This window comes from Stomoxys calcitrans, chromosome 3 (assembly GCF_963082655.1).
Source record: "Stomoxys calcitrans chromosome 3, idStoCalc2.1, whole genome shotgun sequence".
Classification (NCBI taxonomy): domain Eukaryota; kingdom Metazoa; phylum Arthropoda; class Insecta; order Diptera; family Muscidae; genus Stomoxys; species Stomoxys calcitrans.
In genome coordinates, this window is record NC_081554.1 from 107,014,280 (window position 1) to 107,302,637 (window position 288,358).

Consider the following 288,358-nt stretch of genomic DNA (forward strand, 5'->3'; position numbering starts at 1 on the left):
ACTTTATCTACCTCGGCACCGACGTAACCGAAACGAATGACACCAGTTTTGAGATTAAGCGAAGAATAATACTGGCAAACAGATGCTACTATGGACTAAGTAAGCAATTTAGAAACAAGGCCACCTTTCGACAGACGAAGATTACACTATACAAGGCACTGATACTACCCGTGCTGTTATATGGTTCTGAAGCATGGGTACTTGTGAAAGCAGATGAGGCAGTGCTTAGAGTATTTGAGAGAAAGATTCATCGTAAAATATATGGACCAGTTTGCGTTAACGGAGAATATACCACGAGCTGTATGACGACGATAGCATAGTTGCACGCATCAAAATACAACTGCTGCGTTGGCTAGGTCATGTTGTCAGAATGGATGAAGAAGCTCCAGCAAAGAAGTCTTTTGAAGGCAAACACGGTGGTACACGCAAACCGGGAAGACCAAAAACCCGATGGAAAGACCAATTTGTGGGAGACGCCTCGAGACTTGGTGTCAAAGATTTTAGAATGAGCGCAGAAGATCGAGGCGCTTGGAACGCTATTCTACGTTCGGCTAGTTGAACAAATATTCTGTCATAGCCAATTAAAGTAAAGTAAAGTAAGTAAAATTGCCACAAGGGCAATAACAACCAGGACGGTAAGGTCACAAACAGTCTTGCAGTGTAAGAAGGAGATTAACGCCTTCTCTGAGTATAGGAAAATCCGCATCGTTTGGGTGCCGGGCCATAACGGAGTAAGGGGAAATGAAAAGGCAGATGATTTGGCGGTGAAGGCCAGAGGACTGCCGTCAATAAACTTGGTTTACCCGAAGCCTTTCGGGTCCACGCAGTCCGAGTTAAGGGAGAGGGCGACGAATGCGCATACAACATTGTGGAACAGCGAAACGGTCGGTAGGACGACGAAAATCCTATGTGGGGTCCAGATCATGGGAAGACGAGGCTATTGCTGAGAGGAAGCAAGAAGGAGGTTAGTATATAGTTAAACTTCCATAAGGGCAATAACAACCAGGACGGTAAGTTCACGAACAGTCTTGCAGTATAAGAAGGAGATTAACACCTTCTCCGAGGATGGCAAAATCCGCATCGTTTGGGTGCCGGGCCATAACGGAGTAAGGGGAAATGAAAGGGCAGACGATTTGGCGGTGACGGCCAGAGGACTGCCGTCAATAAACTTGGTTAACCCGAAGCCTTTCGGATCGACGCAGTCCGAGTTAAGGGAGTGGGTGACGAATGCGCATACAACATTGTGGAACACGAAACGGTCGGTAGGACGACGAAAATCCTATGGGGGGATTCAGATCGTGAGAAGACGAGGCTATTACTGAGAGGAAGCAAGAAGGAGGTCAGTATAGCTATTGGTATCATAACGGTACACATAGGACTACGAGATCACTTATGCTAAATAGGTGCGGCAGGTGATAGCATATGTAGGGCGTGCGGGGAAGATGATGAGACGTTGGAGCATTTCCTTTGTCATTGCCCGGCTAACAGATATCAAACAGATACCGGCACTTAGGCGGAGAAACAATACCAGACATGAACCAACTTAGGGGAGTGGTATTGAAAACAATTAAGGATTTTGTAAGTAGCAGGGAATTCCTAACTTAAAATTTTCTTTTTACAGGTTACTTTATAGTTTTTAAAGCGCATACACCTAAGCCGATTACTGGCTAAGGTGTATGTCCATAGTGGAACGAGGCGGATTAATATCTGCACCCTCTTTTCAACCTAACCTAATGTAAATTTGAAATAGGTTTATTTGTCGGTTCTATAAAGGAAATCTGTCAAACCTTTTTCAAATTCACATAAAGTTTTATGAATAAGGCAAAAATAGTGCAATATTTTTCTTTAGCTTTGAATATAAAGCATTGATATCTTTATCCGACAAGAAAATCAGTACCAAGCTAAAAAGCAAAAAACTGCACACTTATGTTTTCTGATCCTTTAAAGGTTGTAAGCAGCAACATCCATATACTTGCATGTGGAGTTGTCTCCAGGTCAGGAAAAATATGAATATTGTAATTTAAATGTAATTTAAAACGTAGTATTTCCTTCTGTAGAAAATTGTAGAAGCTTTTAGAAGAAATTAATAATTTTTTAAATATATTTTAGAATTTTAAAGAATCGGGAAAAGTTGGTCCATACCAAAATTATCAGTATGTATCTATCAATAATGGAATGTTCGCACTCTCTATAGAGAGAGTGCAGTATACGCGCTAGCGGATGTATTGGGGAAGTATAAAGCAGATATTACCGCCTAACAGGAAGTGCGATGGACTGGGAATGGTCTCATAACAACACCAAACGGTGACGAACTATACAATAGCTGCTCTTCTCTCAAATACCATTTATTTATACCCCATATTGCTATTGGTTTAAGGAGAATTTATAGGATGAGGCGTCCCCCAAACACTTGGCCCCAAAATTGGTTATCAAATTCGTTCTCTAATCTCAAATACCTTTCATTTCAGCCACATATTGCCATGGTCGGTAAATTTATGTGTTTTGAGCAATGGGCGGTGCTCAAAATACATGGTCCCACATTTGGATATCAGATTCGTGATGGCAGTTGTCGAAAAGGGAGAAGAACAGCGCTGCATACCTAGGAATAATTGCAATGGTATAGTCAATGGACTGTCATCAGTATACTTCGATGTCCTTGCGGAATTTTCTGGGTCTCCTCCAGTTTGTGACGATGCAGGCTGGTATCGAGGCCGATACAAACTAATTGCCTTCGGCGATCAACGCTCAATTGATATGTATCGTTGTGCGCTAGAAAGGATAGGTAAGATATGGTCAGATGCAGCACTAGATTTAGTCAAGGAGAAAGATATTCTTTCTCAACCAAAGACGCATGCTTGGATACCAAGGATTCCCTCAGATCCTGAAGCGATACTTGGAAGACTAAAGAAATGTAATCCAAATCTTTCAACCACCGACTGGTAGATTGGATGAGGCTGATGGTAACCCGAAACATGCGTACCTCAACCTCCAGACCTCAAATCCTACGGATTCAACAAGTTGAAACTGAAGGCATATAGAAGGGGTGGGGTTGGGGAATCAGAAGACGACTCAGCAGTTGTTGCTGAACACTTGGCTGAGGAACTATCGACCACATCGCTAAAGTCTGGCGGATTGCAGGAGACTGAAAATCCCCCTGCAACAATCGAGACGGGAGGGGATGGCACCAAAACGGGACCCGACAAGCCCTGTGCGTTTTGGTCACAAAGTTGGACCGGGCTCAAAGTGCGCGCCAGCGGGGAAGCATGAAACTCAGAAAGTACTTCGACCGCATCAGTTAGTGAAGCATTTAAGGAGAAATCGTCCACACCGCAAGTTCCCCCAGTGTCCTAAGGAAGAGTTTTCTCACCTGCCCCTGGATGCGTACGGAAGCTCATCATGACAAGTACTAACGAATTTTGTGAGGATGAACTCCTGGTGGAGTCAGAAGACGAGACTAACACAACAGTGGTGTAAGTTCTGAATCCTGACTATGGTCCGGTTTGTACAGATAAATCTCCACCATGTTAAGGCCGCTTCGGCGGCACTAAAGGCCTACTTATGGCTGGGGGATTTGACGTGGTTCTTATCTAGGAACCATGGGTGTGTGGAGGAATGGTACGTGGTGTGTGGTGGAATTCCGGGATTTAAACTTCTCAAAGGTACGGGGAATGGGATAGACAGAGCCTGTATTCTTGTAAAGGGGAGTCTAGATGATTTTCTTCTTCCGTCGCTAAGCACTGAAGATTTAGTAGTAGCCAGCCTTGAAATAAGCAAGTCGCATTACTGGCTGGCTTCCTTATATATGGCACACGATTCAAAGATGCCACCTTCAACCCTTAACTCGCTGGTTGAAGCTGCTTCTGTAGCGAAGAAAAGCCTCATTGTAGAAAGTGATGTTAATGCACATCACCAGATATGGGGAAGTTCGGATGTCAACGAAAGGGGTGAGCTGCTTATTGAATATATATTATAAGTTGCGATCTGGCGATTTGTAATAAAGGGGATAAACCGACCTTTATTACCAGGAATATTCAGGTGGTACTAGATATTACCTTTGTATTGGAAGATATAAGTGGAAGAATATGCAACTGGGAAGTGTTGGATGACCACAGCTTCACTGATCATAGTTATATTAGTTTTCGCCTTGGAGAAAATACTGAAGTAGAGGTCCCTCGGCCAAACCGAAGAAAGACGGATTAGGATAAATTTCGGCACAAAGTCTCACCAGAAAAGGAAGTGGAAACTACGGAGGATATACACATAGTGGTGAAGCGGATCACGAAGACCCTGAATGACAGTCTTGTGTCAGCATGCCCCTGTGCCAAGCCAAGTGGCAAACAGCGAGCGCCATGGTGGACCCCAGAGCTGGTTGGTCTAAGGAAGGACTGCATAAAACTCTTCAACAGAGCAAAAGCCACAAGAGCACCATACGATTGGGACATCTATAAGGCTGAGCTAAGAAAATATAAGGGCGAGCTTAGAAAGGCTCAGAACAAATCCTGGGTAGAATTCTATACCACCGTGGAGGATACATCTGAGGCCTCTAGGCTAAGGAAGATTCTGTCCTCGAGACCTGTTACGGTGGGGTATATTCAGAAGTCAGAGAATGTATGGACAATGTCTAGAGAGGAAACACTAGAACTACTCGTTGATACACATTTTGTCGCGGCAGCAGCATGCATATAGTAAAGGCAAATCCACTGAAACAGCCCTTCATGACCTACTCGGCTACATAGAGGGTTCTCTCGCTGTCAAGGAATATACAATGATAACATTTCTTGACATTGAAGGTGCTTTCATTTATGTAAAAGGCTTATAGGCATCAACGTTATCGTAGGAAAGTTTATTTATAACTTACTTACTAAAAGATGCATTACGGCAGGCTTGGGATCTGTGGATCTAAAAAAATGGGTCAGCAGAGGAACACCTCAAGAAAGTGTACTGTCTCCTCTACTTTGAAATATAGCCATTACCAAAATATATTATTGTCACTGGAAGAAAAAGGCGTAAAAGTGGTCGCGTATGCTGATGACATGACAATTGCGGTTATGGGAAATCGGACATACTCATTTACCTATCATGTCAATATGGGACTCAAATTAAAGGTATTTCGGAGTAGAGTCCGAAATTCATACCCACTTTCGGGACCACGTTACTGGGGGTCCACACCACCCCCTAAACCCAATCATAAAATCCCCATGAGAATATCGCGCTCAAATAAAGATTTTTTGCCCCAAATACATGGTCCCACATTTGGATATCAGATAAATAATTGCTGTTTGTGGGGTGTTTTAGGAAAGGGGAAGACCCCCATAAAATTGGTCCCGAAAGTGGGTATCAATTTCATGCTCTACACCTCAACAACTTTCATTTGAGCTCCACAATCGGACATATTTACCCCATCGATAAATATGTCGGATTTAGGGGTGTTTTGGGGAGTGGGGTGGGATCCACCAAACAATTAGCCCTGAAAATAAATCAGCATCGTGCTCTAATATCAAATATCATTTATTTGAACTCCCTATTTATTGCCAATTATCTCAAAATTGTATATCAAATACATTCCATTTAACCCCTTATTACGATTCGCATCATCTTTGAAGAATGATGTCTCCAGCCCATAAACTGCTTCTGCTTCTGGCTGATCTTCATGCCATAATCGACAATTCTGCTTATTTACCCATTGAGCCATAGATGAGATTCGTCGCTCAATGGAAGAAGCGCTCGATGAACTTTCTTAACAGAGCACGCATTTTAATAATAAAATTCAATAATTTGCAAACGTTGTTCGTTTGTAAGACGATTCATGGTTAAATTATAAACCAAACTGAAGATGTTTGACAGTGTTTTGAGGGATATATATCTAACTCGAGTTCTACTCTAAAATACCTCTTATTTGAGCCTCTCAGCCTCAAAGTTTTTCATGTGAAGTTCTATTTTATTCGTTTATATTAATTTTACGTGGGCAATTCCATTGTAACGAAGCAAAGCTGAATATGACATTTGTGCCATTTTATTCCCTTTATCGAATCATCAATTCATGTTAAAGGTTTTGCTAGCAAGTTAGTTCAACGGACATTGAACTGGCGTACGGTATTGCAAATGCAAATTTTGCCCATGAAAATTCCACTAAGGAACAGGGGCTAACTTCTCACATATCAATGAGTGCAGTTCGATTCAAGTTTTAAGCTCAATGATAAGGGACCTCCTTTTTATAGCCGAGTCCGAACGGCGTGTCGCAATGCGACACCTGTTTGGAGAGAAGTTTTACATGGCATAGTACCTCATAAATGTTGCTAGCATTAGGAGGGGAAAACCGACTCTGAAAATTTTCTCTGATGGTCTCGCCAGGAATTATACCCAGACGTTCGGCGTCATAGGCGGACATGCTAACCTCTGCGCTACGATGGGCTACATACCTTTAATTATTGGAAACATTTCAAGCTTTGATTCAAGTTCAGAAAAGTGAAAAGTGTGAAATTTTGAAATTTAGTAAAAAAGTTGGCCATATTGTTCTTAACATAACGGGGTGGTTTGACATCAAAAAGCAAAAAATTGCCATTTAAAACTTTTCTTAATACCGCCGCTTTATGAAAATAGAAATAAATGATAATTCTTTGATGGTCAAAATTTGCGAAAACTTAAAGGAATTGGGAGTATTTTTTTGAAAATTTTGCATATTTTTGACAAAAAAAAACATTTTTCTCATTGAAAACGATGGCATTTTTAAATCGCTAAATATATTGATGCGTTTCTTTTTTTATTCTGTGCATTCATATACTGGCACAATTTGTTTAAAATTTGAAGCATAAAGCTAAATAATTGAAGGAGTTATTAAAAAAATTTTGAAAAAACCAAGTCAAAATTTTTATTTTTTAAAATTTTATAACGCATATTTCAAGCTCTTTCTCCAGTGTCCTAAATCATGCAAATGGTTTCATTGGATCACATGTTATGGCTCCCAAAAAGTATGAGAAGTCAAAAATGATCAATTTTGACACTCTGTATCTCACCCTGTGTTAGAGATATGAATGTTAGATATGTCCTCCTCTGCAAATGAATAGAACATTTTGTACCGCTATAATAAACAGAAAAAAAGTTGCATACCTATTTCCAATTTTTTTGCCTTTTGGAGCAGTTTGATGCTGTTTGTTCAAATTGCATTTCTTTTCTTTTAGCCGCGCACATTATAAGCAAGTGATTGGCTGAGTTGGGAACGCAACTGACTAGAAAACGAGTGAATCCATGCTTAAACCCCACTGGCGGCAAAAAGTCTAATATTGAAATAAATTGGTAAAAAATAAGAGTTTAATTAAAAACACCATTTGAATGCATAAAAAACAAAAAAAATAGCAGCAATTTTTTTTTTTAACTTAAGATCCAATTAGATTTTGTTATATATAATTGAATCTGTTTTTACCTCGGACAAATTCGAGATACAAATGTAACTATTTGTATAAGATTGTATATAATTATTGTAGATCTAGTTCGATACAATTAAATCCACTAATATGTATAACCATTTTCGGATCCAATTATATATGATGCCAGATATAATTGGATCTCACCATATCAATTTTTTTTACTCGGGTATTTCTACAAGAGATCAAGCGGGTCTACACAACATCCATGCAGACACGGTAGCAGATGCGGTAAACAGCTACCGGCTGAATGTAGTCCTTGGAGAACGACCGCCTCTCATTGTACCTGACGAAATTGATCTCCCCCGGCAGACCAGAGTAGTTCTAGCTTAATTACGTTCAGGCAGATGCAGCCACCTCAACTCCTACAGAGCAAGGATTGATGCCGACGTGAAAGATGTATGTCCGATTGTGACCAGGGACCCCACGATACACGTCACCTGCTTAACTGCCCAGCCAGACCCACTCGACTCAGACCCAGATCCCTCTGGACGGACCCCATCTTAGTCGCAGAGTTTGCTGGACATGGACACTCTACAGAACCAAGCAGACGAAAGATAGAACACAACAAACTGCTACAACAACAACATTAAAATTATTGCTTTATTTAATAAAATAATTACATCAATATCCCATTTTTTGCCTAATTTCTTGAAAACAGACGAAATTGGTTATTTACGATAGGTAAATTGCTGCGGACAGAAACTCACACAGTTTTATTCGATGTTTCGAATTGAATTAATTGATATGCCATAATTCAAAAAATGTTCGCGGTTTGTTTTTATTTCTACATGTGTAAATAGAACTCGCACTCATCAAAACAGCGTAAGCAGCAGAGAGAAAGCACGGTGCACTCTCTTTGCCTATACATGTTCTAAAGTGGTGCAAATTGCAAATTTGTCCATGAACATTCTATTAAGGAACTGGGCCAAACTTCCCACATATAAATGAGTGTTACCCGATTCAAATTTAAGCTCAATGATAGGGGACCTCCTTTTTATAGCCGCGGCCGAACGACGTGCCGCAGTGCGACACCTTTTTAGAGAGAAATTTATACATGGCAAAGTACCTCACAAATGTCGCCAGCATTAAGAGGGATTGCCCGACGGTGGCCTCCAATCCCTACTGATACTGGTGTCATTCGTTTCGGTGATGGCAGTGCCTAGGTAGATATAGTTTGACTATCTCAAAATTGTGGTTCCCAACTTTCTCCATTTTTTTTAATTGATCGGTTGTACAAGGCGTTTTGGGAGTTGAAACCATCCATTTTGTCTTATCTTCATGTACTGCCAGACCCAATTCTTCCAAAGGTCAATGTCGTCTGCATCGGCGACTAGCATGTGTTCTCTTGTGATTAGTGTGCCATATCTATTCACGTTTGCATCCCGTATAATCTTCTCCAGCAGGATATTAAAGAGGTCACACGATAGGCTGTCTCCATGTCTAAAACCTCGTTTGGTATTGAATGGTTCCTAGAGATTCTTTCCTATTCTTACTGAGGAACGCGTATCAGCAAGTGTCAACCTGCAGAGTCTCATCAATTTTACAGAGATACCAAAATCAGACATGGCTTGAAATACCTTTGGACATATAAGGGTATCGAAAGCGTCTTTGTAGTCAACAAAGAGATGGTAGGTGTTGATTTGTCCTTCTCGTGCCTTTTCCAAGATATGGCGCAGTGTGAAGATCTGGGCCAGGTTGGATTTACCAGGTCTTAAGCCGCATTGATAGAACCCAATTATCTCTTTGACTTTAGGTTTTAATCTGTCACACAGTACACTCGAGAGAATCTTGTATGTGATGAGGAGGAGACTTATTCATTTCTCTGTAGTTGGAACATTCCGTCGTGTCTCCTTTCTTGTGTACGGGACATAGTATGCTGAGTTTCCAATCATCGGGTATGCGTTCTTCTTGCCAGACAGCGCAGACAAACTGACGCATACGCCTTATCAGCGTGTCACCTCCGATCTTAAATACTTCAGCAATATCCTTTTTGGCCGCCATCGTCGGACAATAGCAGTTGGGTGAAATGGTCTTTCCATACCCTCAGCATGCTATCTGCGTCAGTTACCAGACTTCCTTCTTTATCTCTGCAGGAGGATGTGCCTGCACCAAAGCCATCGGTTTGACGTTTAATTCTTTGGTAGAATATCCTTACTTCATTCTGACATCTGGACATCTCAATTCTCTTACCCTTACGTCTATCCATTTCCCTTTTCTTTCTGCGGAATAGATTTTTTTCCTCTCTCCTTTTTTCCCGATAGCTCTCCTTCATCTGGCGCGTTGCTATTGATTGCAGGGTTGCTCTGTATTATTTGCCTCAGAAACATCTTGACACTCGTGGTCGTACCATGGGTTTCTTGGGTGCTTAGGTACCGTACTTAGGCTTCCGGTACCTAAGTACGGATTTCGCGGCATTTTCTATGGAGTGGGCAAAGGTTGCTCTGTATGCCGCATTATTTGCCTCAGAAACATCTTGACACTCGTGGTCGTACCATGGGTTTCTTGGGTGAGGCTTCCGATACCTAAGTACGGATTTCGCGGCATTTTCTATGGAGTGGGCAATGGTTTGCCCTTCGGATCGATCGTACATCTAACACGCTGGATGAATGCCTTCCATCCGGGACAATGTGATCAATTTGGTTCCTCGTGTTTTGATCGGGTGACAGCTTTGTGGCTTTGTGAATACTTTTATGTTGAAATCTGGTGCTACTAACTACCATGTTTTTTGCAGCGGCGAAATCTATTAGCCTCAACCCATTACCGGACGTTATCTCGTGGACGCTAAACTTTCCCTCCTTCCCTACCTTTGCATTAAAATCTCCCAGAACGATTTTAATATCATGGACAGGACAGCGGTCATATTCTCTCTCTAGGCGTTCGAAGAAAATATTCTTGGCCTGCTCGTCCTTGTCTTCCGTCGGGGCATGGGCACTAATAAGGCTGATGTTGAACAATTTGGATTGGCCTCTCATCCACCGGAGTAAAGCTTGATACAAGGTGTTTCAGTCTCCGACTAACCACAAATCCACAGCCAAATGCATGTCTCGTATTACGGCAGCTATTGTATAGTTCGTCACCGTTTGGTGTTGTTATGAGACCATTCCCAGTCCATCGCACTTCCTGTTAGGCGGTAATATCTGCTTTATACTTCCCCAATACATCCGCTAGCGCGTATACTGCACTCTCTCTATAGAGAGTGCGAACATTCCATTATTGATAGATACATACTGATAATTTTGGTATGGACCCGATTCTTTAAAATTCTAAAATATATTTAAAAAATTATTAATTTCTTCTAAAAGCTTCTACAATTTTCTACAGAAGGAAATACTACGTTTTAAATTACATTTAAATTACAATATTCATATTTTTCCTGACCTGGAGACAACTCCACATGCAAGTATATGGATGTTGCTGCTTACAACCTTTAAAGGATCAGAAAACATAAGTGTGCAGTTTTTTGCTTTTTAGCTTGGTACTGATTTTCTTGTCGGATAAAGATATCAATGCTTTATATTCAAAGCTAAAGAAAAATATTGCACTATTTTTGCCTTATTCATAAAACTTTATGTGGATTTGAAAAAGGTTTGACAGATTTCCTTTATAGAACTGACAAATAAACCTATTTCAAATTTACATTAGGTTAGGTTGAAAAGAGGGTGCAGATATTAATCCGCCTCGTTCCACTATGGACATACACCTTAGCCAGTAATCGGCTTAGGTGTATGCGCTTTAAAAACTATAAAGTAACCTGTAAAAAGAAAATTTTAAGTTAGGAATTCCCTGCTACTTACAAAATCCTTAATTGTTTTCAATACCACTCCCCTAAGTTGGTTCATGTCTGGTATTGTTTCTCCACCTAAGTGCCGGTATCTGTTTGATATCTGTTAGCCGGGCAATGACAAAGGAAATGCTCCAACGTCTCATCATCTTCCCCGCACGCCCTACATATGCTATCACCTGCCGCACCTATTTAGCATAAGTGAGCTCGTAGTCCTATGTGTACCGTTATGATACCAATAGCTATACTGACCTCCTTCTGGCTTCCTCTCAGTAATAGCCTCGTCTTCTCACGATCTGAATCCCCCCATAGGATTTTCGTCGTCCTACCGACCGTTTCGTGTTCCACAATGTTGTATGCGCATTCGTCACCCACTCCCTTAACTCGGACTGCGTCGATCCGAAAGGCTTCGGGTTAACCAAGTTTATTGACGGCAGTCCTCTGGCCGTCACCGCCAAATCGTCTGCCCTTTCATTTCCCCTTACTCCGTTATGGCCCGGCACCCAAACGATGCGGATTTTGCCATCCTCGGAGAAGGTGTTAATCTCCTTCTTATACTGCAAGACTGTTCGTGAACTTACCGTCCTGGTTGTTATTGCCCTTATGGAAGTTTAACTATATACTAACCTCCTTCTTGCTTCCTCTCAGCAATAGCCTCGTCTTCCCACGATCTGGACCCCACATAGGATTTTCGTCGTCCTACCGACCGTTTCGCTGTTCCACAATGTTGTATGCGCATTCGTCGCCCTCTCCCTTAACTCGGACTGCGTCGACCCGAAAGGCTTCGGGTAAACCAAGTTTATTGACGGCAGTCCTCTGGCCTTCACCGCCAATCATCTGCCTTTTCATTTCCCCTTACTCCGTTATGGCCCGGCACCCAAACGATGCGGATTTTCCTATCCTCAGAGAAGGCGTTAATCTCCTTCTTACACTGCAAGACTGTTTGTGACCTTACCGTCCTGGCTGTTATTGCCCTTGTGGCAATTTTACTTACTTTACTTTACTTTAATTGGCTATGACAGAATATTTGTTCAACTAGCCGAACGTAGAATAGCGTTCCAAGCGCCTCGATCTTCTGCGCTCATTCTAAAATCTTTGACACCAAGTCTCGAGGCGTCTCCCACAAATTGGTCTTTCCATCGGGTTTTTGGTCTTCCCGGTTTGCGTGTACCACCGTGTTTGCCTTCAAAAGACTTCTTTGCTGGAGCTTCTTCATCCATTCTGACAACATGACCTAGCCAACGCAGCAGTTGTATTTTGATGCGTGTAACTATGCTATCGTCGTCATACAGCTCGTGGTATATTCTCCGTTAACGCAAACTGGTCCATATATTTTACGATGAATCTTTCTCTCAAATACTCTAAGCACTGCCTCATCTGCTTTCACAAGTACCCATGCTTCAGAACCATATAACAGCACGGGTAGTATCAGTGCCTTGTATAGTGTAATCTTCGTCTGTCGAAAGGTGGCCTTGTTTCTAAATTGCTTACTTAGTCCATAGTAGCATCTGTTTGCCAGTATTATTCTTCGCTTAATCTCAAAACTGGTGTCATTCGTTTCGGTTACGTCGGTGCCGAGGTAGATAAAGTTACTGACTGTCTCAAAGTTGTGGTTCCCAACTTTCTCCATTTTCTTTATTTGCTCGGTGCAAGGCTTTTTGGGAGTTGAAACCATCCATTTCGTCTTATCTCCATTTACATCCAGACCCATTTTCACTGACTCTCTTTCGATTCTTTCAAAGGATGCAGTTACCGATAGCCTGTTGACATGACGTCCAGATTGGACGTAGTGATTTCTACGGAATTCAGTTGAATATTTTCGGTCCTAGCTCAAAATTGGCAAATAAAGGAAACTTTTATGCAGCATTTATGAAATAACGACATATTGTACCCTACACCACTATTGTGACTGTGAAAGTAAAAATCTAGAGGACTGTTCCGATAACCGCAATCGAGAGAATTTAACGAATTCAACTTTAACATAATGTTCCTGTGATCGGAAATCCCAAAACTTTTCCGTATTCAAATGGGTCAGCCTCTGCGAAATGAGAATAAGTGCACTGATATAATTATACTTATGAAATCTTTTTAAAATTGTTACATTCAATGCGTTGTTGCACATCTAAGGTGTTAGGCTAGTTTAGGGTTAGATTAAAAAGAAGGTGCAGATAATTAACCACCCCATGCCACTATGGAAATGCACCTAAGTCAGTAATCGGCTTGTTGTGCGCTCATAAAACTATAAAGTAACCTCTAAAAAGAAAATTTTAAGTTAGGAATTCCTTGCTACTTACAAAATCCTTAATTGTTTTCAATACCACTCCCCTAAGTTGGTTCATGTCTGGTATTGTGTCCCCACCTAAATGCCGGTATCTGTTAGACACGAGAGCCGGGCAATGATAAAATAAATGCTCCAACGTCTCATCATCTTCCCCGCATGCCCTACACATGCTATCACTTGCCGCACCGATTTTACATAAGTGAGCTCGTAGTCCTATGTGTCCCGTTATGATACCAATAGCTATACTGACCTCCTTCTTACTTCCTTTCAGTAATAGCCTCGTCTTCTCACGATCTCGATCCCCCCATAGGATTTTCGCTATCCTACCGATCGTTTCGCTGTTCCACAATGTTGCATGCACATTCGTCGCCCACTCCTCGGATTGCGTCGACCCGAAAGGCTTCGGGTTAACCAAGTTTATTGACGGCAGTCCTCTGGCCTTCACCGCCAAATCGTCTGCCCTTTCATACCCCCTTACACTGTTATGGCCCGGCACCCATACGATGTGGATTTTGCTATCCTCACAGAGGCGATAATCTCCTTCTTACACTGCAAGACTATTCGTGAGCTTACCGTCCTGGTAATTATTGCCTTTATGGCAATTTTACTGTCTGTAAAGATGTTCACACTTGACGTCGTCGCGTTAGCACCAAACCACTTCACGCCTTCCGTGATCGCCCAGATCTCCGTATGCAAGACCGTATTATGGTCAGGCAGCCTTAAACAGATCTCAGCCCCTGGGTTTTTATTGTAGACCCCCAGGCCCACTCTGTGCTCTAGCTTTGATCCATCCGTGTAACATGATCTTCCAGATGGCAATACTAGGGTTCCGTCAATCCAAGACTGTGCCAATGGCAGCAGTGCGTCACACTCGACTTCAAGGTTCATCTCAGTTATCCGATTGGAAACCTCTCCACTTCCTTCCAGGTTTCCTATCGTCGCCTCGATTATTCCGCGATGGTATGAGCTTCTCCCATCCTCAATCCATTTTCTCATCGCCTTAAATCTCAAAGCCGCAGTGGCTATCCAGTGCCCTAGTGAGCGTGGTCCTCATCGCTCCACCTATGCCAAGACAACATTTTCTCTAAACCTGTTGAATGGTCCTTATGTTGCACTTTTTCTCCATAGCAGTGCACCAGGCCATTCCATCTAATACGATACTTCCATTTCAGTTTCCTGTCCAAGATCACACCTAAGTATTTGAATTTGTCAGATATCGAAATCGTCCTATTGAGGAAACGTGGTGCATTGAATTGGACAGGCATATTTCAGTCTTCTCTGGGTTAGCATTGAGACCTCTGGGTATAGCCCAGTCTTATGCCATATGCAAAACCCTTTCGGTCCCATGCATAGCAGACGGGTTCAAATCCCTCCTCAGTAAGCATCCATAATAGGTCATTTATGGTGGTCACCCATAGGAGTGACAATAAAATGCGCCCCTGTGGCGTGCCCTGTGCCACTTTCTGCATATGGTATATCCAGTCTCTAAGGACCAGGTTCACCCGGATCTGGTCTAAGAATTGTCGGTCCGCACATTCTTAAAAGCTCCCTCGATGTCAATGTATACCGCCAGTGCCTACGTTTTGGCATCAAAGGATTCTTTTATTTTATGCACAACTTCGTGCAGGACAGCCTCCAACGACCTTCCCTTGACATCGGCATGCTGTGTGTATTTGAGAAGTTCGCTGGATGTCCTACTCTTTATCATGGTGTCCACAATACGTTCCATGGTTTTGAGTAGAAAGGACGTAAGGTTTATGGGTCTGTAGGCCTTTGGTGTCGCATAACTTGCCTTGCCGGGCTTGGGTATAAACACCACCCTTGCCTCCTGCCAGGCTTTCGGAGTATATGCAAATCCTAGGTACGCTGTGAAAATTTCGGCCAGACGAGGGGCCAGATAGTCCGCCACTTTCTGTAGTAACGCCGGAAATATTCCATCAGTTTCGGGTGACTTAAATGGGTTGAAGCTCCTCAAGGATTCCTTCGCCATAAGTTCCGTTATTATAAACCTTCAATTAACGTCATTATTCCACGATTCCGGTGTCTCTGTGGAAATGGGGATTCATCAAAAGCCTCAACATGTCATGTCCTCCGTTGTCACTGCTCTTACTCCCATGTCGTCTACTAAAGTTTCAGTTTGGACATCGGTTTTTGAGAGAAACTTTTTTATCTTGGCGGCGCATTAACGCTTTAATACACATCCCAATAAACTTACGTTTTTTACGACGCGCTCTGTTAAAAAGTCTGCAGACCTCATTTCCAATATTGCGAATCTCCCCGGTCATCCAGAGTTTTTCTTGGGTTGATTTCCTCCCGAAGAGGTCACCTACCTTCGAAGGACCCCACCAGTGAAGTTGTAATCCTGTTGACACTTTCGCCAATGTCTCATATGCTTCGACGAGATAGTCGATTTAATTTAAATTATCTTGCCCAAGTCTTCTTCTGAGTAGCCTTCCGAATTTTGTCCAGTTGGTCTTCAACATATTCCGGAAACTTATCGGATTCGGCGCTGGCCGTGCTATTCTAAACCTAATGTAGCGATGGTCAGAGAAAAAGTGTTCCATGGAAACCCTCCAATCCTGAACCTCATCGATCAGATTTTCGGAACATATCGTCACATCTAATACCTACTCCCTAATCCTATTAACAAAGGTAGCGGTGTTACCAACATTAAGTGTTATTAGGTCGTTAGTATTCAAAAACTCTGTCAGGGCTTGGCCCCACTTATTAGTGGTGGTGCTACCCCACGAAATGTGGTGAGAGTTCGCATCGCACCCTATTAGTACCCCGTTTCCTGTCTGTTTTACTTTCCTCACCAGCCGTTCGCAGAGTCGAAAGGCAAATAAAGTGATGCCAGGTATGCTCCACCGTCTCCCTGTCTCACCACTATTGCATCCGACGTTGACAACTCTGGGGAAAATATATAATTCAATTTTCTATGACAAATAACGCAGGTCCTCGGCCGAGTACCAGTGATAGCATAGAATAATTGGTAGTTGATATGGTTCAGTCCAGAGACTTTGTTCCGGGTCGTCCATGGCTCGTGAATTAAGGCAATATGAATCTTGCTCTTGCTAATTTTCTCCATCAGAGCGTCTGTAGCAGTCTCGCTCCGGTGGAGGTTTATCTGGATGACCTCAATCATTCATCCTCCAGTAAATGGGCATCTTGGGAGTAGGTGATGATCTCATCGTCTGCTCTCTGTTCTTTAGACTGCATTAACTTTCCTTTCACTGCACTGCCTGATGTCATCGTTTTAGGTTCTTTGCCTATCATAGTCTCCAACTTTTTAAAAAGACGGTAATGGTTCCATCCTCGGATCCCTGTTCGTTAAGCTTTATTGGGTTTCCATTCCCTGTTCTGCCTGTTGTTTTAATACTAGGATCTTTGTCTATCTTAGCCTTCCAAATCTTAAGTAAATGGGCTTGTTGGGAGAAGGTGATGGTACAATCATCGGCTCCCTGTTCGTTGGGTTGCATTGAGTCTCCTGTAGCTGCCCTACCTAATGTTTCGATATTAGGATCTTTACCTATCCCAGTATTCCGAATCTCTAAGTCGGTGATTTGCTTTTGCTTCTCCTAGTCTTTCCAATATTGAGAGATGCCGTGATTGTCTCGTTGTCGGCCCCCTGTGTTGAGTCACCTGCCACTGCACGGCCTGGTGTCGTAGAATGAAAATTTCTGCCTATCCTAGACTTCCCAATCGTGAAAAATACAGCTTTGCTCCCGTAGTGCGCCATAACTTAAGTCTTAGCCAAACTCGTCACGGAGACTTGATCAATGCCAACCACAAAGAGAGTTCCTTCCTCCTTCTCCTCCCTGTGGAAGACTTACTTACACTTACTGCCCCATCCCTTGGTGAAGACCGTAGCCTTTGTGAGCTGGGGGATATCCACCTTTCTCACAAGGTCAAGCTTTGTAACCTCCCAGGGAGCGTGAATACCTCTGACGAGCTGTTTGACGGTATCAATACATTCCGCCGACGCAGGTCATCATTTGTATGGGTGGACCCTCTACATAAAAAATCCGATCGTTAACCAGATCCTCCACTTGGGACCGATGATCTGGTGGAATCCTACCGGATGCACAGCCGATATTGACGACTGCATAAGTCAGCTCATCTCTGTTGTGCTTCCTTGCCACTCTGACGTAAGAGGGCGGCTCCCTACCATTCTCAGCGACAATCTTCCCCTTCCGTGATGGCTGTGGCCTTTTGGAAGTCAAGTCCTCCGTGAAGACTCAGGGGCTGTGGACGCTTCTTTCGTTCCTGTTCCAACTTTGTCCACCTCCGCAGGACACAGTCTGGAGTCTCCATTGCGGCATGGCTGGCTTGGTTTTCCCAGAGTACTTGAAAGCGGGGAGCTCTTTTTCTTCTTCAGTATTTTAGCAGTGTTATGCTCTTCGGGAGATCTGATTCTTTTTCCTTTCTCGGTCTGCTTGTGAGCTTAGCAAAGCCATCGCTCATTTCTGCTGTCATCCCGATGCCCTCATCTCTCGATTCGGTTGCGAAGATTGTTTCATTGACGCAGTCGCTGTCTGAATCCGAGTCAGAAACTACACGTTTATTTAAAGGCTGGGGACGAACTGTGCATCCCTCTGGTTTATCCGTCTCTTCCTCATTTATTAGTCTGACGACTAGTTGTGCGCTTGAAGCATTACTCTCGACTACAGGTGCCAAGGCACCCACACCTACAGAAGGGGAGGACAACATGCTGCGGTCTGACGCCACCACCGCAGATGTTGAGTCTTTAGAGTCCATTTCTAGCCTACCCCACAAGGCTTTAAAATTTTTTCGTAATAGGTAGTACCTATTCCGAGATACGACTATATATTCGTTTTTTCTTTTTTCTTTGAGGAGCGAAATAAAAACACGTCCGCTTCACTCAACGGCTACGAGGAGGAATTAAAGTAATTAAAAATATTTTTAATATTTTAAATTTTGTAACCCAATTACATATTCCTTCTCGACCAATGGCGTATGCTTGGATACCAAGGATTCCCTCAGATCCTGAAGCGATACTAGGAAGACTAAGGGAATGTAATCCAAATCTTTCAACCAGCGACTGGAATGTTGGTAGACTGGATGAGGCTGATGGTGACCGAAGACATGCAGTATTCGTACTAAACTCTGGTTGTCTCGCAAACCTTAACAAGTCTGAAGGGGTTATATCCTACGGATTCAACAAGTTGAAACTGAAGGTCTATAGAAGCGGTGGGGTTGGGGAATCAGGAGACGACTCAGCTGTTGTTGCTGAACACTTGCCTGAGAAACTATCGACCACATAGCTAAAGTCTGGCGGATTGCAGAAGACTGAAAATCCCCCTGCCTCAATCGAGACAGAAGGAGATGGCATCGAAACGGGACCCGACAAGCCCTGTGTGTGTTGGTCACAAAGTTGGACTGGGCTCAAAGTGCGCGCCAGCGGGGAAGCATGAAACTCAGAAAGTACTTCGACAGCAGCAGTTAGTGAAGCATCTAAGGAGAAATCGTCCACACCACAAGTGCCCATTGTCCTAAGGATGAGTGGTTCCACAGCTTTCTCACCTACGCCTGGATGCGTACGGAAGCTCATCATGACAAGTACTAACGAATCTTGTGAGGATGAACTCCTGGTGGAGTCAGAAGACGAGACTAACACAACAGTGGTGAAAGTTCTGAATCCTGACTATGGTCCGGTTTCTACAGATAAATCTCCACCATGTTAAGGCCGCTTGGGCGGCACTAAAGGTCCTCCTGATGGCTGGGGGATTTGACGTGGGTTGTATCGAGGATCCATAGGTGTGTGGAGGAATGGTACGTCGACTAAGAACTTCGGGATTTAAATTTCTCCAGGGTACGAGGAATGGGAGACACAGAGCCTGTATTCTTGTAAAGGGGAGCCTAGATGATTTTCTTCGTCCGTCGCTTAGCACTGAAGATTTAGTAGTAGCCAGCCTTAAAATAAACAGTCTCATTACTGGATGGCTTCCCTATATATGGCACACGATTTAGAGATGCCGCCTTCAAACCTTAAGTCGTTGGTTGATGCTGATTCTGTAGGGAAGAAAAGCCTCATTGTAGGAAGAGATGTGCTAATGCACATCACCAGACATGGAGAAGTTCGGATGTCAACGAAAGGGGTGAGCTGCTTGTTGAATATATTATAAGTTGCAATCTGGCGATTTGTAATAAAGGGGATAAACTGACTTTTATTACCAGAAACAGTCAGGAGGTACTAGATATTATCTTTGTATCGGAAGATATAAGTGGACGAATATGCAACTGGGAAGTGTTTGATGACCACAGCTTCACTGATCATCGTTATATGAGCTTCAGCCTTGGAGAAAATGCTGAAATAGTGGTCCCTCGGCTAAACAGATGAAAGGCGGATTGCGATAAATTTCGGCACAAATTCTGCACGTTTATCCCTTCTAGACCAGAAAGGAAGTGGATTACGAAGGCCCTGAATGACTCGCTTGTGTCAGCATGATCTAGTGCCAAGCCAAGTGGCAAACAGCGACCGCCATGGTGGACCCCAGAGCTGGTTGGTCTAAGGAAGGACTGCAGAAAATCTTCAACAGAGCAAAAGCCACAAAAGCACCACTCGATTGGAACATCTATAAGACTGAGCTAAGAAAATATAAGGGCGAGCTTAGAAAGGCTCAGAACAAATCCTGGGTAGAATATACCTCCGTGGAGGATACATCTGAGGCCTCAAGGATAAGGAAGATTCTGTCCTCGAAACCTATTACGGTGGCGTATATCCAGAAATCAGAGAATGTATGGACAATGTCTATGAGTTACAAGCTGTGTCTGATAGACTGGTTCCCTGGCTTAGGGAGATATACTCTGCTTGTATCAGAATGTCATATATACCTGTGGGATGGAGGGACACGAAGGTTATTTTCATTCCGATAGCAGGAAAACCCTACCACACGAAGGCGAAAGATTTTCGTCCTATTAGTCTGTCATCCTTTATGCTGAAGACTCTTGAGAGGTTGATAGAAACATATCTTAGGGCAAAGATTCCTAGAGATCGCCTGTCGCGGCAGCAACATGCATACAGTAAAGGCAAATCCAATGAAACAGCCCTTCACGAACTAGTCGGCTACATAAAGGGTTCTCTCTCTGTCAAGGAATATGCAATGGTAGCATTTCTTGACATTGAAGGTGCTTTCAATAATGTAAAACCGCCGTCAATCATGAAGGAGTCGGAGTTTCTAGACATCAACTCTACCGTAAGAAAGTTTATTAATAGTTTACTAAAAGATGCATTACGGCAGGCTTGGGATCTGTGGATCTAAAAAGATGGGTCAGCAGAGGAACACCCCTAGGAGGTGTACTGTCTCCTTTACTTTGGAATATAGCCATTACCAAAATATATAGCAATCCCATGTCAGCCGATTGTATGTACCGGAAGGACCCGATGAATCCCTTCATCGGCAAGGGCTGCCGCCTCAGTGAACCAAACACTGCTTCTACAACAACAACCAAAATATATTATTGTCTCTGGAAGAAAAAGGCGTAAAAGTGGTCGCGTATGCTGATGACGTGGCAATTGCGGTTATTGGAAAGTTTCCCTGCACTCTAAGAAAAATACTTCAAGAAGCTCTACATGCAACCGCAAAGTGGGCTACCGAAAGTGGTCTGCAAGACAGAAGTAGTTCTTTTCAGCAGGAGATGAAAGTTGCCTACAGTGGAACCTGTCTCCTTGGGTTAAGAGAATGTTCCATTTACAGAAAGCGGAAAATACCTGGGTGTTTTGCTGGACAGGAAATTTAACTTCTAATCCAACATTTTGGAAAGGGAAAGAAAGGCCACTCATGCCCTATACACCTGCAGGAGAGCTATTGGCAAAAGTTGGGGATATAGACCGCGTGTCGTGCATTAAGTATATACTGCAGTTGTCAGACCTATTATGCTATATGGTGTTGTGGTCTGGTGGACGGCGCTTCAAAATCCACCGACAGCTAAATACTTAACCGGATCCAAAGGATGGCTTGTTTGTACATCACAGCCGCACTGAGGACGAAACCATCTGATGCACTGAACTTAATGCTACATCTTATGCCTCTGGACATTGTGACTACCCAAATTGCAGCGACCACTGCCGTGACGTTAAGGGAGCTTTCTCATTGGTCATGTGGCGACTACGGACACTGTGTTATCCTTGATACAATATCCGATGTTCCAGGCAGTGTGAATTACGCCGTTCTTGAACCGCTTTTGGTAAAAGTACTGTACCACTATTCCTGATAGAACCGATTGGAACTACGATATCCCTGTTAACAGAAGTTACATAGTAGACTACTCAGAGCAAGACTTGAGCAAGATACTTTGAATTGCCCAAGCATAGAAGACAGTGACGATAGTGTCAACAGGATTGGGTCTTTCGAAGATAGATGTACTCTTCGAGAAAGGAAATCAGTCCAAGAAAAGCCCGAATGACCGGGGCTTAATTACAGAGCACGTCGTAAAAAAAGGCACATGGCTCAAGGAATACAATAAGATAACCAGAACGTGCTTCCTGGAAGATTTTCTGCAAACAGTCGATTGGCGTTATAAAGCCGCCAAAATTAAAAAGTTTCTCTCAAAAACCAGCGTTGCCACTACAAACATCTTTTCGACCAAAATACTTTAACAAAACCTACCAACATTTTTCCAGCCGACCAAAATTGTAAATTAATGCCATGTCGACATTGACTCGTTTTACTTTTGTCGTTTTGGAAAACATCTCAACCTTTCATACTAGTTGCGAAGTTTTTGGTTAGGTTGAAAAGAGGGTGCAAATATTAATCCGCCCCATACCACTATGGACATACACCTAAGCCAGTAATCGGCTTGTTGTGCGCTCTAAAAACTATAAAGCAACCTCTAAAAAGAAAATTATAAGTTAGGAATTCCGTGCTGCTTACGAATTCCCTAATTGTTTTCAATGCCACTCCCCTAAGTTGGTTCATGTCTGATATTGTGTATCCACCTAAGTACCGGTACCTGTTGAACGCAAAAGCCGGGCAATGACAAAGGAAACGCTCCAACGTCTCATCATCTTCCCCGCATGCCCTACACATGCTATCACTTGCCGCACCGATTTTACATAAGTGAGCTCGTAGTCCTATGTGTCCCGTTATGATACCAATAGCTATACTGACCTCCTTCTTGCTTCCTTTCAGTAATAGCCTCGTCTTCTTGTGATCTGGATCTCCCCATTGGATTTTCGCCGTCCTACCGACCGTTTCGCTGTTCCACAATGTTGCATGTGCTTTCGTCGCCCACTCCCTTAACTCGGACTGCGTCGACCCGAAAGGCTTCGGATTAATCAAGTTTATTGACGGCAGTCCTCTGGCCTTCACCGCCAAATCGTCTGCCCTTTCATTTCACCTTTCTCCGTTATAGCCCGGCACCCAAACGATGCCGATTTTCCCATCCTTATAGAAGGCGTTAATCTCCTTCTTACACTGCAAGACTCTTCGTGACCTTACCGTTCTGGTTGTTATTGCCCTTATGGCAATTTGACTATCGGTAAAGATGTTCACAATCGACGTCCTCGCGTTAGCACCACACCACTTTACGCATTCCGTGATCGCCCGGATCTCCGCCTGCAGGACCGTATTATAGTCAGGCCAGCCCTACTCTATCCTCTAGCTTTGATCCATCCGTGCAACATGATCTTCCAGATGGCAATACTAGGGTTCCGTCAATCCAAGGCTGTGTCGATGGCAGCAGTGCGTCGCACTCGACTTCAAGTTCATCTCAGGTATCCGATCTGAAACCTCTCCACTTCCTTCTAGGTTTCCTATCGTCGCCTCGATTATACCGCAATGGTATGAACTGCTCCCATCCTCAATCCATTCTCCCATCGCCTTAACTCTCACAGCCGTAGTGGCTGCCTCACACTTAATCTGTATGTCAATGGGTCGAATATCTAGAATAGTCTCCAGTGTTCTAGTGGGCGTGGTTCTCATCGCTCCGCCTATACCAAGACAACATGTTCTCTGAACCTATTGTATGGTCCTTATGTTGCACTTTTTCTCCATAGCAGTCCACCAAACTACTGAGGCGCAAGTAAGCATTGGTCTAATGGCCCGTCTACATAGTGCCCAACATCTGAGAGCCTTCTCAGTACGCTCCATGAATGTGACACTTCTTATTCAGTTTCTGTCCAAGATCACACCTAAGTATTCGACCTTGTCACATATTGAAATCGTCTTATTGAGGAAACGCGGTGCGTTAAATTGGGCCACCTTCGTCTTCCTCGTAAACAGGCATATTTCAGTCTTCTCTGGGTTAGCATTGAGACCTCTGGGTCTTGCCCAGTCATATGCCATATGCAAGACCCTTTGGCCCTTCTGCTTAGCTCGTTTGGATTTTTATCCCTTAGAAGTATTATAACATCGTCTGCTTATCAGACAGGTTCAAATCCCTCCTCAGTCAGCATCCGTAATAGGTCATTTATGGTGGTCACCCGTAGGAGTGGCGATAAAATGCCCCCTGTGGCGTGGCCTGTGCCACTTTCTCCCTTATGTGTATGCCATGGGACACACAATTTATCCACCTGTTCCTGGTCTAAGGATTCGATCAGAGTGTCGGTCCGCACATTGTTAAAAATTTAAATTAAGTTTTGTGAATATGACCGCTAATCTTTAATCTTTACGAATAATATGCAATGATGCATTTTTAAAGTTTGTTTTTATTTCGGGAAAATATGTATGAGGTCACTTATGTAGCTTAAATAGCAATTCATTTAAATGTCAATTGGCCTTCTCCCTTTTTGCAGCCTTTTGGAGCTGTGAACGACCCAGGTCCATTACAATTTTACAAAAGACTCGTCCATAAGAAAAACAAAAAGCTTTGAATCTGTACTTTTACATAACATTTATTTAGTCCTCCCAAAAACTACTGCAATTAATAAACATAAAGTCTTAGCCTAAAGGACAGGAATGAGTGCATAAATGAAAATGACCTCTAAATACGCATATATAATATAAAGCATCGGAAAAGATGCGTTAAATATGAAAAAATATTATGTTGCGTATTGTACAGTACCACTTCATTTCTTTCTTGAAGTAAGTAAGTTAACCGCAGTTATAGCATCAGGAAACATTGAGTGATAATTAAGCAATGGAATATAGGTGGCACCAATAACACGCCCTGCAAACCAACGTCCATGCAAAGAATTTACTGCTAAAACAGCAGTTGTAATACTAGGACATTTTACATATACGTTACCCGCGGCAGTCATCTTATCTACAAAAATATGTAATACGCCGCCATGTTTGGTGCATTCATCTATAACATCATCCATTATATCTAAATCCCAATCGTGATTGGTTTCTGTGCGTGGATCAAACATATTCGACAGTAAAAAACATTGTGTTGCTATTGGGGGAGTTTGTGCTTGAGTGTTTATGGGTACAGGTTGTGGAGCAGTAGCAAGTAATGCATTAGCTGCCGCTTGAGGAACGGCAAGGCCTGCACCCTCAGCTAGCTTAAACATCAGTTGGAGGCGACCAGTTGCGCCTAAGTCAATCCCACTACGATCCATTTCATCCGTGTCAAGCGAAGACGTGTTTATGTTCAACCTTTCCGTTACATTTCCAACCTTCATTGGACGTCCTGCAAGTTCAAATCCGTTCAATTGTTCTAAAGCCTTTTTGGCATCTTCCGCATTATGATACTGAAAAGAAAAATATGTGTTCCGTTTAATATTATACTGTGCAAAGGTAAGTCGGTTTAATTAAAGCATAATTTTTCATAAACTTTTTTCATTTCATGTTTATTAAGGTTTTCAAGAAGCCAACAAGGCCCATTATTATTATATTATACAAAATTTTGTAACGGCAAATCAAATTACAATCATTTTAATTTACCATTTATAACGTACCCAACAGACAAAGGGGATGGTATCAACTCGGGCAAAGCCCTGTACAATCGAGTAGATAAAGGAAATGGAGAATGTTGGGAAGTACAGCTTTGAGATATTCAGCAGTTTTATCTACCTCGGCACTGTTGTGAATGAAACAAATGACACCAATTAAATGAGGCAAGCTGTTCAGGAACAAAGCCACCTCTCGACAGACGAAACCGTCTGTGTACAAGACACTGCTACAACAACAACAGAAGCATGGGTACTTGCGAAATCAGATGAGGTTGTAAAATATATGGACCAGTCTGTGTTGATGAAGAATATTGCCGTCTATCAGCGGTATAGTTTAACGTATCAAAATACAACGTATGTTTTGGCTAGGTCATGTTGGCAGAATGGATGAAGATGCTCCAGCTACTAAGAAGTCTTTTGCTGGCGACCATATTGGAATACGGAAAAGGGGACGAGAAAAACTCCGATGGAAGGACCAAGTGGATAAAGACACTTCCAAACTGGATGTCAGAGATTGGAGACGGGGCACAGAAGATCGAGACACTTGCAAATCTATTCTAACTTCGGCTAGTGGAACAAACGTTCTGTTTTTGTCTTATGACATGACACTTTTTCTATCAAAATTGTAAATTTACATACGATTCATAATTTTTGCTATCACACTTACGTATGTTCTTTTCGTATAACCTAACCTTAATTCCTCCAATTTAAGTTTGTTCATTGTTTCTCGTCCTAAGCTTTTCTCTCTCATGGACGCTTTTTGCTAAAAATTCATTATTTTCATTATGATGGAAAAGGAACTGATGTTGCCCATAAATGACCTCAGCGTCTGACGTTTCACTCACTGTCGAAATCGGACGAAAAACGCTCCTTTTATGAACTCAATACTCTATTTCGGAGGATCGGTCTTGTTAGGGGGTAACCCTACAAACATAATGCTTGCAACGTGCAACAGCGACGACATGAGACGATGGTAGAAAGAGACGCTCATACTTTGCAACCGCCTCGCACAAGCGTCACTTAATTTTTTGCATTCCTTTGTCTAGCTTCGTAGAGTTAAGTAGTATTTGTGCAACAGTCAACTTAAGCGATAATAAATCATTTCATTTAATTAGTTATTAGAACTAAAGTGTTTTATTCAACATAAAAGCACAACAACAGTGGCGACGAGGATAGTCGAGAACATACATCAAGGAATTCCACCCCACTAACACCAATAGTGGTGACGAGTATAATCAAAAAAAAAAAAAAAAAAAAAAATACATCAAGGAATTCCACGCTACTATCAACAATAGTAGAGACAAAGATTTTCGAAAACGGATTATCAGAGTTTTTACGCCACAACGCAATAGTGGTAACAAAAAATTGTCGGAAGAAATTACACCACTACAACAATAGTGGCATCAGTGCAAATTCAGCTACACACTACAACAACATTGTGGTGTCGGGGAAGCATCGGTAAATTTCAGGAATTTCATCACACCCCAACATCATCACATTCCAATAAGAATTTCACAACATGACCGACGAGAAAATTGTTAATCTGTTGGCAGAACAGCAAAAGGCTATGAATTTGCAAACGCAATTGCTTCAACAACTTGCAGAATTTGTCAAAGGAAATGAAGCATCCACATCAAAGACGAATTCACAAACAAATTCACAAGCAAATTCATGCACGTCGAAAGCTGCACTCATGGAATCATTGGCACACTCAATGACTGACTTTGTGTATGGTCTGATTTTCCAAGCGTGGTACAACCGTTTCGTACATGTGTTCGAAAAGGAAGCGAGTTCTCTAGAGGAACATGACAAAGTGACTCTTCTCTGGAGAAAGATGTCGAACCAAGTGCACGAACGATTCACCAACTACGTTTTGCCAAAGAAACCTACAGAAATGTCGCTTAGTGATACAGTTGACAGACTCAACAAGCTTTTCGGAAAAACGGAAACTCAAGTCGCACAACGCTACAGGTGCTTACAACTTGCAAAGGTAGACAACGAGGACTTCAAAGAGTATGCAAGTCGCGTCAACTTGCAGTGCGAATTGTTTAAGATGAATGAATTGCAAATCAATCAATTCAAGTGTCTCATCTTTGTGCTAGGACTCAAGTCTAGCAGAGACAATGACATTCGCATACGTCTTCTCAAAATGCTCGATGAGGAAAACGACAGCATGAACTTGGACAAACTGGTAGACGCAACACAAAGGATCCTTGATCTAAAAGCTGACAACACGCTGATAGAGCACCAACCAAAGGTAATATGTGCTGTTAAGAAACCGAAAGCCGATCCAAATCATGCAGACCGAAAACCAAAAACACCTTGCTGGTTTTGCGGAGATTTACACTACGTAAAATACTGCCCTTACCGAGATCACAAGTGCACCAGATATCATCAGAGAGGCCATAAGGAGTACTATTGCAAAAGTCTAAACACATCACACAACAACAACAAACATTCGAAGAATGCCAAAAAGACGAAAAACAGTTTTCGCACAAAAGCCGTGTTCACAACCAAGCAGCTTAGTTTTCAAAAACTCCGTAAGTACGTAAATGCCAATTTCAACAACAAGCCTGTGAAGCTACAAGTGGATACAGCATCAGACATTTCCATCATATCGAAATCAACTTGGGAACAAATCGGTGAACCAGAAGCTCATACCACCACAGACAGCGCGAGTGACGCTAACACTAACAGCATCAAACTTCTCGCAAAGTTCAACGTAGACGTCACTATCAACAACACCACCAAGTCTTTACAATGCTACATCACAGACGTTGATCAACTCAACATCATGGGTATCGACTGGATACAAGCATTTGGACTTTGGGACAAACCAATATCGATGTGGTGTCGTCAAATATCTTTTGATGACGAAGTCGCAGTATTGAAATCAAACTATCCAGTCGTGTTTGACAACTCAACGCTTGGTCTCTGCACCAAGACAAAAGTCAAAATTCAATTACTGCCCAACGCAAGGGAAATTTTCGTTTCAAAACGTCCAGTACCGTATGCGGCAAGAATTGAAATCGAGAATGAACTGGACAGGCTACAAAAGGCAAACATAATCACACCTGTGGACTCTTCAAGGTATGCAGCTCCAATAGTAGTGAGCAAACGGAACGGAAAGATTCGAATTTGCGCAGATTACTCAACTGGTCTAAATTCGATCGTCGAGCCAAATCAATATCCGTTACCTACCCCGGAGGAAATACTTTCGGATTGCCACAACGCTTCTATTTTCAGTCATCTTGATCTATCAGACGCCTATCTTCAAGTGGAGGTCGAAGACGATAGTAAGGAGCTTCTTACTATTAACACCCACAAGGGTCTGTATAGATTCAATCGTTTGACCCCAGGCATCAAATCAGCACCAGGGGCATTCCAGCGAATAATGGATCAACTTTGCAGTGGCATTGAAGGCGCAAAAGCATACATTGACGATATCATGCTAGCCAGAAAGTCAATTTCTGATCACATTACTATCACTATATCACCGAAGTTCGAAGTCTATTAGGTTCCATCAACCATTACGGTAAATTTGTCAACAACATGAGGAATTTACGCAAACCTCTTGATGACCTACTGAAGAAAGACCAGAAGTTTCAATGGACTCCAGAATGTCAAAATTCATTGGACGAGTTCAAGAAGATTCTTTCATCGCCTCTTCTTTTAACTCATTACAACCCTGACTTACCAATACATGTTGCAGCCGACGCTTCTTCGCATGGTATTGGTGCAGTGATATACCACACATTCCCGACCGGTGACATGAAGGCAATTCATCACATTTCAAGATCTCTCACACCGGCAGAGAGGAACTACAGCCAAATAGAAAAGGAAGGTTTAGCTCTAATCTTCGCGGTACAACGGTTCCATAAGATGTTATTTGGGCGCAAGTTTTTCTTGCACACAGATCATAAGCCCCTACTAACGATCTTCGGCTCAAAAAAGGGAATCCCGGTGTATACCGCAAACCGACTTCAACGTTGGGCTTTGATTCTTTTGGCATACGACTTTGACATCTCATACACCAACACTAAAGACTTTGGTCATGCAGACGTTCTTTCCAGACTCATCAGTGACCATGAGAAACCATCCGATGACTACATCGTGGCCTCCGTGTCATTCGAGAAAGATGTACGACATGAACTAACTGAGAGTATGGCAGCAATTCCAGTTTCGTTCGAGATTATAGCCAGCGCTACAGCCAAAGACGATGTTATACAACATGTCATCAAATATCTCAAAACTGGTTGGCCAGAAAGCAGTAAGAACATTGACCCTGCCGTCATTCCTTTCTTCAACCGCAAGGAATCGCTCGCGATGGTAGATGGCTGTCTAATGTTCAACACAAGGATCGTGGTTCCAGGCATATTTCACCAGAAAGTTCTCAAACAACTTCACAGAGGACACTTGTCTTCCGAAACGAGCAAATCGATAGCACGAAGTTACGTGCATTGGCCAAACATTGACAAACATATTGAGGAATATGTTCGAAAATGTCTAAACTGTCAAAAAGCAGCAAAAAGTCCTGTAAAGACCAATCTTTGCTCTTGGCCAATTACGTCTCGCCCTCTTGAGAGGATACACATCGATTACGCCGGTCCTGTCAAGAACAAATATTTCCTGGTAATCATCGACTCATATTCGAAATATCCAGCGATATATGAAACATCAACAATTACGTCATTCGCAACCATAAGGATACTTACCGAATATTGTGCTTTGTTCGGTAATCCAGAACAAATTGTTTCAGACAATGGCACCCAGTTTTGCTCTGAACAGTTTCAAACATGGTGCAAAGAAAGAGCGATCGTACATACAAGAACAGTGAGATTTCACCCCAGCTCTAATGGACAAGCAGAACGTTTCGTCGACACGCTTAAACGCGCATTAAAAAAGTTCGAAGGGGAAGAAACTACCAAAGCGCTTCAAACGTTCTTAGAAGTATATCGTTCAACGCCAAATCCTAACACACCTGATTCGAAGACTCCAGCCGAGACCTTCATTGGCAGAAAAATGAGAACAGTCTTTGATGCTATCTTGAAACCAACTCCAAGCCAACCGAAATTCAATGAACAAATGGAGAAGGAATACAACAGGAAGCACGGTACACGTCCTAGATCTTTCAACCACGGAGATCTAGTCTACGCCAAAAACTTCAAAGGCAACAAAAGTTCTTGGGTTCCTGGAGAAGTCATCGAAAGAATTGGTAAGGTAGTCTACAATACATTAATCGAAGTAGGAAACAGAAAAATACTCGTTAGAGCACATGCCAATCAACTGCGTTCAAGAGATGCAGGCACATCCAACAACGAAACCTCTTCGTCAGTATTACCACTGGACCTTCTACTGGAAGAATTCAACATATCACCTATACAGCCGAATGAAGATTTTGCTACACCACCATCTTCACCAAATTGGGCACCGCAACGTATAGTTACCAGAAGACAACCTGTGGATCCAATATCACGCTCCCCGCTTCAGATTTCAGAAGGGAGATGTTAGGGGGTAACCCTACAAACATAATGCTTGCAACGTGCAACAGCGACGACATGAGACGATGGTAGAAAGAGACGCTCATACTTTGCAACCGCCTCGCACAAGCGTCACTTAATTTTTTGCATTCCTTTGTCTAGCTTCGTAGAGTTAAGTAGTATTTGTGCAACAGTCAACTTAAGCGATAATAAATCATTTCATTTAATTAGTTATTAGAACTAAAGTGTTTTATTCAACATAAAAGCACAACAGGTCTATATGGCAGATATATCCAAATATGGTCCGACCTGAACCACATTCGACAAAGGAGTGTAGAGGTCTACAAAAACTCACAGTTTCCAATTTCATCGATATCGGATGAAGAATGCTCCTTTTAAGGAGATCCTCAATGATTTTTTTCTGGAGATCGGACTATATGGAAGCTATAGATGTGGGGCTCAACCAAAACCCACTGTTCCAAATTTCGTCGAAATCGGATAAAAAATGCTCCTTTTATGGGCTCAATCATCTACACATGAATGATATGTTAGGTGCGAGTGCAACCCAAACACAAAGAGTAAGAGTAAACTCAAATTCATAACCACATTCCAAGAGTAACCAAAACAAAAAATTAGGAGTACCGACGGGAGCAAAGGACGATGCTGTTTGTTCTAAAAATAGACCAATTGTTTACTTTTAGCCGCGCACATTATAAAGAAGTAGGTGGTGCCTGAGTTGGTAGCGCATCTAACTAGCAAACTAGAGGACCCATGTTCAAACCCCACTGGCGGCAAAAAATAAAGGTAGTAATTCATATGGAAAAATGGTAAAAGAAGGGTTTAATAAAAAACAACAAAATTTAGATGTATAATTAAAAAAAAAACTGCAACAATCCAATTAGATATTATTATTTACAATTGGATCTTTTCATATCTGTGACAAATTCGAGATCCAAATGTGTCTAATGATATCAGATTGAATCCAATTAGATCTAATTTGATACAATTAGATGTAATTATATGTAACCATTTTTCGGATGATGCTAGATTGATCTTATGCCAGATATAATTGGATCTGACCATATCAATTTTGTTTACTCGGTTGGTATTGATTTATAAAAATATGTTTAACAAAGTGATTAATTGCTTTATTGACATTGAATTACGACAAGAAATTGATTAAAACCCTAATGTTTAAAAAAAATTTTAACTGCACGAATTAAAAATGTTATAATTTAATAACATATGGGTTGCCCAAAAAGTAATTGCGGATTTTTTAAAAGAAAGTAAATGCATTTTTAATAAAACTTAGAATGAACTTTAATCAAATATACTTTTTTATACTTTTTTTCTAAAGCAAGCTAAAAGTAACAGCTGATAACTGACAGAAGAAAGAATGCAATTACAGAGTCACAAGCTGTAAAAAAATTTGTCAACGCCGACTATATGAAAAATCCGCAATTACTTTTTGGGCAACCCAATAAATGACAAGTATGTATATGATTTTATGGAAAGCAATTGAATTATGCAGCTTGTCATAAAAGTACATTGCAAAATCGTTTACGAGTAATTCAAATTTGTTTATAGCGCCGATTTCGGCACAATTTTTAATTGAATATACAAATTTCTTAACTTAATCAAGATTTTAGGGTTTTCTGTGCCTGTGCATAGACCAACATTTGACCGATTCAACATGGTATTGACTCACAAAAAAGTTTTCAAAACATTTTTAAATTGCTTTAATTGTTTTTGACATAGAAATTAGATTAGTGATTGGGAAAGAAGGCATCTGTAAGTGTACAAATTAATTTTTTATAAAATGGCATAAATTGTGTATTGATCACGATTATATTGTGCTCACTTTCACTTATATGTAATGCGAAAAATGAGTCAAATATATATATTGATAATCTATCTTTTACAGACACAAAGTGACGCGGGTAGACAAAGAAAAAACTATCAAAGAAATTAGAAAGTGTGTTTTTTATCTCTCCATAAAATATAATTTATATAAATGTAATTTTGAAGTAAAACATATCTCTAGTGGAAAATGTTATGTTTATTCCAAACGCAACAAATGGGAGAATATAGAATTGCTGTGTTTTATTTTAGCACTATATAGTGTAGTGCAGGGAAACTTGTATGGAAAGGACATCTATCCTGAATAACGAAGCCCTTCTCGGCTTGTTTATCTAGTACTTAAATAAAGCACAGCTAATGTAAATGTAATATTAGTAATATCGAGTCCTTCTTCCCGCGAAAATGATGAAAGCGACAAACGCAAATTTTACAGAAAACTGCTTTTATAGCAGTTTGCCATCAGAATTACATAGACGTTTTCGTCCATTGCGATACCACAGGAACAGAAGCAGGAAGATGCCTTCTAGTTCCTACCCAATGAATTGCGAATGATCACATCCGCTAAATCAGACAGGTTCTCAAAGAAATGAGAACCTAAAGTGGAACTCCTTCTGACTGCTAGTGCGTGACACACACACTGAAGGTGTTCTATAGTCTCTTCTTCGATGTCCTCACAGACTCTGCAAAAGTCGTTACTGGCAACCTTCAGTCTGTCAGCATGTTTTCCGATTAGACAGTGACCTGTCATGACGGAGACAATGAGTGAGACGTTTGTTCTAGCCAGTGACAGCAAAGCGGTAGACCTCTAGTCTAGAATAGGCCATATAGTTTTGGAATGCTCACAGCTCCCTCTTTGTGACCATTCGTTGTCCTGCGGGCCTGGTCCTGAAAACTTAACTTAGGAATGTGTAGGGTAGTTTTTTGTCTCGCAAGCTCGTCCGCTTTACAATCTTAGCCATTCCACCACTTCCTAAATTGCAAGGATCTTTGCTTGATACACACACAGGGGTCGGGTAACCTTTTCGATATGACCAGTTCTAAATCTTTAGAGTACCCCCCAAAGCCCATCTGGTCATCTAGTTTGGAACCATTGGTATAGAAGACTTCTATTACAAGGAATAAAGTAGTTCCAATAGGTTTTTTATCAAATTTATCTAAAAAGCAGAAGCATTGCTAAACAGTTGCAAATAATTAGGGATCGAGTTCCAGAGACGTGATGTGTTGAAAAAAATTTGACGTTCGGAAGTTTTTTTTTTTTTTAATCTTCGTAGAATGAGTTGTTTTCCTCTGCTGGATCCAGATCCAGGTGCTCTGCGTATTAAGCATTTGAAACTGAACATTAAAAATTTGGTACGCGAACTCAGATATTCTGTCTCTCTTTGTTTTGTTAAAGACGTAGCGTGCGATGTTGTTAAATGCAACAACAAGTATCATGGAGTCAATGTAGTAACAATATGCAAAGACTTCACTACCGTTAAGAAGTGTTGGGATTATATGTCTTAGCAAGCATCATCCGAATATTTAGAGTACATGTTTTTTCCATAAATTTCTTAGCATAACATGTACTTTGCCGGAAGCACGATTAATATGGTTTGTCCACGTGAGCTTTGAACTGAATGTTAGGCCCAAATTGCAGGATGATTCTACTTGTTCTACTGCATTGTCCGAAATTGTTAATTCGATGTTGGCTTGAAGAGATTGTGATTTTCCAATAATTATAAATTTAGATTTTGATGGTTTGAGATCCTAAATGTCAGTTTAATCATCATATAACATTAAAGTACAGATCGCATTTTTGATCCGATTTTCTTGAAATTTTGCAAAGATGACTTTTGAGACCTAGAGACAGAACAAACTTAAATTGGTTGAAATCGGTTCAGATTTAAAAATAGTTCCCATATATATGTTCGTCCGACTTGGACTAATATTGCAATAATTTGGCAATTTATTAACTGATCTTCACGAAATTCGGCACGCAACATTTTCTGATGACTCTTGAGATTACTGGTAATTTGTTTAAGAAAACTGTTTAGATTAAGATATAGCTCTCATATATACATATAGCATCGTCAAATTTGGCACAATGCCTTGTTCTATGACTCCTTCTATGTGTATAGAATTTGGTCGACATAGGTTCAGATTTGCACATTGCCCCCCTATATATGTTTGTCCGATTTTAGCTAATATTGCAACAATGTGGCACAACGATCTTCACAAAACTTGGCTTGTAGGATTCTTTTATGGCAATTGACAATTTTACAACTAATAGAAATCGGTTCACATTTAAATTCAGCACCAATGTATATGTAGACCCTCCGCTTGACACCGCTGTTTGTCCGCGACTGCCGTTGCAGCTACTCCGTATGGAGCATTCCACTATCTGCAACCTGTGTACGCGCCCGGTAGCTCACAGCTATGCTTCTCGTGACAGCAATTAACACCACACAGATCGGACCTCAATGCTCCAGCCTGTATTGTGCTCACAGCTTTCCCGTGCACAATATTTTCTTCTATCACTGCCACTACGTCTTGATAAAATCGGATTAGATTAGGATATAACTCCCAATATATGTATCGTCCGTTTTTTCACTTTTAAGATCGTACAATTTACGACCGATCTACACAAAATTTAGTGATGTTTTTATTTATCACCATATATCTGACATATTTCATCAAAATCTGTTCAAATTTATATATTGCTCCCATTATATATGCACCTTACTGAACACCAACGCTAAAGTCAATAAAAATTGGATTGCAGTAATGATATTGACTAATTTAAACTGAGTCATTGTCGTTGTTGTTGTTGTAGCAGTGTTTTGTACACTGAAGCAAGGGCTGCCACTTGCCGATGAAGGAATCCATCGAGTCATTCCGGTACGTACAACCGGCTGCCATGGCATTGATTGTTGTTGTAATACATTCACTCGGTATCTATTCACCGCATCTGTTACCGTGTCTGCATGAATGTTGTCTAGGCCCGCTTGATACGCCTGTAGATCTACCTTAAAGCTTGTGGGCGGTGAATACCTATCCACAAGATGATGATTGGGATAGTCTCTGCGATAACAGCCCAGAAGATAGCATTTAGTTATGTCTTCGCACGAGTAGGATGAATCTTTGTCTTCTGATAGAGGTGGTCCTCGTGAGAACGAAGGAAACTTCCCGTCGCAGTTCGAAGCGGCATTCTGACAGATCTGAATATAATTTCTCAGTAACTGAGGTCCTATCGTCCCCTCTACCGGGTTTCGAGAGTGACTTAACAGTAGACCACAGCTTGCCTAAATCGGTACCTAAGTTACATTGCTCCAAGTGTTCTAGGCTGTTCTTGACTACTCTGTTAATTTCCAGATTCAGCGTTAGGCACAAACCTCTGCGTGAAAGAACGTGCATACACCTAAGTTACATTGCTCCAAATGTTCTAGCCATAAATTCCGCTTATGTTCGTTGACTACTCTGTTAATTTCTAGATTCAGCGTAAGGCACAAACCTCTGCGTGAAAGAACGTGTATATACTCTTCCGGCAGTCTCACCGACATGCCAACGTTGTGTGCCGGAGTATAACCTCAATCCAGTCCCTGGGTCTATCTTGGAAGCATTTGTGAAGTCAGAGGTATCATTCTCTTCCCACTCCTCCCTCCAGGGTAAGCGAATTCGGAATTCCTTTCTAAAATTGGCCTCGGTACCAAATAGTCTGAGACCGTTCTCTGTCCATTGCATCCCGTTATCTATCACTGCAATCATTCTCATGCCAATCCTGTTGAAACGCAGCAGGGAATAGGAGAGAGAGAGTCCTCCTCCCGGAGCCGACCCCTTGTCACCCGCTTTCTGACCCACTATCTCCGAAGTCCGTGTTGATAACTCTGTCACGTAGCATACAACCCGTCGGACAGGAAGAAACATGGGTGGACCCCCTTGAGGTTCAGAGCAATGACTATCTCTCTCCACATTGCTAAATATCCCTTCAATATTCAGGAAGGCCGCTATCAGTTGTCCCACCACTTCGTGCAGGGCTGTCTCCTACTATCTGCCTTTGATGTATGCATGTTGTACCAATGAGATGTGCATGAAATTCTCCGTCGTCAGTTCTTCCCTCCGCTTCAGGTCTTTATTGTTAATAATTGTAATGTCAAATACTACATTTTGTAACATTAACGAGAGCATAGGGATTCGTTGAGTGGAGCGGACGTTATATTATTCACTCCACAAGAATTTTCCTGTAACTCGTAATAGGTCATTATTTTTGGATGAAAAATTTAAGTCACTCAAGGATAGCTGCGATAGAGGTATCCATTAGGCGGTTGATGATATGCATCTGTTTCCAGTAAAGCGGCAGATCTAGTGTCTTTCTCACCAGCTCTTGGATGGGTACGGAAGCTCATCATGACTAGATCTAAAGAATCTTGTGAGGACAAACTCCTGGTGAAATCAGAAGACGAAGTTAACACAACAGTGATGAATACTGACTATGGTCCGGTTTCTACAGATGAATCTTCTGAATGGTTCGGACTATGGTTCGGTGTCTACAATAAATCTCCACAATTGTAAAACCGCTTCGGCGGCACTAAAGGTTCTCCTGATGGCTGGGGGATTTGACGTGGTTCTTATCCAGGAACCATGGGTGTGTGGAGGAATGGTTCGTCGAATAAGAATTCCGGGAATTAAACTATTCAAAGGTACGGAGAATGGGAGACAGAGAACCTGTATTATTGCAAAGAGTAGTCCAAATGTTTTTCTTTTTCCATCGCTAAACACTGAAGATTTAGTAGTAGCCAGCCTTGAAATAAATAAGTTTCATTATTGGCTGGCTTCCCCATATATGGCACACGATTCAGAGATGCCGCATTCAACCCTTAAGTCGCTGGTTGAAGCTGCTTCTGTAGGAAAGAAGAGTCTCATTGTAGGAAGTGATGCTAATGCACATCACCAGCTATGGCAAAGTTTAGACGTCAACGAAAGGGGTGAGCTGCGTATCGAATATATTATAAGTTACAACCAAGCGATTCGTAGTAAAGGGGATAAACCGACTTTTATTACCAGGAACATTCAGGAGGTACTAGATATTATCTTTGTATCGGAAGATGTAAGTGGAAGAATATTCAACTGGGATGTGATGGACGGTCATAGCTTTTCTGATTATCGTTATATTAGTTTCAGCCTTGGAGAAAATACTGCAGAAGTGGTCGCTCGGCTAAACAGAAGATAGGCGGATTGGGATTTATTTCGGCACAAATTCTAGACCAGAAAAGGAAGTGGAAACTACGTAGGATATAGACATAGTGGTGAAGCGGATCACGAAGACCCTGAATGACTCGCTTGTGTCAGCATGATCTAGTGCCAAGCCAAGGGGCAAACAGCGACCGCCATGGTGGACCCTAGAGCTGGTTGGTCTAAGGAAGGACTGCAGAAAACTCTTCAACAGAGCAAAGCCATAAGAGCACCATACGATTGGGACATCTATAAAGCCGAGCTTAGATAATATAAGGACGAGCTTAGAAAGACTCAGAACAAATCCTGGGTAGAATTCTGCAGCTCCGTGGAGGATCATCTTAAGGCTAAGGAAGATTATGTCCTCGAGCCTATTACGATGGGGTATATTCAGAAGTCAGAGAATGTATGGACAATGTCTAGTAAGGAAGGACTAGAACTACTCGTTGATACACATTTCACGGGAAATTCTCCAACGGACAACGTGGCGCCAGAATAAGTTGTCACTGATATGCATTCGTCGGAGACCATTATGGAAATTGTGTCTGAGCCGAAAATCCTTTGAGCGATAAGAAGTTTCGACTCCTTTAAGTCGCCAGGCTCTGATGATGTATCATCGGTTGAATTACAAGCTGTATCTGATAGACTGGTTCCCTGGCTTAGGGAACCAGTCTATCAGAATGTCATATATGCTTGTATCAGAATGTCATATATATACCTGTGGGATGGTGGGACTCGAATATCATCTTCATTCCGAAAGCAAGTAAACCCTACCACACGAAGGCGAAAGCTTTTCGTCCGGTTAGTCTGTCATCCTTTATGCTGAAGACTCTTGAGAGGTTGATAGAAACATATCTTAGGGCAAAGATCCCTGGAGATCGCCTGTCGCGGCAGCAGCATGCATACAGTAAAGGCAAATTCACTGAAACAGCCCTTCACGACCTAGTCGGCTACATAGAGGGTTCTCTCGCTGTCAAGGAATATACAATGGTAGCATTTCTTGACATTGAAGGAGTCGGAGTTTCTAGACATCAACTCTACCGTAAGAAAGTTTATTAATAATTAACTAAAAGATGCATTCGGCAGGCTTTGGATCTGTGGATCTAAAAAAATAGGTCAGCAGAGGAACGCCTCAAGGAGGTGTACTGTCTCCTCTACTTTGGAATATAGCTATTAACAATATATTATTGTCACTGGAAGAAAAAGGCGTAAAAGTGGTCGCGTATGCTGATGACATGGCAATTGCGGTTATGGAAAATTTTCCCAGCGCTCTAAGATATATACTTCAGGAAGCTCTACATGCAACAGCAAAGTGGGCTACCAAAAGTGGTCTGCAAGACAGAAGTAGTTCTTTTCAGCAGGAGATGAAAGTTGCCTACAGTGGAACCTGTCTTCTTGGGTTGAGAGAATGTTCCATTTACAGAAAGCGCAAAATACCTGGGTGTTTTGCTGGACAGGAAATTGAACTTCAAATTCAATATTTTGGAAAGGGCTAGAAAGGCCACTCTTGCCCTATACACCTGCAGGAGAGCCATTGACAAAAGTTGGGGATTTTGACATACATTGGGTATATACTGCAGTTGTCAGACCTTTAATGCTATATGGCGTTGTGGTGCATTACAGCCCCACTGAGGACGACACCTTCTGATGCACTGAATTTAATGCTGCATCTTATGCCTCTGGATGGGCTTTGGGGTGTACTCTAAAGACCGACCACTGCTGTGTGAATCAAGCAGATATTCTTGCAATTAAGAAAGTGGTGGAATGGCTAAGATATAATGTCATTACGACGATTGGCAAAAATATCTTCTCAAACAGCCATTAAATCCCTGGAGAACGTACGAACACAAAAACCGCCCTTAACTGTCGCAGATCTCTCAAAATTCACATTTTATGGATGCCGGGCCACAGAGATATATCTGGGAATTGTAAAGTGGACAAGCTTGCGAGACTAGGAACTACCCTACACATTCCAGGGATACTGGAATCTGTGGGTATGCCTACAGCGACCTGTATGCTAAATTTTCAGGAGCAGACCCGAAGGATAACGAATGATAGATGGTCACAAAGAGGGGGCTGTGAGGATTCCAAAACTAAGTGGCTTAATCTAGACTTGAAGAGATCTACTGCTTTGCTGTCATTGGCTATAACAGACGGCTCAGTCATTGTGTCCGACAGGTCACTGTCTAATCGGACAGACTAAAGGTTGCCAGCAACGACTTTTGAAGAAGCTGTGAGGACATCGAAGAAGAAGAAACTATAGAACACCTTCTATATGTGTGTCCAGCACTAGCAGTCAGAAGGGGGTCCACTTAAGGTTCTCATTTCTTGAGAACCTGTCTGATTTAGCAGATGTGAACATTCGCAAGTTATTGGGCTTTTTAAAGCGATCTGGATGGTTCAACGGTAGGAACTAGAAGGCGTCTTCCTTCTTCTGTTCTGTTGTAATACCAATGGACGAAAACGTCTGAGTCTGACGGCAGACTGCCACTTGAACCTAACCTAACCTAACTTACCTACGAGAGCATAACCTAATCAGGCCTTAAGAATTTAAACGTTTTTTCTAGTCAATGACTTTTTTCGACGATCATTTAAGCCGGGTACGCTGTTTTTTAATTGTGAAAAACTCCGACAAAATTTCATAACTCAAGGTACGTTCAGATTTGTGAAATATTTTTTATCATTTTCCCCCAAAACATGTAAAATTCTACGTTCTTGATTATGTATCCACATTAGACACATTTTGTTTGTCCAAAAACAAATAGCGTAAACCATAAGATCAAAAAAGGCCCTACATTCGATTGCATGTAAAATTTGTGCATGTATTGCATGTCAATGTTGATGTGTTTTCCAATTTTTGATTTCGAATCCGCTTTGACTGAAGAATCTGATGTTCAAACAAGATACAGCAAAATTTTTGTAAATTTTGTAGGCAATCTGAATACGTTCATAAGTTAAAAATCGGTTTACAAATCTCTTCGCAAATCACAAAACACGAAGTCAGCCTAAAAGATTTGTAGACACCTCCAGAGCAAATTTTACCTAAGGTTAACAATTTGCAAATAAAATTAAGGGAAGAACGTAACAACCTTACATATATACATATACTATACATTTATGGAAAGGTATTACAGAGGACTATGGCAATGATCTGTGGCAAAGTGTGGAATAAAATCGGAAAAAATAAAATTAATTTTTTAAATGAGGTGAACTTCGAGGGATTATAAAATCCGAACATATAGAGATATCATTTTCACATTTCACATTTTATGGATAAAATAGATCTTTAAATAATAAAAATAAGAAATGTACCAATGTTAGAAAAAGCATTCCAAATGACCAAAGGAATTTATAAATCTCGGTAAAATGATTTTTAGTAAACTAGCTGTTTCTCACACGTGTGGCTAGAATGTAGAAACCTTTTCAGTTAGTAGACGGGTTACGTGAAAGTATTAAAAACTTTAGAGTCGATGCGGTGCTTTGTAATTTGAGAAGTTTGAGGAATAAAATTTGTTGTTTAAAAAATGGTAATTTTGGGACGTCCCTGGGTTAGGTTAGGATGATGTCAAGACCTTATCGTCTAGACTTTCACGTTGGCCAGTTTAAGGCCAATCGTGATTTCCCATATTCCCTCTTCTCCTTCCGATGAAATCACTTCACAAAGCAAACCGTCCTTTGAGGACGTTAAAGGACGGTTTGCACTGGTTTGCTTCTGGAGCCACCCAGATGAAAAAGTAAACGCCTTGATCCTGCACGGATTTACGCCTCTCAGTTCTTCTAGTGCCTGAAAGAAAAAGGAACCTAGTATCCTGTTTCTACTTTGACAAAAAGCAGGGCATTGATAAAGAAAGTGAAAGCTTTCCTCCGAGGCGTCGATATCATGACACCACCGACAGATATCATCATTTCGAATGCCATTACGAGACATATGTTTACTTAACTTTGGAGTTGGCTAAATCGCCTAAATTTCTTGGAGTTATTCTTGATAGTAAATTGGACTGGATTCACTCTTAGCCTGCAATTCGCGGCCCAAAATTTTGAATGCTATTCCGAAGCTATTAGAGAAAATTTTGACTGACACTATTTCACATCAAGTCTCTTCTATATTGTCTCCCTGCCAACATTGATTCCAGAAATCGAAATCGACGATAACAAATATTTTAGAATTTACTTGTTTGGTCAACGATGGCTTTAGGGAATACTATCTATACCGATTTTAGTAAAGCATTTGATAAAGTCAACCACAACCTTCTGTTAAGAAAAATAGACCTTATTGGCTTCAGCCCCTCTTTACTAAAGTGGATCAGATCATATCTGACTGGGCGTACTCAAAGAGTTAAATTTGGTACTGCAGTTTCCAAATCAATTGTTGTCTCTTCAGGTCTTCCACAGGGTAGTCATATTGGCCCTGTGCTGTTTTGTTTGTTCATAAACGATCTCCCTTTTACTTTAAAACATTCGAATATTTTGATGTATGCATATGATGTAAACATCTTCAGATCGACGAGAGACTCTGATGAACAGTGTTATTTTCAGTATGACCTTGATAATCTTTACGAATGGTGCAACCAGAAATTTATGGAACTTAATATGTTCAAATGCAAACGCATATCATTTTCAAGAATAACCTCTCTTAAAACTAGCTACTTTTTGGGTTCCAATCAACTTGAAGTTGTCTTTAGCTTTAAAGACCTTGGATTGCTTCTAGTCCGCTTAAACATCCGTCAACACATCTCAATGGTTGTTAACAAAGCACGTGGTGCTCTTGGCTTCATGAAGCGCTGGAGAAAGGAACTTAATGATTTCTCTGTGATAAAAAACAAATATACTTCGCTTGTCAGAAGTAATTTCGAGTACGGTTCAGTGGTATGGGATCCGTACTAAAATATTCATTCTGATTTGATAGAATCGGTTCAAAAACAATTTCTATTACTTTGTCTCCGTCGATTAAATTAAATCTTATAAAGCTTCCTAAGATTAAGATTAAATCTTATAAAGCTTCCTACATTAAAAAGTCGTAGAACCATGCTAAACATTACGTTTTTGACTTAATTAATTCATGGGCAAATAGATTCTTGCTTTCTTTTGAGTCGAATTTTCTTCAACGTTCCTATCAGACCTTCCAGATATTTTGATCTTTTGAAAATGTCTTATTATAGAACCAATTATGCCAATAATGATGCTTTTCGGCACCTGTGTTATCAATTTAATCAACTGAAAGATATAATAGATGTATCTGAGAATCGAGAAAATTTAAAAAGGAAAATTATACTATTTTTAAATTCTTAGGTTAATACATTTGTAAATATATGGTTATAAGTCTGTAAGGGTATTTATTATCTATAGACTTAAGTAAAAAAAAACCTCCTGCACCCAAGAGCACCACTAAGAATATTCGATATATTGTATAGAAATTTACCCGTAGCCCGCCCGTAGTGAAATGACGCCGCCCTGAGGTGTACCCCTAGTGGCGTTAACCCTTACTGTCGTTTGAACAATATTGGTCATGATCTATCTATGCGAAAACTTTCTCATTATCCAAACTATCACGCTATCAAAGTGCTAGCAGACACAATTACTTTAATAAAGGCTTCATTAATATCTAAAAAAGTCGCCAACGTAAATTCCTTATTTCCAGTGTCCTCTCAAGGTGATGCACCACACTATGCAGACCAGTGTGACATCTAGAGAAGTATAAATGCCGTCTGGTCCGGATAATTTGTAAATTGATTCCATTCCCTATCCGGTTACTGCAGATTTCCCGTAAATGGAGAAACTTTGGTCATTAGCTTCCGTAATCTTGAAATATCCTTTACATTTGAGAGTTCCTCGATCAATGTGACAAAGTCTTCCCTTTTGACTTTTCTCAGTGCCTTCTTATAAATTCGAAACTTATCCTTACAAGCTTCGCATAAATCCCTGTCAGCACTGCCACTGCACTGAACAGCCATCACAATTTACCGTGGGCGAAGTTACGAATGTCATCCGTGGCGCCAAATCCTCCAAGGCGTTGGGCCCCGACGGAATCTCTACATTGATGTTGAAGAATCTGGATTCATCTGGAGTTGTTGTTGTTGTAGCAGTCGAGTGGGTCTGGCCGGGCAGTTAAATCGAGTGGGCCTGGCCGGGCAGTTAAACAGTATTACGGAAGCTTATCGGATTCGGCGCTGGTCATGCTATTCTAAACCTAATGCAGCGATGGTCTGAGAAGGAATGCTCCATGGAGACAATCCAATCCTGCACCTCATCGATTAGATTTTCATATCTAAAACCTCCTCTCTAATCCTTTTAACAAAGGTAGCATTGTTACCAATATTAAGAGTTATTAGGTCGTTAGTATTCCTCAATTCTCCCAGGGCTTCGTCCCGCTTATTAGTGTTGGTACTACCCCACGAAATATGGTGGGAGTTCGCATCGCACCCTATTAGTATCTCATTTCCAGTCTGTTTTGTTTTCCTCACCAACGGTTGCAGCTCCGACGTAGGTGGCGGTGTCGCTGTTTCGAAAGGCAGATAAAGTGATTCCAGGTATGTCCCACCGTCTCCCTGTCCCATCACTGTTGCATCCAACGTTGACAACTATGGAGAAAATATATAATTTAAATTTTTGTGACAAATAATGCAGGTCATCGACCGAGTACCAGTGTTAGCATAGAGTAATTGGTAGTAGATATGGTTCAGTCCAAAAATTTTGTTCCGGGTGGTCCATGGCTCTTGAATTAATGCAATATGAATCTTGCCCTTGCTGATTTTCTCCATCAGAGCGTGTTTAGCGGTCTCGCTCCGGTGGAGGTTTATCCTCATGACCTCAATCATTGGTCTTCCATTAGTTGGGTCTCTTGGGAGTAGGTGATGGTCTCATCGTCTACTCCCTGTGTGTAAGGAGTTCTCCGTCACTACACTGCCTGATGTTTCAGCATTAGGAACTTTATCCAACCTAGTTTTCATAATCTCGAAAAAGTCGTTGATGGTTCCGTCGTCGGATCCCTGTTCGTTGGGCTGTGTTGGGTATCTCGCTTCTGCATTGCCTGATGTTTTAGTATTATGATCTTTACTTATCCTAGTCTTCCCAATATTGAGAGTCAGTGATAATTTCGTCGTCGGCCCCCTGTCCGTTAGGCATTATTAAGTGTCCCGCCACTGCACCGCCTAATGGCTCAAAACTTGGTTTTGCTTGTCCAAGACTTTCATCACGCGCTCCGTCGCGATTTCTGCGCTCATATCCTTGATGAAGACCGTCGCCTTTGGGAGCTGTGGGATATCCATCTTTCTCACATGGTCGAGCTTTGCGCCCAAGGGAGTGTGGATACTTCTAACGAGCTTTTTGACGGCATCAATACATTCCGCTGACGCAAAGCGCAGCGTTAAGATGGTCCCCTCTATACTATACGTGTTCGATAACCCTATCGTTCACCAAATGCCTCACCTGAGACTGTCTATCTGGTGGAATTCTACCGGATGCACAGCCGATCTCGATGACTGCATAAGTCATCCCAACTCTGTTGTGCTTCCTTGCAACTCCAGCGTAAGAGGACGGCTCTTTACCTTTCTCAGCGACCATCTTGCCCTTCCGTGCATCGTCTGGTTTATCTGTCTCTTCCTCATTAACTGGTCTGACTACAGGTGCCAAAGCACCCACACCTATAGGAGGGGAGCACAACTTGGTGCGGTCTGACGCCACCACGGCAGCTGTTGGGTCTTTTTTCTTTGAGGAGCGAAATGAAAACATGTCCCATCCACTCAAGGTTTTTCAATAAGTATGAAATTTTGGTTGTTCACTTCGAGCATCACAAATGTTGAATTGCTTGCCATACAGTAACTTATGGGCCGATCGGCTTGATGGCGCTCCTAAAATCCTACAAAAATATGCTGAAATGTCCAGTATATCTGTAACGGTTTATGAGAAATTGGACTTACATTTTTTTTGAAAATTGTCGTTTTTTTACATCATTAGAAAGGTTGCAGAATTCTTTGAGTATTAAAAAACTGTGCAAATTATTCCTTCCTCTTTAAAAGTTATTCGCTTCCGAATCTAGAATTTCTAAAAAACCAAATTTTGCATTTTTTTTGCAAAATAATGTCACATCATTATTCCCTTCATAAACATTTTTCTTCCAGTAGGTGTTATTTTCTTGTTTATGTTGTAAAAAAAGACTAAATGGAGATGTGAATAATGCTGCGGAAGCCCCAGTTTGACCAACTAATATATATGTTAGGATCGACTCTCTCCTCTTTTGATAAGGTAGAAGCGTTTTCTTTAAGCTCTCAAATATATTTAATTTTTATTTGGTTATCATTGTCGTTGTATATTAGGCCTGTTCGCGTACTTTTCTAGTAAAAATTTGCAGTAGAGTGAGAACTGAATGTATTACATTTGGAGTACATAACATAATTCGTTAAAGGATTGACATTTTATAAGATATCTCAATGAATAAAGAGGGTAATCTCATTTGACACAAATTGGACTTTAAATAAAGTTGGAATGTTATGTGTTTGAGACTGACGATTCTTCTTCATTTTGGAATTTCATTATCTGTTGTTGCCTTTCCAATGGGAAATGGCAAATGTATTACATTTGGAATACATAATATTATTCGTTATAGTTATCTCAAAAATAAAAAGGGTAATTTCAGTTGAAACAAGTAAGAGCGTGCTAAGTTCGGTATATCTTATATACCCTCCACCACGGTATATCTTATATACCCTCCACCATGGATCGCATTTGTTGAGTTCTATGCGCAGTATCTCTTTTTAGGCGAACAAAGAATATTGAATAAGAATGTGCTATTGTGTAATATTTCACTTCGGATAAGAATTGCGCCTTGTAGGGGCTCAAGAAGCAAAATCGGGAGATCGGTTAATATGGAAGCTGTATCAAGCTATTGATCTAATCAGACCATATAAGACACGTATGTTGAAGGTCATGAGAGAAGCCGTTGTATAAAATTTCTTCCGAATCGTATGAGAATTGCGCCCTCTAGAGGCTCAAGAAGTCAAGATCCTAGATCGGTTTTTATGGCAACTATATCAGGTTATTTACCGATTTACTCAATACTTAGCACATTTATTGGAAGTCATAACAAAACACCTCATGCAAAATTTCAGCCAAATCGGCTGAGAATTGCGCGCTCTATTGGTTCAAGAAGTCAAGATCCAAGATCGATTTATATGGCAGTTATACCAGATTATGAACCGATTTGAATCATACCTAACACAGTTATTGGAAAAGATACCAAAACACTACGTGCAAAATTTCAAATCGGACAAAAATTGCGCCCTCTACGGTTGAATCATACTTAACACAGTTATTGGAAAAGATACCAAAACACTACGTGCAAAATTTCAAATCGGACAAAAATTGCGCCCTCTACAGGCTCAAGAAGTCAAGACCCAAGATCGGTTTATATGGCAGCTATATCAAAACATGGACCGATATGGCCCATTTACAATCCCAACTGACCTACACTAATAAGAAGTACTTGTGTAAAATTTCAAGCGGTTACCTTTACTCCTTCCAAAATTAGCGTGCTTTCGACAGACAGACGGACATGGCTAGTTCGACCGAAAAGGTCACGACGATCAAGAATATATATACTTAATGGGGCCTTAGACGCATATTTCGAGGTGTTACAAAACAGAATGACGAAGTTAGTATATCCCCATCCTATGGTGGAGGGTATATTTATGTGGCCTGGTCTAGACTTGAAGAGGTATGCTGCTTTATTGTCGCTGGCTAACACGGACATCTCAGCCATTGTCTCCGTCATGACCTGTCTTCACTGTCTAATCGGAAAACTTGCTGACAGACTGAAGGTTGCCAGTAACGACTTTGGTCGAAGTTGTGAGGACGTCGAAGACTGTAGAACATCAACTGTGTGTGTGTCCCGCACTGACAGTCAGAAGGAGTTCCACTTTACGTTCTCATTTCTATAAGAACTTGTCTGATTTAGCGCATGTGAACATTCGCAAATTGTTCGGCTTTTTAAAGCGATATGGGGCCGAATTGCCGCATACGTGAAAGAGTAAACCCGTTGAACGCACCGGCAGCCGGCTGTACGCACCACATTGACCCGATGGAATCCTTCATCGGCTAGGGCTGCCGCCTCAGTGTACGTGTTCCTTCTCAGTACACTTCTAATCCGTGCCGGGATCAGTGTCGGTGAGGTGCATGGAATCGGTACATTTCCGATCTTGCTCTGGCCTTATATCACTAGGAGAGTGCAGTCATACTGAATATGTTGCAAGGTGCTGTGCGAACATAGAAAGCAGTAGGTCATAAGCGTCATCGTTGTCGCCTTCTTCGTCCTCGTCGTCGGACTATGTGTACAACGTGTACATATCGCCGGTTGGTAGTTGTGTCCCAATTAATTGCCAAGCTTACAAATCCGATATAAGCAAATTACTATCTGGCCATAATCGTCCGGTTCTAGGTGACTTTAATGCGCATCATATTTTATGGTAACGACCAGCGTGGCATGGTTTGGGCAAATAAAATTGAAGGCTCCATGGTGTGCACGGTGAATGAGGATTACGAGGAGGTGTAGCAGGTCGATAGACATTTCCATTGCATCCCTTGATCTCCTCAGTGACGTGTCTTGGCAAGCCGTCATTTAGGGTCGGACCAACTCCCCATAATTCTCACCATCGACCGACCACCCTACTTCATTACCTCTGAGCGCCGGACGTTAATCAATCAGAAGAAGGCCGATTGGGGCGCAGGCAGTGGTATTCGCAGACGAGCGTGATGGGATTCGTTGTACGGACCCCACTAACCCCAGACTCAGTGAGCTGAAAATGAACAGGGTAGTCAACGAACATAGGCGGAATTTGTAGCTGGAACAAAGTAACTTAGGCACCGGTTTAGGCACATGCTACTGATGCCTGAAAACGACCCGAGTTTGACGGAGTCGTACATAATCTCCCTTCTCTCACCCTCCAGCCAAGCCTGAAACGATGGGTCGCGAATTATCTGTGTGGTCGCCAGTCATTTGTGGAATTTAGGGATAAGAAGTCGAAGCACCGAAAAGTGAAACAGGGAGGTCCCCAAGGCGGGGTTTCTCCAACACTGTTTAACTTCTACCTATCCTCCTTTCCACCCCCTCCAGACGGCATAGAGATCGTATCATATGCGGACGATTGTACGATCATGGCATCATGCCTCCCACCCATTGTTGACATCTGTGATAGGTTAAACGTCTTCCTTAACGAACTTACCTCATATTTCGCTGCAAGAAATCTTAAGATATCTGTCACCAAATCTTCAGCCACATTGTTCACTACAAATACGCGTGAGGTGAATGCCGAGCTGACTGTGATGGTCGATGGAGAAATGATTCCGACCATCAAGTGTCCCAAAATACTTGGCGTCACATTTGACAGCTCTTACACATTCTCCTTACATGCCACAGCAATCTGCGATAAAGTCAAAAGTAGAAGCAAGGACCTCAAGTCACTTGCTGGCAGCACTTGGGGTGCAGACAAAGAAACCTTGTTGACCACGTACAAAGCAATTGGACGGTCTGTGGTTAGTTATGCAGCGCATATGTGGTCTCGTCAACTTTGTGACACGCAGTGGAATAATATTCAGATCTGTCAGAATGCCGCCCTCCGAACTGCGACCGGCTGTCTCCTCAGATTACATGATTCAAATTGATTCCCCATTGATTCAAATTTACGATCAAATTTTATCAAAAAAGATTTAACTTGATCTAATTAGGTCCAATTATATATAATATTTTCGGAACTATTTTTATCCGATGCCAGATATAATTAGATCTGAAAATATCTAATTTTTTACTCGGGGTTTTTTTTTTCTTTGATAAAATAATAAGCGGATGGCCTAAGTAATCAATTTTATATCATATACTTATCTTGTATTTACTATAAGACTATCATATAAATAAATAAATTAATAATGAACGTACCGTTATGAAGCCATAACCTTTCGAATGACCAGTTTCTGAATCCATTATTAGCTGTATTGTATCAATTTTACCAAAAGGTTCAAATATTCCACGCAGCATGTCCTCCGTTATGTTAAAATGCAACGATCCTATATATAATCTCATTGGTCCAGTATGATTTTTCGGAGTAAATGTTGGTACAGCATTGGCTATGCGATTTTTTTCAGCTTGTGTGTGCTGCACGACAATAGGAATTCCCAAGAGTCTTTGTCCTGATAAGCCTAACGCAAGGGCAACCGATTCGGGATCTTTAAATTCAATGTAGGCTATACCCTTGAAACGTTTTGTCTTATTACATGTTATCAGACGGACGTCTCGAACTTTTCCGACACTGGAAAAAAATTCTTCGAGATCGCGAGCTCGAACACGCTGAGACAACTGCATGCAAAATATAGTCCGAGCATCTCGTTCTTCTGGACTAAGCTCAGTTGGGGGTGAACGATCCGATCCTAACCCATTTGGCGGAGTTCGACCTCTTCTAAATGGTCGTGGAGATCCAGTGCGTCTCCGACTGCTATAAGAAACAAAGTCTTTTTAAATAATAAAATCTGCTTAATTAATTATTAGTACCGAATTATACCTTCTTTCTCGAGATCTGGAACGCCTGCTTGAACGACTGCGACCCCGTTCTCTTATAGGGCTAAGAACATCTCTATTCCTTCGTTCTTTGGAGCGACTACGACGGTGATCATAGGATCGGCTACTTCTGCGTTCAGAACGTGGTCGGCTGGATCTTCTATCATTTGATCGAGTACGTGCTTGATCACGAGACCGACTTCTAGCTCGGCCGTCTCGTGATCTGCTTCGATTACGATCTCGTTCTCGCGAATATCTCTTACGTTCCTTATCTCGTTCTCCATCTCGATCATTTGATCGATATCGATTTCTATCTTTGCCTTTTTCACGATTTATCTTAGAACTCCGGTTATGTTTTCTATCATCGATGTCTCGGGATCCAGATCGGCTTCTGTAATTTTTAATATAATTTCAATATAAAGGTTAAAGGCATACAAAAAAAGATATTCAAATTATTATTTAGGAAACTTATTACTTGATATTTTATTATTATCATCATTTGACTATATGCGTAAACCAAATTCCAAATATGAATTGGTTTGCTTTTTGCCTCTTTATTGGTTAGATTTTTTGGTAAATACAGTATATAAAGGATAAATAGCACATCGTGTTAAAGTAAGCTAATAGGAGTGTTATTGAAATTTGTATTTATTGAAATTTGTCTTATATCTCTGGAACTTTGTCTTAAATCTCTGGAAAAACATTAGCCGGAATTCGAGTCTACATACGAACGGTTCGATCGAAATAACAATTATCTCCATAATCTATTGTTCGGTTCACTGGCCAACCAATTACAAACGGGTGCCTAGTATCTCTGACAAACATCCTTATATCAGGAATGGGAAGACGAATAGTGTTGATAAGCCGCCCAGGCCCGGAAATTTATTTACGTCTAGATTCTCAAGAACCCTTTTAACTCTACGAGTTCGAAAAAATATCTGGGGCATGACGCTTGATACATTTTCGATTAAGGGGAGTGGTTGATTGCTATCCGACAGGGAAGAGGTCACTACAAATATATCAGCCAACAGGTTAGCCTTATCAACCGGGTCAATGAACGTTTGATCATCCTTAACAAGAGTTGGGATAGATGAAGAACTACCCTTTACCCTTTTACGAACGACCAAAAGCTCTTACTTCTTCGTGTAGAAACAAGAACCTTAGTACGTAGACGCTGTTCGTAAAGAAATATTTCGCGCCTAAGCACTTTGGCACACGAAGATCTTGCCTGCTTGCGCAGCAGTTCAGTATTGGCATTTTTATCCAAGCGCCAATTCCTGAATGCCACCTCCTTCGATCTGACAGCATCTCTGCATGTCTGGCAAAACCAACTTTTGTCGTCGGATTTAGCCGTTATAGTCTTTACTGGAATAGATTTCCTCATTCCATTTAAAATAATTTTCTCAATCATTTCAGCAGCATTTATTGCGTCACATAGAAAACATAGTTTCCAATTAAAATGCTGAAAGAATCCCAACGTGCTTTTTCGTATCATAATAATGACCGCTTTGGGGCTGGGGAGGAAGCCGAACGAAGAGCAGAATACGAAAAAGATGCTGAAACAATGCAGTGATCGGAGTTACCACACGGAAAAAATTAAAAACTATGTTCAATTAAGAAATTTGTACATTCAATTAAAAAATTTGCTGAAATCGGACCTGTTAAGGGATTTGTATTATTGATTAACAATTTTGCAATTTGGACTAATGATAAGCTCAAAAACTCAATTGAAGTTTTTATTTACTTAATAAACCACTTATTTGAAATTTGCAATTTCTTTTCAATAACATTTTTACTGTTTTAATAAAAATAAATAATTGATATTTTTCACATAAATAAAAAACTATTTATTGCATTAGATTGAATTGCGAATAAAACATGAAATATATTGATTAAAATTTTTTATATTTTTTCTTAATGGTCCCAGGCTTCTAAAACGAAGAAAAATTGTTGATTCCAATTTGAGCCGCTCTTCGTAAAGAGTATTATAAACAATACAATTTATATAAATGAATTGTAATAAATTCCAATCTAAGTATTTTGTGTGCAATACCATAAAGTCTAGATCATTGTGTGTTATCTTCCATCCTCAGCGCCCAAATCAATATAATCTATATATGGATAATGAAATAAAAAAAAATTAGATAGTATTAAAAATATACATTTATAAATACCACGTTTGCATTCTAGTATGTCCTCCAATTTGTTGCGTTTGGAATTTATCCATTCAATTAATTAACATCTGCGATTTTTCTGCATTACACTATTTCAACGCAACATTTTTTAAATAAATTTGTTTTACTTTAAAATTATAATAACAAAAATTTCATTTTATGTAGAGATAAAAATCATTCTTCTAATTTTCTTGATATTTTTTGTCTAGCCACACCACTTTGTGTTTGTATGTGATAGAAGCTAGATATATATTTGATTCATTTTCACTTCTTTTCGCGTTGCATATGTGCGAAAGGGAATTTATTTATACCATTAAATAACAATTAAATTCGTACAACTAAAAATATGTTCAGCGTATACCTTCTTTACCAATCATTTGCCGTGATACAAAAGATATGGAATTTCTGTGTCAAAAATAATTAAAGCAATTAACACCTTTGTTGAAAAGATTTTTATAATTCAATACCATTTTTAATCGGTCAAATTTAGGTGTATATTTTTTCTGTGCAAGAGCATCAACTTCATACTTTTCAGGGTGTGAAGTTAAGAAACCCCTGTATATCGGCCGAATGTATTTTAAAATCACCCACCATTTATTGGCTTTGGATGTTATGGGTATGTTTCGTTTTTTCTTTTGTTCTGATTTTTTGTTATTCGCGTTTTGTAAGATGTTTGTTTTTATCATAGTTTGGTTTATTATTATTGATCGGTTTAAATTGGCACTGTGTATTCTGTTTGATTCTGTAATGAATAGGACACTAAATGTAGCAGTATAGGACGGCGTGATCCATTTGAAATCGTCCGCTGATGATTGTTCTTGGTCGGATAGCCAGTCAAATGATTGTAGCAACACCACAATTTTGCTGACTTTTAAATGGTTTTTGTATGCTATTCTTTGGATAGAAAGCATTAAACAATGGTCTAAAGCCGGGCAATATCCTGCAATAGGATCTTAATTTACACTTATTCTATAAATTTGATCACTTTTCCACTTTAAAGTTCTAAATAACCAAGAGTGGTGGGTAAATGAAAGCAAGGAAAACAATTAATGTACGTGAGCGAGACCAACATATCTGTTTTTACGGCTGGTGGTATTTTGTTATGACTTTCAACCGTTGACGCCTTTATTTAGTTGTTGTATGAAGCTGAAAAATATGGCATGTCAATTGGCTGGTCTACAAATTAACAAAAGGGAGCAAAAGAAATGTGTACATGCAAAAAAAGAACTATGGAACTATGAGAAGGGAAGAGATGGAACTAGTTCCAGCAGTTCCTTACTTGGAAAAGTTCCAATGAACTAGTTCTATCCGGAACTACCCAACTCTAGTGCCAAGTATGGTCCAGTATTGGTCAATCGCATGCACTCAGAAAAAAAGTACACTTAAAAAAAAAAACTGTTGATTGTTAGTAATTAATTTTACTGCTTTTACAGCAGTAGTTCTGCTGTCATAGCTAAATGTTTGCAGTTTCAGAACAATCAGTCAGACTGATGAAAAGTCTTTTGTTTGCTGAAAATGCCGGCTGCTATTTAATGTATAAATACTAAATAAAAATATGAACAAGATTTAAGTTTTTGGAAAGATCCCAGCTAAAAAAAAATACCTAAAATAATCAAAACGCATGACCGGTCTTAACAGGCAAATATAAAAAATAGCAAACTACTTCACAGATCACGCGTAATCAGGGAAACAAAACAATTTTCAAGTGATGCTGTTGTTGTGCTTCAATGAAAAATAGCAACTAAAAATGATTTTCAAATAACAAACAAAAACACTCAACTAGAAAGAAAGGGACTTACTATCAAGAGACATTATTCTTTGTTTGCCTAAAAAAAGATGCCGCGAAAAGCACTCGACAAATACGATCCATGGTGAAGGGTATATATAAAAATTGGCCCGGCCGAACATAGGACGTTCTTAGGTTGAATAGAAGGTGCAGATATTAATCCGCCCCATGCCACTATGGACATACACCTAAGCCAGTAATCGGTTGTGCGCTCTAAAAACTATAAAGTAACCTCTGAAAAGAAAATTTTAAGTTAAAATTTTGTGCTGCTTACAAAATCCTTAATTGTTTTCCATGCAACACACCTAAGTTGGTTCATGTCTGGTATAGTGTCCCCACCTAAGTGCCGGTATGTTAGACGCGAAAGCCGGGCAATGGTAAAGGTAATGCTCCAACGTCTCATCATCTTCCCCTCATGCCCTACACATGCTATCACTTGCCGCACCGATTTTACATAATTGAGCTCGTAGTCCTGTGCAATTTTACTGCCAATAAAGATGTTCACACTCAAATCCCCGCATTATGGTCAGGCAATCTAAAACAGATCTCTGTCCCTCTGGGTTCTCAATGTAGACCCCCAGGCCCACTCTGTCCTCTAGCTTTGATCCATCCGTGTAACATCTTCCAGATGGCAATACTAGGGTTCCGTCAATCCAAGACTGTGCCGATGGCAGCAGTGCGTCGCACTCAACTTCAAGGTTAATCTCAGGTATCCGATTGGAAACCTATTCCCTTCCTTCCAGGTTTCCTATCGTCGCCTCGATTATATCGCGATGGTATGAGCTGCTCCCATCCTCAATCCATTCTCCCATCGCCTTAAGTCTCATAGCCGCAGTGGCTGCCTCACACTTAATCTGTATGTGAATGGGTCGGATATCTAGAATAGTCTCCAGTGCCCAAGTTGGCGTGGTCCTCATCGCTCCGCCTATGCCAAGACATGTTCTCTGAACCTCTTGTCCACCAAACTACTGAGGCGTAAATAAGTATTGGTATAATCATGGTCTTGTAGAGCCAGTGTACTATCCTCGGATTCAGGCCCCACAAAGTACCCAACATCTGTGAGCCTTCCCAGTACGTTCCTGAATGTGATACTTCCTATTCAGTTTCCTGTTCAAGATCACACCTATGTATTAGACCTTCTCAGATATCGAAATCGTCTTATTAAGGAAACGTGCTGAGTTAAATTGGTCCACAATACGTTCCATGGTTTTGAGTAGAAAAGACGTAAGGCTATCCGTAATTATAAACATTCATTCAACCTCATTATTCCGAGATTCCGGTACCTCCGTCGTATCCTGTGAAAACTGAGTTTTCATCAAAAGCCTCAACATATCCTCCATTGTCTCTGCTCTCACTTCCATGTCGTTTACTAACGTTTTAGTTTGGACATGGGTTTTTGAGAGAAACTTTTTTATCTTGGCGGCGTCATTAACGCTATTGACCTGTTCGCAAAAAAAGCTTCCAAGACGCATGTTTTGCCGCTCTGATAATCTTATTGTATTCCTTGAGCCGTGTGTCATACACATCCCAATAGACTTTCGCTTTTTTACGACGTGCTCTGTTAAAAAGCCTGCGGCCTTCTTTCCCAATATTTCGAATCTCCCCGGTCATCTAGAGTTTTCTTGGGCTGATTTCCTTTCCCGAAGAAGACAACTATCTTCGAAGGACCCCACCAGTGCAGTCGTAATTCTGTTGACATTGTCGTCAATGTGTTCTATGCTTGGACAATTTAAATTATCATGCGCAAGTCTTCTTCAGAGTAGTCTTCCGAATTTTGTCCAGTTGGTTTTCAACTTATTCCGGAAGCTTATCGAATTCGGCGTTGGCCGTGCTATTCTAAACCTAATGTAGCGACGGTCTGACAAAGAGTGTTCCATGGAGACCTTCCAATCCCGAAACTCATCGATTAGATTTGCCGAACATATAGCCGAGTTGGTAGCGTGCTTGAATTACCAGTGCAGGGGTCGCGGGTTCGATTCCCGCCAGAAGCCTTGGTCTGTTGCTGCTGTGGTATCACAATGGACTTAAAATTGTCTAAGTGAGTCTGTAAAAGACTGCCACTCTTACCCAACATAACCATCTTCACATCTAATACCTCCTCCCTAATCCTAATAACAAAGGTAGCGGTGTTACCAATATTAAGTGTTATCCGGGTCGTCCATGGCTCTTGAATTAAGGCAATATGAATCTTGCCCTTGCTGATTTTCTCTATCAGAGCGTGTTTAGCAGTCTCGCTCCGGTGGAGGTTTATCTGGATTACCTCAATTATTGGTCCTCCAGTAAATGGGCGTCTTCGGAGCAGCGTTTCCGTTGGAAATTTTCAAATAGAGGCACAAAAAGTGTCATTTCTAAAAAAAAATGGCATTTTATTTCTTGAAAAGTGGCAAATTTTTTTCGTTTTTATTAAAAAAAAAACAAACTAGGAGAAACAAAAGCACACAAAGAAACTTCTGCTTTTTATATAAAATGAAAAAACTTGTTTAAATTGGTCCAAAATTGGGCACAACATTTTTTTCATAAAAAAACAAAAGTAAAACGTGTATAACAAAAACAAACAATTCAGTTCTTTTATAAATAACATAAAAAGGTGTATAAAAGATAAATTCGGTCAATCCGAATATTAGATTCCCACCACCGTAAATCAATCGCAAAATCTACGATCTACAGAACATGTATTTGTAGGTTTTAGAATAAATGTTTAGACGATTTGCGGTGGTGGGTATTTCAATACTTAAGTGGTATATTTCACAAACATAACAAACTTTTTTTTGTTTTGTCCTGTTACTCTCGTTCAGCTTAAAAAATTAAATTTTTTCGAAAAATTTTAACATTAATATGCGATTTGTTGGACGTCAAACAACACATAATCGCTACATAGTTATATTTTTGAACAAGTGGCACAAATATATGGAAAAGTGACGCAAAAATGTTAAAAGTATGACATTTAGAATCAAATAAAAAAAGTGGCACGCAAGTGGCATCGTCCAAAAAAGTGTAAAATTTGATACTAAAGTGGCACAAGGGTAACGCTGCTTGGGAGTAGGTGATGATCTCATCTTCTGCTCCCTGTTTGACTTTCCTGTCACTGCACTGCCTGATGTCACCGTATTAGGTTCTTTGCCTATCATAATCTTCCGAATCGTTATAAACTCGGTAGTGGTTCCATCATCGGGACCCTGTTCATTAGGCTGTATTGAGTTTCCAGTCCCCTACTGCCTGATGTTTGAATACTAGGAACTTTGCCTATCTTAGTCTTCCAAATCTTAAGTAAATGAGCTTTTTGGTGAAGGTACCATCATCGGCTTCCCGTTCGTTACGCTGCATTGAGACTCCTGTCGCTGCACTTTCTAATGTTTCGATATTGGGATCTTTACCTATCCCAGTATTCCAGTCGGTGATGGGTTCGTCGTTTGCTTATCCTAGTCCTTCCAATTTTGAGAGATGCCGTGATTGTATCGACGTCTGCCCCTGTTCGTTGGGCGGTATTGAGTCAGCTGCAACTGCGCGGCCTGATGTCTCCATATGAGAATTTCTGCCTATTCTAGTCTTCCTAATCTTGAAAAAGACAGCTTTGCTCCCGTAGTGCGCCATGCCTTTAGACTTAGCCAAACTCGTCACGGAGACTTGATCAATGCCAACCACAAGGAGAGTTCCTTTCTCCTCCCTGTGAAAGACCTTCCACTTCTCTGCGACTAAACCTTGATTTTGCTTGCCCAAGAATCCTAACATGCTTTCCGTAGCAAATTTACTGTCCCGTCCATTGATGAAGACCGTAGCCTTTGTGAGCTGGGGTTGTCCATCTTTCTCACAAGGTAGAGCTTTGCGCCCTCCCAGGGAGCGTGGATACGTCTGACGAGCTGTTTGACGGTATCAATACATTCCGCAAAACGCAGCGTAAAGATGTCCCCTCTATAGTCGCAGGTCATCATTTGTATGGGTGGACCCTCTACCTAGTTCCACACATGTTCGAAAATCCGATCGTTAACCAGATCCTCCACTTGAGACCGATGATCTGGTGGAATCCTACCGGATGCACAGCCGATAGTGATGACTGCATAAGTCAGCTCATCTCTGTTGTGCTTCCTTGCCACTCTGGCGTAAGAGGGCGGCTCCTTACGATTCTCAGCGATCATCTTCCCCTTCAGTGATGGTTGTGGCCACCGTTGGGAAGACACAGTCCATGAAGACTCAGGGCCGTACGCGCTTCCTTCGTTCCTGTTCTGACTTTGTCTACCTCCGCAGGACACTGTCTGGAGTCTCCATTGCGGGATGGCTGTCTTAGTTTTCCCAAAGAACTAATTTTCAGCATTTTAGCAGTGTTATGCTCTTCGGGAGATCTGATTATCATTCCAGTTTCCGTAGAAGTGCTTGGAATGCAGTTCTATCCCTTTCAGCATCCTTCACTTTCGCCCGATTGCGCTGCCGGTACATACTCCTCTGTCTCTTTCGTCGTGCACCGTACCGCTTTCTCGGTCTGCTTGTGATCTTGGCAAAGCCATCATCCCGATGCCCTCATCTCTCGATTCGGCTGCTATGACTGTTTCATTAACACCGTCGTTGTTCGAATCCGAGTCAGAAACAACACCTTTACTAAAAGGCTTGGGACGAACTATGCATCCCTCTTCTTTGTCCGTATCTTCCTCAATAATTAGTCTGACGACTAGTTGTGCGCTTGCATTTCTCTCGACTACAAGCGCCAGGGCTCCAACAGCTATAGGAGGGAAGGACAACAAGCCACAACAGTTGTTGGGTCTTCCACGGGGTTGGAAGACACAGAGCCTGTATTCTAGGAAAGAGTAGTCTAAATGTTCTTTCGTCTTCGTCGCTGGTTGAAGCTGCTTCTGTAGGGAAGAAGAGCCTCATTGTAGGGGAAGTTCGGATGTCAAAGAAAGGGGTGAGCTGCTATCGAATATATTATAAGTTGCATTATGGCGATTTGTAATAAAGGGGATAAACCGACTTTTATTACCAGGAACAGAAAAGAGGTACTAGATTTTACCTTTGTATCGGAAGACATAAGTGTAAGAATGTGCGACTGGGAAGTGTTGGATGACCATATATATATTATATTAGTTTCAGCTTTGAAAAAAAAAACTGCAGTAGTGGTCCCTCGGCTAAACAGAATAAAGGCGGATTGGGATGAATTTCGCCACAAACTCTGCACGTCTATCTCTTCTAGACCAGAAAAGGAAGTGGAAACTACGGAGGATATAGACATAGTAGTCAAGCGGATCACGAATGTTTTGAATGACTCGCTTGTGTCAACATGCCCTAGAGTCAAACCAAGGAGCAAAGAGTGACCGCCATGGTGGGCAACAAAGCTGGTTGGTCTAAGAAAGGACTGCAGAACTCTTCAACAGGGTAAAAGCCACAAAAGCACCACGCGATTGGGACATCTGTAAGGCTGAGCTAAGAAAATATAAGGGCGAGCTTAGAAAGGCTCAGAACAAATCCTGGGTAGAATTCTGCAGCTCCGTGGAGGATACATCTGAGGCTTCTAGGCTAAGGAAGATTCTGTCCTCGAGATCTATTACGGTGGGGTATATTCAGAGGTTAGAGAATGTATGGACAATGTCTAGTGAGGAAACACTATAATTTTTCGTTGATACACATTTCTCGTGAAATTCTCTAACGGACAACGTGGCGCCAGAAGATGTTATCACTGGTATGTATTGGTCGGAGGCCATTAGTTAAATTATGACTGAGTCGAAAATCCTTTGGGCGATAAAAAGTGTCGACTCCTTTAATTCGACTGGCCCTGATGATGTATCACCGGTTGAATTACAAGCTGTGTCTGATAAACTGGTTCGCTGACGTAGGGAGCTATACTTTTCTTGTATCAGAATGTCATATATACCTGTGTGGAGGGACATGACGATCATTTTCATTCCAAAAGCAGAAAAACTCTACCACACGAAGGCGAAAGGTTTTCGTCCGGTTAGTCTGTCATCCTTTATGCAGAGGATATTTGAGAGGTTGGTAGAAACATACCTTAGGGCAAAGATCCAAGGAGATGGCCTGTCGGCGACAGCAGCATGCATGCAGGCAAATCCACTGAAACAACCCTTCACGACCAAGTCGGCCACATAGAGGTTCTCTCGCTGTCAAGAAATGTACAATGGTAGCATTTCTTGACATTGAAGGTGCTTTTAATAATGCAAAACTGACGTCAATTATGAAGGAGTGGGAGTTTTTAGTCACCAACTCTACCGTAAGAAAGTTTATAGGAGTCGTAAAAGATACATTATGTCAGGCTTGGGACCTGTGAAACTCAAAAGATGGATCAGCAAGGGAAACCCTCAAAGAGGTGTACTGTACTTTGGAATATAGTCATTAACAATATGTTATTATCTCTGAAAGAAAAAGGTGTAAAATTGGCCTCGTATGCTGATGACGTGGAAATTGCGGTTAGAGGAAAGTTTCGCAGAACTCTATGAGATATACTTCGGGAAGGTCTACCTCCAACAGTAAAGTGGGCTACCGAAGTGGTCTAGGTGTTCGACATTAACGAATATTATTGAGCTCACTACGGTTGTGAACGATGGATTTAGAAAGAAATACCAGACAGACTGTATTTATACTGATTTCAGTAAGGCATTCGATAAGATAAATCAAATAATTGCTATAAATCAAGTTGCATTACATGAGATTCACTCCTTCGTTATAAAATTGGATAAAGTCGTACCTTATTGGCTGATCACATGGTGAAATTTAATAATGCAGTGTCTAACAAAGTTGATGTGAGTTCTGGGGTTCCACAAGGGAAACATCTTGGCCCTGTACTTTTTACTTTGTTCATTAATGACTTGCCGAATGTATTACGCCACTCTAAAGTACTTATGTTTACGGACGATGTCAAAATATTTCTGTCGTATAATCTCGAGACGTATCAAAGTTTTCTGCAATCTGATCTTAACAGTTTTTTTGACTGGTGCAAAAATTATCTACTGGAAATAAACATTAAAAAATATAAGCATATGACCTTTTTTAGATTAGGTAGTATACAATCAAGTTATTATTTTGATGGCGGCTTATTGAATCTGTCTCATATATGACCAATCTTGGCATCCTATTGGATCACCGACTAGACTTCCGCGTGCTTATTCCCGTAATTATTAACAAGGCATATAAAGCCTAAGCTTTATAAATGCTGGAGTAAAGAGTTCTCAGATACTAAGTTACTAAGCAGTTGTATATTTCTTTTGTGCGTTGGATTTTAGATTACGGTTCTGCAGTATGGGACCCAGTTTACCTTAGTCATTCCAATACAATTGAATCGGTTCAGAAACAATTTTTTTTATTTTGTCTCAGAAATCGTGGCTGGAACCAGCAGGATATATTTATATAGGATATATTTATTTTGTACTTATATATTTAGCAGTAGCAATTTAGTCTGTGAGGATTTTGTAATCTATAGACTTAAGACAAATATTAAAAAAAATATTTCTCCGAAAATAACTACTTACTTGCGGAGCGAAACACTTCCGCTCCACTCAATGAAAAATACGTCCACTCAATGGTTCAAACTGGGGTGTAACTGTATCTCAATTTTGAGAGCCGTAGCTCAATTCATATAGGAAGTAAAATTTTTTACGTTTTAATACTAAAATGTGAGTAATAAAAAAAATATTCTTGTCGCCCTATACATACTGTCAAGGAGTACTTGTAGGTCAGTCTACAAAGAAAGTACCATTTTCTACTTTTTAGTACCTAAATATACGAATTTCAAAAAAATTTTCTGATCGCCCGATTCATTTTGTCGAAATGTGCATGTATCCTTATTTTGGGAGCTTAAGCTCAATCCTTAAAGAAAGTACTATTCATTTTGAATGTTTTAATGCCCAAAATGTATGAATTAAAAAACTCTTCTAGTCGCCCAATATACACTACCACGGTGTAACTATATGGCAATTTGGTAGCTTTAACTCAATCCGTAGAGAAGGTATCATTATGTACGTTTCAGTGCCTAAATACACGAATTTCAAAAAATCTCCAAGCAGAATATATGCTTTCAAATTGTACCTGCGTCTCAATCAATATATAATGTACCAAATAGTACCAATTAAGTACCAACTTAAGTATGTGTTCTTCTATCTCCTGTACTCCTTACTGTAAAAGTAAATAAGTCATTTCGCACTATTAAGTACTTTTTGGTACTAAAAGGTACGATTTTTGAAAAAAATAATTTAGTCACCCAACATATATTTCCTAGTTAAACTCGCATATTAAATTTCAAAGCTTTAGATCAATCCGTAAAGAAAGTACTAAATGGTACCGAATGCGGTATTAAACGTACGTTTTTTCCTATTTCCAGTACTACTTTTTCATAATTTTTTTATCTACCCGCTTTATTCCGCCTAGTGCAAAGTTCACCAATTTCGAACTTTTTCGGTACCTTTATGTACTACTTCCTAAAACTCATATATTCTCCCAACTAGGGTTGCGGAAGTGTACCTATATACCAAAATTCAGAGCTCTTTCTCAATTAACAAAAAAGTACCACATAGTAACAATTGTGGTACTAAACGTACTATTTCTCCGACTTCCGGTTCGATTTTCCAAAATTTTTATTTCAAACCTTATTTTTCAAGCCTAATTTCATAAATTATTTATTTATTTCATCAGCTAGTGGCAGCTGTATAAACCATACAAATAAAAATATTACATTACAATTAAAACCCCTATTAAGTATATTCACGAAGATATAAATAAACGAAAAACGGTAAAAACATCAATCCAAGTAAACTCACATTCACCCTTAGAGATAGGCAAAAGTCTTTTTAGTAATCGTCGAACCCACAGTAAGGGATTCAGATTAAGCATCTCAGTTAAATACAATGTCAATGAACCCGCAGTTACGGGTTCTGCAATCACACTCATGCGCTCAGTTGACGCATACGAGCCCGCAATACCGGATTCAAGATGGAATCGGTAACGTCATCAAATCCACTGAGCAAACATGCACTATTTCGTACTATTTTGGTACTTTTTGGTACCTTAACGTACGAATATTACCAAATACCATCTAGTTCGCGCCTCCGACCCAAGGCCAATATTCGCTTCATGATTCTATCTTTAGCCGTTTCAAAAAATTTCTAGTCACTCAATATTTACTGTCAAGGTGTAAGCATGTCCTATATTTTTCACAATCCGTAAAGAAAGTACTAGTTTGTACGTTTCAGTACCGAAATTTAGGAAATTAAAAAAAAAATCGAATGGTGCCCAATATATACTCTACATCTGAAACTGTATTCCAATTTAGAGAGCTCTAGATCAATATGTAAAAAGGAAAGTACCATTTTGTACGTTTTAGTTACAAATAAAAAAAAAAAAAAAAACTTTTTGTCTGATATATGCTGTCAACGTGTACCAACATCAAAACTTCAGAGCTCTAGCCCAATCCATAAAGAAAGAAAATTTACAAATTTCAAAAAAATCTTTCAGTTGCACACTATATACTGTCAACGTGTAGCTGTATCCGAAATTTCAGAGCTTAATCTCAAGTTTAAAATAAGTAAAATTTTGTACGGTTTAGTAGCCTAATATATCTGTAGTAAAAATTTCAGAGCTCCAGCTCAATCCATAAAGAAAATATCATTATGTACATAGGTACCTAAATGAACGAATTTCAAAAAAATCTTCTTGTCGTGTACGAATTGTGAATAAATCATTTAGCCATCCATCAATTATTTCCTTGTTGTACCATACAAAATTTTAGAGCCCTAGCTCCATCTGCTAAGAAAGTAAGAAATGTTACCAACTTTGGCACCAAGATGCACGAATTGTTCATAGATCATTTTATCATGCATCAATTACTTCCTAGTTGTACCTACATGCCAATTTTCAGACCTCCTCAGCTCCATCTGCAATAAAGGTATCAAATGGTACCGATTTCGGAATCAAAATGTAGGAATTGTGAAAAATTCATTTAGTCACCCATCATATAATTGCTAGTTGTACCTACATGCCAAATTTCAGATCTCTACCTCCAGTTGTAAAGAAGGTACCAATGGTGCCAATTTTGTCATCATGTTTACTAGTCGTACCTACATGCCAAATTTCAGATCTCTAGCTCTATCTGTAAAGAAAGTAACAAATGGTACCAATTGCGGTACTAAACGTAAGTTTTCTCCCGTTACCGGTACCATTTTTCCATTTTTTATTTTCACTTTCAATCTTTTGCAGCATATGTCTTTTAATTCAAGCTTCAAAATTCTAGCTCTATCTATCCGCCCTGTTCACCCATGTTTGGTACTTTTTAAGTACCAAAATGTAAAAATTTCTTCAGGACCTATTTTTTCGAGACGCTCTTAAATTTCAGGCCAAGAATAATCTCTTAGCCCTATTCCTTTGCCCTGTGCAAATAGAACCCATATTCGTACTATTTGGTACTATATAGTACCTTATCGTACGATTATCACCAAACCCGGCATTATCTCGCGCCTCCGACCCAAAACCAACACACATGCAAAATTACATAAATCAGTCAGTCAGTCAACTACGCGGCCCTTTTATATAAGAGTCTAGGGATGCTAGTCTCTATTAAAAAAAGAGTCGTTGATCCGCTTCGCTACCTCAGTTTTGATACCCTACCTAAATATACGAATAAAAAGTATTTTCTAATTGCCCAATATTTTCTTTCAAGGTACCAATTACACACAATTAGTACGTTTCCCTAGACATGTCGTATATTTGTCAAGACTGCGATAATGTTAAATTGTTTACTTTTAACAGTCCCCATACGCTGTACCACTTTTAATGGATCATTTAGTCACCCATTACATATTTCCTTCTTGTACCTTCTTGCCAAATTGCTGACCTCTAGCTCCATCTGTAAAGAAAGTTGGTACCTTCTGGTACTAAAATGTACGAGTTGTGAATAAAATTATATAGTCTCCCATAATTTTTTTCCTAGTTGTACCTACATGCCAAATTTCAGGCCTCTAGCTCCATATGAAGATAAAGTGTCAAATGGTACCAAAATGTATGAATATTTAATAGATTATTTAGTCACCAATCATATATTTCTTAGTTGTACCTACATGTACCAAAAGGTACCAATTTTGGTACAAAATGTACGAATTTTGAACAGATCATTTAATCACCCACCATTTATTTAATAGTTGTACCTATATGCCAAATTTCGGACTTCTAGTTCCATCTATAAAGAAAGTACCAAATAGTACTCATTTTAGTACAAAAATATTCGAATTGTGAAAAAAAACATTTAACCCATCATCTATTTTTAAATTTTACCTACATGCCAAATTTCAGATCTCCTGTTCCATCTGCACAGAAAGTAACAAATGATACGAAATGCACGAATTGTAAAAAGATCATAGTCACCCATCATATATCTCCTAGTTGTACCTATATGCCCAATTTTAAGACCTCTAGCTTCATCTGTAAAGAAAGTACCAAATGGTACCAATTGCAGTACTAAACGTACGTATTCTCTTGTCACCAGTACTAATTTTCCATTTTTTCTTTTCATCCTCCTCCTGTTACCAGACGTATTTTAACTACAAAGTTGACTAATTTTGTACTTGTCTGGTACCTTTCTAGGACCTAAATGTAAAAATTACCAAAAAAACTACTATAGTCACCCAATTAAGGTTGCCATAGTGTACCTAAGATCCAAAATTCAGAAATCTAGTTCAATGTACAAAAAAGTACCGAATAGTACAGATTATGGTACTAAATCTACTATTTCCCCCACGTCAGATTTAATTTTCAAAAAAAATTTTCGAAACGCTCTTTTATTTGAGCCCAAGAACATAATTCTAGCCCTTTCCGTTGGTCACCAAATCCAACCTTATCCCATGTCTATGACCCAAGACCAAAATTCGTGCAAAAGTTCATTATTCTAGCCGTTTGGTAGCGATAAGTCAGTCAGTCAGCTTGCCAAATCTCATCAAAGACGGATCATATTCATATATATTGGGTTGCTCTAAAAATAATTGCGGATCTTTCGGTCGGCCAAATGAAGTTGATGATGACCAAATCAAAGCATTAATCGAATTGGATCGTCATGTAACTGAGCGTGAGATAGGAGAGAAGTTAAATATACCAAAATCAACCGTTCATTATCACATAAAAAGTCTTGGACTGGCGAAAAAGCTTGATATTTGGGTACCACATGTATTGAAAGAAATTCATTTAACAAACCGAATCAAGGCTTGTGATATGCACCTTAAACGCAATGAATTCGATCCGTTTTTAAAACGAATCATAACTGGAGATGAAAAATGGATTGTTTACAACAACGTTAGTCGAAAACGATCATGGTCCAAGCATGGTGAACCAGATCAAACCACTTCAAAGGCTGAAATCCACCAAAAGAAGGTTATGCTGTCTGTTTGGTGGGATTGGAAGGGTGTGGTATATTTTGAGCTGCTTCCAAGGAACCAAACGATTAATTCGGATGTTTACTGTCAACAATTGGACAAATTGAATACAGCCATCAAGCAGAAGCGACCAGAATTGGTCAATCGTAAAGGTGTCATATTCCACCAGGACAACGCTAGACCGCACACATCTTTGGTCACTCGCCAAAAACTGAGTGAGCTTGGCTGGGAACTTTTGATGCATCCACCATATAGCCCTGACCTTACACCATCAGACTACCATTTATTTCGATCTTTGCAGAACTCCTTGAATGGTAAAACTTTCGGCAATGATGAGGCTATAAAATCGCACTTGGTTCAGTTTTTTGCAGATAAAGGCCAGAAGTTCTATGAGCGTGGAATACTAAATTTGCCAGGAAGATGGCAAAAGGTTATCGAACAAAATGGCAATTATATATTTGATTAAAGTTCATTCTAAGTTTTATTAAAAATGCATTTACTTTCTTTTAAAAAATCCGCAATTACTTTTTAGGCAACCCAATACGATATGCAGATGTGAATAGATATGGTACACTATTCACAAGAGAACACAAGCTACTCGTCTATGAAAGACGACATCAACAACATAGGTCGGTCACCAGAGGTAGTAACTGCAGCCTTTGGAAGAATCGAAAGAGTCAGTGAAAATTGGTCTGGCAGTAAGTGGAGATAAGACGAAATAGATGGTTTCAACTCCAAAAAAGCCATGCACAGGTTGAAAGTTGGGAATCACAACTATGAGACAGTCAGCAACTTTATCTACCTCGGCACCGCCGCAACCGAAACGAATGACGCCAGTTTTGAGATTAAGCGAAGAATAATACTGGCAAACAGATGCTATTTTGGATTAAGTAAGCGGTTTGGAACCAAGGCCAGAAAATTTCTTCGTAAAACATATGGACCAGTTTGCGCTAACGGAGAATATAGGCGACTTATAAACCACGAGCTGTATGACGACGACAGCATAGTTACAAGTATCAAAATACAACGGCTGCGTTATCAGCAAACCGGGACGACCAAAAGCCCGATGGAAAGATCAAAAGGTGGGAGACACCTACAAACTTGGTGTCAGAGATTTTAGAATGAGCGCAGATGATCGAGGGGCTTGGAACGCTATTCTGTGTTCGTATAGTGGAACAAATGTTCTGTCATAGCCAATTAAAGTAAAGTAATGGCTATATTCCAAAGTAGAGGAGACGGTACACCTCCTTGAGCTGTTCCTCTGCTGAGCCATCTTTCTAAATCCACAGATCCCAAGCCTGCCGTAATGCATCTTTCAGTAAGTTTTTAAAAAAAAACTTTCTTACGGTAGAGTTGATGCCTAGAAACTCCAACTCCTTCATTATTGACGTCGGTTTTACATTATTGAAAGCACCTTCAATGTCAAGGAATTCTACCATTGTATATTCTTTCACACCGAGAGATCCCTCTATGTAGCCGACTAGGTCGTGAAGGGCTGTTTCAGTGGACTTGCCTTTACTATATGCATTCTATTGCCGAGACAGGCGATCTCCAGGGATCTTTGCCCTAAGATATTTTTCTATCAACCTTGGAAGCGTCTTCAGCAAAAAGGATGACAGACTAATAGGACGTTCGCCTTCGCGTGGTAAGGTTTTCCTACCTTCGGAATTAAGATGCCTTACGTGTCCCTCCATCTCACATGTATATATGACATTCTGATGCAAGCAGCCAAGGAACCAGTCTATCAGAAACAGCTTGTAATTCAACCGGTGATACATTATCAAGGCCTGGCGACTTAAAGGAGTCAAAACTTCTTATCGCCCAAAGGAATTTCGGCTCAGACACAATTTCCCTAATAGCCTCCCGACGAATGCATATCAGTGACAACCTCTTCTGGCGACATGTTGTCCGTTGGAGAATTTCCCTTGAAATATGTATCAACGAGTAGTTCTAGTGTTTCCTCACTTGACATTGTCCATACATTCTCTGACTTCTGAATACACTCCACCGTAATAGGTATCGAGGACAGAATCTTCATTAGCCTAGAGGCCTCAGATGTATCCTCGATTGATCTGCAGAATTCCGTTCAGGATTTGTTCTGAGCCTTTCTCAGCTCGCCCTTATATTTTTTATTTGCTCAGCCTTATAGATGTCAAAATCGTATGGTGCTCTTGTGGCTTTCGCCCTGTTGAATATTTTCTGTAGTCCTTCCTTAGACCAACCAGCTCTGGGGTCCACCATTGTGGTGGTCATTTGGCTTGGCACTAGGACATGGTGACACAAGCAAGTCATTCAGTCGCCTTCGTGATCCGCTTGACCATTATATTTATATCCTCCGCGAAATTTGTGCCGAAATTTATCCCAATCAGCCTTTCTTCTGTTAAGCCAAGGGACATCTGCAGTATTTTCTACAAGGCTGAAACTAATGTAACGATAATCAGAGAAGCTGTGATCATCCAACACTTCCTATAATGAGGTTTTTCTTTCCTACAGAAGCGGCTTCAACCAGCGACTTAAGATTTAAAGGATAATGAGACTCATTTTTTTCCGGTACGAGATAGATGTGAACACCGCACAAGCTGGAACATTGAGGTACGATCTGTCTGGTGTTCATTGCTGTCACGAGAAACTTAGCTGTGAGTCACAGGTTGCGAATAGTGGAATGCTCCATACGGAGTAGCTGTTACTGCACTCGCGGACAAGCAGCGGTATCGAGTGGAGTCGCAGTGAGAGGTCGGGTGGCACTGGCTCCTGCACAAATACCTATGATGCTCGATATGACAAGGCGAGTTATTGACGCCTCTAAATAATTATTATGAGCTTGCTCACCTACAGGAGCTTGAGGAGGATCGCCACATCCACATGAAAATGTAGCTACAACAAGGCAGGCTACTACTGAATCTTCGAACCATGCCTCCACACGCCCATGGTTCCTGGATAACAATCACGTCAATTTCCCCAGCCATCAGGGGGACCTTAAGTACCGCCGAAGCGGCCTTACAATGGTGGAGATTTATCTGCAGAAACTGGAACATAGTCAGGATTCAGAACTTCCACCACTGTTGTGTTAGTTTCGTCTTCTGATTCCGTCAAGAGTTCATCCGCACGCATTCAGAGGCAGATGAGAAAGCAGTGGAACCACTCTTCCTCAGGACACTGGACGCTTGCGGTGTGGACAATTCCTCCTTAGATGCTTCACTAGCTGCTGCTGTCGAAATACTTCTTGAGTTCCGTTCTTCCCCGCTGGCGCACACCTAGAGCCCAGTCCAACCGGATGACCCACCCACACAGGTCTTGTCGGGTCCCGTTTCGATGCCATCCCCTTCTGTCTCGATCGTGGCAGGGGAATTTTTAGTCTCATGCAATCCGTCATACTTTAGCGATGTGGTCAATAGTTCCTCAGGCAAGTGTTCAGCAACAACTGCTGAGTCGTCTCCTAAATCCCCAACCCTTCTATGGAGCTTCAGTTTCAACTTGTTTAATCCGTAGGACAATGCATGTATTCGGGTACATTTTGCTTCAGATAAAGTTGTACGAAATTCGTACGAAGGCAACGTGATTGATTTGGAAAAAACATGGGTAAACACATACTCATACGCCTAGTTTTTTATATGAGAAAAAAAACAGTTTGCAAACGATTTGTGTTATCAATTCATATTTTGAAAATGACAGCGAGACGCTTTCATATACAGCGAGTAACTTCTCGTAACCCACTGTAGCGGCTATGAATTCGAGATAAAAATACTCCCAATTACTGAATGGTGGTTGTTTTTTAAGATTATCTACTCAACAGGAATTTGTTCTTTTTACTCTATCTTCAGTGCCTCGCTCTTCAGTAGTCTTGAAATACAGCATGATATGGGTTCAGTGTTTAAGAGCTCAGCAAAAACAGTCACCAATAAATGGTTTTGTGCAGGGCTTTGGTATCCAAGGATGCGCCATTGGTCGAGAAGAAATATCTTCCTTCTTGACTAAATCCAATGCTGCGCCTGGCCAGATCTCACCAATATTTTTTAGTGCGAAACGATACATTTAAATTGAGCTTGATACCCGAACGCAATTAGTCTCTATAGGTGTCGATACCAGCTTGCATCGTCACAAACTGGAGGATACCCAGGAAATTTCGCAAGAACATTGGAGTATACTGATGACAGTCTATTGACTATCCTACTTCAATTATTCCTAGGTATGCAGCACTGTTCGTCTCCCTTGTCGGCAACTGCCATCACCAAACTGTCCCTAGCGACATTAGCAAAGGTTCTTGGACCCACCTTACTATTGTTCGCCCTAGTTCTTCTTCTAGGTGACCTCAGCCTTTTGGCTGACTGCGGGGCAGTTTCCGAATCTAGATGTGTAGTCTTTGGGGTAGCCTGTGCAGCGAATTCCCGAGCCCAATTTAGAGTCTTCGGATCATTCGCACCAAGTCCTTCAATAAACCTGAGAGCGATGCGACTTCTACTATTCCAACCAAGGAAGGCCGATGGCCTACGCAAATTATAGGCTAGAATATGTTCGGCCTTGTCCTTAAGACTCGAACCAGGAGTCCTGAAAAGTCTCTGCTGACCAGTCATCTGTCGGCTAGTGGAGCCTGGCGCAAACACTCCACCAGTCGAGGTCTCAGTAGCAGACAACATGCTACGGACGGATACCACCACCGCAGCTGTTGGATCTTTGGAGTCCATTCTACTACCGTGCTCTAGATCTGCCGCTCCACTGGAAACAGACTCAGATCATCAACCGCTAATGGATAACACACAAAAATAAACTTAAGTCCTCAGTCGGCATCCGTAACAAGTTATTTATGGTAGTGGTTGCTGTTGTATACTGAGGCGGCAGCCCTTGCCGTCAAAAGAAATAGAGGGAAGATAAAGTCCCCGAGATAAAGTCTCGTTCTTGTCCTGGCTCAACGACTTATACAGAAAGTTAAAGTCTCGTATAACTGTTATAAAAAAGACTTAAACTGTGAAGAGAAAGTCCTCGTCCAAAGTCTTGTTGAAAATAATTTTGTACGCGGGCTGTTTGGTCAGAACTATAATAAAGATTAATTTTAAAGCTGATTAATTGGAAAAAGGCAATAAATAGAAAAGCTAATTAAAAACAAGTAAAAGCGTGCTAAGTTCGGTCGGGCCGAATCTTCTATACCCTCCACCATGGATCGCATTTGTCGAGTTCTTTTCCCGGTGTCTCTTCGTAGGCAAAAAAGGATATAAGAAAAGAGTTGCTCTGCTATTAAAACGATATCAAGATATAGTCCGGTTCGGACCACAATTAAATTATATGTTGGAGACCTGTGTAAAATTTCAGCCAATTCGTATAAGAATTGCGCCCATTGGGGCTCACGAAGTAAAATAGAGAGAACGATTTATATGGGATCTGTATCGGGCTATAGCCCGATTCAGACCATAATAAGCACGTTTGTTGATGGTCATGAGAGGATCCATCGTACAAAATTTCAGGCATATCGGATAATAATTGCGACCTCTAGGGGTCAAGAAGTCAAGATCCCAGATTGGTTTATATGGCAGCTATATCAGGTTATGAACCGATTTGAACCTTATTTGACACAGTTGTTGAAAGTAAAAATAAAATACGTCACGAAGAATTTCAGCCAAATCGGATAGGAATTGCGCCCTCTAGAAGCTCAAGAAGTCAAATCCCCAGATCTGTTTATATGACAGCTATATCAGGTTATGGACCGATTTCAACCATACTTGGCACAGTTGTTGGATATCATAACGAAATACTTCGTGCAAAAATTCATTCAAATCGGACAAGAATTGTGCCCTCTAGAGGCTCAAGAAGTCAAGACCCAAGATCGGTTTATATGGCAGCTATATCAGATTATGGACCGATTTAAACCATACTTGGCACAGTTGTTGGGTATCATAACAAACCCGTCGTGCGAAATTCCATTCCAATCGGATAAGAATTGCGCCCTCTAGAGGCTGAAGAAGTCAAGACCCAAGATCGGTTTATATAGCAGCTATATCAGGTTATGGACCGATTTGAACCATACTTGGCACAGTTGTTGGATATAATAACAAAACACGTCGTGCAAAATTTCATTTCAATCGGATAAGAATTATGCACTCTAGAGGCTCAAGAAGTCAAGAGCCAAGATCGGTTTATATGGCAGCTATATCAGGTTATGAACCGATATGGCCCATTTACAATACCAACCGACCTACACTAATAAGAAGTATTTGTGCAAAATTTCAAGTGGCTAGCTTTACTCCTTCGGAAGTTAGCGTGCTTTCGACAGACAGACGGACGGACGGACGGACATGGCTAGATCGACATAAAATATCGCGTCGATCAAGAATATATATACTTTATGGGATCTCAGACGAATATTTCGAGTAGTTACAAACAGAATGACGAAATTAGTATACCCCCCATCTTATGGTAGAGGGTATAAAAATATGAAATACAAAGTAATAAAAAAATAAAATAATGTTAAAAATACCAACAATTTTTTCGGATATATTTTCTATATCTGAAATGAGGTAATGTGAAACAAGTAATTTGAACTTTAGTAGAATGCATTTGAATTAAAAAAAAAAAACACCAATTTGGTTAGTTATTTAGCTATTTAGAATTCATTTTATATGGGCCAAATAGGTCTTGTGAAAAGACCATTTTTAGGAAGTATATGGGCATAAGAAAAAAACCTAAAATACTCATTTTTTCCGCTAAGCCGTAAGGGCCCCACAAGAGGCCGATTTCCGGCAGAGTAAGAGCTCACTGCCAATATATTTTTTATTGGTGAAGTAAGGTCTTGTGAAAAGACCTAATATTAATTTTTAGCAAGTATATGGACACAATAAAAAACCAAAAATACTCATTTTTTCCGCTAGGACATAGGGGCCACACAAGAGGTCGATTTCCGGCATATAAGAGCCCAGTGTAAGAGCTCTATGCCAAATTTATATGTAATTGGTGAAATAAGGTCTTGTGAAAATACCTAAAAATGCATTTGTATGAATTATGTAGACACTAAAAAAAACAAAAATACTATTTTTCCGCTAGGCCCTAGGGGCCCCACACCAAGGCGATGTCTCGGGTATAAGAGTTCTGGCTAAGAGCTCTATGCCGAATTTATTTTTTATTGGCGAAAAAAAGGTCTTGTAAAAATACATAATATGCACTTTTAGCAAGTATTTAGAACAAGAAACAAAACAAAACCAAAAATACTATTTTTTTCGCTAGGCCGTAGGGACACCACAAAAACCCGATTCCAGCATATAAGAGCTCAGTGTAAGAGTTCTTTGCAAATTTATTTTTTATTGGTGAAAAAGGTATTATATTCATTTTTAGGAAGTATATGGACTTTGTTTTCGCTAGCGTGTTGGGGGCCCATCCTTTTAAAAATTCAAAAATTTGTAATATTGTAATTTATTTATTTACTTTAAAATAGAAGACCTTTTTCGGTATTTACGTTCGGAAGACTCTACTCCATTGAATTCTTTAACCAATTTTGGTAGAATACTGCGGTACTCTACTAAGTTAGGGGTTAGGTTTGATTTAAAACAAAAATAAAAAAAAAATATCGCCTCCTTGATCCGGATTTGAACTCCGCACCTATGTTTTTCCTCGGCAGATCAACTGTATAAGTAATATATGTAATTTTTGATAGTTTCTGAGAAGTGATTGTGGTGTAGAGAATGCAGCCATAGTTTGTGTGTCAACGGGCTTGGGGTACTTAAAAAAATGGAAAAAAAACATTGCGCCAGACGTCGGATTCCAGCCCAGGCCACATAGCTCGTAGTCCTCGGCTCATTCCACTACGCCACGTCACAAGTCGTGATAACAGTTGCCAGATTAATACAAATTAAGAAAAATTTAGAAAAAAAGCAAAGGAATGATTTTAAAAATTAACAAATTGGAAAATAGTTTAAAAGATTAAAAAAATTTAATTTACCCATATTAATAAGAATATTGAAAATAGAAAATATGTAAAAAAAAAAAATAAAATAAAGAAAAAAAATATTTAAATAAATCAACATAAAATAAATGATTTTTAAGGAAAAAAAATATAAACAAAGTAAAATAAAATAAATTGAAGGAAAATAAAATAAAATATAAATACCTATATGTAAATAAATTTAAATAAAATAACAAATAGAAACCAATAAGACAATAGAGAACGGATAAAGATAACTCTTTGAAATGGTTAGAGTTGAGGTGTTGTCGTGAAGAATGTGAAAAATGTCAGCGACCTAGGTGATCGCCGGGCGCCTCTTGGCAGGCCTCTGAAGTTGTTCATCACGGCATTTTGAAAAATTGTTCAGGCTGCCAAATCTTCATTTGTGGTCCGATTTTCGAAATTATTTTTTTTTCTGGATAGTGCTCAAAAATCTCTACTCGTCCTAAGGTTTACAATATCTCCACTGGTTTCGGAGATGTTCGACTTGTAATTTTTATTTTTTGAAATTTTGGCCTATTTTGGCTTAGTATTTTGCTATTTACGAAGGCATTTGTGCTTTGATTTTCATTTTGATGCGTGATTTGATTTTTTTGCTTAACACCTTCAATCGAAAGATCGGTCTATATAGCAGCTCTATCCAAATATGGTCCGATTAGGCCGTTCAAAAACTTAACCTGTGTGTAGCAAAAAACACGAGTCTGTGCCAAATTGCAGCTCAATATTTTTTTACTACCATGCAAAGGGTTTTTTGCATCAAACAATATTTGTAGCCTCCTCAACAAATTTCCTAAAAAAATTCCAATTTGGGAACTATCTTTGCCTGAAAAGGGTATTTTAGGTATTTTTGTGAAAAATTTTTGGATTTTTTATTAACAAACTCAAAAAAATATTATTAAGATCTCTCTATTCGTTTTTTTTTCTTATAATAATTTCAATTGGAATTTTCTTTTTCAGAAAATTGCCCTGCCATTGTGTAGTCAAGAACTTGTTTTTGTGGAAATTTAAATTTACCTTGTTTTTCAACATTCTACTAAACAATTTCGATAAAGAAAATACGTTAAACAAACCTATTTCAAGTCTACATAAGTTTTATTGAACATAATAAAATAAAAATCGTAAAAATTGACCTGACATCGCACAGTGGGATAGAAACGAAAAAAAAAATTGAACTAGAGTAGGGATGCAGATAACTCTTTGAAATTCGAATTAGATAAAGCCGAGGTGTCGAGATCATGTGCAAAATTTCAAGGATCTATGTGGTCCGGGAGTCTCTCGGCGCTGGATAGTGCTAAAAAAAATCCCTACATAAAATTCCGCTTGAGGTATACAATTTCTGCACTGGTGTTGGTGAAATTTTACTTTCAACTTTTATTTATTTATTTTTTTTTTTATTATTTTTTTTTAGATTGGCTTCGTATTTACGAGTTAAATTCACATTCTAGGGATTTACGGTACGTACTTTCAGAATTTTTAATTTAAATTTTCATTTTGACATATCTATAGTTTTAAAGATATTGAGATAAAATATCTTTGCAAATGCAAATTTTGCCCATGAACATTCCACTAAGTAACAGGGGCAAACTTCTCACATATCAATGAGTGCAGTCCGATTCAAGTTTAAGCTCAATGATAAGGGGCCTCTTTTTATATCCGAGTCCGAACGGAGTGGCGCAGTGCGACACCTCATTGAGGAGAAGTGTTTACATGGCAAAGTACCTCACAAATGTCGCCGCAGAATATTTTTTTTTTGATGTTCTCTAATTTGAACGCGGGCGTTCATCGTCATAGGCGGACATGCTAACATCTGCGCTACGTTGGCCTCCATCATGTATTCATGTGTTCCAAAAAAAATTGCAATCAAAAAAAGGAGTAATGCAAACTGTCATCTCTCTCGAAAATATAAGAAGTCGCTCTAAAATTTTTGGAGCCTGACTACTCTAAAAAAGGTGAAAACGATTGCATACATTTAGTTGTCGACGAGCGTTTAACACATTTTGGAAATGTTTCCACGGACTGACGGACGGACAAGACTAAATCGGCTCAGAATGTCTAGGGGACCAAGAAAATATATACTTTGTTGGGTCTCATATATACATATATACTATGTTGGGAATGACGAAATTAGTATAGCACCATCCTATGCACTATGGTTCCAATGACCCATCTTTTTGGCCCAAAGTAAAAATGGAGTTTTATATATTTTTTCATATTTTTGATTTAATCCAATAGAAAACACTCCAAATAGGAGAGAAACAAAAGTTTTATTTAAGATTTATAAAAAATTCTCAGTTAGGGTTAGTAAATAAATTGTAGCTGTTAAATTCTTAAATAAGTTTAGTAAAAAATTTAGCACGTCGAACATTATAACACTATCAGTTTAATTGGTCAAATATATAAAATTTTTCACAGAAATACCCAAAATACCCATTTCAGGCAAAAATAGTTGCCAAATTGGATTCGTTTTTAGGAAATTTGATGAGGAGGCTACAAAGATTGTAGCCTTTGCATAGTTTGAGGGGACATACAAAATAAAAAAGTATTGAGCTGCCATTTGCAATTTTTAATTTGTTCCCAATTTACCCTTTTTTACAATATTTTAAATATTTTAGTATTCATTTTTCCAAATTTTTTACATATTATCTATTTTTAATATTCTTGTTAATATTGGCAAAAAAAAAATTTTAATCTTTTAAACTATTCTCCAATTTGTAAATTTTTAAAATTTATTCCCATCTTTTTGCTTTTTTCTAAATTTTTCTTAATTTTTATTAATGTGACAACTCTTATCACGTCTTGTGACGTGGCGTAGTGGAATGAGCCGAGGACTGCAAGCGATGTGGTCTGGGTTAGAATCCCACGTCTGGCGCAATGTTATTTTCCATTTTTTTTAAGTGCCTCAAGTCCGTTGACTCACATGCTATGGCTGCATCCTCTACACCAAAACCGCTTCCCAGACACCATAAAAAATTCATATATTACTGTACCATAAAAAATTCATATATTTATCTGCCATCTATTATCACAGAGGTACAGAGGAAAACAATAGGTCCGGAGTTCAAATCCGGATCAGGGTGGCGGAATTTTTTCAATTTTTTTTATTTTTGTTTTAAATCAAACTTAGTAGAATGCCGCAGTATTGTACCAAATTTGGTTAAAGGATTCAATGGAGAAGTCTTCTGAATTTAAATACCAAAAAAGGTCTTCTATTTTCGAATTTTTAAAAGGGTGGGCAACCAACGCGCTAGCTAAAACAAAGACTAAATACATCGTAAAAATGCATATTAGGTATTTTCATAAGACCTTATTTCACCAATAAACTTTATAATTAGCATAGATTTTTTTTTTATTTAGATGAGAATTCATTACAATTTGTGTCTCGCGAAGCCTAAGGCTTGTTAGAAAGGATATACAATGTAAAAGTGCAAAATTCGTAGTACTAAATTAAATACATAATTAAACATTACAGATTAGATAACAATAGATAACAAAGTATTATAAGGTAATCTTTTACAAAGAAATTTAAACAATTTAGTTTATTCGCTTCATTGCGAGTTAATAAAGAATTTCTTAATTTCATTTTTCCTTTTAAATCTATTATGTAAACAGAGGACATTAGGCTGTATCGCATTTAATACAGAAGGCAATTGTATATCTATTGTATTTTTTCCATATTTATTGTTGAATCTGGGTATATTGTATCTTCATTCTGCGCGTCTTCTTGTGTTGTATTGATGATTTATTGGCAATAGGGATGAGTCGTCGTAGAATTCATTTATTATGGTGGTTTTGTATATATTTTTTACAGTCAAGATGTTATGTGCTTTTGCGAATTCTTTAATATTGTGGTTTTCGACATTGTGTGTATATATTTGATTGATGGAGTTATGAGGGTTGGCGTTTCGCAAGTTAATCTGCGGTTGTGAGTGTACCTGTTTGCTTTTTATTAATATTTTAAGTAGCCTGTTTTGTGTTTTCTGTATTATTTTGAAGTGCGATGTATTTCCAAAAGCAGTGATTCCATGACGGATGTATGATTCCGCAAGTGAAAAATAGGCTTGTTTTGTCACATCTAGGGGAGCATAGTTGCCAAGATGGAAAATGGCATATCCAGCACTGCGTAACTTCCTGTTTAAATTTTGAATGTGTATTTTCCAGCTGAAATTACTGTCTACCATGACTCCCAGGTACTTGTACGTGTTAACTGATTCTATGAGAGTATCACATTTGTCATCGAGGAGTGCTGAAGTTGACTTGTTTTTGTGCAGGCAATCATAGTTATGAAATTTTATATTTATCACACAGCTTGGCACACTGGGTGATTTAATGTGCATCAGTTTAGTTTTCGCTGCATTAATAACCAGTCCATTGTCATGGCACCATCTAGATATGACATTTAACTCCGATTGAATTATATTAATTGCTGATTCAAGCTTCTCATGAGCCACTACAATGGCAGTGTGATCGGCATAGGCGAAAGTCTCGCTGGAATTCAGTTGCTTCAGCATTTCATTGGCGTATATCAGGAACAATATAGGTCCCAGTTTTGATTCCTGGGGAACCCCATACGTTAAGCATACCTCTTGGCTTAAGCTATTTTCAACTTTTACTTTATAGGTTCTGCGATCCAGGTAATCTTTTATTCATTCCAGATACTGTCCTCGAATTCCATTTCTCTCAAGAATTCGTATGATATTTTTATGGCATAGTGTGTCAAACGCTTTGCTGAAGTCAATAAAAACAACTAAGCAATGCATTCTTTTATCTAGACATTTGTTTATGTGCGTTGAGAAATGACCAAGTAATTGGTTTATGTTTTTACCTTTCTGGAATCTGTATTGACGTTTATTTATAATTTTATATTTAGTAAGAAATCCTCTAATCCTTCTTACTATAATTTCTTCCAATATTTTTTCTATTGCGGGTAAAATAGAAATTGGTCGATAATTATTATAATCGTTTTTAATTCCATTTTTGTATATTGGTGTAATAAGTGCAGTTTTTAACATTTTTGGCACTGAACACTCTGCTATGCTTGCATTTACGATGTTGGTTATTGCAGGAGCTAAAAGTTTGGAGTTTACTTTTAGGTCTTTTGGTCTGATTCCATCGGCTCCTGCACCTTTTTTTATGTTTGGTTTGCTAAGTATGTTCAATACTTCCAATTCCGTTGTTGGTTCAATATAAATTGAGTTTGGTATCCTAGTTTCTCTGCTAGACCAGGTTTTGATGTCACAGTCATGTAAAATATTCACAACGTTTTCTTTGAACTTGATAGCAAAATTTTCAGTCACTTGTTTAAGATTTTCATTTTTAACTTTTTTTTTATTATTTCATCCACATTTTCATTTTTTTTTGCCAGTAATTTCATTGATTAATGCCCAAGTTGCGCGGATGTTATGTCGGTTTTTTATGAATTCTTTTCTCCGATATTCGTTTCTAGCATTATTTATTATTTGATTTAGTTTGTTATTATAGGTTTTATAATCTCGTTCAATGTCTCTATTATATTTTTATTTTTTTTTTTGTATCTTTTATACAGCCGACTCCTCATATCACAGTACTCATTCACCATACATTCTAGCCCGTTAGCAGACATCATATCTACATAGTTTCTTGTTGATGTTTCTTTTTCTGTTGATATGTTTACATTCATATCGCCTACTACTATTATTGCTTTGTTTTTGTGTATTGTTTTTAAGGTTTGTTCCAGTTCTTCAATGAATAGATTGATATTAGTTCGTGGTGGTCTGTATACAGGTAACAATATAAGGTTATTTTTGCCAAAATACAAGTTAATTTGAATTGATTCACAGTTTGTAGTATTTAAGTCTATTATTGTGTAATAAATGTGCTCCTTTATAAAAATCGCAATACCGCCACCGTTTCCTTTCCTATTAAGAAAAATACTATTGAAGTTGGGTATAGTGTAGAATCCATTTTCTTCATCCGTTATGTTCGATTCCACGAATATTATAGCATCGATTGACTTAAAAATATCTAATGCATTTTCCAGAAATACAGCGAACATTTTTCTTAGAGAACGAATGTTCATTTATATATATGTAAAAGGATAGTTTAAAAAAACTTTTATTTAATTCATTATAGTTGTATAGTTCATGATTAATTATTTCGCTCATTTTGTAAAATTTTTTTATAGCAATAGCTATTTACTGTTAATTTCATGTTTTCATAGAATTTTAACACCTTTTTGAATTTATTTTCTTTTTGAATATTAGCTTTCTCTGTTTATACGCTTTAAATTTATCTTTTTATTTTCTACTCTGTATTCATTTAACAGATTAGGTCTATATCACTTTCGGTATTTATATAGATGATAGGAGATTTTTCTATTTTCCGCACGCATATTTCCCCATTTTGCACCCATACAAATTTCCAATTGGCATCTTTGGCTCTTGTTTTGGTCAGCCACAGCAGATGACGTTTATGTGCTGTCAGCTGGTCGTTAATATACACATACTTATGCTTCTCCATTCCATCATCTCTGTTTATGCCTGTAGCTTCTATTCTGTCTCTCTATTTTGCCCATTATTTCTCTCTTCTTTCGGAGAGATGTTAATTCTACGACAACTTTGTTTTTGGTTTTAATGTGATATGCATTATCAACGTCAGCTTCTGAGAGATGCACATTAAGGTTTGTTGCTACTTTTTCTAACACATCGGCTGCACTCATATTGGGATCATTTAAGTTGTTTATTTCTATATTTCTTTCTATCATTTTTTGATCTAGCCGGTTTATTTTATGCTCCATTTCATTTATTTTTATCTCTTTTTCTTGATTTTGTTTTTGTAACTCACTCACTTGGTTAGTAAAATTTGAGACATTATCATTTATTTGTGTTAAGGTGGATTGTTGGTTTTGCAATTGGGAGTTTATTGACATTAGTTGTGTAGACATTTGGGACATGTTTTGCATTATTACTTGTATGGCGTTATTTATTTGTGATATTTCTGATTTTGTGTTTTGTGTATTATTGGACTGTTGTTGAGCATCGATTTTCGATACTTGGAGAATCGGAGACCATAATATGATACGAAGAGTTTCTTCGGTCTCTGCATTTGTGGCATTTCCAAGCACCTTTTTTTCAGCACTCATACCGTTGTAACTTGATTGTTGGATTGAGCAACATGGTGAGAAGTGAAAAGATGAAGTACACACACCGCATTTCATGAATTTACTTTTAATTGCCACATCACATTGAGCAAAGATTATTTCTTGCATTGTAGCCATTCTCAAACACCTCCAATTTACCACACTTGACTTTTATAATTGATAATTTTATATTTAATTCGTAAATTATTAAATGTTTTGTTCTAATGAATCTTTACACACGACCGTTCGCCATGAAGGCAGAAACTGAACTTAGAGCTCATATATGCCGGAAATTGGCCTCTTGTGGGGCCGCTACGGCCTAGAGGAAAAAATATTATTTTTGGTTTTTTCTTGTTCTCATATACCTTGTTAAAATGCATATTTGGTCTTTTCACAAGACCTTTTTTCACCAATAAAAAATAAATTTGGCATAGAGATCTTACACCAAGCACTTATATGCCGGAAATCGGCCTCTTGTGGGGCCCTAAGGCCTAGCGGAAAAAATAAGTATTTTTGGTTTTTTTTTCTTGTGTCCATATATTGCCTAAAAATGCATGTGAGGTCTTTTCACAAACCTTATATGGTCCATATAAAATAAATTCTAAATAGAGCTCTTATATCCACGAAATTGGGTGGATGTGAGCTTCCTAAGGCCCAACTGACCAAATTGGTGTTTTTGATTTTTTTTTTTTAAATCCAAATGCGTTCTTCAAAAGTTTAATTACTTGTTTCAAATTACCTCATTTCGGATATGGAAACTATATCCAAAAAAATAATTGGTATTTTTTATCATTATTTCATTTTGTTATTACTTTTTATTTCATGTTTTTTTTTTAATTAGCTTTTCTATTTATTGGCTTTTTCCAATAAATCAGCTTTAAGATTTATTTTTTGACAGTTTCTTACCATACAGCCCGCGTACAAAATTATTTTTATAACACTTTTCAACAAGACTTTAGGCGAGGACTTTAGCTTCACATTTAGTCTAGAATTTAAAAGTTTTACGAGACTTTAACTTTCTGTATGAGTCGTTTAGCCAAGACAAGAGCGATACTTTAACTCGGGGACTTTATCTTCACTCCCTAGTTTTAACTTCTCTACCAAGTGGTATCGCTATGCGGCCCGCCGTTCGTACTCCGCATAAAAAAGGACGCCCCTTATCATTGATCTTAAACTTTAATCGGAATGCACTCATTGGTACGACAGAAGTATCCCCTGTGGCTTAACTGAATATTCATAGAAAATTCGGTAGTAGTAGTTAATACATCCGCATCTGGCGACTAGATTTTTTTTTTTTAATTTCGTACATTAGGCACTAAAACGTACAATGGTACTTTCTTTACAGATACAGCTAAAGCTTTGATATTTGGGATATAGGTACATCTTGAAAGTGCATACCGGGCGACTTGAGGAATTTTTTGAAATACGTAGGGTTAGGTACGTCTTCGAACCGTTGAGTGGAGCTGAAATTTTGTAATTTCGTTCCATAAGAATTTTGCTATGAATCGTAACCGGTCATTATTTTCGGAAAATAATGTTTAAAAAGTTTTGTTTTAACACTATCTCAAAAATTGTATCTTTTGAAATAATTAAATTGCACTTCAGTCTTTAGATAAATTGAAATTTTGTCTTTAAAATTATTTATTGATATTTGTCTTTAGATTTTTTTTGGAAATTTTGTCGTTTGAAAAGATGTTATTGAAATATTTTATGTTAGAAAAATTAATTTCGAGGGGAACCTAGACTTGAAAAACATTTTGGCTTTATCGAATATTAAAAATTTGATGGAATTACCAAGGGCGCCGCCCCAAAACCAAAACCGTCCCAAGTGGTCATATTAGACCATCATGACAATTACGTAGATTACGAATATTAAAAATTAGATTCAATTGATAGGAGGTTACCTACCCCTCAAAACACCTCCCAAAATGTGAATATTTGTCAATCATGGCTATATGGGGTTCAATAAATGGAATTTGGTAGCTGATAAACAAATTGTACTGGGGAGATACATATGGTAGTAAATAAGAAACTTATTTTTCGCGTGGTGCTAATGAATGCGCAGCAGAGAGGATGGGATACAGCTAGTTAATGGATATAAACAAATTAATTAACTAATAAATCAAAAATAAATAAATCGAAAAGCGTTTAAAAATTAGGGCTGTTTTGTTTGAACCAGCCCGAAAATGTATTTAAGAACATATTATAAAGTCAGATAAATTTAAAATTTCATTTAAAAAACTGCATTCATTTAAAATTTCATTAATTTTTTTTTAACTTTCCTTAGCCCATGTGTTGATTTTTCTTTTTGACACCAACAGGCTAGAGGGATTAAATTAGCAAACGATAGGACATGTGTTCAAATCCCTGAAGTGGCAAGTAAAAAATAGACATATGTGAATAATTGTTAAATGGCATAAAGCAATTCCTTATACCTGAAGTCGTTATAAGGAAGGTCTTATTTTGTACATTCAAAATAAGGCAATCTGCAAGACAGCTCTTTTTTAAGAGTTTCTATTATAGGCATTTTTGGGACCTTATTCAACAAGCTTTTGTTAAGGCCTTCTGTTGCATGCCTCCCAGATGTAATCGAAATAGAAGTTGAAAAGCAAGGCATTGCCCTTCATTAATTTTAAATGAAGTTGCAATGTGGGGACAAGGCCTTATTGCATCTTTATCAGGCCTTATATAAGCCATTTCTCACCACTGGATTTTATATTCCGGGCTTTGGAAGTAGCAATTCGTTAGAAGGATAAAATTATTATCTGGGCAGACAGTTAGCCTGGGCTTAGATATGTCGCTAATATTTCTGGCAAAAGCTGGAAAAAAAGTCCCCGAAATATTGACTAAGGCGGTAGCCCTTGCCGATGAAGGATAAAGGACCATCGGGTTAATCAGTTACGTACAACCGGCCACCATAGGATTGCAATATCTTGGCCTTTTATAGCGATGCAAACTTTAAAAACTTCCATAACTATAAAGATACACGAATTTTGTGATTGCTGAAAAATACAAATTTTGGGAGGAAGATTTGAATTTATATAATTTTGTGACGAAATAAACTTCAATATTGATGGACCCGATATTCATCATAAACATTGGAGGGGATAATCGGTACACTCGAAAAGGGTGCTGTAACCAAAACTATGGCCGTGGATCCCTTATGGTATTTGGGGCATTTGGAATCCTTGGAAAGTTAAAAATTTGCTTTGTTCCAACTTAAATGAGTACAGAGGGTGATTTTTAGCTATTATCTTCTTGGCAACACTGGTTTAAACAGCTCACGCACGTTTCGTGTTTTGTTTCACTGTCAAACATCTTAAGTTTGGTCTATAACTTAACCACGAATCGTCTTAGAAACAACGCTTGCAAATTATTGATTTTTAATATCAAAATGTGTGCTCTGTTAAGAAAGTGTTAAGTACGAAAATTGTGTTCAGCGACGAAGCTCACTTTTGGTTGAATGGGTACGTAAATAAGCAGAATTGTCGATTTTGTAGTGAAGATCAGCCAGAAGCATTGCAGCCAGAGCCATCAATGCATCCAAAAAAAAGTCACAGTTTGGTGCGGTTTATGGGCTGGTGGCATCATTGGACCGTACTTTCTTAAACATCATGTGAATCGTAACGTAACTGTGAATGGTGAGCGCTTTCGTGAGATAATATCCAACTTTTTTTTTGCCCAAAATGAAAGAGCTTGACTTGCATGACATGTGGTTTCAACAAGACGGTGCCGCATGCCACACAGCACACGTAACAATGGACTTATTAAGAGGCGAGTTCGGCGAAGATTTTATTTCACGTTCGAGACCGGTCAATTGGCCGCCTAGATCGTGCTATTTAACGCCTTTAGACTATATTTGTGGGACTAAGTTAAAGCTCATGTCTATACAGACAAGCCCGCTTCAATTGACGCATTGAAAGACAGTATTGATGCTTTTCTTCGTGAGATACCACCAAAATTGGACTAAGCGGATGAACCACTAGAGGTGCAGCCATGGTCAACATTTGTACGAAATTATCTTCAAAGACTAAATTATATGGACCGTACTATCGATTCAAATAAAGATTTCATGCATTTTTCTGAATTTTGTGTTATTCTTTTCGAAAAACTTTCCTATAGTTTTTAAAAATACTAAACAAAAACTTATTTGAATTTGCTGACGAATTGTGTGGACTTTTCCCCAAAACAATAATGCCTTCTTGCCGAACGTTTAAAAAATGCATTTTTAGATTAAGAACAGTATCTTTACAATAGCGGCCCGGTATGGATCCCGGTTTGATTCAAGTTGAATATCTCTGGGACATACTATCTGCAAAGGTTTTTGAGAATGAAAGCCATACAGGACGCTTAAGAACTTGAAACAAGCAATATTGATGAAATATTACAAAAGTGATTTGGCAACCCTAAAAAATGGATGGGTTCTGTTCAAATATACGAAGAACTGCACTTACTATTGAACATATTTATGTTAACAGTATACTCTGATTATTATGTATGTAGTTAAACTATTTTCTTGCCTGTATACATATATTTTTTATTTGTACATTTAAGTCTTTAATAAAATCTCTCGAAACTAAAAATAGGTTATGGGCCCAGCTCCTAATACAAATAATATAAAGAATTGGACATGTCGGGCAATGTTATGCGAATTGATCCGTTGAATTCATCAAATTACGACACATGGAAGTTGCAAATGAGAACAATTTTGATTAAAAATGACTTGTGGTCGTATGTGGACGGTTCAATATTGTGTCCAGATGGGGATGGAGCCGCGAATTGGAAAAAATGGACCAGAAGACATGTGCGGATTTACTTTTGTCGATTACGCCTTCAGAATTGGGGTTGATTGCCGAATGTTCAACATCGAGAGGAATATGGCTGAAGCTAGAAGACACATTTCAATTAAAAGGTCCAGCAAGGAAGGCTACATTGTTAAAACGGGTTGCTCTAGCCAGTATGAAGGATGGTGACAATGTTTGAGACCATATAAATGATTTCTTCGACGCCGTAAGCAAATTGAAGGAAAAAGAAATGGGGTCAGTTCAAAATTCTCAAACCGGTCAACAGGAACTAGGACAGACAGAGGTAAGCAAAAGAAAGGCTGTTTCAAATGCGGAAAATTCGGCCATTACGCCCGGAATTGCCGGTCAAACCAGAGTGCAAATTTGGTTCAAGAAGGAAAACAAGAAAATTCAATGTTAAATTGCGATTCTTTGTTTAACTGTTTTGACATTTCGCATGAATGGTGCCTGGATAGCGATGTCGAATAAAGAAGGATTCTCAACAATGAAGAAAATCGATAAGAATTTGTGCTTAGCCAATGGTGAACTCAGCAAGATAACAGCCGTGGGTGATGTGAGAATTAAAGTTGTTGGAGATAGACAAGAGGAAAGTTTTATTGTAAGCGATGTAATGTACGTCAAGGACTTGCGAACAAATTTATTGTCTATTTCAAAGCTGGCAGACAAGGGCTGTAAGGTAAAATTTAAAATGCACTTATCCCGAAAGAAAATAAAGTTATGTGCAAAGCTGAACGAAGAGGTAAGAAGAAGAAGAAGAGGTTGAAGCAAACATCAGATGTGGAAAACTCAGCGGTAGTGAAACCAAACGACATGGATATGTGGACCCTAAGACAAGGTCATTTGAAGGAAATTGATCTGAAACTACTTGTGGGTAAAAAAGGTGCACATGAAATTAATATTCGTCAAGGTCATCATATTTCGTCAAAAAGAAATCCGAGGTTTTCGAAGCATTAAGAAGTATAAGAATTCAGCTAAGCTTTTCACGGGTAAGAAAATCAAACATTTGCAATCAGACAATGGAACAGAGTATATCAACAAGGACTTTAACAAGTATTTGGAACAACCTGGCATAAAAAGAAGATTAACAGCACCTCATACACCTCAGCAAAACGGGATTGCAGAAAGGAAGAACAGAACTCTTATTGAAATGTCTCGGTGTATGATAAAGCAGTCTGTTGTTCCTGAATCTTGTTACTTGCGGAACAGATGCCCAACTAGATCTCTTAAGGGAAATTGTCTATAAAAATTTGGACTGGAAAAACGCCATCAATAAAGCATTTAAGACCTTTTGGACCCCGAAAATTCGATTCTCGCTCGGAAAAATGTATATTGGTGGGCTACTAAGAACTGTCAAAAACTTACGGTTTTTGTTCATCGCGTAAGAAAAATATAATAGTCAGCAGATGTTAAATTCATAAATGAATTTTATAGAAAAAGTTTGGAGAACTATTGAGATCAATTTGGATCCATAAGCTGAAAGCGAGACGTCAGAAGGCGAGCAAGTGGAAGATGTGCGACAGGAAATAGATCAACGGTCGCGAAGTGATGAAAACGTTTTACCACAACAACAAAAAGCAATGGAGGAAGAACACGGCGGGCGCGGCCGACCACGGAAGTTATCAAAAATGAGTACTGAAATTATTCCCAATAATGAACCAGAGAAGTCTGTGAATGATAATGAAGAAGCGGATTTATTCATGGATTGTGAACACAGCAATTTTGCTTTAACAGATGACCCAGTCACATGTGATGAAGCTATGAATTCCGAAGGTGGTGTGAAGTGGCAAATGGCTATTAAGGTTGAATATGTTGCTCAAATTTTGAACGGAACTTGGAAAGTAACGGAAAGACCTCAAGGAAAAAATGTTATTGATAATAGATTCGTGCTTCGAACCAAAGCCAACAACAAACGGAAGGCACGCCTAGCGGCAAAAGGGTGCTCCCAGCGATCAGGGGAGGATTTTTTTGACACGTATTCTCCAGTAGTAAGATCTACCACTATTCGTATGGTAGCAGCTTTGGCAGTAGAGAAAGATTTTGAAATTCATCAAATGGATTTCGTCACTGCATATTTAAATGGAAGACGTATACATGGAAATTCCTGATTATCTGGAAGACGTTATGCAGAATTTGATAAAAGGTGACATGTGAACGAAAAAGCAAACTGGCTAAAGAAATAGCGAAAAAATGGATGAAAAGTTTACAAAAATGTCGAAACCCGGGATGTAAACTGAAAAAGGCTCCTTATGGTTTGCGCTAGTCAGGTCAAAAGCTAAAAAAATATGGGACTAGAACCATCGAAGTTAGACGAAGTTAGTTGGCAAGTGGCTAAAAGAATTTTGCGATACTTAAAAGGAACAATCAATCAAGGGCTTCAATACAAGAAAAGCAACGTCTCCCTGTATGGAGTAGTAGATGATGATTGGGGATCAAATTTAACAGGTAGACGATCGTATTCTGGATTTTCCTTTATCATGTCTGGAGCGGCAATCACATGGGAAGCTTTTAAGCAGAGAACAGTGGCTCTAGTACTGAGGCTGAACTTCTCGCAATAACAAACGCTGTTAAAGAAGCATTGTATTTAATTTTTTTTTTTCGAAGAAGTAGTAGCAACAAAAACACCAATACATATTTTCAATTATAGTCAAAATGCTCAAAAACTAATTCAAAGTATCGGCCACCACTCACGAACAAAACATATGGACGTTCGGTACCAATTTATACAAGAAGCAATACACGGGAATGGAATCGAATTGGAATATCGAAGATCAGAAGACGGGACGGCTGATGTACTTTCAAAAGGACTTGGATTTAGAAAACACCGTCAACACATTCAAGAACTAGGTGTTGCTGAAGTCGTATAGTCGTCGTACTTCGAGGGGAGGTGTTGAAATATACGAAGTACTCTGCATTAATTGTGCTCCACATACTATTGAACATATTTAAGTTAATATGGTATGCTCTGATTGTTATGTATGTAGTTAAACCATTTTCTTGCCTGCATACATACGTTTTTTATTTGTACCTTTAAGTCTTTAATTAAATCTCTCGAAACTAACAATAGGTTCTGTGCCATAGATACTCTGAATTGGCCTTATACACAAGGACAAACCAATTTCGTATAAAATATTTAATTTGAAACAAAGATACATAACAATATATTATGAAAAATACAAGATTTTATATATACAAAATGTTGGATTTATATGTATTTTACATTATGCAATGAACTCTAATTTATTCAAAAAAAAAATGTGAATTTGCGTTTATCAAGTATGCTTTGTTTTTTTAGTATTCTTCAATTCTTATTTTTCAAGTTTGTACAGCGGTCAAAAAAAGTATTCATCATTCAATGTTTTTTTTAATAAGTCTACAAAAGACAATTGGAATAAAAACATATTAAACTAATGATGCAGTAGTGCTTGTGTGATATATATGTACACAATTTCATTGTTTTTAAAGAAAAAAATAGTATTTATTGGAACAAAAAGGGCCATTTTACAGCTGAACACAAAAAATTAAACAAAAAAAGTATTCATCATTGCAAAAAAACAAAAAAATAAATAACATAATTTAAAAAAATTAATACTTTGTTATTCGACCACCGCGTCTTATAACTTCTTTTAAACGGTTTGACATCGATTGGACTAATTTAGCGGTTATATTTTGGTCTATATTAGTCCATTCCTCCATTATCACCTGTTGCATTTGACTCTTGCTCGAAAAATTGCGCGTTCTCAATTTGCGTTCGAGATGTTCCCAAAGATGTTCAATTGGGTTCAAGTCGGGACTTTGAGGAGGAGTTTTAATGACTTTGGGGCAGTTATACAGCATCCACATCTTGGTATTTAAAGCAGAATGTTTGGGGTCATTATCTTGATAATATTGAAAGTTATTACCAAGCCCAAGTTTTACAGCACTATCTTTTAAATCCCTCTTTAAAATGTCAATGTAATACTTATGATCCATTACTCCATTAATAATTTCAAGATTTCCCGCTCCTGAAGCCGCCATACACCCCCAAACCATTAAACCACCTCCACCATGTTTTACAGTAGCAACTGTGTTTCGTTCTTCAAGCTCTGTATTTGGTTTTCTGTACACTATGACCTTTCCATCGCACCCAAAAAGATTAAACTTGCTCTCGTCTGCAAAAATGACTGTTTTCCAAAATGATTCGGGCTGTTTTACATACATTTTTGCGAAGTTTAGCCTTTTCACTCGGTTTATTATATTTATAAAGGGCTTCTTACGTGCAGTTCTTCCTCTGTAACTATGCCTTTTGAGTGTATTTCGAATTGTTTGTGTAGTAACTTCCTTCCCTAAATATTCCATAGTGTTTTTACGAAGAATGGTCGCATTTGTCTTCGGAGTTTTCTGAACTTGCCGCACTAGCCAACGCACATCTCCAACTGAAAGTGCTTTTGGTCGACCAGATCTTGGTTTATTGTCAACAGTTTTCGTTTCTGTCCACTTTCTGATGATGGATTGTATAGTAGATCGTGGTCTATTTAATATTTCACTGATAGTTTTTTGAGTTAAACCATTCCTGTGGTGTTTTATTATCAAAACTTTTACCTCATCAGAAACCTCGTTTTGCTTACGACCCATTTTGACAAAAACTATATTTTCAATGAAATTAAATATTTGCTGTCAAGGGCAAAGCCTCCTTTACTAAATAAAACAGAAAAGGGGGATTCCCAAATAATATTTGAATTTGACTTTGATGATAGCACATCAATGATGAATACTTTTTTTGTTCTGTTTTTGGTGTTATTATATAAAATTGCATTTTTTGCGCTAATTAAATTTATTTTTTGAATTTATTTTAAAACATATTACGAAAAATAAACTATTGCATAAAACTGCATTATTTGTTTACTTTAAATTTTCTTCAATTGCCCAAAATAAGTGAATTTATTATCAATTTTGCTAATGATGAATACTTTTTTTGACCGCTGTATATCATTTCCATCTGTATTCAAACGTCTTACAATAAACTTCTTATTCTTGTTCTGTCACTCATATCGGAAAATACATTTCTTAAACAATGCAAAATATATATACAGCGGTCAAAAAAAGTATTCATCATTCAATGTTTTTTTTTTAAAAGTCTACAAAAGACAATTGGAATAAAAACATATTAAACTAATGATGCAGTAGTGCTTGTGTGATATATATGTACACAATTTCATTGTTTTAAAAAAAAAAAAATAGTATTTATTGGAACAAAAAGGGCCATTTTACAGCTGAACACAAAAAATTAAACAAAAAAAGTATTCATCATTGCAAAAAAACAAAAAAATAAATAACATAATTTAAAAAAATTAATACTTTGTTATTCGACCACCGCGTCTTATAACTTCTTTTAAACGGTTTGACATCGATTGGACTAATTTAGCGGTTATATTTTGGTCTATATTAGTCCATTCCTCCATTATCACCTGTTGCATTTGACTCTTGCTCGAAAAATTGCGCGTTCTCAATTTGCGTTCGAGATGTTCCCAAAGATGTTCAATTGGGTTCAAGTCGGGACTTTGAGGAGGAGTTTTAAGGACTTTGGGGCAGTTATACAGCATCCACATCTTGGTATTTAAAGCAGAATGTTTGGGGTCATTATCTTGATAATATTGAAAGTTATTACCAAGCCCAAGTTTTACAGCACTATCTTTTAAATTCCTCTTTAAAATGTCAATGTAATACTTATGATCCATTACTCCATTAATAATTTCAAGATTTCCCGCTCCTGAAGCCGCCATACACCCCCAAACCATTAAACCACCTCCACCATGTTTTACAGTAGCAACTGTGTTTCGTTTTTCAAGCTCTGTATTTGGTTTTCTGTACACTATGACCTTTCCATCGCACCCAAAAAGATTAAACTTGCTCTCGTCTGCAAAAATGACTGTTTTCCAAAATGATTCGGGCTGTTTTACATACATTTTTGCGAAGTTTAGCCTTTTCACTCGGTTTATTTTATTTATAAAGGGCTTCTTACGTGCAGTTCTTCCCCTGTAACTATGCCTTTTGAGTGTATTTCGAATTGTTTGTGTAGTAACTTCCTTCCCTAAATATTCCATAGTGTTTTTACGAAGAATGGTCGCATTTGTCTTCGGAGTTTTCTGAACTTGCCGCACTAGCCAACGCACATCTCCAACTGAAAGTGCTTTTGGTCGACCAGATCTTGGTTTATTGTCAACAGTTTTCGTTTCTGTCCACTTTCTGATGATGGATTGTATAGTAGATCGTGGTCTATTTAATATTTCACTGATAGTTTTTTGAGTTAAACCATTCCTGTGGTGTTTTATTATCAAAACTTTTACCTCATCAGAAACCTCGTTTTGCTTACGACCCATTTTGACAAAAACTATATTTTCAATGAAATTAAATATTTGCTGTCAAGGGCAAAGCCTCCTTTACTAAATAAAACAGAAAAGGGGGATTCCCAAATAATATTTGAATTTGACTTTGATGATAGCACATCAATGATGAATACTTTTTTTGTTCTGTTTTTGGTGTTATTATATAAAATTGCATTTTTTGCGCTAATTAAATTTATTTTTTGAATTTATTTTAAAACATATTACGAAAAATAAACTATTGCATAAAACTGCATTATTTGTTTACTTTAAATTTTCTTCAATTACCCAAAATAAGTGAATTTATTATCAATTTTGCTAATGATGAATACTTTTTTTGACCGCTGTACATATAAATATTTTCTATGAAACAAATTTTGAAATATTTTTTTTTCCTGTCAAAAAATTCCAAATGGTTTTGAAATATTGTGTGATAATACTAAATAAGTAAAAAACAAAATCAAAAAAGGAAAAAATAAAAAAATATTTTTTTAGCGCAGGGTAGGTTGGGTCAAAAGTCGTTATTTCGAGGCTACAAACGGAATGACTAGATATGGTAACGCCCATCCTACGGCTTTGGTTAAAAAAAAAAAACTTCTAACCCTAGAAAGTCAACCTCATGTTTTGTACACTAACATCATCCTTCGTCATTATGACTACATACCTATTTATGGGCGCTGTAAATTGTAACGTGAGCAATGAGAACCACAATTTACTATAATTTTCAGTTAATTTTAAATTAATATTGAACAAAAATTCACTAAAGCAATACGAAAAATTAAAAACACACACACACACACACATTTTAGTCAGAAATAAAATCGCGCGTCGTCGTTTTGACGAAGGATGACTGTCCAGCGTTAAAGCCACCAAATTCCAGATCATTCGTGAACGTCTATATACATTCATATCAATCTTAGTATTAAGTCTTACCTGGATACATTTTTGCGACTATTATGATCAGATGAATCGGTTTTACTATCTCGGTTTGTTCCTCTTGAAAATTTGTTAGTTTCTCCATGACGATTATCCCTAGTTGTTTCGTCATTCTCAGAAGAACCAGCACCAACGGCAGAAATCTATTGTAGTTTTGCAAGAGAATACAACGTGTATACCAACGTAGGCAAGCATTTTCAGATGATGATTAAATTTTGTGGCATTGTTAGATTCCGCCGATGAAAGTAATTACAAGATTGGTTAAACAAGAGAAAGTAAATCAATGTTAATTAGATATTTCGTTGTATTTTTCATTTGTAATAGTACATTAATTCTCTTAAGTACAAATACAATGGAGCTACACATTTGCCAATCTTTTAGACAACACTTCACCTCCTTTCGACGAGTTTAGAATGACTTTGTTGCCTCCTTGAATGGTTTTACTAATAGATATATGAAAATATAACAGCATTAGTAGCTCATCACTTTGTTCTGATTTTGCACTTAACTATATTAATAAATATGCTCTATCATGATTGACATTATTAATTGTAAGAACTGATGATGCAGAGTTGAATGGTTGTTATTTTTGGGGTAGCAGTAGTAAATTTTTACTGCTGCGTATCAAAATTTGCTGCTTTCCCAGACCCAAATGTGTACTTTTGTGCATTTATCTGAAATTTAGTCCAGGTTCAGTTTTAATGTTTATATATGACTTTAATTATCGTATTAATGAAATATCAAATATATCAATATTTGCTTTTATAGAAAACATCATTGTTATAAAGTACAGATAAACCTAGATTTACGCGTTTTTTTTTAATAAATAAATGCGTAAACGGACAACTAATGATTTCGTTATACCAAATTAAAAATATTGCCCATATTTCATATTTAAGGTTTGCTGAAAAGGCCCGTTATTTCATAATTAAAACATTCAACTAAAAGATAAATGGGAATCATGAGTTTACTTCAATAACACTTAGCTAATTGCATGAATAATTGTACAGAATCTGTTTGCAATACCAATAATGAAAGTAAACAATATTTTCAATCATTGTCTTTCAAATATCAGAGCTGTGATATTTTTATTTATGCATCTTACTCGAGATAATCCTTTAGAAACTTTTATTCTTTTTAACTCGTAAGTTCAACTTTGTATACACTATTAACAAATTTGGTTTCAAAAAGCATAAGGTATTTAAATAAGTTCGTGCAGTTTTGATAATAATGGTACCACCAGTTTCTATTGTTTTATCTTTTGACATCGTCTTCTATTCAGAAACTGTAATAAAAGGCTGCCAAAAGTCATCTGAATTCGTAAAATCAGATGACGACGACTAGCTGTTCGAATGTGCTTTGTTCAGATCAAGTGTGACAATTTTTATTTGGAATACGAAGGAGATATGGAGCGCAAATACGAACAACAGCCAATCCGAATTTGCATGACTGGTAGATCATTATGTGTTTTGGGTGGGACTAGTTTGGTTGTGTGGTTTTAATCAAGCAAATAAAGTTAAACGGCAAAGGAATCACAATTTTTTCTCGAAGGGATCTGTCAGTCCGTACGAACTTATTTATACTCTTAATAGTATAAGAATCTAAAGAGGAAGAACGATGAAGACGAGCATTAACTTTTTCTCAGAGTAATGTTGTGCTAACTTGTGTTTTAACTTGTTTTTATTTCTACTATCAATATATTGAGCCATATTTAAATATAACGTTAATATGTAAAACGCGACCACTTCAAGTATGAAATTTTGTACTAATTCAATTTATATTGAGCCGATCGAAATCATCAATAACTAATTTTTAATTTTTGCGACCTAGCTAAACGCGTAATTCAAAGTTTACCTGTATTAGCATTATTGTTTGACAATTTTTGGCACGTTCAGAACTTACCAAATGGTCTCCAGCTTTACATTTTTAGCGTGACCAAAGTGATTCAATCTCTAGCAACAAATTGAGTTAAAGGTTTTCTGCAAAGACATTTCACCCTTGAAAATTATTCTATATTTAACGTATTTCGATTAAAATTTATATCTAAAAAATTGAACCAAAATTTTCAGACAATTTTGTACGCAGTTAGTATATAATTAGTGGTGCCATATTGTTGGTTGCATGCTGGAGTGTTCCATACGACAATGACGGCGAATGAATGGCCCACCCATAACTGTGGTAGGAGGTTTTTTAATTTTTTACATCCGCTTTCAACACAGAAAAAATTTAGCATGAATTTAACATTTTTATCTGATTTCGCTGAACTTGACAAATATGATCAACCAAGACAAACATTGTCATGATTTGTAAGCACTTTAATATATATGCAATATAAGCCAATGGGCACGATTTCGCTGAAATTGACAAATATGGTCACTAAAGACAAATGTTGTCGGGATTTGTACGCATTTTAATATATCTGCAATATAAGCCAATGACACATTGTGTGAACATAGAAAGCGTTTAAAATTTTTTTGAAAAGCTTATGTTGGTTAGTTTGAATAGATAGTGCGGGTATTAATTCGTCCCATGGCACTATGAACATACACCAAAGCTAGTAACCGGCTTGTTGTGCGCTCTAAATACTAACACACGATTGGGACATCTATAAGGCTGAGCTAAGAAAATATAAGGGCGAGCTTAGAAAGGCTCAGACCAAATCCTGGGTAGAATTCTGCAGCTCCGTGGAGGATACATCTCAAGGCTAAAGAAGATTCTGTCCTCCAGACGTATTACGGTGGGGTATATCAAGTCAGAGAATGTCTAGTGAGAAAACACTAGAACTACTCGTTGATACACATTTTCCGGGAAATTCTCCTATGGACAACTTGGCGCAAGAAGAGGTTGTCACTGATATGCATTCGTCGGATGCCATTAGGGAAATTGTGTCTGAGACGAAAATCCTTTGGGCGAAAAGAAGTTTCGACTCCTTTAAGTTGTCAGGCCCTGATGATGTATCACCGGTTGAATTACAAGCTGTGACTGATAGACTGGTTCCCTGGCTTAGGGAGATATACTTTGCTTGAATCAGAATGTCATATATACCTGTGGGATGGAGGGACACGAAGGTCATTTCCATTCCGATTAGTTTGGCATCCTTTATGCTGAATAATGTAAAACCGACGTCAATCATGAAGTAGTTGCAGTTTCTAGGCATCTACTCTTCTGCTTTGCTGTCATTGGCCAGAACAGACCTCGCAGTCATTGTGTCCGTCATGACAGGTCATTGTCTAATCGGAAAACATGCTGACTGAAGGTTGCCAGCAAACGACTTTTGCAGAAGCTGTGAGGACATCGAAGAAGAAAAGACTATAGAACACCTTCTGTGTGTGTGTCCCGCACTAACAGTCAGAAGGAGTTCCACTTTCATTTCTTTTCTATGAGAACCTGTCTGATTTAGCGGATGTGAACATTCGCAAGTTATTGGGCTTTTTAAAGCGATTTGGATGGTTCAACGGTATCACAATGGACGTAAAATGTAAAACCGACGTCAATCATGAAGTAGTTGCAGTTTCTAGGCATCAACTCTACCATAAGAACGTTTATTAATAACTTACTTACTAAAAGATGCATTACGGCAGGCTTTGGATCTAAAAAGATGGGTCAGCAGAGAAACGCCTCAAGGAGGTGTACTGTCTTCTCCACTTTGGAATATAGCCATTATTAATATATTATTGTCTCTGGAAGAAAAAGGCGTAAAAGTGGTCGTGTGTGCTGATTACGTGGCAATTGCTGTTAGGGGAAAGTTTCCCAGCAATCTAAGAGATATATTGGGTTGCCCAAAAAGTAATTGCGGATTTTTTAAAAGAAAGTAAATGTATTTTTGATAATACTTACAATGAACTTTAATCAAATATACTTTGTTTGCACTTTTTTTCTAAAGCAAGCTAAAAGTAGCAGCTGATAACTGACAGAAGAAAGAATGCAATTACAGAGTAACAAGCTGTGAAAAAATTTGTCAACGCCGACTATATGAAAAATCCGCAATTACTTTTTGGGCAACCCAATACTTCAGGAAGCTCTACGTGCAACAGCAGAGTGGGCTACCGAAAGTGGTCTGGGTATAAATCCGTGCAAGACAGAAGTAGTTCTTTTCAGCAGGAGATACAAGTTGCCTACAGTGAAACCTGTGTCCTTGGGTGGAGAGAATGTTCCATTTACAGAAAGCGGAAAATATCTGGGTGTTTTGCTGGACAGGAAATTGAACTTCAAATCCAACATTTTGGAAAGGGAAAAAAGGCAACTCTTGCCGTATAAAGTTGGGAATTTAGACCGCGTGTCTGACATTCGGTATATACTGCAGTTGTCAGATCTATAATGCTATATGGTGTTGTGGTCTGGTGGACGGCGCTTCAAAAATCCACCTACAGCTCAATACTTAACCGTATCCAAAGGATGGCTTGTTTGTGCATCACAACCCCACTGAGGACGACACCATCTGATGCACTGAATTTAATGCTACATTTATGCCTCTGGACATTATGGCTAGACAAATTGCAGCGACCACTGCCGTGAGGTTAAGAGAGCTTTCTCATTAGTCATCGGGCGGCTACGGACACTGTGTTATCCTGGATACAATATCCGATGCTCGAGGCAGTTTTGATTACACCTTTCCTCAGCCGGTTTTGATAAAAATTACTGTACCACTATTCCTGATAGAACCGATTTCAACTATGATATCCCTCGCTACAGAAGTTACATAGGCTTCTATAAGGATGGTTCCAAACTAAACAACCAATTGAGCTTTGGGGTGTACTCTAAAGATCTAGAACTGCTCATATCGAAAAGGTTACCCGACCACTGCAGTGGGTATCAAGCAGAGATCCATGCAATTAAGGAAGTGGTGGAATGGCTAAAATATAATGTCATTACGACGATTGGCATAAATATCTTTCTGAACACAAAAACCGCCCTCTACTGTCGCAGATCTCTCAACGCGATGGCTGAATAGTTCAAAATTCCCCTGTTCTGGGTGCCGGGTCACTGAGATATCTCGGGAAATTCTAAAGCAGACGAGCTTGCGAGAACTACCATACACATTCCACGGATACTGGAATCTGTGATTATGCCTCTAGGGACATGTAAGCTAAGTTTTCAGTACCAGGCCCGAAGGACAACGAATGATAGATGGTCACAAAGAAGGGGCTGTGAGCATTCCAAAACTATGTGGCCTAATCTAGACTTAAAGCGTTCTTCTGCTTTGCTGTCATTGGCCAGAACAGACCTCGCAGTCATTGTGTCCGTCATGACAGGTCATTGTCTAATCGGAAAACATGCTGACTGAAGGTTGCCAGCAAACGACTTTTGCAGAAGCTGTGAGGACATCGAAGAAGAAGAGACTATAGAACACCTTCTGTGTGTGTGTCCCGCACTAACAGTTAGAAGGAGTTCCACTTTCATTTCTTTTCTATGAGAACCTGTCTGATTTAGCGGATGTGAACATTCGCAAGTTATTGAGCTTTTTAAAGCGATTTGGATGGTTCAACGGTATCACAATGGACGAAAACGTCTAAGTAAGTCTGATGGCAGACTGCCACTTAAACCTAACCTAAACTATCCATTTATACCCAAAAGCTGGGTATTTATAATTTTCCAGATATCTTGGGTATACAAATATTTTCCAAACAATTTTTGATGATTTCCTATTCTTTGTATAGAAACCTGATTTTCTGATCTCATAAAATCGGATTTTGGATGTATATAGCCGCTATATAGACCTATCTCAATACTTAAAGTCTTGAGGCAATTAATTGGTAATTTTTCATACGATTTCGATGAAATTTGACACGTTGAGTTCTGGTGGAGCCCTACCCATTTCTATGAAGTGTGGTTTAGATCAGACTATATTTGGATATAGCTGCCCTATAGAAAGATCGCTCGATCTTCCGATATAGGATATTGAGGCCATAAAAGGAGCATTTTATTACCCGAATTCGATGAAATTTACCCATTCACGTCAAATGTGGTCCAGATCGGACCATATTTGCATATAGCTGCCATATAGACCGATCTCCCGATATAGTGTAATGAGCCTTTAAAAGAAGCACATTTCATCCCATTTCGATGAAATTTGGCACAGCGAGTTCTGGTACACCTCTAAACCTTTTTGTTGAATATCGTCCAAATCGGACCATATTTGGATATAGCTGCCGTATAGACCGATATCCCGATATACAGTATTTAGCCCATAAAAGAAACATTTTTCATCCGATTTTGATGAAATTTGAAACAGCGAGTTCTGGTACACCTCTAAACCTTTTTGTTGATTATCGTCCAGATCGGACCATATTAGGATATAGCTGCCATATAGACCGATCTCCCGATATACAGTATTTAGCCCATAAAAGAAACATTTTTCATCCGATTTTGATGAACTTTGAAACAGTGTGTTTTGATAGACCTCCACACCTTTGTGTCGAACATCGTCAAGATCGGACCATATTTGGATATAGCTGTCATATAGACAGATCTCTCGATATAGAGTATTGAGCCCGTAAAGGAGAATTTTTATCCGATTTTGATGAAATTTAATACAGTGAGCTTTGATAGACCTCTGTATCTTTACGTCGAACATCGTCCAGATCGGACCATATTTGGATATAGCTGCCATATAGATCGATCTCTCGATATAGAGTATTGAGCCCATAAAAGGTGCATTTTTCATCCGATTGGAATGAAACTTCGTTCAGAATTACCGTGTCGATTTTACAATTGCAAATCTCGAGCATGTAAAATATTTCCTGTGTGGATAAAATTGTTAATGGTTGATTAATGGATAAAATATGTTATTACTTTGTTTGCTATTATTATATGCTTGGGCTATATTCAAATAAGGTCATATCTACATTACATTTGCCAATAATGTGTAGGGGACTCCCAAACTTTCTGCTGAAAATTTCGTAGCAATCAGATGAGAAATTCGACTTTTATGAACTCAGTACCCAATAGTAAAAATCTGGTCCACATTTCCTATATGGCCCAATCTGGACGATATTCAACAAAAAAGTTTAGAGGGGTACCAAACCACTCTGTTTCAAATTTCATCAAAATCGAATGAAAAATTCTCCTTTTATGGGCTCATTACACTATATCGGGTGATCGGTCTATACAGCAGCTAAATTCAAATATGGTCCGATCTAGAACCCATTTGAGGTGAATGGGTAGAGGTCTACCAGAATACACTGTGCCAAATTTGATCGAATTCGGGTAATAAATGGATCTTTTATGGCCTCAACACCCTATATGGGGAAATCGGGCGGTCTGTCTATAGGGCAGCTATATCCAAATATAGTCCGATCTAAACCACACTTCATAGAAATGGGAAGGGGTCTTCCAGCACTTACTGTGCCAAATTTCATCGAAATCGGATGAAAAATCACCAATTCATTGCCTCAAGACTTAATGTCTGGAGATCGGTCTATATTTCGGCTATATATAACTTAAATCCAATTTTATGAGATCAGAATATCAGGTTTCTATACAAAGAATACGATATCATAAAAATTGTTTTTAAAATATTTTTATACCCAAGATATCTGGAAAATTATAAATACCCAAAAAAGCGTTTGGCATTTACCCGGTAGAAACCCATCTGTACGCATAGTGTTTTGACATTTTACTAACTGCCACCGGCATTTTGTGAATAACACCGGAGTACTAAAAAGAACCCACCAGTTGCAATTCTCTGATCGGTTTAAGGCGCAGAGACATAACACACAACGTGTAATAGAGGTTTATTTTGACCGTTAACATTTTTAAAATTTGCGTGTGTATTATTTGACCAGCTATCAGCAGGGATGGTATTTTTAGTACTTTTGTACTTTTTTGAACTCGAAACTTCCACAGTACCTTACAGAAGCTTTGAAAAAAAGCCAGACGAACGAAGCCACATGAAGTTGTTTACACGTCCGTGTGCTTCTATTCGTTTTCCCTGTGCCCACGGCACAAGGATAAATTTCAATTTCCATAATCGGAATTAGGTGATCTCCTCCTCAATTATTTATTTATTATTTTTTTAGATATCGTGATATAAAAAGAGCAATGCAATCAATGGATCCAAAAAAAGCACAGATCGTTTGAAAATTACTGTTACTACGGCCATATAAGTGCAAATCCGACGATAAATATATATGGGAGCTATATCCATATCTGAACTAAAAAAGTAGTTGATTTTGTTATATTTTTGGTTTTCAATATTCGAAAGATATGTAAAATATGATCATCCACTAGGTTTTTCTTCCCACTGTATGTAAATAAAATTGTTATCCAACGCACATTCATTTGTTGTAAACATTGTGAATGTTGGATGTGTGAGATTGCAATTGGATTGATGGGTTTTCACATCACCAAGTTAAATTTGCGCGTTAATTTGTGGCTCCTGCTAAAAAAATATTTGTGAAAAAATTGTTTAAAAGAGTTATATACATATAGAAGAAAATATATATAGAAGAAAAAAGCGTTCTATAGAGAAATGGATCGCTTTATTCAAAAAGTAGTTATGAAGTATTTTGACTATGTGTTGAACTTAAGGTAAACGTAGGAGCTCCATCGCACTCAGTGTGTCAAGCGCTGAAAGGCAAGCATGTGGTTGCAGCAGCACGGATTCGGAGAAAGATATGGCGACCGAGAGGCGAACGCAAAAAAAGAAAAGTAATATCTCACAAGTAATATCTCAAAATATCAGATGACAAAAAATTTGCACAGTGTATTAACTGCGGAAAGGAGTACAAAATCAGCGGGAATACTTCAAACTTGCACGATCATTTGAAAAGATACCACTCAGGCTTGGAAATGCACGTCCCAGATTCCAGCACTTCAGTTATTTCGGCGGATACTGACAACATCCCATCGACAAGCAGCAGTTGTAGATCGTCGATGCATTCTGTAGCTTCTTTCTTTAAAAGAGCCGTTTTGTATGACACAAACGCAAAGCGAAAGAATGACATTGAAAGGCTTTGGCGGAAATGATTGCCAAGGTTGTGCACCCTTATAACATAGTTAAAAACGAAGGTTTTGTAAACTACTGTCAGGTATTGGATCCCCGATATAAGCTCCCAAGCAAAACACAGCTAAGAGATTTGCTGATGCTTCATATGTTCAAGGAAACTTTAGCTAAATTTATAATAATGCTAGAAGGTATTTCTGATATATGTCACATGTGTCACATATGTGTGGAAATCGAGAGCCAACAATAGCATGCTGTTTCGTGTATGATTATGATTTGAAAAAGCATCATTAGCCACAAGAAAGCTATTGAATACAACTAACCACTCGGCTCAAAATATTGCAGACACTTCGAAATATATTTTAAACCATTGGAATGTACTCAACAAAGCCGTTTGTATTGTTACAGGTAATACCAGCTTAATGCTGAAAGCGTGCGAAATATTAAAAATTAGAAATCTTCCATGCTTTGCTCACACGCTGAATCTTGTGGTTCAAGGTGGTTTAAAATTTGCAAAGTGTAAGACCATAGTCGGATTTTTCAAGCAAAGCTCCATAGCGTGCGAACAATTTAAAATGGCTCAAGAAGACTTTTCTTTTACATTGCTACAAGAAATGCCAACTAGGGGGATCAGTTGCTACTTAATGATTCGGCGAACATTAGCAACAAATGATGCCATCGTTACAGTTCTATTATCAACTACTACAGCACCGCTACCGATTACGGGTGAAAAAATGAGTATCTTAAAAGATATTTTTCCAACAAGCAACTGAAAATATTTCTGGTGGAAAATATGTGAACTTTCGCTTATAATACCCATAGCATGTGGGCTCTACCGTAAACTTCAAACTATGCAAGGAAAAAATATGTAAAATACTTTATTAAAGTCAATCAAAAAACGTCTATAAATTTATAAGTTGCGACCAGTAACTAGGATGGCTACTATATTGGATCCAAGATTCAAAAAGAACGGGTTTCAGTATAACTCGAATGCTGAACATGCATCAGCAATTTTTGAAAATGTGCTTGTGGATATGTCAGTCAAAGAAAATGCTGTCAATTCTAATTCGGCAGCGGAGACCAATGTTCAGGACACATTATTTGATTATTTTTAGATAAGAGACCTTTTAACAGCAATTTTTGAAAATGAGCTTGTGGATATGTCAGTCAAAGAAAATGCTGTCAATTCGAATTCGGCACCGGAGACCAATGCTCACATTATTTGAATTTTTTTAGATGATAGACCTATTAGCATCCGGCCGACACGGGATAACTATCAGCACCACACAGGTTGGAACTTTAAGCTCCGACTTGTGTGGTGTCCGTCGTTATCACGGGAAGCTTAGCTGAAAGCTACCGGGCGCATCCGCAGGTTGCGGATGGTGGAAAGCTCCGTTTTTATGCGGAGTAGCTGCAAATGCGGCCGCGGGCAGTCAGCGATTTTCGAGAGTAGAGTCTCACTGAGGAGTCAGGTGACAATGGCTCTTAATTAAATACTGAGTGCCAATGATCCTCGAGATGACAAGGCGAGTTATTGGCGCCTTTAAATAACCAATGGCCAACATCAGCGTCTGTTCCCAGGTTAGGGGCTGCTGGAGGCGAGCGTCAGATCTTGGATCAAGCGGCTCGCCACAAATAGGAATACATGTGCAAACAAACCCATGCGGATGGGGCGCAGGGCCAGTAACCCGCCCCAGGAAAACTATGAGAAACAAAGGAATAGTAAAAACGGATCCCAACAACCTTGACGACCCACGCAAACGAAAAAAGAACCATGATTTGCGGATCTGAACCTGGAATGTCCGCACTCTTTATAGAGAAGGCAGATATTACCGCCTTACAGTAAGAGCGATGGACTGGGAATGGCGTCACTACAACACCAAACGATGACGAACTATACTATAGCTGCCATGAATTTGTGGATTTGTGGTTAGTCGGAGACTGAAACACCTTATCTCCAGCTTTACTCCGGTGGATAAGAGGCTGGCCACAATCCGCATAAAAGCCAAATTCTTCAACATCAGCCTTATTTGTGCCCATGCCCCGGCGAAAGACAAAGACGAGCAGACCAAGGATATTTTCTACGAGCGCCTAGAGAGAATATGACCGCTGCTCCGCCCATGATATTAAAATCGTTCTGGGAAATTTTAATGCAAAGATAGGGAAGGAAGATATTTTTGGTCCAACAGTCGGAAAGTTTAGCCTCCACGAGATAACGTCTAGTAATGGGTTGAGGCTGATTGATTTCGCCGCGGCAAAAAACATGGTAGTAAGTAGCACCAGATTTCAACATAAAAATATTCACAAAGCCACATGGCTGTCACCCGATCAAAACACGAGGAACCAAATTGATCAAGTTGTAATAGGCATGGCTGTCACCCGATCAAAAATCGAGAAACCAAATTGTTCACGTTGTGATAGATGGAAGGCATGCATCCAGCGTGTTTTATGTACGATGGATCCGTGGAGCGAATATAGATTCGGATAATTACTTTGTTGCAGCAAAGGTTCGCACCCGATTGAACATGGCGAGGAAAGTACGATTTGACACTGCACGAAAACTGGACATTGGAAAGCTGACCCAATTGCTTGATGAAAGCACTGCTTGTTCCGATGATATAATGGCACAGTGGCAAACTACAAACCCACTCCATGGAAAATGCAGCGAAATTCGTACTTGGGTACCCATGGTACGACCAAGAATGTCGAGATGAAGCCAAGAATGCGGCATATAGAGCAACCCTGCAATCAGTAGCAACACCAGATGAAGGACAAGTATCGGGAGAAAAAGAGAGAGGAGAAACGTCTATTCCGCAGAAAGAAAAAGGAAATGGAAAGACGCGAGTGTGAGCGAATTGAGATGTACAGGAGTCAGAATTAAGTCCGGAAATTCTACCAAAGAATTAAAAATCATACCGATGGCTTTGGTGCAGGCACGGTTACCCGCTGAACTATTTAAGACCGGAGGCGACACGCTGATAAGGCGTATGCATAAGCTTATCTGCGCAATTTGGCTTGAAGAACGCATACCCGATGATTGGAACCTCAGCATACTATGTCCCGTACACAAGAAAGGAGACAAGACTGAATGTGCCAACTACAGAGGAATAAGTCTCCTGCCCATCGCATACAATATACTCTCGAGCGTACTGTATGAAAGATTAAAACCTAAAGTCAATGAGATAGTTGGGCCCTACCAATGCGGCTTTAGGCCTGGTAAATCCACCCTGGACCAGATATTCACACTGCGCCAAATCCTGGAAAAGACCCGAGAAGGACAAATCAACACCTACCATCTCTTTGTTGACTACAAAGCCGCTTTTGATACTCCTTTACGTTCAAAGGTATTTCAAGCCATGTCTTGAGTTTGGTATCCCTGCAAAATTTATAAGACTCTGCAGGATGACACACATACGCGGTCCTCAGTAAGAATAGGAAAGAATCTCTCCGAACCATTTAATACCAAATGAGATTTCAGACAAGGAGACAGCCTCTCGTGTGATCTCTTTAATATCCTGTTGGAGAAGATTATAGGTGATGCAAATGTGAATAGATATAGCACACTAATCACAAGAGAGCACATGCTACTCGCCTATGCCGACGACATCGATATCATAGATCGCTCACCGCAAGTAGTAACTGCAGCCTTGGAAAGAATCGAAAGAGAGTCAGTGAAAATGGGACTGGCTGTAAATGGAGATAAGACATAATGGATGGTTTCAACTCCCAAAACGCCTTGCACAACCGACCAAATAAAGAAAATGGAGAATGTTGGGAACCGCCGTAACCGAAACGAATGACGCCAGTTTTGAGATTAAGCGAAGAATAATACTGGCAAACACATGCTACTTTGGATTAAGTAAGCAGTTTAGAAACAAGGCCAACTTTCGACAGACGAAGATTACACTATACAATACACTGATACTACCCGTGCTGTTATATGGTTCTGAAGCATGGGTACTTGTAAAAGCAGATGAGGCAGTGCTTAGAGTATTTGAGAGAAAGATACTTCGTTTAATATATGGAACAGTTTGCGATAATGGAGAAAATAGGCGACCTGTGAACCACGAGCTTTATGAGCTGTATGACGACGATAGCATAGTTACACGCATCAAAATACAACGGCTGCGTTGTCTAGGTCATGTTGTCAGAAAAGATGAAGAAGCTACAGCAAAAAAGTCTTTTGAAGGCAAAAGACTTCTTTGCTGTAGCTTATTATTTGAAGGTTGTAAAATTACTATCGTCGATTATTGATAGTTCACCACCTCTACTATAGACCTCGAGCTATGTGAGGCATAAGCAATGAATGAGCCAATGTATATTTAATTTGAACTAGTGACAACGTTTAGACTGTAAAGCTTCTTAAGGATAAGGTTTAATTTCGAAGAGATATGCGCTATATACAATGTAAAGAGGATATTGGAATCAATTTCAAAGACTAAAAAAGCTATTCAATCTGTTGACGTGAAAACACTATTCTGGACAATAATATTTTGAGGCGAGTAAACACGGCGAGATCCATTGAATATATGCTGTGATTTTGACCTCTTGAAAGTACTGTTGGAAACCGACTTAATACCTGAACTCTTCCGTTGATACAGAAATTATGTTGTAATTTATAAAAATGGCAACTGAAGCGTCAACTTTTATCAAGAACAAGAAAATAAAAAAATCGAACTCTGCATTAATGGGAACCTACATAAGTTGATAGCGTTTAAAAATTGTCTTTTAAAGCAGAGAAGGCAAAATCCTAGTTGTCAAACATTGAAAAGCATGCTGAAAAGAATAAGTATGGTAATAAATAAGTCACACGGAAAGACTCTATGAACAATTATTACGAAAGCAATCTAATGAACTTTCAAAACGATTCTAAAAGGACTTGGTGATTTCTAAATGATGCGCTTGGGAAGAGCTCTAAGAGTTGTATAAATGCCTTTGATGAAAATGGAATTGCCGTAGTGAACAATTTGGATAAGGCAGAAACGTTAAACAAATACTTTGCAAAATCCGTTGAAGATATTAAGCGGGGTATGGACATTTTGCCTATGGATAATTTCAAACCCTTGAGAACTGTGCGTAGATGCAGGACTGTACTTGAAATCAATCGAACAACTGCACAAGAGATATACGTTATAGTATCAGGTCTATCACTGAGTAAACGCTGTGGGCATGACAATCTATCCCCCAAAGTCCTAAAGGAATGTAGTAGCAGTATTACGCATTATATGAGGAACACCGGTGAATATACTGAAGTATTGAAAATTCATAAAATCGTGCCTATACCAAAGGAAATATTTACAACAGCAATGCCTAGTTATCGTTTGATTTCAGTTTTGTCGTCTGTTTACAACGTATTTGAGAAGATCCTTCATCGACAATTGTCTGCATACTTCGAACTAAATAGTTTGCTTAGTTCTAGCCAACATGGTTTTGGAGAGGCTGTGGTACCAAGAAAGCAACAATAAATGTAATCAACTATATATGTAATCTAGATGAATGTTATAGCGGCGTGGCAGTGATTTTCTTTGATTTGACGAAAGCATTCGACAACATGTACCATGATATAATGGTACAAAAACTAGAAAATTATGCAGTTCGCGGTAATGAGCTCTAACTTTTTTTATTATTATAACCTCCGCGATAGGATGGGGGTATACCAATTTCGTCATTCTGTTTGTAGCTACTCGAAATATTCGTCCCAGACCCCATAAAGTATATATATTCTTGATCGTCGTGACATTTCATGTCGATCTAGCAATGTCCGTCCGTCTTACCGTTGAAAGCATGCTAACTTTCGAAGGAGTAAAGCTAGCTAGAAATTTTTCACAAATCTTGGGTCTTGACTTCTTGAGCCTCTAGAGTACGCAATTCTTATCCGATTGGAATGAAACGCACGAAGTATTTTTTATGATATCCAACAACTGTGCCAAGTTTGTGTGGGATTCTGACTTCTTGAGCCTCTAGAGGTCACAATTATTATCCGATTTGCCTGAAATTTTGTACGACGGATCCTCTCATGGCCATCAACATACGTGTTTATTATGGTTTGAATCGGTCTATAGCCTGATACAGCTCCCATAGAAATCGATCTCTCAGTCTCTCGGTCCATGGTGGAGGGTATATAAGATTCGACCCGGCCGAACTTAGCACGCTTTTACTTGTTATTTTTATTTATACATTTCATAAATTACACATATCATAAAGCCTCAGCGCCCATTAAGATTCAGTAAAATCATATATACATTTAAGAGCTTTATTTTGTAAACTTTGCATTGATTTTAAGAATGTGTTGGACGCCCCGGTAGCCGAGTTGGTAACGTGCTTGGATTACCAGTGCGGGCCATTCCCGCCAGAAGCCTTGGTCTGGTGCTACTTTGGTATCACAATGGACTTAAAATTGTCGAAGTGAGTCTGTAGTAAAGGACTGCCACTCTTACCTAACCTAAGGATGTGTTGAACTTATTACAAGTGATAACAATGGCTAAGTAATTTAAGTGCGATTGGTATATCTTTAATTTCCTACTCAAATTCAACTTTTTTTAATTTATACAAAATTCCGATAACTGGAGCATTTTCTTTTTAATGTCGTCAATATGATTATCCCAAGACAAGTTACTTTGCAATACAATGCCTAGATAACTCATTGAGTGTATTTCATTTATCAAATTACTATCAATATAGACATAAGTAAGCGTTGAGTGGAGCAGACGTGTTTTTATTTCGCTCCTCGAAGGCGCTGGTAATGCTTCAAGCGCACAACCAGTCGTTGGACCAACAAATGAGGAAGAAACGAATAAACCAGAGGGATTCCGACTCAGACAGCGACAGTGTCAACGAAACAGTCATCGCAGTCGAATCGAGAAATGAGGATGGCGGGATGACGGCGGAAGTGAGCAATGGCTTTGCTAAGCAAAAGCAGACCGGGAAAGCGATCCGATGCACGACGTAAATTCAGCGCTACAACCTCTAGATCAAGCGGCATATCAAGCAGGTCTACACAACATTCATGCAGATACGGTAGCAGATGCGGTAAATGGCTACCGGGTGAATGTCGTCCTTGGAGAACGACCGCCTCCCATTGCACCCGAAGAAATTGACCTCCCCCGGCAAACCAGAGTAGTTCTGGCTCAATTACGTTCCGGCGAAGCAGCCGCATCAACTCCTACAGAGCAGGATTGATGCCGACGTGCAAGATGTATGACCCGATTGTAATCAGGGACCGCACGATACACGTCGCCTGTTTAACTGCCTAGCCAGACCCACTCGACTCAGACCCAGATCCCAGTGGACGCACCTCATCTTAGTCGCAGAGTTCCTGGCCCTTGACACTCAACAGAATCAAGCAGACGAAAGGTAGAACACAACAAACTGCTACAATAACAACAACGACGAAGGAAACAGAGGAGTATGTACCGGCAGCGCAATCGGGCGAAAGCTCAGGTTGTTGGAAGGGATAGAATTGACATTCCAGGCACTTTTACGGAAGAGAATCAGATCTCCCGATGAGCATAACACTGTCAAGACGCTGAAGAAGAAAAAGAGCTAAATACTTCGGGAAGACCAAGCCAGCCCTCCCGCAATGGAGTCTCCAGACAGTGTCCTGTGGAGGGAGACAAAGTCGGAAGAGCAACGAAGGAAGCGCGCAGGGTCCCTGAGTCTTCATGGAGGACTGTGACTTCCAAAAGGATGCCACAGCCATCACAGAAGGGGAAGATGGTCGCTAAGAAAGGTAAGGAGCCGCCCTCTTACGGCGGAGTGGCAAGGAAGCACAACAGAGATGATATGATGCCTACGACGAGCCAATCACCGACGCTCTCAATATTGGAAAGACTAGGATAAGCAAAGATCCTAATACAAAAACATCAGGCAGTGCAGGGGCGAGAGACCCAAAAACATCCTAACTAGGATGGATAAAGATAATAATGCTTAAACATCAGGCAGTGCAATGACAGAGAACTCAATGCCGCCTAACGCAAAGGGAGCAGACGATGAGACCATAACCTACTCCCAAGAAGCCTATTTACTCAAGATTTGGAAGACTAGTATAGGCAAAGATCCTAATATTGAAACATCAGGTAGTGCAGGGACGGTAGACTAAACCATTACCGACCTTCTCAAGATTCGGAAGTATAGGCAAAGATTCTTATATTAAAACATTAGACAATGCAGGGACGAAAAACTTAATGCAACTCAAAGAACAGGGAACAGACCATCGCCCACTCCCAAAAAACCCCTCAAATGGAGGACCAATGATTGAGGTCATTCAGATAAACCTCCACCGGAGCAAGACTGCTGCGTTATTGGACCTGAGCTGTTTGTCATAAAAATATTGTGAATATAATTATGTAAATATGGATGCAACAGTGATGAGACACCTGGCATCACTTTATCTGCCTTTTGACTCTCCGACACCAACACCTACGCCAGAGCGGTTTGTGAGGAAAGCAAACAGATGGGAAATGAGATACTAAAAGGGTGCGATGTGAACTCTCACATTTCGTGGGGTAGTACCAACATTAATAATCGAGCCAAGCCCTGGCAGAGTTATTGAATACTAACGACCTAATAACACTTAATATTGGTAACACCGCTACCTTTGTTAATATGATTGGAGAGGAGGTATTAGATGTGACGATATGTTCGGAAAATCCAATCGATGAGGTTCAGGATTGCAACGCTCTTTCTCTGACCATCGCTACATTAGGTTTAGAATATTAGCCAGCGCCAAATCCGATAAGCTTCCGGAATACTCAGAAGAAGACTTGGGCAAGATAATTTAGATTGTCCAAGCTTAGAAGACATTGACGAAAATGTCAACAGGATTACTACTACACTGGTGGAAGATAGTTGTCTTCTTAGGGAAAGGAAATCAGCCCAAGAAAAACCTTATAATAACGGAATTTATGGTGAAGGTATAATTAAGGAGCTTCAAACCACGAGGCTGAGCATAAAATCGAAGAATCCTTCGATGCCAAAACGGGACACTGGCGGTATGCATTGACATAGAGAGAGATTTTAACAATGTGCGGACCGACACACTGACCCAATCATTAGACCAGTACCGGGTGCACCCGGTCCTTAGAGGCTGGATAAACCATATGCTAAGGAAGAGGTGGATAAGTTGTGTGGCCCATGGCATAAATATAAGGGAGAAAGTGGCAAAGGGCACGCCACATGGGGGCATTTTATCGCCACTCCTATGGGTGACCACCATTAATGTCCTATTACGCATGATGACTGAGGAGGTATTTGAACCCATCTACTATGCAGATGACATATGACTAGGCAAGACCCAGAGGTCTCAATGTTAACCAAGAGACGACTGAAATATGCCTGTTTACGAGGAAGACGATGGTAGGCCTCATTTGAACCCGAAATTTAAAAAATCTGAAGCCAGGAACACGGAAAAGCAAGAAGCCTTGGTTATGAATAAGAAGCGGAAACATAAGAATAATTTTACAAATGGTAAGAAAGATGATATTTGTCAGTTCTGCAAGAAAAAGGGACATTGGATTAAAAACTGCATTATATGTATAGCTGATGGAAAGCCAAGTAAGTCAAAACAATTGGATACTCCAGACTCAAATGTTGCTCTCCATTCGTTGTTAAATGAAGTTTATTTGAGCACTGCTATCAGCGATTCGTGTGTTGATAATGGCGCAACAACGGCACGTAACAAATTCGATGGCATTTTTTATTGACTACAAAGCATTCAATGAGCCATATTCAATACAAGCTGCTGGCAAAGAGAGTAAGGAACTAAGGGAACAGTTAAAATATTATCAAAAGTAAACAAAGTTTAGAAGACAGCAAAGTTGTATGATGTTTGGTATGTTCCTGGTATATATAGAAACTTTTTACTGAATTGGGTTCACAGATAGAAGCCCCTCAAGTAAGTTTTATTCCACAATAGAAAAGTGCAAACTAGATGTCAATGGAGAAACAATTTTATGTGGACACCTGGACCCAAATGGAACTTTATATAGAATAAATTTTCATTTTATTTATAATTATACCATGAAATATGAGGACATCACGATAAACAGCATGTAAAGAAGAAATTAGAAAAGGTAATGTGAATTCGCGTAAAGTACAACAATGAAATCAGGGTGACTTGCATTTATGGTAAGTCGTCAAGATTACCATTTGGAAAACGTGAGACTGCGAAAGCTCCAGGAGAGTTAATATTGACAGATGTTTGTGGACCATTTCCCTCTTTATTTATGATTACACAAAATTTCGTTATGGATATATTGGGAAGAATAAAACTGATGTGAAGGATACATTAGAAGAAATGCTTGCACATGTCAGGTAATGGTGGTGAGTTCAACAACGCAAAAGTGAAGAAAATTCGAGCAAAACATGGAGTTAGTCAACGGTTTACCGCTCCATATACACTCCAGCAGAACAGTGGTGCTGAGAGAGAAAGTAGAATCATTGTAGAGATGGCAAGAACATTTATGAACTCAAATAAGAATGCTGAATTCCCTTTGTTGCTATGGGCTGAATTTGTGAAGTCAGCCATAAACATTTTAAATCGAACGGGAAATTGTCAGGGCAGAACAAGAAACCTAGAATTAAACACCTAAGAATTATAGGATCAAAAGCTACTCCCACATTTTCAGTCAGCGTCGGAAGAAAATGGACAAAAAAGCAACAATGGGTTATCTTGTTGGTTATGATGACGGTGAGAGACATCGCGTCTACATTAAAAAACGAAAAATAGTAGAAAAATTAAGATATGTGATATTTTGAGAAGAAATAAATGGTTGTGTTTATGAGGAAGTTAAAGAAGACGAAGCTATGGAAGAACAAAACCACAAGAATTCTAATAATATCCAAGAGAAACATGGGGAAAAAATATCGATACGCTTCTATCCATATAATCACGAAGGTGAAGAACAAGATGAATTCGACAATAAAGTGTTTAAGAAGAAGCCGTGCAAGATTCCGAACCGCCACAACGACATAGAGGATTTCGAAGAGCAAGATGCCTCACTGGAAGAAGGCGACAACGAAAATCAAGATTTGACAAGTTATTTTGAAGAAATTGAACGTGAAAAGCGTAAAAGAGTTGAATTAGATGATACGTGCGATAATATTAACGCGAAAAGGTTAAGAAATCGTACTGTAATTGTTTTAAATTGTGTCAGTGATGAGATGGTAATAATGACACATGATTTTGTTTGTCAAACCGAACCTCCATCAAGATATTCAGTAGATTATGATGAAGCTTTCAGTTCAGGTGCAAGAATCTCAAGTATACGCTCCGTCCTAAGTATTGCTGCAACTGAAAGACTTCATCTGTCACAATGTGATGTGTCTACAACGTTTGATACGGTGAATTGAACGAGACCGTATTTGTTTATAAGAGCGAAAGATGGTCAAAAGTTAACCCTTGCTCTCTATGGATGAGTCAACGATAACCAACAGTGTCAACTTCAACAACTAAAGCATATATTATAGCTGAAAATGAAGCCGCAAAAGATGCAATATAGCTTAAACGACTTTTCAAGGACATAATAAATTTTAAGGACATTCCAATAATAAAAATTGACAATACGGCTGCAATTCGTCTATAAAAGCAACCAGAATAATAACCGAATAAAACACATTGATTTGAAGCATTTCTTCATACGAGAAAAGGTCACAGAAGGTTCAATGCCAACGTGTCAAGTTTCACGTTAAACATTTCATTAATTAAACAAGGGAATGTGTTGAAATATTTACTTGTATCATTTATTGAAGCAAATTGTGAAAAAAAATTGCCTAGTGACATAGTAACATATGTCACTAGGCAATTTTTTTTCAAAATTTGCTTCAATAAAATATTGCAATCTTATAGTCGAGACCCACCTCACGCTCTAGATCATGTAGATATACCTTGAGGCTTCTGGGCGGTGGATGCCTATTCACAAGATGATGATTTGGATGGTCTCTGCGATAACAGCCCAGAAGGTATTGCTTAGACAGCATATAATTATGGATGCGAATACATAAGGGTAGGATTTTTGTCTCCTGATGTCCCCAAAGGTGTCCAAGCGATAAGAAAAGGCATGTGTACAGTTTGACAAATCCTACTGACGAGTCTGTTTGGTATCAGACGAAATCGTGATCTAGGAGACCAGTCAATGCTATTATTGAAAGCACAAATTCTACCTAGCTTTTAAAAATAAGGTTTTTGATTTTCTTTAATTTTTTTCTGTTCTGTCAGCATTTTGAGCCCAAGAAATCATACTATGTATATCTATTAATAGACTTATCAGGATATAATCTAGTGCGGATATAATATATTGGGTTGCCCAAAAAGTAATTGCGGATTTTTTAAAAGAAAGTAAATGCATTTTTAATAAAACTTGGAATGAACTTTAATCAAATATGCTTTTTTACACTTTTTTTCTAACAGCTGATAACTGAAGAGAAAGAATGCAATTACAGAGTCACAAGCTGTGAAAAAATTTGTCAACGCCGACTATATGAAAAATCCGCAATTACTTTTTGGGCCACCCAATAGATAATAAAAAAAATTAGGCTTCTAGAGCCCTCAAGATGAAAACAAGTTATCGATCTTTTTGCAATTCCCATCGAATTACATCAATACGAGAGAAACGCTGTGGTAGCTGAGATGGTAGGGAGATAGAAATACCACTTCCACCGTGTGTCTTGGATTCCCACAAGGATCTTTGGTTTGTCGCCACTGTGGTACAAAATGGGCAATGGAAAAAATTTTCTAAGCGAGTGTGACTGCCAGCATAACCTATCCTATGCTGTATTGTAACTTTATGCATTCGAACTATTTGTAATTGAAACAGACAGATGGACTAGTTAAGACCACCAAGAATATATATATACTAGCTGGCCCGGTATGCTTCGTTACACCCTAAGGTGTTTTTTGAGAGTTTTGATTTTTTTGCATATCCGTTCCTAGAAAATAAGTAAAGTGTTGCCAAAATGATGAAAAAAAATTTGCTTCTTCTTTGACAAAAAATCATGGGACATCAGTATTGGTCCCGTTCGTCCTCAAAGATAAATACTATGGTAGAAAAGTGTTTTCGAATATTGACTAGAATTCAAAACAAATCAGATCGTGTATTCTGTTTAGACTTCCAGAGAAGAAAATACCATAAAAACAATTCATGCGCGATTTGTTGTGGTGGGAGTTGTGGGGTAAACAGTGAGCATCAAAATGAAATGAATGAAAAGCATTTGATTTAAATCATCTTCAAATTTACTAGTTTTACGAATTACGAAAAAAAATTGCTAGTTATACGAAAATAATTTACTTTCTTTCTGAAACCACTTTTTTTGGGATGAAAGTTAGTTTGAGGAATAGAGGAAAAAAAGCCTGTGAAAGTAAGGCTTTTCCACTTTATATTGGCCTTCACTGTATGCTAATATAACAAAAATTCAAACGGATCATACACGGGCCATATGAGCGGAGACTCAAGCAATGGCAACAAAGGTGGAAGAATGAGAATCGGACCAGGTGGACGCGACGACTAATACCCGATATACGGATGCGAAAAAATAGGAAGCATGGCGATGTCAACTAAAGGGTGATTTTTTTGAGGTTAGGATTTTCATGCATTAGTATTTGACAGATCACGTGGGATTTCAGACATGGTGTCAAAGAGAAAGATGCTCAGTATGCTTTGACATTTCATCATGAATAGACTTACTAACGAGCAACGCTTGCAAATCATTGAATTTTATTACCAAAATCAGTGTTCGGTTCGAAATGTGTTCATTCACCGTTCAGCGATGAGGCTCATTTCTGGTTGAATGGCTACGTAAATAAGCAAAATTGCCGCATTTGGAGTGAAGAGCAACCAGAAGCCGTTTAAGAACTGCCCATGCATCCCGAAAAATGCACTGTTTGGTGTGGTTTGTACGCTGGTGGAATCATTGGACCGTATTTTTTCAAAGATGCTGTTGGACGCAACGTTACGGTGAATGAACACATTTCGAACCGAACTCTTATTTAAACCCCAACAAGATAAAGTCCTGTTTAAGGGTTTAGTGGATACCGCATAGTTATGCATACTGGCATGGTCGGAAAATATGTCCGACAGAGGTGTTTTTTTGAGGTTGGGTGATCCCCGAAACACTTTATCTCGCAATTGGATAACAGATTCGCTTTCTACTCTTAAATACCTTTAATTTGATACGCTTATTGTTTGGAGGGTTTAGGTTTCGATTTCGCTTAAATCTCGCTACCCATCTCCGAGATCTGGTTTTTTTTTAAATTATTGTTAAGGCCCGTCTTAAGCTGAGTATTCTTTCTGTACAGCTTTTCAGGCGGAATGCTCAAACTCCATATAAAAAAATCGGCGAAACGCTGAAGGAAAATAGGTGAAAAGGTAGTACTGTTTATAGTTATGAAAATGGCAAAAAGAAATTTTGGTGGCAACGCTTACCATCATCGTCGGCATCATTTTTGTTTTATTGGTTCGTTTTTTTTTTTGTTATTTTATTTACTTGTAAAAAAAAATAATAAAACCAAAAGTGCAGTCTTTTGGTATGAAAATAAAAACAAAACATAACTGTCAAATTTCTCTCACGGAACAATTAAAAATTCCGCGACTATTCCGAGAAAAGAATAGAATACCAACACTTGTGAGTTAAAAAAATAATACCGCAAACAACCGCAACGAAGTCATAACGAAGATAACTGCTGTATGATAAATTTTGATCACTCTGCTCTCTTTCTGTTATTTTTGGCTTCTCCAAATTAGCGCCATTTACTTTCTGTTTTCAATTGGAACAACTAAATCCATTTGAAAACAGCCAGCAGATGGGGCTCACTTAAATGTTGGTGCTACTACTCGCTTGGAGTGGCTTAACGCCTACAACATTGATCATCAGTAGTAGTTGTCAATAAATAACTATTTGACTACCTATAAAATAGTCATCATATGAAATTGCCATATTAATCAATTTTCTGCAGTAAATAATTAATTTGTCAATCTATATATTTGGTGCGGTGGCGATAGTTCTCACTATTAAACCATGTAAAAAAAGTATTGCCCAACAGCACAACGTTTGGTCTTGTCCATCGATGAGCTAAATACGGTTGCAATCTTAACGTTAAGGTTTGCACCTCCTCCTATATAGCTGAACGTCATAATTTTTGGGGTATGGTGGCCCAACTTTATTTGTGTCCCCACAAATTAATTAAATCACATAGTGACCTGTTAAGTCATTATGGTTGAACGACTGTTTTGGGGTGAGGTGGTCCGCCAACTAGATTCTTGGACACAAAGTTTAATGTCATATTCGTAATCAACTCCCAAATACCTTTTATTTTAAATAGCTATGATCGAGTAAAATTTCCATTTAGGGAGCCTTTTGGGGGTGGGGAGACCCGCAAATACTTAGACATCATTTTTTATGTCATATTCGTAATCTTCTCCCGAATACCTTTCATTTAATTCTCATATTGATAATTAATAATTAATTCTCATATTGATACCTCCAATATGTTTGTTTGGGGAACTTTTAGGGTTGGAGTGGCCCCTGGGTTCCTTGTACCCAACTTTAATGGGGCAAATTCGTATTCTACTCTCCAATACCTTTTATTTGATACCCATATTGTCCCGATCGGTCAACCTTGATTTTGGGCAGTGTTTTTGGGGTAACGGGAAAGAGTCCACCCCTTCCAATATCAACAAATATTATAGCTTATTCCTCCTTCCTAACCATATTCGTAATCTACTCCCGAATACCTTTCCCATATTGTCATTATCGTCCAATATGCCTATTTAAAGGGGTTTTAGAGTCGGGGCAGCCCCCTAGGTACTTGGACCCAAATTTCGATATCAAATTTGAATTCTACTCCCGAACACCTTTCATTTGAGTCCCATATTGCCCCGATCGGTCCACTTTTATTCTTGGGTGGTTCTTTTGGTGTAAGGGGGAGGGTCCGCCCGCTTTAGATATCAAAAAATTATATAGCCCAATAGGCTATGTAAGCCTAAGGAGCTAAAGAACTAGTTCCTTTTATGGAACGGAACTAAAAGGAGCGATCACTAAAAGGAAATAAAATTTAATGATCTTTTTGTCACTCGATTCGTTCGCTAGATTGTGACGGCTATATATTTTCTGTCACGGATTTATAACATTAAACACCTTGATAGTGCTCTTTTTATCTACAGTGGTGTCCTCATATAGCTTTACGATTAGGTTAGAGGTTTTCAGATTAGAATAGTTGACATCATTTATTTGCATTGATTTGTATGCTCATTGGCAGCAGCGCCTATTATAGGATGAGGGGAGCCGTTTCGATTGCATTCTGCTGTAAGGGGAATTGTTGGTGGAATCAAGATTTCAATCTCTCCCTTTTTTTTTTTTTTTTTTTTTTTTTTTTTTTTTTTATTTTTTTTTTCCTCATCTCTTCTTTGTTCTGTCATACCTAGCGGTATCATGCTTCAAGGGGACAACATGAATTGAACCGACTGGCGCATAGGTTATGACATCTGCTATTTCAGTTTTAGTGCTCATTCCCATTCAGTGCCGGTGAAGTAAAGATCGAAATTAGTGGCCTAAAATACTTTGGGTAAATACACAGTGAACAACGTCTTGCCAGTGCTCGTTCACGGGTTTTAATTATTTCCTGTCAGGTGGAATTGTGACAATTAGCAAGTGCTATAAAGGTAGTGTTTTTGCATAGATTTGAAGTGAATTTGCTAAATCCATCATTTTCTTCAAGATTTGTGTCCACGATTTTAAAAGGGGTCCACGTGGGTCGACCGATAACTTAAGGCCCCACGTGGCCAATTCAATTGTATGATCCTGGTGATTTGGATATGTATGACCAAAGATTGATATAGAAGGAGGCTTAGTGAATGGGAATTGATCATAATTCTGCTGTCCAGACATTTGGAGTTACACTCGGCGAGGTTAGAGCAGTGGCATACCATTTGGAAGCATTGGAATTTTTATACCATCAGCACAATTTGATTTGGACGACAAGTGCTATAAATACCTTTGTTTGATTTTAAATTTATTTAACCGCCCTTCCTGGACTCGCAAGGTTACATTTATAACGTGGATATTTTGTTGCTGTTAAGTGATTTTGATTTCATTCATCATTTTCATTCATCATTTTCATTCATTATTTGCATTTGCCATTTTCATTCATCACCCCGTGCTTCCTTGATATTTCTTTTTTTTTATTCTCAAATATCTATTCTTTGCTATTCCTTGTTATTCTATTGTTCTCTTTCTCACAAAATTTTAACTCTCTGAGACAGACTTACAGTGGCTGTGGTTAATGGGGAGTTGATCTCGTCTTCCCTCCACCTCCCCGCTAACTTAGGCTACTTGTCTCAAAGCATAGCAGAGAAAAGAGATTAAAAGTAACTAAGTAATGTTGTTGTTGTAACCACAGATTGAATGAGTAACTGAGTAGTAATATTGCAAACTCTTATACTTCTATTTAGCGAGTTTGTTTTGTTTTTTTAAGTACGTACTCGTTATTTACTTTTCATATCAATGTAAATAATAGTTCATTTTGATACATTTTGGCGAGTTTGTAATTATAAGTACATATCATTAGTTTTAATATAAAGTTATTCCCAGCGAACGTTTTCACCGCATGCAGAGGCCTCAGCATAATGGATGTTCGGAGTTAGACATGTAAGTTGTTTCTATCATTCTATCATTATTCTATTGTTTTTTTTTTTTTGATATTTAGATTTACTTAATTACCAAGGTCATTACCTATATAATACGTTTAAGAGAATACCTTTGTTTTCTAGAATAAGAATTGAATAATTAAATATGGGCTAATTTTTGTTTAAGAAGTTAAAAGGGGGCCAAGCCAAAATCGGTGTCCATTCAGGGGTTCTCCATAAAATGAGAAGGGACTTTATGAGAACATAGGTCGGCGTGGGCAAGGGGTCTTTAAGAGCAATAGACCCACATATGTAAGGTGAAATGACTTAATTTTTTTAATATTAGAGTCAGTCATAGTCCGATTAACGTCCTTCCGATATTTAATTAGTACATACTATAGCTTTGCACGTTCGATTTCTTGTTTTGGTCGATGGAGGATTTAAGAGAGCACAAGAACCCCACCCCATCCGGCGAGTCCTAGCCTTTTCTAAGAACGTGCAGTCCTCTCTGAAGTCCGAACGAAATCCTTTTCATACCACTGTTACGTGATAACGAAAAGAGACCATTACAGATGGCGCCCAACGTGGGGCCTGACTATCCAAATCGTCCGTAACCATTCGACTCTATCTTGTTACATGGGATTAGTCAGGTTTCTACATCTACAAGGTGCAGTTATTCGGGATCATATTAAGGAAATTTGCAGGAATTACTAGTTGTCATGTGATAGACATACATTGTCACTAGTCCACAAGTGGAACTCTTTTGAGATCGTTAATGCATCTACTCAATAACTTTCTTTAGATTACCATAGCCAATTTGGAAACGTTGTGGAATTTTAACCCTTTGTGGACGATTTTAGGTACTCTGGAATATAGCTTTTATTGTCACTTCTGATAGATCAGTTATCCGATACTTAAACGTCACACGTGATAGGATCTCCGATGTTTTCCATCCATTTATTCACAGTTTTTCACCTTACAATAAATTTTATTCACTGCTTTGGCTTGGCTTCTATAACTTCATAATACTTATTAGAAACGTAAAATTTCAAATTTGACTTGAAATTTAAAGATGGCAACCCCGATGAATTTACAGTGTAGTATTTGTTCCAATTTATTTGATAATCTGCAAGTTCTTGTGTCTACTAAATGCTCCCATACATTTCATTACGTATGCCTACAGAACTTCACCGAGAATAATCCATTTTGTCCAACTTGTCAGGCTTCGGTTGATATGACTGGTCTGACGCAGTTTAGACTGTCGTCAGTTCCACCTCCTCAAGGTACGGGGGCAAAGAAGAAGACGACATCCTCGAAGGCAAATACGATTCAAACTAGGTCTGCTAGAAGGTTGGCTGGACTTGATGGCAACAGGAATCTTTCACTACCAGGTAGTGGTGAAACGCAGAATCCTTCCGGGGTGAATAACCATACGTTACCGAACTCAGATACTGTTCCGCGTGATGATTTAGGTGCCGACGATAATGTCGGAAATGAGATTACCAAAATTTATCAGACTATAGAGAGGTTGTCACGAAAATTAGATGAACTGAATGTCAGTAGGGTTTTCGAACCAGATTTTCCGCAGGACGTTTTTCCGCCACTTAATACCCGACCGACATTCCTTGGTGGTCATCCTTTGGGCCGAAATACGGCATCTGGGGCCAATTATGATATTCCACAGTTGAATTTTGCTGACGTGAGTCGGGGTGGACATAACGACACAATTTCCTCGATATCTCTCACAAATAGTAGTAAGGTGGCCAATGTGATAAATAGTTGGTCCGTGAAATTTGATGGCAATTCGACAAATTTTCCTGTTGGAAAATTTTTATACGTAATTACTTCATTGACACGGGACAATCTAGGAGGAGATTTTCAGCTTCTATGTGACCATTTCCACATTCTTTTGATTGGAAGAGCAAAAGAATGGTACTGGAGGTATCGCAGTGCAGTGGGAGTAATAAGATGGGATCCGTTGCGTGGAGCATTGAGGTCGTATTTTTCAGATCACCTTTCGGATAATGATATAAGGGAGATGATAAGGGATCGAAAGCAGATGGCTGGTGAGAATTTCGACGAGTATTATACGGACGTTTTGAAACTTTGCGATAGGCTCCGGTACCCATTGTTGGAACACGATTTGGTGGAGATGCTCAAAAGGAATTTAAGGCCGCAATTGAGAAAGGAGCTCTTTTACATTGACGTAACTTCCGTAGCCCACCTTCGACATTTGTTACTGAGGAGAGAAGTGCTGAATAGTGAGATTGAAAAGCAGACTTATAGGACTCCTATGAAGCGAGTAAATGAATTAGAGTTAGATGAGGTTGAGGATGTTGCAGCGGATGTTTCTGCAATGGACCGGGGTTCCAATGTTGTCTGCTGGAATTGCAGGAAACCCGGCCATACCTTCGCGGATTGCTTAGAAGAGAGATCCATCTTCTGCTACGGTTGTGGAGCAGAGGAGGTTTTGAAACCGAACTGCTCGAATTGTAAGATTCAGGGAAACGGGAGAGCGGGCGGATTCCGCTCGAAAAAATAGAATCACATAATTCTGTATCTACCCAGACATGTCAATTACCTCCAAGCCACGGCTTCGGATATGAACCTAGACTTACACCAATTATACCCTATCATGAGAGATTGAGACGATATCAGGCCATTAGGAGCCGAATATTTTGTGAATCGATTGCTTTCTTGCCTACTCGAAATGGAACTTCGAAACGGAACACAGAAAGGCTTCGAAGATTTTGGAAAGATGTCAAATTGAACCGAAAATTTCTTAAAAATTCCATGAACGCCTTCACGGATACTAAGGAGGATTTAAGACCGTACGTGAGGTTGAACGTATTAGGAATGGATCTTTTGGGACTGGTTGATACGGGTGCATCTGTCACTTGCATTGGAGGAACCGCAGCTAGATCATTCTTAGAAAGAGATGTACCGTATAGGCGATTGCGTGAGACAATTTCGACCGCAGGAGGCTCTCAGTGTAATATCGCCGGTTATGTGGACTGCGATATTGGATTTCGTGGCGAGAAAAAGGGTTTTAGGGTCTATATTGTTCCGGATTTGAAGTACGAATTGTATTTAGGAATAGACTTTGTGAAATCATTCGCCCTTTTGAACTTGGTTGGCCTAGAGGTTAACGAAGTATCTCGGACAGCTGTGCCGGATGGACATGCGCTCACAGCTGATATGCAGACGAGGCTCAACACCGTAATTGAATTATTTCCGTCCTTCAAGCGAGAGGGCTTGGGTAGAACATCGTTGCTGGAGCATACCATTGAGGTCGAGACTGGCGCGAGACCCGTAAAGCAGAGGTACTTTTCTGTATCTCCCGCCATAGAGCGTTTGATACATGCGGAAGTAGATGAGATGCTACGTTTGGGGGTCATCGAGGTCGCGCCGCCGAACTGTCCTTGGAGCAGCCCAGTCACTCTCGTCAGGAGGAATGGCAAGTCAAGGCTATGTTTAGATTCAAGGAGGCTCAATGCGGTGACAGTAAAGGATGCATATCCTCAACCTAAGATAAGTAATATACTGTCCCGTTTGCCTAAGGCGGAATATATAACCTCCTTGGATCTAAAACATGCATTTTGGCAGATTGGGCTGGCTCGAGATTCAAGGGACATGACGGCTTTCACCGTACCCAATAGGCCTTTGTATAGGTTTTGTGTGATGCCTTTCGGATTGACGAATGCCCCCCAAACCATGAGTCGCCTAATGGATGTTGTTATTCCGGCCAATCTGAGACATCAGGTATTTATTTATTTGGACGACCTTTTGCTCGTATCACAATCGTTTGCGGATCACCTTGAATTGCTTATAGAGGTCTCACAGTGTCTAAGGAAGGCTGGTCTCACACTGAATATTGATAAGTGTAGGTGGTGTTTGAGGCAAGTGAAGTACCTTGGGTATGTCATCGGAAATGGGGTGATAAAGACCGATCCCGACAAAATTTCGGCGATAAGAGATCTATTACCACCAAAGTCTGTTCGGGAGGTGAGGCAATTTCTGGGTCTGGCCAGTTGGTACAGACGATTTATTGATGGCTTTTCTGCTCTGACCGCACCCATTTCCGATTTGACGAAGAAGACGACCCGATTTGCTTGGACGAAAGAGGCGGACGAGGCATTCGAGACCCTTAAAACCCGTTTGACAAGTGCTCCCGTTCTCATTACACCGGACTTCGACAAACCCTTCGTGATTCAATGTGACGCCTCGAAGGTTGGAATTGGAGGTGTTTTGGCCCAGGAGGACGAAGAGGGGGTTGAAAGACCTATATCATTCTTTTCCTATAAACTGAATAAGTCCCAGAGGAATTATTCAATTACTGAACTGGAGTGCTTGGCGGCTTTAAAATCGATCGAGAAGTTCAGAGAATACGTGGAAGGCCATAGATTCAAGGTAGTCACAGACCACGCCAGTCTACAGTGGCTGATGCGGCAGACCGACTTGAATGGTCGCTTGGTGCGGTGGTCGCTGAAGCTGCAAGGCTTCGATTTCAAGATTGAGCATCGAAGAGGTAGTCTTCAGACTGTACCGGATGCTCTTTCCCGCCTGTCGCTGGAATCATTTTCTCTTGAGGACACTGGACCTGATATTGATTTACAGTCCCCGGCGTTTAGTGGGCCCAAATACACAGATTTGCGTAGTTCGATTCTAAAGGAGCAGTGTAATCTTCCGGATCTGAAGATCATCGATAATTTTATATATAAGCGCACGAATTTCTCGGATGGCAATCCTTTTAGCGAAGCTTCGAACTGGAAATTGTGGGTGCCGGGGGAATTAACAGCAGGTGTTATACGCAGATGTCACTCCTCGCCTAATTCTGCCCATTGCGGCATAGGTAAGACCCTGGAGAAGATACGGAGGAACCTGTTTTGGCCTAAAATGACAGTGGAAGTTAGGAATTTTATAAATAAGTGTGTGGAGTGCAAACAATCCAAGGCTCCGAACGTTGTCTTGAGACCCCTTATGGGTGATCGTGTAGTTAGTGAGAGGCCATTCCAGCGAGTGTATATGGATTTCCTTGGGCCATATCCTAGATCGAAAATGGGACATATTGGGATACTTGTATTACTTGACCACTTTTCGAAATTTCCTATATTAAAAGCTGTGAAGCGTTTTACAGCCAGTGACGTTTCCGATTTTCTTCAGTCTTTCCTTTTTACTTATTATGGAGTCCCGGAGTACATTGTGACAGATAATGGGAGCCAGTTTCGGTCGGTACAATTTAAGGAACTCATGGGAAGGTACGGTATTCGACACGTTTTTACTGCACCATATAGTCCACAGTCCAATGCATCCGAACGTCTCAATCGCTCGATCTTGGCTTCGGTGCGATCTTACCTGAAACGGGACCAACGAGAATGGGATGTCCATCTGGATAGCATTTCTATAGCCTTACGTAGCCTCGTTCATACTTCCATAGGTTACTCCCCATACCACGTCCTATTTGGATACCCAATGATTACGCACGGTGGGTCGTATGAACTCCTGAGACGTTTGGATGGACTTAACGAAGGTGAGGATATATGTCATTCGGATAAGCTGCAAATCATTCGACAAAATGTGAAAGAGAATTTGGAATCCGCGTATAACTCATGCCAAAGGATATATAATTTGCGATCAAGAGCCATAGAGTATAAGGAAGGGGACATCGCGTATAGAAGGAATTTTGTCCAAAGCCGGAAGGCCGACAACTTTAATTCGAAATTGGCACCACGGTGGCTACAGTGCAAGATTGTCAGACGAGTAGGGAATTGCTACTATGAATTAGTTGACCATGAAGGAAATCCTATAGGTACCTATCATGGAAAGGATTTAAAGCCGGCATAGTTGGCCGTTTCCAGATATATTTTCATTGGGATAAATGAAAATCTACCTGCTTTGTGACGGCTATATATTTTCTGTCACGGATTTATAACATTAAACACCTTGATAGTGCTCTTTTTATCTACAGTGGTGTCCTCATATAGCTTTACGATTAGGTTAGAGGTTTTCAGATTAGAATAGTTGACATCATTTATTTGCATTGATTTGTATGCTCATTGGCAGCAGCGCCTATTATAGGATGAGGGGAGCCGTTTCGATTGCATTCTGCTGTAAGGGGAATTGTTGGTGGAATCAAGATTTCAATCTCTCCCTTTTTTTTTTTTTTTTTTTTTTTTTTTTTTTTTTTATTTTTTTTTTCCTCATCTCTTCTTTGTTCTGTCATACCTAGCGGTATCATGCTTCAAGGGGACAACATGAATTGAACCGACTGGCGCATAGGTTATGACATCTGCTATTTCAGTTTTAGTGCTCATTCCCATTCAGTGCCGGTGAAGTAAAGATCGAAATTAGTGGCCTAAAATACTTTGGGTAAATACACAGTGAACAACGTCTTGCCAGTGCTCGTTCACGGGTTTTAATTATTTCCTGTCAGGTGGAATTGTGACAATTAGCAAGTGCTATAAAGGTAGTGTTTTTGCATAGATTTGAAGTGAATTTGCTAAATCCATCATTTTCTTCAAGATTTGTGTCCACGATTTTAAAAGGGGTCCACGTGGGTCGACCGATAACTTAAGGCCCCACGTGGCCAATTCAATTGTATGATCCTGGTGATTTGGATATGTATGACCAAAGATTGATATAGAAGGAGGCTTAGTGAATGGGAATTGATCATAATTCTGCTGTCCAGACATTTGGAGTTACACTCGGCGAGGTTAGAGCAGTGGCATACCATTTGGAAGCATTGGAATTTTTATACCATCAGCACAATTTGATTTGGACGACAAGTGCTATAAATACCTTTGTTTGATTTTAAATTTATTTAACCGCCCTTCCTGGACTCGCAAGGTTACATTTATAACGTGGATATTTTGTTGCTGTTAAGTGATTTTGATTTCATTCATCATTTTCATTCATCATTTTCATTCATTATTTGCATTTGCCATTTTCATTCATCACCCCGTGCTTCCTTGATATTTCTTTTTTTTTATTCTCAAATATCTATTCTTTGCTATTCCTTGTTATTCTATTGTTCTCTTTCTCACAAAATTTTAACTCTCTGAGACAGACTTACAGTGGCTGTGGTTAATGGGGAGTTGATCTCGTCTTCCCTCCACCTCCCCGCTAACTTAGGCTACTTGTCTCAAAGCATAGCAGAGAAAAGAGATTAAAAGTAACTAAGTAATGTTGTTGTTGTAACCACAGATTGAATGAGTAACTGAGTAGTAATATTGCAAACTCTTATACTTCTATTTAGCGAGTTTGTTTTGTTTTTTTAAGTACGTACTCGTTATTTACTTTTCATATCAATGTAAATAATAGTTCATTTTGATACATTTTGGCGAGTTTGTAATTATAAGTACATATCATTAGTTTTAATATAAAGTTATTCCCAGCGAACGTTTTCACCGCATGCAGAGGCCTCAGCATAATGGATGTTCGGAGTTAGACATGTAAGTTGTTTCTATCATTCTATCATTATTCTATTGTTTTTTTTTTTTTGATATTTAGATTTACTTAATTACCAAGGTCATTACCTATATAATACGTTTAAGAGAATACCTTTGTTTTCTAGAATAAGAATTGAATAATTAAATATGGGCTAATTTTTGTTTAAGAAGTTAAAAGGGGGCCAAGCCAAAATCGGTGTCCATTCAGGGGTTCTCCATAAAATGAGAAGGGACTTTATGAGAACATAGGTCGGCGTGGGCAAGGGGTCTTTAAGAGCAATAGACCCACATATGTAAGGTGAAATGACTTAATTTTTTTAATATTAGAGTCAGTCATAGTCCGATTAACGTCCTTCCGATATTTAATTAGTACATACTATAGCTTTGCACGTTCGATTTCTTGTTTTGGTCGATGGAGGATTTAAGAGAGCACAAGAACCCCACCCCATCCGGCGAGTCCTAGCCTTTTCTAAGAACGTGCAGTCCTCTCTGAAGTCCGAACGAAATCCTTTTCATACCACTGTTACGTGATAACGAAAAGAGACCATTACAAGATGTTTCCCCTTCTCTTTATAATATTAGCTGTTTTCGATGAATAGCGAACGAATCGAGTGACAAAAAGGAAAACCAAGTTAGTTTGTTAGGCCGTTATTCTCTAATTGAAAAAGATAACATTTTCACTTTTATATACACTATTTTTTAAGTTTTAATTATAAAATTTATTATTAACTAAATTAGTTTTTTCACTATTGTAATTAACAAAAAATTCAGATTCAATTTAAAAAATGATTGAATCAATTAATTTTGTAACTGAAAATTTCAGCAATCGATAAAAATTTGGATTCAATTAAAAAATTATAGATTCAATTATTTTATAATTGAAAAGAATTTATATTTTCAATTAAATTTTTAATAAATGTTCGTAACATTTTTTCTGTGTTAGGAGCTTGACGATGATCGGTGCCACGACATGCAAATGTGTCCACTACAACAAAAACAACAACCATACAGCATTAAAAGTCTGTAGACTGCAGTATACAGCCTGTGCCTTTTGCTTTCAGTAAATGGAATACTAACTAACAACTACTCAATAATTTATTCAGGTCAGCCAGAGGAAGGATTTGACCATTACGCTTTCGCTCCAATAAAAAGAAATTTTAATTGCAGATTCCTTTCTCCAACCTCAAATTACAATTTGTTACCAAATTTTTACCGAAACCGGAGATAAGCTCTATAGAGGATACATTGTCCAACTTTCAATATAAGCAAACCAACATCAATAACAGGGTAGATTTACATGATCTAGAGCGTGAGGTTCAGTGCTACAAGAGAACTTCCCATGGCAGCCGGTTGTACGTACCGGATTGACCCGATGGAATCCTCATCGGCAAGAGCTGCCGCCTCAGTGTACGTGTTCGTCTTTTTTCGTCATGGAAGAGGCACATCCCGGAGTACCTTCTCCGCACGCTTCTGGTACGTGCCGGGATTGAAAAGAACCCCCGGACCCTGGTTCTGTTCGGTTTGCCAGAACCGCCTTCATCATCGGTCGGTGTCGGTGAGGTGTAACCGGTGCATGGAGTGGGTACATTTCCGTTCTTGCTCTGGCCTAACTTCACTACGGGAGTATAGTCATACTGGCTATGTCGCAAGGTGCTGTGTGAACATAGCCAGCAGTGGGGCACAAGCGTCGTGGCCATCGGCGCCCTCGTCGTCGGACTATGTGACCCCCCCGACCACTGCCGTACGACAATTTACGCAACGGCAGCATCCTATCCCTACCATTGCCAGGCCAGTGCCGGAAGTGTATCATTCTTGCAGTTAAACTGCAACGGACTGCGTGGTAAGATCGATGAGATCGTGGACTTTATGAGTCGGAAGAGCATATTGGTCGCAGCGATCCAGGAGACAAAGCTGACCAACATCTTCAGCTTGCACAGTTGTCACGGTTACAATGTGCTACGTAAGGATCGCTTAAGGAATGGAGGTGGGGGATTGGCCTTCGTTATACACCATTCCGTGCAGTATAGACTTATCTCGCCTGCGCTTGACGCTAGTGACCCATACATGAAATGTATGGGGGTAGCAGTCAGGTCTGGTACTGCCGAGATAGAGATATACAACGTGTATATACCACCGGTTAGTAGCTGTGTCCCGATTAATGGCCAGGCTTACAACCCCGACATAAGTGGGTTGCTATCTTGCCATAATCGTCTGGTTCTAGGGGATTTTAATGCGCATCACACGTCATGGCATTCTCCCCTAGGTAACGACCGGCGTGGCATAGCTTTAGCAGAGCAGATAGATAGCTCCACGTTTTGCACGGTGAATGAGGATGCCCCCACTAGGATTACGAGGAGGTGCAGCAGCTCGCCAGACATCTCAATTGCATCCCCTGATCTCCTGAGCGACGTATCCTGGCAAGCCGTACTCTCTTTGGGGTCAGACCACCTCCTCATAATTCTTATCATCGACCGACCACCCGACTTCATAACCTCTGAGCGCCGGACGTTTATCAATTATAAGAAGGCCGATTGGACTGGCTTCAGAGAGTATACCAATCGCCGCTTTAGTGAACTGCCACCCCCCTCTGATGTGCTTGTGGCCGAGAGGAAATTCCGAGACATCATTAACGCAGCAGCCGCTCGCTTTATACCAGCCGGTCGAATACCCCAAGTGCGGCCCAATTTCCCAGCGCAAGCAGTGGTACTCGCAGACGAGCATGATGGGATTCGTGCTATGGACCCCGCTAACCCCAAAATCAGCGAGCTAAATCTAGAAATAAACAAGGTAGTCAACGAACATATGCGGAATTTGTGGCTGGAACACTTGGGGCAATGTTATTTAGGCACCGGTGTAGGCAAACTGTGGACTACTGTTAAGTCACTCTCGAACCCCGGTAGACGGGATGCTGTACCTCAGTCACTTTTGGCGAAATAACCGTGACTGATCCGAAGAGATGTGCAAGGTTGTTCAACCGTCAATTTATTAGCCATTCGCCGTATTCGTGGTCTCCGAGCCGATGAACAGCCATCACAATTTACCGTGGGCGAAGTTACGAATGTCATCCGTGGCGCCAAATCCTACAAGGCGTTGGGCCCCGACGGAATCTCTACATTGATGTTAAAGAATCTGGATTCACCTGGAGTTGAGTACCTTACCACTGTCCTCAACCTGTCATTGAACACTCTTATAGTTCCCGATGTCTGAAAAATGGGCAGAGTGATCCCGCTACTGAAGCCTGGAAAAGACCCGAGTTTGGGGGAGTCGTACAGACCGATCTCCCTTCTCTCACCAGTGGCAAAGACGCTTGAGGCATTACTTCTCCCGAGCCTCGTAGGAGAATTTCCATTCGCCGAGCATCAACATGGATTTCGGAGATGGCACAGCACAACAACAGCTTTGCTTGCCATCACCACACACATTTGCCGTGGCTTCAATCAGACCAGGCCATGTGATAGGACGGTCCTCGTGGCACTGGACCTATCGAAGGCATTCGACACGGTCAGCCATGCCAAATTATTTGAGGACATCGTCAACACGTCCCTCCAGCCAGGCCTGAAACGATGGGTCGCGAATTATCTGTGTGGTCGCCAGTCATTTGTGGAATTTAGGGATAAGAAGTCGAAACACCGTAGAGTGAAACAGGGAGTTCCCCAAGGTGGGGTGATATCTTCGGCACTGTTTAACCTCTACCTATCCTCCATTCCACCCCCTTCAGACGGCATAGAGATAGTATCATATGCGGACGATTGTACGATCATGGCATAAGGCCCCCCACCCATTGATGACATCTGCGATAGGTTGAACGTCTACCTCAACGAACTTGCCTCATATTTCGCTGCAAGAAATCTGAAGATATCCGCCACCAATTCTTCAGCCACATTGTTCACTACAAATACGCGTGAGGTGAATACTGAGCTGACTGATGGTCGATGGAGAAATTATTCCGATCATCAATTGTCACATTTGACAGCTCTTACACGATCTCCCCACATGCCACAGCAATGTGCAATAAAGTCAAAAGTAGAAACAAGGTCCTCAAGTCCCTTGCCGGCAGCACTTGGAGTTCCCCAAGGTGGGGTGATATCTCCGGCTCTGTTTAACCCCTACCTATCCTCCATTCCACCCCCTCAAGACGGCATAGAGATCGTATCATATGCGGACGATTGTACGATCAGGGAATCAGGCCCCCACCCATTGATGACATCTGCGATAGGTTGAACGTCTACCTCAACGAGCTTGCCTCATATTTCGCTGCAAGAAATCTGAAGATATCCGCCACCAAATCTTCAGCCACACTGTTCACTACAAATACGCGTGAGGTGAATACTGAGCTGACTGTGATGGTCGATGGAGAAATGATTCCGACCATCAAGTGTCCCAAAATACTTGGCGTCACATTTGACAGCTCTTACACATTTTCCTCACATGCCACAGCAATCTGCGCTATAGTCAAAAGTAGAAACAAGGTCCTCAAGTCACTTGCTGGCAGCACTTGGGGTGCAGACAAAACCTTGTTGACCACGTACAAAGCAATTGGCCGGTCTGTGGTAAGTTATGCACCGCCAGTGTAGTCTCGTCAACTTTGTGACATCTGTCAGAATGCCGATTGGACTGGTTTCAGAGAGTATACCAATCGCCGCTTTAGTGAACTGCCACCCCCCTCTGATGTGCTTGTGGCCGAGAGGAAATTCCGAGACATCATTAACGCAGCAGCCGCTCGCTTTATACCAGCCGGTCGAATACCCCAAGTGCGGCCCAATTTCCCAGCGCAAGCAGTGGTACTCGCAGACGAGCATGATGGGATTCGTGCTATGGACCCCGCTAACCCCAAAATCAGCGAGCTAAATCTAGAAATAAACAAGGTAGTCAACGAACATATGCGGAATTTGTGGCTGGAACACTTGGGGCAATGTTATTTAGGCACCGGTGTAGGCAAACTGTGGACTACTGTTAAGTCACTCTCGAACCCCGGTAGACGGGATGGCAGGACCTCAGTCACTTTTGGCGAAATAACCGTGACTGATCCGAAGAGATGTGCAAGGTTGTTCAACCGTCAATTTATTAGCCATTCGCCGTATTCGTGGTCTCCGAGCCGATGAACAGCCATCACAATTTACCGTGGGCGAAGTTACGAATGTCATCCGTGGCGCCAAATCCTCCAAGGCGTTGGGCCCCGACGGAATCTCTACATTGATGTTAAAGAATCTGGATTCACCTGGAGTTGAGTACCTTACCACTGTCCTCAACCTGTCATTGAACACTCTTATAGTTCCCGATGTCTGGAAAATGGGCAGAGTGATCCCGCTACTGAAGCCTGGAAAAGACCCGAGTTTGGGGGAGTCGTACAGACCGATCTCCCTTCTCTCACCAGTGGCAAAGACGCTTGAGGCATTACTTCTCCCGAGCCTCGTAGGAGAATTTCCATTCGCCGAGCATCAACATGGATTTCGGAGATGGCACAGCACAACAACAGCTTTGCTTGCCATCACCACACACATTTGCCGTGGCTTCAATCAGACCAGGCCATGTGATAGGACGGTCCTCGTGGCACTGGACCTATCGAAGGCATTCGACACGGTCAGCCATGCCAAATTATTTGAGGACATCATCAACACGTCCCTCCAGCCAGGCCTGAAACGATGGGTCGCGAATTATCTGTGTGGTCGCCAGTCATTTGTGGAATTTAGGGATAAGAAGTCGAAACACCGTAGAGTGAAACAGGGAGTTCCCCAAGGTGGGGTGATATCTCCGGCACTGTTTAACCTCTACCTATCCTCCATTCCACCCCCTTCAGACGGCATAGAGATAGTATCATATGCGGACGATTGTACGATCATGGCATAAGGCCCCCCACCCATTGATGACATCTGCGATAGGTTGAACGTCTACCTCAACGAGCTTGCCTCATATTTCGCTGCAAGAAATCTGAAGATATCCGCCACCAAATCTTCAGCCACACTGTTCACTACAAATACGCGTGAGGTGAATACTGAGCTGACTGTGATGGTCGATGGAGAAATGATTCCGACCATCAAGTGTCCCAAAATACTTGGCGTCACATTTGACAGCTCTTACACATTTTCCTCACATGCCACAGCAATCTGCGCTATAGTCAAAAGTAGAAACAAGGTCCTCAAGTCACTTGCTGGCAGCACTTGGGGTGCAGACAAAACCTTGTTGACCACGTACAAAGCAATTGGCCGGTCTGTGGTAAGTTATGCACCGCCAGTGTAGTCTCGTCAACTTTGTGACATTTGTCAGAATGCCGATTGGACTGGTTTCAGAGAGTATACCAATCGCCGCTTTAGTGAACTGCCACCCCCCTCTGATGTGCTTGTGGCCGAGAGGAAATTCCGAGACATCATTAACGCAGCAGCCGCTCGCTTTATACCAGCCGGTGGATAGATACCCACCGCCCAGAAGCCTTAAGGTAGATCTACACGATCTAGAGCGTGAGGTTCAGCGCTACAAGAGAGAACCTCTACATCAAGCGGCATATCAAGCGGGTCTAAACAACATTCATGCAGACACGGTAGCAGATGCGGTAATTGGCTACCGAGTGAATGTAGTCCTTGGAGAACGACCGCCACCCATTGCACCCGAAGAAATCGACCTCCCCCGGCAAACCAGAGTGGTTCTGGCTCAATTACGTTCCGACAGATGCAGCCGCCTCAATTGTAACCAGGGACCGCACGATACACGTACCTGTTCAACTGCCCGGCCAGACCCACTCGACTCAGACCAAGATCCCTGTGGACGCACCCCATCTTAGTCGCAGAGTTGCTGTGTCTTGACACTCAGCAGAATCAAGCAGACAAAAGATAGAACACAATAAACTGCTACAACAACAACAGAACCTCTAGATCAAGCTGCATATCAATCGGGTCTAGACAACATTCATGCAGACACGGTAGCAGATGCGATGAATAGCTACCGAGTGAATGTAGTCCCAGCCAGACCCACTCGACTGACCTAGATACCTCGGGACGCATCCCATCTTAGTCGCAGAGTTCCTGGATCTGGATACTCAATATAATCAAGCAAACGAAAGATAGAACACACCACACTGGTAGAACAACAACAACACCCGGCACGGGACACAGGCTGGAATATTGAGGTCAGATCTATGTGGTGTTCATTGGTGTCCCGAGAAGCTTAGCTGCGAGCTCGTTCAGAGGTTACAGATAGTGGAATGCTCCACACGGAATAACTGAAACAATCAGCGGTATAGGGCAGTCTCAGTGAGAGGCCGGACGGCACCGTTCTTGCGTAAATACTGAGTGCCTAAGATGCTCGATATGACAAGGAGAGTAATTGGCCCCTTTAAATAATCGATGGCTACCCTGTTCCAGCGGCAAATGGTTCTTTGGACCGGAACGTGCTTGCTCGCATACGAGAGCTTGAAGAGCATCGCCACCTCCACATGAAAATGTGGCTACAACAACAAACTGTTTTTGTTGTTAAGTGATCGCCACTGCTTTTGGGTTAACGTGCCAGCATCGATCCAGGATAACCTGGTTACCCTACGCGATCACGTGTTACTGCCTGTAATGGCATGATATCGACCACTATCCCGTTCAACTTGGCACTGGATGCACCAGTACAAATGACTGGCACTGGTAGAACTAAAAAATTATTTGCAGTAGTTGACAAGAAGCATTGCTATTTTTGATGTTGAGCATAAATACTTAGAAATGTTTGTTCTATCACGATAATTTAAACAAGGACCCCCCCGTTACACCAATGCGAAATTTTCATTGTACAGCAACTCAAAAAAATCGTAGAAATCAAGACTACATACATCTGACCATCTAACATTTTTGTGCATTCTAGAAATGTTATATTCATTGTTCTTTTACTTACGGCCTTCATAAACGGAGCCTCCAACATCGCCTCAACATCAAAGTCATCTGCCATTATAGTTGACACACCTAGGAGCTGATACGAAACCAATAATCCACAGTTAAAAATGCAGGTTTTACTTATTTAGAAATAATGAGTGAAGACACCAAGACAGCGTGACGTCCTTTTTTAGATCGAAAAGTGGAGAATGAAGCAGATATGTGTACGTACCGAATACTTTAGACAAAGCATTTGGTATTTTATTTCTTAAACAATGATGGCACACAACAGGGATGGAAAAGAGCGTACCATGTTGAATTAAGAAGGTCGACCCCATGGTTGAATTAAGAAGGTTTACTCACTTGCCCAGCTGATGGAATTGTCCAACTTCAGAGCTTGTTTGGATTTTAAAACTTTTTACATTTCGTTCCTTTTTTCATATTTTAACTATTTTAATTTATGATTTTCACGTTTTTAATGACAAATCCTTTGTTGTTATTGTTGTAGACACATTTCACTTCATTTCATTTCATTTATTAACCAAATATGTAATATAAAGCCAATAAGGCCCATAAAATTTCATTTTCATGTGGTCCACAAAGACCAGACCTTATGTTCCAGCCTATGTGGTACACACAGCCTTGTAGTTGCTACACATGATATCAAATAAAAACTAAAATGTTAATACGGAAGTTTCCAGAAATTTTTCAGCCTGGTGGGAATTTTCGCCACCTTCGCCATAGGGCAAGTGGCGACACTATAAAATCTCGTTTATACTGTTCATTGAATCCGAATTCAAAGCTCCCGTCAGCTGAATTTATATAGGGAAAACTGAAAAACGGGATTTAATATTTTTCAAAAAGTGGAATTGTGTAAATAGTTTTAATGAAAATTGTTTAAAACCCTGTTTACCCTGCTCATTATATCCGGATTCAAGGCTCTCGTCAGCTGATTTTATAAAGGGAAAACAGATGATCGATCCATTAAATCTCTATATAAAAAGCAGAACAAGCGGTAAATGGCAAAAAAATCAAAGTGGCAACACTTGAAACCTTTGTATGTTTTATTGGTTTCAATAGTTCGTTTTTATTACTTATTTGCGAAAAATATAAATTAAATAAAGAAAGCAAAAAATGTAGATAAAAAAAACGTGTTTTGGAATGGAAAAACATTTAATTTCTGTAAAAAATCCGCTCGTGGAACAATTAAAAATTTCCGCGACCATTCCGAAAGCAGAATAGAATACAAACCGTTAAGCTGAGTATTCTTTTCAGTTTCCGAATTGTTGCGAAAAACTTTGACAAAATATATTTTTTTGTAACACAAATACATAAAATTGTTAGTATTGACTTAACATTACAATCATATTACACTAGGAATAATTGTTTTTGAATACTCCTTTTAAGCCATTATGGTTGGTACTATGTTCGTTTTTCACCGTTGAAAAGAAATTTTTTTTCGCGATTACTTATTTGAACCACTATGCAAAAAAAAGAGATAAAATAATAATTTAATAAAATTTTACCAAAGTAATGAGGGAATGTGTAACTGAATGAAATCGGCGAGCCGTTTTGCTTTAAAATCTATTATTTAAAAAATGTAATAGGCGAAAAATATAGTACCAGCCTTTAAGCTTAGTACTGGCTTAGTACGAATTTCGACTGGCTCTTTTCTCAGAACATAAACAAAAGTCAAACAACAACACACAACAGTATTGAGGCAGAGTTGATTCGGCCCATTTCGTGAGCATTAAAATACATTTGCAATTAAATTGTGCGAAATTTATGCTGATGCAGCGACATGTCGCTACTATTTTGCTCATAGAACTCAGTACCACTTGTACGGAATGTGTTCGCATTATCTTCGTCACCATTTTTTATAGCGCGTTTTTGTTGTTGTTCGTGTGAAAAGTCGAAGTAAGTTCAAGGCTTTAGTGTAAAAAATACATTTATTTATTTCACATGATTTCGTCTTAAAGCTGGTACTATAGTCGCTTTTCGCTATATTTTACGCCGATTACTTTTTTTAGTTAAATATTAGATTTTAAAGCAGAAAAACTTTCTGATTTCATTAAGTAGCACACTCCCGCATTGCTTATGGCAAAATTTTAATAAAATTTTTATTTTACCATTGTTTTTTTTAACAGTTGCATCAAGACATTTATTCGCCACACATGGTACAATGAAAAGGTATGGTCATTAAGTTAGGTTAGGTAAGAGTGGCAGTCCTTTACCGACTCACTTAGACAATTTGACGTCCATTGTAATACCACAGTAGCGACAGACCAAGGCTTCTGGCGGGAATCGACCCCACGCCCCTGCACTGGAAATCCAAGCACGCTACCAACTCAGCTACCGGGGCGCCCATGGTCATTAGCACAATAACAAAAATCTAAACCCTACGATACTACCAAGATATATTCATTTAAAGGTAACAGTTGCCCAATAACAAAATATTTGGTGCGCTATCTGTCAAAATTAGTGATAAATGCTTTTCTGATTTTGTGTATGTAGCTAGTTTGCGTTCTTCTTCGTTGTTTGTGCGCACTTCGCGAGAAAAAATTGTACTCAGCTGTTTACGGTACACTACCTTTCCGTGGAAAGCTCCGTTATTATGCGGAGCAGTTGCAAATGCGGCCGCGGGCAGTCAGCGATTTTCAAGAGGATAGTCTCAGTGAGGAGTCAGGTGGTACTGGCTCTTAATTAAATACTGAGTGCCAATGATACTCGAGATGACAAGGCGAGTTATTGGCGTTACAAGCGGCTCGCCACAACGAGGGATAAGTGTGCAATCCCACAAAACCCATACGGTTGGGGCGCTGGGCCAGTAACCCGCCCCCGAAAAACTGAGAACCATTATGAGAAACAAAGGAATAGTAAAAACGGACCCCACCCCCAACGTTGACGACCCACGCAAACGAAAAAAGGACCATGATTTGCGGATCTGCACCTGGAATGTCCGCACTCTTTATAGAGAAGGTGAAGTATACGCGCTGGCGGATGTATTAGAGAAATACAAGGCAGATATTACCGCCTTACAGTAAGAGCGATGGACTGGGAATGACGTCACTACAACACCAAACGGTGACGAACTATACTTTAGCTGCCATAACACGAGCCACGAATTTGGTTGTGGATTTGTGGTGAGTTGGAGACTGAAACACTTTGTATACAGCTTTACTCCGGTGGATGAGAGGCTAGCCACAATCCGCATAGAAGCCAAATTCTTCAACATCAGCCTTATTTGTGCCCATGCCCCGACGGAAGACAAAAACGAGCAGACCAAGGATATTTTCTACGAGCGCTTACAGAGAGAATATGACCGCTGCCCTGCCCATGATAATAAAATCGTTCTGGGAGATTTTAATGCGAAGATGGGAAGGAAGACATTTTTGGTCCAACAGTAGGAAAGTTTAGCCTCCACAAGATAACGTCTAGTAATGGGTTGAGGCTGATAGATTTCGCCGCGGCAAAAAACAAATTGATCATGTTGTGATAGATGGAAGACATTCATCCAGCGTGTTAGATGTAAGATCGATCCGTGGAGCATATATAGATTCAGATCAATACCTTGTTGCAGCAAAGGTTTGCACCCGTTCGAACATGGCGAGGAAAGTACGATTTGACACTGCACGGAAGCTGGACATTAAAAAGCTGCAAATACAACAAATGGCAGCGGCATACTCCACTCGACTGGCCCAACTGCTTGATGAAAGCACTCCTTTTTCAGATGATATAATGGCGCAGTGGCAAACTGTTGCCCACTCCATGGAAAATGCAGCGAAATCCGTACTTGGTTAACGGAAGCCTCCTCCAAGAAACCCATGGTATGAACAAGAGTGTCGAGATGTTACTGAAGCCAAGAATGCGGCTTGTAGAGCAACTCTGCAATCAGTAGCAACGCGCTATTCCACAGAAAGAAAAAGGAAATGGAAAGATGTGAGTGCGAGCGAATTGAGATGTACAGGAGTCAGAATGAAGTCCGGAAATTCTACCAAAGAATTAAACACCAAACAGATGGCTTTGGTGCAGGCACTCCTCCTGCAGAGACAAAGATGGAAATCTGGTAACTGACACAGATAACATGCTGAGGATATGGAAAGAACATTTTACCCAACTGCTAGTGTCCGACGTTGGCGACGAAGGGGATACCACAGAACCAATCAATGATGATGGTATAGAATGTTTACCTCCTAGTCAGAATGAGGTCCAAGTAGCAGTGATCCGACTAAAGAACAACAAGGCATCAGGAGCCGACGGGTTACCCGCTGAACTGTTTAAGACCGGATGCGACACGCTGATAAGCGTATGCATCAGCTTATCTGCGCAATTTGGCTAGAAAAACGCATACTCGATGATTGGAACCTCAGCATACTATATCCCGAACACAAGAAAGGAGACAAGACGGAATGTGCCAACTACAGAGGAATAAGGTTCCTCCCCATCGCATACAAGATACTCTCGAGCGTACTGTGTGAAAGATTAAAACCTAAAGTTAATGAGATAATTGGGCCCTATCAATGCGACTTTAGACCTGGTCCTGCAAAAGACCCGAGAAGAACAAATCAACACCTACCATCTCTTTGTTGACTACAAAGCCGCCTTAGATACTCCTTTACGTTCAAAGTATTTCAAGCCATGTCTTGAGTTTGGTATTCCCGCAAAATTAATAAGACTCTGCAGGATGACACTTGCTGATACGCGTTCCACAGTAAGAATAGGAAAGAATCTCTCCGAACCATTTAATACCAAACGACAAGGAGACAGGTTATCGTGTGATCTCTTTAATATCTTGTTGGAGAAGATTATACGAGATGCAGATGTGAATAGATATGGCACACTAATCACAAGAGAACACATGCTACTCGCCTATGCCGACGACATCGGTATCACCGGAAGTTGTAACTGCAGCCTTTGAAAGAACCGAAAAAGAGTCAGTTGAAAGTGGGACTGGCTGTAAGTGGAGATAAGACCAAATGAATGGTTTCAACCGACCAGATAAAGAAAATGGAGAAAGTTGGGAATCACAGTTCAGTAACTTTATCTACCTCGGCACCGCCGTAACCGAAACGAATGACACCAGTTTTGAGATTAAGCGAAGAATAGTACTGGCAAACAGATGCTACTTTGGACTAAGTAAGCAGTTTAAAAACAAGGCCACCTCTCGACAGACGAAGCTTACACTATACAAGACACTGATAAAATATATGGACCAGTTTGCGTTAATGGAGAATATAGGCGACGTATGAACCACGAGCTGTCTGAGCTGTATGACGACGATAGCATAGTTATACACATTAAAATACAACGGCTGCGTTGGCTAGGTCATGTTATCAGAATGGATGAAGAAGTTCCAGCAAAGAAGTTTTTTGAAGGCAAACACGGTGGTACACGCAAACCTTGAAGACCAAAAGCACGATGGAAAGATTGAGTTGTGGAAGACACCTCGAAACTTGTTGTTAGAGATTTTAGCATGAGCGCAGAATATCGACGCGCTTGGAACGCTATTCTACATTCGGCTTGTGGAACAAATATTCTTTCATAGCCAACTAAAGCAGGATTCACTGAATAAGGTTAAGCCAAGCGATCAGCCGATATACTTTTTTTTTAATATTTGGCAGTACTTGGCATTGAGGATGTCAACTTGTTCTCTTTTTACATTCATTCTTTGTTTACGTTTTCTCCTATATGATGACATTTTCAATCGTCAGATTTGACATCCTTAATGATGTTTATGGGGCCTATCCACTTTGTGTTTTTGCATGTGACCTAACCTTCTATTAGTGAATCCTGCAACTAAAGCAAAGCAAAACCTGTAAATATGTCATGGATTCTACCTTGGGTGGCAAATGCCGTTGAAATGTCAAAGTGGTTTTAAAAATTAACTTTGTTTTACAACCTATCTTCTACAAATATGTTTTATATTTGTATTTTTATCATTGTAACACTATTTGTTGCATGGCCCTCTGTGGGTTTTGTCTGCCTGCCACGGGTGTGTTCTGAAGAGCCCCAGCAATTGGTGATGGCCAGAGGGCTGTACTGGTCGGTTTGCCTTCATGTGTTGTGCTTTGCCATTTCATGTGTTTAGATTCCCTACCATATGGGAGTCGGTGTTGGCTCGTATGTCTCAATGGGGCTATGTATGTGTGATGCATGAGAAGGTAAATGCGGCGGTGTGACCGGTATGGGGAGTGAACGGTATGGTTGGCGATCTCAGGTGTCGGGAATTAATTTAATTTATGCTTAAACGCCCAGATATTTGTGGGCTGTTTTTTTTTATTCTGACAGTTCCAATAATTAAATAATTTGCCAATTATGTTGGGCACGTGGTGGTTGGTCAGTGGACAGAATATTCTGACGACGCAGAGTTATCGATTATGATTCACATCGAGTATCGATTTGTGAATATTCGGAGGACGGGTACTGGGTACACCCACAATGACCGTACGTCACGACGCCTTACGACGTGTGCGTTGGGGCGTAATAAGGAATGTTAATAATGATGTTCATAGGAATATGATCAGAATGATTTAATAAATTTCATTTTTAATTATTTGCGGAGTTTTGGTTTTAATAAGGTGTATGGCCCAGTGGGTCAGATAGAGTGGATGGTAATGCAAGAAATATTAGTACGAGAAATCGTACGACTTATCGTTGGTCTATGGTTTGAAATGGGATGACGGTTAATCTAATGATCATTCCCAATAGAATGACAGGGACGGTCAAGAAGACGGCAGAAGGTGAAACGCCAAGAAAATTTGGGAAAATACGGAAAATGGCCAAAGAAGATATTAAGGCAAAATGGTCGTCTTGGAAAATACGCGTCTGGCGCGAAAAATACGGACCATATAAATAGACGACGAGAAAAATCCAGCTTCATTGTACATCAGTGGACCGACTGTAACAAGTGTTTTGTGTTTCAATCCAGAGGGATTGCCAATTGTAAAAGAATAACGTATTAAAGACTTTGTGTGTGAACTTTTATTTGTGTATCATACAATGTGAGTAGCCAAATTAAAAGTGGATGTTTGACCGATGTAGTGAATGTTTCGTGGTGTTTGGTTTCTATTTTCTTCGTATAGATAAACAAAATTTGGAACTGCACTGGCCTTCCTTGTAGAGTGGACGGAGGCCAGTGTCATTTTTTTTCTGGTTTGGTCAACGAGCAGAGTGCCTCTTTGATGAAGTGTTGTGCCCAGCAGATTTGCAAGTACTTTTGCCGTGTGAATCCGATTTATGTTAAAAGTGTTGCTGGCGTTAGAGTTGTATCCCACGAGAAAGTTTGGCCGTTGGGAGATATATGATTAAAGCTCGACTGCGAAGTTTCCATCTAAGAAGATTTCGCCTGGCGCTTCCCCTCCCGCTGCTACAGGCTATCTAAAACAAGAGAAAAGCTCAAACCAATCAGAAATTTGCCGTGTAAATTAAGGTAAAAAGACTTACCGTAACTGTGTGTCCGTCTATATGTACTGGTGTAGAAAAACCATTGTTATAATTTGATGACTACGATAAATCTGCAGAAAAGAAATTAAAAAAAAAAAAATATTATTAGCTATTATTAGAAACTAAGTAAAGAAAAGATGTATAAAAAGTTATAGTAGATAGTTTATCTTAGGGAATAGGGAAATAAAGAAAAATCAAAGTGTAAAGAAATAATACTAGCTGGTAAAAAGAATTTAAAGGCTGAGGGAATCAGAGAAAAAAGGGATTTAGCACCTGTGATTATTTGTGTGTTTTGGTAGCAATAAAGTGGTTGCTATTCCGCCTAATCGAGCTCCATTAGTCGAGGTTAGATTGAGTTAGCAAAAGCGCCAAACTAAGAGGCGAATCGTATTGCAGGACTAAGGGCAGTTTTTGATCTATGGTTAACTCCAGAGTAAGCCAACGTTAATGAAAAGAAATTAGTATTGTTTTCTAATGTGGTAGCTATATATAAAAAAAGGAAAATTTACATGTTATAATATATTAAGTTATTAGTCTAGAAAAAGAAGAATATATCGATAGAATCAAAATTTATTAATTCATTTACCACCATTCTTAATCCTTAATAAATAATTATGTTTGTTTAATGTAGTAATATTAAAATTATGATGTTTGTGTAATCCTTTCAGTGGAAGGGGATTGAATGAGGTAAGTGTGTAAATAAAGTGTGTGGTCATTGGGGTCCGAATAAAATTGTATCTATAGGAGCCTTCGGACCAAGGAAGGGAGGGCCCAGTGCTGGACACTTCTATCAAAGTCCCTATGTCAGTGCAGTGTGGTTGTGAGTTATGTTTAGTGGATCGTTTTATTTCTATCTTGTTATTCCTCTGGGGTTGACTTGGCGGGTTGAGTTCCCATGGCCCATTGCGAGTGATTGAGCTAGACGGAAGGCCAATAGTCATCGCCGTTATAGAGGCACATAACAGATATGGCGCCCAATCTAAAAGGAAGAAGAAATAAGCGAACGGCGCGTTGCAAGATGGCGGCATCAAGTGACGCCACTCATGCAAATGCGGTGTTGAGCTGTGATTATATGTGCAATAAGACCAAAGTGCATTTCAATAGAATACTAGATCGTTTTTACAATAGACCAAATGGAATTTCGAATTATCTTTGAATGAGCTGTGATATAGTATAGTATCCAAACTGGATTTATTTGGTTTGTTAATGTGCAATATTATATCAGGACCAGTAAAGATAGACATTTTACCATAATTCAGCGGATAAGTGCAATATCTTGTTAGCTCCAATTTGGACAACGATTGTGTAGTGTTTGTCCGGTATTTTAATATATTTTTTTGATCCATAGTGCAATAGTAGATTAAGGTAACTTTAATATAGGGAAGGCAATAGCCATTTTGGCACTAATAGTGCAGAAATTTGTTGTGTTGCATAACACCGTTCACCATGAGCAACCCGTGAGATAGATTTAACTCAGATTTAGTCATGATAGTTGAAGTTACCGTCACATTTTTTTTTAACAGTAAAAGACTTGTCTGGATCTGCACTGACGAAATCTTGAAAGAGAGCACTGTTATTTCGAATTTCTGTTCGTAGAAAAAAAAGAAAAAATAAAATATTTATACCACACATTATTTACACATGAATTTCTGAGAATACAATCTAACCTTCCACGTATTGATATATGTTTTAAAGTTTTAAATTGATTTATCGTTGTGAATGTATGTTTGTAGATTAATATTTTGTGTACTTCTAATTGGACACTACGTTTATGTTTGTGTTAATTTCAACATATACATATTTATACTTATAATACATTATTGTTCGGGTTCATTAAATAATAAAATTGGCTAGAAGATAGACAAGAAAGACAGATTTTTTTTGTTTTCGTCTGGGTAAATTGGTCATGAACTATAATACGCGCTCTAAAAAGACTAATAAAAGAGGGCGAACTGACTCGTTTGACATAAATAGATCAGCATATTTCCCTGGGAGTAGGAAGCAGAGAAAAGTAGCGATTACTTCAAATATGGCAGAGAACAATAATAATATGAATGGCTTTCAATTTATTGATTTGGCAGGGTCTATTATGAGAAATGGTCAGGCTAATGATAACGGTCCAATACCACAGGAGGGTGCTGGAAATAATGATCAGATAGACTCTGACGTTCAAAGTTTGGTTCAGGACTCGGTGGCATCGCTTAAAAGGAATCTGGAGGATAAATTCAGTAGCATGGTTCAAAGTGAAATGGCTGACGTCCGTAGAATGATAGCTTCCTTATCTAATAAGGTAGAAGGCCTAGCGGCTGTCGCGAGAGTTGATGCGGACGGGACTAATGCTAATAGACCTCAGAATAGTGCCGGACCTAATGTGTCTAATGAAGCCACGCAAGTGAATAAAGGTTTGACTGTCAATAGGAACCTGAACAGGCCCCCATTGAATACTACGAATACGCAGTTTACTAATGGTTATGCGGCGAATGCTATGTGCGTCCCGAATGAAATACTAAGAATTAGAGTCGATAAGTTAGGCCTCAGTTTTAGCGGAGACCCTAGAGATTTGCGGGTTAACGATTTCATTTATCGTCTGGAGCAAATGCGTGCTCAATATAATATTCCCTGGGCAGAAGTTTTAAGAGATTTTTCATTTTTGGTTACGGGACAGGCTCGGGAGTGGTACTGGCTGTACAGGCAAAACAACGTCGATATCGATTGGGACGGTTTAAAGCATGCTCTTATAGGTCAATACCAATCCCCACAATCCAAATTTGATATTCTAAGGGAACTATTAGAACGCAAACAAAGGCATAACGAATCGGTGAATGCATATTTTCATGAGATGGGTATTCTACGTTCGAGGTTAGTGCAACCAATATGTGAATATGAGATGATCAAAATTCTCAAGGGCAATATCAGAGAGGACATCAAACGTCACGTCTATCAAATGACCATTTCCTCAGTGGAACAACTGCGCATAGAATGTATTGAGGCTGAACGAAATTTTCCTCGTCGCGACACTAGACCCATGCCAGTGCCTTCACGGCCTATAAGACAAGTGAATGAGGTACTCGTTGTTGATAATGAGGGAGCATACGCTCCAAAAGAGAATCAGCCAGACATGGAGGACATTTCGGCTTTGCGTATGCAGCAACAACAAAGAACACAGCTTCAATGCTGGAATTGCCGCGAACCAGGGCATGTGTTTATGGACTGTCCTGCTGAATATAGGAAATTATTTTGTTACCGGTGTGAGAGACCGGATACCGTCACACCTAGGTGTTCTAATTGCCAGCAGGGAAACCGCAGAGCGGGCGTGGAAAATGCGGGGAGCTCACGTCCGACGGACAACCCTGCCATCCAAGAGAAATGAATGAACTAAATGAACCCATGAAGATTATAATCAGCGATAGAAATAATAATAGTACTGTTAGAGATAAGATTTTAGTTAATATTGAAAAATTTACGGCCGACGAAAGGCATTACATATCTCTGGAGGATCGTCAGCGAAATTACGATAAGGTCAAGGAAAGAATTTTTAATTCGGAGACAAAACCACTACCGCAGAAGATTAAGAAGATGCGTAATAAGTCTTTTGAATGGCGTAATATGAAACGATGTCTGATAGAATCGATTCAGAAGGTCACAAATTCTAGGAACGACCCAAGAGTTTTTGCACAAGTCAGTATAGAGGGCCGAATCGTACAGGGCTTACTAGACACAGGAGCTTCGGTCAGCATGCTTGGGAAATCTTGCCAGCGATGGGTCGAGGACTTAGAGGTTCCTATTATTCCTATAACTAGTAGAGTGTCTACAGCTGGTGGGAGTATGTATGTGGTTCTAGGAAAAGTTAAGGTCAAGATTAAGTATAAAGATTCCGAAAAGGAGATGTATCTGTTCCTCTGCCCCGATCTGGAACAGAGTTTGTATCTGGGGATTGATTTCTGGCGGCTTTTTGATTTAGCACCGGACGTTTTGGGCGTAGCAGAAATCAATATAGAGAAAATACAATCTGAAATGACCGAGGAGAAGTCCCATTACAAGTTAAATCCACATAGCCTCAGCTCAGAACAGTCTAAGAAATTGGAAGAAGTTAAAAAGTGTTTCGTTACCTTCGAAGAAACAGGTCTGGGGTGTACAACCCTAGAAAAACACAGTATAAAGTTAATCGAAGGGGCAGAACCGGTAAAAGATCGCCACTACCCAATGTCACCCGCTGTTCAAGCCATAACTTATGCCGAAATAGACAACATGCTAGCCCTGAACGTCATCGAGGAAAGCGAGAGCCCGTGGAGCAATCGCACAACGGTCCTCAGAAAGCCCGGCAAAAACCGATTTTGTCTGGACGCAAGAAAATTAAATAAACTAACGGTCAAAGATGCGTACCCCTTGCAAAACATTGATGGTATTCTGAGTCGAATAGATGAAACCTACTTTATCAGCAGTGTGGACCTCAAATATGCCTTTTGGCAGATCGAGTTGGAAGAGGAAAGCAAACCGTACACCGCCTTCACCGTTCCAGGTCGACCACTATACCAATTCCGCGTGATGCCATTCGGCCTGTGCAATGCAGCACAAAGACTATGCCGGCTGATGGATAAAGTCATTCCTCAAAGGCTTAAAGAGAATGTCTTCGTGTATTTGGACGACCTGTTGATAATTTCCAGTGAATTTGAGACACATTTGCGTTTGTTACGAGAAGTTGCAGAATGTCTAAGAAAAGCTAGCCTCATAATCGGTCTAAAAAAGTCACAATTTTGTTTCCAACAGCTGAAGTATTTAGGTTTCATCATCGGCGAGGGCGTATTGCGAACTGATCCAGACAAAATCGAGGCCATACGGCGAATTAAACCTCCAAGGAACACTCGGGAGGTACGAAGCTTTTTTGGTACAGCCGGTTGGTACCGCCGCTTCGTTAAAAATTTTGCCTCAATATCGGCTCCATTAACTGACAGTTTAAAAAAGTCCAAAAAGTTCCACCTGGACCAAAACGCGGTAGAGGCCTTCGAAAAACTGAAAAAGGCACTTACCTCGGCACCGGTACTTCGACGTGCAGATTTCTCGAAAAAGTTTTACATACAGTGCGACGCGTCCGAGTATGGCTAGGGGCCGTATTGTTCCAATTAAACGATAAAGGGGAGGAACACGCTATAGCCTTTTATTCTCAAAAACTTAATTCGTGTCAGAGAAACTACACGGTTACGGAAAAAGAATGTCTGGCTGCCGTAATAGCCATTAAAAAGTTTCGTCCATACGTGGAACTCATGGAATTCTGCGTAATAACTGACCATGCAAGCCTCCAATGGCTGATGAGCTTAAAAGACCTCAGCGGACGATTGGCACGATGGTCGCTGCAGCTTCAGAGCTATAACTTCGAGATCGAGCACCGAAAAGGGAAATACAACATTGTCGTGAGATAGATTTAACTCAGATTTAGTCATGATAGTTGAAGTTACCGTCACATTTTTTTTTAACAGTAAAAGACTTGTCTGGATCTGCACTGACGAAATCTTGAAAGAGAGCACTGTTATTTCGAATTTCTGTTCGTAGAAAAAAAAGAAAAAATAAAATATTTATACCACACATTATTTACACATGAATTTCTGAGAATACAATCTAACCTTCCACGTATTGATATATGTTTTAAAGTTTTAAATTGATTTATCGTTGTGAATGTATGTTTGTAGATTAATATTTTGTGTACTTCTAATTGGACACTACGTTTATGTTTGTGTTAATTTCAACATATACATATTTATACTTATAATACATTATTGTTCGGGTTCATTAAATAATAAAATTGGCTAGAAGATAGACAAGAAAGACAGATTTTTTTTGTTTTCGTCTGGGTAAATTGGTCATGAACTATAATACGCGCTCTAAAAAGACTAATAAAAGAGGGCGAACTGACTCGTTTGACATAAATAGATCAGCATATTTCCCTGGGAGTAGGAAGCAGAGAAAAGTAGCGATTACTTCAAATATGGCAGAGAACAATAATAATATGAATGGCTTTCAATTTATTGATTTGGCAGGGTCTATTATGAGAAATGGTCAGGCTAATGATAACGGTCCAATACCACAGGAGGGTGCTGGAAATAATGATCAGATAGACTCTGACGTTCAAAGTTTGGTTCAGGACTCGGTGGCATCGCTTAAAAGGAATCTGGAGGATAAATTCAGTAGCATGGTTCAAAGTGAAATGGCTGACGTCCGTAGAATGATAGCTTCCTTATCTAATAAGGTAGAAGGCCTAGCGGCTGTCGCGAGAGTTGATGCGGACGGGACTAATGCTAATAGACCTCAGAATAGTGCCGGACCTAATGTGTCTAATGAAGCCACGCAAGTGAATAAAGGTTTGACTGTCAATAGGAACCTGAACAGGCCCCCATTGAATACTACGAATACGCAGTTTACTAATGGTTATGCGGCGAATGCTATGTGCGTCCCGAATGAAATACTAAGAATTAGAGTCGATAAGTTAGGCCTCAGTTTTAGCGGAGACCCTAGAGATTTGCGGGTTAACGATTTCATTTATCGTCTGGAGCAAATGCGTGCTCAATATAATATTCCCTGGGCAGAAGTTTTAAGAGATTTTTCATTTTTGGTTACGGGACAGGCTCGGGAGTGGTACTGGCTGTACAGGCAAAACAACGTCGATATCGATTGGGACGGTTTAAAGCATGCTCTTATAGGTCAATACCAATCCCCACAATCCAAATTTGATATTCTAAGGGAACTATTAGAACGCAAACAAAGGCATAACGAATCGGTGAATGCATATTTTCATGAGATGGGTATTCTACGTTCGAGGTTAGTGCAACCAATATGTGAATATGAGATGATCAAAATTCTCAAGGGCAATATCAGAGAGGACATCAAACGTCACGTCTATCAAATGACCATTTCCTCAGTGGAACAACTGCGCATAGAATGTATTGAGGCTGAACGAAATTTTCCTCGTCGCGACACTAGACCCATGCCAGTGCCTTCACGGCCTATAAGACAAGTGAATGAGGTACTCGTTGTTGATAATGAGGGAGCATACGCTCCAAAAGAGAATCAGCCAGACATGGAGGACATTTCGGCTTTGCGTATGCAGCAACAACAAAGAACACAGCTTCAATGCTGGAATTGCCGCGAACCAGGGCATGTGTTTATGGACTGTCCTGCTGAATATAGGAAATTATTTTGTTACCGGTGTGAGAGACCGGATACCGTCACACCTAGGTGTTCTAATTGCCAGCAGGGAAACCGCAGAGCGGGCGTGGAAAATGCGGGGAGCTCACGTCCGACGGACAACCCTGCCATCCAAGAGAAATGAATGAACTAAATGAACCCATGAAGATTATAATCAGCGATAGAAATAATAATAGTACTGTTAGAGATAAGATTTTAGTTAATATTGAAAAATTTACGGCCGACGAAAGGCATTACATATCTCTGGAGGATCGTCAGCGAAATTACGATAAGGTCAAGGAAAGAATTTTTAATTCGGAGACAAAACCACTACCGCAGAAGATTAAGAAGATGCGTAATAAGTCTTTTGAATGGCGTAATATGAAACGATGTCTGATAGAATCGATTCAGAAGGTCACAAATTCTAGGAACGACCCAAGAGTTTTTGCACAAGTCAGTATAGAGGGCCGAATCGTACAGGGCTTACTAGACACAGGAGCTTCGGTCAGCATGCTTGGGAAATCTTGCCAGCGATGGGTCGAGGACTTAGAGGTTCCTATTATTCCTATAACTAGTAGAGTGTCTACAGCTGGTGGGAGTATGTATGTGGTTCTAGGAAAAGTTAAGGTCAAGATTAAGTATAAAGATTCCGAAAAGGAGATGTATCTGTTCCTCTGCCCCGATCTGGAACAGAGTTTGTATCTGGGGATTGATTTCTGGCGGCTTTTTGATTTAGCACCGGACGTTTTGGGCGTAGCAGAAATCAATATAGAGAAAATACAATCTGAAATGACCGAGGAGAAGTCCCATTACAAGTTAAATCCACATAGCCTCAGCTCAGAACAGTCTAAGAAATTGGAAGAAGTTAAAAAGTGTTTCGTTACCTTCGAAGAAACAGGTCTGGGGTGTACAACCCTAGAAAAACACAGTATAAAGTTAATCGAAGGGGCAGAACCGGTAAAAGATCGCCACTACCCAATGTCACCCGCTGTTCAAGCCATAACTTATGCCGAAATAGACAACATGCTAGCCCTGAACGTCATCGAGGAAAGCGAGAGCCCGTGGAGCAATCGCACAACGGTCCTCAGAAAGCCCGGCAAAAACCGATTTTGTCTGGACGCAAGAAAATTAAATAAACTAACGGTCAAAGATGCGTACCCCTTGCAAAACATTGATGGTATTCTGAGTCGAATAGATGAAACCTACTTTATCAGCAGTGTGGACCTCAAATATGCCTTTTGGCAGATCGAGTTGGAAGAGGAAAGCAAACCGTACACCGCCTTCACCGTTCCAGGTCGACCACTATACCAATTCCGCGTGATGCCATTCGGCCTGTGCAATGCAGCACAAAGACTATGCCGGCTGATGGATAAAGTCATTCCTCAAAGGCTTAAAGAGAATGTCTTCGTGTATTTGGACGACCTGTTGATAATTTCCAGTGAATTTGAGACACATTTGCGTTTGTTACGAGAAGTTGCAGAATGTCTAAGAAAAGCTAGCCTCATAATCGGTCTAAAAAAGTCACAATTTTGTTTCCAACAGCTGAAGTATTTAGGTTTCATCATCGGCGAGGGCGTATTGCGAACTGATCCAGACAAAATCGAGGCCATACGGCGAATTAAACCTCCAAGGAACACTCGGGAGGTACGAAGCTTTTTGGGTACAGCCGGTTGGTACCGCCGCTTCGTTAAAAATTTTGCCTCAATATCGGCTCCATTAACTGACAGTTTAAAAAAGTCCAAAAAGTTCCACCTGGACCAAAACGCGGTAGAGGCCTTCGAAAAACTGAAAAAGGCACTTACCTCGGCACCGGTACTTCGACGTGCAGATTTCTCGAAAAAGTTTTACATACAGTGCGACGCGTCCGAGTATGGCTAGGGGCCGTATTGTTCCAATTAAACGATAAAGGGGAGGAACACGCTATAGCCTTTTATTCTCAAAAACTTAATTCGTGTCAGAGAAACTACACGGTTACGGAAAAAGAATGTCTGGCTGCCGTAATAGCCATTAAAAAGTTTCGTCCATACGTGGAACTCATGGAATTCTGCGTAATAACTGACCATGCAAGCCTCCAATGGCTGATGAGCTTAAAAGACCTCAGCGGACGATTGGCACGATGGTCGCTGCAGCTTCAGAGCTATAACTTCGAGATCGAGCACCGAAAAGGGAAATACAACATTGTCGCAGATATGCTCTCTCGACTACCCACCGTAGATGAAATGGATATAGATCAGGTGTTTGAGTTTGAAACCAATGAATTTGATAGCCAAGAGTACGAAGATCTCCGAGAAACTATAGAAAAGAATAAAGATCGACTCCCTGATTTACGCATTGTGGGTAATATGATATTTAAAAAGGCTCTAATAAGATCGAACGAAGAATTGCACGAATTCCAGTGGAAATTATGGGTTCCAGAAGCCTTAACACATACCCTGATCGAAAAAGCTCACGACCAAGCGACTTCGGCGCACGGAGGCTTCCACAAAACCTTGAACCGCTTAAAGGAAAAATATTATTGGCCTAGAATGACCTCTCAGGTGCGACTGTATGTGGCAAACTGCACAGTCTGCAAAGAAACCAAGCCAACTAATGAGTACACCCAGCCGACTATTGGTAATGAAGTTGTCACCGATCGCCCCTTTCAGAAACTTTATATTGATTTCTTGGGTAAATACCCCAGATCTAAAAGTGGAAACACTTTTATTTTTATAGTCGTGGATCATTTCAGTAAATTCACTTTTCTAAAGGCTATGAAAGAGGCAACGGCATCGAATGTGGTTCGATTTCTGATTGAGGACATATTTAGGAAGTTTGGGGTTCCCGAGGTCATTCACAGTGACAATGGGGCACAGTTTGTAGCAAAGTCATTTAAGGAGATGATAGACACTTATGGGATAAACCACATACAAACAGCGCCTTATTCCCCACAATCGAATGCCTCGGAAAGGGTAAATCAGTCCGTGCTAGCTGCGATTAGAGCCTACCTAGAGTCGGATCATAGGGACTGGGATCTGTATTTGACCGAAATAGAGTGCGCGCTACGTACTGCAGTGCATACAGCTACGGGTGTTTCCCCATTCTTTTCCCTTTTCGGGTATAATATGTACTCACATGGGTCAGATTACAAGCTCGCGAGAAAACTGAAGTCATTAACGGATCATGACATTTCCCCACTTGACCGGAGGAATCGACTAGAACTAATGCGAGAAAAGATCAAACAAAACATGCACAAAGCCTACGAGCAAAGCGCGAAACGTTATAACGTGAGAGCTCGTCAAGTCCAATTTGCTCCCGGTCAAGAAGTATTTCGGCGAAACTATGTCCTGAGCGATTTCTCTAAAAACTTTAACGCGAAATTCGCCCGGAAATTTATGAAATGTCGTATTACAAAACCGATAGGCAGTAACATGTATGCCATAGAAGACATGCAGGGCAGACCGTTAGGGACCTGTCATGCGAAGGACTTGAAAAGATAGACCAAATTTTTTGCAATATTTTTTTTTGTACGAGAAAAGACATTCTTCGCGAAAATGAGCCAACTATGGGCCCGGTATGTTACAGTATTTCCTTATCTATAGCTTAGCAGTTGAATGCTAAACCTTGATTTCGTTAATTTTTGTCAGAATATACCTACCCCTCTCTTGACGTACCTCCTATTACGTAAATTTGTAATGAATAATTATTTTTTTTGCATCAAATTTATGCAACGTGAATGCTTTTATATTTATCGAGAAGAGCCGCTTGTAATATGACCACACAACGATATCATCCGTTGGGGAGGGATATGACAATTGAAATTCCATTTGATAAACTTCATTTTTACTTCCTCCTCTTCCCGTATAAATTTTTAAGAATTTCAGTAATACCCTATGTTTTTATAGCACTCGAAACTATACCCTATGTTTTTATAGCACTCGAAACTATACCCTATATTTTTATAGCACTCGAAACTATACCCATTTGGAACCAATGCCAGGGATATAAATATATTGAAGGATCTCAAAGAACAAGTGTTGCATTGGGGTGAATTTTTTTTAAGTGCACATCTTAATACAGATTTACACTCCAGGACTATGTGACGCAGCCACCAACCTATACACACCCACAAAATTGCAATGTCCGATTACTATCACTATCATGGATATAAATTTTAAACACTTTTTCTACAGCCCAACACTATGGCAGATGAAGATTATTGTTGCATTTTTACCCATTTATGTTTTGTTTTTTTTTTTGCTAGAAAGACATCCTATATCAAATGATGCAGCAGATCTTAGTGACCTATACGATGAACTGGGTAATGCCTAATCCATGAGGTGATGATATTCATATACGGGACAACTTTTTTTTTGGGATCATGCGCTAATGTTTATGTTAGATGGGCATACACACTATGAGTTCATGCGTTTATTTGTTACAAATGTTTTTTTTTTAAACATAAACAATATCAATACATGGATAGATATAGACGATATGGGAAATTTTAAGTCCAAGAGTCTGTTTGATGTGTCGTGAAGGAAGAAAGAAACAGATTGATAAACGGACGGACATGTGAACTGGCAGACGGAACGATCGGCATATGCGGTTTTTATAATACATAAAGACGTAATAATTATTTTTTTTTGTGTAGACTAAGTGCATGTGATTCTATGGAACATTCCAGGATTCACTGAATAAGGTTAAGCCAAGCGATCAGCCAACATACAATTTTTTTTAATTATTGGCAGTACTTGGCATTGAGAATGTCAAGTCGTTCTCTTTTAACATTTATTCTTTGTTTACTTTTACTCCTATTTGATGACATTTTCAATCGGTTGATTTGACGTCCTCAATGATGTTCATGGGGCCTATCCACTTTATGTTTTCACAAGTGACCCAACCTTCTATTCAGGATTCACCAATAGAAGGTTAGGTCACATTCGAAAACATAAAGTGAATAGGCCCCATAACATCATTGAGGATGTCAAATGTGCCGATTGGAAATGTCATCAAATGTCAGTAGATTTTTGTTTTCTTTCATTCTCTCCTTCTTTCTCTGAAAAAAAACTATCTGTTTTGTTATTTGCTGTTTGTTAAACATTTTATGACATATGATTTTTCTGCTGACAAAGGCGTAGACGTATTCAATTCAAAAACTATGTTTCTTGAAGTCGCAGTCTTGGAAAAGAAAAAATTCTAAATGTAGTTTTTCAAATCTTTTATTTCGAAAATTTCAAACGTTTTAAAATTCAAATTTAAATAAATGACATATGCAAACCATCAACGAATGTGAGAATGTAAGCAAAGAGCAAGTTGACATCCTCAATGCCGACTACTGTCAAAAATTCAAAAAATTGTATGTCGGCTGATTGCTTGGCCTAACCTTATTCAGTGAATCCTGCCTTCTATTAGTGAATCCTGGGAACATTCATAGTTATGGAAAATTTTTTTTTTATCATGTGGAGAGTTCCAATATGAACAAGACCTTGTACCATTCTTATGCTAAGATGTTCACACTGTTTTTTTTCTCTTTAAAACACTTTGAAATATCAGTAGACGAAATGCCTACTAAACCACGATTATGTTTGTAAACAAAAACGATTATGTTTGTAGTCAAAACGCTAATGAATGTTAAAGAGGTGTGAAAAGGGAAAGATTTTAATGGACTGCTGACAGTGTCAGCGAATAGGAAAAAATGTGTAGCTGTGAATAAACTTCCGTGATACGACACACACAAATTACATGATATTGGGAATTTGGGAACAGGTATAAAAGTGGGTAAATGATGACAAGGCACTAATGTACACGGGAAGGATGGGGTTCAGATGAGGCAATCACACACACGTCACGACCACGTACCATTTTGCTCGGGAAGCGGAAGATACTCCTAGTGAGGGTGGTAAAACGGACTCAGTTAGATGACGTCACCTGTAAGAATACATGTTATTTTAGGCAGGCATGGTGGGAGAAAACTTACCTTTTCGATATTGCACACCAGGCATATTGCCCGGCATGAGACCAACAGGGTGTGGGAGTTCCCCACGTGACTGAACTCTAGGCGATGACTCCTATCCATGCACATCGATGTCTTACGCGTGTACTTGCAGCCCTCGAAGTTTTGTTGCATGGCCCTCTGCGGCTATTGTCTGCCTGCCACGGGTGTGTTCTGAAGAGCCCCAGCAATTGGTGATGGCCAGAGGGCTGTACTGGTCGGTTTGCCTTCATGTGTTGTGCTTTGCCATTTCATGTGTTTAGATTCCCTACCATATGGGAGTCGGTGTTGGCTCGTATGTCTCAATGGGGCTATGTATGTGTGATGCATGAGAAGGTAAATGCGGCGGTGTGACCGGTATGGGGAGTGAACGGTATGGTTGGCGATCTCAGGTGTCGGGAATTAATTTAATTTATGCTTAAACGACCAGATATTTGTGGGCTGTTTTTTTTTTATTCTGACAGTTCCAATAATTAAATAATTTGCCAATTATGTTGGGCACGTGGTGGTTGGTCAGTGGACAGAACATTCTGACGACGCAGAGTTATCGATTATGATTCACATCGAGTATCGATTTGTGAATATTCGGAGGACGGGTACTGGGTACACCCACAATGACCGTACGTCACGACGCCTTACGACGTGTGCGTTGGGGCGTAATAAGGAATGTTAATAATGATGTTCATAGGAATATGATCAGAATGATTTAATAAATTTCATTTTTAATTATTTGCGGAGTTTTGGTTTTAATAAGGTGTATGGCCCAGTGGGTCAGATAGCGTGGATGGTAATGCAAGTAATATTAGTACGAGAAATCGTACGACTTATCGTTGGTCTATGGTTTGAAATGGGATGACGGTTAATCTAATGATCATTCCCAATAGAATGACAGGGACAGTCAAGAAGACGGCAGAAGGTGAAACGCAAAGAAAATTTGGGAAAATACGGAAAATGGCCAAAGAAGATATTAAGGCAAAATGGTCATCTTGGAAAATACGCGTCTGGCGCGAAAAATACGGACCATATAAATAGACGACGAGAAAAATCCAGCTTCATTGTACATCAGTGGACCGACTGTAACAAGTGTTTTGTTTTTCAATCCAGAGGGATTGCCAATTGTAAAAGAAAAACGTATCAAAGACTTTGTGTGTGAACTTTTATTTGTGTATCATACAATGTGAGTAGCCAAATTAAAAGTGGATGTTTGACCGATGTAGTGAATGTTTCGTGGTGTTTGGTTTCTATTTTCTTCGTATAGATAAACAAAATTTGGAACTACACTGGCCTTCCTTGTAGAGTGGACGGAGGCCAGTGTCATTTTTTTTTCTGGTTTGGTCAACGAGCAGAGTGCCTCTTTGATGAAGTGTTGTGCCCAGCAGATTTGCAAGTACTTTTGCCGTGTGAATCCGATTTATGTTAAAAGTGTTGCTGGCGTTAGAGTTGTATCCCACGAGAAAGTTTGGCCGTTGGGAGATATATGATTAAAGCTCGACTGCGAAGTTTCCATCTAAGAAGATTTCGCCTGGCGCTTCCCCTCCCGCTGCCACAGGCTATCTAAAACAAGAGAAAAGCTCAAACCAATCAGAAATTTGCCGTGTAAATTAAGGTAAAAAGACTTACCGTAACTGTGTGTCCGTCTATATGTACTGGTGTAGAAAAACCATTCTTATAATTTGATGATCGTAGTCAAATCTGCAGAAAAGAAATTAAAAAAAAAAAAAAAATATTATTAGCTATTATTAGAAACTAAGTAAAGAAAAGATGTATAAAAAGTTATAGTAGATAGTTTATCTTAGGGAATAGGGAAATAAAGAAAAATCAAAGTGTAAAGAAATAATACTAGCTGGTAAAAAGAATTTAAAGGCTGAGGGAATCAGAGAAAAAAGGGATTTAGCACCTGTGATTATTTGTGTGTTTTGGTAGCAATAAAGTGGTTGCTATTCCGCCTAATCGAGCTCCATTAGTCGAGGTTAGATTGAGTTAGCAAAAGCGCCAAACTAAGAGGCGAATCGTATTGCAGGACTAAGGGCAGTTTTTGATCTATGGTTAACTCCAGAGTGAGCCAACGTTAATGAAAAGAAATTAGTATTGTTTTCTAATGTGGTAGCTATATATAAAAAAAGGAAAATTTACATGTTATAATATATTAAGTTATTAGTCTAGAAAAAGAAGAATATATCGATAGAATCAAAATTTATTAATTCATTTACCACCATTCTTAATCCTTAATAAATAATTATGTTTGTTTAATGTAGTAATATTAAAATTATGATGTTTGTGTAATCCTTTCAGTGGAAGGGGATTGAATGAGGTAAGTGCGTAAATAAAGTGTGTGGTCATTGGGGTCCGAATAAAATTGTATCTATAGGAGCCTTCGGACCAAGGAAGGGAGGGCCCAGTGCGGGACACTTCTATCAAAGTCCCTATGTCAGTGCAGTGTGGTTGTGAGTTGTGTTTAGTGGATCGTTTTATTTCTATCTTGTTATTCCTCTGGGGTTGACTTGGCGGGTTGAGTTCCCATGGCCCATTGCGAGTGATTGAAGGCCAATAGTCATCGCCGTTATAGAGGCACATAACATATTGTGTTGCTTATGTGTGGAATATCGGATCAACAACTTTTTGAGATATTAGAAAAATATCACAACTGTGCCGTTTAGCCTTCGGCATATAGATTTACTGTTTATCGTTTTTAATTTCAAATAACTTTATTTCATGTTACAAAAAATTGCAAATTTGACCATGAACATTTCACTCTACACTCACAGGACAAAATTTTATTCACTTATTCAACCATACATTATGTAAATCATTTAAATAACTTCAACATCTTCCAATAAACTTATTCTTAAATTTTTAACTTATTAAATATCCGTATATCGATTAATTGAGCCAATCGGGTAAGCATCATCCCACAAATTTTGGGCGCTCAACCGAAATAGAAAAAGTGATAAGACTTAAGTGAACATTGAAGTTATATTGTAGCCGTTGAGTGAAGCGGACGTATTTTTATTCCGCTCCTCAAAGAAAAAATAAATATATATTCGTATCTCGGAATATGTACTACCTATTACGAAAAAAATTTTATAGCATTTTGGAGTTGGCTAGAAATGAAATGAGCGACTGTGCCAATGTATTGAAAACAATTAAGGATTTTGTAGTATCACGGAATTCCTAACTTAAAATTTTCTTTTTAGAGGATACTTTATAGTTTTTAGAGCGCACAAAAAGCCGATTACTGGCTTAGTTGTATGTCCATAGTGGCATGGGGCGGATTAATATCTGCACCCTCTTTTCAACCTATCCTAATCTAACCTTAGTGAACATTGTGAAATTCATTTGTTTAAACCCCGCAAACAAAACGAAGACGCTCGCTTTTTGGTGTGTGTGAGAGAAAGAGTGCTAAGAGAGATTGTTGACAAAACACGAGTTTACGCGTTTAAAGTATTTAAAATGAATAACCGTCAGACTGCCCGTGCTTGGAGATTTTGCATGGGTTCGTAATAGTCTGTCGACAGAGAAGCGGACGACTTTTACAGTGCTTCATTAACTGGCGAAGGAGATAGAGAGAATAGAAAACGTCTCAGAAATTTTGAAGGTTTTTTGAAGGCAGAGTATGTGAAGGCGCACATGAAAACCTCGTACCTTATATCTATTTACTGCTTTTTAGGAATCGACTACGACGCTGACGATTAGTTTCAACATGTATTTGTAAATTAAAAAAAAGGGATGTTGCTGACTGCTGCTCCTGTTGATGAAAATGACGACGATACCGAAAATGAAGAACATGAAACCTGCGACGAGCAAGAAACGACGAGCGTTGATGATTAGAAGCAAAAGTAACGAAGTTTCGGCTGACGATGACAACGAGGCAGAGAATGACGTAGCAGATGAAGTTGAGCGGGAACAGAATAATGAAGTTAACTTGTGTGCCATACGACATGCTATGAAAGATGAGCATAGTTTATCTGGGCAAAGTAGCAAGCACCAACACAATGATGAGAGAGATGTCAAACCGAAAAGACGGTACAAAAATAAAGGCCACACAACAGCCGAAAGAGTCTTGAGTGTAAACAAACATTGGTAAACACAGTAGTAGATTTTCAAAGAACTTTGGAGACATCGAAGATTGAAACAGGTCGTTAGATGGATCTGGCGCATTGTCAATCAAATCGTGGCTCGAAGAGTTGTCATGCATTGGGATGAATTCCAGAAATTTGTACTCGCAAAGAAATCCCTGACAGATTTAGCGAAACTTTTTGTGTCCAGTGAAAGAGGTATCACGACTTGGTTCAAATTGAAAAAAGCTCCTTTAAATGAATTTGGACCATCATTGAATATTGCACAATTGCATCGACTTATTGCTGAGAGAAAAATTTTTCAGAAATGAAAGTGTGCATATGAAAGAATGAGCATCGCGTGGTTCCATAGAGGACGGTACTTTGATACAGTACATGATGGAAGGTATTAAAGGCTCTTTATCAAATAAAACAATTTTATACAGTGCGCGTAATTTAATTGATTTTAAAGAAAAGCTTAAATTTATGAGATGATGTGGCTAAAATACAGAAACAATAGCGAAGGGAAAAATTCCACAGACAAATCAAGTGTTAAAATTGATAAAAGATTTTGTGTTTTAAATGCGGTATGAAAGGACACTCATCGACATCTTATAAAGATAAAAAGAAAAAACTTAAGTGTTTTAGTTGTGAGAAATTTGGAGATATATCGAGAGACTGCCCTATGAAAATCGAGAAAACTGATATATCTAATGTTCGATTAATTTCTGACGACATTAGGTCTGTACGCGTACTTTTCTAGTAAAAATTAGCAAGAGAGTAAGAACAGCTTTAACTCTCTTTCGCTTTTTATTTGAATTAAACAGCTGAATTTCATAAAACAGCTGTTCAATGCTGCAAATTTATGCTGGGAAAAAAAATCCAGTAGAAATTCGCAAGCTCTCTATTACCAAACATTTAAAATTGTGCTCACCATCACGCACTCAAACTTTCATTTGGTAGGTTTCAGTAATAATAAAATGCGAAAAAAGTTAAACCATTAGGCAACTTTAATGTTAAAGTGGAGATCGAAGATGAGAAATATGATTTAACATTCCACGTTAAAACAAGTACTTCAATTGACGTCGAGGCAATTCTAGGAAAAGAATTCTGCAGGTTTGCTGAGATAAGTATAACATCTGACGGCCTGAAAATCTAGAAGGCCGATTCAATATCTGAAGAGACTCATAGTATTATGAAGATGGACGTTTGCACCAACGTTTGATGTAGATAATATGGCTAACGACGAATCCGTAAAGAAAGTGCACAATATTATCCAGAATTATATACCTCAGAAGACGACAAATGTAGAAATACGTATAACCCTTACTGACGATACACCCATATATTTTGTACCCCACGTAGACTTCAGTACCATAGGCATACGCAATGGATTTTTCCAATAATTTTTTCAATGTTGACAGCGATAACCGAAAATTTACGTCTTTTGTTACGCACAGCGGACAATTCCAATTTCTGAAAGTGCCGTTTGGACTTACCAACTCATCAGCAGATTTTCAACGACATGTAAATGCGATATTTAGAGACTTGACACGTGAAGGTATTGTGTTACCATATGTTGATGATATTATTGGGTTATGGACTAGAACTATACGTTAAAAAATTTCATTTTTTGAAAAGAAGAAAAGAAGCTATGGCAAAATATCCGCAACCGGAAGATACCAAGCAGGTAAAAAGATTTTTTGGATTAGCCGGATAGTTCAGAAAACAGATTTGATGAAAAAGGTTTGAAAAGGATTGATACCATTCAGATTTGACGACAAATAGATCATGGCCTTTAGCAAACATAAATACATTTTATGTAATGTACATGTTTTGAAAATATTTAACCAGAATTATGAGACTGAAGTACATACTGACGCTTCAATAGATGGGTCTTCGTCACCCAGTCTATTACATGAGTCATAAAACTAGCGACGCTGAAAGGAAATATTCCAGCTATGAACTTGAAGTGTTAGCAATAATTGAAGCCTTGAAGAAGTTTAGAGTTTATCTCATAGGAATTCAATTTAAGCTAGTCACTGATTGCATCCTTTTACAAAGACATTTGACAAGAAAAATGTGTATACTAGGGTCGCCTAGGAACAAAAGAGTATTTCACTCCAAAATTAGAAGAGAGAATCCAGAAGCAATTATGGAACTGTATTCCTCGTATAGACGAACACAACTTCTGCAAAAGATGCTATTTCCTGATTAACGACTCAAAGTACCATTTTTGGTAACCCTAGGATGTTGTTGTTGTAGCAGTGCTCTAGTTAAGTGGTATAAGCATGTTGGCGCTGTACAACAGCTTATAAACTCATCATACCAGCGAAGCGTAGATACAACACCATTTAAAATGCTAATTGGTACGAAAATGAAAACTAAAGAAGATTTGAAATTGAAGGAACTACTCGATCAAAAACTTATTGTTTTTTACGACGAACAATGAGATGCTATACGACATTCTGCGAATCAAGAGTACAAGAGCAAAACAGATGAGTTTTTAATCAAAAAAGTAAACCTGCGATTCAGTACAACGAGATCGATATTATAGCAATTAAACGGACTCAATTAGGAGGTTGACTTAAGCTTAACACCAAAGAATTTGCACCATATACAATTTGCCCGATTGTCCAAGCGATGATGACACGTGAGACAGCAGCATGACCGAGTCGTAGGAAGAGAGAAAAATAGGTATGCACATGCGACAATCAACTACCACAGTTCAGTGCTTGCGACGACGTGAAACAGTAAAGTTGTGCCAATACAATTCTCTACATTCTCAAACCAACATATTTCATTCATTCATTTAACCATACATTTTGTGTATTATTTAAATACCTCTAACATTTTCCATTAAACTTATTCTTAAACTTATTAAATATCCGTGTTTTGATAAATTGAGCCAATCGGGTAAGCATAAACCCATATTAATGCACAGGGGCAAACTTCTCACATATCAACGAGTGCAGTCCGATTGAAGATTAAGCTCAATGTTAAGAGGTCTCCTTTTTATAGCCGATTGCGAACAGAGCGCCGCTGTGCGAACTTTAAAGTATTTATTCGTGAGATACCGAACGGAATGTTGGAGAGTATGCCAAAATTGGACTAAGCGCATGGACCATTTGTGGTGCAGTCATGGTCAACATTTGCATGAAATAATCTCGAAGCATTAAATTATATGGACCGTACTTTCCATTCAAATAAAGACAATGCATTTTAGAGATTTTTATGTGTTTTGTTCTTGAAAAACTTTCCTATATCTCTTCAAAAGCCACTCTTTATATGGTAATTATATTAAAATCGAATTCGGATTCGGACATATATATCTCAACTTGAAAATAGTTGTGTAGACTCTAAGATGGCAACAAAATTCGATTTTTAATTTTGCCCGATTTTTAATCATTTTTGGCTATTAAATAATAGAGTACCAACCCTTAAGATGAACATTGACATATCCTAAACGAAACTTTCGTTACCAGTACTGAACATTTCGCTGCAGATACGAAGCTCAAATGAAATTTTCGTGTTATAACAGAATGACATAACAGGGATTGGTGAATTTTTTCTTGAAACTATGTATTTTAACAGCTTGGCTGCAACCGAAAATTTTGTTTTTCGCGTACTCCGTTTTACTCTGAAAATTCCCCATGAATATCAATGTTTGTCGCGTGCACATGTCCCTGTCGTCAATGCGTCGTCGTACAGTGCTACATTTAGTGTCCCCTCCGTTACAGAATCAAACAAAATTCAAACATAACACAGTGCCAATTTAAACAGATCAATAATAAAATACCTCACCATAATAACAAATATCTAACAAAACGCGAATAACTAAAACAAAAAACGAAACATACCCATAACATCCTAAGCCAATAACAACAATCACCATCATCAATGTAGTTAATCCACAAACAACAAATCAACAGTGCCGCTACCATTCTGCTCTCACTGAGATGACAAGCAGAAACGAATGAATTCACCACACAAAGGACTTTTTTGTCTCCTGCCCGCCCCCTACTCTCCCATCGTGATGAAGTATACACTCTAGTTCTCTCGTTGCTATGCTCCCACTGCTTTAGGCATAACACTAAGCAGAGGGGGTATTCAAAGGTTAGGAGTGAACGAGTTTGTTTTCTTTATTACACATTAGTGTTTGCCTTTGTTCTCTTTTCAAATGTTCAAATGATGGTTGATTTCCAAATACATTCAGCCAATATACGAGGGTTGAAGGCAATTTTTTTTTTCGCGGTGCATGCACATATTCAATTTCATCGTCATAACATTCTAGCTCTTTGTGAAACCCAGGTGCGTGAGGATTCAGATCCACAGGATTTTCACATCCCTGGGTACCACACTCTGTCTCTTTTTATTTTGCACAGAGGCCTCGTGATGTAGTGTTCCAAAGACGACAACACCTGGACTCACAAGATCCTGAATTTAACTCCCATTGGGTTAAATTCGGCATTGGATCACATGTACTGCACTTCGGATTTTTATATAGAAGTCCAAACTCAGAAAGGGAGGCTTCCATGAACGGCTTTGACGCCCTTTCTGATTCCTTTACAAATATTTTGGAGGATTTTCCGGGCAGTGAAATTGTTGTCGCTGGGGATTTGAATGTCCACAACTCCTCCTGGCTTTCCCATTCTAGTCATACGACTATTGAGAGCCCATACATTGAGTTTGTCGCTGCGCACAATGGTTTGGCGCAACTAGTGAACGAACCGACACATATCGCATGTGTCCAAGGGCACCAAAATAATACTCTTGACCGTTTTTTAACTTCACTATTTTAGCATCTCGTATTCTGCTCTTCGTACAGCTTCCTTCCCAGTCCCGAAGCAATCAATATTTTTATACGAAAAAGCACGTTGGGTTGAGCTCAATGGATTCTTTCAGCATTTTAATTGGAAACTATGTTTTCTAGATGACGATATAAATGCTACTGCTGAAATGATTGAGAAGATAATTTTAAATGGAATGAGGATATTTATTCCAGTTTAAGGCCGGTACTATATTCGGGTTTCACGTTGAAACTCCATATAAAAAAATAAACTCCATATAAAAAAATAAACGAAATGTGTTCGTTTCGTCATAACTTTTTCGGGTCGTCCATTGAAACAAAACCACAGTCGCTGTGCAACAAGTCATTTTCTTACGCAAAATAAACGCGATCGTCAAACTTCTAATTGTAACTGGGAGTTTGTTAGTGTTAGTGATGTTGTTCACACGTACTCTGGTTGGAAAAAAATAAAGTGTTTGTGGATGCATAAATAAAAAAGTATTTTTTTAATATAAGTAAATATACTCGAAAGAAAAATAAATACTTTTTCACAACGTGTAACTCATTCAATCTGTACGAAATCATAAGGTTTGTAAAAGAATGTGTTGCGCTTTACAACAACAATATTTGGATAAAAGTGGAAGATGCTGACAAAGGCTTTTGGAAAGTTGTGCTTATTTAACTTATAACAGTTAAAATACTACAAAATCTAATTATTTTTACAAATAAATTCTGCATTTGTCTCTGTTTAAATTGATTTCTTTTTCATTATATATTATTTACGAAGCGGTTGGTTTTGGTTGAAATTACAAAAACATACATGAATTTTAGTACGACCGATACACTCACATTTGTGTGTACATGCTCGTAAGCAGCTAATAAATAAATAAATTGGTTGATGCCATATTATTTTTTATATGTAAATGGCAACATTTTGGCCAAAGAAGTTGTTCCGTAAAAAAGAACGTAGTTTAACTAGACCAGTTAGTTTAATCAGACATGCAGAGATGCTGATCGAAAGAGGTGGCATTCAGGAACTGGCGCTTGGATAAAAATGCCAATACTGAACTGCTGCGCAAGCAGGCAAGATCTTCGTGGGCCAAAGTGCTTAGGCGCGAAAAATTTCTTTACGAACAGCGCCTACGTACTAAGGTTCTTGTTTCTACACGAAGAAGTAAGAGCTTTTGGCCGTTCGTGAAAAGTGTAAAGGGTAGTTCTTCATCTATTCCAACACTTGTTAAGGACGATCAAACGTTCACTGTCTCTGTTGATAAGGCTAACCTGTTGGCTGATATATTTGCAGGGAACTCTTCTCTGTCGGATAGCAATTAACCACTCCCCTCAACCGAAAATGTATCTGGCGTCATGCCCCGAATATTTTTTTGAACTCGTGGAGCTAAATAGTTTTTGAGAATCTAGACGTAAGTAAATCCCCGGGCCTGGATGGCATATCAACACTTGGCGTACGCAAGTGTTCTTCGACGCTCGCTCGTCCATTACGCAACCTTTTCGAGTCTTCCCGGCGGGTTGGAAGGTTGCGAACGTTCAGCCAATACCCAAGAAGGGTGAGGCAAACAACGCTGCGAATTATCGGCCAATTGCGATATGCTCCGCTCACTCCAAGGTCATGCAGAGCATGGTTAATCACCATCTTGTGAGGTATTAAGAGTCTAATGGCCTTCTTAGCGACCAAAGTTGTGGGGTTGGGGAATCAGGATACGACTTAGCAGTTGTTGATGAACAATTGTATAAGGAATTATCAACCACATCGCTAAAGTCAGGCGCATTGCAGAAGACTGAAAATCCTCCTGCCACTATTGCGACAGGAGGAGATGGCATTGAAACGGGACCCGACAAGTCATGTTTAGGTGGTTCATCCGGTTGGACTGGGCCAATGTGTGCCTCAGCGGGGAAGGACGGAACTGAAAAAGTACTTCGACAGCAGCAGCTAGTGAAGCATCTAAGGAGTAAACGTCCACACCGCAAGTGTCCAGTCTATTAAGGAATAGTGGTTCCACAGCTTTCTCACCTGCCCCTGGATGCGTACGGAAGCTCACCATGACAAGATCATAAGTATGAACTCCTGGTGGAATCAGAAGACGAGGCTAACACAACATTGGGGGAAGTTCTGAATCCCGACTATGGTCCTGTTACTACAGATAAATCTCCATCAATGTAAGGCCGCTTTGGCGGCACTAAAGGTACTTCTGATGGAATTCTGGGATTTGAACTTCTCAAGGGTACGGGGAATGGAAGAAACAGAGCTTGTATACTTGCAAAGAGTAGACTAAATGTTTTTCTTGTTCCGTCGCTAAGCACTGAAGATATAGTAGTAGCCAGCCTTGAAATAAACAAGACTCATTACTGGCTGGCTTCCCTATATATGGCACACGATTCAGAGACGCCACCTTCAAACCTTTAGTCGCTGGTGGAAGCCGCTTCTGTAGGAAAGAAGAGTCTCATTGTTGGAAGTGATGCTAACGCACATAACCAGATATGGGGAAGTTCGGATGTGAACGAAAGGGGTGAGTAGCTGATCGAAGATATTATAAGTTGGAATCTGGTACTAGATATTATCTTTGTATCGGAAGATATAAGTGAAAGAAAATGCGACTGGGATGTGTTGTTAAACAACAGCTTCTCTGATCATCGTTATATTAGTTTCAGCATTGAAGAAAATGCTGCAGGAGTGGTCGCTCGGCTAAACAGAAGAAAGGCGGATTGGGATAAATTTCAGCACAAATTCTGCACGTCTATCCCTTCTAGACCAGAAAAGGAAGTGGAAACTACGGAGGATATAGACATAGTGGTGAAGCGGATCACGAAGGCCCTGAACGACTCGCAGGCAGGCTTGGGATCTGTGGATCTAAAAAGATGGGTCGGCAGATAAACATCTCAAGGAGGTCTCGTCTACTTTGGAACATAGCCATTAACAATATATTATTGTCTCTGGAAGAAAAGGTGCAAAAGTGGTCTGATGACGTGGCAGTTGCGGTCAGTGGAAAGATTTCCAGCACTCTAAGATATATACTTCAGGAAGCTCTACGTGCAACAGCGAAGTGGGCTACCGAAAGTGGTCTAGGCGTAAATCCGTGCAACACAGGAGAAGTTGCCTACAGTGGAACCTGTCTCCTTGGGAGAAGAGAATGTTCCGTTATCAGAAATCGCAATGTACCTGGGTGTTTTACTAGACAGGAAAGGGCAAGAAAGGCAACTCCTGCCCTTTGCACCTGCAAGAGAGCATTTGGCAAAGTTGGGGATGCGTGTCATGTATTATGTATATACTGCAGTTGTCAGACCTATAAAAGACTAAGGGAGCTTTCTCTTTGGTCATGTGGCGGCTACTGACTCTGTATTATTCTTGATATAATGTCCCGATGCTTCAGACATAGCCGATTTATGATAGGAAGTACTATAACACTATTCCTGATAGAAACGATTGGAATTATGATATCCCGGATAATAGAAGTTACATAGACTTCTATACGGATGGTTCCAAAACGTTACCCGACCACTACAGTTTGTATCCAGCGGGGATCATTGCAATTAAGGAAGTGGTAGAATGGCCAAGATATAATGTCGTAACGACGACCACGGAAGGTGAAGATGGTAGCTAAGGATGGTAAGGAGTCGCCCTCTTACGCCAGAGTGGCAATGAAGTACAACAGAGATGAGTTGAGATGGGCTGTGCATCATAGGTCTCAAGTTTAGGATCTGGTTAACGACGGGCTTTCGAATATGTGTTGAACTCTGTAGAGGGTTCACCCATGCAAATGATGAGCTCCGAGTATAGAGGGGACATCCTTACGCTGCGTTTTGCGCCAGCGGAATGTATTGATACCGTCAAACAGCTCGTCGGATGTACCCACGCTCCCTGGGAGGGCGCAAAGCACCCCACAGCTCACAAAGGCGACGGTCTTCATCAAGGGATGGATGGATGGAAGGCTGTCTTTTTCAAGATTGGGAAGACCAGGATAGGCAGAAATCCTCATATTGAGACATCAAACCGTGCAGTTTCAGGTGACTCCCAACCGCCCAACGAACAGGGAGCTGACGACGAGACAATCACCGCCTCCCTCAATATTGGAATGACTAGGATAAGTAACGATACTAATACCAAAATATGAGGCAGAGCAGTGGCGAGACAGACCCATCACCGACTTCAAGATTCGTAAGACAAGGATAGGTAAAGATCGTAATACTGAAACTTTAGGCAGAGCAGCTACACGAGTCTCAATACAGCCTAACAAACAGGGTGCCGACGATGGTACTATCACCTACTCCCAAGAAGCCCATTTACTTAAGATTTGGAAGACTGAGATAGGCAAAGATCCTTGTATTGAAACATCAGGCAGTGCAGGGAATAGAAACTCAATACAGCCCAACGAACAGGGACACAACGATGGAACCATTACCGATTTTATTAAGATTCAGTAGAATAGGATATGCAAAGAATCTAATACGATGACATCAGGCAATTAAATGACAGGAAAGTCAATGCAATCTAAAGAACAGGGAGCAGACGATGAGATCACCACCTACTCCCAAGATGTCCATCTAATGGAGGACCAATGATTGTCGTAATCCGGATAAACCTCCACGGTTACACACGCTCTGTAGGAGAAAATCAATTAGGGCAAGATTCATATTGAGTTAATTCAGGAACCATGGAAGACCCGGAACCAAATTTTTGTACTGAACCATATTACCTACCAATTAGTCTATGCTTACACTGGTACTCGACCAAGGACCTGCGTTATTTGTCATAGCTGTCAACGTCGGATGCAACAGTAGTGGGAAAGGGAGACGGTGGAGCATACCTGGCATCACTTTATCTGCCTTTAGACTCTCCGACACCGCCACCCACTTCGGAGCTGCAACGGCTGGTGAGTAAAGCAAAACAGACAGGAAACGAGGGTACGATCCGAATTGTCACCATATTTCGTTGTGTAGTACCAACAATAATAAGCTGGCAGAGTTATTGAATACTAACGATCTAATAGCACTTAATATTGGTAACACGACTACCTTTGTTAGCAAGATTATGGAGGAGGTATTAGATGTGACGATATGTTCGGAAAATCTTAATAGCACTTCCAGCGTCGAATGCGATAAGCTTCGGGAATAGTGGATGGTACTATGTTCGTTTTTCACCGTTGAAAACCTTTTTATTTCACGATTACTTTTTTGAAACCTTACACAAATAACAATGATAAAACGACAATTTTAATAAAAATTTACCATAAGTTTTGCTTTAAAATCTATAATCTAGAAAATGTAAACGGCGAAAAATATCGCAAAAAGTAACTATTGTACCTGTTATAATTTGAAAACCAACTGGACAAAATTCGGAAGACTACTTAGAAGAAGCCTTGGGCAAGATAATTTGGATTGTCCAAGCATAGAAGACAATGACAAAAATGTAAACAGGTTTACGACTGCACTGATGGGGTCTTTCGATGATAGTTGTCCTCTTTTGGAAAGGAAATCAGCTCAAGAAACACCCTGAATGACCGGGGAGATTCGAAATATTTGGAAAGAGGTCCGCAGATTTTTTAACAGAGCACGTCGTAAATAAGCTACTGTATATTGTGATGTGTATTACACACGGTTCAACGAATACCATAAGATTACCAGAGCGGAAAACGTGCCTCCTGGAAGCTCTTGTGCGAACAGGTCGATAGCATTAATGACGCCGCAAAGATAAAAAGTTGCTCTCAAAAACCCATGTTCAAACTGAAACTTTAGTAGACGAAATGGGAGTGAGGAAGTGAGAGCAGAGACAACGGAGGATATGTTGAGAATTTTGATGAAAACACATTTTCCACAGTCCGACGGGGCTCATGGAGACACCGGAATCTTGCAATAATGATATTGATCGAAGGTTTATAATTACGAAATTTATGGTGAAGGAACCCTTGAGGAGCTTCAAACCATTAAATCACACGGATCTGATGGAATATATCCGGCGTTACTACAGTAGGTGGCAGATCTGGCGCCCCACTTGACCAATATTTTTATAGCGTGTCTGGGACTTGCATATACTCCGAAAGCCTGGTATTTATACCCAAGATCGACAAGACAAGGCAGACCTGTACGCCTTACGTCCTTTCTGCTTAAAATTATGGAACGTATTGTGGTCACCATGATAAAGAGTAGGACATCCAGCGAACTGCTCAAATACAAATAACATGCCTATGTCTAGGGAAGGTTGGGGGAGACTGCCCTGCACGAGGTTGTGCATTGTGCATTGTGTGCGGTATGCATTGAGAACAATGTGCGGAACGACACATTGATCCAATCCTTAGACCAGCACCGGGTGAACCCGGTCCTTAGAGACTGGATAAAGCGTATGCTAAGGAACAGGTGGATAAATTGTGTGTCCCATAGCATAAATATAAGGGAGAAAGTGGCACAAGACACGCCACAGGAGTGCCTTTATCGCCACTCCTATGGGTGATCACCATAAATAGGTCTATTACGGATGCTGGTTGAGAAGGGATTTGAGACCGTCTGCTACGCAGACGATGTTAAAATACTTCTAAGGAGTAAGGATCCGAATCAGCATTGCAGAAGGCCCGAAAGGGTCGTGTATATGGCATATGACTGGGCTAGACCCAGAGGTGTCAATTTTAACCCAGAGAAGACTGAAATATGCCTGTTCAAGAGGTAGACGAAGGTGTGCCAATTTAACGCACCACATTGTTTACTCAATAAGATGATTTCGCAGCTCATACCATTGCGGTATAATCGAGGTGACGAAAGGAAACCTGGAAGGAACGAAAGAGGTTTCCGATCGGATACCTGAGCCAACACTTGAGATCGAGTGCGAGGCACTGCTGCCAGCGGCATAGGCTTGGTTTGACGGAACCGTAGTATTGCCATCTGGAAGTTCATGTTACAGAGATGGATCAAAGGTAGAGGACAGAGTGTGCCTGGGGGTTTACGATGAGTTCCCAAGGATTGCTTGACCATAATACGGCCCTGCAGGAGTAGATCTGGGTGATCACGGAATGTATGAGGTGGTGTGGTTCTAACGCGAGGACGTCGAGTGTGAAAACTTTTACCGACAGTAAAATTGCCATAATATAACAACAAGGACGGTAAAGTGACGAACAGTTTTGCAGTGTAAGAAGGAGATTAACGCCTTCACTGAGGTTGGAAAAATTCGTTTCGTTTGGGTGCCGGGCCATAACGGAGTAAGGGGGACAGACGATTTGAACGCCAGAGGAGTGCCGTCAATAAACTTGGTTAGTCAATAAACTTGTTTATCCCTTTCGGGTCGACGAAGTCCGAGTTAAGGGAGTGGGCGACGAATCCGCATGCAATCATGTGGAACAGCAAAACGGTCGGAGGACGACGAAAATCCTACGGGGGATTCAGATCGTGAGAAGACGAGGCTATTACTACAGGGAAGCATAGCGAAACAAATAATGGCGGTCTCATTTCTACAAGAACAACAAATCCTATGGTGCAATCCGCCAGTTGGCCATCCAGCTAACCGACGGTTTGCCAACACACAAAAAGAAATTTGTGTGCGTCTGCAAACATGGCAACACAGAGAGTGCAAACAAAAATCTGGCATATTAATACAGTCAAATCTGCCCGGCTGTTTAAAGCTGCTTGCGGGACTACCTTTTTAAATCCGCCTTAGAAAGGAAGTAAGAAGGAGCTCAGTATAACTATTGGTGCCATGACGGGACACATAGGACTACGAGCCCACTTATGTAAAATTGGTGCGGCAAGTGATAGCATGTGAGACGTTGGAAATTTTCATTTGTCATTGCCCGGGTTTCGCGTCTAACAGATACCATCACTTAGGCGTGGCACGGAAAACAATTAAGCGTTTTGTAAGTAGCACGGATTCCTAACTTAGATTTCCGTTTTCGAGGTTACTTTTTAGTTTCTAGAGCGCACATCAAGCCGATTACTAGCTTAGATGTATGTCCATAGTGGTATGGGGTTGATTAACATTATTGACTCACGATAAATACAATTTGTTTAACATCAGTACGGAAATCCAATATGTTTACAGTGCCTGCAATGATTTGGCTCTAAAGGTGACATTTGTATCTTCTCAATGAGACTCAAGAACTTCTGCCTTTATTATACTTTAGTCAGGTACACGACATACGGTGAATCCAAATCTTTCGGCATCAATATAGAAATTTCATCGAGACCCAATGCCTTGAATGATTTGGTTCTTAAGGTTGTGGATAGCTACACAATTGCTTATAACTTTCATACCAAAATAAAATACGGGAACATGTAGAACTTGTGTTGGCGAATCTCATGGACCTTCTCTGATGAATTAGTTTTATTTCGTTGTTAAAAAATCATGTTAATGGTACAAAAACAAAAAAAATTATATTTGAATTTAATTTTTAAGAACAAGAGGAACTTTATGTATGGGTCTATGTTTTTACCGCAATGAGTTTTTGGGGCAATCTACTCGTATCGGTATCATGCACAAATTCGTTTTTTTATGTATATAAATTGCCAAAGCCATTTTATAAAATCGGAAACCGAGGATAGTCCACTGACTTAATAGAAGCGTTATTAGACCAACTAAGGAAATATAAAGTAAACTGAAGCAATACTGCAATATATAGACTAGCCAAACAAACAGAAAGATTGAAAATTTCCCTTCAATGTAAACAAAAAGGAATAACACCAACACATATTAGAAATTCGACTAGACATATTTCTAACTTACTCACAGACGAAGCAACAGGCTGAGAGAATACAACAAAACTTTCACACCAAATTACTTAACATAGAAATACGGGAGAGTCATATCACAATCAGAGCAGTAAAGGAAGAGATAGGCAACATTGAGGGAGAAATCCAAAATGCACCAAATGAAACTGAACTATGCAAACTTACACAAGAGCAATGGACTAGGTATAGCAATATCAAATCTAAGAAAGGACAGACACACAATTGCAAAATCGAGAAACTGAAAGCAGAGAAGTTTTCGAAAATCGGGTTTAAACTTAACAAGGACTGGTTTATAAACTACACAAATATAGAATTTAATATATACAATTGATGGAACCTATCATTGGATAACAAATTCGCTCTACAGTTCTGCAAAAACAATTTCGCCCCAGTTCCTCTGATTGCAAACATTAAACAATGGATACAGACGTTAAAAGAGGACACCGAGAAGGACATAACTAGGGCTAAAAAGGACAAAAGGATATCGATCTTCAGAAATAATTCAAAAAACACACAAAGAGGTTTCCAACAACAAAATGAGAAAACTGTTAGAGGACAACAACACGTACAAGACTGTAAGGGAGGATCCTACAATGAAATTAGAAAGAACTGTATAAGAACAATAACATAACGAAATGAGAAAGATCGAAGTTAGTTTGCAATACAGTCTTGGCTCCACAACTTTATGGCTTGCCGAAAATACACAAGGACCATGTACCTCTAAGACCTATCTCTTTTTCAACGAAAGTGCCGTGCTACAATTTATCAAAATGCATCGGTAATTTATTACAAACACTAACATATTCATTATACAACGTCAAAAATTCTATGGAGGTAAAAGAAAGAATAAGGGACGTGATATTGGAGAATTTCGATATACTTGTATCATTTGACGTGGTATCATTATTTACAAATATACCAACACATTTGGCTATAAAAAACATCAGGAGTAAGTGGGAGTATGTCAAGGAACACACTAAGATGACGAAGCAGAGATGAAACTTAGAAGCCGCAATATGTAAAGTAAGTTTTTAACGAAATACGTGGACGACCTCTTGGGAATAATCAAAAAACAGGACGAGCAGGGAATATTAAGGTTACTTAACACATATCACACGAAAATTAAATTTGCATTAGAAATAGAAGTAGATGGCGAAATAGGAGAACAAAATAGTTACAGACTGGTACACGAAGGCAACGAATGATGAACTACAACTCAACACAACCTAAAAGGATGAAGACAATACTTTGTCAAAAAAGTTGTAGCAAAAATAAAAACCATTTTAAAATTAAACAATTTTCCAACTTTACTTAAAAAGACTCTAATTCAGAATGCAATTCACCCCAAAAAATACAAATACAAAACATCATCGGAAAAAAATTATTTTCACAGTGTACCACAAATTCCCAAATTAACAGAAACAGAGAAAAATGAAAAACAAAAATCGCATACAAATCAAACCAGACACTACAAAAATTGTCCACAACAAAAACTACCAAAGCAGACAAACTCCAACTAGACAATGTACAATAGTTTACGAATTGACGTGCAATGGCAAAGAAGGGGAACAATGCAAAATGTGTTATGTGAGCACCAATCGACGAAAACTGAAGATACGAATGGCAGAACACGAAGCAGACATCAAGAAAGGCAAAGAAAGCACAGCTTTATCACAACACATCAAAGAGACGGGACACAGCATTGACTTTAAAGCTGTCAGAATTCTTGACAGAGAGAGGAATGAAAATAAGAGGTATACTCTTGAAAGTTTACGTATACAACAGAGGATAGAGACGCCGATGAACGCGAAAGGGGACAAAGATAATACAAATCTGCAGTATTCCCTTGCAATAGTTTATGAAAATTATGAAATTAAATTGTTCTATTTGCATTTTGAAACATATTGACCATAACCACCTGCAAGAATCACGTAAGAGATTATAGAACAACAGTGGTCACTAACAAAAATAATAGTAAATTTTTTTTAATTGCAATTTCTGTGAGATTTAAGGCGATGAGAAAGGGTAGGTTGGCGATAGGAAACCTAGAAGGAATGGAAGAGATTTTGGATCGGGTATCTGAGACGACATCATAATACTAACCGAGTGCGAGGCACTACTGCCAGCGGCACCGTCTTGGATTGGCTTGGATTGACGGAACCCTAGTATTGCCATCTGGAAATTCATGCTACACGGATGGATCAAAGCTAGAGGACACACTGGGCCTGTGTGTGTTCGTTGACAACTCAGAGACTTTTTGTTGTTGTAGCCACATTTGCATGTGGAGTTGGCGATCCTCGGCAAACTCTTTTATGCGAGCAAGCTCGTTCCTATCTAAACAACCGACCGCCGCGCGAACATGATGGCCATTGGTTATTTAAAGGAGCCTTGTCGTATCGAGCATCATTGGCACTCAGTATTTAAGCAAGAGTCGGTGCCACCCGGTCTCTCACTGAGACTCTCCACTTGATACCGCTGATTGTCTGCGACTTTAGTAGCAGCTACTCCGCACGGAGCATTTCACTATCCGCAATCTATGGATGCCCGGTAGCTCCCAGTTAAGTTTCTCGTGACACCGAAGAACACCACACAGATTGGAGCTCAACGTATTAGCCTGTGTGATGCTCATAGTTATCCCATGTGGGACTGAAATCTCTTTTCGTCTGCCTGATCATATTACGATCCTGCAGGCGGAGATCTGGGCAATCATGAAATTCGTATGATGGTGGTTTGGTGTTAACGCGAGGAAATCGTGTGTGAACATCTTTACGAACAGAATGTTAGCCATCAGTGCTGTAACAACCAGGACGATGAAGACACGAACAGTCTTGGAGTGTGCCCTTCGAGTTAATACTGTAATAGTATGTCTTCGAGTTGATATTTTAAAACTTATAGTTTTATTGTAATGTTTATTATTGTATAAGTGACAAATATTGTATATTTACTACTTAATTTCCCATGAACATTCCATTAATGATAAGGGACTTCCTTTTTAATACTGAGCCCGAACGGAGTGCCGCATAGCGACACCAATTGGTAGAGAAGTTTTAACATGGCAGGATACCTTACAAATGTAGCCAACATTAGTAATGGGATATGTCAGGTTAGGTTTAAGTGGCTGTCAGCCATCAGACTCACTTAGACGTTTTCGTCCATTATGATACCACAGTAACAGAAGAAGGAAGATGCCGTTTATTTCCTACCGTTGAACCATCCAGATCGCTTAGAAAGGGGATAACCACCGCTGAAAATGTTGTGGATGTTCGCGCCGGGATTTGAAGCCAGGAGTTCGGCGTCATATGCGGACAAGCTAACCTCTGCGCCACGGTGGCCTCCGTGTATATTTAATTATTAAAATTTACTAAATTATATATTGCTAACACTTTCCGGTCTTTTGTAACGTCTTCCAATCAGTTTTCTGATCAAAACAATTGATCAATTTCTCAAGCTAATATCAGTATCTACACTGCTTCGAAAACATATATTTGTACGAATATTATTGCCTGGTGTTCTCCAATATCTGCATTTACACAGTAGAGGTTTGCCGCAGCCATCCTTCACGAATATTTTTTCTCCAGGCTGATATGTTGTTGCACTTGATGCTGTCTTTTGAGATTCTCACTATAGTAGCCTCTCACTTTTAACCATGACAGCTGCGAAAAGTTAAGACAATATTGATTAGAAAACATAGTATTGTGTCTTCATACAAAAAAATATATATTTTACCTAATGGTGTCCAAGAAAGGCATTTTCCGGTATAGTTTTTGTCGACTCCGACATTTTTCTCATGAATGAGGGTCTTTACTGTAGCGCTTTTAGCTCAAGATAATGTAAATCCAATCTGACACCATGCATTTAGTGGAACCCTGATTTTGAGTATGTTTGTGTGAGTTATGGTTCTTAACTATAATACTCACACACAACCAAAACTCGTTGACAGATAATGCACTTCGCGAGAAAAAATTGTACTCAACAGTTTACGCTACACTACCTGGTAATTATGTCATGGAATATACCCCACAGCTGGAAAACGTTCGAATATTAATAACCATGACTCACATGGGAAATAAGTAAGCAAATAAATAGTCTTCTTTGTCTGCAGCAATTGTGGTGGGTTGCAGACAATTGAGCGATCAAACGTGGTATTGACTTTTCAAACAAGGTGTTAATTGCTTTAATTATTTTAGACATTGAAATCCAATTATTTTTGTATCATGGCAAGTGATTGGTTAAGATGCCATACGTTGAACACATTTTTAATTGTACGAATTAAATTGTTATTTAAAAATACAAATTGTGAGTATCTATTCCTGCGTTCTGTTGTGTCTTTATTTAATGCGAAGAAGTGCAATGGGCCAAATATATTTCAAGTTCCTATCATACACATATAGTCGCGTGGGTAGACAAAAAAAAATAGCAAGAACAATAGAAAGTGTGGTTTTTAGTTATCCCTTAATAAAATAAAACGATGTATGAAATAATAATATTGGGTAAAAACGATATATTTTTAAAGTGTTATCCTGAAATAGTGTAAAGAAGAAAACAATTATGATGAGAACAAATTTAATAAGTACATTACAAACAAAACAAATTTGAGGGCATGGAAGAAGGTAGACAAGGTATTTATAAATATTATTTTATTTGAATATGTTATTGTCCCTTTACAGACTATATTTACAGACTATATTGGTAAACGACCCTGATGACGGATGACAACAAATTCGGCATTCCTTCATGTGGATCTAGATGTGGTATTGTGTGCAAAATGCTAAGATTGGTATTTATTACAACTGACTTTAATATGTATATAAATTATTTTGTTCATTTCATATTTTACGGACGGTATCCACGACAATGACGAGATACTCATAAAGGAAAGGCAATTTTTCTTTTAGAAAATATAAATTAAGAAATAAATTTTTTTCAATATGTTACATGTTTTATCTGCAATTTAATCCAATAAAATAAAATATTTTTTAATAATGCAACAAACATCAATTATTTGCTTTTATTAAATTGGTAAAAATGTTATTTGAGAAAAGGGACAACTTTCAAATCAATTGTTTGAGTTAATAACTGCCTTTAAATGGATTTTTGAGCTATGGCTCGAAGCACTATCTGTCAAAACCGGACCTGGCTTATTCACTGTGTTCGGGAACTCAAAAATTTTTGCAAATTTGCACAAATTTTTACTGGAAGTCTTTCGCGTTCTTTATTTACCAGCAGAAGAGAGCGCGAGAGAGAGAGAGAGCGAATTTTGGCAGTTAGAAAATAGAGGAACTCTTTTGCCAGCGGAAATTTGCAACTTTGAGCAGATGCTCAGCTGTTTTATGAAAAGCAGCCTTTAAATGAAAATACAAGTTACCACATGTAATTTTTTGGGTTTCTTTGACCAAAATCTTGCCATTTACATATGAAAATTAATATGGCACCAACCAATTACAGACCTTCGAAATTAATAAATGATGAAACACAAAAATATTTAAAAAGAAACGCATTCAGCTTTTATTTGTAAAAAATTAGATTTTGTAGTTTTTTCGTATGTATTAGTTATATAAGCACAAATTTCCAAAAGCCTTTGCCGGCATCTTCCACTTGTAAATATAAAAATAATGTTGTTGTAATAGCAAGACCAAAAGAGCAACACTTTCTTTCACAATATTACTTCGTACAGATATATTACAATAGTTGGTTATGAAAGAAACGTGTATTTGTTATTTATTTCAGAAGCATATTTATTTATATTTTTATACAAATAGTTTCTTATTTATGCAACAACATATAATATTTTTTTCCACCCCGAGTAAATACACGTGAGCAACACTAACAAACACTTAGTTACAATAAGAATTTTGACGATCGCGTTTATTTTACGTAAGAACACGACTTGTTGCGCAGCGACATTGGTTGTGCTCTTTTTGGGAGTCGTGAAATGTACATTTCTCCAAGATGAAAAAACAAGTTATAGCGAAATGAACACTTTTCATCAATATTTTTCGCTCCTTTTTTTATATGGAGTTTCACCGCGAAAGTCGAATATAGTACCAACCTTTAGAAGGTTAGGGTTGGTATTATATTCTGCTTTCGGAATAGACGCTGAAATTTTCAATTGTTTCGTGAGCGAAATTTGATAGCAATGTAATGTTTTTGCTTTCATTACAAAACACGTTTCTTTATCTGCATTTATTGTTTTCTCTATTTTGCATACTTTTTCTCACATAAATAAAGAAAAAAGATCTACTGAAACCAATAAAACAAACAAAAATGAATCCGGCTATAGTTTTAAGTGTTGCCACTATAGGAGTTTTTTTTGCCATTTTCCTCGCTATAAGCAGAGTACCACTTTTCCGCCTATTTTTAGCAAAGGTATCTTTGTCAGCACAACAAGTGTCCTTTGGTATACGGTGATGGCATGTAAAGCAGTTGTAGTCCTTTGCAGCCTTCGAAATGCATGCTGATGCTTGGCGAATGGAAATTGTCCAACGAGAGGATCGGGAGGAGTAGTCCCTCATGCGTCTTGGCTACTGATGAGAGAAAGGAGATCGGTCTGCCCATCTTTCAAACATCGGGTACTATAATAGTTTTCAGATAGGCTGAGAACAGAACGGTACGTAAAACCGGCAGCCATGGGATTGCACGGTAATTTGTGATGTTTGTCCAGCGGCACGGAGATCATGGATATACGAATGGCTCCCCTACTAGCCTTTTTACTCTCGGATCAATAAATTGACGTTTATCTAAGGAAAATACCTCACAATTATCGGCAGAATTTTTTATTTTAAAAAATTGTTTTCCAAGTAAGCAAATAAAAAACCAACCAAAACAAAAATCAGCTGTTTTTCTGCAAATTTTCACTGGAAGTCGTTCGCGTACTTTTGCTTGCAAACTTTTTTAAGAGAGTAAAATGGCTCTTACTCTTCTGCAAATTTTTACTTAAAAAGTACGCGAACAGATCTACTATTTGTCAAAAACAGAGCTGCACTGATTTTAATTTTGAAAGAAAGTGTACTCAGGTTTTTGTTGTTGGCCAAATCCCCCTACCTGTAAATTGATTAATCTTACCTAATTCTGACTTCATTCGGAGCGACAATACATATTAAATTATTGCTGAACCCGACGGACTCTATTCTGTGCCAGAAAACAAACAAAAGTCAAACAACAAAGACAACATTATTGAAACAGAGTTGATTAGCATTTGATTACATTGGCAATTAATTGAAGCGACATTTGTATAAGAGCAGAAACATGTCGCTCCTATTTTGACTTTATTCACAGCGAAAATGCCTATTAAATTATTGTGAAATCAGCGGACTCTTTTCTTTGTCAGAACACAAATAAAAGTCAAACAACAACACACAACAAAGACAACAGTATTGAAGCAGAGAATCCGGCCATTTCGTGAGCATTTTATTACATTTTCAATTAAATTATGCGAAATTCACGCTGATGCAGCGACAGTCGCTACTATTTTCCTCATATAACACAGTACAACTTGTACGGAATGTGTTCGCATTATATTATCCTTCACCATTTTTTTATAGTTTTGACTTTTGTTCGTGTGAAAAACCGAAGTCAGTACTTAAAAAAAAGTTTGTTTAATACTTGGTATGCAACATTTTATCTCACATGTGTGGCGTTATAATAGCGGATATTGGATATATTATATTTGACTAAATTTGGCTGATTGTTGGGATGAAAAATTTGTTAAACCAATCAAGGGCACAATATTGCAAACTTGGCACTCGGGACCCAAGCGGCTGAGAGTTAGTATTGCGGGGCCATTGGATATGGTAACAGATCCTTCAACGTCTAACCGCCCTTTGCTCTTAGCTTGTTTCCACTCACATCGTCTGCGGTGCTAAAGATCATCAACTCCACCTCCCATTCCGCAACTACCGTAAAAATACCAAACATTTTAAATTGAACCAAACATATTTTTGTCATATTTTATTGCTTTTTTTATAATATTCTATGCACTTTATCATCTGCCTATGGCGCAAGTTGCTTGTGTGTCCATACCTCTTAAATAAAGTGGGCCTGGGGGTCTACATTGAGAACCCAGAGACTGAGATATGTTTTTGACTGCCTGATCATAATACGGTCTTGCAGGCGGAGATCCGAGCGATCACGAAATGTGTGAAGTGGTGAGGTGCTAACACGAGGACGTCGAGTGTGAGCATCTTTACCGACAGTAAAATTGCCACAAGGGCAATAACAACCAGGACTGTAAGGTAACGAACAGTGAAGTGTTAAGGCTGGTACTTCGTTCTTTTTTGTGAAATGAATTTCCGAAAATCGTACTTTCGTTGGTTTGACAAGGTTACCACATTTGATTTTTTTTTGGTTTTTTGGCCAAAATGTTTCTTTTGCCATTTACATATAGGTTTCTTTTGCCATTTACATAGGTTTCTTTTGCCATTTACATATAAAAACTAATATGGCAACAAACAATTTAGCAGTGCATGTGTACACACAAATGTGAGTGTTTGGCTCATACGGAAATTCATGTATGTTGTTGTTATTTCAACCAAAACCCACCCCTTCGTAATTAATAAATAATGAAACACAAAGCAATTTAAAAAAGAGACAAATTTAGCATTAATTTGTAGAAATAATTAGATTTTGTATTATTTTCACTGCTATAAGTTAAAAAAGCGCAATGTTCCAAAAGCCTTTGTCAGCATCTTCCACTTTTATCCAAATATGTTTGTTGTAATTAAAAGACCAAAAACACAAGACATTATTTCACAAACCTCATTATTTCGAACAGATTGATTGAGTTGCTTGTTGTGAAAGAGATATTCATTTTTCTTTCGGGATTATTTATTTATATTTAAAAAAATACTTATTTATGCACTTTATTTTTTCCCATCCAGTGTCAATACATGTGAGCAACGTCACTAATATTAACAAACACTCAGTTACAATTAGGAATTTGGCGATCACGTTTATTTTGCATAAGAAAATGACTCGTTGCATAGCGACTGTGGTTGTGCTCTCAATGTAAATTTTTCCTAGATGAAAAAACAAGTTATGATGAAACGAACACATTTCGGCAAAATTTTGCGTTCGTTTTTTTTTTATATGGAGTTTCAACGCGAAAACCAAATATAGTACTGGCCTTAAGAATGAGTAGGGGAAAGGGGGGAAATGAAAGGGCAGACGATTTGGTGGTGAAGGTAAGAGGACTGCCGTCAATAAACTTGGTTAACCCGAAGCCTTTCGGGACCGCAGTCCGAGTTAAGGGAGTGGACGACGAATGCGCGTGCAACATTGTGGCAGAGCGAAACGGTCGGTAGGAAGGCGAAAATCCAATGGGGGATCCAGATCGTGAAAAGACGAGGCTATTACTGAAAGGAAGCAAGAAGGAGGTCTGTATAGCTATTGGTAACATAACGGGACACATATGACTACGAGCTCACTTATGTAAAATCGGTGCGGCAAGTGATAGAATGTGTATGGCATGCGGGGAAGATGATGAGACGTTGGAGAATTTCCTTTGTTATTACCCGGCTTTCTCGTCTAACAGATACTGACACTTAGGTGAAGACACAATACCAGACATGAACCAACTTAGGGGAGTGGCATTGAAAACAATTATTAAGTAGCAAGGAATTTCTAACTTAAAATTTTCGTTTTAGAGGTTACTTTATAGTTTTTAGAGCACACAACAAGCCGATTACTGGCTTAGATGTAAGTTCATAGTGACATGGGGCAAATTAATATCTGTACCCTCTTTCTTCCACCTAACCTTACTATACTTACTTGCGATTCTGCAAAAGCAGTTGATGTCAATACGATGTTAACATAGCCGCCAGGATTACGTAAAAATAGTCCCAAATTTCATTACCAGCAAAACACAAGATACCACAACGACTTCCAACACAAACTCTTTATCCATAACTTATCCAACTTTGGAATAAATCCATTAAAAATTTGTTTAGTTCGAAACTACAATTTAGGCATTTGTTATATATTAGTAAAAAAATTTGGCAATTTTGATCGTTACTTTTTTGTCCAAAAGCATATATTAAAAAGTAGTATTTATTTTGTGTGCTGTTATTTAAATTCGATTAAATATTAGCAAATTTTAGAAGATTTGAGCAAATTTTAAGATATATGCTCATAAATTTGAAAAAAATGTTGGAATATAAAAATTTTTGCTGACTTTTAAATGTTTTTTGCTATACTATTTTTTGAATAGAAAGCATTAACAATGGACATAAGCCGGACAATATCCCGCAATGGAATTTAAATTTTTAAAATATTTATGGCATTTTTGAGCATTTTTTAACTTTTTAAATTTCGAAAATAGCAGGAAATGTTTGCTGTTCTAGCAACAAATTACTGCTGTCCCATTTTCAGCATACTTTCTGCTATTTCAGCAAACATTTCTACTGTTTTTACTAACATGTTTGTATGAGTGAACAAACACAGAATCAGCGTTTTAGGGTACGTATATTATTAGCTTCATTGCAACTTTTAATTTTATATGTCTAACCCCTGCAAATTTTTTCTTTCGTGCGAGTCTCTAAATCCGCACTCAAGGAATCAAGGAAGTTGAAAACAATCGCAGGCGATATAATTTTTTACGTGCCACTTGGCGATATATACCCATGAATGACTGAATAGGGACTAAAAAAGTTCGAAATTCGATTTCGATTATAATAAAAATAAGTATTTTTTTTGCCTACTATTTTTTTTACCTGTTAAAATGAGGATTTTTTATTTCTCCTTCTAATTTATTTCAAATCGTAATTGATAGTCGAAGATTTTATTTGTAATGATTCTCCTGACTGGGATTTCAACAGCCAACCTTACGGTTGTGAGGCGTATGCTATACCTCTGTGCTACGCGTCTTCCTTCATTACAGAAGGCTAAGTAAACATACATTCTCTCGTGTGAGGTTTTTTGAGTCAGCGTCTAAAACAACAACAACAAATCTATTTTTAAATTTGTAACAATAACATTTGATTATAAGAAACTAATTAGCGAAACATGAGTGATAGAATTCCGATAGTAATGTATTTTGTTGTTTCAAATTTTGAAATCTCTACAAATTCTCTTATTGTACAAAAGGATCTTAAAAGTGACAATTGTGGGAGGGAGTGAGAAAGTCACTTCCAAACGTTTGGTGGGACGTTGGACATGTCCAGGCGTATTCCAAAATTAAAATTGATTTTTTTCATTCTTAATTTGTTTTTACAAATTAAATTCATAAGGGGGTGCTTGTTTGTATTGTTTTTGTTTGCAGAGCAAACCCAAGGATTCCCACAATGTTGGCCATTTGGCCAACACATCAAATTATATATTTTCAAGGCTACAAAGTACTATTCATATAGGCTCTAGACATGTCCGTCTGTCTATATGTTGAAATCACTCCACAGCCTTAAGTGCAAAAATAGCCTTTATCCTTTTATACCAATCTTCCGATAAGAAATCTTGAGTTCATTAAATCGCACTTTTCCCCCGATTTTAATGAACAACCATGCTGAGTTTGGATAAAGCGATCTACCGATTTAAGTATTTGAGCCCAAAAATACGCTTTCGCCGTTACAGCAAGATGCACGTGCAACATTTGAGTATAGACCAGATTTGTCTGCAGCTGCTACATAGCCCTCTTTTCCGAGTGAATGCATTTACGAAGTTAGGAAACATCCCTTAACACTCGTACCAGTAGTTACGGTCAATATCAGAACTTACGCCTTTTTTTAATTTGAAGTAATGAGACCGTTTGAAACCCCTTTGGCCCCTCGCTATCCTTGGTTTAATTTTACACTATTAACGACTACACAGAAACGACTCGAGGTAAATTATTTTTAAGTCATAAGTCATAGGCTTTACGGGTGACAGCGCGATGCACGAAATAAAATTCATCGCGATCTTTCAGTTTAGAAATTTTCTCTTCTTCAAATGTTTACTGAAAAAGTGCCCGAAAACACCTATTTAGAAGCTATCGGGTATTTTTCAAAACGTGGTAGCCTTTTTGGTTATCGAAGTATTCAGTAGTTTCACAACACCAAAAATATGCAAAATCAGTAATATTCTAAATATGTATGTCTATTTCATTTGTTTGTTTTATTAGTCTTAATGTGAAAGAAAATTGTAGTTTTTAGGTATAAATCGCAAATATGTTTAAGGTATTTAAGATGAGGCCATCGTATAAAATTTTCTTCCCTGGTAATTTGAGCTCGACATATCTGCGTGTAAGTTGTAATGTGACTTATATTATATAAACGTTTCTTATGTTTTCACGTTTAAAGAATTTTGCAGCCGGCGCAGAGAAGTTAGGGGGCACAAGTACTGAATTCGATGCGAAGGATAGCATTTCTCGAGGCGAACTAAATGGTAGACGTACATATTACGAAGAAAAGAAAGTATGGGAGCCAAGCCCTTGTGTGGAAAAAGGCCAACTCCTTGACCAATACAAAAAGCTTTCAAAGTTTAGATTAACAAGTAAGAACATATATAAATGAGCAAGTAACCAACAGCCACTACTATTGATAAAATACAAATTTTTGGCAGCACTTGTTGTTATAACAACGATGGCGGGTTATGCAGTAGCGCCGGCACCTTTTGATGCAGCATCGTTTCTTATGTGTACAGTTGGTACAGGTCTTGTATCTGCCTCAGCAAATTCTATCAATCAATTCCATGAAGTTCCCTTTGATTCCCAAATGTCCAGGACTAAAAGCCGTGTTATAGTAACTGGTAAAGTTACCCCACTACATGCGATGGGATTCGCTATTGTCTCCGGTATTGCCGGTTTAAGTATACTGTATTGTGGTGTTAATGGCCTTACAGCCGGCTTGGGTTTAAGTAATTTAATACTCTATACGTCGATATATACCCCAATGAAGAGAGTATCTATTTTAAACACCTGGATTGGATCGGCAGTAGGAGCCATACCACCCTTAATTGGTTGGGCTGGATGCTGTGGATATATTGACATGGGGGCAACGATTTTAGCAGGTTTGTTATTTGCCTGGCAGTTCCCACACTTCAATGCGTTATCGTGGAACTTAAGGCCGGACTATTCCCGTGCAGGATATCAAATGATGGCTGTTACTAATCCAGCTCTGTGTAGAAGAACCGCGTTACGATATACATTTGTAATAATGTTGCTTTCAAGCATAGCACCTATAATGGATGTGACGAATTATTGGTTCGCTTTGGAAGCTTTACCTCTCAATGGATATTTTTTGTATCTAGGTGAGTACACTAAAGCTAATTTTTGTTTTATAAAAATTTTATTTACTTCCGGTGATTTAGTGTAGTTTACTAGCTCTTCAAAATAGTACAGAAATTAAATAGTTTGAGGTTTATTAAATCTGTATACGAATATCCCATTAAAAGTTTAATTGATATTAAATGCAGTTTACGACCCATTCACCGATTTCTTTGAAATGAATATATTTTATGTAGTTTGATGCGCTGCAGCAATGCAAATATTTTTTCTGGGAAGTCCATGAAGAATTGCCGCATACGTGAACGAGTAAAATCGAATCATAATCGAAATCTCTATTGTGAATTATGTACCTTTTTTATTGGATGGGAATTTTTAAAATATAAGAACACAAACGTTCAAATCGATCATAACTAGTACAACAAGATTTAAAATCTTATAATTGACTGTATTAGAATTATACGGATATAATAGATTATGACAAAAAATACAATTTGAAAGTTATATAATAGTAATTATTAAAAAAAGGAATAAGTTACAAAAATACAATACAACAAAACACTGTAATGCTTTTCATCTGTTTGGCTTTTAATAGCCGGTCAGGCGAATCAATTTCTGTTTCATTGTCCTTCAAGTCGAGCTAAATGACCAAGCCAATGAAACACACAAAGGAAATTGCCAGTTCCTCAGACAAGGCAGGACACATATCACCCCACTGGTAGACGAGTTTCGATAACTGGGTTTCTTTATCTCATCGGCACAGACACATCGAATTATGAACTATGTCATTCCGTCTGACCGGCCTACAGTTCACAGCCTGTTATTCGTAATACTTATAGTTGAGATCATAAACACAAATTCTATGTTAAATCTCAACTGCTACTACCAGACTGTTCGCTGTAGCTTTTTCACTGGGCAATATATCTTCAAACAAACTCCAAACCCAATCTATGGTCTTTGCATTCATATTATTTCTTTGCCAACGTGCCGACGTCAACATGACTATCACACATGTGGTGGATTTTGTTTTGGAAACGAGCTTTTCCTCTTCCATTGAAAGCATTTTATTTTTTAAGTTCCCCGTGCTCAGGGTGTGCTATCATCTTTTTCATCTGTTTGGCTTTTAACAGCCGGTCGCGCGAATCAATTTCTGGTTCATTGTTCTTCAAGTCGAGCTCAATGGCCAAGCGAATGCAACACACAAAGGAGAGATTGTTAAATGAGTTTTGAAGAGGTGGCTTCAATCAGCCACTGTAGCGCAGAGGTTAGCATGTCCGCCTATGACGCTGAACGCCTGCGTTCGAATCCTGGCGGGACCAACTTGAATCGGACTGCACTCATTGATATGTGAGAAGTTTGCCCCTGTTCCTTAGTGGAATGTTCATGGGCAAATTTTGCATTTGCATTTGCTTCAATCAGCCTGGGCCATGTGGTAGGATGATCCTCGTGGCACTGGACCTATTGAAGGCATTTGATACGGTCAGCCATGCCAAACTCTATGACGACATCGCCAATATGTCACTGTGGTCGCCAGTCATTTGTGGAACTTATGGATAAGAAATTGAAACACCGTAGAGTGAAACAGGGAGTTCCCCAAGGCGGGGTGATATTTCCGGCACTGTTTAACCTCCACCTCTCTTGCATTTCAACCCCACCAGACGGTATAGAGATCGTATCATATGTGGACGACAATGGCATCAGGCCCCCACCCATTGATTATCCCACTCCAATTATTCCTAGGTATGCAGCCCTGTTCTTCGCCCTTGTCGACAACTGCCATCACCAAACTATCCCTAGCGACATTAGCAAAGTTTCGTGGACCCATCTTTATTAGATTGCAGTATTTTATTGAAGTAAATTTTGAAAAAATAATTTCTCGAACATACAAACACATAAACACATTACCTAGTAACATAATAACAATATAATATACATAAATACATTGTCTAGTTGTTGTTGTTGTAGCAGTTGTATTGTGTTCTATCTTTCGTCTGCTTGATTCTTTCGAGTGGTAAGACCCAGGAAATCTGCGACTAAGATGGGGTGCGTCCACAGGGATTTAGGTCTTTCCGGGCAGTTAAACAGGTGACGTGTATCGTGCGGTCCCTGGTTACAATCGGGACATACATCTTGCACGTCGGCATCAATCCTTGCTCTGTAGGAGTTGATGCGGTTGCATCTGCCGGAACGTAATTGAGCCAGAACTACTCTGGTTTGCCGGGGGAGTTCGATTTCTTCAGGTGCAGTGGGAGGCGGTCGTTCTCCAAGGACTACATTCACCCGGTATCCAATTACCGCATCTGCATGAATGTTGTCTAGACCTACTTGATCTAGAGGTTCTCTCCTGTAACGCTGAACCTCACGCTCTAGATCATGTAAATCTACCTTAAGGCTTCTGGGCGGTGAATATCTATCCATAAGATGATGATTTGGATGGTCTCTGCGATAATAGCCCAAAATGTATTGCTTAGACAGCATGTAGTTATGTCTTCGCACTGGTAGGATCTTTGTATCCTGATAGAGGTGGTCCACATGAGAGCTGATGAGACAGCCAGTCGCAGTTCGGAGGGCGGCATTCTGACAGATCTGCGTGTCACAAAGTTGACGAGACCACACTGGCGCTGCATAACTTACCACAGACCGGCCAATTGCTTTGTACCTGGTCAACAAGGTTTCTTTGTCTGCACTCCAAGTGCTGCTAGCAAGTGACTTGAGGACCTTGTTTCTACTTTAGACTTTATCGCAGATTGGTGTGGCATGTGGGGAGAATGTGTAAGAGGTGTCAAATGTGACGTCAAGTATTTTGGGACACTTGATGGTCGGAATCATTTCCCCATCGACCATAGCAGCCATCTCAGTATTCACCTCACGCGTATTTGTAGTGAACAATGTTGCTAAAGATTTGGTGGCGGATATCTTCAGATTTCTTGCAGCGAAATATGAGTCAAGTTCGTTGAGGTAGACGTTCAACCTATCGCAGATGTCATCAATGGGTGGGGGCCGGATGCCATGATCGTACAATCGTCTGCATATGATACGATCTCTATGCCGCCTGGAGGGGGTGGAAAGGAGGGTAGGTAAAGGTTAAACAGTGCCGAAGATATCACACCACCTTGCGGAACTCCCTTGTTTCACTTTACGGTGCTTCGACTTCTTATCCCTAAATTCCACAAACGACTGGCGACCACACAGATAATTCGCGACCCATTGTTTCAGGCCTGGCTGGAGGGACGTGTTGGTGATGTCCTCAAATACTTTTGGCATGGCTGACCGTGTCGAATGCCTTCGATAGGTCCAGTGCCACGAGGACCGTCCTATCACATGGCCTGGGCTGATTGAAGCCACGGCAAATGTGTGCGGTGATGGCATGCAAAGCTGTTGTTGTGCTGTGCAGTCTTCGAAATCCATGTTGATGCTCGGCGAATGGAAATTCTCCTACGAGGTTCGGGAGAAGTAATGCCGCAAGCGTCTTTGCCACTGGTGAGAGAAGGGAGATCGATCTGTACGACTCCCCCAAACTCAGGTCTTTTCCAGGCTTCAGTAGCGGGATCACACTGCCCATTTTCCAGACATCGGGAACTATAAGAGTGTTCAAAGACCGGTTGAGGACAGTGGTAAGGTACTCAACTCCAGGTGAATCCAGATTCTTCAACATCAATGTAGGGATTCCGTCGGGGCCCAACGCCTTAGATGATTTGGCGCCACGGATGACATTCGTCACTTCGCCCACGGTAAATGGTGATGGCTGTGCATCGTTTCGGAGACCACGAATACGGCGAATGGCTCTCCTCCTTGCCCTGTCTCTCTCGGGATGCACAATGAATTGACGGTTGAACAACCTGTCGCATCTCTTCGGATTAGTCACGGTTATTTCGCAAAAAGTGACTGAGGTCCTGTTAGCCAGTCTACCGGGGCTCGAGAGTGACTTAACAGTAGACCACAGTTTGCCTGCACCGGTGCTTAAGTTACATTGCTCCAAGTGTTCCAGCCACAAAGTCCGCTTATGTTTGTTGACTACCCTGTTTATTTCCAGATTCAGCTCGCTGATTCTGGGGTTAGTGGGGTCCATAGCACGAATCCCATCACGCTCGTCTGCGAGTACCACTGCTTGCGCCGGGAAATTGGGCCGCACTTGGGGTATTCGACCGGCTGGTATAAAGCGAGCGGCTGCTGCGTTAATGATGTCTCGGAATTTCCTCTCGGCCCCTAGCACATCAGAGTGGGGTGGCAGTTCACTGAAGCGGCGATTGGTATACTCTCTGAAGCCAGTCCAATCGGCCTTCTTATAATTGATAAACGTCCGGCGCTCAGAGGTTATGAAGTCGGGTGGTCGGTCGATGGTAAGAATTATGGGGAGGTGGTCTGACCCCAAAGAGATGACGGCTTGCCAGGATACGTCGCTCAGGAGATCAGGGGATGCAATTGAGATGTTTGGCGAGCTGCTGCACCTCCTCGTAATCCTAGTAGGGACATCCTCATTCACCGTGCAAAACGTGGAGCTATCTATCTGCTCTGCTAAAGCTATGCCACGCCGGTCGTTACCTAGGGGAGAATGCAATGACGTGTGATGCGCATTAAAATCCCCTAGAACCAGACGATTATGGCCAGATAGCAACTCACTTATGTCGGGGTTGTAAGCCTGGCCATTAATCGGGACACAGCTACCAACCGGCGGTATATACACGTTGTATATCTCTATCTCGGCAGTACCAGACCTGACTGCTACCCCCATACATTCCATGTAGGGGTCACTAGCGTCAAGCGCAGGCGAGATAGGTCTATACTGCACGGAATGGAGTATTACGAAGGCCAATCCCCCACCTCCATTCCTTGAGCGATCCTTACGTAGCACATTGTAACCGTGACAAGTGTGCAAGCTGCAGGTGTTGGTCAGCTTTGTCTCCTGGATCGCTGCGACCAATATGCTCTTCCGAGTCATAAAGTCCACGATCTCCCAGAAAATTGGACACGAAAGTGTGTATCAATTCTTGCTCTACCCTCCAATACCTTTCATTTAAGCTCCACGTTGACATGGTCAGTAAATATGCCCGATTTAGGGGTGTTTTGGGGAGTGGGGTGGTCCACCAAAACACTAAGCCCTGAAAATATATCAGCATCGTGCGCTATTCTTATAAATCTACAATATATATCCTTTATTTGAAACCCATATTGCCATTGGCCTCAAAATTGGATATCAAATTTGTTATGAATATCGAGCTCCACTGCCTTGAAGACCCAAATTGTCTTGGTGAGCAAATACGTCCTATTTAGGGGTTGTTATGGTGGTGGGACGTCTCCTAGACAGTTGGTCCCGAATGTTGATATCAGATTCATGGTCTACTCCCAAATACCTTTAATTTGAGCCCCTTTTTCCATTGTCGGCAAACATGACCGGTTTAGGGGATGGGGCTACTTAGTGACTTGGCCTTGAAAATATTTGAGCCTCATATTGCAATGGTCAGCAAATACTTCCTATTTGGGTGGTGTTATGGAGGTGGAATGGTTCCATAGAAACTTTTCCCGAATATTGATATCAGATTTCTGCTTTACTTCCAAAGACCTTTCATTTGAGCCCCATATAGCTTTGGTCGTAAATTTGTCTTCTTTGGGGGATGTTCTCGGGGATGTGCGGGCCCTCAAACTCTTGGTCCCACATCTGGATATCAGATTCGTGTTCTACACTCAAAAACCTTTCATTTGAGTCCCATATTTCCATGGCCAGTAAATAAGACACGGGGGGTGGTCCCCCAAACACTTAGTCCGACAATTGGATATCAGATACGTTTTCTAATCTTAAATACCTTTCATTTGAGTCCCATATTGTCGTGAGTGGTATATAAATTTATTTGGTAGGTTTCGAGGGTGAGGCGGCCACCCTAGGTACCCCATCCGAAATTTAGATACCAAATTTTTGTTTTTAGGTTACTATAAGATAGTACAAAAAATTTGGCTTAAATCGTCTATGAATAGTCATTCATAGACAACCACCATACCATATGACTACCTATTAAACAGTCATCACTTAGTCTTTTTTTAATCAAATTGCTATATTAAACGATTTTCTGTGGTAAAGAACTAACTTGCCAGTCTATATATTTGGTGCAGTGGCGATAGTTCTTATTATTAAACCTACATTAACAAAGAAGTGTTGCCGAGAACCTCGTTTGGTCTTATCTATCGTTGAGCTAAAAATGGTTGCAACCTTAACGTTAAGGTTTGCAACTCCTGTTATCACGCTGAATATCACAATTTCGGCGCTATGGCGACCTGCTTTTATTTGTGTCCCCACATATTAATTAAATCACACAATGTCCCGTTAAGTCATTATAATTGATCGACTGTTTTGGGGTGAGGTGGTCCGCTAGATATATGAGCAGAATAATGGGATCAGATTCGCAGTTTACAAGTTTATACCTTTAATTTAACCCCATGTTGTCATGATTGGTGTATACAGCCGTTTGATGGAGGGCGTCTTTATGAGAATTGTGCGCCAAACTGCCAAAGTGGTGTTTTTGGGTAGCGAGGAAGGGTCCGCCCCTTCCAATATCAACAAACTAAAAAGCCTTTTCCTCCTTCCTAACCATTTTCGTAATCTACTCCCGAATACCTTTCATTCGAGTCCCATATTGTCATTTTCGTTCAATAAACCTATTTTAGAGGGTTTGGGGTCGGGGCAGCCCCCCAATTACTTGGATCCAATTTTAATAAGAAATTCGTAGTCTACTCCTGAATACCTTTCATTTGAGTCCCATATTGTCCTGATCGGTTTACTTTTATTTTGGGGTCCCCAATTACTTGGATCCCATTTTTAATAAAAAATTCGTAGTCTACTCCTGAATACCTTTCATTTGAGTCCCATATTGTCCTGATCGGTTCCCTTTTATTTTGGGGTCGATATCAATAAATTATATAGCCAATTGCTCCTTCCGGACCACTGCCCACAATCTGTGAAAATTTCAAAGAATTCGGTTTAGCCGTTTTTGAGTCTATACGGAACAAACAAATTTATAAATCCACAAACAAACATACAAACATACAAACAAACAAACAAACAAAAATTAATTTATATATTGGGTTTCCCAAAAAGTAATTGCGGATTTTTTAAAAGAAAGTAAATGCATTTTTAATAAAGCTTAGAATGAACTTTAATCAAATATACTTTTTTTAAACTTTTTTTCTAAAGCAAGCTAAAAGTAACAGCTGATAACTGACAGAAGAAAGAATGCAATTACAGAGTCACAAGTTGTGAAAAAATTTGTCAACGCCGACTATATGAAAAATCCGCAATTACTTTTTGGGCAACCCAATATAAATTTTTTACTGTTTAAACTTGGCATAATGGGTTTCCCATCTGTTCTTTTGAATTGGATAACTTTTTATTTACAAGACCGTACACAGAAAGTTTACTTTAATAATATTCTTTCCAAGGATATAGCTACTTATTCTGGTGTTCTGATAACTGACAGAAGAAAGAATGCAATTACAGAGTCACAAGTTGTGAAAAAATTTGTCAACGCCGACTATATGAAAAATCCGCAATTACTTTTTGGGCAACCCAATATAAATTTTTTACTGTTTAAACTTGGCATAATGGGTTTCCCATCTGTTCTTTTGAATTGGATAACTTTTTATTTACAAGACCGTACACAGAAAGTTTACTTTAATAATATTCTTTCCAAGGATATAGCTACTTATTCTGGTGTTCTGATAACTGACAGAAGAAAGAATGCAATTACAGAGTCACAAGTTGTGAAAAAATTTGTCAACGCCGACTATATGAAAAATCCGCAATTACTTTTTGGGCAACCCAATATAAATTTTTTACTGTTTAAACTTGGCATAATGGGTTTCCCATCTGTTCTTTTGAATTGGATAACTTTTTATTTACAAGACCGTACACAGAAAGTTTACTTTAATAATATTCTTTCCAAGGATATAGCTACTTATTCTGGTGTTCTGATAACTGACAGAAGAAAGAATGCAATTACAGAGTCACAAGTTGTGAAAAAATTTGTCAACGCCGACTATATGAAAAATCCGCAATTACTTTTTGGGCAACCCAATATAAATTTTTTACTGTTTAAACTTGGCATAATGGGTTTCCCATCTGTTCTTTTGAATTGGATAACTTTTTATTTACAAGACCGTACACAGAAAGTTTACTTTAATAATATTCTTTCCAAGGATATATGTAGCTACTTATTCTGGTGTTCCACAGGGCAGTCATTTAGATCCGTTCTTTACATAAATGATCTTCCAGCAGTTATTAAGTCTTCAAGGATTTTAATGTTCGCAGATGATGTGAAGCTGTAATTTGGATCCTTCAGATCGGTTACTGTGCTTGCAGAGCGATCTGTACTCTTTGGTGGACTGGTGCAGTGTTAATGGCATCGCCCTTAATCTTAAGAAATGCAAGAAGTTATCTCTTTTCAGGGTTAGACCTATTCTAGGTGACTATTATATAGGTTCTTATAAATTGGATAACGTATACTCCTTTACTGATCTTGGTGTTATTTTGGATGGTAGATTACGTTTTAATTTGTACATTGACTCGTGCATCAATAAGGCAAAGTCATTGTTTGGTTTTATAAAACGGTGGTCCAAGGAGTTTGATGATCCTTATGTGACCAAGCGTTTGTCAACGACGGTTGACAGTTGTCATTGAGCCGCGAATGAGAGAAGACGTGTCGTGTATTACTGAATTTCTTTATTTCTTGTATTTTAATAAACACATACTTTTATATCAATAAATCACATTTTAAACATTAACTCGCAGTCTTGACAAATTCTTTATTTCTTGTATTTTAATAAACACATACTTTTATATCAATAAATCACATTTTAAACATTAACTCGCAGTCTTGACAAATTCAGAAGTGGGATCGGAATAAGAGATCCAAGTTTGGAGTTTATTTTATTGAAATAAATCAACGCCACGGTTTTATGTGTGTTTAGGATACACGGCTGAAATAAGGGAGAATACACGACTACATTCAACGGAACGAGTATCATTGACAGCCACACAGACACACGAGAGGAATTCAAAAGTGAATTTCGTCACTCACAAGGGAGTGCAACGAGTTTTGTGTTTGCATGTGTGTGCGGGAAAAAAAAGGAGAAACACGAGTTCAAAACAAAAAGCAAGTCAACGGCTGCTTCAAGAAGAGTTTTGCAAGTTTCTTAACGAGAACTATAAAGCGAGTAACACAAGACCAAGACGGAAAAATTAACGGCTGTTTTGGGAAAAAAAGTGATTGAGTACTCTAGAGGATCAGACGAAGAAAAGTACTTTCTAGAATCGAAAGGAAGAAAAACTAAGCTTTAGGAATGAAAGCAAAGTTAAATTCATTAAAGGTGGCACAATTGAACGAACTTCTAAGGGAAAGGAATTTACCGCAATCGGGAAATAAGGCTGATAAGATTGCTGCTCAAATGGCTTTATGCGGATCAGACGAAGTAGAAATCGACGATAATGAATCGCAGGATGATTTCCGAGGGTTTGATGAGGCCGAGACCAATGAAAATTCAATGCAAAGGCAAATGGCAGAATTGCGAAGCGTGGTGATGTCTTTGGCGCAAAGTGTACAGCAATTGACGGTGAATTCTGGAAGAAGTGAAGGTACGACAAGCCGTACTCATGTGCAGAATTGTGGTAGTTTACCGCCAAGTGGAAACCAAGCAACAACCACAAATACATCAGGTTGTTTGAAGGATTATATTGTGATGCTACCAGATTTTGACCCCATCAATCAAACGGTCACATCCACGCAATTTATTGACAAAATTGAAAAGCTAAGACAAATGCATGCTTGGTCAGATCAAACATCATTGTTTGCAGTACATCACAAAATGAAAGGCGTTGCCAAGATGTGGATAGACACTCTTCCTATAGTAACGACTTGGGAGAAATTTAAGTGAGTGTTCTTCAAAGATTTTCCATGCCGAGTAAGTATTGCCGATATTCATCGTGAATTGATGTCTAGACGACGGACCCCAGGTGAGTCATTAGTTCAATACTACTACTCGATGCTGGCTATTGGAAGAAAAGGAGACATCGATGATCAATCCATTGTGTCATATGTTATCAATGGCTTGAATGACAAGAACGCTTTTGGCCATGAACCTTCAAACCTGCAACGAACTGCTTAGGTCACTCGAAGGGTTGCCAACGACGACAGTGGTCATGAGGAAGGTGCAACAAAGCGGTGACGACGAGGGAAGAAATGTGAATGTTACATCTGGTGCTAGAAGCAAAGGGCCAAAATGTTTCAATTGTAATAATTTTGGGCACATATCTACGAACTGCCCACAACCTCAAAGAAGACTAAAATGTACAAGCTGTTCGAAGGTCGGACATGAGGCATCTCAGTGTAAGTCTAAAGGGACAAATGTAGCTGCAATGTCCGGTGACCCAAGTGTAGAGTCATGCCCACCTGTGATGAAGGAGGTAACGATAAATAAGGAAAAGTTTCTGGGTTTCGTGGATACGGGAAGTGACTTCACCCTGATTAAAGAATCTGCAGTCCCGGTGAACGCAAATTGTAAACCAAAGTTAAAGAGAATGAAAGGATTTGGTGGATCTGTAATCGAAGCCAAAGGAATGGTTGAATGCGACATTATGATAGACGAGGATCTTACGAAGGTTTCTATTTTTGTGGTTCCTGATGAACTAATGCCATATGATGTTCTGTTGGGCAGAGATGTGCTATGCAAGCAAGACAAGCGTCTAACAATTGAGTACGGAATTTTGAAAGTCGAAGCTGCAGAAACAAACAAATTTGACATTGGCGAAGACATCGGTGAGGGACACAAGGACACCCTAAACAATTTGCTTATGTCGCACAAAGAGTGTTTTGCAGAGAACTTAGAAGACCTAGGACGATGTAAGAATACCTGTATGGAAATATCGGTATCCACGGATACTCCGGTAGTTGGTAAGAGGTACCAAGTTCCATTCAGTCAACGACAAACGTTATCTGACATCATAGACAAGCTGCTACGTTGTGGGATTATTCGTCAAAGTAACTCCCCATATGCCGCCTCAGTTTTATTGGTGAAGAAGTCGTATGTGTACTGACTTCCGTGCGTTAAATGCTGTAACGATCAAAAAGCAATATTCTATGCCAGTGGCCGAGGAACAGTTGTCGTTATTGGCGGGAAACAAGTATTTCACCACTTTGGATATGACTTCAGGCTACTATCAGATACCCATAAAAGAGGAATGCAAAAAGTACACTGCATTCATAACACCAGAGGGGCTTTATGAATACAACGTCATGCCTTTTGGCTTGACGAATGCGCCCATGGTATTCCAGGAAATGATTACGCAAATTATAAGAAGATTAGACCATCGAAAGAACATCGTAAGTTATGTGGACGAGGTGATAATACCGAGCAAAACGGTCGAAGATGGAATCCAAGTGTTAACGGAATTTTTGGCAACCGTTCAAGAGGAGGGTTTGACACTGAGACCGACGAAATGTTCATTTATGAGGAAAACCGTGAATTTCTTGGGACACATAATAAGCTCTGAAGGGATAAGACCTGGCGAAGAGAAGACGAAAAGTATAAAAGAATTTCCACGTCCTGGAAATGTATCCGATGTCAGAAGGTTTTTAGGTATCACCAACTTTTTCTGAAAGTTTTTCCACAATTACAGCCATATAGCTATGCCGTTAACGAGGCTTTTAAAGAAGGATGTACAATTTTCATGGCAAGCGGAGCAAGAAGAAGCATTTGAAGTGCTAAAATCTAAGATTACGTTCCAACCTTTGCTGACCCTATTTGATCCCGGAAAGGAACATGAAGTGCATACGGATGCCAGTGCTATTGGATTGTCAGGTATATTGTTCCAGCCAGATGTTGAAGGCACGGCACTCCGGCCTGTATACTACTATAGCCGTAGATGTTCGGAAGCAGAAAGTCAATATACCAGTCACGAACTAGAGGTTTTGGCGATTGTTGAAACTGTGGAGATATTTATTGGGAAAACTCTTCCGCATTGTAACGGATTGTAACGCTGTGGCAACTACGAAAGCGACGACTCCATTGCCACCGCGTATTGCAAGGTGGTGGTTTAAGCTACAAGGGTTTGACTACACCATGGTACATCGATCCGGGGCGAAGATGACGCATGTGGATGGTATGAGCCGCAGTCCAACTTTACCACCGATCGAAACGGAAACAGTTGCAGACAAAGTATTAGTCATTAACGCGAACGTAAACGATTGGCGTTACCAACTCCAAATGTTTGACGCGAAGCTATGAAATATTGCCAAAGTCCTTAGTGGATGTTCTGCAGCAGACGACGGTGAATGTGCTCAGATACGAACGGATTACTTTATGGAAAACGGAAGACTGTTCCGAAAGATAGGAGATTTAAAGCGAATGGTTATTCCAGAGAAAGTCAGATGGCGAATAACCAAGGCGTGTCATGATGTGTAGGTCATTTCAGCATAGAAAAGACTTTAAACCGACTACAGAAAGATTTCTGGTTCCCAAGAATGAGAAGGTATGTAAAATCTTATATCTCATCGTGTCCCGAATGCTGCTACAGAAAAGTTAAAGGGGGAAACCCCGAAGGTGAATTACATGTCGAGGAAATAATACCAATACCATTCAGAAGTATCAACATCGACCATTTGGGGCCATTTCCAAAGAGCAAAAGAGGATTTCTGTACGTGTTGGTCATTGTATGCTCTTTTACTAAGTACACGATAATTAAACCTACAAGAAACACGAAGACTACCCCAGTTATCACAGCATTACAAGAAGTAATGTCAATCTTCGGTCAGCCACGTCGGATAGTATCTGACAAGGGAACAGCATTTACGTCAGTAGAGTTCCAGCGATTTATAGAAGTAAATGGCATTCAGCATATCCAAACAGCGGTGAGGACGCCAAGGGCAAATGGCCAAGCCGAAAGGGCCAACCAGACGTTTTTGAATGCTCTGTGGTGTCTAACGGATGAAAACAAAGAATGGGACAGTAAAATCCCAACAATTCAATGGAGTATTAATTCTCAACCCAATTCTACGTCGAAGTTCACTCCAAATGAACTTATCTTCAATTTTAATCCAAGAGATGTCAGTTGCAACCGAATCATCCAAGCATTGAGTGATGAACCAAATCTTGAAGACTACAAGACAAACGAGAACAAGCTGCTGGTAATATTAATGCTCAAAGAGAGAAATGGAAGTTACGATATGACACCCGTCATGTCAAACCAACTCAATATAAAGAAGGAGATTTGGTGGTTATCGATTGTGTTCCACAAGCTACAGGACAGTCACACAAGTTGGACCCGAAGTATAAGGGGCCTTATATCATCACACGAACATTGGGAAACGATCGATACCTCGTCGAGGATCTACCGGACTTGTCAAATGACCACATGAAACCATGGTGTTACAGTAGCCCAGATCTTGATGCCAATTCTGATGAAGAGGACCATCCGTCTAGGGTCGACGAGGAGTCAGGAGAGGCCGAGTTGTCAACGACGGTTGACAGTTGTCATTGAGCCGCTAATGAGAGAAGACGTGTCGTGTATTACTGAATTTCTTTATTTCTTGTATTTTAATAAACACATACTTTTATATCAATAAATCACATTTTAAACATTAACTCGCAGTCTTGACACGTTTGTTTACAAGCTTAGTCCGGCCTACATTGGAATATGGTTGTGTGGTTTGGAACCCATTTTACAAGTGCTACTCCGATAGGATAAAATCAGTCCTGTACAATTTCTTCTTAGAGGCTTACCATGGAATTCGGATGAATTTCTTCCTTCCTACGAGGACCGTTTGAAACTTATTGACTTATTGTGAAATTAATGCGCGGTCAGATTGATTGCCAATTATTAACCGGCGAATTAAATATTAATATTCCTCTCCGAAACACTCGGCATTACATACCTGTTAGACTAAAATTATTGAGATCTTATTAAGAATTAAACAATTCGTATCGCTCTTTGTGTGATGAGTATAACAAATTGTATAGTAATATATCCCTCACCAGCCCTATTCATGTAATACAATATTCTATCCTTCGTCTGTAGTTTGTTGTAGAAGTTGCAAGTGTAGACTCTTCATTTTGTATATCTAGGTTGCCTTAGATGATGATCTAACTATAGTATTAAACTAGCTGTGAAATTTCTTAGCCAGTATTACCCTAACCCTCCATAGTTTGGACTATGGGGTGTACGCATCCCTACGTAATGGTAGGTGGCCCCCTGGGTCGGCAGGGGCGGGTATGAGTGGCGTGGGAACGAAGGAATATAATATATGTTTTACCTTTTTTATTTTCCGCTTGTAATTCGTGGAAAACCCTGTTCAAGGTACCTGAATGTTGCTCCATTTTTATCGAGTGCTTTCACGAATTGCTTTATAAAGCCCAATTTTATGTGCAACGGAAGTAAAATGATGTCTTTTAGATTGACTAACGGAATATTTATGCTATTTGTTTTACTAATCAGCTATAATTAGTAAAACAAATAGCATTTTCCATTATCTTTGTATGTTATGTTTAGAAGAGTCTCGGCTGTCCCATTCAAAAATGGCAAGAATACTTTGTGTTACCACCTTGCAAACCATTCAAAATTGTTAGTACTTTCAAATCTGCCACATTAAGCCACTCATGTGTAGTGCATCCTATAGCATTTAGTATTAGAGACATACTGTCATATGATTCTTTGATGTTTGTAGCGTAAGCCAATGGTACCGAAGGAAGCGATCCATCATTATGCAAAAGCACTGGGAAAACACTTTCAGACCTGAAAATTGAAGACATACATATATAAATAAAATATAGGAAACTATATAAAAATGTTTTTGTTCAAATAATCGCCAATCTGGAACATGGCTATATCCAAGTTGTTCAAACAATACGTTTACATTGTTGCAGTAGGCCAAATTACTATTTTCAGTGCTTTTATTGAAAAGTGATCCAAACAATTTAATTGCCTCGGACCTGCGAAATGTAATGTTTACATGTTCTTGGAAATAGTTCCATTGCTTAAGTCTGGAAACTAGAAGTTCGGTTTGTCTTTTCGACAATTTTAAATCCCGAAAGAGATCATGAAATTCCTCTTGTGATATAAAATGATGTGTTATAAATCCTCCTTCAGAATGGGCATATTCTGATTCGGAGACTATTACATTGCTTGGAGATGGTTCAAAGTCAGTTAAATCTGGTGATTCTCCGTTAGTGACTTTTGGACCAGCGTGGTTTTCCTTACGCTATACACTATCATACACTTACACTATCAACATTTGTATATTTAATATGTTGCCTTATTTTGAAATGATATCCTCTTGTTTACCGACACATCTGTTTTATGTCGTTTATGCACATTCAATCCACATATACAACAAAACCTGTTTCTTTTACTACACATTTTTTTGTAATTTGATAATTATTCGATCTTTGGTAAATTTTAATAATTAGACTTTACTTTTTTCACCAAAATCTCTCCGATGTTTATTGTTAACTTACAGAAATTACAATGTACCAGTTTCGCAACCACAAAATTGGTTCCGTTATATCCTTTATCTATTGAACCCATTAGGGTTTCCTGTTTAACCCTCAATAACAAGACCATAAAAATGAGAATTTTTTGACTTCATTTATAAGGATCATAAAAAACAGGTAAAAGGCTTAAAATGACAGTCCTTTTACATTGAATGCTTGGTACCTTTATAGCCTCCAATATTTAACCCATTAATATTTACCTATTTGACCCATAAAAACCCAAGCCATAAAAATAAGGATCATCCTGTTTTCACAGTACTAAAACAGGCCAATCCATGTTTGTTGTTGGTGGGTGTTCAAAAAAATGTACATGCGTAAGTAATTTATTTTAAGAAATTTAAGAAATTTCTAAATGACGAAAACCAGTTTAAACCGAAAAATTTCATAAGTCACATATTTTTAATCGATTTTATTGTCATTATCCATTTTGAAAAGCTTATTTAATTTTCCCAGTAGGAAAAATATATATTGTTTGGTGCCTTTTAAGCAGAATAGATAAAAATGTTGGAATAGTGGAAAATGTTGGTTTGTGTTTTAAGTGCGTTTTTTCATATTTCAGCCACTGTAACTTAGAGATTTGTTGGCCGATTAAAAAGAAATAAAATTTTCTGGACTGAACCATATCAACTACCAATTAATCTTTGCTGACACTGGTACTCGGCCGAGGACCTGCGATATTTCACATACAAATTTAAATTATGTATTTTCCCCAAAGTTGTCAACGTCGGATGCAACAGTGATGAGACAGGGAGACGGTGGAGCGTACATGGTATCACTTATCTGCTATTCGACTCTTCGGCACCTCCGCCTACGTCGGAGAAAAGCAAAACAGACAGGAAATGAGGTACTAATGGGGTGCGATGCGAACTTTCACCACATTTCGCGGGGTAGTATCAACATTAATAAGCGGGGCCAAGCCGTGGCAGAATTGTTGAATGCTAACGACTTAATAACACTTAATATTGGTAACACGGCTACATTTGTTAATAAGATTAGAGAGGAGGTCTTAGATGTGAGATTTTGTTCGGAAAATCTAATCGATGAGGTTCAGGATTGGAGGGTTTTCATGGACAAAATTTGGAAGACTGCTCAGAAGAAGACTTGTGCAAGATAATTAAGATTGTCCAAGCATAAAAGACAATGCCAACAGGATTACGTTTGCACTAGTGGAGTCTTTCGAAGATAGTTGTCCTCTTCGTGAAAGAAAATCAGCTTAAGAAAAACCCTCGATGAGCGGGGAGAGCGGGAAAGAGGTCCGCAGACTTTTAAACAGATCACGTCAAAAAAACGGAAGTATATTGGGATGTGTATTATACAGACCAAGGAATACATTAAGATTACCGTGGCAAAACGTGCCTCCTGGAAACTTTTCTGTGACCAGGTCGATATCGTTAATGACGCCGCCAACTCACGTGGACACCGGAATCTTGGAATAATTAGGTTGATCGAAGGTTCATCATAACGGAATTTATGGTCAAGGAAGTGTAGAGGGCGACTATCTGGCGCCTTATCTAGCAATGTTTTCACAGCGCGCCTAGGACTTGCGTATACTCCGAAAGCTTGGCAGGAGTCAAGGGTGGTGTTTATACCCACGCCCGGCAAGGCATGTTATGCGACACCAAAGGCCTATAAGCCTTACGTTCTTTATACTCAAAACCATGGAACGCATTGTGGATACCATGATAAAGAGTAAGACATACAGCGAGCTGCTTGAATACAAACAGCATGCCTATGTCAAGGGAAGGTCGCTGGAGACTGCTCTGCACGAGATTGTGCATGAAATAGAAGATTCCTTCGATGCCAAATAAAATAAACAATGTTCGACCCGACACTTTGATCCAATCCTTAGACCAGTACCGGGTGGACCCGGTCCTTAGAGACTGGATAAACCGTATGCTAAGAAACAGGTGGATAAATTGTGTGTCCCATGGCATAACTATAAGGGAGAAAGTGGCACAGGGCACGGCACAGGGGGGCATTTTATTGCCACTCCTATGGGTGACCACCATAAATCCAACCGGATTTATGGCTGCCAATCCCATGGCAGCCGGTTGTATGTACCGGATTGACCCAATGAATTCCTTCATTGGCAAGGGCTGCCGCCTCAGTGTACCACACACTGCTACTACAACAACAACAACCACCATAAATAACCTATTACGGATGATGACTGAGGGTTTTGAACCCGTCTGCTACGCTAGATGATGTTATAATACTTCTTAGGGGTAAGGATCTGAACCAGCTCTGTAGAAGGGTCGAAAGGGTCTTGCATATGGCATATGACTGGGCTAGACCCAGGACTCTCAATGTTAACCCAGAGAACACAGACGAAAGTGTGCCAGTTTAACGCACCACCTTTCCTCAATAAGACGATTTAGATATCTGACAAGGTCAAATACTTAGGTGTGATCTTGGATAGGAAACTGAAAGTGTCATATTCAGGAGCTTACTGAGAAGGCTTACAGATGTTGGGCACTATGTAGACGGGCCGTAGGCCCCCCCTCACTATTGGGCCTGAATCCGAGGATAGTCCACTAGCTTAACAGAAACATGATTAGAACAATACTTGCTTACGCCTCAGAAGTGTTACCGTTGGAAATTTTCAAATAGTGGCACAAAGTGTCGTTTGTAAAAAAAGTGGCATTTTTTTTAAAGGCATCATATTATTTTTTCGTTTTTATTAAAAAAAATAAGGAACAAAAAATTAGCAGTAACAAAAACAAAAGCATTCAATAAACCTTCTGCTTTTTACATAAACTACAAGAAAACTTGTTTAAATTGGTCCAAAATTTGGCACAATATTATTCATAAAAAAAAAAAAATAAAACGTGTATAATGAAAACAAACAATTCAGGTAAGCTCGCTCAATCCGAATCATATATTCCCACCACCGTAAGTCAATCCTATTGTAGGTTTTCGGTCGAGATTTTTGTAACCAAAAAGCCTAATTCAAATTTGGACGGACGAAAAGACTTCGTAAAATCGATCTACAGAACATGTATTTGTAGGTTTTAGAATGAATGTTTTGACGAGTTGCGGTGGTGGGTATTTAAATACTTAAGTGATATATTTCACAAACAAAGACAACCTATTTTTTTTTGTTTTGTCCAACTACTCTTGTTCTGCTCAAAAATATAAAATTTTTCGAAAAAGTGAACATTTATATGCGATTTTTCGAACGACAATCAATAGATAATCGCTACATAGTTGTATTTTTGAACATGATAAATAGAAAAGTGGCGCAAAAATGTTAAAAGTAGGGCAATTAGTATCAAAATAAAAAAGTTTCCCCACAAGTAGCATCGTCCAAAAGAAGTGTCAAATTCGATACTAATGTGGCACAACGGTAACGATGCGCCTCAGTAGTTTGATGGGCTGCTATGGAGAAATAGTGCAACGTTAGGACCCTACAACAAGTTCAGAGAACATGTTGTCTTGGCATAGGTGGAGCGATGAGGACCACGCCCACTAGGGCACTGGAGACTATTCCAGATATCCGACCCATTGAAATACAGATTAAATGTGAGGTAGCCACTGCGGCTATGAGACTTAAGGCGATGGGAGAATGGATTGAGGGTGGGAACAGCTCATACCAGGAAGGAAGGAAGGGAAGAAGTTTCTGATGGATAACTGAGTCGACACTTGAGGTCGAGTGCGAGGCACTGCTGCCAGCGGCACAGTTGTGGACTGACGGAACCCTAGTATTGCCGTCTGGAAGATCATGTTACACGAATGGATCAATGACGGTAAGGTCACGAACAGTCTTGGAGTGTGCCTTCTCTGAGGATGGCACAATTCGCATCGTTTGGGTGCCGGGCCCTAACGGAGTAAGGGGGAATGAAAGGGTAGACGATTTGACGGTGAAGGACACAGAACTGCCGTCGATAAACTTGGTTAACCCAAAGCCTTTCGGGTGGACGCAGTGCGATTTAGGGTGGTGGGCGACAAACGCGAAACAGTCGGTAGGACGGCGAAAATCCCATGGGGTGATCCGGATCGTAAGAGGACGAGAATATTACTGAAAGGAAGTAAGAAGGAGGTCAGTATAAGTTTTGGTGTCATAACGGGACACATAGGACTACGAGCTCACTTATGCAAAATCGGTGCGGCAAGTGATGGCATGTGTAGGGTATGTGGGGAGATTATGAAACGTTGGAGTATTTCCTTTGTTATTGGCCGGCTTTCGCGGCTAACAGACATCCGTACTTAGGTGGAGGCACAATACCAGACATGAACGAACTTAGAAAATTGGAAAATTGGAACGAACTTAGAAATTCCTAACATAAAATTTTCTTTTTTTAGGTTACTGTTTAGAACGTACAATAAGCCGATTACTGGCTGAGGGGTATGTCTACAGTGGAATAGGGCAGATTAATATCTGGACCCTCTTTTCAAACTAATCTAACCTAACCTAAAAGAAATATACCTTATTTGAAAGATACTGTTGTAACCTGCAAAGGTAAGATTCAAAGAAATCCGTTGTGAATTAAAAAAGTTATGTCCGTTTCAAACCGAAAGTCTACGAAAACGCGTTTTCTCTACATTTAGCGTACTAAAATTACTTAAAGAAGTAACCCAAAAAATTAAAGGTATTTTCGTTTTTCGAAACAGTATTGGTACACTAGCACCCCTTTTCGTTTTCAAGTTTTGTACCACAGTGTAATAGAAGACGATAAACTTTCATATGATATGTTACTCGGGAAAGACTTTATTGAGTAATAAAACACAGAGACCATTAGACCATCGAAACCCCCATTCGCCTCACCATTAGCCCTGAACGAAAAGAAGAAGAAGAGAACGGCAAGTTCCGAATGTGCGTGGACTATAGACGATTGAACCAAGTGACAGTCCCATTCCCAATGCCTATAGTTGAGGAAATCCTAGCGCAGCTTGCCGGTAACAAATACTTCACGGTGTTGGATGTGGAGATGGGTTACCATCAGATTGAAATGGAGGATTCAAGAAAACTCACGGCATTCGTAGCCCCCGATGCTCACTATGAGTTTAACTGGATGCCATTCGGTCTAGTGAACGCACCATCCGTCTTTCAAGATTTAATGAACAGAGTCGTGTTGATGGCTTAGCCTGAGACTATTTTTGCATATTTCGACGACGTTATTATCCCTAGCGAAACAGTGGATGATGGTGTGCAGATTCTCGACAAATTCCTGAAGGTTTTGGAGCAGATACGATACGATAAGTGCAAATTTCTGGTTGACTTCATTGAATATTTTTGTCACCGGATAAACGATCAGGGAATCACACCAGGTAAGACAAAACTATTGGCTATTGAGAAATACAAAACCCGTATGAATGGCACAGAAGTCGTCGGTTTATGGGGGTTCTTCCGGAAATTTGTCCAGGACTTCGAAATCATCGCTAGGCCGCCCACCTAACTCACAAAGAAGAGCGCAACAAATGAATTTGTGTGGGGACCGAAGGAAGAGGTAGCATTTTCAGCATTGAAGAAGATGTTATGCGAGGAGCCAGTGCTAGCACTATATGATTTCAACGCAATTCATGAATTACATACAGATGCCAGTAGTGTGGGTCTGGCCGGTATACTACTCCAATCGAAAGACGAGGGACGTACATGTAAAGCGGTTATGTGTTTCAGCAGAGTCTGCACAGAAGCCAAATCTCGTTACCACAGCTGTGAACTCGAAGTTTTAGCGGTGGTAGAGTCACTTGCCCGATTCCGTATATATGTTCATGGGAAGAGGTTCACGATTGTTACTGATTGTTCACCCATATCTACGCTGAAGACGCTACTTATTTCACGTATTGCACGATGGTGGATGAGGTTGATGGAATATGATTTTGAGTGCGTGCATAGTCCAGGGAGTAGAATGGCACATGTTGATGCTATCAGTAGAGCCCCAGTCGGCAAAACCGTAACGCAGGTCTCCATTGGGACCGATGACTGGTTACTGACGATGCAGTTGCAAGGCGAGAAGTCATTGAACGTTATCAAAGTGTGAAGAGGAGAGAAGAATATTGATAATATTAAATTTTTAGCAGCGAAAATACCTACAGCGGTCAAAAAAAGTATTCATCATTAGCAAAATTGATAATAAATTCACTTATTTTGGGTAATTGAAGAAAATTTAAAGTAAACAAATAATGCAGTTTTATGCAATAGTTTATTTTTCGTAATATGTTTTAAAATAAATTAAAAAAATAAATTTAATTAGCGCAAAAAATGCAATTTTATATAATAACACCAAAAACAGAACAAAAAAAGTATTCATCATTGATGTGCTATCATCAAAGTCAATTTCAAATATTATTTGGGAATCCCCCTTTTCTGTTTTATTTAGTAAAGGAGGCTTTGCCCTTGACAGCAAATATTTAATTTCATTGAAAATATAGTTTTTGTCAAAAAGGGGTCGTAAGCAAAACGAGGTTTCTGATGAGGTAAAAGTTTTGATAATAAAACACCACAGGAATGGTTTAACTCAAAAAACTATCAGTGAAATATTAAATAGACCACGATCTACTATACAATCCATCATCAGAAAGTGGACAGAAACGAAAACTGTTGACAATAAACCAAGATCTGGTCGACCAAAAGCACTTTCAGTTGGAGATGTGCGTTGGCTAGTGCGGCAAGTTCAGAAAACTCCGAAGACAAATGCGACCATTCTTTGTAAAAACACTATGGAATATTTAGGGAAGGAAGTTACTACACAAACAATTCGAAATACACTCAAAAGGCATAGTTACAGAGGAAGAACTGCACGTAAGAAGCCCTTTATAAATAAAATAAACCGAGTGAAAAGGCTAAACTTCGCAAAAATGTATGTAAAACAGCCCGAATCATTTTGGAAAACAGTCATTTTTGCAGACGAGAGCAAGTTTAATCTTTTTGGGTGCGATGGAAAGGTCATAGTGTACAGAAAACCAAATACAGAGCTTGAAGAACGAAACACAGTTGCTACTGTAAAACATGGTGGAGGTGGTTTAATGGTTTGGGGGTGTATGGCGGCTTCAGGAGCGGGAAATCTTGAAATTATTAATGGAGTAATGGATCATAAGTATTACATTGACATTTTAAAGAGGAATTTAAAAGATAGTGCTGTAAAACTTGGGCTTGGTAATAACTTTCAATATTATCAAGATAATGACCCCAAACATTCTACTTTAAATACCAAGATGTGGATGCTGTATAACTGCCCCAAAGTCATTAAAACTCCTCCTCAAAGTCCCGACTTAAACCCAATTGAACATCTTTGGGAACATCTCGAACGCAAATTGAGAACGCGCAATTTTTCGAGCAAGAGTCAAATGCAACAGGTGATAATGGAGGAATGGACTAATATAGACCAAAATATAACCGCTAAATTAGTCCAATCGATGTCAAACCGTTTAAAAGAAGTTATAAGACGCGGTGGTCGAATAACAAAGTATTAATTTTTTTAAATTATGTTATTTATTTTTTTGTTTTTTTGCAATGATGAATACTTTTTTTGTTTAATTTTTTGTGTTCAGCTGTAAAATGGTCCTTTTTGTTCCAATAAATACTATTTTTTTCTTTAAAAACAATGAAATTGTGTACATATATATCACACAAGCACTACTGCATCATTAGTTTAATATGTTTTTATTCCAATTGTCTTTTGTAGACTTATTAAAAAAAAAACATTGAATGATGAATACTTTTTTTGACCGCTGTATTTGTTACATGCACCTACATCCCGTCAAATTCTTCTTCTATTATTTATGATAGTCATTTATATGCTATGATATGTTTTTAAGTTATCGAAACCCTCTGATTTCTTACTTGCATTTGGCGACTTCAATTTACCATCAATTTTGCTAATGTTGTAAGTAGTGGTAAAATTGAACCTTTGCTTAAGTATGGTATGTTTCAAGTGAATCGTATATTCAATACTAAGAATAAATTATTAGATCCCATTTTCGTTAATCAGCCTCATGATGTTTGCATAAATTCTTGTAATCCTCTAGTGTTACCAGAAGACAAGTTTCACCCAACTATTTTTACAAAAATATTTATTCCATCTCTTCATAAACTTAAGAGGCAAGTAGTCAAGACCGCTCTATGGTCCTCTTTTCCTAAAACAGATTATGAAGCTACGAGTAAAATCAGATCCAAAAATTTTATAAATTTGTTAATTCGAAGCGAAGATGTTGCACTCTTCCTAACACCCTTAAACATGGTTCACTAATCGCCGCAGGAATTAAAGAAATTTTTAACATGTTTACAAACTTTTTTGCCTCGACATGTTCTGATAAAATGTATGATATCAACTCTGAAAATCCGTACGAGATTCTTCAATCCTCTTTAATAAGTATGCCTCGAATAACTATTGATACCCTTTCTAAGAGCTTAAAATCTCTAAACTGCTCTTTTAAACCAGGCCCTGATGGGGTACCCGCTAGTGTACTTAAATTTTGCAAAGTTAAGTACTATGCCAAAACTTCTTGAAAAGATTATGACTGTTAACATCTCTATTAAGTTTCTTCAATTTATTCAGATGCGCAACACGGGTTTCGTAAAGTTCGATCAACTGTTACAAATGTTTTACAGTAAGTAACTCTTGTCAATGATGGATTTAACCAGAGGAAACAGACTGATTTTATATATACCAACTTTAGTAAGGCGTTCGATAAAGTCAATCATGGCCTATGCTTGTTTAAGCTCGGTAAAATCGGGGTTTTCCTGTATTATTAAATTGGGTTAGTTCTTACTTATGTGGACGTGTTCAGAATCTACACTTCGGCGATTATTTTTTTAACTCAATTATTGTAAAATCCGGTGTTCCAAATGGCAGTCATATGGGCCCCAATTCTTTTTAATGAGTTTATAAATGATTTACCTTGTGTTATTAAAAATTCTTCAATCTTAATGTATGCTGATGACGTCAAAATTTTCAAATGGCTCTGTGTTCCTTCTGAGCAGGACTTGTTACAACTCGATCTTGATAACTTTTGATTGTGATGTATGAAAATTTAATGGAATTAAATATCTCGAAATGTAAATTAATGTCTTTCTATAAAACGCAACACTTGTCAAAAAGTTATCATCTTAACCGTCGTGAAATTGACATAGAAGAAACGTTTCTAGACCTTGGCATCCTCTTAGAACGTAAGTAAAATTTTAGACAACATATTTCTATGATGGTGAATAAATCTTTTAGTTCTCTTGGATTTATGAAAAGATGGAGCAAAGAATTTGATGACCCTTCAATTACTAAGAACTTATATATTTCTCTTGTCCGAAGTACACTTGAATATGGATCCGTTATTTGGGTTCCGGTTGAAACCTCGACTGGTGGAGCGGCTGCTCCACGCTCCACTAGCCGACAGACGACTGGTCAGCAGGGGCTTTTGATGAAGGCACCTGGTTCGAGTTTAAAGGACAATGCCAAACCTATTCCTTCTTCGCATGCCTATAATTTAAGATCTGGCCAGGTGCAGCACTAGATTTAGTCAAGAAAGAAGATATTCCTTCTCGACCAATGGCGCATGCTTGGATACCAAGGATTCCCTCAGATCCTGAAGCGATACTTGGAAGACTAAGGGAATGTAATCCCAATCTTTCAACCACCGTCTGGAAGATTGGTAGATTGGATCGGGCTTATGGTGGCCGGAGACATGCAGTATTCGTACTAAACTCCGGATGTTTCGCAGACCTCAACAAGTCTGAAGGGGTTGTATCCTACGGATTCAACAAGTTGAAACTGAAGGTCTATAGAAGCTGTGGGGTTGGGGAATCAGGTGACGACTCAGCAGTTGTTGCTGAACTCTTGCATGAGGAACGACCACATCGCTAAAGTCTGGCGGATTGCAGGAGACTGAAAATCCCCATGCCACAATCGAGACAGGAGGAGATGGCATCGAAACCGGACCCGACAAGGCCTGTGTGGGTGGGTCACAAAGTTGGGCTCAAAGTGCGCGCCAGCGGGGAAGCACGGAACTCAGAAAGTACTTCGACAGCAGCAGTTAGTGAAGAATCTAAGGAGAATCGTCCACACCGCAAGTGCCCAGTGTCCTGAGCAAGAATGGTTCCACAGCTTTCTCACCTGCCCAGGATTCGTACGGAAGCTTATCATGACAAGTTTTAACGATATTAGTTTCAACCATGGAGTAAATACTGAAGTAGTGGTCCCTCGGCTAAAAAGAAGAAAGGTGGATTGGGATAAATTTCGGCACAAATTCTGCACCACTATCCCTGCTAGACTAGAAAAGGTAGTGGAAACTACGGAGGATATAGACATAGTGCTCAAGGAGATCACGAAGGCCCTCAATGACTCGCTTGTGTCACCATGCCCTAGTGCCAAGCCAAGAGGCAAACAACGACCGCCATGGTGGACCCCAGAGGTGGTTGGTCTAAGGAAGGATTGCAGAAAACTCTTCAACAGAGCAAAAGCCACAAACACGATTGGACATCTATAAGGCTGAGCTTAGACAATATAAGGGCGAGCTTAGAAAGGCTCTGAACAAATCCTGGGTAGAATTATGTAGCTCCGTGGAGGATACATCTGAGACCCATAGGCTAAGGATGATTCTGTCCTCGAGACCTATTACGGTGGGGTATGTCCAGAAGTCAGAGAATGTTATACCATGTCTAGTGAGGAAACACTAGAACGACTCGTTGATACACATTTCCCGGGAAATTCTCCAAAGGGCAACGTGGCTCCAGAAGAGGTGGTCACTGATATGCATTCGTCGAAAGTTATTAGGTAAATTGTGTTAAGTTGAATATCCTTTGGGCGATAAGGAGTTTCGACTGCTGATGTATCACCGGTTGAATTACAAGCTGTGTTTGATAGACTGGTTCCCTGGCTTAGGGAGATATACTCTGCTTGTATCATAATGTCATCTATACCTGCGGGATGGAGGGACACGAAGGTCATTTTCATTCCGAAAGCAGGAAAACCACACGAAGACGAAAGATTTTCGTCCTATTAGTCTGTCATCCTTTATATCTTAGGGCAAAAATCCCTGGAGATCGCCTGTCGCGGCAGCAGCATGCATATAGTAAAGGCAAATCCACTGAAACATCCCTTCACGACCTAGTCGGCTACATAGAGGATTCTCTCGCTGTCAAGGAATATACAATGTTAGCATTTCTTGACATTGAATGTGCTTTCAATAATGTAAAACCGACGTCAATCATGAAGGAGTTGGAGTCTCTAGGCATCAACTCTACCGTATGAAAGTTTATTAATAACTTACTAAAAGATGCATTACGGCAGGCTCTAAAAAGATTGGTCAGCAGAGGAACTCCTCAAGGAGGTGTGCTCTCTCCTCTATTTTGGAATATAGCCATTAACAATATATTATTGTCTCTGGAAGAAAAAGGTGTGAAAGTGGTCGCGTATGCTGATGACGTGGCAATTGCGGGTAGGGGAAAGTTTCCCAACTCTCTAAGAGATATGCTTCAGTAAGTTCTACACGCAACAGCAAAGTGGGCTACCGAAAGTGGTCTGGGTAGAAATCCGTGCAAGACAGAAATAGTTCTTTTCAGCAGGAGATACAAGTTGCCTACAGTGGAAACTGTCTCCTTGGGTGGAGAGAATGTTCCGTTTACAGAAAGCGCAAAATACCTGGGTGTTTTGCAGAACAGGAAATTGAACTCCAAACCCAACATTTTGGAAAGGGAAAGAAATGCAACTCTTGCCCTATACACCTGCAAGAGAGCCATTGGCAAAAGTTGGGGGTTTAGACCGCGTGTCATACTGCAGTTGTCAGACCTATAATGCTATATGGTGTTGTGGTCTGGTGGACGGGGCCCAAAAGTCTACCAGCTGCTCAATTCTTAACCGGATTCAAAGGATGGCTTGTTTGTGTATCAGCCGCACTGGGGACTACACCATCTGATGCAGTGAATTTAATGATACATTTATGCCTCTGGACATTGTGGCTAGACAAATTGCTTCGACCACTGCCGTGAAGTTAAGGGAGCTTTCTTATTGGTCAGTGCCGGCTTCGGAAACTGTGTTATCCTTGATACAATATCCGACGTTCCCGACATTGTGAATTACACCCTACCTGAGCTGGTTTTTGATCAAAATTACTGTACCATTATTCCTGATAGAACCGATTGGAACTACGATATTCATGGTCAATCCCATGGCAGCCGGTTGTACGCACCGGATTGACCCGATGGAATCCTCATCGGCAAGGGCTGCCGCCTCAGTGTACGTATTCGTCTTTTCTTTCTTTCGTCATGGGAGAGGCACATCCCGGAGTGCCTTCTCCGCACACTTCTGGTCGGTGCCGGAATTGAAAAGAACCCCGGACCTTGATTCTGTTCGGTTTGCCAGAACCGCCTTCATCATCGGTCGGTGTCGGTGAGGTGTAACCGGTGAATGAAGTGGGTACATTTCCGTTCTTGCTTTGGCCTAACTTCACTACGGGAGTATAGTCATACTGGCTATGTCGTAAGGTGCTGTGCGAACATAGCCAGCAGTGGGTCACAAGCGTCGCCGTCGTCGGACTATGTGACCCCCCCGACCTCTCCCGTACGGCAATTTATGCAACGACAGCACCCTAGCCCTACTATTGCCAGGCCAGTGCCGGGAAGTGTATCGTTCTTGCAGTTAAACTGCAACGGACTGCGTGGCAAGATCGATGAGATCGTAGATTTTATGAGTCGGAAGAGCATATCGTCGCAGCGATCCAGGAGACAAAGCTGACCAACACCTGCAGCTTGCACAGTTGTCACGGTTACAATGTGCTACGTAAGGATCGCTCAAGGAATGGAGGTGGGGGATTGGCCTTCGTTATACACCATTCCGTGCAGTATAGACCTATCTCGCCTGCGCTTGACGCTAGTGACCCATACATGAAATGTATGGGGGTAGCAGTCAGGTCTGGTACTGCCGAGATAGAGATATACAACGTGTATATACCGCCGGTTGGTAGATGTGTCCCGATTAATGGCCAGGCTTACAACCCCGACATAAGTGGGTTGCTATCTGGCCATAATCGTCTGGTTCTAGGGGATTTTAATGCACATCACACGTCATGGCATTCTCCCCTAGGTAACGACCAGCGTGGCATAGTTTTGGCAGAGCAGATAGATAGCTCCACGTTTTGCACGGTGAATGAGGATGCCCCCACTAGGATTACGAAAAGGTGCAGCAGCTCGGCAGACATCTCAATTGCATCCCCTGATCTCCTGAGTGACGTATTCTGGCAAGCCGTCATCTCTTTGGGGTCAGACCACCTCCCCATAATTCTCACCATCGACCGAGCACCCGACTTCATAACCTCTGAACGCCGGACGTTCATCAATTATAAGAAGGCCGGTTGGACTGGCTTCAGAGAGTATACCAATCGCCGCTTCACTGAACTGCCACCCCCCCTCTGATGTGCTTGTAGCCGAGAGGAAATTCCGAGACATCATCAACGCAGCAGCCGCTCGCTTTACCAGCCGGTCGAAAACCCCAAGTGCGACCCAATTTCCCGGCACAAGCAGTGGTACTCGCAGACGAGCGTGATGGGATTCGTGCTATCGATCCCTGCTAACCCCAGAATCAGCGAGCTGAATCTGGAAATAAACAGGGTAGTCAACGAACATAAGCGGAATTTGTGGCTGGAACACTTGGAGCAATGTAACTTAGGCACCGGTGCAGGCAAACTGTGGGCCACTGTTAAGTCTTTCTCGAACCCCGGTAGACGGGATGACAGGACCTCAGTCACTTTTGGCGAGATAACCGTGACTGACCCGAAGCGATGCGCCAGGTTGTTCAACCGTCAATTTATTGTGCATCCCGAGAGAGACAGGGCAAGGAGGAGAGTCATTCGCCATATTCGTGGTCTCCGAGCCGATGAACAGCCATCACAATTTACCGTGGGCGAAGTTACGAATGTCATCCGTGGCGTCAAATCTTCCAAGGGGTTGGGCCCCGACGGAATCTCTACATTGATGCTGAAGAATCTGGATTCACCTGGAGTTGAGTACCTTACCACTGTCCTCAACCTGTCATTGAACACTCTTATAGTTCCCGATGTCTGGAAAATGGGCAGAGTGATCCCGCTACTGAAGCCTGGAAAAGACCCGAGTTTGGGGGAGTCGTACAGACCGATCTCCCTTCTCTCACCAGTGGCAAAGACGCTTGAGGCATTACTCCTCCCGAGCCTCGTAGGAGAATTTCCATTCGCCTAGCATCTACATGGATTTCGGAGACTGCACAGCACAACAACAGCTTTGCATGCCATCACCGCACACATTTGCCGTGGCTTCAATCAGCCCAGGCCATGTGATAGGACGGTCCTCGTGGCACTGGACCTATCGAAGGCATTCGACACGGTCAGCAATGCCAAATTATTTGAGGACATCGCTAACACGTCCCTCCAGCCAGGCCTGAAACGATGGGTCGCGAATTATCTGTGTGGCCGCCAGTCATTTGTGGAATTTAGGGATAAGAAGTCGAAACACCGTAGAGTGAAACAGGGAGTTCCCCAAGATGGGGTGATATCTCCGGCTCTGTTTAACCTCTACTTATCCTCCATCCCATCCCCTCCAGACGGCATAGAGATCGTATCATATGCGGACGATTGTACGATCATGGCATCAGGCCCCCACCCATTGATGACATCTGCGATAGGTTGAACGTCTACCTCAACGAGCTTGCCTCATATTTCGCTGCAAGAAATCTGAAGATATCCGCCACCAAATCTTCAGCCACACTGCTCACTACAAATACGTGTGAGGTGAATACTGAGCTGACTGTGATGGTCGATGGAGAAATGATTCCGAACATCAAGTGTCCCAAAATACTTTGTGTCACAATTGACAGCCCCTAAACTTTCGGGGCTGGGCTTTATCACAGGAACCATCCAAATCATCATCTTGTGGATAGATACCCACCACCCAGAAGCCTTAAGAGACAAGAGAGAACCTCTAGATCAAGCGGCATATCAAGCGGATCTGAACAACATTCATGCAGACACGGTAGCACACGCGGTAATTGTCTACCGGGTGAATGTAGTCCTTGGAGAACGACCGCCACCCATTGCACCCGAAGAAATCGACCTCCCCCGGCAAACCAGAGTAGTTCTGGCTCAATTACGTTCCGGCAGATGCAGCCGCCTCAATTCCTAGGATTGATGCCGACGTGCAAGATGTATGTCCCGATTGTAACCAGGGACCGCACGATACACGTCACCTGTTTAACTGCCCGGCCAGACCCACTCGACTCAGACCCAGATCCCTGTGGACGCACCCCATCTTAGTCGCAGAGTTCCTGGGTCTTGACACTCAACAGAATCAAGCAGACGAAAGATAGAACACAATAAACTGCTACAACAACAACGACGATATCCATGGTAACAGAAGTTACATAGACTTCTATACGGATGGTTCCAAACTAAACGCCCAGGTGGGCTTTGGGGTGTATTCTAAAGATCTAGAATTGATCATATCGAAGAAGTTGCCCGACCACTGCAATGTGTATCAAACAGAGATCCTTGCTATTAAGGAAGTGGTGGAATGACTAAGATATAATGTCATTACGACGATTGGCATAAATATCTTCTCAGACAGCCAGGCAGCCATTAAATCCCTGGAGAACTTATTTCTGAATACAAAAACCGTCCTCAACTGTCCCAGATATCTCAACGAGATGGCTGAACAGCTCAAAACTCACCTGTTCTGGGTGCCGGGCCACAGAGATATCCGAGACTAGGAACTACCTTACACATTCCAGGGCCACTGTCTAATCGGAAAACATGCTGACAGACTGAACGTTACCAGCAACGACTTTTGCAGAAGCTGTAGGGACATCGAGGAAGAAGATACTATAGAACACCTTCTGTGTGTGTGTCCCGCACTTGCAGTCAGAAGGAGTTCCACTTTAGGTTCTCATTTCTTTGAGAACCTGTCTGATTTAGCGGATGTGACCATTCGCAAGTTATTGGGCTTTTTAAAGCGATCTGGATTGTTCAACTGTAGGTACTAGAAGGCATCTTCCTTCTTCTGCTCCTGTGTTATCACAATGGACGAAAACGTCTAAGTGAGTCTGATGGCAGACTACCACTTTACCACTTGAACCTAACCTAACCTAATAAACAATATCATCAAAGCGATTTTGCAAATAACGATCCTTTTCGTAGCATTTGTTTACTTATTTACTTTAATTGGCTACGACAGAATATTTCTTCCACTAGCCGAACGTAGAATAGCGTTCCAAGCGCCTCGATCTTCTGCGCTCATTCTAAAATCTCTGACACCACGTTTCGAGGTGTCTCCCACAACTTGATCTTTCCATCGGGCTTTTGGTCTTCCCGGTTTGCGTGTACCACCGTGATTGCCTTCAAAAGACTTCTTTGCTTGAGCTTCTTCATCTATTCTGACAACATGACCTAGCCAACGCAGCCGTTGTATTTTGATGCGTGTAACTATGCTATCGTTGTCATACAGCTCGTGGTTTATATGTCGCCTATATTCTCCGTTAACGCTAACTGGTCCATACTTGCTTGGAGTATTTGAGAAAAGAATCTTTCTCTCAAATACTCCAAGCACTGCCTCATCTGCTTTCACAAGTACCCATGCTTCAGAACCATATAACAGCACGGGTAGTATCAGTGTCTTGTAAAGTGTAGTCTTCGTCTGTCGAGAGGTGGCCTTGTTTCTAAACTGCTTACTTAGTCCAAAGCAGCATCTGTTTGCCAGTATTATTCTTCGCTTTATCTCAAAACTGGTGTCATTCGTTTCGGTTACGGCGGTGCCGAGGTAGATAAAGTTACTGACTATCTCAAAGTTGTGGTTCCCAACTTTCTCCATGTTCTTTATCTGCTCGGTTGTACAAGGCTTTTTGGGAGTGGAAACCATCCATTTCGTCTTATCTACATTTACTGCCAGACCCATTTTCACTGACTCTCTTTCGATTCTTTCAAAGGCTGCAGTTACTACTTCCAGTGACCGACCTATGATATCGATGTCGTCGGCATATCTATTCACTTCTGCATCTCGTATAATCTTCTCCAGCAGGATATTAAAGAGATCACACGATCCTTGTCTGGAACCTCGTTTGGTATTAAATGGTTCGGAGAGATTCTTTCCTATTCTTACTGAGGAACGCGTATCGCAAGTGTCATCCTGCAGTCTTATTAATTTTGCAGTGATACCAAACTCAGACATGGCTTGAAATACCTTTGAACGTAAGGGAGTATCGAAAGCGGCTTTATAGTCTACAAAGAGGTGGTAGGTGTTGATTTGTCCTTCTCGGGTCTTTTCCAGGATTTGGCGCAGTGTGAATATCTGGTCTAGGGTGGATTTACCTGGTCTAAAGCCGCATTGATAGGGCCCAATTTTCTCATTGACTTTAGGTTTTAATCTTTCACACAGTACGCTCGAGAGTATCTTGTATGCGATGGGGGGCGAGACTTATTCCTCTGTAGTTGGCACATTTCGTCTTGTCTCCTTTCTTGTGTACGGGACATAGTATGCTGAGGTTCCAATTATCGGGTATGCGTTCTTCTAGCCAGATTGCGCAGATAAGCGGATGCATACGCCTTATCAGCGTGTCGCCTCCGGTCTTAAATAGTTCAGCTGGTAACCCGTCGGCTCCTTCTGCCTTGTTGTTCTTTAGTCGGGTTACTGCTACTTGGACCTCATTCTGACATTTGTTTAGATTTTAATAAATATTATCATTTTTTTAACTGAGGATAGATACTCATTAAAAGGAAAAATTACACTATACTTAAATCCTAGTTAATAATCAATTTTTTTTTGTGTATATATGTATATTTATATTGGTCTGTAATGATATATGTATCTATAGACTTAAGAATAATAAAAAAAATCGGAAGGAAACCCAAATTCGAAACGATTATCAACTTCAGCATCAGCGATTGTATCGAATGGTTTTATGAAGTTTTGTAATAATTTCGAATAAAATTTCAGAAATCTGTCCCCTACTGTAAAGAAAGTACCAAATAGCCCAATATATACTGTCAAGGTATAAATAAACAGAGTACCATTGGGTTGCCTAAAAAGTAATTGCGGATTTTTTAAAAGAAAGTAAATGAATTTTTAATAAAACTTAGAATGAACTTTAATCAAATATACTTTTTTTACACTTTTTTTCTAAAGCAAGCTAAAAGTAACAACTGATAACTGACAGGAGAAAGAATACCAATATTTAGGTATTTTCTTTGTAAATTGAAATAGAGCTCTGAATTTAGGATCTTAGGTACACTATGGCAACCTTAAATGGGTGACTATAATAGTTTTGTGCTTTTGGTACTAAAAAAAGTACAAAAAGGTGCGAAATGGGTGAACTTTGTAAAGGGCAGATGGATAAAGGTAGAATTTTGAAATTTGACTTGTAAGACATCTGGTGCAAAAGGATGGTGTACAGTTCAGTATGTTTGGTTGAGGATAGGCCAACAAATAACAGACATGTGTGCATAGTATATATACCCAGAGATAGGGAATTTCTATGATAAAACCTTAGATCATAAAATGAGCACATGTTGGAACACTTATGTAGAAGTAAGCATTTGTATTGTTTATCATTAAGTGTATCGTTTATCAGTAAGTGATTTTCTAATCATTAAGAGTACATGTGTTTCAACTAAGGCAGGTAGCTAGTTCACTATGTAAATATCCTGTGGATGGAAATAGGATCAATGTGTGTTGTATTTGTTGTCCTTAGATATTTAAGATTGTACAGTTTACAGAAGTTTAAGTATGTATTAGGTGTTAAGATAGTTTTTGTAAGAAATAAAGAGTAGTTCTGTTCAAGACACCAATCAACACGGTCGTTTCTCTAATTTCTCGGCTAAACATTTGGTGACCCCAAGTTTTACGAACGCGCGGAAAAAAAAGAAAGTGCTTTTAAATGAAAAATTCTTAAAAAAAAAAAAAAAAAAAAAAAATCTTAGTGTTTTGTTTTGGAGCGTGAAAATTTTTTTTTGTGTTGGTACTTAGTGAAAAAAAAAAAGCAAGAGTGATAATAATAAAAAAAAAATATTTCAAAGAGAAATATTCAAAAGAAAAAGAAGAAAACATAAGATGAGTGTTAGCGCCAGAATAGAGCGACAGGGTGTTGTAGGGCAAAATATTGCTGGCTTGTACACGAAATTGAGTCAGGCGGGTGCAGGTATAAGAGAATCGGAGTTGGTGGCGATGTGGGCGTGTTTCAAACAGTTAGTCGAAGAGTTTGAGAACACTGATGACGAAATCAGGCCGCCGTCGCATACGATGCAAAATGACGCATACTTCACAGGAAATTTCGTAGACGGAGTGCGGGATTCGATGAGGAAATTTGAGGTTTTATATTATCAGGTCAGAGATGGCATGGGAATCGATAATAGGCTTGCGACAAACGCTCCGAAAGCGGTAGGAGACGGTAAACCATCCAATTCTAAGGGCCAGAAGGGGGTGGAAGTTGGAGAAGATGCGTCCCTGAGTCCCACATCTGAGCAAACTCGAATGATGGAACCCAGGAAAGACTCAGATGGTGCTGGAGCGTTCTCCTTGCCCACATTTGGCGTGGGTGCTAGACAGACCCAGGAAAGGCGGGATGATATATTTGGGCATATCAGCCAAATGCGACTAGGACGGCCTGCTGATGTAAGGAAGAGCACTGGTCTTATTCGGAAATTCCAATATGTCTTGGACGAGCTAGAGGCCAAGATTGAGGGGTTGAAAAGTAAAAGGGTTTCTGCTGATGTGGTGAAGGAGAAGTACAGGCTAGCTGAGACTGTATTTTTGCAATACATGGAAGAGTTTCCGGACGATGACTTGACGGAAGTTTTCTATGGCTTGAGGGATTCCTACTCGGACATTCCTGGAATAGAGAATAAGGCTACAACTCTTCCATTTACGTTGCCCTCTATAGAAATTCCTGTATTTACCGGAAAGTTTGTAGAGTGGGAGACGTTTAGGGAGTTGTTCGAACAATTGGTGATGGAGCAACCGATCTCCAATACACAGAAGATGTGTGTATTGAAGTCGAAGATAAAGGGAGAAGCGGCGCGGAAAATTGCGAAATTGCCGGTTAGGGATGAGAATTTTGAGACGGCATGGAATTTGTTGAGTGAACACTACTCAAATAATAGAGCGACGACATCACTCTATTTTAAGTCCATATTGGATGCTCCTGGCGTATTTTTTAACTCACAAAGTGTGAGGAGATTTGTAGAGGTTGTAAACGAAAGTTTACAGGGTTTAAACGCACTAAAGCTTGATGCACAAGAGATGTATCAAGCTTTCTTGTGTTATGTGTTGCAGAGAAAACTGGATGAGAATTTGAGGATCCAGTTTGAGCAGCACTTAGGAAAATCCCGTGAGATTCCAAAAGTGGATAGTCTCATGGAATTTTTGAATCAGATGCAGTATTCCTTGGAGGCAAGCCAACAATTCATTCAAAGGAATGAAGAAGGGTTGGTAAATCCTTCGGGAATAAAGGTATCGGATGGTGCCCAGAGGAAGGGTGATTTCCAAGGGGAAGAGATACCGAATGCTAAGGAGCAGACGACTAAAGGACACAAATGTGTTCTTGGTTGTCTGACGTGGCATCCACTCTACAGATGCTCGAGATTTAGGAACCTTGAAATCAAGGAGAGATGGGACAGGGTAATGGATAGTGGTGCTTGTTCCAGATGTTTGGGCAGTGGTCATACCAAAAGGTTATGTACCACCAAGTTCAATTGCAAAAGTTGCAACGGTGAGCATCATTCACTTCTTCATAGGGCGAAGACTGGACAGAAAAGCGCAGTGGTAAGTGACAAGATTGTTAAAGATGATACATGTGTATTATTGGCCACGGCGGTTGTTCAGGTGAAGAATGGAGATGGACAGTGGATAGACTGTCGTATCCTGCTGGATAGTGGGTCACAAGTGTGTCTTATGACCAAAGAATTTAGGAACAAATTGAAGTTATCTGGTGAAAGCACCAGAAAGGAAATAGAAGGGTTGGCGAGTCATAAATCCGTGATTGATGAAAAGGTAGGAGTCAATCTTCGATCGCGAACGTCAGATTATAGCGCTAGTGTGGATGCGTTAGTAATAAAGAATATTTTATCAAATGTTCCGGAGTCGAGGGTTAGGACGGAGAGATTTTCGCAGAAAGTGTTACTGGCAGATCCCCAGTATAATGTTCCAAGGGGTGTTGATATGTTAGTAGGGGCGGAAATATTTTTTGATGTTTTGGCAAGTGGTCAATTGCGCAGTGAAAAGCGTGGGATAAGAGTGCAGGAAACTTTGTTAGGATGGGTAGTAAGTGGCCCTGCAATAATGGACCATTCAGATTCAAGCCCTAAAATTGTGGCAACGATTCACAAAGGTGATGAAGTGCTGAGGAGGTTTTGGGAGATAGAAGAGGTTCCACAAATGAGGAGGTTAACAGTGGACGAGAAGGAGTGTGAGGAAATTTTTGACAACAGCGTTAAATTGGCAGCGGATGGAAAATTTCAAGTGAAGTTGCCATTGAAAAAGGGATGTAGTGAATTAGGAAGCTCGGCGGGAATTGCAAGGCGACGATTTTTTGCTCTCGAGAGAAAGCTTGAGAAACAAGAATCGTTGAAAGCGCAGTACCACGAGTTTCTTCGGACATATCTAGACATGGGACATATGAAAAAGTTGACAGAGGTGCCCAGATTGGAGGATGGATATTATTTGCCACATCATTGTGTATTACGCCCGGAAAGTTCGACTACAAAGTTGAGAGTGGTATTTGATGCGTCGTGCAAAACCACTTCAAATGTGTCGCTGAATGACGTATTATACACAGGTCCGAAGGTGCAGGAGAATTTATTTAATATTTTGCTCAGATTTAGGAGGCATAGGTATGTGTTCTCTGCTGATATTGAGAAAATGTATCGACAGATTTGGGTAGAAGGCTGTGATACAAAGTTTCAGCGGATATTTTGGCGTTGGAACGATAACGAGCCTATTGGAACATATGTCCTCAAGACGGTTACGTATGGCACTGCGGCAGCTCCATATTTGGCAGTAAAATGTTTGGAGACAATTGCCAAGTGGAATAAGGATGAATATCCGATGGAGTCTGAAGCAATTGGATGTGATTTTTATGTAGACGACTTGATGACAGGAGGAGACTGTCTTGAGTCTGTTAAGGCATTTCGAGACAACATTGCACTCATTTTACAACGGTATGGAATGCCTTTGAGGAAGTGGTGCGCAAATCACGAGCTAATATTGGAAAGTGTCGATGAAAAGGATGTGGAAAAAACATTTAAACTTGAATCGGGCCTGGTTAATTGTGTAAAGGCTTTAGGTATAAGTTGGAGCCCATCAAGAGATGTATTTAGCTTCAACTATCACCGTGAAGAAATGACAACTGTAACGAAAAGGACGATTTTGGGTGAAATTTCAAGATTGTTTGATCCATTGGGGCTGATTGGTCCTGTTGTGGTGTTGACAAAAATACTGCTGCAGGATTTGTGGAAATTGAAAGTCGATTGGGATGATGTGATTGATAACGATGTATGTGCAAGATGGGTAAGGATAAAGGAGAATTTGATATGTCTTAATGAAGTAAGGGTGCCGAGGCATGTATGTTGTGTGAAACCAATGAAAATTCAACTATGCGGGTTTAGCGATGCGTCAATGAAAGCGTATGGTGCAGCTATCTACGTCCGAACTATTGATAGCGAGGGCAATGTAAGTAGTAAGTTGGCGACATCGAAGTCAAGGGTAGCACCAATAAAGGTGATAACACTGCCACGTTTGGAATTGTGTGCTGGTGTGTTATTAGTTGAGCTCATGAAGGCGGTGCTGGAAAGTTTAAAGGTAATGGTGGGATCTGCTGATGTTTATTATTACACAGATTCGACAATTGTTTTGAACTGGCTAAGATTGGATCCGGCAGTATTGCAAATATTTGTATCAAATAGGGTGTCTTTTATACAGTCTATGACAGAATTGTCACAATGGAGGCATGTAAAGTCTCAAGAAAATCCTGCGGACTTGTTATCTCGAGGGCTGTTGGGACGACAGATCGTGGAAAATGAACTATGGTTTGAAGGTCCGGTTTTTTTGAAGGAATTGGTTGAGAAAGAGACAACGTTTGAGCAGATTGTGGACGTACCTGATGTTAAGAAAGCGGCGAAGATTCTCGTTATTCAAGAAGGAATTGTTTGGTGGAAGACCATTAATCACAGAAACAAGTTTTCTGTGCTGCAAAACGTAGTGGCGATGGTCTTGAAATTTGTTAATATTGCGAAGAAAAATGGTCATAAGTCTATTGTACATTACAGAAAGGAAGCACTCAGGCTAATAATACGGGATGTTCAACAGGAATATTTTTCGGCCGAATTGGAGAAGATGCTGGCAAAAGGTAAGGTACATGAAGCATCTCATATTCGCACATTATGTCCTATACTGGACAGTTCGGGAATTTTAAGAGTAGGAGGCCGGTTGGAAAATAGCGCATTGCTGTATGAGGCAAAGCATCCTATGTTGTTGCCATACAAATGCAAAGTTACAGAGATGATAGTGGAACAATTACATAGGGAGCATTTGCATGTCGGTCCGCAAGGGTTGTTAGCAATAGTAAGACAGCAATTTTGGCCTCTTCGTGGAAGATTATTGGCGAAAAAGATAGTAAATAGGTGTTATAGATGCTTCAGGGTAGAGCCAAGGAAAATTCATCAAATGATGGGGAATTTGCCAGGAGACAGAGTTATAAGAACTCGCCCGTTCTTGAATGTGGGCATTGATTATCTTGGTCCAATAGAAATACACCATAAAGTTAGAGGAAAGAGAATAGACAAATCGTATGTGTGCGTTTTTGTCTGTTTTGCCACGAAAGCAGCGCATTTGGAAGTGGCATCAGATTTGACGTCAGCGGCGTTTATTGGTGCATTAAAAAGGTTTGTAGCAAGGCGCGGATGTCCAACTAGGATTTATTGTGATAATGGGACTAACTTTGTAGGGGCCTCAAACAGTTTGCACGAAATCTACAAATTGTTTGCAGAAAAACAACATAAGGAGAAGATTGATGAGTTTTGTCTGCAACGGGACATAGAGTGGATTAATATTCCTGCACGATCACCGCATGTTGGAGGACTATGGGAGGCATGCGTGAAATCAGTGAAGAAGCATTTTCATAAGGCGGTAGAGGGAATAATGACATACGAAGAGTTATGTACATTAATCGCTCAAATTGAGGCCGTTTTAAATTCCAGGCCGTTAACACCATTGTCTGAAGATCCAAATGACAATAGTGTATTGACTCCGGGGCATTTTCTAATAGGAGAGGCCTTTACGACAATAGTTGATTCGTCGGAGAACAAATGCTATAAAGGGCTGCGAGACCATTGGAGGGCAGTACAAGAAAATGCAAATGCGTTTTGGGAACGTTGGTCGATGGAATATCTGTCCGAATTAAATAAGAGGTACAAGTGGAATAAACCTCAATCGAATATGCAACCGGGTACTTTGGTTCTTTTGAAAGAGGATAATCTGCCACCTCTGAGCTGGAGGCGGGGCAGGGTCATCCGAACGATCATAGGTTCGGATGGGTTGTGTAGAATGGTGGACGTAAGGACCAGCACGGGAGAAACAAAAAGATCGATCCAAAATGTTTGTCCTTTTCCCACTGAGAACAATGAGGAAATAGTCGGAGAAGATGAAGCTACGATATTGAATGCAGCTTACAATGAAAACAAAAAGCCGACTATATGCAAACGAAAAGGTTCGGTCTCACCGACCTTAAGAAGAGAGAGGATAAAAAATAAGAATTTCATAGTTTGTATTATAAATTTATTGTGTCTAATAAGCCCAATTAGAGCTAAAATTGATATTATTAAATTCACGGAGAAATCTAGCATATTCTTCGAAGAGGTTAGTACAGTGGGGCTAACGAAATCATCGTGGGATATTGTGGTGCATATCAACATATCAAAATATGCAGCTTCAATGACAACTATAAATAATGCGATGTCGGATTATGGAGTTTTTGTGGATAAGGTGTTGGAAAAGCAGCAAGTCTTTCTGCGGAACGAGCTGGAAGAAGCATATCATCAAGTGCAAAATAGGAACGAGCTTATAATGTCATCAATGCCTGATAGAAGGTCGAAACGAGCGGCACTTGCGTTTGTTGGAGGTATTTTTCATTCACTGTTTGGATTGATGGACGAAGAACACGCTGAAGTTCTTTCTGAGAAGATACGGAATGCTGCGGAAAATCAAGAGTATCTATTGAGTTTGGAGAGGAATTATACTTCTATTCAAGACATTACCTCTGAAGTCATTAAAAAGCAAAATGAGGTAATATTCGACAACATCCAGAAGTTCAAAGGCTCTTTCGATTCCTTGAATGCACGGGTGAATAATCTAGCCGACCGAGAAGCTATTGTGAGGAAAGCAACAAGCCTATTAGCAACATTAGAAGCGTTTGGAGAAATTCAGAAGAATTTAATCACTGTGATGACGAACACGAAAGGAAGCTTACTGCATGAATTAATTTCTGTTAAGAAATTGAAGGACGAAATTCTGCGGATAAGGTCCACAGTCAACAAGAGGTTGCGATTGCCTACTGAGAGGCCAATGGAGCTTTCAAAACTGGCACATGTTACAACAAGAACAACAATTGGGTTTATTCTGTTCAACGTACGATTACCGCTAATTAATGCTGATTTGTTTACTTCATATGCAATTCATGCATATCCGGAGATGCATGATGGTTTATCTGTACGAATACAACCTAGTAACAGTTATATGTTAATTGACGAGAGGAAAACAATGTTTTATTACATCAGCGAAGAGAATTGGGCACATTGTCAGAAGACTGAGGATATGATGATCTGTCCTCAAACTCATCCCTTATACAACACACGAAATACGCAAAGTTGCGAGGTGCAATTGTTTCTGAAGACTAGACGAGTACCAACTAGTTGCAAGGTTGAGATCAAGGCTTGGGCAAATTATTGGAAACAAGTTCAAGCGCCAAATACTTGGATATTTTCGATTTCGACACAAATGGGAGCTGAAGCTGTTTGCGACAACAAAAGGCATGCTGTTATTATAGAAGGTCAAGGGCTGATAAAACTACAGCCAAATTGTCATCTCGAAACTGAAGAGACCACTTTATGGGCGTACGACAGGTACAGCAGCGATGCTGATTTTATGATTCCAAACATCAATTTGACGTCATTTTTACCTCCATTGTCACATTTGAAGTTGGATAACGAGATTGCAATTTATAAACTCTCAGACATCCCTAAGGCAACTTCAATTCTTGGCTGGCCCACGCATTTAAATATTCATCATCTGGCACATTATGGCTTCAGCGTTACTACATGCATTATCATCATTGTCATCATTATTGCCGTGATATGGATTTTGAAGAAGGTATGCAACATGTCATCAAGATACCTGCCAGCATCCATTGTACTACCTCGTTTAAGATAAAACAAAATAATTGCTATATAAATGTACAGATATATATTACTTTGCTCAACTTTATTCAACTTAGACTGTAATTATAAGTAATTTTTCTGTATGTAACAATTCAATGTTCAATAGATATAATACTCATAAAAAGACTAGGATCTTTTAAGGCGGGGAGAATGTACAGTTCAGTATGTTTGGTTGAGGATAGGCCAACAAATAACAGACATGTGTGCATAGTATATATACCCAGAGATAGGGAATTTCTATGATAAAACCTTAGATCATAAAATGAGCACATGTTGGAACACTTATGTAGAAGTAAGCATTTGTATTGTTTATCATTAAGTGTATCGTTTATCAGTAAGTGATTTTCTAATCATTAAGAGTACATGTGTTTCAACTAAGGCAGGTAGCTAGTTCACTATGTAAATATCCTGTGGATGGAAATAGGATCAATGTGTGTTGTATTTGTTGTCCTTAGATATTTAAGATTGTACAGTTTACAGAAGTTTAAGTATGTATTAGGTGTTAAGATAGTTTTTGTAAGAAATAAAGAGTAGTTCTGTTCAAGACACCAATCAACACGGTCGTTTCTCTAATTTCTCGGCTAAACAGATGGCGATGAAAAGAAAAAATGGAGAAATTGTACTGGAAACGTGAGAAAACGTACGTTTATTTCCGCAATTGGTACCATTTGGAACTTTCTTTACAGATGGAGCTAGAGGTCTGAAATTTGGCATGCAGTAAAACTAGGAAATATATGATGAGGGACTAAATGGTCTATTCAAAATTCGTAAATTTTGGTGCCATTTGGTACTTTCATTACAGATGGAGCTTGAGGTCTGAAATTTGGCATAAGGTGCAGCTACGAAAAATGCGATGGGGGTGACTATGATCTTTTTACAATTCCTGCATTCTGGTACCAATATTGGTACCATTTGGGACTTTCTTCATAGATGGAGCTAGAGGTCTGAATTTTGGCTTGAAAATACAACTAGGAATAGATCATTTAATCATCTATCATATGATGACTAAATGATCTTGAGCTTTCAAGATTAGGATATAACTACAATTTTAGGTGACCAGAAGATTATTTTCAAAATCTTACATTTAGGAACTAAAACATACAAAATTTTGCTTTCTTTAAGAATTGAGCTAAAACGCTCAAAATTAGAATTCATTTATACCTTGACAAAATATATTGGGCGACTTAATGATTTTTTCGATGTATTGTTGTATTTTTGTACTAGTTGGTACTTTCTATACAGAAGAGGACAGATTTGTGAAATTGTATACGCAGTTATTATGAAACTTCATAACCATATAAACTGAGTGTATAACCGCATACTAAAATTGGGAATTAAAAACGGGGGTGGCAAAGCAGACCACCGGGAAACTAGTCTCTATGAAATTTTGCACAAATGTTGGTTTGAGTCGGAGGCGCGAGATATGTAAGTCCGTGTTTGGTGATATTCGTACATTAAGGTACTAAACTGTACCAAATAGTACGAAAAAGGGTATTATTAAATTAAAGAGCGTCACGATGATATAAGTTTTGAGAAATTTTTTTTTGGAAAATCGTACCGGAAATGGGGGAAATAGTACGTTTAGTGCTGAAATTGGTACTTTTTTACGGATTGAGCTGGAGCTCTGAATTTTGGAACTTAGGTACACTTTGGCCACCTTAATGGGGTGCCTATATGAGTTTTTGAAAATTTTTACATTTAAGTACTTTAAAAAAGTACCAAAAATTTACGAAACAGGTGAACTTTGAACAGGGCGAAGGAATAGAGCTAGATTTTTCAAGTTGGACTTAAAGAAAACCTACTGCAAAATTATGAAAGTGAAAAGAAAAAATGGAAAATTTAGTACCGGTAACGGGAGAACACGTACGTTTAGTACCGTAATTGATACTTTCTTTACAGATGGAGCTAGATATCTGAAATTTGGCGTGATCTATGAGCAATTCGTAATTTTTGGTACCAAAATTGGTACCATTTACTACCAGACATGAACCAACCTCGGTGGAGTTGCATGGAAAACAATTAGGGACTTTGTAAGAAGCACGGAATTCCTAACATAGATTCTCCTTTCTTTTTTTGAACGAACCACAATCAATAAGTCGATTACTGGCATAGGTAAATGTCCATAGTGGCATGAGGCGGATTAATATCTACACCCTCTTTTCAACCTAACTTAGTACCTTGTTCGCAGATGGAGCTAGAGGTATTAAATAAGGCATGTAGGTACAACTAGAAAATAAATAATGGGTGACTAAATAATCTATTCACAAATCGTTCATTTTGATACCAAAATTAGTACAATTTCGATCTTTCTTACCAGATGGAGCTGGGGGTCTGGAATTTGGCATGTAGGTATAAATTGGAAATAATTGATGGATGACTTAATGATTTATTCACAATTCGTATACGACTAGAAGATGTTTTTAAATTCGTACATTTAGCTACCAAAATGTACATAATGGTACTTTCTTTATGGATTGAGCTAGAGCTCTATAAAATAGTTCCCTTTTTTACGAATTAAGATAAAACTCTTGAAATTGGGATACAGACGACTATAAGAATTTTTTGATATTCGTCGATTAAGGCACGCAAAATTTATATATATAGTGTAACTATTGTATTTAATTTTCCTAAATGGCATTTGAAATTTGTAGACTTTGCAGTCCAAAGTAATGTCATCTCGAATACCAATTAAAGGGGTGGCGTCGCGGACCGGGGGGAATGCTTGACTCTATATATAAAAGAGTCGCGTGATTAACTGATTGGCTGACTGACTGATCACTGCCCAGCCCAAACGGCTAAAGTTAGAATTATGAAATTTGTGATATTGTACGTTTATGTACTAAAAAGTACAAAATGGTACGAAAATGGGAAGAGTGTGGCTGGGGCGTACCAAAAAAGAGCTTGAATTATAAGGATTTTTGGGCTCAAATGAAAAAGCGCTTCGAAAAACCAAAATTTGGTGACAAAAATTTCCCAAAATCGTACCGGAAGTGGGAGAAGTAGCACGTTAAGTATCGCAATTGCTATTTTTTGGTATATATATATAGTTGTTACGAAAAAAAGGAGGAAGATAGAAAAAAAAATGAAAAATAATATTGGAAACGGGGGAAAGGTACGTTTAGTACCGTATTTGGTACCATTTCGTACTTTCTTTACAGATACATAGAACTAAAGCTCTGAAATTTAACATGTAGGTTCAACTAGGAAATATATGTTGGCTGGTTAAGCGATTTTTAGGAACTAATTTAAAGACGAGTAAAATTAAATAATTTGGTAAAAATGATCGAAGTCTTGACAATAAAACAATAAGTTGTATCAAATACGAAATGCTGAAATCGTATAAGGAGTGGAAGAAAACGTACTTATGTGTTTTCTTTACTTTTTTCTTTCTTTATATACTTGTACTTTCTTTTATATATTTAGCTACAACTCTGATACTATACTATCATGAGATACTAGATGATTTTGTTAATATTCGTTCATTTTGGCACTAAAAAGTTCAAAATGGTACCTTCTTTACGGATTGAGCTACAGCTCCGAAACTTAGAATACATGTACATATTGGCAGTATGTACCGGGCGACTGGAAGATTTTTTTTTTGATATTCGTATATGAATCTATGTCTAAAAGACTAATCATTTCTAAACTAAATATTTTTCGTGACTTCACATGCCGCTTTGAAGAAATAAATGGATCGGAAGATGCTGCCATAATGTTTAATAGGTGCTCATTGTGCATCACCTGTGATCCTTTAAACGTATTCTGTAATCTATATTTTTATAGAATTTTTTAAGAGACATGTGCTTTTTCAGAATCTATCCAATTGGCAATGACTGATAGTCAATTACATCTTTGCCATGTGCCAATTTTTTATAGACTGTTGGGTTAAATTTCTTCTGTGGATACTTTTCCGCTAAAAGTGTTGCAGTTTTTGATGCATAGTCTCCATATTTTGTTGCAGTTTTTGATGCATATTCTCCATATTTCGTAGAAAAGCTCAATGATAGGGGCCTCTTTTATAGCCGAGTCCGAACGGCGTGCCGTTGTGCGACACCTCTTTGGGGAGAAGTTTTTACATGGCATAGTAGTTCACAAATGTTGCCAGCATTAGGAGGGGAAAACCGTCGCTGAAATTTTTTTCTGATGGTATTGCCAGCGTCATAGGGGACATGCTAACCTCTGCGCTACGGTGGACTCCGACTTAAGCTGAGTATTCTGTTCAGCTTTTCAAGCGAAATGCTGTTAGACATAACATATAAAAAAAACCTCGGCGAAACGTTGGTTAAAAATAGGCAGAAAAATAGTACTCTGCTTATCGTGTGGAAAATAACAAAAAAAAAAAAAAACAAAGTGGCAACACTTGAAACCATTGCCGGCATCATTTTTGTACGTTTCATTGATGTCAATGGTTCGTTTTTCTTTATTTATTTGCAAAAAAAATTAAATAGAGAAAACAATAAGTGCAGATAAAAAAAAACGAGTTTTGGTATGGAAACATAAACATTCGATTGCTGTCAAATTCCGCTCGCGGAACAATTAAAATTTCTGCGACTATTCCGAAAGCAGAATAGAATTCAAACCCTTACAGACTGAACTACAGCTCTGAAATTTAGAATACCGGCACAACGTAAACCATACAGACGATGTTATAATACTTCTAAGGAGTGAGGATCCGAACTAGGCTAGTATGCCTGTTCACGTAAAAGACAAAGGTGGTCCAATTTGGCGCACTACGTTTCCTCAATAAAACGATTTCGATATCTGACAAGGTCAAATACTTAAGAGTGATCTTGGTTAGGAAACTAATTTGGATGTGTCACATTCAGGAGCGTTCCGAGAAAGCCCTAGGCTCGAAGGATCCGAGGATAGTCCACTGGCTCTACAGGAGCGTGATTAGATCAATACTTACTTACCTAGTTTGGTGCACTGCTATGGAGAAAAAGTGCAGCATAAGTTCAGCATAAAACAAGTTCAGAGAACATGTTGTCTTGGCATAGGCGGAGCGATGAGGACCACGCCCATTAGGGCACTGGAGACTATTCTAGATATCCGACCCTTGGAATACAGATTAAGTGTGAGGCAGCCACTGCGGCTATGAGACTTAAGGCGATGGGAGAATGGATTGAGGATGGGTGCAGGTCATACCATCGCGGTATAATCGAGCCAATTGGGTCGACGCAATCCAAGTTAAGGGCGTGGGCGACGAACTGTCGAACAGCGAAACAGTCGGTAGGACGTCGAAAATCCTATGGGGGTTTCGGGTCGTGGGAGGACGTGGCTATTACCGAAAGCAAGTAAGGATGTCAGTATAGCTATCATAGCGGGACACATAAGACTACGAGCTCGCTTATACGAAATGGGTGCGGCAAGTGATAGCATGTGTAGGGAATGTGGGCAAGATGATGAGACGTTGGAGCATTTCCAATGTCATTGTCCGGCTTTCGCGGCTAAAAGACACCGGTACTTAGGTGGAGACACAATACCAGACATGAACCAACTTAGGGGAGTGGTAGGAAAACAATTAAGGATTTTGTAATTGGCCCGGAATTTCTAACTTAAAATTTTCTTTTCCGAGGTTACTTTTTGGAGCGCACAACAAGCCGATTACTGGCTTATTGGCGGATTAATATACGTAGCCCTTTTTTCAGCATAACCTAAACTAAGTTTCGATAATTAGATTTCTATAAACTCGGCGAATGTTAGTCACCAACATTACTTTTTGATATATAGATTTTGCGATTATTTGATTAATATTTTTACTGTGGGAGTTTGCGACTTCATGGTAATATTGATTTTTATGCGATTTGATTTTAAGATTTTTGAATATTTATAGAACAAGAGCGAACAAAATTCTGGTTGTCGTTTTCTTTAGCTCAAATAGTTTCTACTTTTTTTGCGCTATATAGGGAGAAAGCCTTGGAGAGTCATTTATAATGACAAGGTCTGTTGAACTAAAGTTTTGATTGAACTCAACAGTGAGCGATACCGCTAAAGTTAAGATATGAGTTTCAGATTATTCAAGCAAGTTTCATGCGGACACATATTTAACATTCAACAATATCTCGAAATAATGATGACTTAATTATAGGTTTAGTTTGTATGCGGTGAAGTAAGTAAAACAAAACTCTAAATTTGAAGTTGATTCATATTTTGGCGTAGAATTACCTTGGAAAATTTATTGGGTGAATAACTGAGGTTAGGGTTAGGAGCCAGTAGACAAACGGCACCATGCTCTACCTATCACCACGGCTGCGAATTCGATTTTGACAGAGTTAGCGTACGAACAACTTCATTTAACTTAGGCATAAAAAACAACACATTTCTTGATTTTAAAAAATGTTTAAGGATTTAGTATTGGTCCAAACTTTATTATGTAATATTATATTCTTCACTGGCACACGGCGATCAACCCCCAATTATGATTGGGAGATGAATTGGAAATACGACATACTTTAGTGTAGGTCGGTTAGAAGTCTTTCCATTTCATACTTTTTTTTTAAATTTTACAAGTATTACAAGGTTTGCTTACGAGATAACAACAAATTCATTTGAAGGAAAATATGAAAGTGAAACCCAGAATATATTCCTGTTAACGGGTACGACATTCGACATTATTTTTTATCAGCATAAAATCTGCGTTACTTATGATAATTTTTTTTTTTTTTTTTGATATTGCATTTTTAATAATGATTTTTTTCATACTTTCGTTTCAGCTTATAAATTTTACAGAAATTCAAACAGTGGAACTTCCCGAAAACTATTCCGGTTTTCACTTCTTCACCTACCTATTCTTATGATTTTGCTGTTGGTTAACAAGAAACGTTGGTATATCGCAGAGAACACTAAAGAAATTCAACTGAACAATTTTTCAGAAAACAAAATTACGAGTATGCTTAAATTGAACCTACCGCAAATAAACACTTCGCGGTCAGAGACGTCACTTAAAACAACATAATTTATGGACATTAATTGCTTTATATATATATATATATATATATATATATATATATATATATAATAAATGTAAATAAAAATAGATAAATGTTCTTGCATTGTGTATTTAGTTTGAAAAGTCCATAGGATATTATATGACATATAACCACAAACCAAACAAACACAAAGTCTACAATAAATATATCTGTTAAATTTTATTTAAATGTTATCATTAGTTCACAAAGTAGATTGCGTAAAGCTAGTTTTGCGATTTTTAAAACGCGTTTTAATTTATTGCTGCATTGCTGCTATTTGATGGGAACTGCAAAGTACCAGTTGAGTGGAGCGGAAGTGGTTTCATTTCCGTCTTCGAAAATAAAAATCCGTATCTCGGAATAGCTACCTATTACGAAAAATGTTAAAGCCTTTCTCTAAATAGACTCCAAAGACCCAACAGCTGCGGTTGTGGCATCAGACAGTTGTCCTCCCCTCCTATAGGCGTGGCTGACTTGGCACCTGTAGTCGAGTGTAATTCTTCAAGAAAATCCAATGGCAGCCGGTTGTAAGCATCGGATTGACCCGATGGAACCTCTCATCGGCAAGGGCTGCCGCCTCAGTGTACGTGTTCGTCTTTTTTCCTCATGGGAGAGGCACATCCCGGAGTGCCTTCTCCGCACGCTTCTGGTCGGTGCTGGGATTGAAAAGAACCCCGGACCCTGGTTCTTTTCGGTTTGCCAGAACCGCCTCCATCATCGGTCGGTGTCGGTGTGGTGTAACCGGTGCATGAAGTGGGTACATTTCCCATCTTGCTCTGGCCTCATTTTACTACTGGAGTATAGTCATACTGGATATGTTGCAAGGTTCTGTGCGAACATAGACAGCAGTGGGTCATAAGCGTTATCGTCGTCGTCAGCATCCCATCCCCAATATTGCCAGGCCAGTGCCGGAAAGTGTATCATTTTTAAATCTAAACTGCAACGGTCCATGAGATTGGCGATTGTATGAGTCGGAAGAATATATTGGTCGCAGCGATCCAGGAGACAAAGTTGACCAACACCTGTAGCTTGCACAGTTGTCACGGATACAATGTGCTACGTAAAGATCGCTCAGCGAGATAGCGATCCTGGTGAGAAAGATGGATATCCCCCAGCTCACAAAGGCTACGGTCTTCATCAAGGGATGGGGCAGTAAATTTGCGACGGAACGCATGTTGGGATTCTTGGGCAAGCAAAACGAAGGTTTGGTAGCAGAGAAGTAGAAGGTCTTCCATAGGGAGGAGAATTGAGGAAGGAACTCTCTTTGTGGTTAGCGTTGATCAAGTCTCCGTGACGAGTTTGGCTAAGACTAAAGGCATGGCGCACTACGGGAGCATTCTGCGACATCAGGCCATGCAGTGTCAGGTGACTCAACACCGCCCAACAACCATATTGCCTAAATTCAGGAGCCATGGACGACCCGGAACAAAGTTTCTGGACTGATCCATTTTAACTACTAACATTGGTACTCGGCCGAGGACCTGCGTTATTTGTCATAAAAATTTGAATTATATATTTTTCCCAGACTTGTCAACGTCGGATGCAACAGTGGTGAGACAGGGAGACGGAGGAGCATACCTGGCATCACTTTATCTGCCTTTCGACTCTCCAACACCGCCACCCAAGTCGGAGCTACAAAGGCTGGTGGGGAAAACTAAACAGACAGGAAACGGAGTACTAATAGGGTGCGATGCGAACTCTCACCACATTTCGTGGGGTAGTACCAACACTAATAAGCGGGACCAAGCCTTGGCAGAGTTCTTGAATACTAACGACCTAATAACACTTAATATTGGAAACACCGCTTCCTTTGTTAATAGGATTAGGGAGGAGGTATTATATATAACGATATGTTCTGAAAATCTAATCGATGAGGTTCAGGATTGGAAGGTCTCCATGGAACACTCTTTCTCTGACCATCGCTACATTAGGTTTAGAATAGCACGGCCAGCGCAGAATCCGATAAGCTTCCGGAATAAGTTGAAAACCAACTGGACAAAATCGGAAGGCTGCTCAGAAGAAGACTTGGGCAAGATATTTTAGATTGTCCAAGCATAGAAGAGATTGACGAAAATGTCAACAGGATTACGACTACACTGGTGGGATTCTTCGAAGATAGTTGTCCTCTTCGGGAAAGGAAATCAACCCAAGAAAACCCCTGGATGACCGTGGTGATTCGCAATATTGGGAAAGAGGTCGGCCGACTTTTTAACAGAGCACGTCGTAACAAAGCCGATATATATTGGGATATGTATTACGGCTCAAGGAATACAATAAGATTACCAGAGTGGCAAAACGTGCCTCCTGGAAGCTTTTCCGCGAACAGGTCGATAGCGTTAATGACGCCGCCAAGATAAAAAATGCCTCCCAAAAACCCATGTCCAAACTGAAACTTTAGTAGACGAAATGGGAGTGAGGGAGTGAGAGCAGAGATAACGGAGGACATGTTGAGGCTTTTAATGAAATCCCATTTTCCACAGGATACGAAGGGACTCACGGAATCACCGGAATCTTGGAATAATGACGTTAATCGAAGGTTTATAATTACGGAATTTATGGTAAAGGAATCCTTGAGGAGCTTCAAACCATTTAAGTCACTCGGACCTGAAGGAATATTTCCGGCGTTACTGCGGAAAGAGGCAGACTATCTGGCGCCTCATCTGGCCAAAATTTTCACAGCGTGCCTAGGACTTTCATGTACTCCGAAAGCCTGGCAGGAGGCAACGGTGGTGTTTATACCTAAGCCCGGCGAGGCAAGATATGCGACACCAAAGGCCTCAGACCCATAAGCCTTACGTCCTTACTACTCAAAACCATGGAACGTATTGTGGACTCCATGATAAAGAGTATGACATCCAGCGAACTGCTCAAATATAAACAGTATGCCTATGTCAAGGGAAGGTCGGTGGAGACTGCCCTGCAGGAGGTTGTGCATAAAATATAAGAATCCTAGGTTGCCAAAACGTACACACTGGCGGTATGCATTGACATCGAGGGGGCTTTGAACAATGTGCGAACCGATGCACTGATCCAATCCTTAGACCAGTACCGGGTGGACACGGTTCTTAGAGACTGGATAAACCATATGCTAAGAAACAGGTGGATAAATTGTGTGTCCCATGGCATAACTATAAGGGAGAAAGTGGCACAAGGCACGCCACAGGGGGGCATTTTATTGCCACTCCTATGGGTGACCACCATAAATGACCAATTACAGATGCTGAGAAATTTGAACCTGTCTGCTATGCAGACGATGTTATAATACTTCTAAGGGGTAAGGATCCGAACGAGCTATGCATATGGCATTTGACTGGGCTAGACCCAGAGGTCTCAATGTTAACCCAGAGAAGACTGAAATATGCCTGTTCACGAGGAAGACGAAGGTGGGCCACTTTAACGCACCATGTTTCCTCAATAAGACGATTTCGATATCTAACGATTTCAAATACTTAAGAGTGATCTTGGACAGGAAACTGAATTGGAAGTGTCACATTCAGGAGCGTACTGAGTAGGCTCACAGATGTTGGGCACTGTGTAGACGGGCCGTAGGCTCGAAATGGGGCCTGAATCCTAGGATAGTTCACTGGCTCTACAGGAGCGTGATTAGACCAATACTTACTTACGTCTCAGTAGTTTGGTGGACTGCTATGGAGAAAAAGTGCAACATAAGGACCATACAACAAGTTCAGAGAACATGTTGTCTTGGCATAGGCGGAGCGATGAGAACCACGCCCACTAGGGCACTGGAGACTATTCTTGATATCCGACCCATTGACATACAGATTAAATGTGAGGCAGCCACTGCGGCTATGAGACTAAAGGTGATGGGAGAATGGATTGAGGATGGGAGCAGACAGGCCACCACTAATTGGTGAGATCTGCGATAGGTTAAACGTCTACCTCAACGAACTTGCCTCATATTTCGCTGCAAGAAATCTGAAGCTATCTGTCACCAAATCTTCGGCCACATTGTTCCTTACAAATACGCGTGAGGTGAATACTGAGCTGACTGTGGTCGATAGAGAAATGATTCCGACCATCAAGTGTTCCAAAATACTTGGCGTCGCATTTGACAGCTCTTACACATTCTCCCCACATACCACAGCAATTTGCGATAAAGTTAAAAGTAGAAACAAGGTCCTCAAGTCACTTTCTGGAAGCACTTAGGGTGCAGATAAAGAAACCTTGTTGACCAGGTACAAAGTAATTGACCGGTCTGTGGTAAGTTATGCAGCGCCAGTGTAGTCTCGTCAACTTTGTGACACGCAGTGGAATAATATTCAGATCTGTCAGAATGCCGCCTTCCGGACTGCGACGGGTTGTCTCCTCAGTTCACATGTGAACCACCTTCATCAGGAGATAAAGATCCTGCCAGTGCGAAGACATAACTACAATATATGCTGTCTAAGAAATACCTTTTGGGCTGTTATCTCGGAGACCATCCAAATCAATCATCAGATAGATCTATATGATCTAGAGCGTGAGGTTAAGCGCTACAAGAGAGAACCTCTAGATCAAGCGGCATATCAAGCAGGTCTAGACAATGTTCATGCAGACACGGTAAATGTAGTCCTTGAAGAACGACCGCCTCCCCCGGCAAACCAGAGTAGTTCTGGGTCAATTTCGTTCCGGCAGATGAGCTGCCTCAACTCCTACAGAGCAAGAATTGATACAGACGTGCACGATGCATGTCCCGATTGTAATCAGGGACCGCACGATACACGTCACCTGTTTAGCTGCCCAGCCAGACCCACTCGACTCAGACCCAGATCCCTGTGGACGCACCCCATCTTAGTCGCAGAGATCCTAGGTCTTGACACTCAACAGAATCAAGCAAACGAAAGATAGAACAGAACAAACTGCTACAACAACAACGGCAGAAGTGAGCGATGGCTTTGCTAAGCTCAAAAGCAGACCGAGAATGCGATCCGGTGCACGACGAAGGAGACAGACGAATATGAGCGGACAGCGCAATCGGGCGAAAGCTCAGGATGCTAGAAGGGATTGAACTGACATTCCACGCAGTTGGAAAAAGAATCAGATCTTCCGAAGAGAAGCATTTTAGCAGTGTTATACTAAAATGCTGAAAAGAGCTCCCCGCTTTCAAGTACTCTGGGAAGACCAAGCCAGCCTCCCCGCAATGGAGACTCCAGACAGTGTCCTGCGGAGGTAGAAAAAGTCGGAACAGCAACGAAGGAAGCGTGCATGGCCCCTGGGTCTTCATGGGTTACTTTGACTTCCAAAAAGATGCCACAGCCATCACGGAAAGGGAAGATGGTCGCTGAGAAAGGAAGGAGCCGCCCTCTTACGCCGGAGTGGCAAGGAAGCACAACAGAGATGGCATGACTTGTGCAGTCATTGATATCGGCTGTGCATCCGGTAGGATTCCACCAGATCGTCGGTCCCTGGTGAGGCATTTGGTTAACGAACGGGTTATCGAACATGAATTGAACTCTGAAGGATGTTCACCCATACGAATTATGAGCTGCGAGTATAGAGGGGACATCTTAACGCTGCACTTTGCGTCAGCGGAATGTATTGAAACCGTCAAAAAGCTCGTTAGAAGTTTGTGAGAAAGATGTACATCCCACATCCCAAAGCGACGGTCTTCATCAAAGATGTGGGCGGGAAATCGCGACGGAATGCATGTAGAAGTATTAAATAAGCTAAACCAAGGTCGTAGAGAAATGGGAGGTTTTCCACAGGGAGGAGAAGGAGGAAGGAACTCTCCTTGTGGTGGGCATTGATCAAGTCTCCCTTACAAGTTTGGCTAAGACTAAAGGCATGGCGAACTACGGGGCCATGGCCGTCTTTTTCAAGATTGGGAATACTAGGATAGGCAAATATCCTCATATTTATCCATCATGCGGTGCAATGGGGGAACACTCGATAACGCCTAACGGACAGGGGACTGACGACGACACAATCACCGACTCTCTCAATATTGGGAAGACTAGGATAACCAAAGATCCTAATACTAAAACATCAGGCAGTGCAGGGTCGAGAGACCTAACACAGTCTAACGAACAGGGACCCGACTATGGCAGACTTAGATGGATAAAGATCCTAATGCTGAAACATCAGGTAGTGCAGTAACAGAGAACTTAATGCCACCTAACGCACAGGAAGCAGGCGATGAGACCATAACCTGCCCCCAAAAAGCCCATTTACTGAAGATTTGGGAGACTACTATAGGCAAAGATCCTAATATTAATACACCAGGCAGTGCAGTTACGTGAAACTGAATGCAGCCTAAAGAACAGGGAGCAGACGATGAGACCATCACCCACTCCCAAGAAGCCCATCTAACGGAGGACCAATGATTGAGATCATCCAGATAAACCTCCACCAGAGAGAGGCAGCTACTCACGCTCTGATGGAGAAAATCAGCAAGATTCATATTGCCTTAATTCAGGAGCCATGGACGACCCGAAACAGAGTTTCTGGACTGAACCATATCAACTACGAATTATTCTATGCTAACACTGGTACTCGGCCGAGGACCAGCGTTATTTGTCATAAAATTTTAAATTATATTTTTTCCCCTGAGTTGTCAACGTCGGATGCAACAGATATGAGTCAGGGTAGAGCATAACCGGCATCACTATCTGCCATTCGACTCTCAGACACCTCACCTACGTCGAAGCTGCAACGGCTGGCGAGGAAAGCAAAACAGACACAGGAAATGAGATACTTATAGGGTGCAATGCGAGCTCTCGCCACATTTTGTGGAGTACGGCAGAAATCTTGAATACTAACGATTAATCGATCGGAAAATCTAATCGATGAGGTTCAGAATGGAGGTTCTGCATAGAGCATTCCTTTTCAGACCATCGCTTAATTAGGTTTAGAATAGTGATATATAGATAAGCTTCCGTAATAAGTTGAAAATTAACCGGTCAAAATTCGGAAGACTACTCAGAAGACGACTTGGGCAAGATAATTTAGATTGTCCAAGCGTAGAAGCCATTGACAACATTGTCAACAGATTTACGACTGCACTAGTGGAGTCTTTCGAAGATAGTTGTCCTCTTCGGGAAAGGAAATCAGCCAAAGAAAAACCCTAGATGACCGGCGAGATTCGAAACATTGGGATAGGGGTCCGCAGACTTTTTAACGGAGCACGTTGTGGGATGTTAATTTCACACGTCTCAAAGAATAAGATTACCAGAGCGGCAAAATTTACCTCCTGGAAGCTTTTCTGCTACCAAGTGATAGCGTTAATGACGCCGCCAAGATGAAAAAGTTTCTCCCAAAAACCCATGTCCAAACTGAAACGTTAGTAGACGACATGGGAGTGAGAGCAGGGACGGCGGAGGACATGTTGAGGCTTGTGATGAAAACGCATAAAATGTTGCGGATTTGAACTTAAAAACTTCGTACGTCTTAGTAGTTTGGTTGACTGCTATGGGGAAAAAGTGCAACATAAGGACCATACAACAAGTTCAGACAAAGTGTTTTCTTGGCATAGGCGGAGCTATGAGGACCACTAGGCACTGGAGACTATTCTTGATATCCGCCCCATTAACATACAGATTAAGTGTGAGGCAGCCACTGCGGCTATGAGACTTAAGGCGATGGGAGAATGGATTGAGGTTGGAAGCAGGTCATACCATCGCGGTATAATCGAGGCGACGTTAGGAAACCTGGAAGTTTTAGACTGCCTGACCATAATACGGTCCTGCAGGCGGAGATCCGTGCGATCACGGAATGCGTGTGGTGTTAACGCGAGGACGTCGAGCATGAAGATCTTTACGGACAGTAAATAGGCCATAAGGACAATAACAACATGGACGATAAGATCACGAACAATCTTGGAATGTAAACAGGAGATTGACGTCTTCTCTGAGGGTGGCACAATCCTCATCGTTTGAGTGCCGGGCCATAACGGAGCAAGGGGGAATGAAAGGCCAGACGATTTGGCGGTGAAGGCCAGAGGGCTGCGATCCTATGGGGGGATCCGGATAGTGGAAGGACGAGGTTATTACTGAAAGCAAGTAAGAAGGAGGTCAGTATTGCTATCATAACGGGACACATAGGACTACGAGCTCACTTATACAAAATGGGCGCGGCAAATGATAGCATCTGTAGGGCATGTGGGGAAGATGTTGAGATGTTGGAGCATTTCCTATGTCATTGCTCGGCTTTCGCGTCTAAAAGACACCGGTTCTTAGGTGGAGACACAATACCAGACATGGACCAACTTAGGGGAGTGGTATGGAAAACAATTAAAGAATTTGTAAGTAGCACGGAATTTCTAACTTAAAATTTTCTTTTCCGAGGTTACTTTTTAGAGCGCACAACAAGCCGATTACTGGCCTTGGTGAATGTCCATAGTGTCATGGGATGGATTAATATCTGCACCCTCTTTTCAGCTTGACCTAACCTAACCTGAACTGTAAAAGTCGAAAAACTTCAAATACAAAAATAAGCGGACTGTATTTGTTTCATGTTATAAACTTTATTTAGCGATGTAGACAATTCGATGATAAGAACAGAAGTAAGGCTTCATTTGCTGTGTGGATTAAATAAAAGCCCTAGCAACATCTGGTGCCAATATCAACCAGACATAAAACTAACAATTGTTCTACATCGAATAAGCAGTAAGAAAATCATACGATGGTTGTTGTTTCTGTAGTGTCTGATATTAATGAAACAAGTGTATCTTACGATTCAACACTTTTAAAATACAAAATAACAAATGAAACAATTATCAGTAGCATATCCAAAAAAGGGGGGTAAATAATTTGAGTGAAAAGAAAATTTAATTGAGTATAATAAATACATTCCAAAACACACCGGTTACGACGGGATCACGGGGACACTGGCCTTTAAGACTTACGTCCATTCTACTTAAAATCATGGAACGCATTGTGGATACCATGATAAAGAGTAGGACATCCAGCGAACCGCTTAAATACAAACAGCATGCCTATGTCAAGGGAAATAGAGAATCCTTCGATGCCAAGACGTACACATTGGCGGTTTGCATTCACATCGAGGGGTCGTTTACAATGTGCGGATCGACACATTGATCCAATCCTTAGACCAGTACCGGATCCTTAGAGACTGGGTAAACCATATACTACGGATAAATTGCGGGTCGCAAGGCATAAATAATATAAGGGAGAAAGTGTTACAAAGCACGTCAGGCATTTATCGCCACTCCGAAACACCTATGCAGAAGGCCCGAAACGGTTTTGCATATGGAATATGGCTGGGCTAGACCCAGGGGTCTCAATGTTAACCCAGAGAATACTGAAATATGCCGTTCACGAGGAAGACAAAGGTGGTCCAATTTGGCGCACAACGTTTCATCAACAAAACGATTTCGATATCTGTCAGGGTCAAGTACTTAGGAGTGATCTTGGACAGGAAACTGAATTGGAAGTGCCACATTCAGGCACTATGCAGACGGGCACTAGGCTCGAAATGGGGCTTGAATCCGAGGACAGTCCACTGGCTCTACAGAAGCGTGATTAGACTAATACTTACTTAGTTAGTTTGGTGGACTGCTAGAGAAAAAGTGCAACATAAGGGCCATACAACAAGTTCAGAGAACATGTTGTCTTGGCATAGGCGGTGCGATGAGGAACACGCTCACTAGGGCACTGGAGACTATTCTATATATCTGACCCATTGACATGCAGATTAAGTGTGAGGCAGCCACTTCGGCTACGAGACTTAAGGCAATGGGAGAATGGATTGAGGATGGGAGCAGATCAAACCATCGCGGTATAATCGAGGCAACGATAGGAAACCTGGAAGGAAGAGAAGAGGATTCCGATCGGATACCTGAGACGACACTTGAGGTCGAGTGCGAGGCACTGCTGCCAGCGGCACAGTCTTGGGCTGACGGAACCCTAGTATTGCCATCTGGAAGATCGTGTTACATGGATGGATCAAAACTAGAGGACATGGAGAACCCAAGGACAGAGATCTGTTTTAGACTGCCTGACCATAATACGGTCCTGTAGGCGGAGATCCGGCGATCATGGAATGCGTTAGTTGGTGTGGTGTTAACTCGAGGACGTCGACAGTAAACATTCCATAAGGGCAATAACAACCAGGACGGTATGATCACGAACGGTCTTGGAATGTAAGAAGGAGATTAACGTCTTCTCTGAGGATGGCACAATCCGCTTCGTTTGACTGTCGGCAGACGATTTGGCAATGAAGAACTGCCGTCAATTAACTTGGTTAATTGACCAAGACGAAGCCTTTCCGGTCGACGCAGTCCGATTGAAGGGCGTAGGACGACGAAAATCCTAGAAAGTAAGAAGGAGGTCATTATAGCTTTTGGTATAATAACGGAACACATAGGACTGTGAGGCAAGTGATAGCATGAGTACAGCATGTGGGGAAGATGATGGGACATTGGAGCATTTCCCATATCATAGTCCGGCTTTTGCAGCTAAAAGACACCGGAACTTAGGCGGAGACACAAAACCAGACATGAACCAACTTAGGGAAGTGGTATGGAAAACAAGTTACACGGAATTTTTAACTTAAAATTTTCGTTTTTGAGGTTACTTTGTAGTTTTTAGAGCGTACAACAAGCCGATTACTGGCTTAGGTGTATGTCCATATGGCATGTGGCGGATTAATATCTGGACCTTCTTTTCAACCTAACCTCATGGGAAAAAGCACTATTTAATTCAAGACTTGGCCTTATAAATATTCTGATTCTATGCTGGCGGGTAAAGGAATTTATGTGGGGTTGTGTATTGTTGCCCATCTCTGCTCTCAAGATACCAAAGGAATCATTTGACTATGATAAAGCCGCGTTGATGAAAAACGACTGACAATGCACCGTGTCATAAGTAGCGTTACCGTTGGAAAATTTTCAAAAGGGGCACAAAAAGTGGCATTCATTGAAAAAAAAAATGTGTAACAAAAAGTGGCATCCCGGTGTGACCTTGGTTTCGCCAAAAATAGTTTTCCCTTTTAACATTCGTTTCACCAAATAAATATTTAGGTGACTCCAATTCACACGAAATAATTTTTTCGAAGTTACATTTCGAAAAATTAAAACATATGTTTTGTCTGCAAATTCATATTTACAATTTGCAGAAATAAAGGTAAACAAAAGATAGAAAGGAAAAGAAAATCTTGGACTTGTAATTTGTTTCAAAATTTTTGGAAATTTCGAATTGCTGGCTGCCTTCTTTTTGGCTGTCCAGCCAGTAAGACAAAAAGTGTTTTCCGAGCAACGCAACCATTTGCTTGATTCAACAAACCCCATAGATCTTCCAAGCTCATGGTAAATAAAAATTGTAATGAAGAGTTTTTGATAAGTTATGGATTTTTTATTTAGTTTTATGTCTTTCTTTTCGAACATACCAGATCAGCTGATAAAATCAACTTCAACATTTTTGAAAACAAGTGAAAAAAAATTGAAACCAAACTATAGATGTTTTTTAAATCTCAATTTAGCGCACACTGTAGTGAATTCTTAACCCCAAAACTAATGACACAAATAAAAAAACAACCCAAAAGTGGTTATTCAACTGTTGTTTAGTGATTTTAAGATATATTTTCATTCATTATAAGGAGGAATTCACATTGCTTTCACCATACAATTTTTAGTGATTTGGTTTCACAGTTTTTTTTACCTGCGAAACGAAACCAAGGTAATACACGATTCATTAAAAAATTGATATTTTTTTAATGGTGGCACACTGTAGCTGTGTTCGGGAACTCAAAAATTTGGGCAAATTTGCACAAATTTTTGTTGGAAATCGTTCGCGTACTTTTTTTTTTTTGCCAGCAGAAGAGAGCGCGAGAGAGCAAATTTTGACAATTCGAAAATTAAGAACCTGCAAATTTCTACTGGGACTTTTTTGCCAGCAGAAATTTGCAACTTTGAACAGATGTTTTGTAAAGGTCAGCTGTTTTATGAAAAGCAGCCGTTACATGAAAATACAAAAGCTAATACCAAAATGGATCAAAAAGGCAGTTGTAAGTAAAAAATAAAAATATTGCTTATTGGTAATTTTTATATTTGTTTCATTTGTTTACTTTTAATGAAGATTCAAGGCAGCAGCTAGTTTTCAGGTACAGAAAATTCGCCAAATGAAGTTGTAATTTTACCTCAAGTCGGCTGTTTTACATTAGAAGGTAAGTGCAAAATTTGCGGAATTATTTGGAAAATCTTGAAAAATTAAAACATTGTATCCTTCCAGACACAAAGAAAAGAGCAATGGTCGATTTCTTGGGTGTTTTGATGGAATCGTCTTCATCAGAGCGCTACGATGAAACCAACACCGTTCCTTTGAATTTGTTAAGGAGGGAAGATGCTGCCATGGGATTGAGCGGGTCTATTTTGGCAGTTAAACAAGAACGGATAGACATCTTCAATGATAACAAAGTGTGCGTAGCCACCACATGATAAAATAGAAAGCTCCCTTAGCCTCAAATCAGTGGTCGTAGCAATTTATCTAGCCACAATATCCAAAAGCAAGGAAACTTTGTCAGCAACAACATGTGTACTTTTGAATATCGTGGTGGCATGTAAAGCAGTTGTAGTCCTATGCAGCCTTCGAAATGCATGCTGATGCTCGGCGAATGGAAATGCGTCTTGGCTACTGATGAAAGAAGACAAATCGGTCTGTACGACTTCCCTTGCTCGTGTCCTTTCCAGGTTTCAGTAGCGGGATCACACTGCCCATCTTCCAAACATCGGGTACCATAAAAGTGTTCACACAGGCTGAGGACAGTTGTAAGATACTTGACTCCAGGCAGATTCAGATTCTTCAGAATCAATGTAGAGTTTCTGTCTGGACGCCACGGAGGACATCAGTAGCTTCATGCACGGTAAATTGTGATGGCTATCCAGCTGCACGAAGATTACGGATACGACGAATGGCTCTGTTTCTACCCTTGTCACTCTCGGATTAATTGACGTTAATCTAAGGAAAATACCTCACAAGTATCGCCAGCATTTTTTATTTTAGAACAATTGTTTTCCTAAGCAAGCAAATAAAAAACCAACCAAAACAAAAATCAGCTGTTGTTCTGCAAATGTTTACTAAAAGTCGTTTGCGTACTTTTGCTTGCAAATGTTTGAAAGGGAGTAAAATGGCTCTCACTCTCCTGCAAATTTTTACTGGAAAAGTACGCGAACAGACTATATACATATATAGTTGTAGAGTTTGGCGCATTACAAGTGCTTTGACCGGCACGGGATAACTATGAAAACCACACATGCTGGAACTTTGAGCTCCGACCTGTGTGGTGGTCACATGTAGTTATCACGAAAAGCTCCGCTGAGAGCTACCGGGCATCCACTGGTTGTGGATAGTGGCTGTAGGGTGACTTGTCGCTGGTTTTCTGCTTTCTGCTTTATATTTTTTTTGCTACAATTTAGCTACAAATTTTGTTCTATTTTTTCTTATTTTCTTATTTTCTACTTTTTTTTATTTTTTTTTTTTCACGCGTTTGAATAACATCAGGCGTTAGAACAATAAAATTTATTTCGACCGGTCCGGGATTCGAACCTGGGCTTCCGGATTGCAAGGCGACGTCACTAACCGCTAGGCTATTCCTATAGTGTGGGTGGGTCTGTCGGAGTTGTGGTTTTTCTCCAAGTGCTTGTATAGGACCTCCGTGGGGCTTGATCTGGGCCTTGAGATCCATATTAGCATTAGCTTGATTGTGTTGAGGAAGGTTTTATTTTTGTATTGGTTTTTAGTACGTATACGTATACGCAGTTCCCGCAACAATTTAACGAAAATTAGCTGAATTAGCGTATTATTTCCAAGGCTTTTTATTTTATAAATAGAAGTTAGGCTCAGTGAAATTGTCTATTTCAATAAATTTTCTGGAGCCATTTAAGGGGTGAGACTACTGAATCCCGTCGCTAATGATTTTTTTTAGATTCTATTTTTTTGTTGTTTTTTTTGCTTTTTTTTTCTTTTTGATTTTTTTTTTGCTTCAGCAATATATTTTTTTTCTGCTGCACTTATTGGAGCCTTTTACTATTGCATCTTGACTGCTCCTGCTGCAATTTTTTTTTGGAACTTTTAACCTTTTTTTGGTTGATCCCCATTCGCCTGGCTGGACTAGCTTTGTTTGAGATTGATGTTAGCTGTTTGGACCATCAAAGGCCGATTCTTTTTTTTGGGAACGGGAAACCCTCATCGACAAACCCGCATATCCTTTCGATGATGAATTTGGGAGAAATTCGCCGACGGCTTTTGGGCATTTCATCGAGTAATTTGTGAAGATTGTGAAAACTTGGCCCTGCGTCTGGTTACCAGACCAAGAAGTGTTTTAAAAAGTGTAAAATTTTGTTGACTAAGTCTCTCAAACGTCCAGAACTAAAATTTTTTTAAAGAGAATATATCAAAATTGGTTAAAAACCTGTAAAAAAAAAAAAAAAAAAAAAAAAAAAAAAAAAAAAAAAGTATTATTTAAAGTAAAAATAGCTATAAATATTGATAGAAAAAAATTAGAACTCAAACTTTTGTAAGTGTTGTGCAATTTCAATGGTAAAAAGAAAAAGTCTAGAGACAAATAAAATAAAGAAAATTAGCTAAAACTGTTGTGCTAAAAATTAAATTTTTTTTTTTAAAAAGAAAGTAAAAGACAGTGGTTAAAGACAAAAAAAAAGGAAAAAAAAAACATAGACATTGAATGCGTGAGTGTGTAAGTGCTTTGTTGCTGATTTCACCAATTTCCTGTCCATATCCGCTTTTAAATACCTCCTTGGAATCGCTGTGTTGGAAAATATCCCGGAACCGGAACACTTGAAAGATCTTTCAACGGGGGACATTTTTCAAAGTGAGTAATTAAACACCCTTTTTGATTAGATTTTAATACCCACCGAAGTTCAACGTGGTATTCACCTTGTTTTTTTGGTGTAACTAAGCAAATATCATTCAAAGTGATCAAATGGCCGCTTAGCCATCACCCCATCAAGTGGTTGGTTGGCTCAGTGGTGGGGGTCGCTGACTCTGAAGTGAGAGGTCGTGGGATCGAGCCCGGGTTCGGTCATTTAATTTTTCTTTTCAAAATTTATTTTTTTTTGTCTAATTAATTAATTAGATCAATAATTTTTGTTTTTTTAAATAATTCCATTTTGGTTTGGATGATATTTGTTTGGTAACTCTCGTGGGTAAGGCAGTATATGGGAGGAAGAGAAAGCACTTGGTGCACTTTAATGTACCATACAGAGAAATAATTCTGATTAAAGCTACATACATACATCCAATGCATTTCGAATGTAATCCACCACGGCACAGTGGGTCGCAGGTTCATATCCCCGAACCAGAATGAAATTTTAAATGGATTTTCATTCTTAATTAAAGTTTTTGCCATTAACTTTTCTTTTACATTTTCTTTTATATTTAAATTTTGCATGCACATTTGATTTAAATTAACCCCATGATATCCGAATGGGATATATTTCTTTCAGCTTTTTTTTTTTTCTTTGAAATTGCACATACACCGGTTAGGTTTATTTGTCATTTAGCTAGGCTGTTAGCCTTTTAGTTTTGTTTCCTGTTTTTAAAGTAAAGGGATAGTTGTTTTTAGAATCATTGTTGCCTAAATTATTATTGGACTAGTTGCTATCTAAATAATTATTGTTACTTGAATTAGATTTGGTCTAGGCCACAATGAACGTTAATTATCTGGAAATTGTTTTAATGAATTTATTAATGCTGTTTAGGATTAAGGTTATGTGAAAGTTCAAGTTAGCTTTTTCTAGAATTTTAATGGTTTATTTTGGATTTTGTTTAATAAACAACATAATGAATATTAGCTAATTTTCCGTTTTGTGATTCCGGGGCTACAAACATTTGAAGGGTAGGTACAGTGGGACCAATGGATAAATATGATATAACTTTGGGTTTTAGTCCTGGTCATGGATGGGCGGGCGTATTACGATGTGAACATCTCTGCATCGGTGGTAGACAAAACCCTCTCTTGAAAATTCCCCCTTTTTTTTACTTTCCTCTCTCTATTTCTCTCTCCCTCTCTTCTATCTTTCGCACGCACACTTTTAAAATAATATAGTGTAGACATCCCATAGTTTGAGTTTTCAGCCTTAAAGAACCTCCCCATTGCCGACGAGACAGAAGCCGGAAGCTAGCTGCGTGCTGCTGATTTCAGCTCAAACATTTCAGACCATCTTGGGGTTTACTAGACCTAGCGTTGTATGCTACATTATATTTTGGCGCCCAACGTGGGGCCCGACACACAAATTATTCATTATTTTTTTTCCATCTTTGGGTTTTATTCCAAATAGGCAGTGTGGGTCCTTAACTATATTTCATTTTCCCTCTAGAGATCTTTTTTTTTCAGTTTATATCTATCGGTTGGTTGTTGTATAGGTTTGGAAGCTGTCTATGGATTTGAAAGCTATTGTCAGGCCGACCTATTCGCAACTCATCCCCCAATCTATCCCTTTGTATTTTCAACATTGACTTCTCTTTAATCTGGAAATGCTGTCATTGGACTTTTTTTTTTTGCTAGTGCCAGACCGGTTAGGGTGCTGTTAATGATGTTGATACCCTAAATATTCTTTTAGTTTAGTCCGGAATAGACTATTTGTCTTAAGTTCAAATTAGTACCGTCTAAACTCAACTCTTGCTTCTTCTTTTCTATTTCTTCTGAATTTTAAGAGATTGGTGATTTTTCTACTTTTTTTTATACCCTTCAAAATTTTTTTGATTTCCCCGGGATCAGGAAAGAGCTATTTCTTGGTGGTTTTACTGTATATTTTTTATTTATATTTGAACGAAGTCGAAATATTGTGGCAGTTACTTAGAATTTGTAGTCGGATTCGAATAGTGAAGGTCGATCAATACTATAACTTTTTTTTGCGTACATTTTGGTTTTTATAATGCCTTTACGTCATAGTTCGGAAGATTTGTCGAACACTGGTCGTCATCCAGAGTGCGGCATATGTTGTACATCGGTGGCTAAGGCGGCCTATTCTTACACTACAGCTTGTGGACACGTATTTCATAAGTCATGTCTCACAAATCACACTAAGACGTGCCCCAATTGCCCTGTTTGTGACACCGTTTTGACTTCACTTAGTATGTCCACAGCGGCACATGCAGGAATTGCTCCATCACCCATGGGTACCAGGTCACAGACACAAAGAGCTAGGGAATTTGATTCTTCTCGAGCTGGGATTCAAAATACGACTTCTCCTTCTGGTATTCAAAATACGACTTCTCCTCACAGTAATAAGGAAGCAGATGTAGCTGCGACTGTAATGAATCAGGGTGATAACCCGTCTACTTCCCAGAATTTTGATGCCGGTCAGACTGATCCAATTAGGAGCATGGTTGAAGAGGCAGTGAGGGCACAGCATGATGAGCTGTTGGCGACTGTTAGTCAAAGATTGTCGAGTCTCATCGAGACTAATTTGGCTGCAGGCTTTAGTAGGTTGAATACTGTTCCCCAGGACAATATTTCGTCCCGACATGTTTTTCCTCCACCCTCAACCCCTGTTGAAGTTCGAACCATTGAAAGGTTATTAGGTTTGCCAGAGAATAACAATGACGATAATAGGGGTAATCCTTTGAATCATTCCCAGGATAGGAGGAATGGTCCTACGTCTGATCGACAACCATCATCCCATTCGTATGTTTTTTTACGTCCAGATAAGGCTGGACATATTATTCTTAATTGGCGAATTAAATTTACAGGTGATTCTAATGGCATGTCCATCGACAATTTCTTATATAGAGTTGAGGCATTGACAAATCAAACCCTGAATGGTGATTTTGACTTACTTTGTGGCCATATTTCTACCCTTTTTGATGCTAAGGCTAGTGATTTTTACTGGCGGTACCACAGGTCGGTTTCTAGGATTCGTTGGCCGGATTTATGCAGGGCTTTACGGAAACAGTACCGTGACACTCGCACCGATGTCGACTTCCGTGAGATGATTAGGGACCGGAAGCAGCGGTCTGGTGAGTCCTTTGACACCTTTTATGAGGCCATTGTTAGCATTGCCGATAAATTATCTGAACCTTTATCTGAGAATGTTTTAGTCGAAATTTTAAGAAGGAATCTTCTGCCGGAGATTCAACATGAAATTCTCAATTTACACATTTCTTCTGTTTCTCATTTACGTGAAATTTGTCGCCGTAGGGAGTTTTTCATGCAAGATGTTGCCAGGAAACAGACTTTTTCTAAACCAGTTGGCCATCGCGGCAAAATTAACGAGATTTTGGATGCCCCTTCATCTTCTGAGGAAAATGAGGAGCAGGTTTCTGCTATTTCTCTGGTTTGTTGGAATTGCCAGAAAACTGGGCACCGCTACCACGATTGTATGGAAGATCGCAGGGTGTTTTGCTACTTTGCTACGGATGCGGTGCTTCAAATGTTTATAGACCAAAGTGTTCTGTTTGTAGTTCAAAAAACTCTTCAGCGAATGCACCGAAAGGTGCGTGCAAACCCCTAAAGAATCCTTGTGCGAGCACAGATTAAGCCCTGTTAATACTGTCGACAATCAACCTGATCTTAAACCCAATTCTACACCTTCTATTTTGACAACTCTGAATGATAGTCCAATTAGTCCGACTGGAAAATGCGATTTAGTCCCGAACAACAATGTTAAAGTTTTACGTTCTGTTTCTGATTCAAAACTCAGTTCGCCACCTAAATCTTCTACACATCCCCCAACATATTTTATACCATTTCATGTCCGCTTAGCGGAATATAATGCGAAAAGAGCCGAAATTTTTGGTAAGGCAGTTAGCTCTGTTAGAAGAGTGAGGTCCACCGGACGTATGAGGAATTTTTGGCGACAAATTAATCATACGCGGCATTTGCTGCTAAGTTCCATATATGACAAACCTAATGATATAAGACCTTACGCGCAAGTTGAACTGCTTGGTAAGATGATTAACGGCCTTTTAGACACAGGAGCTTCTGTTAGTTGCTTAGGTTCAAATGCTGCATTATACGCTTTACAGTCAAGTAAGGATATTAAGAAATTTAGCTCTTTTGTAAAGACAGCTGATGGCAAATGTCAGCCTGTTTCTGGTGTCATCAGTACCCCCATTTCTTTTAGAGGCCTTTCCAAGCCAATTAAACTATATATTGTTCCCGGTCTGTCGCAAGATTTGTACTTAGGCATCGATTTTTGGCGCGCTTTTGATTTATTACCTATGGGTCTCGTATCGGAAATTAATACCCGATTGTTTTCACCGGTTCTTTCGGAGATTTCTACCTTAGGAACTTTGACAGATATTGAACGTGGTCGGTTGCAATCTACCATTAATAGCTTTCCATCGTTTTCGAAGCAAGGTTTGGGCCGAACAAATGACATATCGCATGTTATAGACGTTGGAGACGTAGCTCCGATTAAACAACGACACTTTCCGGTTTCACCAGCCATAGAAAAACTTATTTATGCCGAAATCGATAGGATGTTAGAGATGGACGTTATCGAAGAATCGGAAAGTGCCTGGTCTTCGCCAATGGTGCTAGTTCGCAAGCCTGGGAAAGTTCGTTTGTGCTTGGATAGCAGGAAGGTAAACTCAGTGACGGTCAAGGATGCTTATCCTTTGCCCCACATAGACGGCATCCTGAGTAGACTTCCTCGCGCCGAGTACATAACGAGCTTGGACCTCAAAGATGCGTTCTGGCAAATTCCCCTCGATAAGTCGTCGAAAGATAAAACAGCATTTACCGTTCCTGGCCGTCCCTTGTACCACTTCAAGGTCATGCCCTTTGGCCTTTGTAACGCGCCACAGACCATGTCAAGGTTGATGGACAAGGTGATACCGGCGCATTTGAGAACGGAAGTGTTTGTTTATCTGGATGACTTATTGATAATCTCTGACTCCTTCGATCGGCATATGGAAGTTTTAAAGGAAGTGGCGGATAGAATTCGGTCGGCGGGCTTGACTATTAATATTGAAAAGTCGAAATTTTGCGTTCCCGAAGTCAAATACCTTGGCCACGTCGTAGGAAACGGGGTAATACGAACAGATCCTGACAAGATATCTGCCATTGTTGAATTTCCACCGCCGCGTTCGGTCCGACAAATAAGACGGTTTCTGGGTATGTCCGGTTGGTACCGGAAGTTCATTAGGAACTACGCTTCTATTACCTCTCCTTTAACTGATTTGCTCAAAACTAATCGTAGATTTGTATGGTGCGATAATGCGCAATTAGCTTTCGATGAATTAAAGTCCATTTTGTCCACTGCCCCAGTGCTGCATTGTCCTGACTTCTCACAGCCGTTTTACATACACTGTGATGCTAGCAGTACTGGTATAGGAGGCGTGCTGGTGCAAAAAACTGCGGAGGGCGACGAGTTTCCCATCGCCTTCATGTCGAAGAAGCTCAATCAAGCCCAACGCAAATACTCTGTCACCGAACAGGAATGTTTAGCCGCCGTGCTAAGCATTAAAAAGTTTAGAGCATATGTGGAAGGACATGAGTTCACAGTGATCACTGACCATGCGTCATTGAAGTGGCTCATGTCCCAAACTGACCTCAATTCTCGGTTGGCAAGATGGGCTTTGAGACTTCAGGGCTTTAGATTCGATATAGAGCATCGTAAAGGTAGCAGAAATGTAGTTCCAGATGCTCTATCCCGTGCCAACACGGAGGATCTGTCCGGAATTGAGACTACGGCTTTAGATGGGTCCGGATTATTTGTCGATCTAGAATCGCCTCACTTCAAGAGCGAACATTACCTCGGGTTGTTGGAAACGGTCAATAAGACGATTGTAAAGACACCGGATCTGAGAGTTATTGACGGTTACCTTTATAGACGCGCGGAGCACTGCACCGGAGAGCAGTTACAGGATAACTTCGCCTGGAAATTATGGATACCCAAGGAAATGGTTAACGACTTGTTAATTAAAGCGCATAACGACCCCATATCGTCTCATTGCGGCATAAACAAAATGTTGGAAAGAATTCGAAGATTTTATTTTTGGCCGAATCTAGTAAATGACGTTCGGAACTTCGTTAATAAGTGTGAAATTTGCAAGGGAACTAAACACCCGAACATCGTTATGCGTCCACCGATGGGAAAGACACCGGAAACGGAAAGATGTTTTCAAAAGCTGTTTATAGACTTTTTAGGTCCTTACCCTAGATCGAAGTCTGGAAATGTTGGTATTTTTATTACCGTCGATCATTTGTCCAAATTTTGTTTTTTAGAACCCGTTAAGAAGTTCACCACTGATGTGGTTACCAAGTATCTGGAGCAGAAGATTTTTCATGTATTTGGAACGCCTGAAACAATTGTTTCAGATAATGGGTCCCAATTTAAGTCGAGTAATTTTTCCAAATTTCTTTCAAGTTTCGGAATCCGTCATGTTTTTACGGCTGTTCATTCGCCCCAATCGAATGCCTCTGAGCGGGTCAACCGTTCAGTTCTGTCCGCAATAAGGGCTTACTTGAAACACGATCAAAGTAATTGGGATGAGTACCTCAGCAGCATCGCTTGCTCTTTACGTTCTTCGATACACACTTCGATAGGCACTACACCTTACTTTATGGCTTTCGGTCAACACATGGTAACTCATGGGCGTACCTATTCTTTGCTCAGAAAACTGGAGATGCTAGAAGACAGGGCTATTAAATTTGATCGTGGAGATAACTTCGATATAATCAGAGATAGAGCTTCTAAAAATATGGAGAAACGGCGGCAGCAGAATGAACGTAATTACAATTTGCGATCTAGGCTTGTTAACTTCATTGTAGGTCAAGAGGTCTACAGGAGAAATTTTTCTCAAAGCTGTTTTGAAAAGGGGTATAACTCCAAATTGGCACCACCATTTTTAAAAGCTAGAGTCCGGAAGAAGATAGGAACGTGCTACTACGAAATAGAGGACTTAAGTGGGAAGAAAATTGGTATTTATCATGCAAAGGACCTTCGTATGTAAGAGAAATTTCAATCAGCTCCAGGCATTGTCAGCTTTGTGGTCTTCTATGAAACCCCCAAACCTGATTTTGGTGGGGGGGATTGTAGGGTGACTTGTCGCTGGTTTTCTGCTTTCTGCTTTATATTTTTTTTGCTACAATTTAGCTACAAATTTTGTTCTATTTTTTCTTATTTTCTACTTTTTTTTATTTTTTTTTTTCACGCGTTTGAATAACATCAGGCGTTAGAACAATAAAATTTATTTCGACCGGTCCGGGATTCGAACCTGGGCTTCCGGATTGCAAGGCGACGTCACTAACCGCTAGGCTATTCCTATAGTGTGGGTGGGTCTGTCGGAGTTGTGGTTTTTCTCCAAGTGCTTGTATAGGACCTCCGTGGGGCTTGATCTGGGCCTTGAGATCCATATTAGCATTGGCTTGATTGTGTTGAGGAAGGTTTTATTTTTGTATTGGTTTTTAGTACGTATACGTATACGCAGTTCCCGCAACAATTTAACGAAAATTAGCTGAATTAGCGTATTATTTCCAAGGCTTTTTATTTTATAAATAGAAGTTAGGCTCAGTGAAATTGTCTATTTCAATAAATTTTCTGGAGCCATTTAAGGGGTGAGACTACTGAATCCCGTCGCTAATGATTTTTTTTAGATTCTATTTTTTTGTTGTTTTTTTTTGCTTTTTTTTTCTTTTTGATTTTTTTTTTGCTTCAGCAATATATTTTTTTTTCTGCTGCACTTATTGGAGCCTTTTACTATTGCATCTTGACTGCTCCTGCTGCAATTTTTTTTTTGGAACTTTTAACCTTTTTTTGGTTGATCCCCATTCGCCTGGCTGGACTAGCTTTGTTTGAGATTGATGTTAGCTGTTTGGACCATCAAAGGCCGATTCTTTTTTTTGGGAACGGGAAACCCTCATCGACAAACCCGCATATCCTTTCGATGATGAATTTGGGAGAAATTCGCCGACGGCTTTTGGGCATTTCATCGAGTAATTTGTGAAGATTGTGAAAACTTGGCCCTGCGTCTGGTTACCAGACCAAGAAGTGTTTTAAAAAGTGTAAAATTTTGTTGACTAAGTCTCTCAAACGTCCAGAACTAAAATTTTTTTAAAGAGAATATATCAAAATTGGTTAAAAACCTGTAAAAAAAAAAAAAAAAAAAAAAAAAAAAGTATTATTTAAAGTAAAAATAGCTATAAATATTGATAGAAAAAAATTAGAACTCAAACTTTTGTAAGTGTTGTGCAATTTCAATGGTAAAAAGAAAAAGTCTAGAGACAAATAAAATAAAGAAAATTAGCTAAAACTGTTGTGCTAAAAATTAAATTTTTTTTTTTAAAAAGAAAGTAAAAGACAGTGGTTAAAGACAAAAAAAAAGGAAAAAAAAAACATAGACATTGAATGCGTGAGTGTGTAAGTGCTTTGTTGCTGATTTCACCAATTTCCTGTCCATATCCGCTTTTAAATACCTCCTTGGAATCGCTGTGTTGGAAAATATCCCGGAACCGGAACACTTGAAAGATCTTTCAACGGGGGACATTTTTCAAAGTGAGTAATTAAACACCCTTTTTGATTAGATTTTAATACCCACCGAAGTTCAACGTGGTATTCACCTTGTTTTTTTGGTGTAACTAAGCAAATATCATTCAAAGTGATCAAATGGCCGCTTAGCCATCACCCCATCAAGTGGTTGGTTGGCTCAGTGGTGGGGGTCGCTGACTCTGAAGTGAGAGGTCGTGGGATCGAGCCCGGGTTCGGTCATTTAATTTTTCTTTTCAAAATTTATTTTTTTTTGTCTAATTAATTAATTAGATCAATAATTTTTGTTTTTTTAAATAATTCCATTTTGGTTTGGATGATATTTGTTTGGTAACTCTCGTGGGTAAGGCAGTATATGGGAGGAAGAGAAAGCACTTGGTGCACTTTAATGTACCATACAGAGAAATAATTCTGATTAAAGCTACATACATACATCCAATGCATTTCGAATGTAATCCACCACGGCACAGTGGGTCGCAGGTTCATATCCCCGAACCAGAATGAAATTTTAAATGGATTTTCATTCTTAATTAAAGTTTTTGCCATTAACTTTTCTTTTACATTTTCTTTTATATTTAAATTTTGCATGCACATTTGATTTAAATTAACCCCATGATATCCGAATGGGATATATTTCTTTCAGCTTTTTTTTTTTCTTTGAAATTGCACATACACCGGTTAGGTTTATTTGTCATTTAGCTAGGCTGTTAGCCTTTTAGTTTTGTTTCCTGTTTTTAAAGTAAAGGGATAGTTGTTTTTAGAATCATTGTTGCCTAAATTATTATTGGACTAGTTGCTATCTAAATAATTATTGTTACTTGAATTAGATTTGGTCTAGGCCACAATGAACGTTAATTATCTGGAAATTGTTTTAATGAATTTATTAATGCTGTTTAGGATTAAGGTTATGTGAAAGTTCAAGTTAGCTTTTTCTAGAATTTTAATGGTTTATTTTGGATTTTGTTTAATAAACAACATAATGAATATTAGCTAAATTTCCGTTTTGTGATTCCGGGGCTACAAACATTTGAAGGGTAGGTACAGTGGGACCAATGGATAAATATGATATAACTTTGGGTTTTAGTCCTGGTCATGGATGGGCGGGCGTATTACGATGTGAACATCTCTGCATCGGTGGTAGACAAAACCCTCTCTTGAAAATTCCCCCTTTTTTTTTACTTTCCTCTCTCTATTTCTCTCTCCCTCTCTTCTATCTTTCGCACGCACACTTTTAAAATAATATAGTGTAGACATCCCATAGTTTGAGTTTTCAGCCTTAAAGAACCTCCCCATTGCCGACGAGACAGAAGCCGGAAGCTAGCTGCGTGCTGCTGATTTCAGCTCAAACATTTCAGACCATCTTGGGGTTTACTAGACCTAGCGTTGTATGCTACATGGCATGCTTCGTATAAAGAGCAGCTGCAACTGCAGTCGTGGACAATCGAGTGAAGAGTCTCAGTGAGATGCCGGGCGGCTCTGTCTCTTGCTTATAAACGGAGTGCCTATGATGATCGATATGACAAGTCGAGTTATTGGCGCCTTTAAATAACCAATGTCCATCACGTTCCTGAAGCGATCGATCGTATGGACCGGAACGAGCTTACTTATCTTTAGAAGTTTGACGAGGATTGCTACCTCCAAATGGAAATTAGTTGCAACAAGTTCTTTGACCTATTTCGCTCACCTACAAGACCATACTCCCGGCACGGCATGAGCACCACGCTCATGGTTATTCCGTTGACCGCTTATTTTGCTGCCAGAGATTTAAGGATATCTGACAGTGTTCCAATTTGAGCCCAATGACAATAGTATGTGACATACGTGGCGTGTGGTCTTTTGTTAAAAGCGGGCCATACATCTCTGAAGCTGACATTAAGTCTTTGAGAGCTAGTGGTAATTATGTATATGGATCAATGTTTGCAGCCCCGATTTTAATTTAAGAACAAAATTTAGAACCATCCAATGGGCGTATATTGCATATATGTGCTAAGTTTACGATATTGTTGAGATTTTTTAATGCCTCAAAAAAGTAATCCTAAACAAATCGTGGAGAAAAGCGAATATAGTACCAGCCTTTAGGAGAAAATCTAATTACTCTTTTTACTAGTCAGAACTTTTTTCGAATTGGGAGAAAACTCTTCTTTTGTAGGGACCTAATTGCTTCAAATTCCTCGCGCAAGGCATCGTACCACATTATAAGCTTTTTGAGGCAGGCAAAGGTATTGTAGCCGATGTATTCTGAAATAAATAAGTAAGTAAGTAAATACTTTATTGGAGTCTTCTTATTTTCAGTTACAATGAGAATGTGTTATCACGAATTGTTAACATAACTCTTAGAACTATAATCGTCTTGTGCTAATACACATTGAAGGTAGAGATGCAACATGCCTTTTCTGAACTTTGAACATAATGTTTAAAAATAAAGTGAATGCAAAAAATAAGGCTTGCTCACGGCCTTGGGATTTCTCTCACAGAGCATGGTCTGTAAACAATAACAACTATAAAAAAACTTAATACTTAAAAACTAGATAACAGAAAAAACTGTCAGTGTTCATGGCGAAAATAGTAAACTATTATGTTGGTTTCACATTAATTGTATAAATCGGTAAGAGTAAAAAGTTGTATTAGAAACTTTTTTTTTATAAAAATAGGTAAGTAGAAGGAATGTTCATCGGGGACATCATATATAAATATTTGGTTTTTTTTTGAAAAATTTAGCTGAATATACGATATGAGCAAAGCTCTTTTACTAATTGGGGTAAGTAGTTACAAATTACACCTATCTAAATTCTTTTGTTATCTATTTAACCTCTATGGGTCCCAGGCGAGGTTCTGGAGTAGAATGGCGGTATGATAAACTGCTCCAAGTCGTTGTCTATATTCTCATGAATTACACCCACAGGTGGGAGATAAGCGGAACTGGACCATTGCAAATCCCTCTTTCTGTTATAAATTTTGGACATAATACATTTTCATGTGTAGCAAGATTTTCAACAAACTTCTTTTGAAGGTGCATCACGTACATACAGAAAGGCAGGACTTCTGCGGTGTTATAAATGTAAGTATTGGAGTATTTCTTGGTTGAACATATATAATATTTGTTTATGCACTTTCGTAGGATTTTCTTTTCAAATACTTCCAATCCTTTGGCTACTATTGGAGAAATAGTAAACCAGATCGGAAATCCATAAGTCAAAATAGGTCGAATGGCAACTTTATACAAAAAAGTTTTGTATTTGTTGGTAAATGCTTATTGTTGGAAAGGTATGAGACATCCCTGCTATCCGTTGTGCCTTCTGCAATGTTGTTCGGCCATGGTGATTAAACTTCAGCAGCTTATAAAAGTGGATACCCAGGTATTTAAAGCCTGATTTAATGGGGATATCAACGCCATCAAGCGACGAGTGTAACATTTTGCTTTCAGGCACGACAGTTTTGGGGCATTTACCTGAGGGGTTATTCTGAAATAAAAAAGGGATTTAGGACTAAAATATAAGGGATTTAGGACTTTATAATTTTAACCCTATATAAACTTAAAATTAGAAAGTAACTTTCATATATTTAAAAGTCAAAGGGTGTTTGTTTGGTCCGTACGGCTGAAAAGATTTGCCTCAAACTGGCGTGCAGGCCGATCGAGTCAATATGAGACTCATCAAATTAAGTCTTCGGAAGTTGAGTGCGAATTTGAAAATAATATTAGTTACATGACATTTTATGTTGGGATAAAATAGAAAAAGGATAACGTAACATAAATAAAATTTAGATAATAAAAATAAATTATAATAATCTAAATAGATTAAGATAACATAAATAATTTAAGATTTACATTAAAATAATAATGGCGCCGATGAGATAAAAGTAATCCAATTATCGAAACGCGTCCACCAGTGGTGTGACATATGTCCTGCCTTGTCTGAGGAACTGGCAACTTCTTTTCTTCAAGACTCGTTAAACAATCTCTTCTTTGGGTGTTGTATTCGCTTAGTCATTAAGCTCGACTTTAAAAACAATGAAACAAAAATTTACTTGTATGACCGGCTGTTAAAAAGCCAAACAGATGAAAAAGATGATAGTACGTACACCCTGAGCACTCGGAACTTAAAAAAACAGCTTTCAATGTTGTTGTTTCTAAATGGAAGAAGAAAAGCTCGTCTCCAAAATAAAATCCACCACATGCCTGGTGGTCATGTTGATCTAATGTTGATGTAATGTTCTTTTCTTCAAGACTCATTTAACAATCTCTCCTTTGGGTGTTGTTTTCGCTTGGTCATTAAGCTCGACTTGAAAAACAATGAAACAAAAATTTACTTGTATGACCGGCTGTTAAAAAGCCAAACAGATGAAAAAGATGATAGTACGTACACCCTGAGCACTCGGAACTTAAAAAAACAGCTTTCAATGTTGTTGTTTCTAAATGGAAGAAGAAAAGCTCGTCTCCAAAATAAAATCCACCACATGCCTGGTGGTCATGTTAATCTAATGTTGATATTATGTCGGTGAGGTGGATGCTTCAACATCGCAGAATAATGACATCATGGCCGCGCACCAAAATGCTTGTAAGAGGCAGCGTACTGAAAATGCAACAAATTTAAATGAAATCGTAATCCCGGAGCTCAGAAAAAGACTGAAGAGGCATAAGCAGACAGATGACAACTCCTTGGGTATCTTCAATGTTCTCACTCAAGTGGATTTGCTTCCGCGGCAACGCAAGTTACTGGTAATAAAAATAATAACAACAACAATGGTGCGACAAGGCCAAACTGGCATCCACCATCTTTTGTTTACAATGTCAACACTAAGGCGCTTGTTGGCTCCTTAAGAGACACAATACCAAAGTTTTCTTTTAAGGTAAAGAATATAAACAAAAACAAGAGTAAATTGTTTTTTTCCGATCCGTCTGTCCACTCGTCAATGATGACCCTTTTGCGTGAGAAGGGTGTACATTCCTATTCTTTTATACCGAAAGAATTAAAGCAGCCGTCCTTTATTTTACGAGGGCTTACGGCAAACACTGACATGGAGGATATTAAATTTGAATTAGAGGAGGTCATTCAAAATACTGTTGCAAAATGTAAAACACCAAAAACCAATGAGGCTCTTTTTAGTATCATTGTTACTAGGGAAAAAACTATCAGAGATTTCGAATATAAGAGCTTTGCAAAGTCCAATCGTATCCTAGGAATAACCATGGAGGAAGGACAATGACATTCAATGTAGGAGGTGCCAGCGTTGGGGCCACATTGCAAAACATTGTAGTTCGTCGTACAATTGTGTCAAATGCGACTACTTGGGCCATGTTGACCTGGGTGAATGCCAACGTACAAAGGAGAAGAGGAAAGTCCTGAGGATATGTAAAAATAAACATTGCCAAACTCGCACGAAAAAGTACTCAAACACTAACATCTACAATATTTCAAACATTGAACCATTATGTGCATATGGGTTCAAGCCCCTGATTGTATTTGTACAGAGAATGGCCACACATGAAAACGATCTGATAAGAGACATTTATGAGTTAGATGAAAATTGATCCAGGTGTCATTATTAATGAAACCATCGACAACGAATCAGCCCCGCCCACCTTGCCAGAATTTTTTCACGAGACATCGACTGGATCCCATCGTGTATGACAAAAGAAACTGTATATCAACATATTACCTTTTAATATTTCAGAATTAAAAAAGAAACATTAACACGATTATTTATACAATTTTTCTTAAAAACGTATCACGAACATTGCTCAATTCGTCTTACATATTCTTTCTTACTGATAGAAACAAAACATATGTTATGTGTATATAAACTTAACTATACATACTGTTAGCTATTAGCTACTTTTATTAACCGACTAATCTGTTATATCGTCGTTGTCTGGTTATAACCCAGCAAAAAATTGTTCATGCCTTGGAAGCAATATGAAGATGTTCTAGTATACTTATGCGCATTTTGAATGCTCAATAAGTAGGCATGAAACTATAATAATGCAATATTCTTTAAAAAATTTACAAAAAAAATATGGTTTTAACATACTCTTGCACAGCAATCTATTACTTAGGGTATGCATGAAACATGGCTTCAAAGTATGGTGAAGACGATTTGGTTTTACATCCATATTGCTTCTGTTCAGCGGTTGTGTATGCTGAAAGTGTTTTGAGTTCAATAAACGAAGTTCAAGTAAAACACTTCGTGCTTGATGAAAGCTAAAGATTGCTTTAAAGAGAGTTGAATATCTTCAGTTGAATTTGCCAACTCGGACAAAAAGGTTATCGCGCTTGTTGTGTTTTTGTTGTTGTTGTATACTTTTTAACGCAGTATTCTTGAGTTTTTTTTTGAGACTGAATTCAAATTTGAATTTTTTTAATTTATTTCATTTATCTTTTAAATTAATAACTTCATAGCGCTATCTGAGACTGAGTTTTGTATGTTATTCAGAATTTATTTTTAATTAAACACTGGAAATAAAAATAATATAATAAAAAATCATTTATTTTTTGGGGCATTAATCGCAGAAAACGGTGTTGTTGTCACTTCAGTTTTAACTTACATCCGGGGGTGCAATATTTTCTGCTGAGAAGTTTTTTTTTATTATTAACAGACTCTCTTTGCCCTGTAAGTAACAGTAAAGGCCGAGAGCAAGCTTTTTTGTTTTCATTTTGGTTTGTTATTCGCAAACGTATGTAGACACTATACCCTCAAGCGCGTAGCTAGTATCTATAAATACCGTGTATTGGAACGAGACAATATTAGTTTCAAATGTTATAATAAGTAATCGATAATCACAATGCCATGCAATCGAAATAGAAGAAGACTCAAATAAACATACAAACATTCGGAATAGTCGCCGTAATATTTAATTGACGGTTATGTTTCGTTTTTATTTTCATACCAAAAGATGTTTTTTATCTGCACTTATGGTTTTATATTTTTTCGCAATTAAATAAACTAACAAAAAGAAAAAACGAACCACAGGAACCAATAAGACAAAAATGATGGCGACATTGATGTCAAGCGTTGCCACTAAAATTTCTTTTTGCCATTTTCCTCACTATAAACAGAGTGACAGCATTCCGCTTGAAAAACTGAACAGAGTACTCGGCTTAAGCTACCAATCCGCAATACTGGCAAATAAAACGACCTAATTTTCGTTCCTGGATAATAACTTTCATATTTTTTTTTTGGAATTTTTCAAACTTTGTTATGTTAAAAAAAATTTTTGGTATTTGCGTTGTTTTTGGCAAAGACTCATTATACCAACGCATATAAATATGTATGCACAGGGGAACACGAGCATTAGTATTATCGGTTGCAGTTTATGGACGTGTCCGTTCATCCTCCATCTTTTGACATGCTGAGTCGATCTAGCCATTACCTTCCGTCCGTCTGTTGAAATCAAGATAGCGTTCGAACGGATGAAGATTTTCTTGAGCCGCTAGAAGCCTCAATTTTCATTTGATTCGACTGAAATTTGGCACAAAGAACAACATCCGTGCAAAGTATGGTACGAATCAGCTAATAAAGTCATATGTGTAACTCCCACATAAACCGATTCCGGATTTGGATTCTTTAGCCCTGACTTTTCATCTGATTTGGCTGATACTTGTTACGTGAACTACACTTCCTTAGCAATAAGCTTCACAAATGGATATAGGCCCTCCAAACACCTATACCCCATTATGACTTTTTGATTGTTACATAATAATTCAAATACAAAATGAGTTAAAAAGGGTAAATTTTTAGCTTGGTTGGTTCGGCCGAACTTGGCTTGTTTTTACTTGTTCTTGAATGCTTCGGCATTCTTCGTCCGTCTGTCGCAATCACTATAGCCGTCAAACGACTGAGATTTCGGGCAGGTACTTCTTATTGGTGTAGGTCGTTGGGGATTGCAACCGGGTATTTTCGGTTCATATTGAATAAAGAATAGTGGAAGAATTGATGACGGTGAGGGAATGGTAATAATTCCACCATTCAACCAGAATATGGATCGGATGGATCCAAGCTAGGAATAGTTTGGATAAGTATAATGAGAACAGTCAAAAGCCGAAGACAGAGGTCTCAAAAGAAACGTAAGCAGAAATGAATGCGGGCGCCGTCAAGGAGTTAGAAAGGGTAACGAATCGCTTGAACAAGAATATCGAAACTTTGGAGTGGCACATAATGCAATTAACGGCAAAAAATTATCACTTGGACAAGAGTAAAAGGAAGATACAATGTGAGCTGGAGAATGCCACAATAGAATTGCAAAGAAACGGAAAAACTTTGATAAAAGTAAAGCAGAGGAAAAAGCCATTTCAGAACGTGATACTGGCGAACGTTAAGCTCTTAAAAATAAAACCAAGTTTCTCTTACTTAGCCGCGAATTGGTCAAGGTCTATGATAAAATTGACGACATGGAATACAAATACATGGCGCTATAAAATAAACTCAAAGATTTGATCTATACCCAAAGCCCCGACAGCAAAACGTTCATGAATTGGAGGTGGCTAAGCGTGCACTGGAGTCGCAACAGACACCGCTATTTAGGTGGGCACACGATACCAGACATGAACCAAATTAGGGGAGTGGTATGGAAAACAATTAAGGATTTTGTAAGTAGCACGGAATTCCTAACTTTTCTTTTCAGTCAGAACAGTTAGCTTTCTTCGTCACTGCCCAAGAAGAGATCTCATAACCAGGTCAAGATCCAATTTCTTCTTCAAATGTGATGAAAAAACTTCTGCTATTATAAATACTTAGGTTAGGTTGTGTTGAAAAGATGGTGCGGATATTAATCCGCCCCATGCCACTACGGACATACACCGAAAAAGAAAATATAAGTCATGAATTCAGAGTTACTTCCAAAATCCCTAATTTTCTTCCATACCACGCTCCTAAGTTGGTTCATGTTTGGTTTTGTGTTTCCACCAAAGTACCGATGTCTGTTTTAAAGACTTAAGCCATTTTCTAAAATAAATTCGAAAATACTTTCTCCTCTATGGTTAGGAAAGTTTTAGAATTGTTTTATTGCCACTAACTTTTCGATTAAAAAACCTATAAATTTAAAATAATTTAACATGTCTTAGTTTTTTATAGACTCCACACACAATTCAATCAACAGAAAGCGAAATTTTCTAAACCATATTTTTCATGGAGTAACATTAACATGACAATCTGACAGGATGTTTGCAAACTGGATTTTACGCACTTCAGAAAATAGGCTTTAAACAGAAGATACGTATGAACTATTTCAACAAAGTATCTGTAGCACCAAATTATAAGATGAAGCACCATAGAAAACTCAAGGCAATCATAGTTTTCCATGAGACAGGATAGGAAAAACAACGTTGATTTATGCCCGAGTCAGAATACTTGGTCAGAATACAAAGGACTACCGTAAGTTGTAACAATTCAGCTACACGAAAAGATTAAACTGATAAAACACATAGTAACTCGGGCCCGAAATCTTAACTCGAGAATGAAATGAAATCCTTATTCACCAAAAGGCAAATCGCTTGAATACCAGCTTTTTTACCTAAAAGCATATTTTGTGTTTCCTTAAAATGTTTTTTTTTTGTCTCTTTGGGCTTTATATAGTGGTATCGTTTAATCCTCATTGCTTAGACCCTAATGACATTAACTCAGGAATGTCCTAATGCCATCGTTATTTTTGTTCTCAGAAAAAGCTTAGCTAAGCAAGACAATACCTTAGGGATTTTAAGATGTACATCATAATTTTCCTATGTTTTTTCTCACTTTTAAGATGCCAATTCTTAAAATATGAGGAGAAAAATTAGAAAATTTCCTTCTAAACGATTTGTATTTTTCTTTCATACAACGGCTATAGGTTACATGTTGACTTAGACTTGCAGCCGTACCGTAAAAGGAGTAATAAAATTTGTATTGGCATCTTAAGGCATCTGGGCGTTGGATGATTTGGATGGTCTCTGCGATAACAGCCCAAAAAGTATTGCTTAGACAGCATGTATTGTAGTTATGTCTTCGAACTGGTAGGATCTTTGTCTCCTCATGGAGGTGGTCCATATAAGAACTGAGGAGGCAGCCCGTCGCAGTTCGGAGGGCGGCATTCTGACAGATCTGAATATTATTCTATTCCATTCTGACAGATCTGAATATTATTATTATTCTGCGTGTCACAAAGTTGACGAGACCACACTGGCGCTGCATAACTTACCACAGACCGGCCAATTACTTTGCACATGGTCAACGAGGTTTCTTCGTCTGTACCCCAAGTGCTGCCAGCAAGTGACTTGAGGACCTTGTTTCTACTTTTGACTTTATCGCAAATTGCTGTGGCATGTGGGGAGAATTTGTAAGAGCTGTCAAATGTGACGCCAAGTATTTTGGGACACTTGATGGTCGGAATCATTTCTCTATTGACCATCACATTCAGCTCAGCATTCACCTCATGCGTATTTGTAGTGAACAACGTGGCTTAAGATATAGTGGCTGATATAACAAGATTTTTTGCAGCGAAAAATGAGGCAAGTTCGTTGAGGTAGACGTTCAACCTATCGCATATGTCAACAATGGGTGGGGGCCTGATGCCATAATCGTACAATCGTCCACATATGATACAATCTCTTTGCCGTCTGGAGGGGGTGGAATGGAGGAAAGGTTGAGGTTAAACAGTGCCGGAGATATCACTCCACCTTGGGGAACTCCCTGTTTCACTCTACGGTGCTTCGACTTCTTATCCCTAAATTCCACAAATGACTAGCGACCACACAGATAATTCGGGACCCAGCGTTTCAGGCCTGGCTGGGGGGACATGTTGGCGATGTCCTCAAATAATTTGGTATGGCTGACCGTGTCGAATGCCTTCGAAATGTCCAGTGCCACGAGGACCGTCCAATCACATGGCCTGGGCTGATTGAAGCTAAGGCAAATGTGTGCGGTGATGACATGCAAAGCAGTTGTTGTGCTATGCAGTTTTCGAAATCCATGTTGATGCTCGGCGAATGGAAATTCTCCTACGAGGCTCGGGTGGAGTAATGCCTCAAGCGCCTTTGCTACTGGTGAGAGGAGGGAGATCGGTCTGTACGACTCCCCCAAACTCGGGTCCTTTCCAGGCTTTAGTAGCGGGATCACTCTGCCCATTTTCCAGACATCTGGAACTATAAGAGTGTTTAAAGACAGGTTGAGGCGAGTAGTAAGGTACTCCAGGTGAACTCAGATTTTTAACATCAATGTAGAGATTCCGTCGGGGCCCAACGCCTTAGATGATTTGGCGCCACGGATGACATTCGTAACTTCACCCGCGGTAAATTGTGATGGCTGTTCCTCGGCTCGGAGACCAAGAATATGGCGAATGACTCTCCTCCTTGCCCTGTCACTTTCGGGATGCACAATAAATTGACGGTTGAACAACCTGGCGCATCTCTTCGGATCAGTCGATTGGTATATTCTCTGAAGACACCCCAATCGGCCTTCTTCTCGTTGATAAACATCCGGCACTCAGAGGTCTGCATCCTCGTCGTCGGACGAATGCGAACAAACCGAACAAAACCAGGGCCCGGGATTCTTTTCAATCCCGGCACGGACCAAAAGGCACTCCGGGATGTTCCTCTCCCATGACGAAAAAAAGACGAACACGTACACTGAGGCGACATCGGGCCAATCCGGTGCGTTCAACCGGCTGCCATGGGATTGAATTGTTTAAAATGATTGTATTGGTCTGAAATGCCAGAGCAGCCAGGGCTCTCCAAGAAATAAAAAAAAAATTTTGTGGAACCATTTATTGCTTCTTTAAAAGATATTTTTGTACGAATGATATCATCACCACTAGTTTCAACCGAACTGCACTTCTGAGTCTTATATGTGCCATTAGTCATATTTATAAGTTCACCACCGGGCAAAGCAGCAAATTTGGAAGCATTGTAACACCTGAGCTATCTTTCCTATGGTAAAACCAGTAAAGAGGGCCAAAAGTCGGGCGGTGCCGACTTTATAATACCCTTCACCTACCGTATAGGTACAAAGTGGGAGCTATGTCTAATTCTGAGCCAATTTGATGGACCTCGCTGGATATTTTTTTTATGTGTTATTAAACAGTCCGTATCACATTTCGAGCAAATATGTTCACACTGTAATAACTACGGTTCACAAATGACATTATTGCAAACTACCCAAAATTTGATAATGTGGTACTCGTTGAGAAAAGCGTTGTGCAAAATTTTGGCAAGATTGGTCAAAAAATGCTCTAGAAATGAAAATATATTTAAATCGGAACTGATTTCTATGAAATTCATCTATAATGTCGAGAAGCAAGAGAAAATCCTTCCGCCATATTTGAGTGAATCGATTAACAAGTGACCATTTGATTGCAATATTACTGCAAATCGGACGAGAATATATATATGAGAGCTATGTCTAAATATGAACCGATTTTGAGCAAACTTTATTGACCTTGTGGAAGTCGTCGAGGATAGCGTTGTACAATATTTTGGGGAGATTGGTCAATAAATACGCGTTGTAGTGGCTCTAGGAGTGAAAATCGGGTGATATATATATGAGAGCTACATCTAAATCAGAACCGATTTCCATGAAATTTAGTAATGTCGAGAGTCATAAGAAAATGCTTCCTGCCAAATTTCGATTGAATCGGTTAACAAATGACCATTTTATTGCAGTATTACAGCAAATTGGACGAACATATATATGGGAGCTATATCCAAATCTGAACTGATTTTTTCCAATTTCAATAGGCTTCGTCTCTAGGTTAAAAAAAAACATGCCAATACCAAATTTGAAGATGATTGGATGAGAATTGCGACCTGTAGTTTGTACACAATTTAACATGGACAGACGGACATGGCAAAATCGAATCAGAAAGTGATTCTGAGTCAATCGGTAGACTTATCAATGGGTCTGTCTCAAGGGTAGGTGGGGTATATTTTTTCATTTATTAAATGTTTCTTTATCGGATGTATGGTATCTGTCCTTTCTATATCTGAAACACCTCAAATAATGGGCAGTTTCATCATCTCCATTATAAATTGCTTAGGCGGCGTATTATGACCTCCTTTCAACTTAGTTTTCCTTAAAATAATTAATTCCACTTTCCTTAAATCGTTTTTGACGACCATTCCCAAATTCTAAGTCCACTTTTGGTTCTTCTGCGTTTTCCAAGGCTTTTGGGCTTTAATACCCACACAGAGTCACATTCTGTGCAAAGAAATTCAAATGCAAATTTGCCCATGAAATTTCCATTAAGGAACAGCGGCAAACTTCTCATATACCACTGAGTGCTGTCCGATTCAAGTTTAAAATCAATGATAAGGGACCTCCTTTTAATAGCCGAGCCAGAACGGAGAAGTTATTACATAGCTGACATACCAGATGGTACAGCACGTCACAAATGTCGCCAGCATTAGGAGGGTATAACCACCGCTGACATTTTTTTGATAATGTTCTCGCCAGGATTGGAATCCAGACATTCAGCGTCATAGACGGACAAGCTAACCTCTGCGCTACGATGGCCTCCCACAAAGAAATGAGAACGAGGGAATTTCCATCTTCGATTTATTTTCATTTTCTTTGCTTATTCAAATATAATGGTAAAGTGTGCTTATACACTTTGATAATGAAGGTAACTTCGGATAATCGAAGGAATGAAAAAAATTCAAAAATATCTTGTCTATCCCGAATAATGGAGGTCCGGAGGGAATAATCGAGGTCCGACTATACTTATTAAGCCTACACATGCTGTTTTGCTGTTGGTCGTCTTCTTAGAGGCATTAGCCAGTACTGAGGACACAAGTCTTTGTCCATGGCAAGTGAAATGTCCAACAGACATTAAACACAACACAAGAAAACCCCATCCTGAAAACAACAATATTTGCTTATTCTTCGTTGGCAACCAATAAAAAATAAATTATTCCAGGTGAAAAAAAAAATCTTATGTGTGGGGTAAACAAATGGTAGCACAAGATTAAAGAACTAACACGACAAAGGGTTCTAAAACTATTCTTACCCTCGCGAAAGGGTTCTAAAACTATCCATGCCCACGCGAAAGGCTACACTACCGTTCCCCAAAAGAAAGGGTATTACAAAATACCTTTCCCCAAACCAAAGGGTACTAAAACTACACTTCCCAACGAGAAGAGGTATTAAAACTACCCTTCCCAACTATAAAACTACCCTTCCACACGAGAAAGCTTACTAAAACTACTATTATCCAAGAGCGGGGATACAATATCTACACTTCCCTTAGGGGAAGGGTACAAAAACTACTCCTCCCTTAGGGAAAGGTTACTAAAACTATCTTTCCCCAAGGAAAAGCTTACTAAAACTATCGGTCTCCAAGGAAAAGCGTACTAAAACTACGATTCCCCAAGAAAAGGATACTAAAACTACCCTTCCTCAAGGAGAAGGGTACTAAACTACCCTTCCCCAAGGGAAAGGTACTAAACTACCCTTCCCCAAGGGAAAGGTACTAAACTACCCTTCCCAAAGGGAAAGGTACTAAACTACCCTTCCCCAAGGGAAAGGTACTAAAACTACCCTTCTCCAGAAAAAGAGTGCTAAAACTACCCTTCCCCAATGCGAAGGGTACTATAACTTCAATTCCCCAAGCGAAAGGGTAGTAAAACACTCCTTGCCCACGCGAAAGTGTACTAAAACTACCCTCCCCAAGAGAAAGGGTAGTTTTACTACCTAAAGGGAGAGGGTTCTAAAACTAACCTACCCCAAGGGAATGGGTTCTAAAAATACCCTTCTCCAATGGAAAGTATACTAAAACTGTCCTTCCTCAAGGACAGGCATATTAAAACTACACTTTCCCAAGGGAAAGGGCATTAAAATCACACTCCCCCTAGGGTAAGTGCACTAAATCTATCATACTAAAACAAACTACTCTTCCACAAGGGAAAATGTACTGAAACTACCCTTCCCGAATGAAAAGAATACTAAAACTGAATGGAAAGGATACCAAAGGTAAAGGGAAAGGGTACGAAAACTACCCTTCCTCAAACGAAAGGGTACTAAACCTACCTTTCCCCAAGGGAAAAAGGTTCTAAAACTACCCTTCCCTAAGGGAAAAGGTACCAAAGGTAAATTGGATAACGTAGATTCCTTTACAGATATTGGTGTTATTTTGGATGGTATTTTGGATTTTTACGTTTTAATTTGCACGTTGACTCGTGCATCAATAAGACAAAGTCGGTGTTGGGTTTTATAAAACGGTGGTCCAAGGAGTTTGATGATCCTAATATGACCAAGCGTTTGTTTACAAGCTTAGTCTGGCCTACATTGGAATATCGTTGTGTGGTTTGGAACCCGTTCTACAAGTGCTACTCAGATAGGATTGAATCGGTCCAGGTACAATTTCTTCTTTTTGCGCTTAGGTGCTTAATTTCTCTCCCCTACGAGAACCGTTTGAAACTTATTTACTAAACAACGCTCGAAATGAGGCGCCTGAAGCTTAGGGCCGTGTTTATTGTGAAATTATTGCGCGATCAGATTGATTCCCAATTCTTAAGTGGCGAATTAAATATTAATATTCTTCTCCGAACCACTCGGCATAACATACCTCTAAGACTAAATTAAGTGAGATCTTATTAGAAATTAAACAATCCGTTTCGCAAATTGTATAGTAATATATCCCTATTCAGTTCTATTCATGTAATAAGATATTCTATCCTTTGTCTATAGTTTGTTGTAGAAGTTGCAAGAGTAGACTGTTCATCTTATTGTCCTTTCATTGTTGTGTAATATTTATGTTGCTTTAGATGTTGATCTAACTATAGTGTTTAACTGTCTGTGAAATTTCTGTTGCCAGCATTACCCTAACCCTCTACTAACGCTCCATAGCTCGGACTATGGGGTGTACGCATCCCTACGTAATGGGAGGTGGGAATAGTTACTTAGTCTACCCTTCCCCAAGGGAAAGGGTACGTGAACTACCCTTCCCCAAAGGAAAGTTGCTTGAACTACCCTTCCCTAAGTGAAAGGATACTAAATCGACACTTCTCCAAGTGAAAGGGTACTTAAACTACCCTTCCCCAAGGGAAAGGTTACTTAAACTACCCTACCCCAAGGGAAAGTTTACTTAAACTACCCTTCGCCAAGGGAAAGGGTACTTTACTTCTATTATTACATTAAGCAGCCTCTTCTTCGTTAAGGGTAAAATACATAAGTATTTTTTATGTATATTTTTTTAAATTTCCATCATTCTTATGTGTATTACCCTTTGCAAGTGATAATCCAAAAGGCTTAATACAGTAGTAAATAAGTTCAGTAAGATTTGTAAGTTGTAATTGACGTATTGGATGCTTAAGTGTAAGGGTATCTAATATGCAAGAACATATATCTGGGTTTAACCATACTGTCAACCAGCCTCTATCCTTCTACATGGGGTTTCAAAGACACCAAAGACAAGCACTCGCAAGTGCCAGTTCACGACGACAGTTGCTATTTGAGAAATTGTGGTAACTCAATTTTTTCTGGTTTATAAACTAAATTACAAGTATATTTTAGCTCGTTGTATGGGTGGGTAGTGTTGTTTGAGGGTGCTGCGTTAGTGAGGTGCCTGCTGCTTGCAATTGTCTTCAAAAGGTGAAACACCAAAAACCGATGATTTTTCATTTGTTTCCGTTTTGATATTCAAAGAAGTGAATACTTGACAAAATTTCACTCCCTAAGTAGATTTTGATAAAATTCGGGTTTAAAAGAATTTTTTGTAAAATTTAGATTTTTCATAGGAATTTGGGATTCCTTTGAAGTTTGGTATTTCTTGGGCATTTGGAATTCTCTAGGAATCTGATATTCCTTAGGAATATGCGAATCCTTACGAATCTGGGATTCCTTGGGAATCTGAAATTCCTTATCCTTAGGATTCTTGGATTCTTAAGGAATCTGGGATTACTTAGGATCTTTAAAACTGGGATTCCTCAATAAAATTTTGTTAACTTAGCTTTTTATGGAAAATTTTGGCAAAATTTATTTTTAATCGAATTTTTTTTGAAAATAAGTTTTTTCTGGAAAATTTTGTTCTAATTTATAAAAATTGGATTTTTATTGAAATTTTTATTTAATTATGAATTTTAAAGGAAAAAAGTTCCTTTGACTTTAATTCCTTACAGTATCCCTGTCATACTGGCTAAGTCATTTAAGATCTTCCCTTGTCGATCCATTCAATCTCATTCCTATTTTTTCCCCTACACATACACATATGTATGCAGAGGTAATGCATACATGTCAGACAACATATTGCTACCATTCGCTTTTATAACGTATTCATATTTTCGTTGAACAAAAACAAAAGTGGTCCGATCGAGACAATATGGAACTTAAATGAAAGGTATTTGAGTGGATTTCAAAAATCATATTAAAAGTTGGGTCCAAGTATCTAGGGGGACAAGCTAAAGCCCAAAACTGCCCAAACCTAAAACCACCCATAATAGTCATTGTGGACTATCTTGATAACATGGGACTAAAATGAAAGGTATTTGGGAGAAGACTTCGAATATGACCTTAAAAATGAGGTCTAAGGAATGGGCGACCGTCGACCAGTCCCCAAATCGTAATATTAGCTGATCGTGATTATATGGGGTTCAAATGAATGGTATTTGTGAGTAGATTACGAATATGAAACTAAAATGTGTGTCCAAGTATCTTGATGGCGCTCTAACGTCTAAAACCACCCAAATAGGTTAACTGACCAATCATGACAATGTGTAGATCAAGTGATGTATATTTTACTGATTGTGTAAGTTGGTCTGTAAGGAGAAAAAGGCTTTATAATTTGTTGATATTGGAAGGGGGCGGACCCTCCCCTAAAAGCCGACCCACCACAAAACACACCCCCGAAAAGGAAATTTCTTCGCCATGGTAATAAGGGGTTCACTTACACACTATTTTCGAATGTTGCTTTTGGGATAAAGGGGAGGGTCCGCCCCCTTTCCGATATCAAACAATAATATAGCCTCTTGCTTCTTGCAAATCAACCTACGCAATCTCAAGAAAATCGGTTTATTCGTTTTTGAGTCAATACTGAACAAACAAATTTATAAACCCGCTCCCGAATCCCTTTTAATTTTATTTAAATCTCACATTGGCCTATATTTTCGTTTGGGGTTCTTTTGGGTGTAGGTCGGCTCCAAAGACACTTGGGTCCAATCAATGGTGGTGGGTACAATAGAAATTAACGAAGCATTTAAAAATATTCTCTATGAAAGCTACAAGGCTTTAATCAATCAACACTAAAATGATTCACACCATTCACTACATATTCATTGCCTTTGAGTGCTAATTGAAATAACCAAAGACATACATACAAAGCATTGCACGTGTTAAAATGATGCGTGGTGACAACAATATGTATTATTTTTTCGAATGGATTCATAGGCAGTGATAACGGCATTCAAACCTTTCTCTGATATATATGTTCCGGTTGCAGATATTTTCAACTAACCATACATCGTCTGTCCATAGTTTATTTAAGATTTGATAACTACTATCATTTATTACTGCAGCAGATTTATACTCTCGGTATTTTGTGAAGACAATAATGGGAGGCAATAACAAATCGCTGTGGAAATTTCTCGAGACAGACAGAGAATTGTGCAATTAGATAAAGACCATTGTTCGTCGACTTGGTTCATTTCTCATGGTAGCCATTTGGATTTATATCTAAAGGCGCTAATACACGGCACGTAGATGTCTTATGACATGCCACTTTTTGTATTCACATGTTATTGAAAATGTTTGTCAAAATTGTCAATTAACATACGATTCATCATTTTTACTATCACACCTGTATGTTATTTTCTTATCACATAACCAAAAAATGTGAACAAAATATGATTTTTTTATGCGCAATAATTGTTAAAGTTGTGAGAAAGCTGGATAAATCATAAATTTGTGAACATTTGGCGTTGCTTTCATTCGACTGACAACAAAAACATCTAATTTCTTGATGTTTTTGTCAGAAGGAATAGAGCACGCTCTAATCGATAAAAATTACATATGCTATTTTGAAAGATGATTTTCATATGTTAGTTTCGTTTGCATCACACGACATGTAAAACTCAACATGTGCAAAATTTGACAAATTTGAGCCCTTAATATTGCCAACATTTGTAATTATTATAAATACATACTAGAAAATAATAGTCGAATACGTAGCATTCATGTAATTAACTCTTTAATGGGAAATATAAAAAAATCTGATGATTAAAAATTGTTGAAAGTAAATACGAAAAAATGTCTAACTTACAAACCGCTCGATCCGCTAGCTTAGCCCAGAATAGATATCCAAGCACCTCGATCTTCTTCATACCTTTGTAAAAATCGTATGTTTTTATAATTTTTCATAGACTCCTCCTTTTCCCAGACCCCCGGCTCTTCGGGCATGGATAATGGATGACATTTGACCACTTCATAATTGCAAGATTTTACATTTTGTGTAGGTTATTATTATTACATAACAAAAAAAAAAGAGAAATCGCTTAACCTAATAACTTGCACAATACCTCATTGACTCATTTTAAAGCTCGTTTTGAGAAATAATGGCAGCACTCCCACAAATCCATCTTGATTTCTATAATTTCCTCTTCAAATGGTCATCAATTTGTTTAAATAAAAAATCGCAACTTTTCACGAATCAATTCCATCCAAGTCTCTGTGACCGTTTTATGTGCGATCCATCCACCCTGCGAATGAAAATCGCGGTGCTGTGTCAATTGTCTTTGCTGAACTAGTTTGATTGCTAGAATGTGATGTTGATGGCATCGTAAACATGGTAGAAATAAAAAGAAAATGCATCCCTTTTGAATTGGATCTGAACTTGATGGCGAAAAACTTTAGTAGTATTTATGCAGATGTTAAAATAACCTCTCCTTTAGGGATGACAATGCGGAAAAATATTAAAGCCAATGAACTAAGAAAATTAAGAATCTAGAATAACTTAGGAATATGGGATTCCTTGGGAATCTGGGACACTTTAGGAATCCGTAAATCTATAGGAATTTGGAATTGCATAGGAATCTGGGATTGCATAGGAATCTGGGATCCCATAGAAATCTGGGATAGCGTAAGAATCTGGGATTCCATAGGAATCTGGGATTGCATAATCTGCTATTCCATAGGAATCTAGGATTCCAGAGGAATCGGGTATTCCCTAGGAATATGAGATTCTCTAGGAATCGGGGATTCCCTAGGACAGATTCTATGGTAAAACAAAGGGGCCAAAAAAGGTTTTCTATATCAATTTACGGACATCTCTCTTAAGCGTAGTTCTGCAAATTTGGACACAAATTTGAGCTTTTAGGAGCTCCAAAAGTAAAGATTGTTACTGTGTGCCTCGAGGTGGTTTTAGAATGTTGGGAGCCTCTTCAAACGCCACAGAAATTAACGTCAATGGATGATTCCATATGTTGTTTCTATTAAACACAACACAATTTTTTAAATTCATAAAGTTTTGAACTTGTGTATGTGATTGAAAAAAAGAATATCACACCATAGTTGCATAATCGTAAATACATATTGGTAGTAGATCAGGAGAAATCGAAAAAAATACCTCTATGGCAATCCCAAAATCGTAAGCACGCGGAAATTGATTAACATATGTGCAGGCGAATTCGACATACACAAACCGAAAAAGATTTGATTTCGAGCGATTATTGTTAGTTCGTCTGCACTACTCTTCGACATCCACAAACAGGCTATAAGTTTTGTGAACAAATATCAACAGACATTGGTATGTTGATGAAAAAAGTGGCAAAAAGAAAACAAATGCAAATCCATGGTAGAATTAAATTAAGAGTATCGTCACTAGCCCAGCTGATTTAAATTGAGGAGTTTCAGAGTTGTATCGTTCTACTGAATTGAAAAAAATTGATATCTGAAAACTTTAAATCAAAAAAAATTATTCTTTGTTTGTATTGTGTTTGAAAGTTTATTCTTCTTGCAACCTGTGGGAAAGTAACAATGCGTTAATGAACCGGCAAGAGTGAACATGTGTTGGTTTGTAGTTTGAGCGATATAAAGACCCAACGGCAACATATCTTCCTAGGCCTAACATTTACACGTTGGTCATTCATTGGTTTTCAGCCTTCTTTCCTTAGTTAGTAGTGGTTTTTCAACATGCATAATGATCCTAATAATCTAAAGACAGGTCTGATGCCTTCTTGATTTTTATATTTTTCGATTGGTTTTGTGAAAATACAATCCGCACAAATCATTCTCAATAATCATAGAATCACATATTGAACCAACACATGTGTATTTGTGAAGTCAGATGAGGCAGTGATAGGGCTATTCCTGAGAATGGTAGAAGCCAGCTAAAAAGGCATTGATGGCAGTAGGTTCTTTTCATTCCTCTCTTCCTTTTATCTCCCAACATCTGAATTTAAAATATTTACATTTCATAACAATTTTGTCCTCGTCAGCCTTAGAATCGTGAGAACGAAAAGATTGGTATGCCTCTGGCCATTTAGCTTCACAAAAGGGAATTTCTTAATTTCTCTTCCTTATATACCAATTTTTTGTTGTTGGGCATCTGGCTATACCTTGCATATGATTCTAACACGTGTAAATAACTTTATATTTACAGCCAAATAAAAATTCAATTTCTGTTCATTCATATACATACACATGTTTGTTTATTTTTGTACTTATGTCATATTTTTCTTATACCCTCCACCATAGGATGTGGGGTATACTAATTTCGTCATTCTGTTTGTAACTACTCGAAATATTCGTCTGAGACCCCATAAAGTATATATATTCTTGATCGTCGCGAAATTTTATGTCGATCTAGCCATGTCCGTCCGTCTGTCCGTCCGTCCGTCCGTCCGTCTGTCTGTCGAAAGCACGCTAACTTCCGAAGGAGTAGAGCTAGTCGCTTGAAATTTTGCACAAATACTTCTTATTAGTGTAGGTCGGTTGGTATTGTAAATGGGCCATATCGGTCCATGTTTTGATATAGCTGCCATATAAACCGATCTTGGGTCTTGACTTCTTGAACCTCTAGAAGGCGCAAATCGTATCCGATTGGAATGAAATTTTGCACGACGTATTTTGTTATGATATCCAACAATTGTGCCAAGTATGGTTTAAATCGGTTCATAACCTGATATAGCTGCCATATAAACCGATCTTGGGTCTTGACTTATTGAGCCTCTAGAGTGCGCAATTCTTATCCGATTGAAATGAAATTTTGCACGACGTGTTTTGGTATGATATGCAACAATTGTGCCAAGTATGGTTTAAATCGGTTCATAGCCTGATATAGCTGCCATATAAACCGATCTTGGGTCTTGACTTCTTGAACCTGTAGAGGGCGCAAATCTTATCCGATTGGAATAAAATTTTGCACGACGTATTTTGTTATGATATCCAACGATTGTGCTAAGTATGGTTCAAATCGGTTCATAATCTGGTATAGCTGTCATATAAACCGATCTTGGGTCTTGACTTCTTGAGCCTCTAGAGGGCGCAATTATCGTCCGATTTGGCTGAAATTTTGTACAAGGCCTTCTCTCATGACCTTAAACATACGTGTCTAGTATGGTCTGAATCGACCAATAGCTTGATACAGCTCCCATATAAACGTATCTCCCGATTTTGCTTCTTAAGCACTTACAAGGCGCAATTCTTATCCGAATGAACTGAAATATTACACAATGACTTCTACAATGTCAATCAGCATTCAATTATGGTCCGAATCCGACTATAACTTGATATAGCTCCAATAGGATAACAGTTCTTATTCAATATTCTATGTTTGTCTAAAAAGAGATACCGCGCATAGAACTCGACAAATGCGACCAATGGTGGAGGGTATATAAGATTCGGCCCGGCCGAACTTAGCACGCTCTTACTTGTTTAATATTTGTTAGTTTCTCCAAAACGAAGTTTCTCTATAACGTAGTATTTTGTCGGCACAACTACTACGTTATAGAGAAGTTCCACTATATTCCTAATAGGGAAGTTCGTTAAAGAGAACTTAAAATAAGTGCAAATTGGCTTGACAACACTTTATTATTCCCTCCACCATAGGATGGGGGTATACTAATTTCGTCTTTCTGTTTGTAACACCTCAAAATATGCGTCTGAGATCCCATTAAGTATATATATTCTTGATCGTCATGTCATTTTAAGTCGATCTGGCCATGTCCGTCCGTCCGTCAGTCTGTCGAAAGCACGACAACTTTCGGAGGAGTAAAGCTAGACGCTTGAAATTTTGCACAAATACTTTTTATTAGTGTAGGTCGGTTGAGATTGTAAATGGGACAAAACGGTCCATGTTTTGAAATAGCTGCCATAAAAACCGATCTTGAGTTTTGACTTCTTGAGCCAATAGAGCGCGTAATTCTCATCCGATTTGGCTGAAATTTTGCATGAGGTGTTTTGTTCTGACTTCCAATAAATGTGCGAAATCGGCACATAACCTAATAAAGCTGCCATATAAACCGATGTGGGATCTTGACTTCTTGAGCCTCTAGAGGGCGCAATTATCATCCGATTTGGCAGAAACTTCGTACAACGGCTTCTCCCATTACCTTCAACATGCGTGTCGAATATGGTCTGAATCAATCTATAGCTGGATACAGCTACCATATAAACTGATCTCCCGATTTTGCTTCTTGAGCCGATACAAGGTGCAATTCTTATCCGAATGGACTGAAATATTACACAATGACTTCTACAATGTTTAGCATTCAATTCATTTATGGTCCGAATCGGACTATAACTTGATATAGCTCCTATTGCAAACAGTTCTTATTCAATATTCTTTGCTTGCGTAAAAACAGATACCGCGCATAGAACTCGACAAATACGATCCATGGTGGAGGGTATATAAGATTCGGCCCGGCCGAACTTAGCAAGCTCTACTTGTTTATTGTATATTTTGTTATAGGGAAGTTTATTATAAAGAAGTTCAACTGTATTTGTGAAAAGTTTCCAGCGGATAGCTTTACTCAATCGGGAGGGCGTCCATTCGTTAGGCATGCTGAAATTGTTAGGTCGACTCAGAATGTAATGTAATTCAAACAATGCATACATTAACCTTTGTATGTACAAAACCCACCCGGGTGTGTACAGTACTCCTCCTTGAGCCGTTTCTCTGCTGAGATCAATAGATCTCAAGCCTGCTGTAATGCATCTTTTAGTAAGTAAGTTATTATTAAACTTTCCTGCGGTAGTGTTGATGCCTAGAAACTTCAGCTCCTTCATGGTTGACTTCGCTTTTACATTATTGAAAAGACCTTCAATGTCAAGCAATGCTGTATGTTCTTTGACAGCGAGAGAACCCTCTATGTAGCCTTACTATATGTATGCTGTTGCCAAGACAGGCGATCTCCAGGGATTTTTGCCCTAAGATATGTTTCTATTAACCTCTCAAGGGTCTTCAGCATTAAGGATGACAGACTAAAAGGGTGAAAATCTGTAGCTTTCATATAGTACGATTTCCAAGCTTTTAAAATGAAAATGTCCTTTGTGTCCCTCCATCTCACAGGTATATACAACATGCTGATACAAGCAGTGTACGAGTATATCGCCCCAAGCCAAGGAGCCAGTCTTTCGGACACAGCTTGTAATTCAACCGGTGATACATCATCAGGGCCTGGCGATTTAAAGGAGTCGAAACTTCTTATCACCCAAAGGATTTTCGGCTCAGATACAATATCCCCAATAACCTCTGACGAATGCATACCAGTGACAAACTCTTGTAAAGACACGCAAAACAAGAATATAAAATTCTTATAATTAAAGTTCGGGAAATTTCTCCAACAATTGTACATAGTAAAGACTTAAAAGTTTGAATCTATAGCTACAGCGGTCAAAAAAAGTATTCATCATTAGCAAAATTGATAATAAATTCACTTATTTTGGGTAATTGAAGAAAATTTAAAGTAAACAAATAATGCAGTTTTATGCAATAGTTTATTTTTCGTAATATGTTTTAAAATAAATTCAAAAAATAAATTTAATTAGCGCAAAAAATGCAATTTTATATAATAACACCAAAAACAGAACAAAAAAAGTATTCATCATTGATGTGCTATCATCAAAGTCAAATTCAAATATTATTTGGGAATCCCCCTTTTCTGTTTTATTTAGTAAAGGAGGCTTTGCCCTTGACAGCAAATATTTAATTTCATTGAAAATATAGTTTTTGTCAAAATGGGTCGTAAGCAAAACGAGGTTTCTGATGAGGTAAAAGTTTTGATAATAAAACACCACAGGAATGGTTTAACTCAAAAAACTATCAGTGAAATATTAAATAGACCACGATCTGCTATACAATCCATCATCAGAAAGTGGACAGAAACGAAAACTGTTGACAATAAACCAAGATCTGGTCGACCAAAAGCACTTTCAGTTGGAGATGTGCGTTGGCTAGTGCGGCAAGTTCAGAAAACTCCGAAGACAAATGCGACCATTCTTCGTAAAAACACTATGGAATATTTAGGGAAGGAAGTTACTACACAAACAATTCGAAATACACTCAAAAGGCATAGTTACAGAGGAAGAACTGCACGTAAGAAGCCCTTTATAAATAAAATAAACCGAGTGAAAAGGCTAAACTTCGCAAAAATGTATGTAAAACAGCCCGAATCATTTTGGAAAACAGTCATTTTTGCAGACGAGAGCAAGTTTAATCTTTTTGGGTGCGATGGAAAGGTCATAGTGTACAGAAAACCAAATACAGAGCTTGAAGAACGAAACACAGTTGCTACTGTAAAACATGGTGGAGGTGGTTTAATGGTTTGGGGGTGTATGGCGGCTTCAGGAGCGGGAAATCTTGAAATTATTAATGGAGTAATGGATCATAAGTGTTACATTGACATTTTAAAGAGGAATTTAAAAGATAGTGCTGTAAAACTTGGGCTTGGTAATAACTTTCAATATTATCAAGATAATGACCCCAAACATTCTGCTTTAAATACCAAGATGTGGATGCTGTATAACTGCCCCAAAGTCATTAAAACTCCTCCTCAAAGTCCCGACTTGAACCCAATTGAACATCTTTGGGAACATCTCGAACGCAAATTGAGAACGCGCAATTTTTCGAGCAAGAGTCAAATGCAACAGGTGATAATGGAGGAATGGACTAATATAGACCAAAATATAACCGCTAAATTAGTCCAATCGATGTCAAACCGTTTAAAAGAAGTTATAAGACGCGGTGGTCGAATAACAAAGTATTAATTTTTTTAAATTATGTTATTTATTTTTTTGTTTTTTTGCAATGATGAATACTTTTTTTGTTTAATTTTTTGTGTTCAGCTGTAAAATGGCCCTTTTTGTTCCAATAAATACTATTTTTTTCTTTAAAAACAATGAAATTGTGTACATATATATCACACAAGCACTACTGCATCATTAGTTTAATATGTTTTTATTCCAATTGTCTTTTGTAGACTTATTAAAAAAAAACATTGAATGATGAATACTTTTTTTGACCGCTGTATACAGTACACCATAAATTTTGAATGAATAAATTGACACAAATTGGTAAATTTATTAAAAATACTATTAAGGTTAGGTTAGGTTGAAAAGAGGGTGCAGATATTAATCCGCCCCATGCCACAATGGGCATACACCTAAGCCAGTAATCGGCTTGTTGTGCGCTCTAAATACAAGAAATTTAACCTCGAAAAAGAAAATCCAAGTTTAGAATTCCATGTTACTTACAAAATCATTAATTGTTTTTCATGCCACTCCCCTAAGTTGCCTTAACTCGGACTGCGTCGACCCGAAAGGCTTCGGGTTAACAAGTTTATTAACGGCAGTCCTCTGGCTTTCAACGCCAAATCGTCTGCCCTTTCATTTCCCCTTACTCCGTTATGGCCCGGCACTCAAATGATGAGGATTTTCGTATCCTCAGAGAAGGCGTTAGTCTCCTTCTTACACTGCAAGACTGTTCGTGATCTTAACGTCCTGGTTGTTATTACCCTTATGGCAATTTGACTGTCGGTGAAGATGTTCACAATCGACGTCCTCGCGTTAGCACCACACCACTTTACGCATTCCGTGTGTCGGTCTGCAGATTGTTAAAAGCCTCCTCGATGTCAATGCATACCGCCAGTGTGTACGTTTTGGCATCGAAGAATTCTTCCATTTTATGCGCGACCTCGTGCAGAGCAGTCTCCACCGACCTTCCCTTGACATAGGCATGCAGTTTGTATTTGAACAGTTTGCTGGATGTCATACTCTTTATCATGGTGTCCACAATACGTTCCATGGATTTCAGTAGAAACGACGTAAGGCTTATGGGTCTAAGGTCGTTGGTGTCGCATAACTTGCCTTGCCGGGCTTGGGTACAACACCACCCTTGCCTCCTGCCAGGCTTTCGGAATATATGAAAGTCCTAGGCACGCTGTGAAAAATTAGTCTGCCTCTTTCTGCAGTAACGCCGGAAATATTCCTTCAGGTCCGGGTGTTTTAAATAGTTTGAAGCTCCTCAAGGATTCCTTCACCATAAATTCCGTTATTATAAACCTTCGATCAACGTCATTATTCCAAGATTCCGGTTTCTCCGTCCCTTCGTATCCTGTGGAAAATGGGTTTTCATCAAAAGCCTCAACATGTCCTCCGTTGTCTCTGCTCTTACTCCCATGTCGTCTACTAAAGTTTCAGTTTGGACATGGGTTTTTGGGAGGCATTTTTCATCTTGGCGGCGTTATTAACGCTATCGATCTGTTCGCAGAAAAGCTTCCAGGAGGTACGTTTTGCCACTCTGGTAATCTTATTGCATTCCTTGAGCCGTGCGTAATACACATCCCAATAAATTTCCACTTTTTTACGACGTGCTCTGTTAAAAAGTCAGCGGACCTCTTTCCTAATATTGCGAATCTTTCCGGTCATCCAGGGTTTTTCTTGGGTTGATTTCCTTTTCCGAAGAGGACAACTATCTTCGAAGAATCCCACCAGTGCAGTCGTTATCCTGTTGACATTTTCGTCAATCTCTTCTATGCTTGGACAATCTAAATTATCTTGCCCAAGTCTTCTTCTGAGTAGCCTTCCGATTTTGTCCAGTTGGATTTCAACTTATTCCGGAAGCTTATCGGATTCTGCGCTGACCATGCTATTCTAAACCTAATGTTGCGATGGTCAGAGAAAATGTGTTCCATGGAGACCCTCCAATCCTGAAGCTCATCGATCAGATTTTCGGAACATATCGTCACATCTAATACCTCCTCCCTAATCCTATTAACAAAAGTAGCGGTGTTACCAATATTAAGTGTTATTAGGGCGTTAGTATTCAAGAATTCTGCCAGGTTTTGGCCCCGCTTATTAGTGTTGGTACTACCCCACGAAATGTGGTGAGAGTTCGCATCGCACCCTATTAGTACTCCGTTTCCTGTCTGTTTAGTTTTCCCCACCAGCCGTTGCAGCTCCGACGTGGGTGGCGGTGTCGGGGAGTCGAAAGGCAGATAAAGTGATGCCAGGTATGCTCCCACCGTCTCCCTGTCTCACCACTGTTGCATTAGACGTTGACAACTCTGGAGAAAATATATAATTAAAAATTTTATGACAAATAACGCAGGTCCTCGGCCGAGTACCAGTGTTAGCATAGAATAATTGGTAGTTGATATGGTTCCTGATATTTTTTAATTAGGATCATTGCTTCTCCTATCTTTCCAATATTGGGAGATGGCGTGATTGTCTCGTTGTCGGCCCCCAGTTTATTGGGCGGTGTTGAGTCACCAGCCACTGCACGGCCTGATGTCGCAGAATGTAAATGTCTGCCTATCATAGTCTTCCCAATCTTGAAAAAGATAGCTTTGCTCCCGTAGTGCGCCATGCCTTTAGTCTTAGCCAAACTTGTCACGGAGTCTTGATCAATGCCAACCACAATGAGTGTTGCTTCCTTCCTCTCTTCCCTGTGGAAGACCTCTCACTTCTCTGCGACCAAACCTTGGTTTTGCTTGCCCATGAATCCCAACATGCGTTCCGTCGCAAATTTACTGCCCCATCCCTTGATGAATACCGTAGCCTTTGTGAGCTGGGGGATATCCATCTTTCTCATCAGGTCGAGCTTTGCGCCCTCCCTGGGAGCGTGTATAC

At 39.6% G+C, this 288,358-nt stretch overlaps 2 protein-coding genes and 6 long non-coding RNA genes across 12 annotated transcripts; 1 reads left to right on the top strand and 7 right to left on the bottom strand.

Annotated features, from left to right (window-relative positions):
• Positions 1 to 24,315: 24,315 nt before the first annotated feature.
• LOC106093677 (RNA-binding protein 39) lies at positions 24,316 to 135,948 on the bottom strand. 3 transcript variants are annotated; one of them, XM_013260794.2, is made up of 8 exons: positions 135,748 to 135,947; positions 95,777 to 95,853; positions 94,384 to 94,548; positions 94,202 to 94,317; positions 93,872 to 94,017; positions 50,434 to 50,820; positions 49,815 to 50,367; positions 24,316 to 25,142 (listed from the first exon to the last, which is right to left on the bottom strand). In XM_013260794.2, exons 4-8 carry the CDS (start codon positions 94,238 to 94,240, stop codon positions 24,516 to 24,518), a joined length of 1,752 nt encoding a protein of 583 aa, XP_013116248.1. In that variant the 5' UTR covers positions 94,241 to 94,317; positions 94,384 to 94,548; positions 95,777 to 95,853; positions 135,748 to 135,947; the 3' UTR covers positions 24,316 to 24,515. The 3 variants fall into 3 exon arrangements, with proteins under 3 accessions (XP_013116248.1, XP_013116246.1, XP_013116245.1); XM_013260792.2 differs by lacking the exons at positions 94,202 to 94,317; positions 94,384 to 94,548; positions 95,777 to 95,853 and having other exon boundaries at positions 49,815 to 50,364; positions 135,748 to 135,948; XM_013260791.2 differs by lacking the exons at positions 94,202 to 94,317; positions 94,384 to 94,548; positions 95,777 to 95,853.
• Positions 52,314 to 52,938, bottom strand: LOC131995672 (uncharacterized). Its single transcript, XR_009397538.1, has 2 exons — positions 52,607 to 52,938; positions 52,314 to 52,540 (listed from the first exon to the last, which is right to left on the bottom strand). It is a non-coding gene; the product is annotated as an uncharacterized LOC131995672 (long non-coding RNA).
• A 6,735-nt stretch (positions 135,949 to 142,683) lies between the features above and the next one.
• On the bottom strand, positions 142,684 to 147,980 carry LOC131995736 (uncharacterized). The gene is made up of 4 exons (XR_009397586.1): positions 144,671 to 147,980; positions 143,442 to 143,651; positions 143,169 to 143,239; positions 142,684 to 143,102 (listed from the first exon to the last, which is right to left on the bottom strand). It is a non-coding gene; the product is annotated as an uncharacterized LOC131995736 (long non-coding RNA).
• A 7,974-nt stretch (positions 147,981 to 155,954) lies between these two features.
• On the bottom strand, positions 155,955 to 156,907 carry LOC131995737 (uncharacterized). Its single transcript, XR_009397587.1, has 2 exons — positions 156,301 to 156,907; positions 155,955 to 156,251 (listed from the first exon to the last, which is right to left on the bottom strand). It is a non-coding gene; the product is annotated as an uncharacterized LOC131995737 (long non-coding RNA).
• A 547-nt stretch (positions 156,908 to 157,454) lies between these two features.
• Positions 157,455 to 158,029, bottom strand: LOC131996278 (uncharacterized). The gene is made up of 2 exons (XR_009397745.1): positions 157,936 to 158,029; positions 157,455 to 157,869 (listed from the first exon to the last, which is right to left on the bottom strand). It is a non-coding gene; the product is annotated as an uncharacterized LOC131996278 (long non-coding RNA).
• Positions 158,030 to 185,859: 27,830 nt separating this feature from the next.
• Positions 185,860 to 235,951, top strand: LOC106089896 (protoheme IX farnesyltransferase, mitochondrial). The gene is made up of 5 exons (XM_013255889.2): positions 185,860 to 185,934; positions 185,990 to 186,086; positions 186,144 to 186,336; positions 186,406 to 187,092; positions 235,678 to 235,951. Exons 2-5 carry the CDS (start codon positions 186,012 to 186,014, stop codon positions 235,917 to 235,919), a joined length of 1,197 nt encoding a protein of 398 aa, XP_013111343.2. The 5' UTR covers positions 185,860 to 185,934; positions 185,990 to 186,011; the 3' UTR covers positions 235,920 to 235,951.
• A 25,632-nt stretch (positions 235,952 to 261,583) lies between these two features.
• Positions 261,584 to 264,343, bottom strand: LOC106089895 (uncharacterized). 2 transcript variants are annotated; one of them, XR_009397743.1, is made up of 3 exons: positions 263,702 to 264,343; positions 263,166 to 263,619; positions 261,584 to 262,800 (listed from the first exon to the last, which is right to left on the bottom strand). It is a non-coding gene; the product is annotated as an uncharacterized LOC106089895 (long non-coding RNA). The 2 variants fall into 2 exon arrangements; XR_009397744.1 differs by having other exon boundaries at positions 263,166 to 263,337; positions 263,420 to 264,343.
• A 693-nt stretch (positions 264,344 to 265,036) lies between these two features.
• Positions 265,037 to 266,452, bottom strand: LOC106089894 (uncharacterized). Of its 2 annotated transcripts, XR_001221709.2 has the most exons (3): positions 266,163 to 266,440; positions 265,884 to 266,050; positions 265,037 to 265,791 (listed from the first exon to the last, which is right to left on the bottom strand). It is a non-coding gene; the product is annotated as an uncharacterized LOC106089894 (long non-coding RNA). The 2 variants fall into 2 exon arrangements; XR_009397742.1 differs by having other exon boundaries at positions 265,884 to 266,452.
• Between the last annotated feature and the right edge of the window lie 21,906 nt (positions 266,453 to 288,358).

What these genes read in the sequence shown, in the direction of transcription:
- LOC106093677 (XM_013260791.2), bottom strand. Translation starts at nt 135,801, where the DNA reads ATGGCAGATGACTTTGATGTTGAGGCGATGTTGGAGGCTCCGTTTATG. An exon ending in AGGCTCCGTTTATGAAGGCC is followed by an intron (nt 94,018 to 135,747) that starts GTAAGTAAAAGA and finishes AAACTACAATAG; the next exon opens with ATTTCTGCCGTTGGTGCTGG. An exon ending in AAGGTTATGGCTTCATAACG is followed by an intron (nt 25,143 to 49,814) that starts GTACGTTCATTA and finishes TTTTCTTTTCAG; the next exon opens with TATCATAATGCGGAAGATGC.
- LOC106089896 (XM_013255889.2), top strand. Translation starts at nt 186,012, where the DNA reads ATGTTTAAGGTATTTAAGATGAGGCCATCGTATAAAATTTTCTTCCCT. An exon ending in TTCAAAGTTTAGATTAACAA is followed by an intron (nt 186,337 to 186,405) that starts GTAAGAACATAT and finishes AATTTTTGGCAG; the next exon opens with CACTTGTTGTTATAACAACG. An exon ending in TGGATATTTTTTGTATCTAG is followed by an intron (nt 187,093 to 235,677) that starts GTGAGTACACTA and finishes CTTTCGTTTCAG; the next exon opens with CTTATAAATTTTACAGAAAT.